Source organism: Prunus avium, chromosome 6 (assembly GCF_965620075.1).
Source record: "Prunus avium chromosome 6, drPruAviu1.hap1.1, whole genome shotgun sequence".
In the NCBI taxonomy this organism is placed as follows: domain Eukaryota; kingdom Viridiplantae; phylum Streptophyta; class Magnoliopsida; order Rosales; family Rosaceae; genus Prunus; species Prunus avium.
The window spans coordinates 3,340,783-3,567,277 of record NC_142289.1 but is presented as its reverse complement, the minus strand read 5'-3'; the positions used below and the strand labels follow the sequence as shown (position 1 = coordinate 3,567,277).

Below are 226,495 nucleotides of genomic sequence, written 5' to 3'. Positions count from 1 at the left end.
ATAATAATAAAAAAGGGGGAAATTTAAAGCTTTATAATCAAAACTCAATGGGACAATTAGACACAACACAATCACCTAACCAATATCTTGTGGATTTTAGATATTGCTATATTAACCACTAATTAATGTCCTTGTTTAAGTCACATAAGCAACCATATACCATATGGATGCTGTGGAAAGTGTGACCAAATTAGACCATATACCTTGTCTAAGAATATACAATCATCAATAATCCTAATTAATTTGCAAGTTAGCTTATTATAATATGGTGTGGGTAGGGCACAAGATGTCTAACTATTTTTATTTATTTAAAAACTTGATGACATAATTATATGATGATTAACTGAATCTGCAGGTTCAGAGGATACCAAACGATATCTTTCAAATCAAATTTTGTTAGGGTTTCTTTTTCAAAGTTTATGGATAATGTAGACTAGCCACCCTATAAATCATATCGCTATTTCATTTTCAGTTGATGAGGAATTGTAATCAATATTTCTTTTGCAGTTCCATGTCTCTCTCTTTTTCACCTCCTATAAAGTCTTTTCTTGTCCCTCTATAAACCCTAGCTCGTTCAGGTGGTATTTAATTAATGTTAGTAGTTGCATATATACTTTCTGCAATGGTTGAAAAGATGAACACTATTTTGCAAAAAAATCCCAAAAAAACAAAAAAAAGGAATATTCCTTATTTTTTTTGTTTTGAAAATTAAAAGGGATAATCTTTCTAAAAGGATAATGTTAAATACATTTTGTTTTATTTACACTAACGCTCCTGAGGTTTTCGGTGTTTTCACAAAATTCATTGAGGTTTCAAAAATTACACAAATACCCCCTAAGATTTCAGATTGTTTTCATAAAATCCATTTTTGTTGATCACTCGTCCAAAAATTGATGATTTCATTACAAAAAACATATGCAACTGATAAAATTAACCTAAATGAATGAATGTGCAATATAATCTCAAAGACTAACTTTGTCATTTGAAATTTTTATATACATAAAATTACCAATCTTTGGACTAAAAATCAACATAAAGGAATTTTGTAAAAATAATTTAAAACTTTAAAGGATGTTCGTGTAATTTCTGAAACCTCAAAAAAATTTGTGAAAAACCTAAAAATCTCGTTTGTTTCATTGTTATATAATATAGACTATGACGCAACAACAAATCCTATGATGGGGAAGTAGAGCATGCGTAGAAAACTAGAAAATTTGGAATTTACGAGGGCCTTTTGGTGGGCTAAAAAGTCGTGCTAGCTAGCGCTTTGGTCCACATTCCCCCAAATCTCTGCAATCTGCATGGATTCCCCTCATTCACCGCATGGAATTAGCAATGTCAATGTCATGCCAAGAATTCTTTTCCATCCCACAGTTTTCAAGCTAAGTTTTAATCATTCACTCAATTTTCTTTCATTATTATTCTTCCTAATCATCACGATTGAGAGTCTCACAACATGTTACAAAAACCAGATGTGACTAGATAAAATATTAAACTTTGATTGTGCATTTATGTATTTCACATAATTTCATCTTAAAAAAAACAAACATATAGGGTAATATAAAATTATTTATCAATTAGCCATTAATTTAATAATATTTTTCGTTTTAATGTTAGAAGAAATCTCAAATTCAACTCCTCGATTTCTACCGAAAAAGAAAAGTTGTGTAAAGTCAACAACTTATCTGTTTCAACAATATAAACCTATTTGGTTGAATGTAATTTCGTAATCATAGGATACAAAAGAAAGATCAAATTCACAATCATCGGGATCCTAAAGAATCGAACTCAATTAATGCAGTCTTTTCAACATAAGAGTCACGGGTTGCGCGGCTAAATGAAGATGCATAATTTTAACCAAAATTAAAACATTATGCCACTGCATTGTGATCACTCAACGGACGTCGCCTACATTGCATGCAATCAATTTCTTACAATTAAGTTCTAAAGGTAGGGCAATTTATAAGTCTGATCCTCCTTGAAAGCAAGTTTTTTGTTGTCGTTGTTGTTTATAAGACCTCTCTTATGTTTTTTTTTTCTTTTTTACAAAGTAATATTCTAAACTACTCTAATGTTCGGAGAGGGAAATCAAACTCGGATGCAAAGGAACAGACACATTGTCTTAACCAACTGGCCTAACCCGCATATGCAAGACCTCATTTATGCTAAATTATACGCATTAGTACCGACCCAATTCAATGTCAACGGACTCAACAGATCATTGCTATGGTGATGATGGTCAGTTTTAGCATAAATGGTTTCGGCATGTCAAGCAAGGGATCAGATTCATCAGAAATGGAAACCTAGTAAAGGATAGCAGATGGGGTTAGCTTAGCTTTCATTATCTGGGTCCATGTCATGTGTTACAAGCCTACACGAAAGAGCAACCAATAAATAAAATCCAAAATATATAAATATGATTGTCCACCGTTATATATTAGCTAATAGCTAGGCCACAGTTATGGCTACGTACAAGATTTCACTGCGCATGCACGTTTTAGACAAAACCATGCAGGCACCTAACATCCACGTACAATTATACAAGCCAATTGCTTGAGAGGGCTTCTTTTGCCAAGTTAGGCACAAACAATTGTTCAATACAGGGTTGATTAGGGTCTGACATTGAAAATGTTGTGGTGGTTGTTAATAGCTTGTGCATATCGGTAGCTCAAGCCTCTTCAATTTGATGGACGATTTCCTAACGCCTAATAATTTCCAACACCAAAATAAAAAGCACCAATCGATCTACTTCTATGTTTATATGAATGGACATGGACATAATTTTGGTAGCTATGCGTAAGGCCATATGGGGTATAATGATTTGCAAATTCACAAAAATTCAAAGAAAATTTGATTTGATGGGCGATTTACGGGCGGCTATAGAGTCGAAGTTCCTTTTCACTGCTTCGCACGGCTTCACAAGAAAAGAATAGACTACTTAACTACTTCGACGATGAAGTATATATTAATATGGATAACACAAAGTCTCAAGCCTTAGTGTAAGTGTGTGTGTGCGCCCTAGTGATGATTCCTTCGAAGAGGTGAAATATTCATTTTTGGTACAAATAATTAAAATCCCACGTATATTAATTATATTTATATATTCAATAACTTGTTTACTTACCTAATGGTCAATTTGGACTAAGAGACCATGTTACAAGACGCCAGTGGTCCCAATTTTTATTTATTTAAATATGAAACTGAGATCAGGTTGCAGGAAAACTAACAGAAGTGGACAGCTTATGACAGATACCAAATTGCCAGCGGTGATTTCTAGAACAATAATATAACTCAAATAAATCATTGAATATTTTTCCTTTTTTTTTTTCCTGACCTATTAGTTTATGGATGAACTAATTTTTTCTTAAATATAGTTTTATTTAATTATTTATTAACATATTGATTGGCTAAAAAAAAAAAAGAAAAAAAAGTGAATGTTGGGTGGTGTTACAAGTTTTAAATTGCAGCCAAGAGGGGAAGCACATTCTCTCTTCAAGCTTCAGGGAGGCACATCTTTGTTATAAAATAAAGAATTTTACTGAAAACCATATGATATAATAGTATTCTACTGCTTTTGCATAACAACTGATTCCCTATAGCATTGACAAACCACAAAGGAAAAAATATATATAATCCCTGTCGCATGCTGCATTTCAATAGTTTTTTTTTATACTGTTTTTGTTTATTTCATATTTGTTTTCTTATTTCAGTATTTATGGTGAACCGAATTTCCTTGTGGTGGTACCACATGCCTTGTTGTCCCGTGACCCACCCCTTCGTCTTTCTTTGTTCATAGGACGATAGGAACTCGTGATGTTGCCGGATGAATAATTTAACAATCATGCGTAACTCAAATGATTAAGAACATGCTAATATTTTTTTTTATTACAATCAAACCCAAGATTTATAATCCTTTTGGCAAGGACTCAAATTTTAAGTGGTAGTTATGAACAGGAGTATATTTTGGTGGGAGATTAGAAACCATTACAAATTAGAAACAGAGCAAGAAGCAAAGCAATAATCTCTGTTCAGTTGATAAAAAAAACAACTGGTGTTTTTGATAAGGTTGAAGACAACTGGTGACAGATGGCATTTACATTCCAAATTTCACTCGTACTTGCATTGCATATCCGATATACTAACAGTTGGTTGCCTTTATAAATAACTTGTAACCTATGAACACAGAGGGAGGTGTTTGACTTGACCAAGTAACGGCTGAGATTCGAGAATTGTAATCTGAAAAAAAGTAAATTTTTTTTTCTTCTTTTAATATTGAAAAATGACAACAGTTGTAACAAAAAAGCAGAAAACTTGAGAGCTGTGACTACAGTGATATCTAAGATTCACACACCCAACTCAACTCACAACAGTAGCAAGCACACAAATACGGCAATCAATTCTAATAAATAAATACACAATAATGGAAAAAAGAAAGAGAGATTTTAAAGTAAATTACTGGTAATCAATCAGTCATGTTCATATCAAATCAGGAAAATCTCAAGACCTTTACATCACAGAATTCCATGCTTCTGTTTTACTGTATGTGTTATGTTTTTGAAGGCATCTCAGTCTGAAGACTCCCAACTCACCACCTACCACTGATAACTCCATCCCTTCTTCTTATATCCCCACCACTCACAGATATCAGTTTTTTCCATGTCCCTCTACCATTTTGCGCAGGTACATGATCTTTCTTGTTATTTTTGGGTTTGGGTTTTTAAGATGGCTCAGTGCTGGTGCCAGAAAGCTCCATCTCATCTTAGATTCAGACACACATTTGCCCCACAGAGAAAACCCATATAGGAATTCCAGTTTTATTGGCTATATATTTTATTTTTAACTTTTAATTTTAGTTTTGAGCACTGGGCTCATTTGGGTTTCTCAAAGAGGCTTTCTTGATATATGTTTCTGGGTTTTTCTTGGTCAGAGATCTGGAATTGTGTGTTTAATTGTTTGTCTTAGGACAAGGAATGTTGAAGGGGTTTCAAAGATCTGGCATTTCAAGGTTGCTCTTTTGAGTTCCATCACACAGAGGTAAGAGGTTGAAATTTTCTTTTCAATTATTAACATTCGTCTACTTTCACATTCTCACCCCCCACAGAGAATGAATTTGTTTATTGAGTTATTGTATATGCATTATGTTCTGTCCATATGTTTATTGAACTGCTTTGGTTTGTCTACTAATAATTTGACGTTTCTGCTTAAGCCCTGCATCTTTCTTATTTGGTTATGTGGCTCTGACAAGTTTTCTCCTTTATTGGTAGTTTTTTTTTTCAGTTTTCATTTTTGTGTGGAATTGGTTAAAAGTACCAGGTTGTAATTTTATCATCTCTAGTTGATGCAAATGGATTGAAAGAAAAGATTTTGATAGTGATATAAATGATGAATCAGAAGCTATCTTAATGTGAGATTCTGCTATGTGTAGGGTTTTTGGTATCTGATAGAATGGCCTCCGATCTGAAAGCAGAGTTATCCAAGGAAGCTTTCTTTAATCTGAAGGTCTGGGAAGTAATTGGAATAGCTGTTGCATTATTTATCATAATTATCCTCTCTGTGCTATCAATGTGCCTTACTTCACGTAAGAAATCAAGGAAAGCTAGGGACAAGATTCCCCTTAGTCAAATCCCAACTGTCTCAAAAGAAATTAAGGAAGTTCGAGTGGAGCAAGTATCTGCAAGTGAATTTGCTCCTCGTGATGGAATTCTTCTCACCATTCAAGACAAATCCAGTGACAAAGAATCAGATAAGGTCATGCTCCATTTGGGTATGGGCAAATCGAAGAATGGAGAGAATAGCAGCCAGTCAGGTTCATTTAATCAATTAGAAAACGACGGTGGCCTGTACCAATCTGGAGAAGAAGGGAGTTCCAGCACAGTTACAGTGTATAAGGCTTCTTCATCGTATCCAATAACTGCCCCGTCTCCTCTAGTTGGCCTGCCTGAATTCTCTCACTTGGGTTGGGGCCACTGGTTTACATTGAGGGACCTTGAGCTTGCAACAAACCGGTTTTCAAAGGAAAATGTCCTTGGTGAGGGCGGATATGGAGTTGTTTACAGGGGAAATCTCATCAATGGGACTCCAGTGGCAGTTAAAAAGATCCTAAACAACCTGTGAGTTTGCTAATATCCCGACTCTATTGTGGTTTGTCCATTCACCATTCTTGTTTCCATGAATTTGTCTTAACTTGAACTGTTTTAACGTCTTTAGAGGCCAAGCAGAGAAAGAGTTTAGGGTGGAAGTTGAAGCAATTGGCCATGTGCGGCACAAGAATTTGGTTCGTCTACTGGGATACTGCGTCGAAGGGACTCATAGGTACCATTTTCTTTTAAAGTTTATTAAGTGTGATGAACTAACTAATTGACTATAAGTTTTGAATTGTTTTCTCATAAAAAATGAGATATCAAAGTATGTGTAGGTCCCCATAAATTAGGTGGAAACAAAGAAGCTTTTGTGGCTTTAATACCAGAGAGGTGGATTGATCTCTCAGTATTGAGTATATAATAGCCTACTGCTGTTGAAGTAACACCTGAACTACAGTAGTTGGTCTCATTTGCATTTCAAAATTTCAGGATTTTGGTCTATGAGTATGTCAACAATGGAAACTTGGAGCAATGGCTTCATGGAGCAATGCGTCAACATGGATATCTCACTTGGGAAGCACGCATAAAGGTTCTCCTGGGAACTGCAAAAGCGTAAGTCAAATCGCGTACAAACTTTTTTCCAGGTTTTCTAGTTCTCATTTAATGTAATAATACTTGTTGCAGTCTTGCCTATTTGCATGAGGCCATTGAACCAAAAGTGGTACACCGAGACATTAAATCTAGCAACATATTGATTGATGAAGACTTCAATGCCAAGGTATCTGATTTTGGCCTGGCCAAGCTGCTGGGTGCGGGGACAAGTCATGTGACAACTCGTGTTATGGGAACCTTTGGGTTAGTATTATTTCTTGAGCATGACCCTTTTTGGCCCTGACCAATGCTGTTTCTTTCAGTTTTAGATGCTCAGAATAAATTGATTAATTGATGCTAGAGGATTAATTATTTCTCTTGTCCCTGCTTCCCAAAAAACATTTCAGATATGTCGCCCCTGAATATGCTAATACCGGACTTTTGAATGAAAAGAGCGATGTGTATAGCTTCGGGGTTTTGCTCTTGGAAGCAATTACTGGAAGAGACCCTGTGGACTATGGTCGCCCTGCACATGAGGTATGCGCAAGTTATAAAAATCAATAGCATAGAAACTTTTCTAACCATCCTAAAATACCTCACTCTTGTCAACATAGAATCATAAAGAAGCTTGATGCAAGTTGGATTTATTATCTGTATTAAGTAGTGAATGCCCCTTAAAAGAATGTATTCAATAGTGTATGGTAGACAGTTACCATTGGACAGTTTACAGTCTAAATCTACTTAGGAGTGCAGAATTATGTAGAGGATACTCTACAGACAGAAATGGCAATCAAGTTATAATATTGCAACTGTACACATGTTCATTGCGTTAATTTCTTTATCTCTATTTTGTAGAGGATACTCTACAGACAGAAATGTCAATAAAGTTATAATATTGCAACTTTGTGGAGTTTTGTTTGACATGTAGTTTTAATGCTCACAGGTAAATCTGGTCGATTGGCTAAAAATGATGGTTGGAAGCAGAAGGTCTGAAGAAGTCGTAGACCCAAACATTGAGGTGAGACCATCAACAAGAGCCCTAAAACGAGCTCTCTTGACTGCTTTGAGGTGTGTTGATCCAGATTCTGAAAAAAGACCCAAGATGGGCCAAGTTGTCCGTATGCTCGAGTCCGAGGAATATCCCATACCAAGAGAGGTTAGATTCTCATTCTATCTCTGAAATACAATTTCTGATGGATTGCAATTTGAATTTATGTCTGAAGAAGGATAATGAACCTGCAATACTTTTGATCTTGTTTGCTTCTGAATCCCAGGATGAAATATCTGATTCCGTTTCTAACTAACCACATTGCCTCTTACTTTGTCCTTGTTACATCTGCATTCTAGACCCTTTTAGCTGTCTCCTGAATTGGTGTTACCTTTTTTTTAGTGAATGAGCCTCTAGTACTGTCTTGCTTGGAATAAATTATTCAAAATTTGATTCAAATGAACAAAATATTTTGTCCATGCAAAAGATTTAATCAATTGATTATCACATGCATTTTAATTGCTCAATTTTCTATCCAAATCCCATTCTCTGCAACTACCTTTTGTGTTCCCATTCTCTAATCCATTATGGTGTTGGTCCTTATAGGATCCCAGCTGATTGACATTTACTGGTCAACCAATGGCTGGACATTTGATTTGATGATTTTCAGCTGTCTTTTGAATATAAGTTTTCTTCTTGATGTTCAGGATCGAAGACACCGAAGAACTGAAGCAGGCAGCATGGACATTGATTCCCAGAGGGAAAATTCAGATACTGATCGGAGTGATTATCCGGGTTCAAGATCAGAAAGCAAAGGCTATCAGCGGACGTAATTAAGCCAGTGGTTGAGTTGAGAATCTCAGAAATATAGAAAGTGAGGGTAATTCTTAATTTTTTTTTTCTACTCCCAAATTCTTGGGTGTGTGTCTGATCTGATGCTATTAGGGCAGGGGAGAGGGGGTTGATGGGGGAGAGAGATGATCCTTGTATTCCTTTTTTTGTTCTCCCTTCCTTTTTCCTTTTGTTTCTTTCTGGTAGATGGAGAGATATATTGTTTGTGTATCAAAGTGGTGGTGTTTGTGAAAAACCCAAGACAATGGGGGCTATGTACAGAATGATTGCTCTTCAAATTTGTTGGATGAAATGCTCCCTTTTTTAAGTTAGATAAAAACAATTTGTATTTATAATTGTGTTAAGAACGCTGCAGCCACGACAAGCTCAGAAAATAATAAAAGAACCGACTGTGTTTTATAAATAATGACTCTAATGAAGTCAACTAGATGAATGTTGGTTGAATCAGCTTTTGGAATGGACAAAAGTTCATCTCCATTAACATGCTTCAAACTACTACTTTTGACGAACCAAATTGAATTGGACAATTTTGGATATAAGGCACAGCCTGTTTAAAGGACATAAGGTAGTGCAAAATAGACTAAGAGAGCACCAAGGAAAAGCGATAAAGAAAAGAGAGGAAAAACATGTCTGATGTTGCTGTCAATCATAGCAATGTATGAGCTTTTCTGTGGCACCAAGAAAATGGACATCTCACTGTGCTTCGCAGGTTGCTTTGGATTGAACCCAAACAAACCATCCAATCAATACTAGGCTATATGCGTATCCAAGTAGGTTTTACATCCTGCCCAGGTTAAGGGGACACAGAATCTTCCATGATTTAACACCCTTTCTTTCATTCTAAGGGCCATGAAGGGCCAAGGTGAAAATAGGTACATGCTCAGGTGGTTGTTTTGGACAGATGGTATTTGATATAATTTCCATTGTCTTGGTTGTCTTCTGGCTTTAATGTTAAGAGGCAGGCAGCCAACTTTTTATTTATTTATATGGTTACTAGAGGCATATCAGTAATTGTTTTCACTTTTCAGAAAGCCCAAGAAGTTGTTTTGTTCTAGTCAGGTGAGTGTTGTGCCTACACTACACCACATCTCTCAGAATTAGAAATCTTCTTGACCCTTATGTTGGTTGACATCTACATAAATGTTTGGTTGCAGGGCAGGCTCTTTTTTGCGCATTTCACCGCTGATCATGAGCTTAGCTGCGGTCTGATGATTTTAAGGTATGGATTATGCTGTGGGGCAGTATGTTTAACTTAATCACTAGGGTTTAGTTGATGGTTTCTGGGGTTAATCTTTTTGTTGGTTCCTGATACTCGAAAAGGGGTCTACTTAACAAAGTTTTACTGCAATCTTTTTTACATAAGAACATGGTATTTCTGTAAATGGTAATTCATGATCCAGAGACCCAATAGTACCAAAACGGGAAATTAGCAACAAAGAGACAATGACATATCATTGTTATCATGCATATCTTGCCAAGCAAGACAATGTTTCTAAATTAACTTATCTTTGTTCTGGTCAAATTGCTATTGATATAATTAAGTAATATCGACGTAGTTTAATGTTTTTTATTTCTTGCACAAAAAGGGCAGTGATCAAGGGCCCCATGTGTGACCTATTCTTCCTCTATAATCCTAATTTCCCAAGTATTCTTCTCTATTAAGACTCCAATAAATCAGTCAGCTCAATATTTTTATCACATTGACTTGGACCTAGTGGATAGCCAACGGAGGAATAACTACTTTTGAGATATGGCAAGTTTGATCCCTGCAAAACTACATCATAAAATGCTTACTTTGCCAGCAGTTATGCAATTGATATTCGAATATATTGTGTCAGCATCTGTGACTTGATACGTGACATTTACAACAAATTGTGTTGTTTGCCTAAAGTAACATGTTTTCTCACAGAAAGCATTTTCAATTTCCTTGGAGACCAAGAATAAGAATGATGATCAGCTTACGTCATCAACCTTTATAGCCTTAGTCTATATAAATCAACAATTGATCTTGCATATTTACATGTACTTCCACTTAGTTTTTCTTCAAAGTTCTCTCTAACTTAAAGACTATGGCTCAGATGGTTGGCAGAGATGAGATAGAGTCACTAAGAATTGAGTTGGAAGAGTTTGGAAGAAGCCTTAGGTTATCATTTCAGAGTCGCTCCTCCAGTTTCCGAGGCAATTCAGTATTGAGTTCTGCCAAAGATGACTCTGATGCTCAATATGCTGAGCAGTGGGCAGCTATTGAGAGATTGCCAACATTTGAACGATTGAAATCATCTTTGTTTGATAAGGGTGAGGATGAAAATGAGGCTGACGGTGAAGGAAAGCGAGTGGTTGATGTTACCAAGCTTCGAGCTCTGGAACGACATCTGTTCATAGAGAAGCTCATCAAACACATTGAGAATGACAACCTTCGTCTCTTGCGTAAAATTAGAAATAGGATTGACAGGTAAGTCTTTTCTTCTCCTTTGCCTCATGGTCATATATGTATATGTGTAGGAACATAAATATATAACTACGATAAATTCAAATGGAGTTGATGCTGCACTTGCAGGCACTAATTTTAGTGGTATATGCCATTGATGCCTAGGCAAAGCTTAAATTTCAGACAAGGATGTTGCTATTTATTGGTTTTTACTTACTAAGAAAATGGATGTTGTTCCTAATTTGTTTTCCAATTTTCTGACGCATTGATGCTTCTCTTTCCCTTTTTTCAATGTTTATACTCATATCAGTTCCTCTGTCCAAGCATGTGGTAACTTCTTTGGATTCAAACTTCTTTTAGGGTTGGCGTAGAATTGCCCACTGTCGACGTGAGGTATAAGGATCTCTGTGTGGAAGCAGTGTGTGAGGTGGTTCATGGAAAACCCCTCCCAACTCTATGGAATTCTGTCAAAAGCATGCTTTCTGTAAGTACACATCATCGCCAAGAGTAGTTTTACAACTCAACCATTCACAAAGTCAAACCCATTATTACTGTACAACATTTTATATATAATTTGGATATGAATTTTTTTTTTTTGGCACTTTCAAATATAGCAGCTTATAGGTTATATTATATGTTCAACCAGAATTTATTTAAGATTTCTGTACAGGTTTTAGCCAAGTTTCCTGGTTCAAAGTCTCGTGAGGCCAAGATAAGCATTATTAAAGACTTTAGGGGTACAATAAAGCCAGGAAGGTAGGCTAGCATCCTTCAGTCTACTAAATTTACCTAAGCCAAGTTTGTTATAATGGTTGTTACGTTGGTGGATTTCTCGTCTTGGTGCTAATTGGTTCTGTTGCAGGTTAACTTTACTTCTTGGCCCCCCAGGATGTGGGAAGACCTCCTTTTTAAAGGCGCTATCAGGGAATCTGGACAAATCCCTCAAGGTTTTCTAGTATATCTTTATACTTGAGTATCTTTGTAATGAGTGATGACCCTTTCGAGGACCAAAAACAGCCATTAGTAATGTGGAAGTAGTGCGAAGCTGTGACTTGTGATGCAAATCTTTGTTTTCCTACTTCATAGTTGCTTGTTTTGTCTGATTTTTTCTCTAATAGTGGTCAGGCGAAGTTACCTACAATGGACACAAACTAGGGGAGTTTGTCCCCCAGAAAACTTCAGCTTATATAAGCCAACTCGACGTGCACATTCCTGAGATGACTGTGAGGGAAACACTTGATTTTTCAGCCCGCTGTCAGGGTATTGGAAGCCGAGCTGGTAGGTTTCGTTGAGTTTAAGATAATTGCGGTTTAGTTGTACACAACCTAATGGTGAAGGACGGTGATTTTATGTTTTCTGCCTACAAAGATTTTATGCTGGAAGTGAGTAAAAGGGAGAAGGAGGCAGGAATTATTCCAGATCCAGATGTAGATACCTACATGAAGGTACTTCAAGCTTTACTGATATATTCATTCCATGTTTACTAGATCATGGTATCTTGCAGTTTGTGTTCTTCATCAAGGTTATGCACCCTATTGTTGATTATGACATTGGTCAAACTTATGACAGGCAATTTCTGTTCAAGGACTGAAAAGAACGCTTCAGACAGACTACATATTGAAGGTCATTCTCCTTCAACAGAGTTGAAGTTACTCTTCTTTCCTATAATCCACACAAATGCTTCTCAAAGTGTTACAATATTTGCCATGGTTTTGCAGATCCTTGGACTTGATATATGTGCTGACACTCTGGTTGGAGATGCCATGAGAAGAGGTATCTCTGGTGGACAAAAGAAGAGACTAACAACAGGTAATGCAAATAGAGACACTGATAGTTATAGAAGGTTATGCAATGTGCTCAAATCCATAACATTCACTGGTTTTACTGGTTACTAACTTCCAACATCCACTTTGACCTACCTGGTGTCAATTAAAACTTTGCAGCGGAGATGATCATTGGTCCCACGAAAGCTTTGTTCATGGATGAAATAACAAATGGCTTGGACAGTTCCACTGCATTCCAGATTGTTGCTTGTCTTCAGCAGCTGGTGCATATAACAGATGCTACTTTACTAGTTTCTCTTCTTCAGCCTGCACCGGAGACCTTTGATCTCTTTGATGACCTTATATTAATGTCAGAAGGGAAGATTGTTTATCATGGTCCGCGGGATCATGTCTTGGAATTTTTTGAGGATTGTGGGTTTAAGTGTCCTGAGAGGAAAGGGGTTGCTGATTTCATTCAAGAGGCAAGTGAATTGCAGCTTATGATGCTTTTATTTCCATGCTTTCATTTTTCAAATTAAAGCAACAGTTAACATCTTGGTTCTGCAGGTAATCTCTAAAAAGGATCAATCACACTATTGGTACCATGCGGAACCTCACAACTATATATCCATTGATATGTTCTCAAAAAAATTCAAGGCATCTTCTTTTGGGAAGAAGCTAGATGAAGATCTCATACAGACAGATGATGAGCCCCAAAACCATAAGAATTCTCTTGCCCTTAGTGTGTATTCTCTTTCTAAATGGGAACTCTTTACAGCTTGTGCATCAAGAGAACTTCTTCTAATGAGGAGGAATTCTTTTATCTATGTGTTCAAGACAGTTCAGGTCATCATTTGTGCTTTTGCATTTACAATTCTTAACTCATTGTTTTGGTGGTAAACACTTTTGTCTGTGTCTAAGGACTTGGGGATTCTGAAGCATAAGACATTTTCACTGCAGCTTATCATCATTTCATTTATTACGATGACTGTATTTTTGAGGACTCGAATGGATGTTGATGTTCTGCATGGTAACTACTACATGGGTGCCTTGTTCTTTGCTCTCACCATACTTCTCGTCGATGGAATTCCTGAGATGTCGATGACACTTCAAAGACTGGAAGTTTTCTACAAACAGAGAGACCTGTGTTTCTACCCAGCTTGGGCTTATGCAGTTCCTGCAACACTATTAAAAGTTCCTGTTTCATTTGTGGAAGCCCTGGTTTGGACTTCTCTTACTTATTATGTCATTGGATACAGTCCTGAGGCCCAGAGGTGAGTTCAAGTTAAAGGTTTGCTTTGACCACAAGAAATTTCATATTCTGAGGTTGTGACTCTGAGCCTTCATAATCATCTGTGATTTTGTTTTAGGTTCTTCTGCCAGTTCTTGCTACTTTTTGCCGTTCACTTAACATCACTATCCATGTTTCGCTTCCTGGCCTCATTCTTTCAGACTATGGCTGCCACTATGACAGCTGGTAGTTTTGCAATATTGTTTCTCTTGCTATTTAGTGGATTTGTTATCCAAAAACGTAAGATTATTTCCCTCATTATCCAGTCAATTAAAAAAACAAAGCTGAAAGAATTTTTTGAATTAGTTATGTTGTTGCTTGCAGCTTCCATGCCTGCTTGGTTAGAGTGGGGTTTCTGGGTTTCCCCCCTGACATATGGAGAGATAGGTCTCTCTGTAAATGAGTTTCTTTCTCCTCGATGGCAAAAGGTGAGCATATCATTTCATTGCTATTAGTTCCCCTAATTTGAGGCAACTGAGACCTAGAAAAGATTTGATCTTATTCTATGGCATTTACAAAAATAATAATCATACTACTCAGAGCACATAGATGCTTTTTGCTTTTTATCTGTAGATGCTATCCACAAACACTACTATTGGGAGAGAAGTACTTGGAAGCCGTGGGCTAAACTTTGATGGATATCTCTACTGGATAGCACTTGGTGCCTTATTTGGGTTTTCAATAGTTTTCAGCATCGGATACACCTTGTCATTAAGTTTCTTGAAGTGTAAGCTGATTTTCCTATTATCCTATTTTAAATTCTAGAAGTGGTACTTGAATCGAAACACATTGATTCATCCCATTTTGATTCACACTCAGCTCCGGGATCATCTCGTGGTATCATTTCACATGAAAAGCTCTCCCAAATTCACAGAGCTGATGACTACCTCAGTGATGCCAATGTAGAAGAAAAGTTGGCAAATCATCCTCCTAAAACCACCAATAAAGGTTTCGTAAATTCGTGTTTCTCTTTTTGTTCCTGTTCATTTGTCACATTAATATTCTGCAGCAATTTTACAGTTGCCTTTTTCTTCTCAATTATCAGGCAGGATGGTCTTACCTTTTACTCCCTTGACACTGGTGTTCCAAGATGTGCAATACTATGTTATTCCTTTGGTAACCATCCATATTAAGTGTTCTTTTCCTTAAGGTTCTGGTGGTTGCAGGATCAAAAGCTTTTCACATCACATGATGTTAATCTCCTTCTTTCTTGTATTTGTGTTCCAGGAAACCAGGGAACGTGGATTTAATCAGAAAAAACTCCAGCTTCTGAGTGATGTTACAGGAGCATTTAGGCCTGGTGTTCTTACAGCATTGATGGGTGTCAGTGGAGCTGGGAAAACAACTCTTCTTGATGTTCTGGCAGGCAGAAAGACTAGTGGCTACACTGAAGGAGACATAAAGATTGGTGGGTATCCCAAGGTTCAAGAAACATTTGCTAGGATATTGGGTTACTGTGAGCAGACCGACGTACATTCTCCACAAATCACCGTAGAAGAATCTCTGATCTTTTCTGCTTGGCTGCGTCTGGCGTCTCAGATTGACTCAAAAACAAAAGCTGTAAGACCTATATGTAAAGATATCCAATCAAAGTTTGGCTCTGAATTGATTAGTGAGATACTTTTGTTTAAAGCTGTTGTGGGATTTCTAACAGGAGTTTGTGAATGAAGTCCTTGAGACCATTGAGCTTGATGGGATAAAAGATGCCTTGGTTGGCATACCTGGTGTTAGTGGTCTATCAACTGAGCAGCGTAAGCGGCTTACAATTGCTGTGGAGCTTGTTTCAAACCCCTCCATAATCTTCATGGATGAACCTTCAACTGGTTTGGATGCAAGAGCTGCTGCAATAGTCATGCGAGCAGTGAAGAATGTAGCTAATACAGGAAGAACAATTGTATGCACCATTCACCAACCAAATATCGATATATTTGAGGCATTTGATGAGGTAAAACAAATAGGATGTTTACAGATAAAACTTTGATATTAGAATGCAATTGTCAAACCAAAAAGCTTTTTGTTTGTTAGTAATTTCTCCTTTGAATGTAGCTAATTCTTTTGAAAACCGGAGGACGTATAATCTACTCTGGACCATTGGGCCAGCACTCGAGTAGGGTTATAGAATATTTTCAGGTTAGTCTGCAATAGTTCTGATTTCAGAAGTTCTAGCTGCTTTAAGTAATATAAAGTTTTTCAAAGCTTAGGTTCTTATTCTTTTCAATTATGAATTTTCTTGCAGAGTATTCCTGGTGTTCATAAAATTAGAGATAACTACAATCCAGCAACGTGGATGCTCGAGGTCACTTCTACATCAGCTGAAGCTGAACTTGGTGTTGATTTTTCCCAAATATACAGAAAATCTTCTTTGCATGAGTGAGTACAGTTACCGAAATTAATAGTCCTGGTGTTGAGTAATGTCCAAAAAAAGTTTATTGTTTAAAACATAATGGCAATGCAGAGGAGCCTCTATCACCTATGAGGATCATAAACTAGCATTGGCAGAAGATGTGATCCATCTGCTTGATACCATCTTTCTAGAATAGCAGGAGCATTTAATGGTCTAATTATGACAAGAAGCTGCAATGTGACTCATTTCCTACTATCCCATTTGCAGGAACAATATAGAGCTTGTAAGACAGTTGAGCACCCCACCTCCTGGTTCAAGAGATCTGCATTTTTCTACCCGCTTTTCTCAAAATGGATGGATACAATTCAAATCTTGTCTATGGAAGCAGAACTTGTCTTATTGGAGGAGTCCTCCATACAACTTGATGCGCATCATGCATACGGTTGTATCATCCATAATTTTTGGGGCATTATTTTGGAACCAAGGACAGCATATGTAAGCCCTCATATCATGTAATTTTTGCCACTGGTATAGGAGCTTCACTCATATCTAATTTGAAACCCCTCATATCATGTCATTTTCCTTTTCTGTCTTTCAGAACCAATCAGCAAAACTTATTTAACATACTTGGTTCAATGTACGCCGGCGTCATCTTCTTGGGCATAAATAACTGCTCAACAGTTCTGCAATATGTTGCAACAGAGAGAACTGTTATGTATAGGGAGAAATTTGCAGGGATGTACTCTCCATGGGCTTTTTCACTTGCACAGGTACAATTTTCTTAGAAGTATTTATCCATGACTTTAAACTGACAACAAACTTCAGTTCAATAAACCTCTCAAATTTTGGTAATTTGTTACTTACACTAATCATTGATATCCTCGTAGGTGGCAGTAGAAGTTCCCTATCTATTTATCCAGGCAGTCATATTTCTGATCATCACATATCCCATGATTGGATATTATGGATCAGCATATAAGGTTTTCTGGTACTTCTATGCTGTGTTTTGTTCATTGATGTACCACAACTACATGGGATTGATGCTGGTGTCGTTGACGCCAAACTTCATGATAGCTGCAATTCTATCGTCGGTGTTCTACACGTTATACAATCTGTTTGCTGGTTTTCTGATTCCTAGACCGGTAAGCCTACTCTTTCTCTGCCGAAAGCCAAACCAATGACCCTTGTCAAGATTTTCAGAACAAAGTATTTACATAGTAAGTAACATATAGAAAATTGACTTGGGATCCGTTGTTGTTCTTGCAGCAAATTCCTAAATGGTGGATTTGGTTGTATTACCTGACTCCAACATCTTGGTCACTACACGGTTTGCTTACTTCACAATATGGAGACATAAACAAGGAGGTTATAGTATTTGGGGAAACCAAAACAGTGTCTGACTTCTTAAAGGATTACTTTGGGTTTCACCATGATCAGTTGGCTCTGGTTGCAGTGGTTCTCATTGCTTTTCCCATTGCTTTCGCATCCATTTTTGCGTTCTGCATAGGGCGGTTGAACTTCCAGAGGAGGTGAAACTCCCTCTTACCATAGATGAGGAAAATGTCATATGTACTAGATAGCCATCTGTTTGTATGTAAACCTGTCAGTTGGTAATAATGTTCAAAACTATTATAGCCTCCTACAAGATATGTTTTAAGTTGTAAGTTTGTAATGTTAGATAAATTATGTTTCTCTTTTCCTCTCAGCCATTTGGATGGAATATTTCTAGGCTCTGAGCCAAATTAACGAAGGAACAAGAAATTAAAATTTTAAGAAAACGAGTGGATCAATAATCATAATTTCGTTGTTTACCAAACAAATGTATCAAGACATTGATGTTGCTTTGCAGCTGATGCTTTCTTGCGCACAGCAATCTAATACAGAAATCAGCTTTTTTACATTTTTTCATCCACTAGACTCAAAATTCAATACATCTTCTTTAATGTGATCCAAACATGCCAAATGGAAATATTTGAAAATTAAAAAAAAAGGGAAACACAATGACAAGCAAGCGAACGCGAGACTTCTGACTTCGAAAGCAGATTATTGACCAACTGCAAGCAGAGAGAGAAGCACATATTTTACTCTTGAGGCTTTTCCCACTTCAAGGGCTTCACCACTTCCCATGAAAAGTCAGGATCATCTCTACCAAAGTGTCCATAAGCAGCTGTTTTCAAATACCTGCCCCTCTTGAGATCCAAATTTATGGCAATCATTCCAGGCCTGAAATCAAAGCTCTCCTTTACTATTTTCAGAATCTCCTTGTCCGGAATCTTTCCGGTGCCATAACTGTCAACAAACACTGATAGTGGCTCAGGAACACCGATGGCATATGAGACCTGCACTATGCACCTGCGAGCAAGACCACTGGCAACAATGCTCTTAGCAGCCTGCCTAACAATGTAGGCACCACTCCTGTCTACCTTGGTAGGGTCCTTGCCAGAGAAGGCACCACCACCATGGGCTCCCCAACCACCATAGGTGTCAATGATGATTTTGCGGCCAGTGAGACCTGCATCACCGTGAGGCCCACCGATGACAAACCGACCTGATGGGTTAAGATGGAAAATAGTCTTCTCATCTAAGTACTTCTCAGGAACAACAGGCTTAATGACATGTTCTTTGAGGTCAGTAGCAATTTCGTCATTAGTAACAGTTTCATCATGCTGAGTAGAAATGAGAACAGTGTGGACACGGATCGGAACCATAGCTCCATGGTCATTGTAGTATTCAACAGTGACTTGTGTTTTGCCATCAGGTCTCAACCATGGCAAGGTCCCATTCTTGCGAACTTCGGTGAGACGGGCACCAAGCTTGGTAGCAAGGACATGGCTTAGAGGCATAAGCTCGGTGGTCTCATCAGTGGCATAACCAAACATGTGACCCTGGTCTCCAGCACCAATTTCCTCGGGCCTCTTGGTGAGGTGGCCATGGACACCCTGAGCGATATCAGGGCTCTGTTGCTCAATGTTAACCAAGACCTTGCAGTTGTCAGCATCAAGGCCAACATGATCTGAAACAAATCCAATCGTACGGCAGGTGTCACGTACAATTTTCTCATAGTCCACTTTGGCTTTGGTTGTAATCTCTCCAAAGACCATGACCATGTTGGTCTTGGTGCAAGTCTCACAGGCAACTTTGCTGTCAGGATCTTGCTCAAGGCAGGCATCAAGCACTGCATCAGAAATCTGATCACAGAGCTTATCAGGGTGTCCCTCATTCACAGACTCAGAAGTAAATAGGAAAGTGTCCATTTTTACAAGCTGAAAACGAACCGATATTAGAGTTAGTAAGTACCTCAGCACATAAGTCAGCAGTAGCTAAGTGACATATAGAGATGCAATAGTAAATGAATAATCTTTATTAAAAGTATAGGAAGAGAGTTTTCATAAAATTTTCCTCCAAAGTAACTACACTAAAGAAAAGGTCATCAGACAAGCTTCTATCACACCCATTAAAGAAAAAAAGCTAATAAACTCTATCAGGAAGAGAATCAGTCCTGTTAACCATAAATGATAGAAATTATCACAAATCTGGATTCAGATCTAGAGAGCTGGAAACTACCACTCTTCCAGTTCAAGCGATCATAGCAATAGTAATGTAAGCAAGTAATATTTGTCCACAAAAAGAATAAATGAAAGCAAGTAATTGAGTTTGGTGCAAAACTAGGAAAACCAATTAACTACATCACAAGACTTCCAAGCAAAGAAACAAGAATACAAAGTCAGACAGAGCTATATCACCATCCACTCTCAAATTCTCAACCAATCGCAAAATTAGGTGCCAAAGACATTAACTTTTGACTCATTTCTCTTCTATGAATATATTCAGATCCGTTCACATATCCTCTTTACAAACAAAACAAAGAAGTATAACTTCAGAATAAAATTTCCAAACTGCCAAGTTCAAACCTGAGCACTCAGGAAAATTATACTAGCTTTGCTCATTTCCACTTAAACTTGAAACAGAGACTTCATCACAAACGCATATTGAACACATAACATAAGAGCACCCAACAACAATAAAAAGAAAAACCCAGAAACTCAATCTCAAAGAAAAAAGAACCCAGCTTTGAAAGTTCAAAAACAATTCAGAAAACAGGCAATTCAAGCCGAGTACAAAGCCAAATGAATTGCAGCAAAATTACAAATGAAAAACAAGAAATGCAAAAGTCTTGCATGGAATTTTTTGGCCCTTACTCTAGTGCTTACTTATTAAGCGAATATCTGAGTCCTGAGGCTGAGCTTTGCGTGTTCACAGTGTCTTGGTACCCGAAAGCTGGAATCTTTGCCACACTGACACACAGACTCCGGGGCTTTATTTATAGACGGAGGAGGGTCTGGTGGCTTAAATATACAATGACAAATTGGCAAATTGTCACATTGACAAATATATTACTTATTTTTCATATATACGATTTTCATCTGTGGGAATTGACGGTTAATATTTGTTTTTAGTTCTGACGTATGAGAATGAAGATGGTGGCCGTTGGATGAGGATGGATTGAGGGCTGGGATTGAAGGGAGTCGGTGGACTAAAGCGACAGACCGTCTGATTTGGTTTTGATCCTTTACTGATGGAAGTTTGCATTTGCAGCCTCTTTTTTGTTTTACACCTAATTTAGAGAATTGATTCATTATTTAATACTATATTGTATGTGCATGGGGTTGGTGGGTTATTTGGGGGTTCACCAACTCCGGGATGTGAATTTGAGCGAAAACGCACATTTTGATCATTAAAAATTATGTAAATTCCACGACACTCTTTGCATGTTGTATGATTGCTCATGTTTATTTTGTATCAAATTCAATTGCCAAACAAATTAATAAGAGGCATTTTGCACGTTGGGGGCTTTTATTTTATTTTTATAATCAGGGATTTTCGAATTTGATATTTCTTTCTATATTAGAAAAAGAAATTAATAACACAACATAACATCAACATAATTGAGGACTTGCTTTTAATTTGATTACTAAATGCACAATTAACTGTACCCACGTGATAATCGAATGTACTTTGCTTTTAGCATAGGTGGGTAATTAGGTTTAATATTGTAGCCTTGAAGGTGTGGTAGTTAGGTAAGAAGCAACAAAACACACATATAATAATCACACAAAAAAGGGCATAAAATAATAAACTTAATTACATTTTAAAACTAATAAGATCATGGTCATGGGTAGGGTTGTATCATTATTCACCAAGTATTGGAGTCCACGCGTTGTCTACACATCATGCAAATGCAAATGGTCTCCACCTAACCCCCTCTTTGATTTACACTAAAGGAAGAAGAACAAGAAAAAAGATGGCAACGTTAAGTTGGTTGTTGGGTTATGGTTGGTCTAATTTGATAATTTAATTGTGATTTTTCTCCACTTCTCTTCTTTATTCATTCTTTTCTTTTATTTAATTCGTTCATGCATTTGCTTTCACAATAAAATCAAATACTGGTTTTTATTTTGTCTTTTTTAAGAAGAAAAAAAATATAGTGATTTTGTTGTGTTTCATGCTGCCGCTTCTCTCACATCACATTCTCTCTGTTTCTCAGCTTTGAGTAATACGACACCAAAGACTGCCGTTTGATAACTAAAGTTAAAATACAAAAAGTTAGGTTTTTGCGGTGAGCGTGGATCGAACACGCGACCTTCAGATCTTCAGTCTGACGCTCTCCCAACTGAGCTATCCCCGCATGCTTGACTTTTACAAACATATATTACCATATAAGCCTATAGCTTTATGATTAAACATCGAAGGAAAAACAACATAAAAAAATTATAGATAAAATTCTGTAGATTCACATAGTACAACCCAACCCCCTCCTCTAGCTGTTTTGGTTTTCAGTTCTTATGAAGAAACTTATTTCTTTCACCATTGAAAAAAGGGAAAAACAACATCAATCAAATAAGTCTCACCTAGATTCAGAATATCAATGGCAGGAGGGGGACTATTTCTTCTAGCTATATACTGTTTATGCCAAGACTTGAGAAGTCTGTCTGGGGTTTCCAAATCTTATGATGCCAAAACACTTTGTAATCTTTCATTTTTTTCTGATTGCTTATATTCAACTCAAATTATATGTGCTATGCATTCAAAGTGAAGCCATTAAATGAATCACAATAAAAATCCAGGCAAGTAAAGCCATTCTTGTCTAACTGTTAATCACAATAAGAAACGCTAATCATCAGTCTATTAGGCATACCCAGAAACAAAAAAGATCATGTCTGTTTCAAGGCCACTTCTAAATAACATCTGCTGCCACAACTCCATCAACATCTACAAAAGTATTTGCTAGTGCTGCAGAAAACATACAGACCACATATGAAGCAGACAATAGCACATTCATACAGAAAGAGATACTCCATCTGGTGCCAGCCATCATAATTACAAACTGGTAGTTCTCCACTTGGATTAGACAAATTATCGTTTTATATGATCCCTCATGGTCATCTTCATGAGTCTATGACCACCTCCATTTTGCCAAACTCCATGCATTGGCAACCCTTCTGGTGGATCCTTGTCTCTATCTTTTTTTTCTTCACAATCACCAAGTTCTGAAAGTTCAGTAGCATCATTACCAAGGCGGTTTCTGAGAAACTTTGGAGTCTTTTTCCGTTGCTTATTACCTCCTCCCCCAGTTCCCAAATTTTTATTTGAGCTGCCACCAGTTGACTGAAAACCATTTTGACCCGTCAGCATTTGATTTCCTGGAAGTTCATCCTCAACTGAAATCTTTGATTTTCCTTTGGCAGAATGAATAGCATCCTTCAACAAGACTGCTGCATCTTCTACTGGAGGTTTATGATTTGATTGCAAATTCCTCACAGGGTTGATAGGACAATCTGGCAAAGCATATTTTGAACTGCTAATTCCATTATCTTCACACTTTTCCTTTCCTTTCTTGGAACTTTTGTTCCTTGACTTGCTGCTGCCATTACTCAAATTGATTTCATGAGAACCACTGCTCTTCATATTAAAATTGTAAGTCTCAACAAGCTCTCTTCTCTTGTCAGCATCAGGACAGAGTCTAGCTAGCTCAAGAACCAGATGCGACAGGCCAAACTGGTAGACATAGGCAAGATATTCCTCTGTGTTAATTATATCCTTGCGGTACTCTGCAGATATTTCTTTAAATGCAGAGAATTTGTTCTCATCAGATTCTAAAGCATCACGGATTTTTTCCACAAGAGACTTGTTGACAGTGTGTACATCTCCAACCCTTGGTAATCTCCGACTACTTGCAGGTTCTTTATTTGTCTGAGTAGCAGAAACAGAAGGAAAATCAGAGTTCAAAGAACCACTCTTGATAAGGTTTGGAGGTGAAGAAGAATGGGTGACCTTGCTGGTTCCAGTTGAATTTCTTGAACTAGCAAAATTAGATGATACAAACCCAGTGGTTACAGCTTGTCTAACTGGACCAGTCTTACTGGGGGAAAATACAGGAGAGCTAGATGATGACATGAGCCCAGAGGCCGAAGAGGGTTTTTTCTGGTGAGAACTACTGGCAGATGATTTAGGTTGTCGATTTGTGGTGGACCAAGATCGAGAAGAATTCAGGACTGTTACTTTGTTAAGCCGACGTATGCGAGAAGCCATTGTACTACCACTCAATCCTTCTGAACCATTTCTAAATCGCCTGTCACTTTGAGCCACCGGAAGTGGAGGGAAGGCTGATTCTTGTTGTAGTTCATTCCGGGAGTTTTCTCTTAATTCATGAGAGCATCTTGAAGATGGCTCAGATTCTGCAGTAGCCAATGATTCAAAAGAACCAACAATAGTTTCAAGTTCATTTGTTTCTTGGCGAATAAAAACTTCTTGGGTACTAGAGGATGTATTATGACACCTTTCCACAGTGGCTGTATCAAGGCTAGCTTGAAGGGCCAAGGAAAGTTGATTGTCTGCAGCATCAAAACGAGAACCATGTCCTCTACCATGACGTCCATGAAGTTCTTGCTCATTACTTCTCCTAAGCCGGAAGCTCACTGGTATCTGCTTTTAATAAAGAATAAGCAAGCACACATTTAAATCTATATCATATAAGATCTATGAAAAAATGAGGATACAAGTGGAAAGATGGCTACAAAAAACCTATGATGGAATGGACTCAACAAAGAAAGCAAGGGGGCAAAAAACTAAGAGCGATAACCGCCACATCAACTATATCACATACAAACCTGAAGAGCAATATTACGCCTAGAGCGAGACATGTTCCCTCCATGTTCCTTGGCATTATGCCTCTGCAGATATAAACTCAAGTGAGCATAACCTCAACATAAGATGGCAAGAAAAATCAACTATATGTTTGCCTTGTATTCAAGAACTAGCAACAGAAAAAAGATGGATAAAGACCAAGTTGATATGCACTAAAATATCACCTTTATCTCAGACTCAGTTGCAAAAACAACAAACTTTTTTGTTAGGCAGTCCTCATCCTTGCATAAGAAATGTGCTTGAGAAAAATGATTCTGCAAAATAGGATGTCATGTCAACTGAGAAGCCAATCTCAACGATGAATTAGTACTTGCAAAGGATGAATAATAACCAGTTGGGAACGGAAAATAATTTACCTCCAAGTCATCATACTTATTATAGTATTCATATTGTCCTGGATGCTGCCTGCATTGAAAATGTAGTGGATGTAAGTTTGCTAAAACTTACCTTCGCATAAACAGAACAGGTTACCTTTGCACAAACAGAACAGGTTACCTTTGGCATATATGGCAAGTATAATGGTCGGTAGACATATGCATGTACAGCTCGTTATCTCCATAAAATGGATTTTTACAAAAATCACACATAGGATGTCCATTAAATCCACCTCTTTCAGTCTCACTGCCATCTACCTCTGAATCACCTGTCTCCGTATGCCGATCCAATTGTGCTTTAGTATATAACTTTTGCTCACAGATAAATATCTGTAGTAAAATTTGAAGTCAGAGACATCAGGGTGAAAATACGAAGCATCAGCATCAAGGTTCATGCTTCATGCTTCCAAATGAGAGAAGAATTCGTCAAGATTTCAGAAAAAAAGTGTATAAACCCCTAAAGCATCAATATATAACCAAAAAATGGAAAATATAGCAATGTTTATATGATATCTCATGTCTGTCTTACACAAGAGTGATCACTATTATATCATGTAGTGAGTTATCATACAAGATCTACAGGAAAAATGCCTATCCTCAAAGCCTCAGTGTAACATTCTCTCAGAAGTACAACATTATGAGATACAACAATTATACATCATCATATAGTGTCATCTAAATGTTTCTCACCTTCCTACCCTCCAAACACAGACTGCACATGAACAGCCCATGACGATGGAATAAATGATTTTTCAGCAGCTCAACGTTTTTAAACTCCCCTTTTCTCTTTGACCCTTCACTCCTTAGTTCATTTATCTTATCACAAATGCCACACGATAGCCTGCACATGGCCTTTATCATCTTGTAGTGATCAGGATCATCAAAAAATGCTTGTGTTCCTTCATGATACCAGTACAGTCCAACTTGACCTTCCATTGGATCAGCTGGGAAAACTGAAAAGTCATTAATCATCCTTGTATAGTTGCCTAAAGCCTGGGGAAAAAGAAATTGTAGGAGCAAGAAAAGTTTCAAAAAAACACGAAAAATAGAAGTAATTATACATACTAACTTGTCATATATTCTATCAATAATTTTACATCATTACTCATCCTCTATATTCTTAATAAGAAACCATCCTGGGTTGTATTGGATCTAACAAGATAGAAACTTATAACTCTGTAAAATACATGTTAATATGTCTGACAGTTCAATTCTACCAAAGCAAAAATAACATTTTGCAATGCCTAACCTTCGTGACAAAGACGATTCTAGATTCACTCTTGCAGATGCAGCAATGGGAGTCTCCACATATGAAACGGAGCCGGATAATGCAGGTGGAGCAGACCTCACGATGGCCACAGGGGCCATATGCTACCCATTGAAGTGTCTCCGCACAAACAGCACAGCTATCATCCATTGTATCTCTTCTCTCTTCTGCAAAACAGAATTTATTGGGTAAGACGTTTGCCGCAAAGCCAAAAATGATGTCACTTCCACAAAGAAAAGACATCATGTGCTTCCACAAAACAAGAAGAATAAAGCACCCAAGTACTTGAACGAAAATCCACTCAGCAAGAAACATTACAGAACGGTCTAACATATCAAAACAGATTGTTGAAGCATCCTTCACAATGTTCTTATCTTACAAGTGCATTGCAAGAGTTTTTTTTGCATACAGATAGGTACAAAACAATGAATACATTTGCATACAAAAATGACCAAAATAAAACCCATTAATCCCTCATGCATATCAATCCAAACCAAGAAAAATTACAACACGTTACTCCTTTATATACCTCGCTAGATCACACTTAAAGTGCTATATGAAAAGCTAGACTTACGAAAAAAGCTCTAAGTAACGCAATCAAACAGTGAGAGAGATTGAGCTGGGCCGAGGGTTCCTGAGAAGGAAATTACCGAACAAATACTGAAGATTTTGTCGCTCAATCCTTTCGTTTTCTCAGCAAACAAACACGGATCCAGATGCAAACGGCAGAGAGTAAAGAAAGACTACTGCAAGTGACGTCGTATTGGCTTGCGATGAACAATCGAAGCACTGTTTTTTTTTTTTCTAATAAAATAGACCAATCTATGGCCCAATAGTTTAACAGTATAGCCGCGCGGCTATACTATACTCCCTAACGTGGTTTATTCTCCATAAATATAATATTCCAAAAGTATCGCCGGGCGGCTACACTCCAAAGATAGAATATTTTACAAGTATAGCCGCGCGGCTATACCCTTTAGCATAATATGAATTTCTCTCTTTTCTAATTACTTTAATTTTATGCTTTAGTTATTATTTACTTAGTGAATTATTAGTATTTAAATATTATATTTTAAAAAATAGAAAATTTTAATTACTATTTATTAAGTAATATAATTCATGAAGTTAATTAAAATATTGAATAATTATTATTAACTAAATAAATAATAATTAAATAATAATTACTAATTAACTAATTAAATAAGGCAAATATATTATTTAATTACTAAAAATAAAATTGAAAAAAATTCATTAACCCAAACATACTAAGTATATATATATATATATATATATTTGTTTTTTAAAGAAAACCTATCCCGATGAAATTCCGTCGGCACATGTCTATCCTGGCGAAATTTGCCATATTATACCTCTCCCGATGAAATGTTGTCAACGGAGGTAACTTTCGTCAGGAGAGGTCTAATCCACTTTAGGACAAAATTAGAGAAAACGCTCTTCAATCTCGATCTGGTTAGCGCCAATGAGGATTGGGAGGGAACTGGCTTAGTAGGACGAAATTGCCATCAAAATAGGTTACACCTGAGCCTCACGTGGTTGGGTTTGATGTAAGATTGGATGAAATCTCATAAAATCTAAAGGCATGTGTGAAATTGGCGATTTTAATTAATTCGGGTGCTAAATTGGCTGACTTTTTAGTTTAAAGAGTTAAGTTTGATAAGGGTCCTAATTCGGGGTTCTTTCAGCCTTTTATTCTAACGAAAATGCTAAGAAAATTAGTAAAGCTCACACGACTAGAAAGTGTAATTTGGCCTTTATTTATTAAAAAAAGATTAAAAGTAACTACATTGTAACAGAATTCCATGCACTCCAATAAGTAGGTGAAACACATATCAGAGCCCAAAATATTAACATGGACTAAACAAAAACCACCATCTCATAAGTGGACTGTGAGCAGAAATCCAACATTCTCAACCTCTCAAAATACACTCAACTTGCGAAAGAGACTTGTACACATGCAATTTAAGTTTATATCGTCTCATAGGAATAAAGGATCCACGTTACCAACAATGCAGTCGGTCACGAGCTTCCTGTCGCAAAGAACAGGGGATGCATCAGCCTTGTCGGATAGAACAGAAGGAGCAGCCAAACTCCAAGTATAATCGTTTTCAAAGTCCAACGCCAACGTGTCCACTGGGATTTGAGTGTCACCAAGAGGAGGCACATACGAATCCGAAACTGCAGTAAATGTGTATGAAGAAGGACCAGCCACCTTCGCATTCAAATCTTCAATATCACTCAAGAAGCACCAGTTCTCGCCCAACCCGATGTCATCAGCACCAGAAGCAGGATGAATGTCTTGGTTGTGATTCATGGTTTATCCTGACAAAATAATAATAATAGTAAAAATAACAAAGCACCTAGCACTTAGATATTCTCAATTATCAGACCCAAAAAAAACACCACTGTAGATATCATACCAAAAACTCTTTGAGGAAGGTTGAAGTTGTTGAAGTGTTTAGACAAGAGAATTTTCTGATACTATGTCAAACAAAATACATGAGATTTTTTTTTTATATGTATTGTTCTCTAACATGGAGGTATTTATAAAGAAGTACAAAAATATGTTAACTTTAAAAAAAAATATTAAATATTAAATAAATCTCAACTACAATAGGACAATATAAACGAGTAAGTAAGAAAATATAACCGGGTAAGTAATATATAAACGAGTAAGAAAGACAATATAACCGGGTAAGTAATATATAAACGGGTAAGTAGGACTATAAGGATGGAGGTATCCTTGTTCGTAAACCTCTCTCAAGGAAAAATCGTTCTGCTGTGCTCACAAAAACACATTCCTCACGCTCACGCTCACGGCAACTCATTCTCTTTCTCTCTGAGCACAACTCGACCTCACCCAACAATCCTCTTCGGTAACCTTTCCTCTCTAAACTTTCCCCCCTTTCTCTATGATCTCATCTCTAGCTTGTTATACAAGTTATATTCAAATCCAAAGGTGAGGCCTTCCGACTTTTTGTTCTTTCTCTCTGTGTCCAGGGTTTCGAACAAAAATCAACAACACGATGAATAGCAGCGTCAATTGTGAGCCTGAGCATCCAATTCCAAACAACTTCGGTCCCAGCATCCCTATGGAGATCCAAAACTCCAGCTCTTCGTCGGACGAAGATGATGAAAAAGGCAGCAAAATAGTAGAAGTAGAAGTAGAAGTAGAAGTAGATATCTCAATCGAAATTATTTTAATACATGCAGAAATAGAAATTATAACAGTATAGCCGTTCAGCTTTAAATACAATATTTTAGCATTATAGCCGCAAGGCTCGACTCTATAAATAGAAATTATAAACGTATAGCCGCACGGCTATACTTTCTAATTACATTCGAATATTTTAAACGTATAGCCGCGCGGCTATACTCTTTAAATTTATTCCGACGAACACGAAGCTTGCACTCGCAGAAGATTGACTTTCAGTTGACAGATGACAAATCGACCCTTTGGTTGTTCAGTTGTTCAATATCTAATTTGACTGAGGCATGTCTAATTCAATTTCGGGTTTTAGACTTTCAGTCAATCACACTGTTTGAAAAGTCGGCCTAGGCTGGCGGTAGGCGGTGGCTAGGCGGCTAGGCGGTGGCAGGTTGCTAGGCGGCTAGGTAGTAGCTAGGCGGGCGCCTAGGCGGGTTGGGTCTTTCTTCGGTGCTGAACCCGGAGGACGAAGCAGTGACTGCGAGAGAAAGTTCCGTCCTCTGCGAGTGCAAGCTGAATAAATTTAAAGAGTATAGCCGCCCGGCTATACTGTTAAAATAATCGAATGTAATTAGAAAGTATAGCCGTGCGGCTGTACGTTTATAATTTCTATTTATAGAGTCGAGCCTTGCGGCTATAATGCTAAAATATTGTATTTAAAGCTGAACGGCTATACTGTTAATATATTGTATTTAGAGAGTATAGCTATACTCTGTTATTTTAATATGTATTGTTATCTAACATGGAGGTATTTATAAAGAAGTACAAAAATGTGTTAACTTTAAAAAAAATATTAAATAAATCTCAATTACAATAGGACAATATGAACGAGTAAGTAAGACAATATAAACGGGTAAGTAATATATAAATGGGATAAGTAGGACTATGAGGATAGACGTATCCTTGTTCGGAAAAATCGTTCTACTGCACTCGCAAAAACACATTCCTCATGCTCACAGCAACTCATTCTCTTTCTCTCCGCGCACAACTCGACCTCACCCAACAATCCTCTTCGGTAACCTTTCCTCTCTAAACTTTCCCCCCTTTCTCTATGATCTCATCTCTAGCTTGTTATACAAGTTATATTCAAATCCAAAGGTGAGGCCTTCCGACTTTTTGTTCTCTCTCTGTGTCTAGGGTTTCGAACAAAAATCAACAACACGATGAATAGCAGCGTCAATTGTGAGCCTGAGCATCCAATTCCAAACAACTTCGGCTGAATATAAGGTGAAAAAGGTAGCAAAATAGTAGAAGTAGAAGTAGATATCCTCTCTTACTGGATTGCGGAGCCAGAAAATTCATCAAGGAGGGTCAACCTCAAAAAATAAAATCATCACATAACAAGTAATAATACAAAGTCTTTAGTAATAACTCATATGTCATTCCAATACATTCACAATCATCTTCAACGAGTTTTCATCTCTTGAAATCTTTTCATAATCACTTCATTATCAATAATATCAAATGTATCTTTCTCAACATATATGATCAAGCTGTCATTCATCCATATATCTCTCATTCGGTTTTGCAAATCACTTTTCAATATATTCATAGTAGAAAATGCTCTTTCCACAGAGGCAATCGCAATTGGTAGGGATTAGTCCTAGTGTCATGAGCAAGTAAACCAATGGGTATACCCTATCTTTTTTTGTCACGAGCAAGGAAAATTGTGTTTTTTAGGTTGGCAAGGACCTCTTTGCAAATAAGCTCTGTGCACCTAATCTTGGACACTGGGATTGTAATCCAAAATTCAAATTCATAGTCCAGGATCTAAACTATAAAAAAAAAAAAAAAAAAAAAAAACTACACAAAAAAAAAAAAACACTATTAGGGTTAAAGACTTATTGGGTTAATCGTCACAATGCAGTGAAACAAAGTTGAATTCTTGTAGAGAATTAACTTTAGAGTCGGAGAAAAAAAAAAGAATTGAATGATTGATGCAAACAAAGACTTGAAATAGAATAGGTTTAATTTAAGCAGTGCAAAGTTGAAATAGAATAGGTTTAATTAAGCTGTGCAAAAGGTTGCTTGCTTTAGCTTTTAGGTTAGTAGTTCTTTAATTAAGAAGTTATTTATAAATAAAAAAAGTAAAGAAAAAAAAAAGGAAAGCTGAGAAGGGTCATATTTTAATAATAATTTATATACAAAGAGTAAATAGTAATGAATGCAGGGTTATTTATGGAATTTCAGGAGGGTCAGATGACCCTTGTGGGCCTTCATTGGCTCCGCCCTTCTCTAGATCCCAAGGTACCTTCTTCTCTTGTTCTTATTCATCATATTTTTATGTATCATATTTAAGATAAAACTTAAAAACAAAAAAGGAATTTATGTGAAGATCGTCTCCCTTGTGTTCTCTGCCTGGCTAAAAGTTTGATTGGGTGCTATATGAAATCAATGGCTTAGTCTGAAGGCACCACTATACCAGTGAAATCAAACTATTTCGTCATTTTGTAATAATTTTTTCTCGCTAAATTTCCCATATAAGATAAAATTCCATTCTCGAGATTTCTAAAGTATGACAAAGCCTTGTCGCCTATGAGCCTTTGCATTATATTTTGCTGCAACTGATGTGCAAGAAACTTGGCCGGCAGTAGAATCTGCTTTAGCAGAGTTTGGCATGGCATGTGAATTGGATATGGTACAGTATAACAAAAGTTGTTTATAAATCTATTGAATTTATTTTCATTTTTGGTTTTGCTGCAGTCCGTCTGTCAATTATTTTTTTCCTGGAAACAAATCTAAGTTATTAAACTCTAAGCCCTAACCGCTAGGCTATGAAGAGTCAAACTAAAGACGTGTCTGTAATGCTGGGAATATGCAAAATCTCTTGTATGGTGTGCGGGATGAATATCTCAAGCAGAAGAAACTTCTCATGGTTATCCCCGAAAAGGTGCATATATAAAGTGTTGGTAGATCGAGTTTAGTTCTTGCTGCTTGTCTTTTCTCTCGTATCTTCTGACTGACAATATAATTGGGATGTAGGAACTTGGACAATTCACAAGCTGTGAAGTGTATGTCCACCCGAAGGAAGGTTAGTGTTCCTTTCTCTTTGTCTGTATTTTTTTTTTCTGGCCTTCCCACCTCCACCTTCAGGTGGACAAAAACTCTCACTGCCATAGCACTGTTTGGGATCCTCAATCAATTACGTGATAGCAGAATAGGTTCTATCCCGTAACATGCAAATTCTTTTCCGTATGAAGCAAGAGAATGATGAGTTTAATGCATTTAAAAAAAAAAAACTGAATAGAATGACCTGGTTGCCGCTATAGGTCCAGTGGAAAGGTTGAAGATAGTCAGGACGCTCGTGACAGACAGCATTGCTCATAATCCCTTATCCCTTAAGCACGTATGAACTTGAAGTTCAAAGGTTGAATAGCAATGTCAACCGCGAGGCCGGGCAGCAAGTCAAGTTGAAGAAGCCGGTGCAAGACCCAATTCCAAACGATGTCGACCACCACATCCCCAGGGAGATCGAAAACTCTGGCTCTTTGTCCTATGAACACTTTGACCAACTCATCGTAAACCTTCTCCTCCTGTTCTCATTCTTTTCTTTTTGTGTTAGGTTGCATGTAAATTTACGGAGAGACCCCCTCCTTTGCCTCCGATGTCGAATCCCCTCCCCCCATCTTTCTCTCTCCTCCCCACTCCTCTTTCCCTCTTTCCCCCTCTCTTTGAGCATTCAGAGGCTGAAGACCAGGCCGTCCTCCCAGATCTGGGGGCCGGCATAGATCAGCCCCCTTATGTTCTCGACCTATTAAAAAAGGTTATTATGCAACTCTCAAGATATATATGAAATCTCACTTGGGTTTTACATGTTCAGGTTTTGGTTTGATATTTACTTTTGAATAACTCCATGCATACTGACGTTTATCCTACTATATGCTTGCTTTGTCTATGTTGGAGTAAAAATTAAAATGATTTATGCACCCCCATCCATTTTTACCATGGATTAGGCATGTAAAACAATTTTACCTATTTTACTCCACTGAATATCGAACATAGATGTAATTCCTGGTTGGTGTGTTTGGTCCACTCAGATGAAGTAAAACAACCAACAGTGAAACATAGAGCTTAAACGATTTCACACTGTTTAGGCTGCTATATGAAATCAATGGCTTAGTCTAAGGGTACCAATGTGCAATTAAACTATTTCTTATTGTATAATATTTTTTGTTTAATTTCCCATCATGAGTTAAAATCCCCTTCTCATAATTATGTAAAAAAAGACTCATTCCCCAAACGTAGATATATTTTTTTGTTTAATACTTTTTTTTTCTTCTGTACTACCCATTATCTTTTTTAATTTTAAAATAAATTTAAATTTAAAAAAAAAAAGACTCTCGCAGGCCTGCGGAGAGGCTAGTATATATATATATATATATACAATTTAATTGATGAGAATTAATGCAAATGACTGATATTTAACCAGGGCATAATTATCAGAGTAGCGTAACCGTTTCATTGGGGAAGTTTTTTGGGAGGCGTCTTCTTCCGACCTTTTCGCTTCGCTCTTTCTCTCTGTCGGTGTATAGGGTTTCGAACAAAAATCAACAGCACGATGAATAGAAACCTCAATGGCGAGGCTGATCATCAAATTCTAAACAACGTCGACAACGTCGTCGTAATATTAGAAGAAGATAAAATCACTTTCCGGAGTCCCTTCCCTAGATCGCACGGTACCTTCTCTTTTTCTTTTTGTAAATTTACTGAGAGAACCCCTCCTCTGCCTCCGACGTCGACAATCTCGAGATTTCTAAATTTACTATCCTTGTCGCCTATGAGCCTTTGCGTTGTATTTTGCAGCAACTGATGTTCAAGAAGCTTGGCCGGCAATGGAATCTGCTTTAGCAGGGTTTGGCATGACATGTGTTTTGAATATGGTACATGTGACTCTTGTATATTTGAGTTTTTTTTTCTCTCTTTGTTAACTAACGTAGGTTGATCACTGTTTTTCTTAAAAACATATTTTTAGGATCAGTATCTCATCACATTCGTTGCACCCAAGCATTTGAATCGGGATGTTTCTCGCAACTCTAAAATACTTCTTCGACTTTTGTCAGTGAGAGTTCCTGCACTTCAGGTACAAATTTCTTATCTTTTGTTATTCTGTCTTGTTGCTAACGTATGAGATATTCTTTTCTCACCAAACTGATTTTTAAAGCTATTCTATTGAATTTCTGATTTCAGGCATTAAGAGTAATTGACGAAGCGCAAGGTGACATCATCTACACTGGGTTTCATGAATGGGGGCTTTGCAATTATTATGAGATCAATATGGTGGGTTTTGCTTAAATTTATTTCCATTATAATTATGGGAATATGCAAAATCTCAGTTTCCTGATTTCTCTTGTGGTGTGCAGGATAAATATCTTAAGCGGAAGAAGTTTCTCACGGCTATCCCAGAAAAGGTACATAAATCGCTGTAGATCGAGTTTAGTTCTTGCTGCTTGTCTTCTCTAATTTCTTCTGACTGACAATATAACTGGGATGTAGGAACTTGGACAATTAACGGGATGTGATGTGTATGTACGCCCCATGGTTAGTGTTCCTTTCTCTTCTTTTGATAGTTGTATTGTAAATTTATTATTCTGGTCTTCCCACCTACGCCTCCAGGTGAAGCGAGAGAATGCTGAATTTAATGCCTTTTGGTTTTAATTGAATAGAATGATGTGGTCGCCGCTATAGGTCCACTTGGAGGGTTGAAGATAGTCAGGAAGCTTGTGACCGACAGCATTGTTTACAAAGTGGATCCTTTATCCTTTATGAGCAAGTATAAACTTCAACTTCAAAAGTTGAATAGCAACGTCAACTGCGAGGCCGAGCAGCAAGACCCAATTCCAAATGACGTCCACCACTACATGCCCATGGAGATCGAAAACTCTGGCTCTTCGTCGGACGAAGATTATGAACAAGTCACCGTAATAGTACAAGAAGATATCATCACTTTCCGGAGTCCCTTCCCTAGATCCCAAGGTACCTTCTCCTCATGTTCTCTCTCTTTTTTCTTTTTTCTTTTTTTATCGTTAGGCTGCTTGTAAATTTTCCGGAGTCCCTTCCCTAGATCCCAAGGCACCAACCGAATCCCCTCCCTCCTTCTTTCTTTCTCCTCCCCACTCCTCTTTCCCTTTTTCTCTCTTCTCTCCTTTTCCCTCTCCACTTTCACTCTCTCTGAGCATTGGGACGCTGAAGACCTTCCCGTCCTCTTTCACCCTCTCTCTTTGATCCAAAATTCTCTTGGGACCTGGACGGGACTTTTTCCATTTGGCCTCAGCACGAAATATGTTCTCTGCCTTGTAAATTTTTTTTTATGCAACTCTCAAGTATATATGAAATCTCAGATTGTTTTACATGTTCAGGTTTTGGTTTTACTATATTTGTTGGTCTCTCGTAGTAGCCTCAATTTTGAATTATAAAATTTGGGCATCCCCATCCATTTTACATGTTCAGGATTAGGCATGTGAAATTAAACTCTTTCTGTTTTTGTAATGTTTTTTACTCAATTTCCCATCAGTTAAAATTTCCGTTCTTGAGATTTTTAAAGTATGATTCTCTACTATCATAATTATTTAAAAGAACAAAGCCTTGTTGCCTATGAGTCTTTGCGATGTATTTTGCAGCAACTGATGTTCAAGAAGCTTGGCCGGCAATGGAATCTGCTTTAGGAAGGTTTTGCATGACGTGTGTTTTGGATATGGTACATTATAATAAATATAATGTTGTTTTTAAATCTGTTGACTCTTGTATATTTGAGTTTTTTTTCTCTCTGTTTACTAATGTGGGTTGATCAGTGTTGTTTTTTTGTTAAACATATTTTTAGGATCAGTATTTCATCACATTCTTTGCACCCAAGCAGTTAAGTCGGGATGCTTCTCAGAACTCTAAAATGCTTCTTCGACTTTTGTCAGCGAGAGTTCCTGCACGTCGGGTACAAATTTCTTATCTATTGTTATTCTGACTTGTCCCTAACATATGAGATATTCTACAAGTTCAAATGATTTTAAGTTGTTGCTGAAGTAGTAGGGTATTTATCTATGTTCCTCCAATGCAATTCCATTGTCACAAGGCGACAACATGTCAATAATACTGATTGCAGAACGAATACTAACCACACATCTCTTCTTAAAGTTTTCATGTTAGAATATTTACATCTCAATGAAAACCTCGAAGTATTTCTTTTCTTGTCAAACTGATTTTTAAAGCTATTTCTATTGAATTTCTGATTTGAGTTATATTGTTTCCAGGCATTAAGAGTACTTGACGAAGTGCCATGTGACATCATCTACACTGGGTTGGGTAAATCTGGGGTTTGCACTAATTATGGGATCAAGATGGTGGGTATTGTTTAAATTTATTTCCATTTTAGTTTTTGCTGCTGCCCTGTCTGTCAATTTATTTGGTTCCTGAAAACAAATCTAAGTTATTAAACTCTATCCTCTACTAATTTTCTATTTCTTCTTTAGGCGGGAAACATAGTATTATCTCTGTAATGCTGGGAATATGATAATCTCAGTTTCCTGATTTCTTGTGTGGTGTGCAGGATAAATATCTTAAGCGGAAGGAGTTTCTCATGGCTATCCCCGAAAAGGTGCATAAATCGTCGTAGATCGAGCCAAGCAACAAGACAAGTTGAAGAAGCCGGGGCATGACCCAATTCCAAACGACGCAGACCACCACATCTCCATGGAGATAAAAAAACTCTGGCCATTCGTTGCACGAAAATACTGTAGAAGTCACCGTATTTGCAACAGAAGATATCGTCTCTTTCCGGTGTCCCTTCCGTAAATTCCAAGGTACCTTCTCCTCTTGTTCTCATTCTTTTTTTGTTGTTGTTGTTGTTAGGCTGCTTGTAAACTTGCTGAGAGACCATCCTCAGTTGCCGGCGGCACCAGAGCCGCCCATGCCCCATCCTCTCCCTCCATCTCTCTCTCCTACCACTCCTCTTTCCCTCTTACTTTCTACTCTCCCTTTTCCCTCTCTCTATCCTCTCCTCCTTCCCCCTCTCTGAGCATTCAGCGGCTGAAGACCCGGCTGACCTCTGATTTCTAAAGTATGATTCTTTACTATAATAATTATTTAAAAGAACAAAGCCTATGAGCCTTTGCATTGTATTTTGCAGCAACGGATGTGCAAGAAGCTTGCCCGGCAGTGAATTCTGTGTTACGAGGGTTTGGCATGGCATGTGCATTGGATATGGTACATTAGAATAAATGTTGTTTCGAAATGTGGCAACTTTTGTATATTTGAGTTATTATCTCTCTGCTAACTACTGTAAGTTGATCGCCGGGTTGTTTTTTAATTTTTATGCTTATGGTTAGAATCGGGCTTGCATCACATTCTTTGCACCCAAGCCTATGAAGTTGAATGCTTGTCGCAACTTTAGAGTATTTCTTACACTTTTGTCAGTGGGAGTTCCTGCACGTCAGGTACATATTTCCTATCATTCGTTATTCCGTCGTATTGCTAACCTATGTCCTGTTCTACAAGTTCAAATGATGTTAAGTAGTTGCTAAGGTGTTTGAAAAAAAGAGATAAAAAGTTGTTGCCAAGGCAGTAGAGGGTTGTGTTTAAGAAAAAGATAAAACGTTGTTGCCTAACGTCGTAGGTTATTTATCTATGTTCCTCCGATGCAATTCCATTGTCACACAAGGCGACAGGTCAATAATATTGGTTGCAGGATGAATAGTAACCGCACATCTCTTTTTAAAATTTTAATGTTAGAATATTTACATCTCAATGAAAACCTCGTGTTCAATTTATCTATGTTAAAAACTTATGATGACATTTCCTTTTGCTTGAAACCTAAGTGTTTCCTTTCTCACCAAACTGATTCTCAAAGCTATTTGTATTGAATTTCTGATTTGAGTTTTCATAATATTGATTTCAGGCAATAAGAATACTTAATGAAGTGGCATGGGACACCATCTACACCGGGTTTGGTAAAGAAGGGATTTGCCGTAATTATGGGATCAAGAATCTGGTATTGCTTTTATTTTATTTTATTTTATTTTTGCTTTCCTGAAAACAAATCAAATTTATTAAACTCTTTTAGCATCTATCATTTATGTTCTTACAAGTAGTTCTGATGGATCTTGTAACCTGGTGATTAGATTATTATTTTTTTGGAGCTTAATTAGATAGGTTTGAATGAGTTAGGGTTTAGTGAAACAAGTATTGTTGTGAGGATGATATGAGGAATATGGTCTTCTGATGTTGTGCCTCTTGGCTCCATGAAGAGTCAGACTGAAGACGTCTCTGTAATGCCAAGAATATACAAAATGCTTTCTTTTTTGTTTCCCTAATCTCTTGTATGGTGTTGCAGGATGACTATCTACAGCGGAAAAAACGTCTCAGGGCTATCCCCGAAAAGGTGCATATATAAAGCGTTGCAGATGGAGTTTAGTTCTTGCTGCTTGTCTTTTCTCTAATTTATTCTGACTGACAATATAATTGGGATGTAGGAACTTGGACAATTCACAGGCTGTGAAGTGTATGTCCGCCCGAGGGTTAGTGTTCCTTTCTCTTCATCTGATGGTTGTTTTGTAAATTTATTATATTCCGTTCCTCCCACCTCCACCTCCAGGTGAAGTGAGAGAATGATGAGTTTAATGATTTTTATTTATTTATGTTTTTGAAATTGGATAGAATGGCCTGGTGGCTGCTATAGGACCAGTTGAAGGGTTGAAGGTAGTCAGGAAGTTTGTGACAGACTGCATTGTTGATAACGCGGATCCTTTATCCCTTATGAGCCAGTATAAATTTGTACTTGAGGTGAGCGAGTGTTTTTTCCGGTTAAATATATGTTGAGAGGTTGAGAATGTTGGATTCTGCTAATGAGATGCTGGTTTTATTATTTAGTCCATGTTAGTGTCTGAGATGGGTTTTTTTAAACCTGATTAGTGGAGTGGTGGATGGAATTCTGTTTCGTTGTAATGACGTGTTTAAATACTTTTTCTGCTTAACACTCCAACAATTACCCAATTCTGTTTGAACAAAATAAGCTTGCAGACTACAGAGTTTTTATGAAAAATAGCCAAAATTTACCTCTTATTTTCATAAATGTCAATTTTTAAAAAAACTTTCAAAAATAGCAAAATACTCACCTAAATAGACTCAAATGCTCTCAAAACTAAAAGGCTTCCCTACAGTGCCCCCAAGCCTATATATCTTTCACTGAGTTGCATAGCAGTACAACTGCTGGTACAAGCGCAAGTCATTTGAATCATGATCACCCTCAAAATCCTGTGTTTGATGACTTCTAATTGCTTTGATGGTACCTTCCTGTTCCAATGATATAACATTGATCGAAACATAGGGGAGTTTATAGGTTGGAAATCATATTCATGGTTCAATCCTCCAATAATTGATTGAATTTTTGAAAGTTATTATAAAAATTGACATTCCACATATCTCCCAATCCGACTGTTTTTATTTTATTTATTTATATATAAATATTATTATTTAGTTTTTTAACTTTCTCAATTCTCTAAATAAAATGTTATACTATGATGATAGACTAGAATTAATAACATTACTACGTGTTATAATGAAAAATTAATTCTTATAAGGATCATAAACATTTTTTCTTCATTAAATATAATTTTAATAAAAAGAATGTATATATAATGATTTTGCCCCTTTATGATTGAATTTGGCAATAAATGTTGTGAACTTTTTAATTTTAGAGGTAATAAACATAAATTAATAAATCGATTTTATCCCATAAATAAAGAGAATTGTTACTAACATTCTAAAATAGTTATTATCCAATCTTCTATTTTATGCAAAACTATTGTTCTGAGGTGTCTATGACAAATTTAAACTTGCTTCCCTAGGCAAGATTTGAATTGTCTCCAGCCATTTTGCGAAAAGCGGGTGGCAAAATGCAGGATCTCTTGAACCAGGACGTGGGTACTCAACTGTCTTACAAGCTCTATATTGTTCCTGCAAAGGCTATAGTTTAAGCAGATGCAGATAGCAACTGCTTGCTCCTGCTATTCTAGAATGATGGGATCAAGCAGATGCAGATGGATCACATCTTCTGCCAGTGCTAGTTTAAGATCCTTATAAGTGATAGAGGCTCCCTCTGTATTGCAACTATGTTTTAAACAATAAGTGTTTACCACCAAAACAATGAATTAAGAAGTGTAAATGCAAAAGCACAAATGATGACCATGAACTGTTTTGAACATATAGAGATAAAAAAAATTCCTCCTCATGAGAAGAAGTTCTCTTGATGCACAAGCTCTAAAGAGTGCCCATTTAGAAGGAGAAAACACACTGAAGGAATGAGCATATTCTTATGATTTTGGGACTTATCGTCTGTCTGTATTAGATCCTCATCTAGCTTCTTCCCAAAAGAAGATGCGCGCATTGAATTTTTTTTTAGAACATATAGTTTGTTTGTCCAAATGTGTGATTGATCCTTTTTAGAGATTACCTGCAGAACCAAGATGTTAACTGTTGCCTTAATTTGAAGAAATGAGAGCATGGAAAGATAAGCAAGTATCATAAGCTGCAATGCACTTGCCTCTTTAAGGAAATCAGCAACCCCTTTCCTCTCAGGACACTTAAATCCTCAAAAAATTCTAGACATCATCTCATGGACCATGACAAACAATCTTCCCTTCTCGCATTAAAATAAGGTCATCAAAGAGTTCAAAGGTCTCCAGTGCATTCTGAAGAAGAGAAACCAGTAAAGTAGCATCTGTTATATATATGCACCAGCCTCTGAAGACAAGCAACAATCTGGAATGATGTGGAACTGCTAAGCCGTTTGTTACTTCATCCATGATCAAAGCTTTTGTTGGACCAGTGATCATCTCCGCTGCAAAGTTTTAATTGACACCAGTAATTAAGGTAGGTCAAAGCTGATGTTTTGTAGTTAGTAATCTAAGTAAAACCAGTGAATGTTATGGAATCGAGCACATTGTGTAACCTTCCAAAACTATCACTGTTTCTATTTGCATTACCTGTTTCCAGTCTCTTCTTTTGACCACTAGAGATACCTCTTCTCATGGCATCTCCAACCAGGGTGTCAGCACATATATCGAGTCCGAGTATCTGCAAAACCATGGCAAATATTGTTACAGGCCGGGAAGCATTTATGCTGACAAAATTGATGGGAAAGAAGATTGGTTGATTGGTAAATGTTAATCAGCCGGGATCCTATGAGCACGGGAAAACAAAAGGTGAATTGTAGGGAAAGAGATTTGTATGGAAATTGAGCAATTAAAATGTATGAAAAGGTGCAACCAATTGATTAAATTCTTTTGCATGGAAAAAATATTTTGTTAATTTGAATCAAATTTTGAATAACTAAAGATTCATGTTCTTTATACATCAACAGCTCGATAGCGCAACTATTTCTTTGCTTTGAGAACACCACCAAGATCAACATGGACATGGGCACCACCAAGAAGTTTTAGTATTTCCTTACAACCCCGAATTCTCTAAGAGGACTCATCGTCATCGGAGTCGACCTCCACTCACCCACACCCATGCTCACGCTCACGCCTCTCATACCGCTCAACCATCTCATGCAGATTCAAAATAATCGAGAACCTCAGTTAGATTTGTGCTGGTCCCTCAGTACAAGGTTCCTTCTACCAGCAGGATGAGGAGGAGCAGGAGTAGCGTTTTGCAGCCTCATGGCAAGGCTCCTACCAACAGGACGAGGCGCATCAACATCACCAATTACATTCAGCTTCTTCTTGCTGCCACCAGCAGCAGCATCACCACCGATCTTCAACTTCTTGCTGCCACCAGCAGTAGCATCACCACCGATCTTCAACTTCTTCTTGCTGCTATCAGCAACAGCATCGCCACCAACAGCAGCATCACCAATTGATCTTTTCCTATTTGCCATAGATTCATTGAACTTGGCTTCGAAGTCCCGCTTAGTTGCTTCCCATAGCTCAGACAATGGACAAGTGCCATCGTAGTTAATATTGACCTCTATATATATAGTATGTAAAGTTTTATGGTGCCTGAAAAAGACATCAAAATCATGAACCTCAAAACTTCAAAATCATGAACCTCAAAACTTCAAAATCATGAATGGAAAATTCAAAACAGGTCATACGTACCTATCCTCTGTTACAGTTGCACCAGGGGATGCATGTGAAGGTGGTGCACCATGATCCAATCCCTCATCCTCCACGTTCTCATCCTGCACGCTCAGGCCAATGTCCAGATATGCATCAGTACCAGTTGGTGCACCATGATCTAATCTCTCATCCTCCACGTTCTCATCCTGCAGGTTAAGGGCAATGTCCAGGTTCTCATCCTGCAGGTTAGGGCCAATGTTCAGGTCTCATCCTGCAAATTAGGGCCAATGTCCGCGTTCTCATCCTCCAGGTTAAGGCCAATGTACAGGTTCAGGCCAGCCGGGCTCTCTGAGTTCTCCGAGTTCTCATCCTGCAAGTTAGGGCCAATGTGCACGTTCTCATCCTGAAAGTTCAGGGCAGTGTACTGGTTCTCATCCTGCAGGTTAAGGCCAATGTCCAGGTTCTCATCCTGCAGGTTAGGGCCAATGTCAGCGTACACATTTTCAGCAACAGCAACCCCGATAGCCTGAAAAAAGTTGTCACACTGTACACCACCCACAGTCGTTCTGGGAGTGCCATATGCATTGGTGCTGAAATAACATGGTAATGTCTCGAATTTGTTATAGTCAGGAAAACTTCCAGCATGATTCATGGTAAGGTAAGCCTACAAAAAAAATCAGCCCAAAAAGAAATCAAAATCAAAGCTTGAAAATGGAAAACGTTAGTTTATCAAACACATTGTTGAAGCTTATCTTCCAAGTGCAAGAGTGCTTTTTGCATACAGAAATGTACAATTGCAGGAGATACTATGCCAAATTAATTGGTAGATGAAAACTCAATGGCCAATTCACGATGGCAGACTATACAGACCTCACATTAATAAATAATGTGAAGTGGGTCACCCATGAAGATCATTCATCCACACCACCTTAAATCTTTTCAACTTGAAACAATTTCCTTTTATTTTTTTAAATTCTGTCAGTTGATTAAATATAACCTAAAATCAACTTGTGAGTACAAAAATACAAACTAAGCCTAGCCTAGCACAAATTTCAGTTGCAAACGTCCAAATTTCAATTGCAAAACATCAAATTCAAAATATCTGAGAGAGAGAGAAAGCAAGAGATAAAGAATACCTGAGAGAGACAGAATTTATGCTGGAAATTGCTGCTGCTGGAAGGTGCGACTGCTGCTGGAAGGTGCGACTGCTGCTGGAAGCTGCGTGAAAACTGACGCTGGTCTGTGCGAACTGCTGCTGCTGGAGGAGGACACACAAATTGGTCAAACAGAATCGAAGGGATAAAATAAAATAAAATAAAATAAAATAAACAGAGAGAATCTGACCTGCGTGAGTGAGAGTGACGGCGGCGCGACAGCTGAGAGAGAGAGAGAGGAGGCTGACAAAACGAGGGTGGCCGAGAGAGGTTTTTCACGCAGAGAGAGGTTAGCGGCTGAAATGGGAGGAAGAAGAGAAAAAACCTAGGTCGTACTGTGTTAAAATTTTGTGAAAATCATGTGCATGCGCGTCTAGTGTAGAACTTTAGACAACCAATCAAAATCGTCCATGTGTTAAACTATATATATATATATATATATAATTATATTGGACCGGTTCGGATTGGATTGGTTCTCTGTGGTGGAAAACCGAAATCAGAACTGATCTGAACCGGTCTGATTTGGATTTGTCACGGTTTTTTACTTTTCCGATCAACTCGATTTTTTTTGAATTTTTTCAATTTGGTTTGGTTTGGTTTTGCGGTTTTGCGGTTCCAATGCCCACCCCTATACTAAAGTGACCAAAATAAAACACATTACAAAACCAATTACATACCTGGCACTAGTTAGATCACACATATAGGTGCTACGAAAAGCAAGACTTACAAAAATCAAACAGTGAGAGAGATTGTGCTGGGACGCGGGTTCCAGAAGGAAGACGCTGACTTTCTCAGCAAGACGTGCCAGACACTAGCAAAGAAGAAAGACGCCCTCGCCTGCGAAGAAGAAAGACGCCCTCGACTGTGAAAGAAAAAAGACGCCTCCTGTGAAGAAGAAAGATGTACGCCTATACAAATGCCGCCTTGGTCTCGTATGATGAGTGTGTCTATCTTGAGGAATATTATGTAATTGAGGACAGATCGCAGCCGTTGGATGAAATTGGACGGCTGGATTGAAAAGCAGCTTAAGTTACAAACGGGTCTCTTTTACCCACTAGAAAGATCATAACCTGTGGGCTTCAATTTCACCTTCTCCCTTCTTCTTCTTTTTATCTCTTATCTCCCCATCTCTCTGTGCGACAACCAAAAACCTCACATCCATCATCCAGCACCCTCCCTCTACCTCTTCTCCCACCATCCAACCCTTCTCTCTCTCTTTGACATCCACGAAACTCAAGTTCCATATATGGGTTTTTTTTTCTTCTTTTAACTGGACTGACATACACAAAATTGAATTTGATCTAGGTTGGGTTTCAGGTGGGTGTGGGGTGGGATGGTCGTGGTGGAGGGGTGGCTAGCAGGCTAGGGTGGTTAGAATCGAGGGGGAGGGAGGGGAGAAAGGAGCATGGAGATGGGGGATGGGCTGGGATGGATGAATTTTCTCCCCTATTTTTCTAATATTTCTTTTCATTTTTTATTTACAAATTCTGATTTTTCACCAAATTTTAAAAAGAAATGTTCATGTACTATTTCATAACTTACGATACATTCTAGATTAATCGTCATTCTCTACTTGGCAACGGCAAAGACAGCCACCATTAGTGTCGTGGACCTAGGGGAAAGCATGAGAGAGAGGAGACGAACCTTTTCCAAGTGATGGCGCGGGCTGAGGTGGCTGGAAACGTCCCCGCTGACGGTGAAAGTTTCTGCTGAAACTTCTTGTCAATCCAGTCCGAAATCCTTGTGTTTTTTAGGAGGGTGAAGGGTTGGGTTAGGTAGAGGACGTCGATACGAAACTTTTGGGACTAGTCTCACCAAAAATGGTCGCTGGACAACGACGAAATTGCCGTTCAAAAATCCGGCGTTGTGCGAAGAGAGGAGTCAGAGAGAGGAGAGAGAAAGAAATGAGAGAGAAGAAAACTGTCCAGCTTTTTAAAATCTGACTTTGCCAAAATTACGATTGTGCCATGCACTTTTGTAGTTCATAACTCCTTCGTTTTAAATCGAAATTGAGCATGCCTTCTGTCTACGAACTCGTATCGACGAGCTTTATGCAAAGGCGGCACTCAAATTCCTAAATTCCTTTTCGAATAAAAAGTTACTAAAATACCTCTATTCCAAGGGCAAATATGTAAATTTACAATTAAATAATTAAATAAAACAATTAAGTTGGATCAAAGAACATGAGTATTATGTTATAAGACATCAACTAGTGTTTTCAATTGCTTAGAAACAAAGTTGAGTTTTTGTTATAAAAAGCAAATTCCTTGCGCCAAGTTATGCCATAATGAACTCTTACTTGAATCCCCCATTCCCAAAAGATCGAATTACTCTGTCTTCCTTGAAGCTTCCGTTTTAAATAAAAATTATGCTTTTAGAGCTTGACGACATAGATAATGTCACAAGAAGTTTCTAGGAATTTTCAGTGTATTTTGAATTAATTTGTTATGAATTTTAGAAATTAAATTCATGAAAAATACAATTAAATGGTATAGATCGACAAGTGGGAGCGCTGAAGGTGGCACTGTCAGTGTTTCCAGCAGGTGGAGTCCTGCGATTGCACCACATGTTATTTTGATTAATTTTTTCAAGTTTATCTTTCAAAATAATTAAAAATCAAACAAATACACCAAAAATTGATACAAACTCCTCATGACATCATCCTCAATTATGGAGGTCCAAAATCATGATCTCACATATTTGAGTTTAAGGTAATTGTTGGATCGAAGAACACGAGTGTTAAGTTATAGACCATCAACTAGTATTTTAGATTGTTTTTAAATAAATTCGAGTTTTTGTTATTATTTTACATTTTTATAATTTAAAAATTATACTTGTAAAGATTGAGGGTGTATAGAATGTCACAACGCGTTTCTAGGAATTTTCGATGTATTTTTTGAATTTTTAATTAATTTACTATGAATTTTAGAAGTTAAATTCATAAAAAATAATTTTAAATAGTATAGGGTGACACGTGGCAACAACTGAAGATGGTGCCATCATTGTTTCCAACAGGTGGCATCCCACGATTGTGGCACATGTTGTTTTGATTACTTTTTTCAAGTTTTACCTTTAAAAATTCATTTAAAAAATTAAAAATTAAAATAATAAAAAACACACAAAATTGCTACAAACTCCTTACGACATATCTTTGACTCTGGAGATTTAAAATAAAGATTCCACATATTTGAGTTCATGGTAATCATTGAATCAAAGAACATGAATATTAGGTTATAAAACATCAACTAGTGTTTTAGAAACAAAGTTGAGTTTTTATTATCAATTTACATTTGTATAACTCAAAATTATACTTTTAGAGCTTGAAGGTGAAGGTGTAGAGAATGTCACAAGGAGTTTTTAGGAATTTTCGGTGTATTTTTTGGATTTTTAATTAATTTATTATGAATTTTATAAGTTAAATTCAAGATAAATAATATTAAATCATACTAAACGACACGTGGCAGCAGCTGAAGGTGACGCCGTCAGTGCTTCCCTTTGATTACCCTTTGAAGCTTTCATGTTTGAGAACGAGCTTCCTAACTACCACAAATTTCAATTTACTTTAGTTATTAACCTTCCACATATCTCCTCTGAATGGTATTCTTCACTTCTTTTATATGTCAAATGTGTTCTGTTTATAAACGCAACTATTTTGTGCCTACCTATGTGTACATTTGCAGAGACTTGAGAAAGAAATTAGTACATCTCCTAAGTTTTGAAGACAATTCTATTATTTTATTCAAGCTAAACTATTTAATGTGTTGATATTGGGTCTAACGCTAATTTGGCTTCTTTTAATCTGAACGCATTAGGATTTTATGCATACAAGGAAAAATAAATAAAGTTTTAGGGGGGATAGTTATCAAATAAACAATGTGACACACCAATAGAATGTGACTGGACAATGTGACCATTTCAACCAAGCGAAGGCTGTTTCGGGCGAAACTGTCCTCAAGTTCCTTGGTGTTGAAGGAAGGTGGGGGGAAGGTGATCTTGGAGGGAAGCTCTTCTGTCTCGCCGACCAACTTTGAGTGCACTATCACAAGCTGTAAATGCGAGGATGTCAGCACATGACACAATTTTAGGGCATTTAGCCTCAATCTTAGTCTTGGTATCATCGATCACTTTTAAGGCTCTTAAGCTCAGATTGTTTGCTGGATGCTCTTCAGATGGTTTTCTGGGAGTTTAATCAAGTAGGATAGAAGCATCACAACCCTGAAAGAACACATGTTATTTGTGATTAATTAGCCTTCCACACTAAATAAGCAAGCTACCTCTCCCTATGTCGAGCAAGTAAACTACCACTTACTCGACATCAACAGGATATGAGCTCCGCTTGACTTGGTCCGTTTTCCATACACGTCTTAAAAGCTCGGTAAAATACAAGTTTTTTTAAAAAAGCAAACATAAAACACACGTATTGTACACATACATATGTATTTTTCATGTTTAATACACATATTTTTACAAAATTTTCAATAATACAGACAAACTTCAAAGATTATACACATAATTTCCACATATTATTGATTAAAAATAATATATATAAAAATAAATTATCGTAGGATATTATATACAAGCGGAACTTTTCAGTTGTAACTTGCGAAAATTATAATATTTTTAATAAATAGTACGGCCGCGCGGCTATGTTATTGAAATATAATATATTAAAAGAATCTCCCTTTTTTAAAAAAAAAAACCAATTCAAATTAATAGTATAGCCGCACGTCTATACTATTTTTGTCCATTTTTATACATAAATAGTACAGCCGCGCGGCTTGGGTCTCTTTTTTTTAATAATAAATAGTATAACCGCACGGCTATACCTTTTAAATATAATATATTAAAAGAGTACAGCCGACCGGCTATACGTGTTTTTAAAATTAATAGTAGCCGCTATCCCCGGGTCCTTTTTTAATAATAAATAGTACAACCGCGCATCGATACTTGGAGTGATGTTTTAAAACTTTTTTCTTTAAATGAAAGGCCATATTACACTTTCTGGTTGTGCGAACTGTAGTATTCATTTACTTTGCATTTTCAGCCTCTGTTCTTGTAATATTGGAAATATTAGTTCTGTAGTTTTGTTCATGTCCAAATCGCAGGGAAGATGGGCAAATGTAAGATGTTAATTTTCAATTTGACATGTAACAGAATTTCACCTCCAGCCAAAATGTTAAACAAGTGGGTCCAAATGTAATGTGAGAAGTAGTTCTTCGAATAAGGTAAAGCACAGCTTGCAGCTCATGGGACAAAGAGATTACCAAGAAACTAGTGAAGTGAGGTGACTCTTCTGCTTCATTTCTAGGGCTGCTACAATAACACACCATCACATTTATCAACCATAACATATATATAGATAAACTAGTACCTCTGCTAGCATTACAAGAACTTAGAGCTAATCACCCAGCACGTTGTTCTAGACCCAGCACTGAACACCCCCACAAACCAGAAAAAACACACTAATTAAGACTAAACCAAACACAATTAGACCTAATGAAAGATTTCAACAGACTACTAAAACCAGGTACAAGTAGCAGACCTTTGTGCAGCTAGCCAAACTAGTCTCTGAGTCATGGTGTAAATGGGACTGAGCCACCAGCAGAAGGAACAGCAAGGAGGACTGGGACACAACCTCCAAGGAGAGTATCGGGTAGTTGATCGACGAGTGTTGTAATCTCCAGCATAGTTAGTGTCGGAATAACCAACTAGCAACGTAGGCAAGTTCAAAGCCAACTAGCAACGTAGGCAAGTTGGAAGAAGGTGAGCGGGACTTGAAAGCCAAGTTCAATGAAATTATGGCAAATAGGAAAAGATCAATTGGTGAGGATGTTGCTGTTAGCAGCAAGAAGAAGTTGAAGATCGGTGGTGATGCTACCAGGGCGGACCCACGTTGGGGCAAAGGTAGTCAATTGACGCTCGCAATGTCGGAATCCTCCATATGAGTGAAATATGTTGACCTCTGCAAAGCTAGATGTCGCTGGGCAAGAATTGCCTATCATCTGTTTGACAAAACGAGCATTTTGGCTGAAGTGGAAAAAGAATCAACAAGGCCAGCCATAGTTGGCCTCACCCCAAAAATCAGTTCAAACCCAATTTACCCCAAATTCTCCACGGCCTACCCTAGCCACCCTCCCCTTTGAGTAAACTTTTCTTTAAAATAGAAGACTAGCTTATATTAACTTCAATATATATATATGTGTGTGTGTGTGTGTGTGTTAATAAATGGTTGTTCCACAAATGCCAACTAAAATTCTTAAGACTGATTCAGTTGTTTAATGTATGCACTTTAATTATAGCTTAGATATTAGTTTTAAAGTTCTTTTTCTTCTCTTTTTTTAAGCTTTTGGTTACAATTTAAATCTATGGTTTTATATGATATCTATCATTTCAATCCTGGAAAAAAACAAAAAGATTCGGTTTATCCCATCACATATGTCTTAGAATATGCATTTGGGCAGCGATTTTTCTCAATTATGGATTTTTTCTGTCTAGGAAAAATTTCTGGGCTTTTACAATCCGCCACTGTGTGCAAGAGTGCTTTTTGCATACATAAATGTACAATTACATACCAAAGTGACCAAAAGAAAACAAATTACAAAACCAACATTACTCCTTTACATTAAAACTATCCAAAGCCCAAAATAATATATGTAAAATTATCACTCACTTGACTTTATGAGAAGCGATGGCAGCGGCAGCAAGAGGTGGTCGGCGACGGCGGCACCTTGTATTGGTTGGTGGTGGACATCTCGTAGAGCAAGAGGTGGGCGGCGCCTGGTGGTGTGCTGGAGGTTGGAGATTAGTTAGGGTTTTGAGAGGAGAGGGAATTTTGAGAAAAAAAATTAAGGGCCCGTCTGGTAACGTTTTCAGAGAGTGTTTTCTAAGAATATTTTCAAAGAATGAAAACAAGAAAACAAACTTGCATTTTCAGGAAATGAAAATGCGTCTGGTAGATTAATTGGAAAACATCTTCAGAAAACAAAAACAATGAAAACGTGTCTGGTAGTACAATTTGATAATAATAATAATATGTGAGTTATTTTTTAAGCATATTTTTGCTAATTTATGTTCTAAAAAACATTTTTTTTAAAGTATAATTTGACAAATAAAAAGTTATATTGTTTTTTAAAAGTTAAATTTATTTTTATCTCTTTTTTTTTCTTCCTCTTTTCTTCTTTTTTCCTTTTCTTTCTTCCTCTCTCCTTTCTCTTTTCTTCTCCCTTTCCAAGCCGTTCCTTTCTTTCTTCCTCTACTTTCTCTTTCATTCTCCCTTCCCTCTTTTTTACTATCTCTTCATGCCGCTGCACCCACTCCTTTCCATGGCATGAATCCCACCAACCCACCTCTCTCTCTCTCCCCCCCTCCTTAATTGGGTGGTGGCGGCGATGGTGATGCTTTGATTGGGTATGGGTGGTGGAGGTGCTAGGGGTCGATTGCTTTTTTACTAGGTGGCGAGATGTGTATTGGGTTCGATTGGGTGTTTGGTCGTGATTCCATTGGCATGGTGTTGGTGTTGGTGTCGGTTGGGTTTGATAGGTGGTGGTGATGTGGGGACTGGGTCTGTGAGGTTTGGTGGCAATGGCAGAGTCATGGCGGTTGAGATGATGATGGTCTGACAATCGTGGCCGTGGTATGTTTGATTTTGGTTGATGTTTTGGTGTGATTTTCGTTTCATTTCTGTTTTGCTGGGTAGAGTGATGGGGTTGTGGGTTTCTGTTTATGGTTTAGGAGTTTGTTTTCTGTGAGAATGAAAACATATTTTTTCTGTTTTTCCAAAGTACACGTGATGTTGTTTTCATTTTATGAAAACATTCTCACTATTTTCTGTTTTAGTCTACCGAACGGATTCTTGGTTTGTTTTCATTCTCAGAAAATGAAAACGGGCGCTGAAAACTTAACCGAACGGCCCCTTAGGTTTTGGCAAGAGCTGCTCTGGAATCGGGAGGGGAGGTAAGCTGGTGTTGTTGGCGATTTATTTTTATTTTTAAAACATGGCTTCAAAACGACGTCGTTTTGGAGCCAGGTTTAAAATAAAAATATTTAACACTCCTGGACCAAAACGGCGTCGTTTAGGCCAGGCGATTTAAAAAAAAACAGAGCTCGCGCGCACGCTGCGCAAGCTTCTTCCTTCTTTGCTGGGCATTTCGTCGAGCACTTGATGTGCTCCTTGGGGTCGCACATCAGCGCTCCATGGGGTCTCAACGGAGCTTCACTACAACTTTTTCCAGCTGCCATAGGGTGGCCTGACCCCATTTGTCCCTCTGTGAGTCCGCCCCTGCCTGCGAAGAAGAAATACGTACGCCTACGCAAATGCCGCCTTGTTCTGAGGTGTCTATAACAAATTTAAACTTGCTTCCCTAGGCAAGATTTGAATTGTCTCCAGCCATTTTGCGAAAAGCAGGTGGCAAAATGTAGGATCTCTTGAACCAGGACGTGGGGTACTCAACTGTCATACAAGCTCTATATTGTTCCTGCAAAGGCTATAGTAGGAAATGAGTCACATAGCAACTTCTTGCTCCTGCTATTCTAGAATGATGGGATCAAGTAGATGCAGATGGATCACATCTTCTGCCAGTGCTAGTTTAAGATCCTCACAAGTGATAGAGGCTCCCTCTGTATTGCAACTATGTTTTACACAGTAAGTGTTTACCACCAAAGCAATGAATTAAGAAGTGTAAATGCAAAAGCACAAATGATGTTAACTGATGCTTTAATTTGAAGAAATGAAAGCCTGGAAAGATAAGCAAGTATCATAAGCTGCAATGCACTTGCCTCTTGAAGGAAATCGGCAACCCCTTTCCTCTCAGGACACTTAAATCCTCAAAAAATTCTAGACATCATCTCATGGACCATGATAAACAATCTTCCCTTCTCGCATTAAAATAAGGTCATCAAAGAGTTCAAAGGTCTCCAGTGCATTCTGAAGAAGAGAAACCAGTAAAGTAGCATCTGTTATATATATGCACCAGCTTCTGAAGACAAGCAACAATCTGGAATGATGTGGAACTGTCTAAGCCGTTTGTTACTTCATCCATGAAAAAAGCTTTTGTCGGACCAGTGATCATCTCCGCTGCAAAGTTTTAATTGACACCAGTAATTAAGGTAGGTCAAAGCTGATGTTTTGCAGTTAGTAATCTAAGTAAAACCAGTGAATGTTATGGGTGTGAGCACAGTGCATAACCTTCCAAAACTATCACTGTTTCTATTTGCATTACCTGTTTCCAGTCTCTTCTTTTGACCACCAGAGATACCTCTTCTCATGGCATCTCCACCAGGGTGTCAGCACATATATTGAGTCCGAGTATCTGCAAAACCATGGCAAATATTGTAACAAGCCGGGAAGCATTTATGCTGACAAAATTGATGGGAAAGAAGATTGGTTGACTGGTAAATGTTAATCAGCCGGGATCCTATGGGCACGGAAAACAAAAGGTGAATTGTAGAGAAAGAGATTTGGATGGAAATTGAGCAATTAAAATGTATGAAAAGGTGCAACCGATAATCACTTGATTAAATTCTTTTGCATGGAAAAAATATTTTGTTAATTTGAATCAAATTTTGAATAACTGAAGATTCATGTTCTTTATACATCAACAGCTCGATAGCGCAACTATTTCTTCGCTTTGAGAACACCACCAAGATCAACATGGACATGGACACCACGATTTGAAACCAGAGCTTTCCCAAAAATTTGGCGTTCAGCAGCTGAAGCTCCACTGCCACTCCGCTGTAACTGATCTCTGAGCTCTTTCAAAGCTTCTCTTCGCTCACCCATCTGTCACAATGAATATGTTCTAATGCTAGTTCAATATATAGTTGCAGTGGATTGACAAGGACCCAATTATTGCTACATGAACACCAACACTGGCCTGTGTAATTGCTTAAAGCTCTGCTATGACCATTTGCAGGCACAAGGTTTGAACTAAAATGCAAATTCAATAACACAAACGAAGTAAAAAAAAAAGTTAGTGATTAACCTTCCACATATCTCAGAATGGTATTTTTCACTTCTTTATGTCTAGTCAAAAATAGAAATATCTTGTAATCAGGTTATATGTCAAATGTGTTCTGTTTATAAATGCAACTATTATGTGCCTACCTATGTGTACATTTGCAGAGACTTGAGAAATAAATTAGTACTTCTCCTAAGTTTTGAAGACAGTTCTATCATTTTATTCAGGCTAAACTATTTAATGTGTTGATATTGGGACTAACGCTAATTTGGCTTCTTTTAATCTGAACGCATTAGGATTTTATGCATACAAGGAAAAATAAATAAAGGTTTAGGGGGAAGCAATGGCGGACCCAAGAATTTTTATAGGGGTAGGCTAAATTTTTTTTTTGAGAGGAGATATATTATAAGCCTTTTTTCTATTGAAACAAAAATGTAAATAAAATTTTATAAATCAAACAAAGTCACATTACAAGCAAATATAACACAAAAAAGTACGAAATATAAATAAATATAAAATCAAACACATTGTCCAAAAAACTTAACAACAACAATTAAAATTGGAAATTGAATACATATAAATAAATTCAAGTTGCAAAAATAAAACATATATCAACAATCTCCAAAAAAAATTCACCCAAACCCTAAATCATAAAAACTTAACAACAACAATTAAAATTGGAAATTGAATATATATAAATAAAAAAAAGAATAACTTACCGAGATTGAAGAACCCACTGAAGATAGGTTGGTACAATTTTTTAGAGGAGGAGAACTATTTCCTCTAGGCTCTCAAGGTTCAAATATGGCGTTTTGGGTGGCTAGAAGAATTTTTTTTATGTTTGCTCTCTGTGGGTGTAGCCCAATATCAATATGATTAGAATAGGTCAAGTTGGTAGAGCCTTAGCGTGAGTTCTGCTTCTAATCAAATTTATATAGGTTTGGATTGATGTTTATTATTTCCTATATGCGTTAGGAGTGAGCTTATTTTAAATAAAGCTATTATTTACTTTACTTAAATTGGGCTATTATTAGTTTATTATATTTATTTGGTGTAGTGGACTAATATTTATTGGAGTAGGAATAAACTTAACTATATCTAATATTTAAAAATCTTCCCCAAGGCTGGAGCCCACTCTAGCCTAGCTATACATCCGCCCTTGGGGGGAAGTAGATAGTTATGAGAATCAAATAAACAATGTGACACACCAATAGAATGTGACTGGACAATGTGACCATTTCAACCAAGCTAAGGCTGTTTCGGGCGAAACTGTCCTCAAGTTCCTTGGCGTTGAAGGAAGGTGGGGGGAGGTGATCTTGGAGTGAAGCTCTTCTGTCTCGCCGAACAACTTTGAGTGCACTATCACAAGCTGTAAATGCGAGGATGTCAGCACATGACACAATTTTAGGGCATTTAGCCTCAATCTTAGTCTTGGTATCATCGATCACTTTTAAGGCTCTTAAGCTCAGATTGTTTGCTGGATGCTCTTCAGATGGTTTTCTGGGAGTTTAATCAAGTAGGATAGAAGCATCACAACCTTGAAAGAACACATGTTATTTGTGATTAATTAGCCTTCCACACTAAATAAACAAGCTACCTCTACCTGTGTCGAGCAAGTAAACTACCACTTACTTGGCATCAACAGGATATGAGCTCCACTTGACTTGGTCCATTTTCTGTACACGTCTTAAAGGCTCGGTAAAATACAATTTTTTTTTTAAAAAGCAAACATAAAATACACGTATTGTACACGTATATACGTATTTTTCATGTTTAATACACGTGTTTTTTACCAAATTTTCAATAATACACACAAACTTCAAATATTCTACACATATTATTGATTAAAAATAATATTTATTAAAATATTAAAATAAATTATTGTAGGATATTATATATAGGCGGAACTTTTCAATTGTAACTTGCTAAAATTATATTTCTTTTAATAAATAGTACGGCCGCGCGGCTATACTGGGTCATTTTTCTTTATTTTTTAATAAATAGACAAATTAATAGTATAGCCGCGCGGCCATACTCCGTGTTTTTAAAAAAATTTGTCCATGTTTGATAAATAAATAGTACAGCCGCCCGGCTATACCCGGGTCCCTTTTTTATAATAAATAGTATAGTCGCGCGGCTATACTGTTTAAATATAATATATTAAAAGAGTATAACCGAGCGGCTACACGTGTTTTTTTAAATTTTTTCTTAAATTAATAGTATAGCCGCTTGGCTATCCCCGGGTCCTTTTTATTTTTATTTTTATAATAAATAGTATGGCCGCGCGGCTATATTGTTTAATATATTATATTCAAAAGTGTAGCCGTCCGGCTATACGTGGGTCGTTTTTTTAATTTTTTCTTTAATAATTAGTGGATTGATGTTTTTAATCTTTTTTCTTTAAATGAAAGGCCAACTTACACTTTCTGGTTGTGTGAACTGTACTATTCATTTACTTTGCATTTTCAGTATCTGTTGTTGTAATATTGGAAATATTAGTTCTGTAGTTTTTGTTCATGTCCAAATCTTGGGAAGATGGGCAAATGTAAGATGTTAATTTTCAATTTCACATGTAACATAATTTCACCTCCAGCCAATCTGTTAAACAAGTAAGTGGGTCCAAATGTAATGTGAGAAGTAGTTCTTCGAATAAGGTAAAGCACGGCTTGCATTGCAGCTCATGGTCATGGGACAAAGAGATTACCAAGAAACTAGTGAAGTGAGGTGACTCTTCTTCATTTATAGGGCTGCTACAATAACACACCATCACATTTATCAACCATAACATATATATATATATATATATATATATATATATATATATATCTAGATAAACTAGGACAACGTGTTCTAGACCCGTAGCTCGGTAGCTACATCTTCTGCTAGCATCAACAACTTAGAGCTGATCATCAACCCAGCACGTTGTTCTAGACCCAACACTGAACACCCCCACAAACCAGAAAAACACACTAATTAAGACTAAACCAAACACAAATTAGACCTAATGAAAGATTTCAAACAGACCACTAAAACCAGATACAAGTAGCAGACCCTGGTGCAGCTAGCCAAACTGGTCTCTGAGTCATGGTGTAAGTGGGACTGAGCCACCAGCAATAAGAACAGCAGGGATAGTGGGGAGGACTGGGACTGGAACACAGCCTCCAGGGAGAGTGCAGAGGCCTGATGGTCCAAAGCTAACCCCAGTAACAAACCCTGGAGGGCCTGGGAAGATGCCTCCTGCAGCTCCTCCAAAGAAGTTCTGAGGCTCATCAACGCCCTCTCCATTCTCGTCATGACTCTTGATCCGCCTTCCTCCTTCAACATCCAATGCAGCAACCACTAGGATAGTGGTCAGGATCAGCACCACCTTACTCACTCTCTCCATGCCTCAAAAGAAATATTAAAAGACCTTTTGCTGCTTTAAGCTCTCTCTCTTTCTCTCTCTCTACAGTTTTGAGTCGAGCTCACACTCTAAAATTTGTTACAGGGGTGAAGGAAGATCATGGCAAACCCACCCTTCTTATAGTACAAAAGACTTCCATTTCAGGATAATCAAAATAACCCTTCTCCTAATTACCATACATGGAATTAATTCAAGGTCATTTTGGAAAATTCAAGTGACTGATATTTAACCATGGTAAAAATGACACTAACTAATTAACCAGTTTTCAGTGAAGTTAATATAAGGTGTAGGTGGGGAGATGCCAACTAACAATCCCTCCTCCATCCCTCTAGTGGGATTTTATGGCATTGGTGTAGAATTTATGGTGGTACCTAACACAAACTGAGATGGGTAAGAGCCTTAAATCCCAAGACATTGGCATTTTCCTTGCACTTTATTACCTTTGCAGTTTAATCTACTGACCTGCTTTAATTCATAAACCTACCACACTGAGAACATATGTGACTTGGCAGAAAGAGGGAAAATTTTGATATTCAATTTCACAGAATTCAGTCTTTGACAAGTTGGGTTGGACCAACAAATTAGTTTAGTGACTTTAGTACAATGATTTTGGTTACACATGATATTATTAATTCATTTGTTTTAGTTATTTATATGAAGATGTTGACTTAATGCATAGGTTTGCGATTGGAGTGTTTATAAAAAATTAAACACAAAAAGCTTACTAATAAACAAGTTTAATGAATCAATTTCATACAATTATGTGTGTGTGACCAACAAAACAAAGCTCCAATTTGATCATGGAGCCAATAAATCCCTATATATGTGTTCTAGTTCACAACCTTGCAGTTGTTCCTGATCTCACCGTGCCTTCCTGTGAGGACATCAATGGAGCCCATTTTCACCATGGCTGCAGCAAACTTATTAGCCCAAGCTGTACCAAATCTGGCATTGTTCCTCACAATCCCGGCTGTCGAACGGCTGGTAAGAAGAGTTTGATCTGATGTAAGCAGGCCATGATGGTTCTTCAAATCAGTATAGTACTTGTTGTCAAGCCTATTTGGTGTAAGAACATCAAGCGGCACCGTAACTCGATCATTGTTTGATGATCTAGGGCACTTCTTTTTCAAGTTCCTAGCAAAAATGGGATCCATTGAAGGGTCTTGTGGATGAGTGGCATTGAAGAAATACAAGCGATCAGAGAAGGAAGAACAATGTGACACACCAATAGAATGTGCCCCGGATAATGTGACCATTTCATCCAAGCTAAGGCCTTTTCGGGCAAAACTCTCCTCAAGTTGCTTGGCGTTGAAGGAAGGTGAGGGGAGATGCTGCGTAGGCTCATCTTGGAGGGAAACTCTTCCGTCTCGCCGCCCCGAAGGCACGTCATAATTTATCCCACCAACTTTAAGTGCACTGTCACGAGCAGCAAATGCAAGGATGTCAGCACATGACACGGTTTTGGGGCATTTAGCTTCAATCTTGGCCTTGGCCTCATCGATCACTTCAAAGCCTCTCAAGCTCGGATTGTTTGCTGGATGTTCTTTTTCGGATGGTTGTCCAGGAGTTGAATCAAGTAGGATAGAGGCATCACAACCCTGAAACAATAAAGAACACATGTTAGTTGTGATTAATTAGTTCAAATATAATTAATTATAAAATGTAGAATATTATTCATGCATGTGAATGAAGCTTACCCTAACAAAGCAATCATGGAAATGCATTCTGATGAGGCCAGCAGCTATGCCTGGATTCTTTGCCACAGCTTTGTTCACAGCTTTTCTCACAATTGCCTCTGCAGAAGGACAACTCCGTTGATAGAAACCGACTTTCGGAGCTGCTGTTGCCATGAAGACCACCATAGACATGGCCAAAACGAAGATCAAACTCATTCTTAACATTTCGGCACTCATTTTCAACACCTAATAAATTAGATAAAATGAATATTGTAACTGAACGAGCAAATGATATGAAAAAAGATGAGGAAGTGAGCTGTGGAGAGATGGAGATGATGGAAATAGCTGACCTTAATTGCATATTTATAGTTTAATTAAGAAGAAAGGTGAAGTATGGATTTGGTAAAACGTGTGTAGCTATAGCTAGCTGCACAGCACAAACTTGAAGCTGTCTAAGTTTGAACAGTTCCATTTGAAATCTTCATGGTTTGAACTTTCAATGGTAACAATTTTATTTTATTTTTTTTTTGAAAGATGTCAACTGGCAATGAAGAGGATGATTAGGAAACTTCCCAAGCACCACTTGCAAATCACAAATAATACTCATATTTAACACAAAGATTACAGCAAAAAGAAACAAGCTTAGTGAGAAATTAAAAATCATCAAAGAACTAGATTTGGTGTTTGACCAATGCTTCAATCAACTGATATCTTGTTGAAACGAGCAAAAGAAAATAAAATATTTATATCCTGACAAACTCAATGGCATTGCATTGCAGGCCTCCCTTTCTGTTCATTGTTAATGACTAAGTAAGCCAAGCAACCCAGAAAACAAAACAAATATATTTAATAATAAAAAAAGTTGGTAAGCGACCAAGCGAGTATGACAAAGACAGCCATGCCATTAGATTTAGATGTTAACCCCTCTTTTGTTTTGAGGGACACATTCTTATCAGATTTAAATTTCAATGACACGAGCCTGGTACTGAAAATGTTCACATGCATCACAAACATGAACCGATTAAGTGAGTTTGGATTGGACCAAGCCATTTGAGTTCAGTCTCAGGAATTGGACTCATTCAAGCACACTGTTTGAAATATAAAAGATTCCAAGGTGCTTCAAGCCCGCCCCATTGCATTCAAATTTGATTATCCCTTCTCGTACAATAAAAAAATCCTAATTACCATAATAACCCTTGTTGTAAGTGGTATGACTTAATGTTTTTTAACTGGTTATTTTGACTTATGGAGGGTTAATAACAAAACACAAATAATGAGAATACAACAGAAAAATCAGTTTCCTTCAAGTCCCTCTTCGAAGAGGGACTTGAAGGAAACTGATTTTTCTGTTAATGAAAGGTTATAATTTGTTCATAAAAAAAACATTGAAGGGTTAGTTTGTATTTTTTTGTTTTCCTTTCAAATTTGTCATTGATTTGATGGCTGACCACCACTGCTTCTCAGGAACACAATCACATGCCCACCAAACACAATCTAATAAGACTCCCAAACACGAATGTTTGTGGCATTGCCAAAATTGTAGCTTAGAAACTATTTTAGCTTGTTCCAATATCTCATCTATATGTAGTTGCATAATTCTTATCTTGAAGCATTTGTACCATAAGTGCTCAACTGATGTTACTCAAATTTTTATTCTCATTTTTCATCTTAAAAATGTGCTAATAGTCATCACATTTTTACCTATATATACTCACCATATACATGTGACAACAACATCATCAAGGAATGTCATAATGTAATCCTTAGTTTAAAGGTTTAATGAATGAACATGATAGATAGCTCACAATATTGGTTACTAGTAACCAACTCACAACATAAAACATGGATAGTTTCAGTCACTAAATATATTTCAATCAAGTTTAAATAATAAATTCAGACATATTGATTTTTTTTATATTTTTTATACCAATTATATCTTATATAGTGGTTTTGAACCGATCAAACTAAAACAATCAAGTCAGCTTTCATTGTTTTTTTAGTTCAAGCTATGATAAAAAATCACAAGTTTGTTTAATAATGTTCTACGTTTATTCTTTTTATTTTATTTATTGTTTTTGTTATTAATTGTTTCATTTAATTTGTTTCCGGCTGTTTTTTATAGGCCAAAACAATTTGGGTAGACTTGTACCAAACCATCATCATGGAGTAAATACCAAATTGTAACAAGAAGATGGTAATTATTTTTTTTATCTTTTTTTGTTAACTGTTTTTATTTATTTATCTTGTTGTTGCTACAATTAAAAATAAAATTGCATTTTTTAAGAATTAAACTTAAAATGGGAAAAATCAGAGAATCAGACGGTTCACCGCTCATCATCACAGGTACTTATTCCCATCAAATCATGATTTCCCGCCTTATTTTCAACACAGCACAATGTCTTTCCCGCCACCGCTTAAGCGAAACGACGTCGCGAGGCCAAGCGCCAAGCACCTGGTCCTGTTTCCCTCTCAAAGAAACGACGCCGTCATGCTCAAAACCCCTTGTCCTGACAGAACAGAACCAAATCTCCCAAAACACCCCTCTAAGAAATCTCAATGACAGCACAAAACGTCCTACAAGAGAAGTCATAAGGCTCAATCTCCAGTCCTTTTTCGTCACAACAGAAAAATCAGTTTCCTTCAAGTCCCTCTTCGAGAGCCCTCGAAAATCATAAATCTTTCACTCACACACACTCTGGTTCAAAAACCTTTCTTCTCTAGTTTTTTCATTTTCATCGTTTTTACTATCCAAAGCAAACCCCTTCAAATCCCTCTCTCTCTCTCTCTCATCCTTAGTTCTGAAACCCTAAGTTTTCTTTCTCACTCTATCTCTCTCTCTCTCTATATATATTTGCTTTTTGGTTAATTTTATCGGGGACTTGTCGCCGCCAAGCCCTAGGGTCCGAAACCAGAACCCTAATTGACATTACGAAACCGCAGAAGTTCGCAGAAGGCTATCTCTGAAGTTTCAGAAAGGTGAGTTTCTTGTTCTTTTTTCGCTGCTCATACATGAATTAAGTGGTTTTCGCAGTATTTTTCTATGTTTGGGGAAGGAAATAGGAAAACCCAATTTGTTCATCGAGTTGAAGATTTATGAATAGAAAATTAAAGGGGGACGATAACAATGATGCTCAGGGTTTCGCTGGATTTTCTAAGACTGGCGATGGCCATAGAATGCGAACTTACGCGAAACCCTAATTTACAATTTGGCTTTTTAGGGTTTTTATAGCTAAACTATTTGAGTTTATTTCTGAATATTGAGAAAGTGTGATTTTTTTTTTCTTCATTTTTTAATTTTTTTAATTGGCTGAAAGTGATTAGTTGGCTCTTTGTCTCATGTAGAAATTGTTCTTAATGGCTGATCATCGAAATGGAAATAGCCAACCCCCTAATGGAAAGACCAGCACTGGAGCAGGAAGTGCCTATTCCATTGATGTGAAAAAATTCAGTGAGAGATTGAAGTTACTTTATTCTCACTGGAATGAACATCGATCTGATTTGTGGGGTTCTTCTGATGTTCTTGCAATATCAACACCACCAGCATCAGAGGATTTGCGGTACCTTAAATCTTCAGCATTGAATATTTGGCTGGTAGGTTATGAGTTTCCGGAGACGATCATGGTTTTCATGAAGAAGCAGATTCATTTCTTGTGCAGCCAGAAGAAGGTGTCTTTGCTGGAAGTTGTAAAAAAGCCTGCCAAGGAGGCTGTGGGTGTAGATGTTGTGATGCATGTGAAGGTAAAGAGTGATGATGGCAGTGGTTTGATGGATGCAATTTTCCATGCCATTCGTGCTCAATTGAAGGCTGATGGTCATGATACTGCTGTTGTTGGACACATAGCAAGGGAGGTCCCTGAGGGAAATCTCTTGGAATCATGGTCTGAGAAGCTGAAGAGTGCAAATTTTCAGCTAGGTGATGTAACAAATGGGTTGTCCGAATTGTTTGCTGTTAAGGACAATGATGAGCTTGTGAATGTCAAGAGAGCTGCTTTCTTGACTACTAATGTCATGAATAATATCGTGGTTCCAAAGCTTGAGACTGTTATTGATGAGGAGAAGAAAGTGACCCATTCTTCTTTGATGGATGAGACAGAGAAAGCTATACTGGAACCCTCTAAAGCTGGAGCAAAGCTCAAGGCTGAGAATGTTGACATCTGTTACCCGCCGATTTTTCAGAGTGGAGGACAGTTTGATCTCAGACCCAGTGCTGCCAGCAATGATGAGTTGCTTTATTATGATTCTGCTAGCGTGATCATATGTGCAGTTGGGTCCCGCTACAAGAGTTACTGCTCAAATGTTGCCAGGTCTTTTTTGATTGATGCTACTTCATATCAGAGCAAAGCATATGAAGTTCTTCTCAAGGCACATGATGCAGCCATTGGCGAGTTGAAGCCTGGGAAAAAAGTCAGTGCTGCTTATCAAGCAGCCATTTCTGTGGTGGAGAAGGAGGCTCCTGAATTTCCTGAATTTGTATCTAATCTGACAAAATCGGCTGGGACAGGTGTTGGACTTGAGTTCCGTGAGTCTGGGTTGAATATTAATGCAAAGAATGAACGGGTGGTTAAAGCAGGCATGGTGTTTAATGTGTCGCTCGGTTTTCAGAACTTGCAGAGTGGTCGCAGTAATCCAAAGAACCAGAACTTCTCTTTGTTGCTAGCGGACACTGTGGTGATCAACAATGACAAGCCGGAGGTGGTGACATTTAAAAGTTCTAAGGCTCTTAAGGATGTGGCATACTCCTTTAATGAAGATGAAGAAGAAGAACCAAAACCTAAAAAGGCGAAACGTGAGGCTAATGGGACGGAGGCGTTGATGTCTAAGACAACACTGAGGTCAGACAATCATGAGATTTCAAAGGAGGAACTCCGCAGGCAGCATCAGGCAGAACTTGCTCGTCAGAAAAATGAAGAAACTGCTCGTAGACTTGCTGGTGCTGGATCTGGGTCGGGTGACAATCGTTCTGCAGCGAAGGCTTTAACGGATTTAGTTGCCTACAAGAATGTAAATGATCTCCCTCCTCCAAGAGATCTGATGATTCAGATTGACCAGAAGAACGAAGCTGTTCTGTTGCCTATTTATGGGAGTATGATCCCTTTTCATGTTGCCACTATAAGGACAGTTTCCAGCCAACAGGACACCAATCGGAATTGTTATATCAGAATCATCTTTAATGTACCCGGGACTCCTTTCAGTCCTCATGATGTAAACTCATTGAAGAACCTTGGGTCTATATATTTAAAGGAAGTTTCATTTCGATCCAAGGACCCAAGGCACATAAGTGAAGTGGTACAGGTGATTAAAAACCTGCGAAGGCAAGTTGTGGCCAGGGAGTCTGAGAGAGCTGAGAGGGCAACACTGGTTACACAGGAGAAACTCCAACTAGCTGGTAACAGATTTAAGCCAATAAGATTGTCTGACCTTTGGATTCGACCTGTTTTTGGCGGCCGTGGAAGAAAGATTCCTGGTACTCTTGAAGCTCATGCAAACGGGTTTCGTTTTTCTACCACCAGGCAAGATGAGCGTGTGGACGTAATGTTTGCAAATATTAAGCATGCTTTTTTCCAGCCAGCAGAGAATGAGATGATCACTCTCCTCCACTTTCATCTGCATAATCACATTATGGTGGGCACCAAGAAAACCAAAGACGTGCAATTCTATGTTGAGGTGATGGATGTAGTTCAGACCTTGGGAGGTGGAAAGAGGTCTGCCTATGACCCAGATGAGATTGAAGAAGAACAACGGGAGAGGGATAGGAAGAACAAAATCAACATGGATTTTCAGAGCTTTGTGAATCGGGTGAATGATCTTTGGGGGCAGCCTCAGTTTAATGGCCTTGACCTTGAGTTTGATCAACCTCTGAGAGAGCTTGGTTTCCATGGTGTACCTTATAAATCCTCAGCGTTTATTGTCCCTACTTCAACCTGCTTGGTTGAACTGATAGAAACTCCTTTCCTTGTCGTCAGTCTAAGTGAGATTGAAATTGTGAATCTGGAAAGAGTTGGGCTTGGACAGAAGAATTTTGACATGACAATTGTATTCAAGGATTTCAAACGGGATGTTCTTCGGATTGACTCGATCCCTTCCACAGCGCTTGATGGTATCAAGGAATGGCTCGACACGACAGACCTCAAGTATTATGAGAGCAGGCTGAATCTGAACTGGAGACAGATTCTGAAGACAATAACTGATGACCCACAGAGCTTCATTGACGATGGTGGTTGGGAATTTTTGAATTTGGAAGCATCTGATTCAGAGTCTGATCACTCAGTGGAGTCAGACAAGGGTTACGAACCATCTGATGTGGAACCTGAATCGGAATCGGAGGATGATGCTTCTGATAGTGAATCGCTTGTGGAGTCGGAGGATGAGTCAGAGGAAGATTCAGAAGCAGACTCAGAGGAAGAGCTGGGGAAGACATGGGAAGAGTTGGAGAGAGAAGCTAGCAATGCAGATAGGGAGAAAGGGAACGAGTCAGACAGTGAGGAGGATAGGAAGAGAAGGAAGATGAAGGCTTTTGGGAAGTCTCGAGCCCCTCCAAGTAGTAGCATCCCAAAGCGGACCAAGTTGAGATAGATTGTGCGATTGTTTGTTTGTCTTAGCCGTTATATTGAAGTGGTTGCCTGACCTAGCTTGGAACTTTTATTTTCTACTAGTTTGTTTTTAAGGAATTTCCTCGTCATTTTGGTCTTCCTAAATAGATTATGTTGCAGACAGGACTTGACCTTTTGCTTGTAAATTGATAGCATGATTAGCATCCTTGCTGGAAGTAAAAGCTTTTATCGTTTTTTTTATGGTTCGTATTTCTTTAGATTTTCGATTGCCCCATTTTGTTATCGTAATTCAGCAGTTGGAAGTATTTGATTTGCCAAAAAGTAAAAAAGAACTCGTGTTTGCCGAAATGCTTACAGTTGTTATGTTGATCCAAAAACACGGAGTAGTTAATTATACACCTTTCTTTTTTCAGATTAATAGGTTAACCAATTTCCTTTTAATTGAATTTAACTTCAGCGAGAAGGGCTTTTAACGGATTCAACAATTGTAAATGACGATCTCCCTCCTCCAACTCAAAGAGAGTTGTGATGATGATTTGTATTGACCCGAAGAATGAAGCTCTTCTGTTGCCCATAATATGGGAGTATGATCCCTTTTCATGTTGCCACCATAAGAAGAAATAGTTTCCAGTCCAGTCAACAGGACAACAATGGGAAATTTTTTATCAGAATCATCTTTAATGTTGATCATGATGTCAACTCTTGAATTTGGAAGCATGGATTCAGAGGAGGCCACGGGAAGAGTTGGTGAAGGAAACAAGCAATGCAGACAGGGAGAAAGGGAACAAGCCAGACAGCGAGGCGGAGAGGGAGAGAAGGAAGATGAAGGCTTTTGGGTAGTCTCCAGCCCCTCCTAGTAGTAGCAAACGAAAGCGGTGCAAGTTGAGATAGATCATGTGTGTTCTTTTTCTGGACTAAATAGATGATGTTGAAGACAGGAACTTTTTTGCTTGTAAATAAATGATCCACTGAGAGAAACCCAAGTTTACTCATTTGGCGTATCTTCACCTGCAAGTATCACATTACCAAAAACAAAATTCACCAGAGGAATCATATAGCAACCAACATCAGTGAGTGAAACAAAGGTATGATAAAAGGATATATGTAAAACCCTTTAATTTTGTTCTTTCCTAACATCTTACAAGAAAAAAAAAAGTTTGTTTTAACACGCAGAAGGAACAGAGACAAAAAAAAACCCATTTTGACTTTTTTCTTTTTGTTAACTCATTACTCTTAATGGAACACCCCTAATACTGGAGTTATACAACTCAAATCTAATTCTGTTGCTCAAGCTGCTGCATAAGTTAAAGAAACATAAGATTAAAACAGACAACTGTCACCTAAATTTGGGCCTCTTGGGAAGGCTGCCACCAAGATTTCTCTTGTCAGGAGGTGCCCGAGCCTTTCCAAAAGCCTTAACCTTCCTTCTTGCCCTCTCCTCTTCGCTGTCCGAGTCATTCCCCTTTTCCCTGTCTGCATAACTTGCTTCCCTCTCCAACTCTTCCCATGTCTTTCCTTCTTCCTCTTCCGAGTCTTCTACCGAGTCTTCTTCCCCATCATCCTCGGACTCCACCAATGACTCGCTGTCATCATCCTCATCCTCCGAACCTGAATCTGACTGTATATCTGAAGGCACATATCCATGGTCAGACTCTTGAGAATTGTCGGAATCTGAATCACTAACTTCCATATTTAAGAATTCCCATCCACCATCCTCTATGAACTTCTCAGGGTCGTCAGTGATGGTTTTCAGTATAGGACGCCAGTTAAGATTCAACCTACTCTCATAATACTTGAGATCAGTTGTGTCTAACCACTCCTTAATGCCATCTAGTGATGTTGAAGGAATGGAATCAATTCTAAATACATCTCGCTTGAAGTCCTTGAAAACAATAGTCAAATCAAAGTTCTTTTGCCCAAGACCAACTCTCTCAAGGTTTACTATTTCAATCTCACTTAGAGTAATTACCACAAATGGTGTCTCTATCAGCTCAACCAGACAGCTCGAAGTTGGGACAATGAAAGCTGAGGCTTTATGAGGTACTCCATGGAAGCCAAGCTCTCTAAGGGGCTGATCAAACTCAAGGTCAAGCGATTTGAATGGGGGCTGCCCCCATGAATCATTTACTCGGTTCACAAAGTTCTGGAACTCCATATTAATTTTGTTCTTTCGTTCTCTCTCACGCTGCTCTTCCTCAATCTCATCAGGATCATATGCAGACCTCTTTCCACCTCCCAGTGTCTGAACTACATCCATCACCTCCGCATAAAATTGCACGTCCTTAGTCTTTTTGTTTCCTACCATAATATGATTGTGAAGATGAAAGTGCAGCAGGGTAATCATTTCCTTCTCAGCTGGCTGGAAAAATGCATGTTTGATGTTGCTAAACATAACATCCACACGTTCATCAGGCCTTGAAGTAGAATACCGGAACCCATTTGCATGGGCTTCCAGAGATCCAGTGAGCTTTCTTCCACGACCACCAAAAACAGGACGAATCCATAGATCAGGCAATCTTTTTGGCTTGAATTTGGCTCCTGCAATTTGCAGCTTCTCTTGCGTAACTAAAGTTGCCCTTTCAGCTCTTTCAGATTCCCTTGAGGCAACCTGCCGGCGAAGGGTTTTAATTAGCTGTACTACTTCGCTTATATGCCTAGGATCCTTCGAACGGAATGAAACTTCCTTTAAATAAATTGACCCTTGAAACTTCAGGGAGTTTGCATCATGTGGACTAAATGGGGTGCCAGGTACATTAAAGATTATACGGATGTAGCAATTCCGGTTACTGTCCTGCTGGCTGGAAACACTCTTCACAGTTGCTACGTGAAAAGGGACCATGTTTCCATAAATGGGCAAGAGGATGGCTTCATTCTTCTGGTCAACTTGAATCATCAACTCTCTTGGAGGAGGAAAATCATTGACATTCTTATACGCGATCAGATCACCAATTGTCTTCCCAGCACCACGACTATCCATTGATGCAGAACCCCCACCCGCAAGCCTCCTAGCAGTTTCTTCATTCTTTTGGCGGGCAAGTTCAGCTTGGTGCTGCCTACGTAGCTCTTCTTTTGACATTTCATGGTTGTCTGACCTAAGTGTGGCCTTACTCATGGCACTCCTCCCAGCACCTTTACTTTCGGCTTTAGGTTTCGCCCGCTCTTCTACTTCATCATCATCGTCATTGAATGAGTATGCCACATCCTTTACAGCTTTAGAGCTTGAATGAGTCAATACTTCTGGGGTCTCTTTACCAACAATAACTGTATCTGCTAATAAGAGTGAGGTCTTCGGGTCTTTTGTCTGTGCCTGCAAGTTTTGAAAACCAAGAGAAACATTGAAAACCATGCCCGGCCTCAAAATTCGATCATTCTTGGCATTAAGATTAAGCCCTGACTCACGAAACTCAAGGCCAATTCCAGTTCCGGCAGTTTTAGTCAAGTTTGCAGCAAGCTCTGGAGCATCCTTTCCAACTACTGAGAGTGCAGCTTGGTATGCAGCACTTAACTTATTCCCAGATTTTAAATTACTAATTGCAGCTTCTTGAGCTTTGAGAAGAACCTCATAAGCCTTGCTCTGCGTAGAATTTGCATCAATCAGAAAGGTTCGAGCAACATTTGAGCAGTAGCTGTTGTACCGTGATCCAACAGCACATATAATCACACTAGTAGAGTCATAACAAAGGTTCTCATCGTTGCTTGAAGCACTGGGCTTCAGATCAAATTCTCCTCCACTTTGAAAAATTGGAGGATAACAAATATCTACATTCTCTGCCTTCAACTTCACCTTAATTCTTGCAGGTTCCAATATGGCCTTTTCCGTGTCATCCATCAATGAAGAATGGGAAACTTTCTTTTCCTCATCAATGACCTTCTCGAGCTTGGGTACCACAAAACTCCTCATCACTGATGAAGTCAAAAATGCAGCTTTCTTCACATTTGTGAGCTCAATCTGGTCTTTGACAGCAAACAAGTCTGAGAACCCATTAGTCACATCACTTAACTCAAAATTAGCATTCTTCAACTTCTCAGTCCAAGTCTCCAAAAGCTTCCCTTCAGGGGCCTCTCTAGCTATGTGTCCAACAACAGGAGCATCAGAGCTCGATTGGGCATTTACAGCTCGAAATATGCTATCCATTAGTCCAGTTCCATCCTGGCTTTTGAGTTTCACATGCATAACAACTTCAACACCAACAGCCTCTTTTGCAGGCTTTATCACAACATCAAGAAGAGAGGCCTTTTTTTGGCTACACAAAAGATGGATCTGCTTCTTTGTGAAAACCATAATAGTCTCTGGGAACTCATAACCGAGCAACCAGATATTCAGTGCTGAGGATTTCAGGTACCGCAGATCCTCAGAAGTTGGAGGAGTCGCTATGGCAAGTGCATCAGATTCACCCCATAAATCACTTTTATGTTCACGCCAATGTGAATATAACAGCTTTAACCGCTTGCTGAAGTTATTGAGATCAATGGCATATGAATTGGTGTTCCCTGTGGTGGTTCCTGATGCCTTCCCATTTGCAGGTTTGACGTTACCTTTTCGATGATCAGCCATTGAAGAAACTTCAGATATGGATAGTAGGATTTTGGAAATTCAGCTAGTTGAGTATGCTGATCAGCATGAACTGTGAGAAATAACAACTGTTTATCAGTTCGTGCTGCGCTCTCCATATAGTGAAAAGTTGACTGAAAACTTTGCTTGATTTAGCTTTGTGCCATATAGTATCAAATAGTACAAATGGTACACAACATCGTGAGTGGGGTAAAATTTAAATATTACTCACTCTACGAAACTTAGCATCAAAATTTATAATCTCTATTGAAATTTAAGCTCAAAGAGCAATCAGAAATAATACATTATTTACCACCCTTTTCATATCTTCTAAAACTTATAAAACTTAGATATTTTCTTTGTCCTAAACAGCAGTTAATATTGACATTCAAGATTACACTTATGGGCATCACCTAGAGATAAAAAAAATTATGCTTAGATTTGTTTTCTACCAACTCTCAGGAATAAAACAGAGTATCAGATACACAAAAACAGAGTATCCCTATCTGCAGCAGTCAACAAGATCAATATGAATCAACTTCTAATCATCAAAACCCAATAAATAAAAGCATTGAAATAATAATTAAATTTCCTTGAAGCACTTACTTTACGAGAGATCGAACAAATTGGCTCAAAATTTCAGAATCTGAAAAAACCCAACAAGATCCGTGTGCAGAAACTGATTGAATTCCACATTGACTAGCTTTCGATGCAGAATTTCAAACACAATAATGGGATTGATGAAGCTAAAGCCAGGCTCTTGGTCAATAAATTTTCGAACTTTGAAAGAAAAAAGCACAACCCAGTTGAATAAATTGATTGAAATTTAAACTTTACCAGCTTCTGGCGAAGAATTCAATGGAGCATTTCTCTGTCAATTTGGTCTCTGAAACTGATTCCAAAATAGAAAAGTAAAGCTGATTTGTGAATATCCGCAGGACAAATTTGGATCGAAATGAGAGGTTTTAAGAGGATCAATCTGGTGAAGATTAAGAAGATTGAGAAAGAAACTAATAATAATTGAGAGATAGAAACAGAGAGACGGATGAAGATGGAGCTATCAAGTAAAGGAAGCCACTTGACCTGATTTTTACTTTCTATTTATATTTTGAGCTGGACAAAATAATTGCCACCTCAGCAATACTTACAATTTTTTTTTGCCAACCTCAGCAATACTTACATAGTCGTTTGCCAAAAATAAAAGGAAAAATTAAAAAATTGCAATACTTATAGTAATGATTTAAAAAGTAAAAAAAAAAAGAAGAAAAGAAAAAGAAAAGGAAGACTGTCCCAACCCAACAACTTTCGGCCTTAATAGTAAAGATCCGATTCGGCCCAGCCCAAATTTGAATACTAAATCATTCGAGAAGAGGACGACGTCGTTGAGGTCGACGAAAAATATTACCCCAGTCACTCTCTCTCTCTCGTCTCTCTTTGATTGTCAATCTCTCTCTAGACTCTCTGTTTCTCTCTCTAGCAAAGGTAAGCTTCCTCTTCCTCTCTCTCTCTCTCTCTCTGAATCTCGCTGTGCCTCTACGATTAATTCAACCCAACGAGTCCCTCTTGTTGGTGCATCAATAGAATTCACTTTTTCCTGCTGTGAGTATTTGCAAAATTCTGAGATTCAACTACCAATCCCAGTTGGGTCTCTTTCACTTTCGTATTTCCTTTGGGTTTTACGTACGATTTCCATATACTGCACAAATTTGGCTCTATTTTTCATGTGCGTTTTCTTATCCTCTCTGATCCACATAGATAATTTCTAAAAATTTGGGGTTTGAATAGTGCTTATTTCGATTGTTGATGATTAAGATCTGCAACTTTGTGTATGTATTGCATGTTCAATTACGCGTCTTTTGTTGTAATTTCAGTTTTTAGGATTATGGGATTATGATTCCTAGTATTAGAAATCATAATGTTAATATTTTGGTGTGAGCTTGATTGATTACGCATTGGTGCCTGTTTGGTTTTCATAATTGGTTATAGGGTAATTACTAACAGTGTCTCATGATCCATCATGCATTGTTTATGCTGTGATCATGTGAGGCCTTAGGGGTTAAGACTTAGAATTGGGTGGTTACTGATCTTTGTCAGTAGAATCTTAAAGGAAATGTTGATGGTGCTTGGGCCTAGTCAAATATTAGGAATGTAAGATTATGAATTCAAGACGACATTCTTTCTTGGGCTCCTTTACGAATTTTCTGAGACTAGACTAGCTTTAGTGTTGACATAGAGAGTCTTGATCTATTCTCAAATACATTATTTGCTTATTCCATTGGTACTTCTTTGTGATGCATGGATCCCACTCACCATTGTTTTGCTCTCCATTAAAAAAATAAAAATTTGAATGTCCTTCTCTTTTTGTTTATATGTTTCCATACCCCAATGCTGTGAGTACTTTTAATCCTACTTGGATGGTATATCAAACCTCTTCTCTTGCATGTAGTAGCAGGTATAGGTCATGAGAGCATTGCTACTACTGAAATAGCAGGTGATTGTAACGAAAGTTATGGGGACTGAAAATCCTGGTCGTCCGAATTTTACTACAAGACCTGCCACTGCACCTTTTGCTGCTGCTCCTCAGACTATGATGCCTTTTTCATCTTCAGGTCCCGTGGTTGGACAGGAGGCCTTTGGTTTTAGACCTCCTCCACATGTAACTCAACAGACGCCATTTTCATCATCTGGGCCAGTGGTTGGATCAGATGCCCCCACATTTAGTTCTACTCCACCAGTTGCTCCACACACTAATGCGCCTTTCTCATCATCTGGGTCTGCAGTTGGACCACAAACCTCTCCTTTTAGGCCTACCCCGCCAGCTAGGTATAATGATCCATCTGTGCCTCCTCCGCCAACATCAAGCATCCCACCGACTGTTGGACCTTTCTCCCGTTTCCCAAACCCACAATATCCTTTAACAGCGCAAGCACCCCCTCCACGTGGTCCACCTGTAGGCCAACTGCCATTTCAACCTCCTGCAGGTCAAGCACCATTTCAACGACCGCAGCAGCAGATACCTTCTGTGCCAATGGGAGCTCCACCTCAAAACATAAATTCTGCACCACCAAGTGTGAATGTTTTTCAGTCTCAATCAGATTCGTCATTCCCAGCTCTCCCACCAAATGTTCAAGCATCTTTTCCTGGATTTGCCCGTAAGCAGTCTAGTGCAGATCCACAAGCCTCACCCATCCAGTCTCCATTTCTTACTCATCAAGGAAACTATGCAGCTGCTCCACCAGCAGTATCTTCCCCTTTTGCTGCTCACCAAGGAGGTTATGCTCCACCTACTCCAGGTGCAGCTCCACTAGGTTACCAGTCAAGAGACCACATGCAACATCCTGGCTCCGGACCTCCCCTTGGTGCTGTCCAAGCCTTGACGGAAGACTTCAGCTCACTATCTATTGGGTCTGTTCCCGGAACAATTGAACCTGGACTTGACCCTAAAGCTATGCCGAGGCCTTTGAGTGGTGATGTGGAGCCAAAATCACTTGCTCAGATGTACCCCATGAATTGCCATCCTAGATTTCTACGGCTTACAACCGGTGCAATACCAAGTTCTCAGTCTTTGTCTTCAAGGTGGCATTTACCTTTGGGAGCGGTTGTTTGCCCACTTGCTGAACCACCTGATGGGGTTAGTGCATCTATACCCAGAATGATCAAAATTGCTTAAAATTGGACTCACTGTAATTATTTTGTTTCTTGTTCTCTCCTTAGGAGGAAGTTCCAATTGTTAATTTCGGTTCTGCCGGGATTATTCGCTGTAGAAGATGTCGGACATATGTGAATCCGTATGTAACATTTACAGATGCTGGAAGAAAGTGGCGTTGCAACATCTGTGCTTTACTTAATGATGGTAAATGGACTAGCTCTTCTTCTTTCCCTCAAAGAATAAATTAAACTTATTTTTTGTAAACAAATGTACCATCTGTGGAAGGATGAAATGTTGACACAATATGCATCTAAGATCAACTTCTTGCATTCCTATGTGGGGTAACATTAAGCAGCTGAGTTTGCCTTCCATTTTACTCGTTGTTGTCCATTGTACTTACCTAAATAGGTATTTGTGCAATGTATCCTGCAACATATGTATGGAATACTTCTGCTTGCTCTGTAGTCCAAAATAAAGTTATTATATTCATTCACCAAAACTGTTGTCCATTCATCATGATGAATGGACAACAGCTTTGGTGTATTTTTGTTAAAGACGGTCTACCTGAATGCAGGGTCAAGTTTTCTTGCTGGATACTGCTTGTTTTTGTTTACTAAATTTAATCACTGTGTTGAGCTGTTTGGTTTTTGGAAATAACTATCATAATTGTATTTACTTTCTTCTTCAGTTCCTGGTGATTACTTTGCTCATTTGGATGCCACTGGCAGAAGAATTGATTTGGATCAGCGACCCGAGCTTACACAGGGTAGCGTGGAATTTGTTGCTCCAACTGAATATATGGTGCGGCCTCCTATGCCGCCGCTGTATTTTTTCCTCATTGATGTTTCCATATCAGCAGTCAGAAGTGGTATGATTGAGGTATACACTTTTTCTAATGCTTTTACTTAAACACAACTTCGCATTATGACAAGCTGTTTGTTTTATGAAATATTACTAATATACAACTAAAGAACCTTGGGGGCTATTGTCTCTGGTCTGGTTCATAGATATCCAGTATTGCTTGTGTATTTTGTTCTTGGTTGCCCCTGAGAGTATAATGCCACAGGTGTTTTGGTTGAGATTAGGAAGAAACGGCATACTTGTTAACAAACAATATCATATATTTTATGTTGTCTGGTTTTATTTTATAAAGTAGGCTGGTTCAGATGCCTAGCTTTGGGCGTGTTTTCTTACATGACACTGATAGAATAGGGTTTGCATGCAACTAGTACTCAAGTCTTGAGTGATCGAGTTACTGAAATTCTCTTGTTTATAAGTATTTCATGTAAGGACTTTCACAGTATGAATCCCAATGGCCGGTTCTGTGTCTTTCCATTTATGGTATTTTTATTATCTCTTTGATTAATTACTACTCAAGGCCAGTCTACCTCTCTGTTGGAATTGTTGAAATTTATTGATTACCTCTTTGCAGGTTGTGGCCCAAACTATACGGTCATGTTTGGATGAGCTCCCTGGCTACCCCAGAACACAAATTGGGTTTGCAACTTTTGACAGCACAATACATTTTTATAATATGAAGGTATGTGCTTTCTGTTACTGCCTATTGTCATAGCGTATTATTTCCTGTTTCATCCAACTCCCAACGTATCTGCTGAGTTCCTGTGGGTTTCGCATGCAGTCTTCTCTGACTCAGCCTCAAATGATGGTGGTCTCAGATCTGGATGACGTATTTGTTCCATTGCCAGATGATCTTCTTGTCAATTTATCTGAATCAAGAAGTGTTGTGGAGACTTTCCTTGATAGCTTGCCGTCCATGTTTCAAGACAACGTTAATATGGAGTCTGCTTTTGGCCCAGCTCTGAAAGCCTCACTTATGCTTATGGTCTGTTAGCTTTCTCACACGTGCCATTTTGAACTTTGCCTTTGGCTAAAATATGCAATCAATTATAGAGTAGTGTGTTAATTTTTGTATTTCTCGAGTAATTTTCTATTAAGTTACTTCTTTATGCATTTCTAAGAGTTTGGTTGTTCATTTACTCTGCATTAACTTCTGCACATGTGTGTGTTTGTGCAGAGCCAACTTGGGGGGAAATTGTTAATTTTTCAGAATACACTGCCATCTCTTGGTGTTGGCCGCTTGAAGTTGCGTGGAGATGATCTTCGTGTCTATGGAACTGATAAAGAGCATCCTCTGAGATTACCAGAGGATCCTTTCTACAAGCAGATGGCTGCAGAATTTACCAAGTTCCAGATAGGGGTAGATGTATATGCCTTCAGTGACAAGTACACTGATATAGCCTCATTAGGTACGTATTGGCGATTTTATCTTATTCTGTTTTCACTATCATAGAACCAACAATCAAGATGACGTTAGAAGTTGGAGGAATATCAGTAGAAGATCCTGGCTTTCATCAAAGTTAATATTTTTGAAGAAAGAATCTGAATTTGCATATTTGAAACTTTATCCAGCAGCTAATGCTAGGCCCATACCAGGGTGTGATGCTTATTGTGTTTAATGTATGCTCTCCCATGATCTTCTTGTGCTATGCAGAAAAAGTTCAGTCATGAGTGCATACTATATAACTGCTATTGGTCTTCCAAATGTAGGTACTCTGGCCAAATATACCGGGGGTCAGGTGTATTATTACCCAAATTTTCAATCCACAATTCATGGAGAGAAGTTGAGACATGAGTTAGCCAGAGACCTTACTAGGGAAACTGCCTGGGAAGCAGTCATGCGCATAAGATGTGGAAAAGGTCTGCTATTAATGATTCTCCAGAACAACCCCAATTGGGCTCACATACATATGTTATATGCCTGTTGGACAATATGCTAATGTTTTGTTACTTGTTTATACTTTTAGGAGTCCGCTTTACATCTTATCATGGGAACTTTATGCTAAGGTCCACCGACTTACTAGCACTTCCAGCTGTAGATTGTGATAAAGCATTTGCGATGCAGTTATCTCTTGAAGAGACGTTACTAACTATTCAGACAGTATATTTCCAAGTTGCTTTGCTGTATCCTTCAGTTTTAACTATACGTAGACATGCCTGTATGGTGCTTGTTTATCTTTTGATTGTTCACATATCATGCTGTCAATGTCAGTTGTGCATGCTACTTTTGTTATGACTATTGGTATCTCTTTAAATTTCCATTATAAAATCATTCCCTTCTGATATTTTTCTTCTGAACCGAAGTACTTTTTTTGAGGTTGTTTCATTCATTATACTCGATCTGGATATATGACTGCCTAGTTTAAGTTTCTTTGGGGGCAATTCCACAATGGTATTGTGAAGGTTATCAATTTGTGAAGTGTCTTTAACATTTTAAAGATACACTGCTTCCTGTGGAGAAAGGCGTATTAGAGTACATACAGCTGCAGCACCGGTGGTTACAGATCTGGGAGAGATGTACCGACAGGCTGATACAGGTGCCATTGTCACCTTGCTTTCCAGGCTAGGTAGGTAACTGAAACTCTATTCTAGTGGTGTTGTATATATTGTGAATCTCGATTTTCTCAAGTTCTTCAGAAATAATGTGCAGCAATTGAAAAAACTTTGTCCCATAAGTTGGAAGATGCTCGGAACTCTTTGCAGCTAAGAATTGTCAAAGCCCTTAAAGAATTTCGAAATCTCTATGCTGTACAACACCGCTTGGGAGGGAAGATGATATACCCAGAATCTCTGAAGTTCTTGCCTTTGTATGGATTAGCACTTTGTAAATCAGCACCTCTTCGTGGAGGGTATGCAGACGTGTCACTTGATGAACGTTGTGCAGCGGGCCACACAATGATGACTCTACCAGTTAAAAAACTGTTGAAGCTCCTATATCCTAGTCTGATACGGCTCGATGAGTATCTTTTGAAGGTAATAAGATTCCATTAACTTAAGTTGAGTGATGTCATTTATCAATCGTTAAATTTGTTTCTGCTCCTTGTATTTGCAGGCATATGCTGAGGCTGATGACTTCAAAAGCATAGAGAATAGGTTACCACTAGTTGCTGAGAGCTTAGATTCCAGAGGCCTTTACATATTTGATGATGGGTTTCGCTATGTTCTATGGTTTGGTAGAGTTCTTCCACCTGATATAGCTAAGAATTTACTTGGGACCGACTTTGCAGCGGAGTTATCAAAGGTATGTCAAATTCCCTTAAAGACAGTTTAAAAAAGAAAGTATTATGGGAGGTCCAAAAGGAGGGGTGGCGTGGCAAAGAGTATGATTATCTTTCACCCCCATGTGCAAACATGCATCATTACTTTCTGCGTAGTCCTGTTTGTCAACTTTTGATGGATGTTTAAATTTATATAATAGATCTTCCATTTTAATATTTTTTGGCTGCGATCAGGTTACCCTTCATGAGCGCGATAATGAAATGTCGAAGAAGTTAATGAGGATACTTAAGAAATTTAGAGAAAGTGATGCTTCTTATTATCAGCTGTGCCATCTTGTAAGACAAGGTGAGCAGCCCCGAGAAGGTCATCTTGTACTTGCCAATCTGGTTGAGGACCAGATGGGGGGAACCAATGGTTATGTTGATTGGATAATTCAAGTACACCGACAAGTCCAGCAAAATCCGTAGTATAGAGGTAATGTTCTCCCATTAAATTTTCGCATTTATTTGATGATTGGAGGTTCGAAGAAAATGATCGGAACTGCTAAACGAAACTGATTTCGATGTTGCAGGATATTTATTAAGCTAATTGCATGCCTCATCTGTAAAGTAGTGGAGCCTTTGTTCAATATGGTGAATAATTTGAATTTACCCATGGGATCATCCCCTGCCCTAGAGTGAGAGGCTGGTTGAGTTGAAGAAATGGGTGGTTACCATGCAAGATTTTTGGACAATTCGTTACTTCATCGCAGGATGCAATCATCAAAGGAGATGTACTTTAGTAGTCATATAATCTTTATCTTGCCGTCTTCATGTTGGGAAGAAACACATTAAATTTTTGTATGTGAGATCATTTTCTTTACTTTGTTGTTAGCAATTTCTCTGCTTTGTTATAATTCCATATTTTTCCCCCTCCAGTCTGTGATTGTTTTAGCCAGAGGACAGAGGTGGTGTGATAAGTGCACCGTGCTTACAAAACACGTTGGATTTTTTTGTTTTTTTGTTTCCTTTTCCTGGTCAGATGTTGGATTTTGTTGAGATATATTTAACATTTTAATCGTAATACTTAGAAGGTTTTTTCTCTTTTTCTATCCACTAAATTTTCTACATTATATGATAAAAATGAATCCCAAACCACCATTTCAAGAATGTTGATGCTTCAAAAGAAAAAAATTGGTAATATCTTATTTTTCCCTTTGTTTCTTCTCCAAAGAAAGGATCGTTAAATTTATAGTTTATATACACCAAAACTTTAACCTATAAATTTGTATATAAAATATTTAATTCCAACCTAATTACTTTCTATTATGTACCAATATCTTCTTTATTTGGCGACAGTTAGGAAGATGGGGAAAACTTCACACATCCTGTATCACTTGAAAGCATACCCCAAAGACTTGAGCCAATTCAACTAACACCCCACCTCTTCATACCCCGCCCCTCAAGATCACTTGAAAGCACACCAAAGACTTGAGCCAATTCAATTAACACCCCCCCTTCGGCTGGAACATAATATTAAGAGGACTCTTTTGACCAAATAAATAATTGTCAGCAAGATTGTTTCTTTTTTGGTTTTTAGGGAGATTCATTATTATACCCAATATAAGAGCCTAAATTATAAAAATACCCTATATGAAATGGACTTTAGAAACACACCTAAAACCCATTTATATCATAACAAAAAGACTTTAATTTCTTTTTGTTGGCGCTAAATCTGAACGGATAGAGATGAGTGCAACTTACAAATGGGATGGACGATCGAGAGATCGATTGAATATTGGATGCCGATTCTTCCTGTCCTTGGATGCTGATCCTGAATAGAAAGAAGTCGAGACTTGTAAGGTCTATGGAACCGGTGTGGAACCAGCCTAAGACCCTCCGATGCTTAAGTAAGATTGTTGTTTTAAGAGCTCTTGCTGTTGACCATATAGAAGTATAAAAGTCAAGCTGAAAAGTCTTACCCCTGTACTGTGGTGAAGGGGTGTATTTATAGAGGGCATTTAGTATGCTCTTAGTGCTCATTTTCGATGTGGGACTCGTGGGAGGGCCTCCTGAGGTCGACACGAGTCCTTATATATTTTGGGCGGATACTTCGAGGCTGATTCTCTACAATCGGTAGGGGATGCCGATTGTAGACGAGTTGGGCTCGTAATGGCTGTTCGCAGCTTTGAGACAATGTCATCGGTGGCCGATGCCGATTGTCCGAGGCCTTGGGTACTTGGGCGAGTTTATAAGATCCACGTGTCGTTGTACGAGTGGAGGGTCAGATATGGTACAAACACTTTTAAATTACAAAACTATCATTGATTTCTTAAAACAAACCCAACCCCAAAATCTTATGAAAAAACCCAAAACACTCAATAGGCCCAGCTATCATATTTTGGGTTTTTTTAGGGTTTGGTTATAGAAATTAAATGGTGTAGGGTTTATCTATATTATTAGTGCTAAGAATGGGTATATGACTAAATATCTCTTATTTTTAATCCAAATCTATTATACCACCATTCTCCTGCAAGAATATCAAAAGCTTCGGATGCCGAAGTTGTCTTTATCAAGAAGTAGGGAAAAGAAAGTAGAGAGGAAAAATAAGGTAGGTTTCGATATTTTTTTCAGGAGAATTTATTTATGTTATAATACTATGAAACCCTAGTGTGGATATTGGATATGTAAATCGAAATTATTTTGCCCCAATAACTGAGTAATGAATGATGCTAAACTATTTTTTAAATTAATTTTTTATATACAAGTTCAAATTTGGGGCAAATGAAGCCAATTGGAAAAAAATTGAGTCACTGTCCTGGACAATTGGGCCTAATAATGTTAGATGTCCATCAATACACCATCAATAAATTTAGTTTACCATGATAAAAAAGAGGTTTGGATAATTTTTAATTTTTTTATCCAAATAATGCCCGCGGTTTGACCACTCCTGGTTTGACCAAACAGTATAAAAATCGCGGACTCGAACAATATTGGCTAAACGAGAGTGGGAGAGAGCTTCAAATTCCTCAGAGTTCCAAAACCTTAAACCCAAATCTCTGAAAACCCTAATTACTATCTGCAAGCCCCTTTCTCTGTGGAATGGGAAAGAGCCAACCAGAGCATCAGCAACCACGGATTTCAGTGAAAGACACAGTGTACAAGCTACAACTCGCTCTCCTCGAAGGCATCAAGACCCAAGACCACCTTTACTTGGCTGGCTCTATTATCTCTCGCTCCGACTACAACGACGTCGTCACAGAGCGCACCATAGCCAACCTCTGTGGCTACCCTCTCTGCTCCAATGCCTTGCCTTCAGAATCTTCTCGTCCCCGCAAGGGTCACTATCGCATTTCGCTCAAGGAGCACAAGGTCTACGACCTCCATGAGACCTACATGTATTGCTCCTCACGCTGTGTTATCGAAAGTAAGGCTTTTGCTCAGAGTTTGAGCGAGGAGAGGTGCGATGTCTTGGATTTTGGCAAGGTTGAAAGGATCTTGACGGCTTTTGGGGATGTAGGTTTTGATAAAAGTAAAGTGGGTTTTGGGGAGATTGGGGATTTGGGGATTTCTAAGTTGAAGATTGAAGAGAAGGTTGAAACGGGTATTGGGGACTTGGGGATTTCTAGGTTGAAGATTGAAGAAAAGAGTGAAAGTGAAACACATATAGGGGATTTGGGCGCCGTTGGTCCATCTAATGCTATTGAAGGCTATGTTCCACAGAAAGAGAGGATATCCAAGCCATTGGGTTCCAAAAAGAACAAAGAAGGTATGTGGGCTTGAAATCTTTATATGGGGTCTATTGTTTTTGTGAACTTCATCAAATTGAATTGTATGTATGTTGAAGAGTCTAATCTAGTGCTTGCTCAGGTTGCTAGAATTCGACTGTTTTGGGGTTGTTGTTTTCTGTTAATGTTGTTAAAGTGATTCAGGAATGTTATATTGTAGGGTCCAAAGGTAAAGATGCGAAGATGAGCAGTGGGATGGCTATAATTTTTAATGAGATGGATTTCAAGAGTACTATAATCACTAGTGATGAATATAGTGTGTCAAAAATCCCGACAAGTGTAGGAGAGCCTGATTTTGAAACCAAGTTTAAAGAATCAAATGGAAAAGTTGGTCTTAACAAGAATGATTCTGTAAAGAAATCCAGACAATCAAAAGGGGGGAAAAATAAGAATGTCAAGAAAGATGATGTTTGCATTCGAGAGGTGCCTTCGACCTCGGATGCTTCACAAGCTGTTTTGAATGGAAGCAGTAAAGAAGAAAAAGAGGAGTTCATTGTTGAGAAGGCTGAGCAATCAAGTGAGGCCTTGCTAAGATCCTCTCTTAAACCTTCAGGGACAAAGAAACTTAATCGTTCTGTTACTTGGGCTGACGAGACGATTGATAGCACTGGGAGCAGAAACCTTTGTGAGGTGAGAGAGATGGAACAGATAATGGAATACTCTGATGCATTTAGCAGTATGCACAAACCTTCAGTGGAAAATAAAGTTGGTTGCTCTAATACCTGGTTTGATGAGAAGATTGATAGCACGAAGAGTAAAAATATTTGTGAGGTTAGAGAAGTGCAAGATGCTGATGTTTTAGGGAGTTTGGACTTGCAAGGAAATGAGATTTTGGAATCAGCAGAAGCCTGTGCCATGGCATTGAGCCAGGCAGCAGAAGCTGTTGCATCTGGAGAATCTGATGTCAGTGGTGCTGGTATGTCATTGTATGGTTTAAGTGTATTTAATAGGTAATAAATTACACTTGTTGAATTTGATATGTAATAGTGTTTCTTTCTATGTGTCCTTTCAAATATCAGTTTCGGGAGCTGGAATTATTATATTGCCAGATGGTGTGGATGAAGAAGAGCCTACTGAGGATGTTGATATGCTTGAACCAGAACAAGCTCCTCTGTGGCCAAGAAAGCCTGGAATTCCATGTTCGGATTTGTTTGACCCTGAGGATTCATGGTTTGATGCTCCACCAGAGGGTTTCAGCTTAACCGTAAGAGTGCATTTCTTTTTACTTCTAGAGGGGGGTGGGTTGATTTAATATCATTGTCAGGCTATTTCTCTGATAATATGCAACCTTTCATATATTTCAGTTATCACCTTTTGCAACAATGTGGAATTCACTCTTTACATGGATAACATCTTCTACATTAGCGTATATATACGGGAGGGATGAAAGTTTTCATGAAGAATTTCTCTCAGTTAATGGGAGAGAATATCCTCCTAAGATTGTCTTGGCTGGTGGTCGCTCTTCTGAAATCAAGAAAACTCTGGACGAATCTTTTGCTCGGGCTCTACCAGGAGTTGTTTCCGAACTCAGGCTTCCAACACCAATATCTAGTTTAGAGCAAGGAATGGTATTGATTTTGAATCTTTTTGTGTTTTGTTTCAATTGTGATGAAATATCATATGAACGGACCTTCATTAGTTTTCCCCTTCTAGTCAAATATAAAAGATGCTGATCTGTTGTATAGAATTCTAGTAGCATCCTTTTTATAACCCGCAATTGAAAATATATGTTAGTATCATGCTTTCCCTTATTTACAGTGGCTCTTGATGTGAGATAAACCAGGGTTATCTAACGCATTGGTATGTGCATAATGATTACCATGTTGGTTGTTTTCACACCTGTGATTTCAGTGTGACATGATTATGATAACTTATTTTTAATTTTGTATAAACACAATTCATTGTTTAGTATCATGATTCTGTTATGAACCTATTTAATTGAATTATTTATTGTTTGGAAGCTGTCACTGAGAGGTTTCTGTACAGGGCCGCATGTTGAATACAATGTCCTTTATTGATGCGATACCAGCATTCAGAATGAAACAGTGGCAAGTGATTGTTCTTCTTTTCCTTGAGGGTCTCTCTGTTTGTAGGATCCCTGCACTCACTCCTCACATGACAAATAGAAGGATGCTGTTTCACAAGGTGAGGCAGAACACTCTTTTCTTTCTCATTAACTTGTTTGTTTACAATGAGAATAAGATGGAGGTAAGCTGTCTTAGATTTTCTTATCGGCTAAATGTAAGGATGCATAGACTAATGATAAATTAATAATGATGTTAATGCCGATGATCATGTATAAATTAATAATGATGTTAATGCCGATGATCATGTTGTCCAGTAATTAACATACTAAATTTCGGATTTTGAATTTTATATACCGGATAGTCGGGCTTTTTTAAACAAATACCTTAAGCTGTACTTGCGATTTTGGTATTGGCTCAATAGGTGCTGGAGAACACCCAGATAAGTGCAGAACAGTACGAGCTTATGAAGGATCTCATAATACCCCTTGGCCGAGCACCCCAATTCTCAGCTCAGAGTGGTGCCTAATGCCAAGGAACATTGACTTCAAACGGTGTCAGCCTACATGCCATATATGAGGCCTAAAGCCGTCGCTGACGCTTGCAGCCGGAAGAAAGACTTGAAGTCTGAAGCTTTGTACATGTTTTCCGAAATATTTAAAGGAACAAAAAAATGTATAAAACTGAGAGATTTTCACATACGGAAGTATTTAAATGTGTCATTATTGTGGGTCAAATTGTTGAAGGATTAGGATAAGGAGTTAATATGAGAGCACGACTTTGAGCTAGCCACAATCTTATTAGTCTTGATTTGTTCATTAAGTTTGACTATTAGGCATCGAATTAGTGTCTTTGTTTCAGATTCAGACACGTTGTTGGTCTGAAAGTTGGAAATTTTGGTTGTTATTATGAGTGGTTATCAATTCATGAGATCTGCTCAAGGTTAGGCCTCTTCTTTTAGCGGCAAAAGGTGTTGTGGCATATTCGCATGTTGGATTTTCACTCTGGGCGCTCCTCCTTGACAACAAGGGCACCCTCCACAAAAAGACAGATATGCCCACCCAAAAAAGACATTATCCGGCGTTAGGTTTGTCTGATAAAAAATTGGGTAGAATTTATCTGGGATTTGGACCTTTTATGGTTTATTTCTTTCTGTTATGCGAAAAGGTAATATATATTTATAACAAAAAGTAATTGATCAATGTGAAGCAAAACCAGCTTGTGAAAATGTGGGTGCCGTTATGCAAAAGGTGCCTAAATCAATAGCTTTTACAATTTGTTACTTTCCTGCCCTTTTAAAACTGTGTGTGAGTTAGCTCAGTTAACCTGGCTATTGAGTTCGTTCTCTTACATTCAGGTTGGAGTTTCTTTTGATAAATTATATTAATTTAAACTATCATTGGTATAAATAAAATAAAATAAAAGAGAACCGAAGAGCTTTTTAACAATTTTGTATGAGGTAGTTACGAGTATTTATCCTTGCAACGGAAGTCTTGTGTTCAATTATTTATCTTATGTATTAAAAAAATGCTAAAAATAGAGGAAATTTAAAAGAAAGTTTGAATGGTCAAAAAAGCAAGCCACAGGCTTCTTATTTATGAGATTTTATATTTCTTATTTAAAAAACTGTATTAATATTTAATTTAAATAAATTATTAATAACTTGCAACATATTGAGCCAATAAGAAAGGGTCCTTCTTTGACTGTCCCCAGCGCATCACAGCACCACCACACAAAAAAAGCAAAAATAAACAAAACACACAAACACACAAATCCAAAAGAGGAAACAGACCTAGATCCTCTCTGATCATGGATCTACGCCTCTGATTCTACAAGACGGGCTTAGTTTTTCAGATGATCCCGCCTTGAGCTTCGCCAATTATTGCTTCATCGGTACAATTTTCTTACTCTGAGTATCCCCTATAAAGCTCCTTTTTTGGGTTTTTTCTGTGATATATTTGGTGGTTTTTGTTGGTTTCGTTTTGGGTATTTGGATCGGCTTGTTTTGGTATTCAGGATTAATTGTCTGAACTCCCATTTTCTCTTTTATTTTTTTAATTTAAAAATAAATAAATGTTTTTTTGTGTGTGTGGTAGGGAGAGAATAATTATGACTGGATTTTCAGGTAGTTCATTGGTTTTTCTTGTGTGAATTTTGGGTTGTATTGTTTGGCTTTAATTGTTGGATCTCGGGTTTCATGTTAATATGTTTATGGGTATGTATAGAAGGTCAAAAACTTGCCTTTTTATTTGCTTCATCTCATTTGTGGGGTTCATTTTTAGTTCTTTTTTGTGCTGTACATAAAATTTCCGTTGTGGCCTTTGGTTTACAAATTTTGATTTCTTCCTGTATTTATCTATTTTCCGGTCAATATGAGTTTAGTTTTCAGCAAAGCTGAGTTGATCGGCTACAAATTTCCTGTTTTCTATATTTCATAAAACTTTACGTAGCTCTTAGTATGGATTGTGGATAATGGGTAAAGAAATGCTACTGAGATTGTACATATTGCAGTTTCATAGTCGAAATTTTAATTTTCACTGCTTAATTGATTGCAGTAGGTTGATGGTTGGTTTAATCAGGGAAAAACAATAAAGAGAGCATAAAAGGTTTGCAACGAATGGCTTCAGTGGGTGTAGCACCTACTTCAGGTCTGAGAGAACCCAGTGGTCATGCTGTTGGTGTGGATAAGTTGCCAGAGGAGATGAATGACATGAAAATTAGGGATGACAAAGTATGTAAGCCATTGGTTAAGTGTTTATCAGTCTTTTCTCCTTGCAGTTTATTTTTTATTTTTTGGATTATTAAGTGTCTGCTATTGAATAGTCATGGTCTGCCTCACTGCAGGAAATGGAAGCCACAGTCGTTGATGGTAACGGAACAGAGACAGGCCATATAATTGTGACAACTATTGGTGGTAGAAATGGCCAGCCAAAGCAGGTATATTGTTTCTCCTGTGCACATTAGTCTCCAGTTGATGTAGACACTGATATTTTCTTTCCCCAGTTTATTTAATTGCAACTCTAACGGAGTGTTGTATCTTTTGTAATATTAGACAATTAGTTACATGGCTGAGCGTGTTGTCGGGCATGGATCATTTGGAGTTGTGTTCCAAGTAAGATTCTAGTCTTTTGCTTTACAATTCATTGTTGAAAATGTACGGCCCTTCAAATCAGTAGCAGTTTTCCTGTTGTGGAATTCTAATTTTTTTATGTGTACAGGCAAAGTGCTTAGAGACTGGTGAAACTGTGGCCATAAAGAAGGTTCTGCAAGACAAGAGGTACAAGAACCGTGAGCTGCAAACCATGCGTCTTCTTGACCACCCAAATGTTGTTTCTTTGAAGCATTGCTTCTTTTCAACGACTGAAAAGGATGAACTTTATCTTAACCTGGTACTTGAGTATGTTCCTGAAACGGTTCATCGTGTAATTAAACACTATAACAAGTTGAACCAACGGATGCCTCTGATATATGTTAAACTCTACACATACCAGGTATGATGTCAATGAAAGAATTTCATGTGTGCCTTTTCTTTTTTCCTTTGTGTAAGTTGCATTTGAAGTGAAGAATATGGTGATGTTTTCTTTGTTTCAACATTTTTTCCTTTTTAGAAGACAATTTACATCAATTGAACAGTATGTTGTATACTTTAAATATAGATTAAGAATTCAACTGTTAGACTAAGTTCTTACTCCATGAGTCCAAGGCTTAGGCTAATTGAGTCTTAGAATTGTGCCTCAAAGCATGTTGTTTGTTCCCTGCCCTTGAGGGTTTATGTTTTGGATAGCTGAGATTTGCCTCATTTCATCCATATTTGGCAGATCTTTAGGGCGTTATCCTACATTCACCGCTGCATTGGAGTGTGTCATCGGGACATTAAGCCACAAAATCTTCTGGTATGTACTTTGATTCTCTTATCCCTATATGCCTATTAATTTGTAGTTAACCATATAGTTGTGTGCAGCACTGCCTTCCTGTGTGTGTGTGTGTGTGTGTGTGTGTGTGTGTGTGTGGAGGGATGGGAGTGGTTATGGAGTAAATAAAACAGCAAAGGTTTGAAATTTGGTTCATATTATTTGCAGGTGAATCCGCATACCCACCAAGTAAAATTGTGTGACTTTGGTAGTGCAAAAGTTTTGGTATGCTTTGTTTTTTTGTTGTCCTTTTCTTCCAATTATACTCATATTGGCTTTTGCTTCATTGGCGTATATTCTTATACTGTATTGTTATTGAGCAGGTAAAAGGAGAGCCAAATATATCTTATATCTGCTCTAGATACTATAGAGCACCAGAACTCATATTTGGAGCAACTGAGTATACTACAGCTATTGATGTCTGGTCTGTTGGATGTGTTCTTGCTGAGCTATTGCTTGGACAGGTACATGCTTTGCTCTGCTCTATTGCATTTTCTGAAATATATGTTTTGTACAATTCTAATAGAAAGGAATTTTCTATTGCATCAGCCTCTGTTTCCCGGTGAGAGTGGAGTTGACCAGCTTGTGGAGATTATCAAGGTAATTTTAACATCTTTATCAGTTCAGTATAAGTTCCATATTTAATCTTAGATATCAATGAATAGGGATAAAAGGATTGTTTAGATGCTTGCGTTGGACAGGCATTACTCTCTGTACTTGGTGAAAATATGGCATCTTGGACTTCAATCTTTTATCGTGTGGTGATTCACTTCTCACGTTTTCTCTTGGTAGGTTTTGGGCACTCCAACAAGGGAGGAAATCAAATGCATGAATCCTAACTATACGGAGTTCAAGTTCCCTCAAATCAAAGCTCACCCGTGGCACAAGGTATTATGAAGGAATATATTAATGTATCATTTTATATTTCTTAAACCAGACATCATATTTATATCTGTTATTCCCTTAGATATTCCACAAGCGTATGCCTCCAGAAGCTGTTGATCTGGTTTCAAGACTGCTGCAATACTCTCCTAACTTGCGGTGCACAGCTGTGAGTACAGGAGTTTTTTAATGTCCGCATTGTTCATTCTTTCCAATTTTCCCCTTTTTTTCTTTTTACAAAACTCCATTAAGAAAATTTCATTATGTGCTAGTAATAGAAAATTCAGTTAATTTTTTTTATTCCCATTATCTTTATTTTGTTAATTTTTCAACCATGTTTCTGTTTCTAATGCAGCTGGATGCCTTGATCCACCCCTTTTTTGATGAGCTTCGTGACCTGAACACCCGCCTGCCGAATGGACGTTTCCTTCCACCTTTATTTAACTTTAAATCTCATGGTATGATGTTGTTCTGAGAGACAATTTCTTTTTTCTTCCGCTAAGCTTTGTATCAAAGTTCTTACTCTTGGTCTATCAATCAGAATTAAAGGGGGTTCCTGTGGAGATATTGATGAAATTGATCCCAGAGCATGCGAGAAAGCAAGTCCCGTTCTTGGCATCTGATTAGTTTGTGAGATGTGAGAAACCTCAAGTGTGGTCCCATATGGAAGCTATGTGTTCACCTGGCCTGCTATTTGTCTCCATTATATTTAATGTACCTCAATGTATGACCTTGTTTTGTAATATCAGATTTAGATGTATTCTATTGAATCTTGTATTGTCCAAACCTCAATGGGTATTATGATTGCCTTATCCCTGTATCCCCAGATTGTAACATCACATAGAAGACAAACAGCAGCATTTATCTAAATGTTTAGTATTTGTATTTCTAGAAGACAGACCAATGTTCTCTGGTTTCGTATTTCCAATGTAATCTAGTTGTTTGGCAGATAGTTTATTGAAGGCTACTTCCTCTCATTGTAGTAGGAAAAAAGCAATTCCCATGGATTCTAAGTTGAAATCATGTGTCAACCTCAGCCTATGCTATATTTGGACAATACTGTCATAGTGATGGATATCTCTCAACAATAAACCTTCCAATCCAAGTATTGGTTTTCTTGATTCCATCTAAGTGATGAGCCGGAATTTGCGACAAGATGGCTTATATAGACATCCAAGTGGGTAATGCCAATGAAGCCTTTGCATCACGGAAGAAAAATCCACTTCCCCCTCCTTGAATATCGCTTGAACAAAAAAAAAACTATAAATTTAACTGAACTTTTTTGTTTTTGTTTTTGTTTTTCTGTTTCTAGGTCACCAATTAAAAACAAAGAAAGCTTCAATATTTCATATTAATTTTGTGTTTTTTATCTCTACCATTTAAAGCAAGCAGGATTTCTTCTAAGGAAAAAATAAAGTTTACTGAATCACTGATAACAGTTGACAGTTAAAACTGAAGAACTCTGTGTACCAAAAAGAAAATTTTTCTGTCAGCCGAAAGGCCCAAAACCTATAAATAGTTAGAAACCTCGAATTCGATAGAAAGAGAGAGAGAGAGAGAGAGAGTTGCAATGCCGTTGGGGAAGTATTACTGCGAATACTGTGACAAGGAATTCCAAGACACCCCATCTGCGAGGCGACGCCATCTTCAAGGTCTCCAACACCTCAGAGCCAAAGCTCAATGGTACGACTCCTTCAAAGGTACATAAATACAACCATTATCTTCTGCTTTTGAGCTTTTCTTTAAGTCATTTTCCTTTGCTTTCTCAGCTACCAAGCATCCCTCTATGCATTTCTATGTATAATCACAACTTTGTTTGCCGTTGATTGCAGATCCCAGTCATGCTTATACGGAGAGCTTGACAAAAGGGGTTTGCAACCGCTTTGTCAAAACGGTATTGCTTTCTCCTTATCGCATTTTCATTGATTACCCAAGTGATTTCACTACTTCTACTATAATGGGTTGGATCCAGATTTTGATTTTTTCTTTAATCAACCCAATTAATTTGTTCAGGTGTTGACTCTGTTGAATAATGTGTTGGAGGCAGAGTTTGCTTTGATACTTGGTTTTTAATTGATTTTGGCTTTGGATTTATATGTTTTGGTTTCTTGTTTGTTGTCAATTTCTTTTTCTTTGGCATGGATTGTAGGGATTTTGCCCATATGGAGATTCTTGTAGATATCTTCATCCCAAGAACAATCAGCAGAATATGGTTACTCAAGGGGCACCAGGTAAAGATACCTGAAATTGAAAACAATGCCCCTTTTCTTACTGTGAGGGAGAAGGAATTAAATATGTTTTCAGTATCTAATTCAAGAGTTGGAATGTGTTGACAGGTTTGAGTGATAATAATCAGTCTTCAACTTTTCAAGAGAACCAGTTGGTAGGGGGCAGCTCTTTGCCAGGTAACTTCAAATGATATGTTGCTTTAGACTTGAGACAGTCGGTAGGTGACCATTGCTGTCTTCGTTTTTGTTTTTAACAGAATTTATTTCTTCATTTTGATTCACAGATGTGGTGGTCAGAGATAGCATGGGAATGTCATGGGGCAATCTACCTCCATCTCTAATGCCTCCTCCAGAGAGTGGATATCCGCCGCTTCCTTTTGTGGACTGGGGATAAGTCCTCTATGTCTTTCAGACGCCATTTATCTAGTGCTCGTGCTACCGATACAGATCCTTATCTAGTTCCTGATTTCTTTCGTTTGATCTAGTTGACATGTAACATGTTACTAGTAAAGTTGTATGATGAGATATGGATTGTCATCAAGGCTTGTAGGCTTGTAGCTTGTGGTTTATAGTATTGACTAAAACATTTCCTTCATATAATTCTTCTACTAAAGAGAATGTGTTGTGTCTTGTGCTCTAAAGTTCATTTTTTCACTCACATGGATGGCAAGCTGCTTGTTTTGTCTGAATTGTCCGACTGTTTATGCTCTAAACTTTTGGAATGCCAAATAATATTTAGAGAATGCTAAACCCTAAACCCTAAACTCTCCTTTTCTCACCCTGCTATTTGTTGTGCTTGTACTGTTTGCCATATTTTTGTTTCAAAATAAACACTATGGTTCCACAAAACACAAACATTTGCACATAGCATCTCGAAAATCAAATTGGTCACGGACACTATATTATGCACCCAAAAAATTGCCACTACCTTTGACGCTGGCCAGCTACCCTAAGAGTCAATCTTCTAAAAAATCAAAGTCTCCAGAACCACATTTCCCTATTGGGTTCCCTGAGAATCATTCCAAGATGCAGGTTTACAATGTGTTGTCATTTGTTGCTGTGGGAAATGGTGTCAAAGACGACACTCAAGCCTTCAAGAACACTTGGAACGCTGGTTGCCAAGATCGAATCAGTACTTCATCTGCTGTACAACACATGTGTTTCTTGTTCCTTAGAAATTTCGTTCATGATACAACTCATCATTTTCACAGGGCCTTAAGTCCAAGCTTGTCTTTCAGGTAATTAATTATATTAATGTTGGTACATGCATTAAATTAATTATCATGTCACTAGTTATTTAAATGTATAAATATATGTGTGTGTGAGCGCTCATAATTTCAAATAATTTTGGATGATTTTATTTGCACCCCATTATTCTCTTTTCACTCTATACTAATTTTAAACATGAATAACATATTTTACTTTTGTACATAATTACGGTTAAGGACAAAAAAACATTTAAAATAAAAATTAAATTTGCTCACTACACCCTACATACGTTCCTGCAACCCTAGTTAGACTTTTTTCTCAAATCATCATGTTCCTACAACCCTAACAAGGTTTATACGCTTATATTGGTGAAAACATATCTAGTATTTATTCATGAAGGCTGAGATTGAAGTTAGGGAGGCTTCAAATGAGGTATGAGTTTATTTTTTTGGCATTTTTCAAGTTTAGGGTTGCATGGTGGTCGTTGGTTACGTGCAGCACACTAATATTGAACGTGATAGGAAAATTCGGTGGCAAGCCACTGAAACATTGAACCTATTTCAGTTGTGTTTGACTGACCGTTAACTTAAGAAGCAGTGGAGATCTACCATAATGTGGAAAGGGTTTCGATGACGTATGACGAACTTTTACCTATCATTCAGTGGCGACGAACCGAATTATATTTGTTTTTTCAGTAACTTATTATCAACCACAAATTTAATGCAAGCTATTTTGACCTTACTCCAATTGAAGGAACAAAAACATGGTGACACCACTATTGAAGGCAATAATGTTGGAACATAATATGTAATGGACTATAGTAATTAATTCACAACTTATTTGATAATCATCTTGAGTATCCTTTTTTTTTTTTTTTTTTTTTTCCTGAAATCCTTTTTAATATAATTAACGTGGCATTAATGTTTCAAATTTTTACTTCAAATAACATGAGTTTAATGTGTAGATATTCAAAGGTAGAGATGCATTAATTAGATGGGCTCGTGCACAAAGAAAAATGAATAATATCCTAATTGTAATTACAAGGTCTGATTCTGGAGGTGAAGACAAGAGGAGACCTCGAATAATACTTGTTTGTGAGAGAAGTGGTAAATATAGGTCTTGCAAGTCTAGTGAGACAACTAGTGAAATGTTGGATGCAAATGGTGATACGAAAAAGTGTTCTAGGGACACTAGTACCAAGAAATATGGATGCCAATTCTTGTTAAAAGGTGTCAATATTGGTGATGAGGATGATTGGAAGTAGGAAGTGGTTTGCGGAGTACATAACCATGTTGTTTCGAAATATCTTTAAAGTCATTCATTTGTGGGGCGACTTTTTGAAGAGTAGACTACTACTGAAAAACATAAACGAATTGGTAGACTACCACTGAAAAACATAAACGAATTCGGTAGTCTATTATTGAAAAACGGAAACCAATTCGGTGGACTGCTACTGAAACAATGTAACGATTTTAGTGGTAACCCACCAAAAGTAACAGCTATTTTCGTAAGACCAAGTTCTAACTATACATCCATTTTGCGATAGGGTGAGTTTGCGATGGGGTGGGGTTTGCGATAGGATGAGATTGCCTGATGGGTTTGAAATGGGATGGGGTTTGCGATGAGGTGTTTTTGCAATGAGATGGGGTTTGCAATGGGGTATGTTTGCAATGGGATGGAGTTTGCGATGAGGTGGGGTTTGCTATGGGATGGGATATACGGTTTAGCTTGATGGGGTTTACACAGAAAAAGTTTGGGATGGGGTTAATGAGGGCAATTTAGGAAGAAATATGGGGTTGGGGTGTAAAGAGTATTTTTAAATTTCACTAAAATTTAATGGGGTGTAAAGAGAATGTGGGGTGAAAAGAACAAATAATGAGGTGCAAATAAAATCACCCTATAATTTGATGGATGAGATTAGATTGATGGAACACTTATGCCTCTGGATGGACCCAAATAATGGCCCCAAAACACTAACAAGCAAGACTGGCTGCTCTTCAAAGGAGTCAATGGAATGCTAAGGAAAAGTCGAAAGACGGTGTTGTCGTTGAATTTGAATATATCTTTGTATCACAAGCTAGAGATGATATCATAGAGAAATGGAGGAAAGATTACCATAGACGAAGAGGGTGGTTGGGTTGGGTCGGGTTGTGCTAAAAGAGAAAGAGAATGAGTCTCTCTAAACTCGGTTTAGGATATTGTGAACAATGATATCTCCATCCATATTTAAGAAGGGAAAGAGTGGAGAAAGCGGGGAAGATATGTGGGCCCCCTTTGGCTCTATCCAAGAGATTCTAAAGCACAAGAAATTGACAAGCTCAAAGCCCAAAGCCAAAATTCCAAAAGAGACCACTTATTTAACGTGAAGTTATAGTAAAGGGTTATAGCAGATATAGGCTTAGCCAAGTTGGCTAGAACGGATGTATTTCCCACTCTGCACCTAAGCTCGAATACCCCTCCCTTTAATTTATATTATATTAAAGTAGAATAGCATTTGTATATTAAAAAAAAACATAAATAAATAGTAAGGGGTTATATTGAGAAGTGATTATACAGTCGTACTGTAATACGCTCACAGATCGATGTGTTATAATATAAGTGGATTTTTATTAATTCTATTTCCTATGGTTAACTGGTGATTTGCTCCTTCAACTTGTACATAACTTTCAATTTACCCCATATCCTTTTTTTCTTTATAGAAAATTAAGGATATAAAGTTCTTTTTTTCTCCAATTTCCCCCTTACCGTCTAAATCCTCAACATTTCATCCAATTTTCAATTAAATCATTTTTAAAAATGATTTTTTTGGAAAAAAAATTAAAGAAAAAGTGGAAAATTGACAACAACAAAAAAAAGAAGAAGAAAAAGACACTAAAGAAAAAAAAATCCAGAGAACCCAGCCCCATCTCCCCTCTCGGTTTCTTTCTCCCCCCAATTCTCCCAATTCTCCCATGACTACCCCCTTAACCCTACCACCACTCCCCCACAAACCCAGAAACCCCTTTTGGTTTTTCACCCCACCCACGCCCCCCCCCCCCCCCCCCCGGTGGCTCTAACCCCAAACTCTAGTCCCTACCCACCAACCCCATCCTTGCCGACCACTCACTCGCCATCCTTCCAGCCATTGCCAAATGACGACCCCCATCCCTAAGCGAGCCTGCAAAAAGAGAGAGAGAGAGAGAGAGAGAGAGAGAGAGAGAGAGAGAGTATTTCAAATTTCTATTTTTTATTTATTTTTAATGTACAAAATGACCATTTTGCCCTCATTTTTAACGGCAAATTGGATGAAATGTTGCGGATTTAGACGAAAGAGGAAAATTGTCCAAAAAAAGAAGTTCATATCCTTAATTTTCTAATAAAAAAGGATAAGGAGTAAATTAAAAGTTAGGTACAAGTTCAGGGGGCAAATCACCAGTTAACCCTATTTCCTAAAAGGGAAAATATCAACCATGTCGTCCACTCATATTATAACACGAATATGTGTACAAGTTATTTCATGTGACCGTACTACAATATCATTATATATTTCTCTATGATGAGAGCTTACAGTTGGGGGTTCTTCATGGATGTCCGGTTAATGAAAATGTTACAATTGGACGGCTAAAATGAACCCCTCAACATAACCCCCTCGCTATAAAAGGTCTCGCTTGCATATGGCCACCGTATTGGGCTCAGCAGCTTAGGTCGCAACCGAGTTTCAATCACCCAAGAAGCCTAGACCAAGGCCAATATTTTGGGCCCTAACCGATCAACACTCCAGATGCGGCCCAGATGCGGGCCATAGAGTGATCTATGTTCCAAACTTTTTAATAACTAAATATAAATAAATACACATAGAATAAATAAATAACGTTGGAAAGGAAAACAATGCATAGTCCAGGGGGCACCAAAGCAAAATACTATTTAGAGAAGAACAGTCCATAGAAAAATTAAAAAAAAAAAGACCATGAATTCATGGTGCATCCCAGAAGGAAGAATTTGAGTTGCTGTGTATTGTCTGCTACCTTGAGGCTGCATGTTGTTCACTCCTGACTTGTGTGCATTTCTACTTCATCAATGTCTTCTATCTCTGCTTTTTGTGAGAGTGGGTGAGTTGTGCTTGAGCAAAACAAAACTCATGCAGAGAATAAGAACCAAAGCATTACTATGTGCACATGTTTTTTAAACCATGTTCATTAATTCCTGCCCAAATTATAGAGATCCATTGCCTTCCCTTATAATCTTGCCAAAATGTGATATTGTTGAAAAAGAACTCCCAAACGATGCGAAGTCAACTAATACAACTCCCAATCTATGTGGGAGCAAACAAGCTATCCAAATCTAAGCTAGTAAGCTAGAAACCCAAACTAGCTAGCTAGCTATCTAGCTAATCAACTAAAGTAGTGGGAGTTAACCACTACAACTCCCAATCCATGAGAAATCTACGTGTGAGCTACCCAACCTATGGAAGAGCCTTGAAGACAAGAGCTCAAGCTAGGGCCAAATAGCCCAAACTAATCTAAATCAAGTGTGGTGGCCAATAAGCCAATAAGCCAATAAGCTAAGAAGGAGGCCAATTAGCCTACACCAAGCTATGTACTATTCTCCTCCAATGTAATCAAAACACTTTGTTCAACTATTGTCCTTGTTAGACAGCATCCCTGATTTATAGCTAATTGATGTATATACTGTTTATATCTCTCCAATCAACTATATTAATTGTCAATCCCTATAGACTAGGAATTCCTTTATATATATTTCCTATTATAATGTTAGCTTGCTATATATATATTTTCCTCCAACAGTGAGAAGAATAATAATTCAGATTTCACAAACTTACATGGTATCAGAGCAAATTCTTTCCTAGGGTTTTGGGTCTCTATTTTCTCTCTTCTCTTCTCTGGGATCAGCGCCATTCTTCTTTCTTCTTCTCAAGCTTGTCGCACAACACCTAAACGGCCTCGCTCCATCGCTGCCCAACCATTCCAGATTTGTCGCATCAGATTCCAACCACCACAATCACAGCACCCCCCCTTCCTCTGTCTCTAAGATGAGTTCTTCCGCTACTGCCTCTTCAACCGTTGCTGCCATGGCCACATATTCTCTCCCCAACATCACCCACCTTGTGACGGTGAAGCTTAATAATGATAACTATCTTTTGTGGTATCATCAGGTTGAAGCCTTCCTTATTGGACAAGATTTATTCAAATATGTTGATGACACTCATCTATGTCCAGCCACCTCTTCAACCGATTATAATCATTGGATTCGCACAGACAAGACTCTTGTCAGTACACTATCTGCTACTTTGTCATAACCCATTCTTGCTTCTATAGTTGGCTGCAAAACCTCTGCCTCCATGTGGTCTCTTATCTCCAAATACTTCACTCAGAAGTCAACTACCAACTCCTCTCATCTTCGGCGTCGTCTTAATGAGATTTCTCGTGGGACTAGATCTGTCTCAGATTATCTTCAGGAGGCCAAATCGATTTCTGACTAGCTAGCTTCCATAGGAGAACCAGTCTCTAATACAGACTTGGTTAATGCCGTTCTCCGAGGCCTTGGTGATGAGTACGAGATGTTGGTGACAGCTCTTGAGAGCCTAGATACTCTTCCTGATTTCAGTGCTCTACGATCTCGTCTTCTGACTCAAGAGTCCCGTCGTCGACCTACCATTTCCTCTCAGCCGATTGCCTTGCTTGCCTCCCAGGGTGCCTCCCGGCCTTCCTTCTCAAATTATGGTTCACGAAACAATAATAGGCACAGTAATTGGAACCACAGGAATAATGGTCGTCGAAACAACTCTGGTTCTCGTTCCTCGGCTCCTGGTGTTTTGGGTACAGCACGTACTGCCTCTTGTCAGCTCTGCCATGGCTCAAGTCATTTTGCTCCGACATGTCCTATGCTCTCTCAGTTTGCCCGTCCACATGTACCTAACTCCTTGCACACTGCATTCGCTGGATTACAGATTGCAGGACAGCCGCAGACCACTCCTTCACCTGCTCCCACTTCTACCACTCCTTCTCTGCATGACCCTTCTTGGTATCCTGACATAGGTGCCAGCACTCACATGATTGGGAATCCAAGCCTTCTCCAACAATGCCTCCCATACAATGGTCATGATACAGTTCACCTTGGCAATGGAGATCAGATGCCTATTTCATATACGGGTAACATGTCACTCTCCATTGGCTCCAACTCTTTCCAATTAAACAATGTTTATGCGATTCCTTCCATGCGTAAAAATCTTCTGTCTATTGCACAACTCTGTCGTGATAATAATGTTTTGTGTGCCTTTGATTCTCAACACTTTTATATTTTTGATCGCTCTAATGGTTCTCTCCTCTTTCAGGGCCTATGTAAGAACGGTCTCTACAAGCTTCCATCTCTTCCGTCTCGTATTACGTGTTTATCTGCTTCTCTTCAGTCATCATCTATATGGCACAGTCGCTTAGATCATCCTTCTAGTTAAATAATGTCATTTTTAGGCAAAAATCACTTGTTAGGTTCCCAATTTAAATTCCAAAAATCCTTTTGTAAAGGTTGTGCTTTGGGTAAATCCTTTATATATATTTCCTATTATAATGTTAGCTTGCTGTATATATATTTTCCTCCAACAGTGAGAAGAATAATAATTCAGATTTCACAAACTTACAGTCCTATTGTCCTAAACCCCTTCACCTAATAATCTAACAAGTGGTATCAGAGCGTCACTAAACCCCTTTCACACATAAACCAACAATGATATCACAAACACTCATAACAACACCACCTAAATTCCAACTGATATCTTCCTTATAATTCAAATTTCATCATCCAAACGCAACAAATGCACGTCTCAGATGCTCTCCCATTCCACGTATATGAATTTAATTTAGACATCGTTTGCTAAAGATTCATTCACCATTCAATTTTGCAAGAAGGGATTATACTTTCGTACACCAAAATAGGTATATAACATGTTGTTTCCTCGGTACAGCCAAGTTGAAACCAAGAAAGAAAAAATTCTAGGGAATTAAGAAGAGAAGAGCTTTGTGTTCATGTAGCACCTAATCTTGTTTTTGAAGAACACGAGAAGAAATTAAGGAGGTTATTACATTTGAAGTTGGAACTTGAAGGTTGAATTTGGGATGGGAGTGAGATGTGGCCGGCCCACAATATATGGACGCGCCAAAGAATATGCCATAAAACGCAAGTGCAAATAATGAATTATGAAAGTTAACCTAGGATTTGTTTGGTAATGCTTATACCAAACAATACAAGAAAGGCACAGTTGAGGTGAGAATGAAACTAATGCCTAATTCTGTGCCAAGAGAGAAGCCATAACTTAAGAGAGTGAAGCAGAAAATGGAGAGATATAGGCCACGAATCTTGGGACTGAATCACTAAATGGACGCTGTTTGACAAATGACTTTTAAAATCCAAACTGGAAAATAATTTTAAACAAAGCAGAAAAATAAAATAATTCAGGTGTTATAAATAGATACACGTACAATAACATGAGTAATCCTATATGGTGGTGCGACGGTCATACCAAAGAGTTTCTCGTTATTTACGGGTCATTATCTACTCCTATATTGAATTGATATGAAACAAGTGTATTAGTTTGTTTGTACCATATCTGACCCTCCGCTCATACAACGACACGTGGATCTTAGAAGCTTACCCAAGTGCCCAAGGCTCCGAACAATCAGCATCGGCTACCGATGATATTGTCTCAAGTGGGCAAAAGGTCGCTAAAGGCCCAACATAGACTACAATCGGTATCTCCTACCGATTCTGCAGAATCAACCTCGAGGCACCCGCCCGAAATATCTAAAGACTCGTGTCGACCTCATAGGGCCCTCCCACGAGTCCCACATCGAAATTAAGTACTAAGAGCATACAAGATGCCCTCTATAAATAGGCCCCTTCACTGCAATACAGGTAAGACTTTCCAGCTTGACCTTTGTACTAATATATTGTCAACAGCGAGGGCTCTTAGAAAACAATCTTACTTGAGCATCGGAGGGTCTTAGGCTGGTTCCACACCGGTTCCATAGACCTCACGAGCTTCGCTTATCTTCTATTCAGGATCAGCATCCGAGGACAGGAGGAATCTCCATCTAACACTCAATCGATCTGCTAGATCGTCCTCATCACTTGTAAGTTGCACTCATCTCTATCTGTTCAGTTTTAGTGCCAACATAGTTGATTCTCACTTGAGCCATCTTTACTTTCATTTGCCGAGAGCCTCTACAGAGATTCTGCAGTCTTTTTGTTTCAGGGTTATGTTTTGTCTTCTCTGTTTTGCTTCTGTTTGACTTTGAGTTAACTTTTCGTTGAATTGCATCTGACAAATTGGTAAGCTTTCTTTGTTGTTCACAGTTTAATTTGTTCTAATATAAGACCCCAATGAATTCAATCATGTTTTAGTCAAATGCAGCACGTTCTATTGTCAAATGACAGAGACCAAAAACTGCCATGTTTCTGTTTATTTTATTCAATGTCAAAGGCAGGAACTTGGCTTCTACAAAGTGAAGGGAGCTACACTTTTGTTCTATAAATGAGAAATCTCATACCTTCAAATATTTCATGCACCAATAAAGCTTAATCAAGCTAAATCTATAAGCTAATTATAATTAAGCATGATGAAACTCTCTCGTTTTCTCACCCTGCTATTTGTTGTGATTGTAGTGTTTGCCATTTTTTTGTTTCAAAATAAACACTATGGTTCCACAAAACACAAGCATTTGCACATAGCATCTCGAAAATCAAATCGGCCACGGCCACCATATTTATGTACCCAAAAAATTGCCAATACCTTCAACACCGGCTGGCTACCCTAAGAGTCGATCTTATAAAAAATCAAAGTCTCCACCTCCACATTCTCCTGTTGGGTTCCCTGATAATCATTCCAAGATGCAGATTTACAATGTGTTGTCATTTGGTGCTGTGGGAAATGGTGTCAAAGATGACACTCAAGCATTGAAGAACACTTGGAATGCTGCCAAGCTCAAATTAGTACTTCATCTGCTGTGTTTCTTGTTCCTTACAAATTTTCCTTCTTGATACAACCCATCATTTTCACAGGGCCTTGTAAGTCCAGGCTTGTGTTTCAGGTAATTAATTATATTAATCTGATCTCATGGTACAAGTTATTTAAATGTATAAATATATGTGTGTGTGCGTGCTCATAATTTCATGTTAATTTAATGGATGAGATCAGATTGATGGAACTCTTATGCCTCCGGATGGACCCAAACAATGGCCCCCAAACACTAACAAGCAAGACTGGCTGCTCTTCAAAGGAGTCCATGGAATGCTAATGCAAGGAAATGGTCTTATAAATGGGAGAGGGGAGAAATGGTGGGACCTCCCCTGCAAGCCTCACAAGGTAATTAGTACTAATGAATTGCTCATTTAATCTCTTTTTTTCTAATAATTATGTATTTGTGTATTGATGAAAATTACTTATGTGACAATATTGGAACAGGGAGGAATTGGTCCTTGTGATAGCCCATCTGTAAGTGATCATCTAGGTCCTCATAATTTAATTACAACCTTAATTAAGATCATATATATATATATATAAAATGCATGCAGATCATAAGGTTCTCAAAAGGGTCAGATTTGAGTGTACAAGTGCCCACGTGTGAAAGCCCAACGGCCACACGTGCTCCACGTCACCCAATATGTGTTGTCCACGTGTTAGGCTTGAAAATTCGCCACACGTGCGGGTTTGTTCGGTTCATTTTTACACATGATTTTTCATGTGTTAGCCTTGACATTTTATAGCTTTTTACTTCCTTTTTGTGTTTTCTTAGGTTTTACCTTGGTTAGAATGAAAATGAGCTAAAAGTGCATTATTGGTTATAAATTCTGATTTTGTTCATTTTCGTAGGTCAACTTCTTGGCCTGGGATCAACATGCTCTGGTGCTCGGATGAGGTGAAGATCTTCATGAAACTTGTTCCAATGGATGTTAACTACAACATATCCAAATTTGAGCTCCATTGGACAAGTATTGCCTATCCAACCAATCCAGCATGTTACCATAGCTCTGGAAATCCGAAATTGGCCAGCTTTTACCTCAATTGTGTTATCTTGATTCTTCTTGTTACCATAACACTTGGTAACAAGAAATTACTTTGGTTGAGAGATATTATCTGAAACAAAGAGCATCTTGGTGAAGACAATAACAAAAGAGCCCATCATGGCAAGGAGACAAGGCTTAAGGCTTTAACAAAAGTAATTGTTTTATATTAAAAGATATTTTGGAAAGGCTGGAAAGGAGGAGAGAGGAGTGCAAAGAGCATCATCCATTGCAATCAGAATTTTTTTCCACAATTTTGCAGAGATTTTGGAGCTGGAGATGAAGCTTGGAGCTAGGGAGCTCAAGGAGGAAGACAAGGGCAACAAAGCAAGAAGTGGAAGAGATTTCCACCATTGAAGACCTTGAGCTTCCATGTTCACAAAATCTGTAACTTCTTTCTAGTTTTGTTTTGAGTTTGTATTTGAAATAAGTATGAGGAACTAAACTCCATAGCTAGGGCTTAGGTTGAAGCCCTAAACATGATTACCTTATTGTTTTGATGCTTGAGTGTATGAATTTCTAGATATTGTTGATGAATTCCAATTCACCAAATTAATCTATCCTTGATGTGTGTTTTTCCTTGGTTGGCCATCTTTGAAAGCATGCTTCTTGAGATTGTTGGGATTATGTGTATCTTCATGTTTTCCTAAGCAATAAATGGATGGAGTAAGAACCATCCATGTGAATTGGTTTCTTGAATACCTAATGTAAACACCATGCTATTAGGGTTCTTGTGATGTTCATATTCTCTTTGAACTTAATGGGTTTTTCTTGTAATTGAATCAAAGTACTAAGCACACCTAGATTCGATTATAGGGAAGGCACAAGTATTGTAGCACTCGTACTGCACTTTACGTACATTAGAGAGAATCAATGCGTCTTGAGCCACTCGTACTGGTCTTGATTGCGAACATCTTCAACAACACGTTTAGAGTTCATCACTTGAGTATCCATGAACATTGGTAGAATTGTTTAGGGTGGATTCCGAAACCCTAGTGTTTGTTACATCTTGATTCCACTCTTTGATAATTCATCTCTGCCATTCTCATTTAAATTCAAAGTCCATTTACTTTCATGCAATAGAAATAGGTCACTTGAACCAAACCAAACCCCCCCCCCCCCCCAATGTGTGTGTGAGTTGTGTGTTTGTTACATTGTGTGTCTTGTTTACTGAATTCTGTTTATTTGCGTAACTGTCTTGCATTTTCTGTGCTGAATCCAACCGTATAAAGAACGTGAATTTTGGACGTACGGTTGGAAAGTTATAGGCAAAACACTGGACAGAGGTCGAAACTGGAAAAACAGAGAAACGAATCTGCCCAAAAACGACCGGTCGTTACTGTTCAGGCGACCGGTCGCACATGAATCTGTCCAAAAACGACCGGTCGTCACTGTTCATTTTCACTGTTCACGGCACTGTTCACAGGTGATAAAAGGGTGATAGAAAGTGCTGTTTCTGTTTTTCTTTGGTTTCTTGTGTTGTTTCATTTCTTTTACATTTCTTTACTCTTTTTTTAGTTTCCAATTTGCATTTGTGCATTTGTGGTGTGTTAAATTAGTGTTCTTTACGTACTCAAATTAGAACTTATAGGAAGCCGACAAGTTCTTCGTGGGATCGACCCCGTCCTTACATAATCTATACTTCATTAGATTCGTGCACTTGCGGGTATTTTTAATTGGTTGTTTGCACATTAATTTGTGTCCTTTTAGGAATGCAACAGGGGGCGTGTGAGAATGTGAAGGTAAAGGTCCCACATTGGAAAGTTGAGAAACCTAGCAAGGGCTTATAAAGAGTTGGGTTACTCCCCCCCCCCCCCCCCCATTGCCAATTGGTTTTGGGGTGGAACCTCAACTTCCTTCATGGTATCAGAGCGGGTTAGCCCACGTGTGAAAGCCCAACGGCCACACGTGCTCCACGTCACCCAATATGTGTTGTTCACGTGTTAGACTTGAAAATTCGCCACACGTGCTGGGGCGTGTGAGAATGTTAAGGTAAAGAGTCCCACATTGGAAAGTTGAGAAACATAACAAGGGCTTATAAGGAGTTGGGTTACTCCCCAGAAAGGATTAGCATAAAAGCACCTAGTGACAATCCTAACACGGATGGAATTCACATAGAGAACAACCAACATCAAAATACACTGTTCTACCATTTCCACTGGTAATATTTAATATAACTTGATTAATTATCTATATATATAAAGCAAAAGGCAGAGAATGGTGAAACCTTCAAAATACCAGAAAATGCCCTTGATTAATGTAAACATTAAGAATGAAAATTATTAATTAAATGAGGATAATATGGTAAATTCACACTTTTCCATATGTAAAAAAATTAAAATTAAAAGAAAAAAACCTCTCGCAGGCGCGGAAGCGCGTGCAGAGAGGCTAGTCTTATCAAAATACAATTAATTATCTGAAGAGCTAGCTCATTCTTCTCTACCTCAATTTCATGCAGGCGATGATTGCGTCTCAATTGGGAATGGTTGCTATAATGTGGATATAAGATACATGGTGTGTGGTCCGAGTCATGGGATAAGGTACATATCGAGAATTAGAGCATTTAACTCAAAATCAGTACTTACTACTTAGAGCAATTCCAGCGCCTCCGGGCAGGAGGGGGGGGGGGGGGGGGGCTAGGCCCAAAAAGGGCTTCCAGCGGACAAATGCTGCCAAAGCTGTTGGTGGGCTCCACAAGCCTGGGCTGGCCCTCAGGCAAAACCAGCCCTTGCTTTGCTGACGTCAGCAACCCAAAAAAATTTTAAAAAATCTTTTTTTAAAAAAAAAAAACTAAAAATTTTAGAATTTTTTAAAAATAAACACTTAGTCATATTTTTCACTTCCCACACCAAAACTCTATACAAATTCCTCTCCTCATATCTCATGTGAATAGTGGTTGCCATGGCAATGGGTGGAAACACCACAAGCCTTTTGCAAGGGCTGCCACTATTCATGTGAATAGTAATAGCCCTTGCCTCCTCTTGCCCTTTGCCATGGCAAATGAGTGGAAGTGCTATTAGAAATGAATAAAGAGGCTCGTGAGACCTTACTTTGATGCACATGGGATACTCTCAACATCGTGTTTTTTATATTTACATTTGGATATTTATCATGTACCAAAAACTAATAATTAACCTAAGCCAAATGCATAGAAGCAAAGGACCCACTAGTGTAGTAGTTTGAAGTATTTATTCCCTCAGGCAAGGTCCTGGGTTCGAGTCCTAGCATCCTTGTAGTGTGTGTGAGTTTAGTATACTATCGCCTCTCTCTCAATAGGAAAGGTCCTAAAAAAAAAAAGAGACATAGAAAAGCTTGACATGTTTGATAACTGGTATTTATTTCTTAAAACTTTCCTATATACTTTTGTTATCTTTGCAGCATAGATAGTCTTGGCAAAGGCAACTCAAAAGCCTGTGTTACAAACATCACAGTGAGTGACTCAACCATCAAGAATTCAGACAACGGCGTTCGGATCAAAACTTGTCAAGGCGGCTCCGGCAGTGTATCTGAAGTAACCTTCAAGGACATTCACATGGACATAGTTCTAAATCCTATTATCATAGACCAGTTTTACTGCCTCAGCAAAAAATGCCCTAACCAAACTTCAGCACTAATGATAAATAGTGTTCACTTCTCAAACATTAAGGGTACATATGACAGTCGAAAGCCTCCTATGCATCTTGCTTGCAGCGACTCAATGCCATGCAAAAATCTCACCCTTTCGGGCATAGACTAGGTTCCTGCTCAGGGAGGGGCTTATTTGGATCCATTCTGCTGGAAAGATTTTGGCCCTAAGGACACATTTTCCACTCGACAAGTTCCATGCTTGATGAAGGGTTACCCCAAAATGTTGCAACATGACGTTGATAGATCATGTTTTTAAAATTTAGGTTACTCGAAAAATAGTATCTCTCCAATAAAATTCTTTTGGACCATATCTCTAATAGAAGCGTAGAGGCGGAATATCCACCTTTATTAGTGATGTGGTAAACAAAAGTGATTCGTGTAACATTACTCATTTATCTTCCAACCATTTTTCAGTAACTTTGAAAGTGGTTCATGTAGCATTACTCGGTAACTTTAAGATGCGTCTCTAATGAGAAAAGTGGTCTTTGGTTTTCTTATTACTTTGATTTGCCGGCCCATTTCAGAACTCGATGATATTATTATACGACATCTTTATTTAGTTTTGTGAAAATATAAATTATACATTAATTATTTATGATGACAAAATTATGCCTATTAGCATCACTTGTTTGTGAGCACAGAATTTTGGCTGTCCTTACCCTTTTTGTTCTTTTCTTTCTTAGCTACCCTGTAAATTCTGTGATTCTTTCATGAAGTCTTAGCCTATAACATGGCTGCATGGGTGAGACTGCAATTGTTTACGTTCCCTGTGATTGATAGAGATTGGAAACTGTTAAATCCGAGCTAGACTGCAGTTTATGTTAATTACCTGTTTAATTATACAATTTAAGTAATTACACATTTGATGTCAAACAGACAGAACCAGGCTTCTACCTATTGAAAAGGTTACTCAAGAACAGTAAAAAATTGAAGGAGCTTTTCCTATAAATAGGCAAATCTTATGTTTTGGTTCTATTCAAAATCAAGCTTAAGCTAAAAGATATGAAATTCTCTCAGATCTTTGTCCCCTCTTCATTTGTCTTGTCAGTTCTTATAATTCTTGCCATTCAAAATACAGTTCATGCAGCTAAAGTACACTTTCACAAGCTATCTAGAAAATCAAAATCACACCCACATTCATCAAAATCACCCCCATCACATTCATCAAAGTCAGAATCACATAAATCAAAATCAGCATCACATAATTCATCAAAATCAGCACCACATTCTCTTCCACCTGGTGTGGTTGCTCGTGATGCCAAGGTCTACAGCGTACGGGCATTTGGTGCCGCAGGGGACAGTGTCACTGACGACACACAAGCATTCAATAAGGCTTGGGACGCCACTTGCCAGGCCGAAAGATCCTCTGTAGTTTTTCTCTTGTTCCTGATAAATATTCCTTCCTTACACAGAGTATCCTATTCAAAGGGCCTTGTAAATCTTCTCTACTGTTTCAGGTAATTATGTGACATTATGTTATAATCACAACTCGAAATTCGATTTTTGAAGAAAATGAAAGGCGATTGCATGCGTGCATTTGAATGATCAGAAACTGTTGTAATCTTCTGTTTTGTACTTTTTCATAATGCAGGCCTTAAGATTTTTGAAAAGGTCTAACTTGAAAGTACAAGGAATCAGTGTTCAGAGCAGCCCCAAGTTTCATGTCTGCTTTGATGATTGTCAAAATGTCCAATTAGAGTATCAGCATAAACTCACCGGGTACACGGATGGAATTCACAAGAGGCTTCCAACAATGTGGAAATACACCATTCAAGAATTTCAGCTGGTAACTAATTCTACAAGATCTTATTAATTCTTCATTAATTAATTACCATTAAGCAAAGCTGATTAGTTCTCAACAAATGAACTTCTATGCAGGGGATGATTGCATATCATTAGGTGATGGTAGGCATGATGTGGACATAATGAATGTAACTTGTGGTCCAAGTCATGGAATAAGGTACCTCTTAATTTAATAAGGCTTCTATTCTAGTAATTAAAAGATTAATTAAGATTTAAGACCAAAACTTAGTGGCTCATATGATTATTCTCTTCTTGGTTTGCAGCATTGGTAGTTTGGGAAGAGACAAATCTGAAGCCTGCGTGAAGAACATCACAGTGAGAGACTCAGAGATCAAGCAATCTGATAATGGCCTTAGGATCAAAACATGGCAAGGTGGATCAGGAGCTGTGTCCAAAATAACCTTCAACAACATAGAAATGGACAAAGTCAGAAACCCAATTATCATCAACCAATACTATTGCCTCAAAGACCATTGCCCCAATCAAACTGCTGCCCTCATGATTTATGATGTTTCATACACAAACATACATGGCACATACAATGTGAAAAACCCACCTGTGCATCTTGCTTGTAGTGACTCAGTTCCATGTACAAACATCACACTTTCTCAGGTTCAACTGCACCCAGCAGCTGCTCAGGGAGATGGTGAGTTGGACTTGGACCCCCCATTTTGCTGGAAGGCTTACGGGATCATCGAAACACATGTCACGCCGCCACTGAGGTCCTATTTGATGGGTGAACTTCCTAAAAATAAATTTGTTCTTCAACAGGATTCTAATAACCGGTGTTGACGATGCTGTCACGGTTAATTTGGTCAGAGGTCTAGACGAAATCTGATCCTGAAATGTGCTAAAGTGTTCATTGCAAGGGAGTTGTACTTAGGAAAATGAATGTTATAGAACAAAAACTTTTCCAAACTGAAGTTATCCAAATTATGGGCGGCATTAGGCCTGGGCACGGTTCGGGTCGGGTTGAATTTTGAGTGACCCGTGGGCCGAACCGAGTAAGATATCGGTTCTCGGGTCGGATCGGCTCCAAATTGAAAGCCGAAAATGGGCCGAACCGGTCGACCCGATAGGCTCCGGTTCGGTTCAGGCTTTTTGGTCGGTTTTGGGCTTTAGCCCACTACTAGTTATTTTTAAGCCCAAATCACTTTTTTGGGCCAAAATCTTTATTTTTTGGGTCAAATTGCCAAAACCTAATTGGCTTATTTATTCAAAAGCCCAAGTTTTTTCCACAATGCCAATTTTTCAAACAGGCCATCCATTAAAGCCCACTTCATTTTTCCTAAACCAAATCCTGTAAATTCAACTAAATTATAACCTGTTTTTTTTTAGTTTCTAAACTAAATCACAATCACAAGCATCACCCAACTATCAAATTAGTTGTTTCTTACATCCCATGACAAAAAATACAAGTAAAGTACCAAATTAGATTTTACAACCCATGACAAAAAATACAAGTAAAACACCAAATTAAATTTTAAATACCAAACAGATTCACTCGTATGATTGTATCAGTTAAGGGAGCTGCAAAAAAAAATACACTTGTATCAGTTTAAAATCACTCACCAAACAACCAGAATCATACTCCAACTCGATAGTTAATTTCACCCAAAAAAAAAGTGTTTGCAGTTTCTGTCTGAAATCATTTAAACTGATCAAAACAAGTTATAGCACCTCAATCGACTCAAATACACAGATAAAAACACTTCTCAATTAGTTATCATTCAAAACATCTTATAAGCTCTGTTCCAAAGCAAACTAGATTCATCCAAAATGAAAGAATGAGTAAATTAATTAATGAACATTACAGGTGTGTATGTGAAGTTGCTTTTATATATCCTCTGAATGTGTGGGTAATGAAAGATTGTGGTGAAGAAAAGTCTTGGACGAAAATGTTTTATATTGATCCAGGTTGTCATGAGGAGTGGCCTTATGGCTTATATCAACTGATGAAAAGCTTTGAAAATGGGGGATTTCTGATGTTTCATTCTAGTAGTAATGCATTCATTTACTATCACCCAGAAAACTACATATTCAAATACCTGAAGCTTCGCGGGTTTCAGTCAAATTTTGAAGCAAAATCAACCAAGTAAAATCAAATACCTGAAAACTACAGACTGATAACAAGTGTATATACGCAGGGAAACTAAATAAATAAACAAAAACCCATAAACCCATCAAATAGGTTATTTGAAAGTTGAAATACACACCCATACAGCTTTATTCACCCATATCAACTCATATTTATTTGTCAGAAATAGTTGAAAACGTTTGAAAGAACTTAATCATAAAACTAATGAAGAAAAAAAGACAAATAACAGATTGAACATTGTAGGCATTCAAAGAAGAGATGCTGCGACTCACAGTAGCATTGAAAATCCATGAAACTTGGGGAACATAAGCAACAGTCCCCCTGATTACAACACCAGAATTTGCTCTGGGAGGCAGCGCTCCAAGCATGGCTAATACAAGCGATGTCTTCTCTTCTCCAGTGCCGCCAACAACTGCCACTAAGCTTCTCTGCCTGCAAAAAGAACAAAATAAAAACCAGAAGATGAGATAGGATGAGGTCGAGAGAGAGAGGATGAGGTCGAAAGAGACAGGAGATGAGAGGAGAGAGAGAGAGAGATCGATGACGGTGAGGGTGAGGTCGGGAGAGAGACGATAGAGGTAGAGGGTGAGAGAGGCGGCGATTGAATTTGAGAGAGTGAAATGAAAGAGAAAGGTGAAGGAGCTAGGTTTAGTTGTGGTTGTGATCTAGTGCAAGCATCCTCAAGGTAAAGCTCTTCTTTTACCCAATAAACAGAGGCCACGTGGTATATTTATATATTATTGATTAATGCTCGGTTCGGGTCAGGTTTTCCGGTTCCAAATTTTTTTGAACCGAAGGCCGAACCGTTGACTTCGGTTCGGGTCAGGTTTAGTGTTGACTTTTTCGGTTTGGTCAAAAAAACCTCATTTTTCGGTTCGGTTTGGTTTGGTTCGGTCGGTTCATTCGGTTTATCGGTTTTTATGCCCACCCCTAGGCGGCATCAGTTGAAAATCTGAACAATTCTCACTTTCATGAATATATGGTTAATTGGATTTATCAAATTTTTACTTTTTACTTTTTACCTAGATAGCAACAAGATAAAACTGTAGAACACCTTGAGAGGCTATGCAGTTGACTGGAAAACAGATGGTGAATAACTAATAAGGCCCTTTGGAATTTAAAAAAAAAAAACTTATTGTTCAATTCGTCCAATCAGTTTTCTGTCCCCATTGGCCATGCTTAGGCTGGTCAACTTTCTTAGAATAATAGACGGGCTGATTTACATGATTTATAAATCATGTGGGCCTTGGGTGGGTTGCCATAGCCTGCTGGCACTGCAATCAAATCAAAATTCTTGGCGCTTCTGCAAAGCTCTGGACCTGTTCTTTTACTTATTTCATTGCTGCTTTTTTATACTTAAAGATGTGCCTCATTCACCTCAACATTTTGAGGACTGAAATTGTCTAAACCAAGTGACCCTAATTCAGTCAGACATTCAAGAGAGAATGTCGACATAAAGAAGTGTCTGCTTCAAGAAGATAAAAGGACCTCACCAGCAGCCAGAAGCTACTATTGGTTTGGTGGGTCAGTGGATTGAGTTTCTTCAAAGCATGAAGTTTGCATTTTGCTGACCTCATAATAATCCCAAAAGAAATAATATTTAACTTCTGTCTTCTTCAAGACTTTCAATCCCATCATCTATAATGCTTGGCTGCAAGCTATACGTATGTAGGGAATAACAAAACCTTCCAAAAATGGCTAATATTATTGCTTTTCTTTTTTCAGGCCTTTGCATCATGCTACTATACAACTTCTTTTTTTTAAATTCTTTTTTTTTACAAGCAATATTAGGGAGGGGGAATTAAACCTAGGATCTCGGGAGCAAAGGTTATTGGGCTTAACCACTTGAGAAGCTCCTTGTCATGCTATTGGTTATTACAAACAATACCAAAATGAGAGTTTTTTATACAAGCGATATTGGGGAGGAGGAAATCAAACCTAGGACCTCGGGTGCAAGACAATTACAACTCCCTTGTCATGACTCATGCTATACAACTTCTAGTTTCACAACAAACTGCCATTTTTCTGATGAAATGGGTGAATATAATCATGGAAAAACCAAAATGGGATTCACTTAAAGATCCCAAAGCAACAACTTTTCCTGTCCAAAATGGGTGTACATAATCATTCAAATGCTATACCACTCAAAAATCTCTTTAATCCACCCAACCTTTTCTTTTCTTCTCTTGGCCGGCTATAGCTCCTCTCATGCAGACCCTTCTTCACATTGTGCCCAAAAAGCCAAAGCAAGCTCTCCCTAAATGGAACTGGTCAGTCTCACAGCAGGCATTGTTGAATGGTGTTAGGCGTGGACTGACCTTCAAAAGTAGCTTCCCACTAAAAATTTCTAAGTAGGAAAATGACGTACTTACACACTCACTCTGCTGCAGCAATAGCCTCTTATCCCAAAGATTGTAGACTTGTAGTGTTATCTCTTGCAAGTTGTTTGGTGCTCAAAGTGGTCACATACTGTATAAATCTTAACTCTTATTGTGCATTCAACTTCCTAAGATCGTGGGTGCCTTGCTTCTACAGTTATATTTTTACCCTACAATGCCTAGCTGATGACACTGACAATTTGTCTGTCAAAATCCTAGTTGCCAGTTGCAAACTTTGAAATCCAACAGCATGAATTTGGCTATAAACTCTAGGACAATAGAAGCACTTTATTTCTATAAGTAGCTAAAGTTCTTTCATTCCATTTGCTCCTTATGCACCTAAGTAAAAGCAAATGCTGAACATGATATTGGTACTTGTTATTCAAATTTTATTCTTCTCTTTTTGTTTCTTCTTTCCTCCGATACACGGCAGCCTTCAAAGTACTGACACTAAACATGATAAGGGTTTGCATCTGATGTCTCGAATTTCATTGCCGCCTTCTCCGGCACCAGAGGCTGTTAGCCCAAGCTACAATCCGACCACTATTTTCAATGTAAGATCTTATGGTGCCATTGGGGATGGTGTTACTGATGACACACAAGCATTCAAGCTGGCTTGGGACACGGCTTGTCAAACTGAAGATTCAGAAGTTCTTGTTCCTAAAGGTCATTCCTTTATGATACAGTCTACAATATTCACAGGGCCATGTAAACCTGGCCTCAAAATGCAGGTAATCTAGGTCTCCTCTTAAAGGCTGGAACTTTATTTAAATTTGTTGGAAATTTAGGAGGTGTGTGATGAGTGTTTATGATACCATTGTTGGTTTATGTGTGAAGGGGTTTAGGACAATAGGACAATAGTTGAACAAAGTGATTTTATTACATTAGAGGAGAATAGTACATAGCTTGGTGTAGGCTAATTGGCCTCCTTCTTAGCTTATTGGCTTATTGGCCACCACACTTGATTTAGATTAGTTTGAGCTATTTTTCCCTAGCTTGAGCTCTTGTCTTCAACTTCTTACATAGGTTGGGTAGCTCACATGTAGCTCCCTTGTGGATTGGGAGTTGTAGTGGTTAACTCCACCACCTTTAGTTGATTAGCTAGATAGCTAGCTTTGTTGCTTAATTTCCTAACTTTTCTAGCTTAGGATTTTCGGTAGCTCTTGGCTCCCTTATAGTTTGGGAGTTCTTTTTGTTAGACTCCACCTTGCTTTATTGCATTGCATGCCTATTTATAGGCATTCTTTGCCGACATCACCAAGTCCACCGACTTGGCTTCTTTTTCTCCGGCCACAAGTGTGTGGCTTATACCAGAAACTTCTATATTGTACAATATTTATTTTTGTGGCTATTGTTTAGCCATCATGCTCCACCGCCATTAGTCTAGCAACATGAGTGTTTTTGAGTTTTCTAGAATTGTGTAGTTACATCTACACAAATATGCATTGCTTTTTCAACAAAATTCTTTGAGAGACAGAGATAAATTTGGCAACTTTTTTGTCTTACCAAAATCTAACGTGTTCTTTGGCTGGTTGATGGGGAAGATTGATGGGACATTAATGCCACCAGATGGACCTGATCCATGGCCAAGAAATAACAGCAAGAGACAATGGCTTGTTTTCTACAGAATCAATGAAATGTCAATGCAAGGTACTGGTGTAATAGATGGGAGAGGAGAGAAATGGTGGAACCTTCCTTGCAAGCCCCACAAAGTAAGCATCTTTGTTATTCTTTCACAGCACCATTGGTTTTATTTTATTACTCTTAGGCCAATTTCTCACAATGTTTTTTTTATATATTTGCAATGGAACAGGGTTTTACTGGAACAACACAGCCTGGTCCTTGTGATAGCCCAGTTGTAAGTCACAGTAAAAAAAATTCAGAACTTGTGAAGTAAGCATTGGTCAACTTTGGTGGAAATATTGTTTACATATGAACTTTATGTTGCAGGCCATAAGATTTTTCATGAGCTCTAATCTGAGTGTGATAGGACTCAAAGTTAAGAACAGCCCCCAGTTTCATTTCCGGTTCGATAACTGTCAAAACATCTACATAGAATCAGTTAACATAAAAGCACCTGCTCTAAGTCCCAATACAGATGGAATTCACATAGAGAACACAAACAATGTGAAACTATATAATTCAGTCATCTCCAATGGTAATTACAGAACAGAAGCTTCCAATTTGTTGTCCATCGTGCAATCTCTCAAAAGCTTACCTTGCTCTTTGGTTATTGATACTTCATGTAGGTGATGACTGCGTATCAATTGGAGCAGGTTGTTATAATGTGGAGATTAGGAATATTACTTGTGGTCCAAGTCATGGAATAAGGTACATCCACTGCCTCAAAGCACATATGGATGGTTTCTAAAGTTCCATTATTCTCAAAGATTCACTCAACCCAAATCCTCTTTCTTCCCATGTAGCATTGGAAGTCTTGGAATTCGCAATTCTCGAGCATGTGTTTCGAACATTACAGTTAAGGACTCAATCATCAAGCACTCTGACAATGGGGTTCGAATCAAAACTTGGCAAGGTGGATCAGGGTCTGTGTCAAGAGTAACATTCCAAAACATTCACATGGACACCGTTAGAAACCCGATTTTGTTAGATCAGTACTATTGCCTCACCAAGAAATGCCCTAACCAAACCTCTGCAGTTCACATATCAGATATTTTGTACTCAAACATAAAAGGTACATATGATGTGAGAAGCCCACCTATGCATTTTGCTTGCAGCGACTCCATGCCATGCACAAATCTCACTCTCTCCGAAGTGGAACTGCTTCCTGCCCAAGGAAAATTCGTGTCAAATCCAATTTGCTGGAGTGCATATGGAACAGTGCAGACTCTTACAATTCCACCAGTTTTCTGCTTGTTGGGGGGCACTCCAGAAATGTTGCCACAGAATGATAACGAAAGGTGTTAACCAATCAAAAGTAAACTGAGATACATATAAAAGAAATATAGCTATTCTAAACGAAATTACAAGTAATTAAGAAGTCCAAGAGTCTCTTATATGTAGTATATGGTGTAGTAGAATGCTTTATTTTTATGTTTTGTTCTTAATATCCAAGAGCTTGTAGATAAGCTAGAAATTGGGTTTGTACTTAAATCTAGTGCTTTTTCAATCTCGTTTAAATCCAAGTTGTGTTCAGTAATCAAATTAGTAAACATCAAAATTATATTCGCATAATATGGAGTTTACTTCTAACACAGCTGGCCTTTCATTACGGCTTCTTAACTTAACAATTGTTGCTTGTTATTCATATATTGTAGTGTTGGGTTGCATTGGTGCAATCAAGTTTGTTGTGGCTTTTACATGAGTTATCAAATTGCTCATGGTATTTTAGGGGAAGTAAAACAAACGTCTACCCCAAAAACACAGAGAAAAATACATTTCTCAGTGAAAATGTGATAGAAAAACCTGTTGCAACGATGTTTTAATTGTTTGCGACGGTTTTCGTACCGTTCGTAACAGTTGGAGGATTCATTGTATTTAAAGGGTTTTAGTAGCGAAAAAGACCGTCGCTACTCGCTGCAAAAGAGTGTATTATCCGCAGTTTGAAAGACCGCCGTTAAAAGTCTGCAGAATATTGAACGCTTCTCCTTGCACAACAATTAAGTGGTTTTAAGATGCGCAAAAATAAAAATAAATACCACCTTTTTAATAACCTTTATGTGTATATATATACATTACAATAACATATTATCAAAGTCTCATCCAAATTAACACTATTATTACTCGGGCCCCTTGCAAAGGTAAACTTCCCAGGTGATGTCATTGTTCAATATTCCTTCATTGAAGTGGATTATACCGTGTAATCTCTCTCTAAACATCCCCTCAATAGAACAATTAATAGGGAAATTTGAATTTTGTAATTTGTTTCCCATACTTTGTCAAATCCTTCAAGCCTTCACAGAACATACCCTGCATAATGCAGATGAAATCATAATTCTGAAACAAAATTATTATACTAGAAATAACAACCAGAGCTTATTGGTCATAATTCATATGTCTGCATATGCCTGCCTGGGGGTGGGTAGGCAACAGCCTCCGCTAGTTTATAGTGAACCATTGGACTTATGGTGAAACTGGGTTGAAAAGACTTCAGCAAGAAAATAAAATGACAAAACCAAAAGTTGAAAGTTTACTTTCTTACATAGAATTTTATAAATTTCGAGGCCGTCCATATGGTTACCAAAAAACAAATTGAGCTTCACTCATTAGTAATGAATGTTACTCATTAAAAAATTCTCAAGTCAACCATGAGATGTGGTGTGGTGGTAGCTCACCTCATTCCTTAACCATGAGGTTGGGGGTTCGATCCTCGCCCATGGGAATGGAGCGCATTTTGTGGCCAGCCGTTTACCTTGGGAGAGCTCCCGCGGCGAAAGGGATTAGTCACTACTGTCGGCGGTGGATACCCTTGGGTCTCACCTAAAAAAAAAAAATTCTCAAGTCATTCGTTGAAATGTTGACAAGTTGTATGAAGAGGGACAGACTTTCAAAAACTTTTTCTTAAATTTTCGAGAAATCAAACAAAGAGAAATACATACTTTTAAACATTACATAATACCGGAATATGCACTTTTTTTCTCCGCTCAATGATGTTTTTAGATTGGTCCATCTAACGGGGGACCATAGAGCAGCATTATAACATCTAGCATAATAGGTCATACAGGACCACATCACATATATCTCTCAATAGAGAAAGCATTGACTTTTGGCAATTCTAGATTGCAACACCTGAGTGCCAAGTAATTGCCAAACCCATTACTATGAAAATAGTAGCGGTTTGTTTGTCATTCATTGTGCATCATACCTTATCTCCACAGAGGAAAGGTTTTCTCCCACTCTTCTTATCAACTCAAGCAATTGTTCTGCTCTCTTTTGACTTTCTTGCTCTGTTTTGGATCCTGCCCTGTTTTTTGGTATATGGCAAATCTACTCATTTGATTTCAGTTTCTTCACCTTACGTACTTTTTTCTTTTAATCCAATAGTATCACACTGAAGGAGATGCAAATAACACAAGTATTAGCAAGCTCAATGAGCAAAATGGGATGTCATTCACAAACTGGATTGAAAATTTTCGGCAAGTTACGGGAACCTGCTGGAAAACACTTACGAAAAATACATCATTTAAGAATGTTCTTTCAATACAGTTTCGCTTTGATTACACTTCCTGATTATTCAAGCATTTCCATTTATGAAGCGTTGATCCACCTTAATAACGTGGCGACTTCATACTAGCTTTTCTTTCAAGCTCTTTGGCATACAGATGTGGTTGGATGATGATGGACTGCTAATTTAATGAAGTGAGCACCTCTAACAAGGAAGCAGCAAATTGCATTTGTGTGTCCTCATCTATGGTCGAGAACAGAGGCACATGAACAAAGAGAGATTTGATCCCGTTTTGCTCTGCAAACCGAAGGGAATGGTAGTAGACATAGTTGCATACAAAGCGGCCTGCATCGTCTGAGGTCATCACCTCAAAACCCTTCTTTGCCAAGGCCTTTGTTATGTCCTCAACAGGAAGAGAAGTCTGCACACAATCAGAAGAAGAAATAGTTTCAAGATTGAGGAAAATGAGGAACCATTGTAATCACATACTCCAATACAAAATAAGACCTCTGAATCAACCGTTATGTAACCATCATGGAGGAAAGAAATTTAAGGTATAAAGTCAACCTATTTTTCAAGACAACTTCAGTCCTTCAAGCAGGTATTCTTCAAGTAATCATAAAAAAATTATAATGATTTATGAGGTGCAAGAGAAAATACTTGAAATCTTTAGGAAGCATATAATGAAAAAATCATGGCCACCCAGCCTACCTCTCGTATATGTGAAATTCCACCATCTGAAGGAATAATGGGGACTTTCTGCAAAACATATGATAAAAGTTAACAAAATCTGAAGAACTTCGAAGCTGATGTCAAATAAAATCCCATTTCATCAGAGACAACCCCTACAAGTTCTATCTAACCTGAGGCTTCCATCCCATCTCATCAGGGCAACGATAAGTAGCTTCATTGACAGCTTGATGCTCAATAGCAAACCTTGTTGCACCACTATTAACACCAAAGTGTACCTACATAATTACGGTTAAAATTAAGAAAGGGTAAGACACATGACACATGAATACATCTGCGCAAGTACTACAATCGTAGCGATGAAATGCTCTTGAACAGATGTGATGGAAAGTTCTGTTATTTATTAAAGTTCTAGTAAAATCTTTAATATATGTGCACAAGCTTTTTCTCTATAGATGATGTTGATAATGACTATTTTCTAAAGTTTTTGTGAAAATTTTTCTTTCAGATTATAGAAAAACCAGATGGAAAAGAACCAATCATGAAATCAAATTCCTATAAATTCTTTGAGCTGTATCCAGTTCCTATATGAACAAATCAAAAGAACTTTGTTTAAAGGAGATATGAGAAATGAATTTGAGTCCCAAGTTTTGAACCCGAACCATGCTGATATTCTTAGATATGTAGGGGTCTTTAAAGTCTACTAGATATATGCTTAGCAGACTAGCTTCTAAGGACAGAAAGAAAGGAACTTGAAATAAAGTGTGATCCAGCTTAAAAAATGAGAAGCGATGGACCAGACATGAGAACAACTCACCCAAATAATTCTACTGGAATTTGAAGAATCCTGCTCGCTGATAGCAGATCGCAATGTCTGGTATAGGGGAACAACTGCTCCTTGTCCTGCAGTCTCAAGAATGCTGCAACTTCCAAGAACCAGACCCTTTGGTGAACCCTTCTTCTTCACATACTCTTTGAGATTACTAACAATAGTCTCAGTTGGATTCTCTGAAACTCCATGGAATTTCTTAAAACCGGTCACATGAATTGTTACTGTTGAAGGCCCTTCAGACCCCATTTATGAGCTATTAATATCTAATTGAGGAATGTGTTATAGCATCAAATCGGAAGTAATATCTAAGTACCTGCATCAAACAACCGGAAATGAGTGAAGAAGTCTAGGTCTATAATCAGAGTAAAGAAGTCTAGGTCTACAATCAGCAACCTCTCTAGGTTTAGCTCCTGCTGAGTTTACACCACTGAAAGTTTGTATCTATGAAACTCATTGGTTACTTTAAAATCTGAAAGCCGATTCTTAACAGATTCATTATATCAATGCTCTTCCTTGAAATCAAGCTCGTAGCATAGTAGTTAATACCATAATATAACAGCTAAACAATTATATGAATGGATACTGTTGAAACAGTTAAACTATAAACAAATAGTAACTGTCCAGCATTTACAATTTTAATACTTGATGAACCGATCAAGTTCAGTCAGACCAATCAAAGGACTGAAGCCCATTTGTTTTCATTTCTTTTAGATAAGCATCTTTATGGATGAGACTGCATACACCAATTTTTCATTAGAAAAACCACATCGAATGCAAAATTGAGAAATCCCCATGGCCAGAAACTCAGAGTCAGCAGTCACCACCAACAAGAGAAAATGGCTCTGTATCAAGGCAGAAACTAAACTAACTGACAAACAATAAATTTTTTTAATTGGATATAAATTGAAAACTCAGTATCCTGCAGTGCATGAAGATCAAATAAAAGTGGATATCAGATTGTATTAGACCCTCCAAAAGCATTTAGCTCCCAAGACAAACCACAGAGATGAAACACTGGATTTAAACAAAGCCATCCGAACCCAAAAAAGTAAAACCAAAACGCGAATTGGAATCAGACTGATGAGACACCCAGATGATGATATAAGTCAAAGACCCAGAAATCTACCTTGAAAAACAAAGCCTTGGAATTTAAACATGCAAGATTCTGAAAATTATATCAAAAGGAAAAAGAAGAACTTTTCTTGCCTGTAATCTTCACAAGCCTCAACCACCAGTCTTATCTGCTCAAGATGATTTATTTACAACTGGTAAAGAATCCAAGTGGATTGATTATAAGAGAGAGAGAGAGAAAGAGAAAGAGAAAGAGAGAGAAGGGGAGGAGGTTATGCAAGGAACGTGTTAGTGGAGGGTCACTATCAAACAACAAAAAACAGAGTATATATTCATGAATTATGGATGATTTATAATTGTTAATTGAAATATAATATTGAGTAATGTAATGAGGAACTTTGGATGGATTAGCATGTACCACATATTTGCATACATTCTTTATTGGAGTTGGCAACTGTACATTTAATTTAGGTGAGGAACTTTCTTTTTCTTTTCTTTGGTTCTCTCTGTTTATTATCCAATGATTTGTCGTTTATCGTTTGTGCTTGAGTTTTGGTCCTACCAAAGAAAATTTAGCTACTAAACCCAAAGATTCCTTCTTTTCCATTCTGTTTTGCTATGATCACATGTGGGTTTGTCACAGATTATACCAAACTTCTTTCATAATTATTGTACTAAGCACTTCCCTTTTTGAAAAAAAAAATGTTTAATGCAATAAATGCATCATAGTAGTTCAACCATCCATCGAAAAGAACCTACATGAATGAATATCTTACAGATCACGTGATGAATATATGAAAGGCGATTGTAAGAATTTATTGTGTAAACTTGTTTTATGCATTTCTATACAAAAACTAATGTTAATGTAGGGCATGTTTATGCGAAGTCTAAATATTGGGTGATTAAAATCAATGGTTGGTGTATTTTTTCTTTGATTGCCACATTCCAACTTACCCTTGGTCAGTTGGTCAATTGTAAGGAATTAGATAACAAATGGAAATGATAGCAGCCATGAGAAAGTGTAGGGTACAAATGGGCCACGGAGATTCAAGACCTACATCCAATCCAACCCAAATAACCAAACAAGGTTTTATACGAAGCCCATGACAAATCCTCTGTTGTTTTTTTCCTTTTTTTCTGGATAAGAACAAAGCCCCTGGTATTAAAGAAACGACAAAAATAAAAAGTACGTGAACATGACGTACCCAGACAATAGACACAATGATAACGTAGTACATAACAAAATCTAAAGATTGTAAGATTAAATAACATTCTCTGTCCCATCACAACCGTCCATTTTCTCACCCGCCGCCCAATCATTTCTGGTTTTAACCCATGAAAACTTATCAAACGATCGATTAACCTCACGGGGTCAATGATAGTTTTATCGGGTGCACCCAAAACCACAAACCTTTGGTTGCAATCGTCCTCTGTATTCTTCTATGAGAGCTCACAGTCACAGAACATCAAAAGAATGTAGAGCCTGAGCTCGTAAACAGATCAAAAGGATGTCGATGTCATTTTCAGCTGTATCTGTACCATCCTCAGTTTCAAGGCCAAGCTATCTCTGCTCCAGTGCTTACCAGTTCTCTTTTGGGGTGAGCTCTCAACTATCAAATATGTATATTCATTTGTACTTTTAATCTTTGTGTAGTGATGCATAGTGTTTAGTGTAGTATTTGGTGAAATGGGGTGTTTGGTTTCTGGGAAAATGGGTGAGAATCAGTGAAAATTTTGGATCTTTTAGACTGAAAAAGGAAAAACGGAAATGATCAAATTTGTCTTTCTTTTGCTTTGCTTTGCTTTGTCTTGTGTTTTTTGGACAACCAAGTTGAAGCTATAACTGAGATAGGGGAAAAGGAAGACTTTTGTAAATGGGTTCTAATTAATTATAGATGTGGGGTGATGAGATTTTGAGTCTATGCACCATGAGTGAGGTCTTGTTAGTTAACTTGTCTTAAACTCCTAAAATCCAAAGTGCTGAATTTGGGGGGCAGGTCTGTGAGGAAGATAGAGTAAGGTCATGATGGTTTGAACTTCAGGCTTTGAGGTTATGACATTTTTATCCATCTTCCTCTTTCTCTCATTTTTTGTCTCATTAGATTCGAGAGGGAATAAGAGATTGAAAAGAGGGATTTGGGGGGTGAGATGAAATTGTGTATAATTTTCATTACCAATAAAAATGTGTGTATTGGTGTTTAATTGCTTCATTCAGTGTCATTGACTATTTCTAGCTCATCCAAGCTCATCCCACAAGTGGGAATGGGCAGGGACTCGGGATGGGGGCATATTATTCTAGCTTTATCAGCTCCATCCGAGCTAGTTGTCATCTGTTCTAATGAAGGAAAAATTCTTTCTTTTTTGGGTTGTTTGTAGGCTCCGGCAAACTACTTCCGTTCTGGGTCGGGTGGACGAGTTGTGCTTCATGGAGGACCTCTCCATTTGTGCCGAAAATTTTGTGGCTTAAAACAATGGATACTTGAGAACTTACACCATCAACAGCATCAGAGAAAACTTGGACCTACAAATGAGTATAAGAGTATTAAAAATCAAGTCAAAGATCAGTCAACAGATCAATCTGGTTCGACTTTATCACATGAAGGTATATCGCATCAACTCTAAAATTGGCTGATGGCTAGTAATAAATAAAAACGGGGTGTTTTACAATTACTGTTCTCCTTTTTTTCATGGTGAAGTCTTTACATATTCTAGATGATGTATCTGCAGATTCCAATGATCAAACTTCGAAAATAACTTCAGAACTTGAAGAAAGTTCATTGCTAAGTTCCCAACCACATGCTTCCGTAACAGTGCCCACTACTTCAGTGGAATCTCCTTCCATGCCACAAACACATTCCTCCAAGTTTCTCGTTGAGCATGGTGAAGAACCCTCACTCTGCATTGCGGTCATAGGAGCAACTGGTGAGCTGGCTAGGAGAAAGATTTTTCCAGCGCTTTTTGCGCTGTATTACAGTGGCTTTCTTCCTGAGGTAGGATGACTCTGCTGTCGTTGTCCAGCCAGATTATTATGGGCATTTCTGTTGTGACACTATCATCAATCCATGATTAATATGGTTCTAGCATGTACAATGAAGATCCTGTTTGGCCAAGAACCAAGTTATACAAAGTTGTTCTACATTTCATTGAGTAAAAAAGTGTTTCCTTCTTTCATTGTTTTACTTTTTGACTGCAGAATGTAAGTATCTTTGGTTATTCAAGAAAGAATATAACAGATGAAGATCTGAGATCCATGATCGCTTCAACTTTGACTTGTCGTGTCGACCATCAGTATGCTTCTTGTGTCACCTTATATTCCATGATATGCCTTCTAGTTTTTTATTTTTTGTTGTATTTAATGGCATCTGTTTTCGAAGGGCCTAAAGATGTCTGCATTTTAAGTTAACCATTGGACATACAAATACCTCTCAGGGAAAACTGTGGAGACAAAATGGATGTTTTCCTAAGTAGAACACACTACATTAATGGAGGCTATGACAACAGAGAAGGGATGTCAAAACTCAATGTGCTGATGAAGCGGTTTGAGGTAAAATGAATGCACAGATATTAAGAAAATATTTTCTGTCTTAAATAGCACTTATTTGCCTTTCGAAATTACTAGCTGGGTGCTTTTGATAATTGATTCTGTAACAGCTAACCTACCTCAGGGAAAATCTGAAGCGAACAGGATATTTTACCTTTCTGTGCCACAAGAAGCACTTATAAATGTTGCATGTTCTCTCGCTGATAATGCCCAAACCCAGAAGGGCTGGAATCGTGTAATCATTGAGAAACCTTTTGGCTTTGATGTATTATCATCTCATCGGTTGACGCAGTCTCTGCGTTCTAAGTTTGAAGAGAAACAAATATACAGGTCTCCTGTTTATACTTTCTACACATCAAACAGAAGATTGACATCATCCATTCGTGTATTGACAGTGTCTCTTATTTCAGGATTGATCATCTTCTAGGAAGGAACCTTATTGAAAATCTCACGGTTTTAAGATTTGCTAATCTAGTATTTGAGCCGCTGTGGAGCCGTACATATATACGCAATGTACAGGTAACTTATCTTTCTATTTTTTTTTTTTTTCATCTAATGAAATATATGTAGCGTGTACATATTCATATGTATATATATTTTATGTAAAACACTTGAGTTGTGTTGCAGGTCATTTTATCAGAAGACTTGGGTGTCCAAGCGGGAAGGTAATCCTGATGGCTGTATCCTTGCTTTTAGAGTACATACAGTAAAACCTGAGAAAGAACTGCCATGATAACTTATTTTCTTTTCCTTTTGTGAAGGTACTTTGATGGTTACGGGATCATTCGTGACATAGTACACAGTCATATACTTCAAACAATAGCATTGCTTGCCATGGAAACACCAATAAGTCTAGATGGGGAAGATATACGAAATGAAAAGGTATGCCTGCATGTTATACTCCTATGGAGCGCCTATAGTTGTTCTTATGACAAGCTTATTTTCAGGCCAAACTTCTGAGATCAGTCCGGAAATTGGAGCCCAGCGATGTTATACTTGGCCAATATAAAGGGAGTACTAGAGATAAGGTTGATCTATTTATGAACAGCCTGACCCCCACATATTTTGCTGCTGCATTGTACATTGACAACGCACGCTGGGATGGTGTGCCGTTCCTGATCAAAGCTGGCATGGGACTCATCCAACACAGGTTACATACATTTTAGTACTACTTTGTGGGGAAAATTCATTACATTAGTCAAACATTTAAGCTAGAATCTAGTTTGACAACTTAGAATCTTCTTACTGAGTACAATTTGTACAATGCAGAGTGGAGATACGCATACAGTTTCATCGTGTCCCAGGAAACCTTTATCGTGAGCGTATGGGGCACAACATCGACCTCGCTACCAATGAACTGATTCTGCGTGATACACCTGATGAAGCCATCCTAGTCAGAGTTAACAATAAGATTCCAGGATTGGGGTTCAAGTTGGATTCTCCGGAGCTGAATTTACTTTATAAGGATAAGTAAGCACTCTAGCATAGCATTGCCAGGTTTGCTCCAGTTTACAATGTTTGTATGACTTAAAAGTGCTCGTTTGCGTTACTATGGCAGGTACAATGTAGAGGTGCCTGATTCATATGAACATCTCCTTCTTGATGTCATTGATGGAGACAACCATCTGTTTCTGAGAAGCGATGAGCTCGCAGCTGCATGGAATATTCTAACCCCAATTCTGAATGAGATAGACAACAAAAATATAGCACCGGAGCTGTATGAGCTGGGGGGTAGAGGCCCAGTAGGAGCATACTATCTGTGGGCAAAACATGGGGTTCGCTGGGCAGAGGACTAGCAATTTAAGATTTCTGTATAAGTTATTTTCTTGGGGCTCTTTCTTTTACCTTATCATGTAATTAATGATTATTTTCCACTTGGATTGTGTTAATACTTCGCTTCATAGCTTTGCGTTTCCAGAATTCCATCCAGAAAATTCTGTGGTCAGCAATGGTGCAAGATGGCCTCTGCGCTGCTTCACATTGCCATACAATATGTTTCTTTTTATATGTATTTTTTTGGATTCGATACAATATGTTTCAGTCATTGATCATTTTAGCAAATTGTTTATCTTTTCTGAAATTAAGTGTCGCTAAATCAAATAATCATTAACGACTTAGCATACAATATTGAGTTAACAATTTATGTTCTAAGGAAGTCATGAGTGCTCAACTGATTCGCTTCTCTATAAGAGCAAGTCCAGCAGCACAGGCTGGACTTGGGCTAGGGGATTTTAGGAACAAAAAGCGATTCCAACAGCTCAGGCTGGCCCGGGCTGGAGGTGGGTGCCACGAAGACGGGCTAGCCCAAGGGCAAGTCGAGCCCCAGATCCAAAACGAGGGGGGCTGACATCAGTGATAACGTCAGCGTGCGAAGTTTAAATTTTTTTACCGTAGGCGCGTGATGTCATCGCTGACGTCAGCTCTGCGATGCGTCAACGGCTTTGGGACACATGGCGTTGTCTGGGCACTCTGATCGTGCTTCTCTCCTCCAATCCAACGGCAGCCAATATTTTTGTAATAAAAATATGAAAAAAAATTCGAAATTTTTTTAAAAAATATCCAAAAATACTGGAATTTTTTTTTCTATAAATACCTACCAATTATCTGAAATTTGAAACTGAAAATTTTATCCAATTATGAGATATGAATAGCATTGACAAGTAGAAACCCAAAAATCTTATCCAAAAATATTGTCTAAATTAATTACTTAGGTAAACAAATTTGTGAAAAAAACAAAAAAATGAATAGTATTTGCCCTTTGTCATGGTAACTACTGGAAATCAATATTACTATTCACGTGAATAGTGGCTGCCCTAGCCCCTTGCCATGACAAAGAGCTAACTGTTGAAAGTGCTCTGAGTGTAAGATTGCTTTTTCTTTTCAATCAATGGGAAGGAGAGATTCAAACTTATAATCTCTTTTAACATTGAAAAGATTGCTTGTTGGGGTTTAAAAACAAAAAAGACTACATCATGATATGACCCCATAATATATCAAGGAATCAAGGGCCAGTAAGATGTCATATTATCACATGTCATGATACTGTGGTCACTACAAAGTTGGTGGTGGAACCTTACGTTATGGGGATGACGCACACAATTATTCTGGCAAGCCCAACCAATAATGTGAATTGACCTTTGTACCACTGGTTTCTTACACTACTGGAATCTTGTGCGAGTCAAAATATGCAGAGTTTCCAATGGGCATTCTTGTCAATGTGTGATACACTTATCAATGGCTCTCTAGTCTTTCTTGTTAAAAAATTACGCGGCAGCGACTTATAAAGAGTCAAGCAACATACTTTCGAGTTCATAAGCAATCGATTAGCTATTCTCTTTCTCTTTCTCCGTCACACACAAAACCAGTTAAAGAAATAATAGAAGCAATGCAGAAGAAAACAAAATGATGTCCATTGCTTCTCTCTCTCTCTCTCTCTCTCTCTCTCTCTCTCTCTCTCTCTCAACCCATACACTCACTCCCACATTAAGTAATGGGCACTACTCCATAGAAAAAGAGCATGTTCAGATGTAATCTTTAGGAAGAAAAAAAACTATACTAGCCCATATCTGATATCTCCTCCCCCTCTCTCTGTGTCTCTCTCTTCCTCTTTCTCTCTCTTTCTCTCTCACACACACAAAAAACTAAGAAGAGAAGAAAACATGGAAGGAGAGAGAAAGAAAAGGAAGATAGAAAGTGAAGAAGAGGATGAAGAGGAAAAGATTGAGAAATTCTTTGCTCTGATTAGAAGTACAAGGGAGGTGCGTGAACTTTTGAGGGGCAACTCAAGCAATCATGAGTCAAAGGATAAAAAAGATGAGAAGAAGATGCAAGAAGAAGACAAGGCTGCTGATGCTGGGGCTTGGAAACCAGCATTTCAACCAGAAGACTTCCTTGAGGATGACAAGAGCTCTGATCATCATGGAGAAGCAGGTCCCTCTAAAACAGAAGAAGATGATAAGAAAGAAGACAAAGGAGGTAATGGTTTAGACCTAAGGCTTTCTTTGTAGCTTGGGAGGCGCGCAGGTCAAATGATCTGACAGTGCACCTTCCTCCACGTGGAATTCATCAGGTTGACTATGTATGTATCTTATATATTGTAATGCATGCATTAAGAAATTAAGCAGCGTTAATTAAGCTTTTGTAAATTACTAATTAAGTTGTTTCTATGTGCTTTGCTAAAATCTTTCACTGTCTCAATGGTCTGGCCTCTGTGAAATTATTATTCTACCAGAAAATATCTTCTTGGGTTATAAATAAACTATTATATTAGGGGTAGTTTTAACCACTACTACTAGCATGATATTGATGAAAGAAAGAGAATAATTGAGTGATGTTATATCATGACATCAGCAAATTAACCCACCAAGTTTGATACATTCAATTTAACCTTTGAAAATGAGCAAACTTAGTTGATTCAAATATCAAACGTACTGGACCACGTTTGAAGACATAACCTACAATAGGTCCCACTTAGATGACAGATCTTTTCTATATATATATGGTTTGAGAGAGTGATCTTCTCCACTTATCTTATAAATCTCATAAGATGGATTTCATGATGTTGTGGGATCCATGTAAAACAGATGCCATGTGAGAGGTTAGAGAAGTAGCAACACAAGTTGACTTCATAGAAATTTTTTTGTTGTTATTTATTTTAAATACAAGCGATATTGAAAGAGGAACGATTTGAACAAGACCTCTAAGTGCAGAGATAACTACTCTTAAGGTATGAGCCCAACCCAGGAATGTAACATAAACTCAACTTTTTAATAACCAAGAACATCTTAAGATAATCTCTCAATTCCTTGACACTAGGAGGCATTGTGCGTACAATGCAGGCGGGACACCAATCACTAGCTTCAATTCTCGATCTGAACCCCCTATGGCCACAATCAGGTCATTCTATTCCATTGAAAACAAACCACACATCGATCAAGTTCATTATGGAAAGACCCGAATAAACAAATTAACAATACAATCATTAAAACAACACTATAACTTTTGGGAGCATATAAATTTCACAGCCTGCCACTTCTTCAAGTTCCTACATCCCAATTACATTGTTAAAAATCAAAGATAAGAAACTCAACATGATCTAACTCACTTTATATGCACCTTTATGGGGATATTCATGAGACTTTTCTTCCGATTACTATATATATCCCGCACACCAAATACAAAAGATTAGATTTTAATATTTATAGGAAAAAAAATGAGGCAGAAAATTGAGATTTTGCATTTTCATTCCCAGCAGCATTACAGACTCGTCTAAGCCATTGATCTCCAAGCCCAAATCACCCAAACGACAATTATATCGTCGATATCCTAATCTACTGTGCACACGGGCTCGCCTGAACTTGGTCCCTACAATGGTCAGACTCAACTACACAAAAGATCCTTCCCATCACCCTCTTTTCCAAATTTTTTTTATTAACCCAGGAATTCCAGCCATCAGCGATAACATATGAACATGTCAATATTAATAAAATAATATAATGATAATCAACAACACGTAAACACCCAATATCAATAATAATCAAATAATAATATCATGCATAATATAGTGTTCACGAAATTTAATTAAATCAATCCATGTAAAGGCTCCCCAAAAATCCCCCTACCTTGATTCCAAAACTAGCTCAAAGTTTAAGAAAACACAAGCTAGACTCTTTTTCTCCTCCAAGAATTTCATTAGCTCTCTCTCTCTCTCTCTCTCTCTCTCTCTCTCTCCTCGTTTCTTACTCTCATTTCAATTGTAGAATGGCCTATTTATATTCAGGGAAAGTCGGTTGCTACTAACCTATGGCTGCTATAACAAAATGGCATATTGTCAATTTGGCATGACATTAACAAGATAAGGCTGCCAGCAACCCAGAATTATAGCATGAGGTGTCTCATGCTTTGCAAAGTAATTAGATGAACTCAAAGTGATAATGCATGTAATGAATGTAAGACTACCAGGTATAAAATGTAATAGCAGGAGGTGTTGCAAATGCAATAGGATTACTTCACTTTTGAACTTAACATGCATGAAGTGGACGACACAAAACTTCTTTATATATTTCTTTAATAATCAAAGAAACTAAATATTATTATAAATATAGAAATATATAAGTATTATTATGATAGTATTCATAATAATTAATATAAAAGTATAACAACAATATTTACATATATGTACCAAGATAATTACACACGTAACCAATACATACATATATATATATATATATATATAACTAGTTCTTTCTTCTTCCAAGTCTTCAAAGTCTTCAAGCCATTAAACACATAAGCCCACAAAGTCAAGTTTTCCAAAGTCCAAGTTTTCCACCTATTTCTACCTATAACTAGTTAAAATCCTTTATATTCTAGTTCTTCTAGAGTATAGGTTCTAGTCCCCTTCTGGTATCAGAGCCGTAAGAGTTGAAAGAGTTGAGTCTAAGTTTGCTACTCATATCGCCCAAGTGGCTGATTTAAGTTTTCTGAGTTAGCAAGTCTCCCAAAGTTTCTTTTAATTTAGTCAGTCTCCAAAGTTTCTTCCAAGCCTACTCCTAGTTATCTAATTCCTTAGGTTCCCCTCTCTCAAAAGTCTGTAAGGTGAGACCTTTTTACCAAACAGTAAGTCCCAGGTAGAGGCATGAGCGGTTAGGCACGAGAAGGTGAGAGAGAGAGTAGCCCATAGGTTCTTAGGTACCTTAGAGTCAGTCTTAGGAGTTACCCAAGAGTCTTTCTATTTTGGAAGTCATGTAAGAGTCTTTCTAATTTAGTTAATTTAAATTTTCCACGTAAGCAAAATGAGTCGTTTATTTAGAACCAATTCAATTAATTCTTCTAGTTCTAGAACCAGTTTGGAACCAGTTCCAGATATAGTTAATGAAGAAGTTTTAGAATTTGAGTCTTCTAGTTCAGAATTACATTGTAATGATTGGAATATACCCAAAGTCCCTAATAAAGAAATTTATAAGCAAAAATGGTCAATTAATGCATTTAAGCAAACTACGCATATTAAGACAGTAGAACAAGTTTATGCCTTAGGAAAAGAACATGAAACATGCCAATTACTTAATCTTGATGCAATTAAGAAGCATAGGCAAGAAGGCAATAATTTTCTACATATAGGATTAGTTCAAGTCGCTGTTAAGCCCTTAACTAAATTAGGACTTAAGTCTGCAATTTTATTAAGTTTAAGAGATGCTAGATTTAAAGATTTTGAAGAAGGAGTTTTAGGAATAATTGAGTCAAGTCTATGTCATGGTCCAGTACATTTTGATTGTTATCCAGATTTTACTATAAGCCTTAGTGATCCGCATATTTTGAAAGTTTTAACTTTAACTATTAAAACACACGGTTATAATGTTTTACCAGGTACCCAACCTTTAGCTTTAATTTATAGAATTTATTACAAAGTCACAGGCACCAATATCAATTTCCAAGCTCTAAGCAAAAGCCCAAAAAATCAAACGCTTTTAATTCAGAGTCATACCCAAAATGCTAATATTACTGTCCCTAAAATGATTAGGTGGTCAGATGTCAATTTACCTAAAGAATGGTTTTTAACCACTGAATGCCCCCCTAAGCCAGTCCAACGTAGTTTAAATGATTTAGATTATATTCAGCCTTATTTAGATGGTACGGTTAAAATTAGTTTTGATAGGCCAATTAAGTCAACAGTTCAATTAGAACAATTACCTACGCCTAGTCAATCTTTTAAGCCTCCAGCAAGACATTTTTCTGCAGAATCATCTTCAATTACAGAAAGAGATTTAGAAGCCGATAAAGCCTTAATTGATTTTAAAATTAATGAATTAAGAAAGGCCAAGCAAGTAGTTCAACCAAGTTACAACAAAGCCCCTACTGCACCTCCTGAGCCAGTACAGCCAGAGTCACCTACTAGGTCAGATATGCACGATTCAGTTTTTGAAGCCTATGTTTGTGATGCCCAATTAAGAGTTCTTAATAAACCATTTAAAATTCATTGGTCAAAATTAGATGCCCATTTCCAAGCCCCTGAAAATGCCGAAAGAAAGGCCAAGTATCATGATGCTTTCCCCCAAGCTCAAAGAAAAGAAATTTTCGATGAGTGGAAAGAATATCTCAAAGCAACTAGGTCTGAGTCACCTTATCTAGATTATGCCAAATATTTAGGTCAAAAGTTAGTTACTTTAACCCAGGAAAAATGGGAAAAAGCCGATGCCACCAAAGTTTTCAGTACGCACCCCCCAGTTGAAACGATAATAATTAATCATAGAAATACCAAAGTTATTGCAAGCCCTTACAAAGTAGCTGAGTCAAAAGATGAGCCAGTAAAAAAGGTCATAGAACAAAGTAATTTTGCCAACACAAGCCTAATAGTAATAGGTAAGCAACTAGATAAGATAGAAACAAAAGTTGATAAATTAATCACACAGGAAGTTGCTCTTAAGCCTAGAAAAGAAAAGCCTTTAGTCCACTTTGAGTTAAAACCAGAATCTGCCCTAAAAGTCAGTCCAACAATGCGTAAAATAGAAGAAATGTTTCAAGAATTAACCCCAATTAAACCAAAGCCTAATAAAGATAAAGACAAAGAAAAGGAAGAAGAAGCCTCAGTTAAAGTCTTAAGTCTTGATGTTAATTCTGATAGTGAGTCAATCATGTCTGTAGAATCAAGCCAAAGTTTAGATTCAGAAACTAGTAATATTTCTAAAATAGAAAAAGCCTTTAGCAATCTCCAAGTTCATCAAGATGCCCAGAGTCTTAAAGTCAGTCGCTTAACAGGCAAAGTTAATCCTACAAGTCTTACCAAAAATTGGTATCCTAAGCCTACGCCTCCAGATGTTCAATTTGAAGAAAGAACCCAAAGCCAATTTTCAGTGTCTTCCGACAAGCTTTACGAATGGAATATAGATGGTTTATCTGAACAGGAAATACTTAATAAGTTACAACATATGTCTATGGTAGCCAATAGTTATGCCACTAATCATCAGTTAAGACAGTCAGAAATAGTTTCCCTTTTAGAAACAGGTTTTACAGGAACACTTCGTTTCTGGTGGGATAAACATCTCACAGAAGCCGCCATAGACATAAATTATTGTAAGCTTGGCGGCTTCTGTGAGATGTTTATCCCACCAGAAACGAAGTGTTCCTGTAAAACCTGTTTCTAAAAGGGAAACTATTTCTGACTGTCTTAACTGATGATTAGTGGCATAACTATTGGCTACCATAGACATATGTTGTAACTTATTAGTTTCAATTTGCATCCATTCATTAATCTATTTTATTCATTATTTCTTTATTTTTTATTTTTTAGTTGCTCAAGTCATCCTCCAAGTCAATTATTTAGTCATCCTCTTTATCATCCTCCGTAACTAACTAGTTATTTCTTCTTCCAAGTCTTCAAAGTCTTCAAGCCATTAAACACATAAGCCCACAAAGTCAAGTTTTCCAAAGTCCAAGTTTTCCACCTATTTCTACCTATAACTAGTTAATATATATATATATATATATATATATATATATATATATATATATAAGAGTGCTGCTATTTCCACCCACCATATAAATTTTAAAAAACACAATCCTATTTTTCCACCCACCAATATTCCTAAAATACCCTTTTAATTATTACCTCATTTCCTCTCTCCTTTATTCTCTCTGCTCATGTCTTCACTCTCTCTGACAACCCACACATTTCTCTGTCATTTTTGTTGTATCTTATTTTCCATCTCTCACACACCATCTCTCTCTTTGTCTCTCATGTTTTCTATACAAACTAAAATAGTTTTTTGCTGTCATTTTTATTTTTATTTTTGTAAATATAGATTCTGTGAACATACCCAGCAACCACTTTACCCACCTTCCATTGTTAATGTATGCATTTTGAGTTTTTCTTTTGGCTTCCCTTGACAACTTTGTAATAGGACAATCATTTTATTTTCTCAAGCTCAAGTTTAGATTAAGAACTTCATCTCTTGGTGTGCCTAACCAACTACTATCCTATGGAGGCTTAAGCAAATTTGTCAAAGGTAAATCATGCATTGCATATCATTGCATTAAACTGTTTTCATAAATGATGACTAGTCATCTGCTTCTCTCATGCCTAGTCATCCTTGCTCTGTAGGATTTTCAGCTGGTTAACCAACTGTTTTGTCCTATTCTCTTTTCTCTCTCTGCTGCCATGTGTCATTCTGACCTAAGGGAATTTTTGTCTATAAAGGCTAGTGTATTCCTCTTTTGGTAGCCGTCTCTTTTGGGTGGATGTTTTGGAAAGATTGGCTTGCTATCTTTCTCTTCTTCTTCCTCAAGAGAAAACCATATATTTCATCTATGAGTTTTTCCAATTGATTTCTTTTTAAAAAACTGCATTTGAAATACGAATCTGCATCTAGCTACTTAAATCACTCTCTCATTTATATCTAGGTCAGATTCATGACTGATTTCTTCAAGAGTATGGTTTCTTGAAGAAATTGGTCATTCTCCTTTGAATCCAAATTTTGGTTTTCGTCTGAGTTGGAGCTTGAAAGCTAGGGCCATGGGATGAATGAGCTGGAGAAGGAGCTGCCATTGCCATGAAGAACTGAACTTCAAGTTTTGCTAAGTTGGAGAAGAAGATTGCACGAAGGAGGTATAGCTCATCTTCCTAAATAGATCTAGGTGTTTCTTGAGCTTGGTTGTGTTTCCTTTGTAAGAATCTTTTTCTACTTAGTGGATTGCCTGGTTGGTTGATGACTCTCAGTTTTTCCCAATGGTGGGTTTCTGGGTAAACAAATTCTGTTTTGCATATCTGTAAATTTTTCTGGGTTTGTGTTCTTGGTGGTTGACTAGTCATCTTTATCTGCTGTTTGGTGTTTACTTGATAATGATGATTTCACACACTTTCACCATAGTTGTTGCTAGCACATGGGATGCCTAGATTGACGGGTCCTTCTGAGTGCCTAGGTTGTCACTAGTAATTCTCTAGGCTTGCAGGTACATATTGATATGCTCTGTGTATGTTCTTGGTTGTGATTATTCATGTCTGACAGTTGACTAGTCATAAGAGTATTGGTCAAGGTCTAAAGTGTGTGAAGTTTGTTGTGTTTTTGTTTAAGTGTCATTTAATTTACCCCTCGTCACCTAAGTTCCAATTTCACCTTCCAAACTTTCTGGTCCGCTGACCAGCCCTTGAAACCAAAACCTGCTCATCACATCTTCATGCAAAATATACCCCACCAAATCACTACATTCCTCAAAAACCAACGACCCATTAACCCCCAAAGCCTTCTCCACCTTCTCATGCCTTAAAAAATCCTCAGCCAAACTGGTTTTGTGAGGAACGTTCTTTGTGTAATCAACAGAGCCCAAATCGTAGAATTGTTGATTCATCCCCAAGTTTTCAAAATTTTAATTTGTTTAAGAAAAAAAATCAGAGTCCAAGAAATACTCATCTCCCAATGCTAGTAATCCTAAAGATCTTAGAAATTCTGTTCAAATTGGATTACCTTACCTTTTCGCCAAAATCATTCTCTTCAACATCCATTCTCTTTTTGTTTTCTTCTTCATAAACAATTTGATTGAATAAATAGAAAAGAGAAGAAAATTATTTGAGAATTGAGTTCCGAGCATTGAAAAGCCTTCTTCACCTTCTCATGAGCAAGGAGTCGTATTCTTGTGTTTTTTTTCTTTCTGTCAAACGATAGGGTTACGTGAGAACTTGAGAAGTCTATGTCTTTTTTTTTTTTTCTTTATCTTTCTTTTTCCTTAAGTCCTTTTAAGTCATTTTACAATAGGGTTAAATTTGTCTTTAAAAGTTTAAAGATAAGGTGGGTGAGAAAATAGACAGGTGGGTGGAAATAGCATCACTCATATATAATCAATTATAATATAGTAAAATATTATAATTCTCAAATTATTAAAGATAATGTTCTTATGCTCAAGGCTTGAAATATGTAGTAAAATATTTAATTCTCAAATTATTTATACATATGCTTTTAAAAATACAAGTCTTCACAAAGAGAATGTTTTACAATTTGCTATTTGGACATTCCAGTACAACAATTTCAAGCCTTGAGCATGCAGTGATACTGATTTTCAAACCCAAGACTAACTGCAACAAAAGAAATCAAATGGAATGCGTGGTGTGGAATAATTCGTGGAAAGTATCTTTGAGGCCACAATGGTGTTTGCGGCTTCGGTGTAATGAATTCCATCCCAGCTCACAAATCGGGATCCTTCCTCGCAAACATGAGAGCCAGGTTGACCGCAGACCCCCTTGGCATTGAAGTTGTACGGAGGACCTCCGTTGCCACAGCATGCCATTAGCGGTGTAGAGAAACCTACATTGTAACACATTCATCAAAATTAAATCGCACTGCCGCTAAACTGGACTGAACTCACCAGCAAGCTACTTACTTGCTTGAACATAAGTAGGCTTACCGTATTTGGTGGAGTTGGCAATGAGATCATATTTGATGGCATATATATCCACATAAACTATCACAGCATCCTTCAATTCAGATCTCATCTCGTTGCACAAATGGAGCAATGCTTCATTAAACGATCTTGCAGCCGCATTGTAACTCGAAAGACATCCATATGGATCCAAATCCTTCTTCTCAACTAATGAAAGTTTTTGAGGGAGACAACCTAACGGCCCGGTGTTGTGTATCCAAAAGTTCCTTCCACCTTCATCGTATAAAGCCTACAATTGATGCAGTATAAATTTCAGCATTGATATAAAGTGAAAACAAATCAATTTCGCTAAGGATTTCTGTCATAATTTCTTTACTCTGCCTGCCCTTTCTATGATCTTTTGCATAGACGCCGAACTCACCTTAACGGCATTCTTGATTTCTTCAATAACCGAAGGAATTCTCTCTGTTACTTGAACGTATGAAAGGTCTTTACTGAAAGAATCAGAAAGGTCATTTTGTCCGATATCGATCATATAAAGTGCTTTCCGGAAACCTTCATCATTTATCAAATGTTTCGAACCTATACATACATTGAGCAGTGTCATTCAGTCAGCTGGTTTTCACAAGAACATCTTCACAACACAAGAACATTTTCACAAGCTCAATATCCATGTTCACATTCATGACAGCAGTGTACTCAGCCAAATAACTCAAGGAAATTCAAATTCCAAATATACCTGCAGCTGCAGTAGCCTTGAAGTGGATGAACTGCATGACTTGAATATTCAAAGAAAAAGGGACACGCTTCGGGATGGTAGAGGACCCGACAACGGCAAAGTTTGCCCCATTTGAGAAGTTGGAGCCTGCCAAAGAGTCTAGGTATGGGCTCAATAGACTCACATTCAGACTCTGGCCTGCACAAGAAAACAACATTATCTTAGTTTCCATTTTTAATGCATGCTCCTCTCACTCTGTCATAAGACCACAAGGGTGACAATTAATCCTATGATCCTAACAAGTATAAAGAGAGGGGGCGAGGGTGGGGTCTACTTACAGAGGAGGTCTATGACGAGGCGTCCATCGGAGAGGCGACCAGTGGAGCTGCGGAAGAAGGTACGGCCGTTGGGGGGATTGACGGAGTAGCCGAGTCCGGCGGCGAGTCCACCCGTGTCCGAGTTGGAGTCTCCGAAGTTGAAGATGTGGACGGGCCTCGTTGGACAAAGTTGGCCATCGACTAAGGGTGAGAGAATGATCAAGAGCACCGCTCCGGAGAATGTTAATATCAAACTCACTGACTGATCAGCCCAACCCAGACCCTGCACATACACCATTTTTATCCAACTCAATAAGTCTCGAGACTTGAGACTCGAGAGTGAAGAAGAACCTAAAGAAAGAGGATTGAAAATTCTACTTTTCTCGTTACAATGAGGCCTTTTATATAAACAAAGCCTGTGTACGTAAACTTAATAACTGAAAAAATTCCTCCTAACAAACTAACTAATGAAGCAAACTAACCCTAATTAATAGTGACTAGCATGTGTTTGTTTTAACCGAGTCTGTGTACGTAAACTTAATAACTGAAAAGATTAATCCTCCTAACAAACTACCTAATGAAGCAACTAATGAAGCAAACTAAACCTAATCACGTGTTTGTTTTAACCGAGTCTCCGTATTTTTTAAAAGAATATATATTGAAGATTAAATATAGTTTGCTATTTATTTTATAAATTATATATATATGTCTCTTCCTAGTTTATGATTATAATTATTTTAACTTAAAAACGTGGCATCATTCTTTATAGTGAAATGGATACATTCAATTATATGTGAAAATTAACATGAGCTGGAGTTAGTAAGGATGAGGTGTTAGAATTATCCTTTGACTAGCAAGAGGTGGCTTTAGATGGGAGTTGGCGTCAATTTCATGCAATTGTTTACCTTGAGCTGGAGCATATGCAACTATCATTTATCTCTTAGGATTGATGTGTCAATCCTAAGAGATATTAGTTTATATTATATAAGATAGTTTCCATACATTCTTAGCCGCCAAATAATTATCCAAATGGGATCTTTGTTGTTGCCGACTTATGCTAGTATAAATAGGGCCTTCCAGAATTGAAATAAGAGTAAGAAACAAGAAAGAAGAAAATGAGAGAGAAAGTAAGAGAGAAAAAAGGAGAGAGAGTGGTGATGAAACTCTTCGAGCTTGGCTTAGGTGGTAGTACATGGAGATAGGTAGATAGGTTGTCTTGCCAATTTATTTTATGGGATCTTATTATCGAGGTGAGTGGTTTATGTAATGTGTTCTAAAAGTTCTTATTTTGTGATAAAATATGAAACCATGAATTATCGTGGATTTGTTCTATTTACAAATATCTCTCTATTTCAAGTCAAGCATGTCTAATTTGGTGCAATCTTTCACACTATATATATATTGATTGGAATATTTGTGAAGTACGTATTATTCATGGAACATGAGAACTTCAATAATGTTGGGGTATCCAATGGATAGATGTACCACACGAGGACATAAGGCAGTGAGGCCAATATGGGTAACGTGGTTGGTTACATGCTATGAAGGATAACCGATATATGAAGTGATGATGTGATATGATCTGGGTTGGTGTATATTTTCATGATATTTTCTAAAGTGTGTAAAACGGCATTGCTTGAATGGCATATTACATAATCTATTCACTGAGTGGTGGTTGCTCACCTCTCACCCTGTTTAATTTTCAGATGAATTGGTGGGTAAGGCAAGGACTAAACCAATTAAGGCTAAATTAGATGAGAGTGATAAAGCTTTAATTATTTATTGTACACTTGTATGACTTTGGCGGAGCTATTTTTATAAGATAAGTTTATTTTAAACCCATGTTTTGTTTTGTTTTGTTTTGTTTTGTTTTTTCCTCACGCACCAAGCGCAAGATTTTCTTTCAACCCCTAGGTTCGGGGCGTGACTGGGTCAATGATCCAATGGCTGGAGGAATTGGCGCGGGAATGAAATGTGAGCCCTCGCGAGTTGCGGGTAATATTTGGGCAAGATCAAAGGTCTAAAGCTAAAATTACTTTTCTTTTTTCTTTTTAAAAATAAATTACTCGAGTCACTCATTACTAGTTAGTATTATACGCGTAATATATAAGTTGCAATAACAGTAGTTGGTCGTAAAATTCATCTATTGTTTGATTAATTTATGTAGTTTGTATCTCAAATTTTATGTAATTATCTAAACATAAGGTGTATAAATAAAAGAGACTTTTTAGACAATGTTGATATTGAAAACTACGTAGTGTACGTACGAGGAGGGGAATGGAACTTGTTTCTCTATTTGATCAATCAGAATATTAGCGATGGAGAAAGCCTTTTGGCACTTTAATCAATTTGGTCACTTCTGTTTTGCAACTCCCTTCCTCTTTAGCTAATACAAAATTTTCCTTTCTTTTCATAAGCTTACACTTACACAACATGCTCTTGAGTCTTGTCAAGATTTTTATTTTCTTTTTTTGCAGCACCCTTTTTGGAAAGATGATATCAAAAAAGGAAAGAAGAGAACGAAGTAGTAGCTATACTAATTTTAATTACAATTAGCAAACTTTAATTTGCCCTTGGAAGGGTGGGGTCCAGATAAAACCACCATAATAAGTTCATCATAATTGGAATCTCAACCTGGTGATGAGATGAGATTATTACTCAAATTCATTCTAAACTCAAGTTTTTATGAACATGGAACGCTTTAGGATAATTTTTCAATCCCCCCTGATATGAGGAGGCACTTTGCGTCCAATGCAATCCCACACAATAAGCTTCACTAGTTTCGCGGCTTGAACAGAACCCCTATATCGGCAACCAGGTCATTCTATTCATTCAATTCAAAACAAACAAATAAACAAACATTAAACTCGTATCATTATATATATATATATATATATATATATATATATATATATATGATACCAGAAGGGGACTAGAGCCTAGAATCTAGAAGAACTAAATTCAAAAGGACTTTTAACTAGTAATAGACGGAAGACTTAGAGTTGGGTTTGGCTTATGTGTATTTAATGACTTGAAGACTTGGCTTGTGTATTTAATGGAGTGAAGAATTTGGAAGAAGAAAGAACTAATTAGTTACGGAAGATGGTAAGGAGGATGACCAAATAATTGACTTGGAATATGACTTGGGCAACTAAAAAATAAAAAATAAAGAAATAATGAATAAAATAGATTAATGAATGGATGCAAATTGAAATTAATAAATTAATCATAAACTCAAAAGAAAATTAACGTAGGTGAATAAATTATACAAATAAAAAATTATGAGAGCACTAAATTTAATTAAAATGAGAATACAAATTAATGAAAATAATTGAATTAACATAAATTAGAATTTGAAGGACTATGAAATAAACACAAGAAATAATATTAATTGAAAATATTATTAACTGTGGAAGCTTTGAAAACAAAGTAAGAACTTACAGAAATCTTAGTTCAATGAAAGCAAGCAATGTCACGCAGGACACTCACACTCCACTCTCACTTACAACTATTAGTTGCCTCAGGTCTACAAACTCTGAGAGAACTTTGAAAACTGAAAGAAACTTACAATGCTTACTAAACAAAGCTTGGAGATACAACTGACGGAAGGCTTCTATTTAAAGCCTTGGCATACAAAAGAGGACAAAATAACTTTTGAATTAACTTCTACTTTGACTGAAGTGAAAAACATTTAACTTTGAACTTTGTTAGGGCATCTTTGCTTTCGGCAACTTTGAATTGAAGGGCATGGGCATCTTTGAATTGAAAGGCATGGGCATCTTTGCTTTAACTCTGGAGAAACAGAAAGGCATCTGCTTTCACATGGGTGAAAGGACTTTAACTCTGCTTTCGGCTAATTTAACTTTGGCAGAGGCATCTTTGACTTGGAGGGCTTCAATCTTCAGAGAGATCATAAGGATCTTGACTATCAGGCACATAATCGGACCATCTAGGCTTAGGCTTCTGACTAAATTGTTGACTGGGCATCTGGCTTGAAGAAGATTCAGACTTTGGACTGGCATCGTCTTCATCTTCATCCTTCATTTGAGAAACTTGAGCAAGGAGTTGCTCTGCTAATTCTGTTAATTCTTTCTTAGATTTCCCTTTGAGGGAGGCATTTGAACTGCTTGGAGAGGCTTCTTTGGCTTGAGTGACTGGCATCTGGATAGGTGGATAACTTGCATGGACTTCATTAATAATATTATTTAAAATGACTTTGTCCCACCATTTGACTACACAATGGCGGATTAAATGCTTAGAATCCCAATTGGCTTGATAACTCCATTTTAGAATCCATGGAATCTTGTATTTGGCAAAGAAATGAAGAAGCATGGGAAAGAATTTTTCTTGCTAAGTCAATTGGTGCTTTTGACCAAAATAATTAAATGTGGGTCGAAGGCCTTCTGGAATGATTTCCCAACAGGGTCCATTGATGTTCCACCATTGGAGAAACCAGCAAGGAAAATAGGGCTTGAACTTGGCATCAAAATTCATAAACCATGAATGACTGAAATCTTCGTGCTGATGAAATAAAACTGTATAAAAGGCATCAATGTAATCTCCGTAATTATAAGTAAGGCCTGATTGAAGTGGCAACTGGTCATAGACATTTTTGCTCCAATGTTCTGGCTTAATGATTTGACGTATGTAAAGGGAATGAAAAATTGTGGCATCTGTTTGCTTATATTTGATGGGCTTAATATCTGCTGACTGAGTTTCATAAAGTATATCCTTATAAAATCTTAAAGTCTTTGAAGGATGACTTTGAAAATAATGAAGATTAGGAGGGAAAAACTTCTTGGCTATTTTGATCGGGTCATTCAAATCTTCTAGATAAGGTTCAATAGAAAAAAGATTACTATTACTTCTAGGAAAATATTTGGACCTTTGAACTGAGCTTTGAGGACTTTGGCTCTGGGAAGGCATAGGAGGATGAACAATAAAAGGATCGTACTGGGAAACTAAGACAGACTGATAATTAGGGCGAAGAGAAGGTTGGCTTAAAGGATTAAATCTATTATTAACTAGAATGGGCATATAACCTGGAAAAGGTACAAGTTGGGCATTGGCTTCTTGTTTGACTGGCGTAGGCATCAAGGTAGCTGGAAGGACTCTGGGTTGACTCTGGCCTGGGCTTGGTTGGCTTGTCTGACTATACTGCATTATTCCTTTATTTTTCTTTTCTTTTTCTTTGCTTGACATGGCTCTGCTTGTTTGTCCTGTAGAAATTCTCTTGTAAGAAAATCTGGAATACTGTTTTCACTACCTCTCAAATATTCTAACTCAAAATCAAAAACACTCAGAATTGCTTGCCATCTTGCAAAAATTTGTTTACTAGCTATATTTTTAACATCTTTTTCTAAAACATGTTTTGCAGACTTACAATCAACACGAACTAAAAACTTTTGGTTTAATAAATCATCTTGAAATTTGCTTATGCATAAAACAATAGATAAAATTTCTTTTTAATAGTACTATAATTATTCTGAGCTTGATTCCAGACACCGGAATGAAAACGGACAATTTGCTCAGGGGAATTAGGATTAATTCTTTGCTTAAGAATACCACCATAACCTATATCAGAGGCATCTGTTTCAACAATTTTAAAAGAATTGACTGAAGGAATACCTAAGCATGGAAGAGACTTGACATGAAGCTTAATTTGCTTAACTATTTCTGTATGACTTGGAGTCCAGGCAGGAGGATTGCTCTGGAGACGATCAAATAGAGGCTTGCATAATTTTCTCAAATTTTGATAAAAATCAGAAATATAATTTAAAGAACCTAGAAACCTTTGAAGCTGACTCTTTTCTAGAATTTGATTTGGAAACTTATCAGCAAACTGGATGACTCGATTGATTGGGCTTATTTGGCTTTGGCTTATGTTGAAACCTAGAAACCTGACATTGACTTGGAATAGCTTGATCTTTTTGGCTGAAATGACTAAACCATTCGATTTAACTATCTGAAAAAACTTATGCAAATGCTTCCAATGCTACTCTATTGACTCAGAGAAAATAAGAACATCATCTATATATACTATGGAGAAATGACTGTAGGCATTAAAGATTTCATTCATAATATTCTGGAATTCACTAGGGGCATTTTTTAATCCAAAAGGCATAACATTCCATTCATAATGACCAAAAGGGGTAACAAATGCAGTCTTATACCTATCTGATTCTTTAATTTGAATTTGCCAAAAATCACTTTTCATATCAAATTTACTAAAGATAACGGCCTTCTCTAACTTGTTAACTAAATCTCTTTTATTAGGGATTGGATACCTAATCCATTCTAAGACTGAATTAAGGGGCTTATAATTGATAACTAGGCGTGGGGCTCCTCGTTCTAATTCGGCATTTTTCTGAACATAAAAAGCTGGACAAGACCAGGGAGACTTACTTTTTCTAACTATTCCTTTGTTAATTAAATCCATGACCTCTGCTTTGCATAATTCCATTAATTCTTGGCTCATTTGAATTGGACGGGCTTTGGTTGGAATATTCTTTTCACTAAATGACTTGACATAAGGTAAAGTAACTACATGTTGCTTTCGGTGCCAAAAGGCATTGGGTAAATCAGAACAAACTTCATTTTTTAACTTTTCTTCAAATTTACTAATTTGTAACTGTAGTGACCTGTCGGCTAACTGTTGTTCTACCCTTTTAAATTTAATTTCTTCTTTTAAAAAGTTAACTTGGCTTTTTTTACTTTGAATTAATTTAACTGACTTAGAAATAGCTGACTTTTGTAAAGACTTAAGACTATGTAATTCAGGCTTAGTTAAAAACTCAAATTTAACCTTTTCACCTAATTGGCTTGATGTGACCCCATCATATTCTACTTGAAAGGGGTAAAGTAAAGAAATGAAAGGTATACCTAAAATTACTTCATCTGTGATATTCTGAATTAAGACAAAACATATTTTATTTTGGCATACATGGGCTTTAGGTAATTCATATTTTAGCTTAAGGGCTTTACCGGATGCTGTGCCTAAGACCTCTTTTGATTTTTTGTAAAACTAGGTTGGAACTAGACCTTCCTGAATACAATTTAAATCGGCTCCTGAATCAAATAAAGCAATTGTATTTAATTCAAATTCATTAATAAAAATACTAACTCTGGAGTACCATTTTCTAAAATTAATTTGCTTAATTAGATTAATGACCTTTTCTTCCTTATCAGACAACTCAGGTTCTGACTCAGAACTAGACCTACCGAAAGGATTACTAGACTCTGCTTTGGATTCTAATAAATTAATTAAGTCTTGCTTGATGGCATAATTCTCAGTTTCTAGCTTTTGACTAGTTGTTTTAATTCTAAAATTTCCTTTTTAACTAATTTAACTTCTAATTGGAGATCCTGAAGGGTGACTTCTTTCTTTTTATTAAACCTTTCTAAAGTGGCATTAAGACTTATTTTAGGAGGCGTAGGAGAACTAGCTTCTTCCTGGCTTATGACTTTCCTAAGTTTTCTAAGGTACTCGGCTTTTAACTCGGGATCCTGGATTTTACTAATTAAATCGATTAATAATTCTTCTTGTTCTTCTTGCTTGGTTAAAACACAAATTGATTTATTTAAAATCCTGCAACATTTATCCTTGCAACCTAATTGGACTTCTGGCTCACTAGACTGGGAACTGTCTGAACTATAGGCATGTGAACTATCTGAAGGCATAGGATCTGACTCAGTGTTGGCTAACTCTAGGACTTTAATTAATTTGGCTTCTTCCTCGGATGCTAACTTTAACTGCTTAATTGCTTCTTTTACCTTACACTCATTAGCATAATGACCTTGCTTTTTGCATTTGTAACATCTGACTTTGCTTTTATCTGTGCTTTTCCTAGGGTAATTCCTTTTCCCTTGTCGGGGGCTTTTCTTAAAACCTTTCGAATAACCTTTTGACCATTTACTTTTCCTAGGGGTAAACCTTCTTTTACTATAAAATTCATTATTATTATCTTTGAAATAATTTTGTCTACGAGAATAATGGCGTCTTTTACTAAAGCGTCTATCATGGCTTCTTTTGACTTGTCTAGACAGCGGGACCGGTGCTAGACCATATTGTTCGCAGAAAGTACCTAATTCATACTTAGCATTTTTACTATCGGCTTGGATTGATTTTCCTATTTTTAAATCTACACACATCTTCATACCGACTTGATTAATTGTACTAATTATATTACCATAAGTTAACTCATCATAATTAATTTGACCTGATTCATTGCTTAGGACTGTTCTAATCTTATGGGCAAATAAATTGGGGAGACCATTAACAAACTTTTCTTTCCAAAAGGCTTGATTACTGTCATCTCTAAGCATGACTCTGGAAATGAAAACATCTTTATACCATCTAAAATCACTTAGCTTAGGGCATCGTAAATTACTTAACTGGTCATGAATTCTGGCTGTTGTACCACTGGGTGTTCCTATGAAATGCTCAATTATTGTATATAAAAGGACATTGACTCCGTCTTCTATGCTTGTTCCTACTCTTTCATCTAAAATAGGGTAATTATTTTCATCTGTTTTAAAGGCATGAATTATTGTAAGCTTGGCGGCTTCTGTGAGGTGTTTATCCCACCAGAAACGAAGTGTTCCTGTAAAACTTGTTTCTAAAAGGGAAACTATTTCTGACTGTCTTAACTGATGATTAGTGGCATAACTATTGGCTACCATAGACATATGTTGTAACTTATTAAGTATTTCCTGTTCAGATAAACCATCTATATTCCATTCGTAAAGCTTGTCCGAAGACACTGAAAATTGGCTTTGGGTTCTTTCTTCAAATTGAACATCTGGAGGCGTAGGCTTAGGATACCAATTTTTGGTAAGACTTGTAGGATTAACTTTGCCTATTAAACGACTAACTTTAAGACTCTGGGCATCTTGATGAACTTGGAGATTGCTAAAGGCTTTTTCTATTTTAGAAATATTGCTAGTTTCAGACTCTAGACTTTGGCTTGGTTCTAAAGACATAATTGACTCACTCTCAGAATTGACATCAAAACTTAAAACTTTAATTGAAGTTTCTTCATCTTTACCTTTGTCTTTATCCTTGTTTGGCTTAGGTTTAACTGGGGTTAATTCCTGAAACATTTCCTCTATTGTACGCATTGTTGGACTGACTTTAAGTGCAGACTCAGGCTTTAGGTTAAAGTGAATTAAAGGCTTTTCTTTCTTTGGTTTAAGGGTAACTTCCTGTGGAATTAACTTATCAACTTTTGTTTCTATCTTATCTAATTGTTTACCTATTACTATTAGGCTTGTGTTGGCAAAATTACTTTGTTCTATGACCTTTTTTACTGGCTCATCTTTTGACTCAGCTACTTTGTAAGGGCTTGCAATAACTTTGGTATTTCTATGATTAATTATTATCGTTTCAACTGGGGGGTGCGTACTGACAACTTTGGTGGCATCGGCTTTTTCCCATTTTTCCTGGGTTAAAGTAACTAACTTTTGACTTAGATATTTGGCTTCTACGAAATCTAAATAAGGTGACTCGGACCTAGTGGCTTTGAGATATTCTTTCCACTCATTGAAAATTTCTTTTCTTTGAGTTTGGGGGAAAGAATCATGATACTTGGCTTTTCTTTCGGCATTTTCAGGGGCTTGGAAATGGGCATCTAATTTGGACCAATGAATTTTAAATGGCTTATTAAGGACTCTTAATTGGGCATCACAATTATAAACATCAAAAGTAGAATCTTGCATATCTGACCTAGTGGGTGATTCTGGTTGTATTGGCTCAGGAGGTGCAGTAGGGGCTTTGTTGTAACTTGGTTGAACTACTTGCTTGGCCTTTCTTAATTCATTAATTTTAAAGTCTATTAAAGCTTTGTCGGCTTCTAAATCTCTTTATGTAATTGAAGATGACTCTGCGGATGAATGTCTAACAGGAAACTTAAAAGATTGACTAGGCGTAGGTAACTGTTCTAATTGGACTGTTGACTTTACTGGCCTATCAAAACTAATTTTAACCGTACCATCTAAATATGGTTGAATATAATCTAAATCATTTAAACTACGTTGAATTGGCTTAGGGGGGCATTCAGTGGTTAAAAACCATTCTTTAGGTAAATTGACATCTGACCACCTAATCATTTTGGGAACTGTAATATTAGCATTTTGGGTATGACTCTGAATTAAAAGCGTTTGATTTTTTGGGCTTTTGCTTAGAGCTTGGAAATTGATATTGGTGCCTGTGACTTTGTAATAAATTCTATAAATTAAAGCTAAAGGTTGGGTACCTGGTAAAACATTATAACCGTGTGTTTTAATAGTTAAAGTTAAAACTTTCAAAATATGCGGATCACTAAGGCTTACAGTAAAATCTGGATAACAATCAAAATGTACTGGACCATGGCATAGACTTGACTCAATGATTCCTAAAACTCCTTCTTCGAAATCTTTAAATCTAGCATCTCTTAAACTTAATAGTATTGCAGATTTAAGACCTAATTTAGTTAAGGGCTTAACAGCGACTTGAACTAATCCTTTATGTAGAAAATTATTGCCTTCTTGCCTATATTTCTTAATTGCATCAAGATTAAGTAATTGGCATGTTTCATGTTCTTTTCCTAAGGCATAGACTTGTTCTACTGTCTTAATATGCGTAGTTTGCTTAAATGCATTAATTGACCATTTTTGCTTATAAATTTCCTTATTAGGGACTTTAGGTATATTCCAATCATTACAATTTAATTCTGAACTAGAAGACTCAAATTCTAAAACTTCTTCATTAACTATATCTGGAACTGGGCCTAAACTGGTTCTAGAACTAGAAGAATTAATTGAATTGGTTCTAAATAAACGACTCATTTTGCTTTCGTGAAAAATTTAAATTAACTAAATTAGAAAGACTCTTACATGACTTCTAAATTAGAAAGACTCTTGGGTAATTCCTAAGACTGACTCTAAGGTACCTAAGAACCTATGGGTTTTCTCTCTCTCACCTTCTCGTGCCTAACCGCTCATGCCTCTACCTGGGACTTACTGTTTGGTAAAAAGGTCTCACCTTACGGACTTTTGAGAGATAGAACCTAAGGAACTAGATAACTAAGAATAGACTTAGAAGAAACTTTGGAGACTTACTAAATTAAAAGAAACTTGGGAGACTTGCTAACTCAGAAAACTTAAATCAGCCACTTGGGCGATATATATATATATATATATATATATATATATATATATATATATATATATATACAGTTATTCTCTTATCCGGATGTCCGCACATTATTATCGTGCGGATCCTATTGTAAACATGCAGGAAAACAGAAAGGGGTAGTACAAAATACACAATGTCCGCACGATAATAACGTCCGGATGTCCGCATAAGAGAATTTCTGTATATATATATATAGTCCCCTTTTATTGAGGGTGTCCCTCAAATTTATTTGAGGGACACCCTTTAGGGTCTCCTATGATTTTTTTTTCAGAGATCGAAACCATCTATTGTTTAAGTCTACATTCATACATCATCCTTGCAAAAAAAAAATTAGACAAATCGGAAACTGTTTCGATATCCAGTTGTGTCCTATAAAATCAATGAACAAGGTGCTTCAAGAAAGTACTAAAATTTCAATAATTCAATTGAATGGTCAAATGATATCGAATTCAAGTGATTTTTTGTAGAGATGATCTTTGAATGAGTATCTACAAAATAAACGGTTTGGATTAGTGAAATACAATATGGAGTGGGCCCTATATATATGTATATTCTCACTACATTTGCCTGCAGCTGGAGATAGAAGACCAAACCAGACCAGACTAGACCAGAAAGAAACAAATTTGTAATGCAGCAACCATCAAAGGAAAACAAAACAAAACAAAGCAACACTACTAACCTTGGGGCAGATATAAATTTGACACCCTGTAATTTCTTCAAGTTCCTACATTCATCCCAATTACATTGTCAAAATAATAAAAATTAGAGCCAAAGAAAAGCAGCAAAAACTAAACACTTTACGCACCTCTACAGGGAAATTCAAGAGACGTTTCTTCCGCTTCCGATAGTCATCCTGCACACCACACCATACAAGAGATTAGAATATTCATCATAATTGGGTCTGAGTCTGAATCTTCATGGAGTAGTAGGGTCAGAGGACACCACAAGTCACCTCAATTCTTGTTTCACTAAACCCCTTAACCAAGTCTATACCTTTCTAACATCAAACAAAATATCTAACCACCACATTCAATAATACTACGGAAATTAAACGGCCAGCACCAAAACTACAGTAAGAATGCTTACACCTACCTACCAACCCTCGTGATCCCATATAATGAGGCAGCCCCATTAACATGATGCCCAGTGGGGATGATTTCATAATGCCTGAAATCGAAATGTAAATAGTCAAACATCAAAAATTAAATTATATATGTGGTGTGTGCGCGCGCGAGTACTATTCAATATTCATCTTGCAACCAATATTAGTGACATATTGTTGCCTTGTAAGAGAATGGAATCACGTTGAAGGATCATTCGAACTTGTGGCATAACTCAGAGGTTACAATAAGAAACGATAAGAAACGATGAGACATTTCTACCCGATGAACAGGAACTCTGAGTGACATAAGTAAAACAAGATCTCTCATCTTGGGAGTACCATTGTTTACCAGAGTCGGGGTTGAGAAGAATCTAATGATACAATTCACCTATAACCAACCATAATTAAAAATACAACAATTTAACATGTGCATCAAAGGAAATAGGAAACTCAAATACACCAAAGTCAATACATCTATAAACAACAGTTATTATAACTTACCAGATCCAATGAATATGCAACGCCAAACTCTTTTAAAGCAGATTCCACCGCCGGCCAAGATTCTTGCACATTTGTTGCTGCAGAAAGAGGCTCTTATGTGAGACAAGGCTTTGTTCTTTTACATAACTATGATTAGAAATAAGCATACTTTAAAAATCTCAAAAATTGAACACTTTAACTTATGGTGGTGCCCTCAGGCTAAGCCATTGATTTCATATAGCAGCCTAAACAAATTGAATTCATTGATTTCAAAATTGAGGACAGAGACCAAATTTCTACCGTTTCTTCTCAACAAAACAAAATAAGAAAATGTTTGAATAGAACCCAGTATATAACACACTTGGGCGCATGTGAAACAAAGGATACAACAGTGATTATTGATCAAGCAACCAATTTTAAGCAGGTACCAGAAAGCCCTGAGGTTAAACAATCAAACTTTTACCTAGTCTGAGATTTGGGATTGAATTTATGGTTCAATTGAGATTCTGGATTGAATTTTTTAGGCTTATTTATTGTTTCACCCCTAGAACAGACACTCGGTCTCATGTTACCCCCTCAAACTGAAATTTTCTCATTTAACCCTGTGAATCTCTAAAAATTGCTGAAATTTTCTCACTTTACCACTTTCGTCCATTTCCATCCACAAAACCGTTAAATGTGATGACGTGGCATGAACATTCTAGTAATTTTAGCTCTTTATCTTCTCTCTTCACTCTCTCCCTTTGTCCCTCTCCCTCTCTCCTCTCCCATCCCAGACCCAACCTCCATCACACCCCACCCCCACCCTCCCCTTCCTCTCTCTCCTTTCTTCTCTCTTCTCTCCTCTCCCCTCGCAAAACTCAACTCCCAACCCGTACCTAACCCTCCATGGAATTACTCAACACACCCAAACCACCACCACAACCACTCACAATTTTAAAAAAAAAATTGTCCTTGACAGCCACTCCACATATTCTCTCTTGGCAGAGATAGTGAGAGTGAGAGACATAATAGAGAAGAGGGGGATGGGTGGGGTGCGATGGGGCTTGGGTGGGGGAGGGGAGAGAAGAAAGATGCTGAGAGAGTGAGAGAGAGAAAGAGAGAGATAGCCAGACATAAGAGATAATATAGATAGCTAAATTTACTAGAATGTCTATGCCACGTCAGCACCTTTAATGGTTTTGTGGACGGAAATGGTAAAGTAAGAAAATTTCAGCAATTTTTAGAGATTCTGAGGGTTAAGTGAGAAAATTTCTATTTAAGGGGGGTAAAGTGAGACCGAGTGTCCATTTTAGAGGGTGAAATAGTAAATCAGCCAATTTCTTTATTAGGCTTTCATTTAAGGGTTTGAATTTAGGGTACCAATGGGGGATTGAATTTAGCATAAAAGAAGAATAAGAACAAGAGAAGAACGAAGGTGCGTGCGTACTCTCGGATCTAGGGAAGTACCTATGGAAAGAGTAGAAATTTATTTATGGCATCATATTGACTTCTTCATCAGGATCTACGTCGTATAAAGGGACACCAAACTTGACGGTCTTAATGAGGAAGCGGAGGTTGCCGAGGGGGGCATCTGGATTTGAATTCGACTTGCCTTGCTGCTCAGCCTCGCCCTTGACGACGTTGTTATTCATCGCCAGTGGCTCGTTGTTGTGGTTGCCCATTTTTGTTTGAAACCCTAAATACAGAGAAAAAACGACGTCGTCAAAGTTGAGTTTTTGTATCCCCATTATGGGGGAGGGAAGAGTGGAGTACGCGGAAAATAAATGTGGGCCCGTTGGGCTCAAATCCAAGGGCCCATCCCTAAAATTTTAATACCGGAAACACTAATTTGCCCTTCATGAAATCAAAATTGAAGTCAAAAGAAAACAATAACTTTGATTTTTATTTTTTTTTAAGACTAGCTTCTAGAAAAATATATTATTTCAGAGTTTGTTGTTTTACTTCATTTGAAAGGCCCAAACGCACTAACAAAAGAATTATATGCCTAGTCCATAGTAACAACAGAAGGGGATCCCCAATTTTATAATACAAAATTGAGGCTTAAGAGAATGTTTTACAATAACATGATACACTTCCTAAAACTGTAATTTCCTATTTGGACATTCCAGTACAACAATTTCAAGCCTTGAGCATGCAGTGTTACTACTGATTTTCAAACCCTAGACTAACTGCAACAAAAGAAATCAAATGGAATGCGTGGTGTGGAATAATTCGTGGAGAGTATCTTTGAGGCCACGATGGTGTTTGCGGCTTCGGTGTAATGAATTCCATCCCAGCTCACAAATCGGGATCCTTCGTCACAAACATGAGAGCCAGGACGACCGCAGAGCCGCCCGGCATTGAAGTTGTACGGAAGACCTCCGTTGCCACAGCATGCCATTAGTGGCATTGAGAAACCTACATTGTAACACATTCATCAAAATTAAATTGGATTGCCCCTAAACTAGATTGAACTAATTCACCAGCTAGCTACTTACTTGCGTTAACATAAGTAGGCTTACCGTATTTGGTGGAGTTGGCAATGAGATCATATTTGATGGCATATATATCCACATAAACTATCACAGCATCCTTCAATTCAGATCTCATCTCATTGCACAAATGGAGCAATGCTTCATTAAACGATCTTGCAGCCGCATTGTAACTCGAAAGACATCCATATGGATCCAAATCCTTCTTCTCAACTAATGAAAGTTTTTGAGGGAGACAACCCAACGGCCCGGTGTTGTGTATCCAAAAGTTCCTTCCACCTTGATCATATAAAGCCTACAATTGATGCAGTATAAATTTCAGCATTGATATAAAGTGATAACAAATCAATTTCGCTAAGGATATCTGTCATAATTTCTTTACTCTGCCTGCCCTTTTTATGATCGTTTGTATAGACGCAGAACTCACCTTAACCGCACTCTTGATTTCTTCAATAACTGAAGGAATTCTCTCTGTAACTTGAACGAATGAAAGGTTTTTAGTAAAAGAATCGGAAAGGTCATTTTGTCCGATATCGATCATGTAAAGTGCTTTCCGGAAACCTTCATCATTTATCAAATGTTTCGAACCTAAACATACATTGAGCAGTGTCATTCAGTAAGCTGGTTTTCACAAGAACATCTTCACAACACAAGAACATTTTCACAAGCTCAAATCTATGTTCACATTCAGCAGTGTACTCAGCCAAATAACTCAAGAAAATTCAAATTCCAAATATACCTGCAGTAGCCTTGAAGTGGATGAACTGCATGACTTGAATACTCAAAGAAAAAGGGAACCGCTTCGGGATGGTAGAGGACGATGCAACGGCAAAGTTTGCCCCATTTGAGAAGATGGAGCCTGCCAAAGAGTCTAGGTATGGGCTCAATAGACTCACATTCAGACTCTGGCCTGCACAAGAAAACAACATTATCTTAGTCTTATTAAACTGCATATTCACATGCTGTTACAGATTAAAGATCACAAGCAGATTGTCTGGCAGAAAAACTTAAAAACTTACCCTATAAATTATTAGAAACTAGAATTTAATCCTTTTTGACCCCATATCCATGAGATATGTCAAATTATATCATGCAGCTTCCCAAAGTTTGGATTGAATAGAATCAATCAAATTTTCACATGCATATATAAATATTGCACGTGCAGAAACATACAGTCGAAAGAACATTAGTTTAAACAAGTAAATTTAAGACTTTTAGGTTGATGACGTCGTGTCATCACATATTGTGACTTTATTTCGGGTCAAATGGCGTCGCCTCGTCATGTAATGTAACTTATTTTCACTCATCCTTTCGTCGCATAAACAAAAGTAAACTCACCAGAGCCAGCCAAAAGACACACCCTCGAAACTGCCGGTTCCTACTCCTATGATCCTAACAAGTATGAAGGGAGGAGGGGGCGAGGGACGTGGGTTACACTTACAGAGGAGGTCTATGACGAGGCGTCCATCGGACAGGCGACCGGTGGATCTGCCGAAGAAGGTACGGCCGTTGGGGGGATTGACAGAGAAGCCGAGTCCAGAGACGAGTCCACCCGTGTCCGAGTTGGAGTCGCCGAAGTTGAATATTTGGACGGGCCTCGTTGGACAAAGTTGGCCATCTACTGAGGATGAGAGAACGATCAAGAGCACCGCTCCGGAGAGTGTTATTATCAGACCCACTGACTGATCAGCCCAACCCAGCCCCTGCACATACACCATTTTTATCCAACTCAATAAGTCTCGAGACTTGAGACTCGAGAGTGGAGAAGAAGCGTAAAGAAAGAGGATTGAAAATTCTACTTTTCTCAATAAATCATTAGCAATGAGGCTTTTTATATAAACAAAGCCGGTGTACGTAAACTTAATAACTGAAAAAATTCCTCCTAACAAACTAACTAATAATGAAGCAAACTAACCCTAATTAATAGTGACTAGCATGTGTTTGTTTTAACGGAGTCTGTGTACGTAAAACTTAATAACAGAAAAGATTATTCCTCCTAACAAACTAACTAATGAAGCAAACTAAACCTAATCACGTGTTCGTTTTAACCGATTCTGTCCATATGGAATACAGTTGGGTCGATGATCCAATGGCCGAAAGGAATTGGCGCGGGAATGAAATGTGGGCCCTCACAAGTAGGAGGGAGTATTTGGGCAAGATCAAAGGCGTAAAGCCCAAATTATTCTTTTTTTCTTTTAAAAAAATAAAGGCTAAAAATCACTTTTGGTCCCTGTAGTTTGGCACTTCAACCACTTTTGACCCTGTAGTTTCAATTCCGTCAATTTTGACCCTGTAGTTTCGTATTTGTAGCAATTCAAGGACAAGTTAGTATTCCTGTCAATTTCTTTGACGGTGCAAGGGGGAATTTCGTCAACCCAAAATCCTTGAGCATAAAAGCTCATCTGAAACTCCCCTAATTTCATATTAGGGCTTGAAATTGGTCATTTGGTTTAGGGTTCTTCAAAATTGGGATTAGTGGTTGAATTTTGAGCCCTAATATGAAATGGGGAGAATTTCAGACAAGCTTTTAGGCTCAAGGGTATTGGGTTGACGAAATTGCCCCTTGCATCGTTAAAGAAATTGACAAGAATACTAACATGTCCGTGAATTGCTACAAATACGAAACTACAATGGCAACATTGATGGAATTGAAACTACATGGTCAAAAGTGGTTGAAGTGCCAAACTAAAGGGACCAAAAGTGACTTTTGGCCAAAAATAAATTACTCGAGTCACTCATTACTAGTGAGTGTTATGCGTAAGATATGTATCTCAAATTTTATGTAATTATCCAAACATAAGGTGTATAACTAAAAGACACTTTTTCGACAATGTCGATATTGAAAACTACTATATAGCGTACGTATGTGGAGGGGAATGGAACTCGGCTGAGAGAGTGATATCATGTTTGTTTCTCTATTTGATAAATCAAAATATTAGCGATAGAGGAAGCCACGACAATATCGATCAGACAAGCACTCACATGAAATTATATATCTGACATACAGGTAAATAGTGTTATTATTAGCAACGAAAAAAACTTAGTGATAAATCGTGTTACCTATAAGTTAGGAACCTAAATTAAAAGACTGCATATAAGTTATGACCATAAATTAGAAGACTACCTATAAGTTAGATAAAAAAAAATAGACAAATAAAAATTGTATGTTACCTATAAAAAAAAAATGTACATAAAATACTATTACACATTGTTGAAAATATGAAAAAAAAATAAAAAATACATATATACCTATGCAATAGGCAATAGGCAATAGAACAATATACCTACACCATAGGATTTCTACTAAATATATCTACATGAGTATTTAATATACCTCTACCATAGGGTGAACAAAAATAAAAATTGTTACCTATAACTCATGTACTAAAAATTACTATTAGACAAACGTTATAAATGGCTAATTATTATCACATAAATTATTATTACTCGATTCAAAGCATAAGGAGCAACATTGGAACAAAAAATGATTTTAAAAAATTAAAAATAAAAAGATTACATCATAAAATATTAAAAAAGGAATGTAATCTTATGTGGCACAAAAGTCAAAGGACTTGTATCAAAGTCACCAAATCAGAATATTAAACCTGTTTGTACCATATCTGACCCTCCACTCGTACAACGACACGTGGATCTCATAAACTCGCCCAAGCACCCAAGGCCTCGGACAATCGGCATAAGCTACTGATGATATTGTCTCAAAGCAGCAAAAGATCATTACAAGCCCAACACAGCCTACAATCGGTATCCCCTACCGATTCTGCAGAATCAACCTCGAAGCACCCGCCTGAAATATCTAAGGACTCGTGTCAACCTCATAGGGCCCTCCCACGAGTCCCACATCGAAAATGAGCACTAAGAGCATACTAAATGCCCTCTATAAATATGCCCCTCCCACTACAATACAGGGGTAAGACTTTTCAGCTTGACTTTTATACTACTATATGGTCAACAGCAAGAGCTCTTAAAAACAATCTTACTTGAGCATCGGAGGGTCTTAGGCTGGTTCCACACCGGTTCCATAGACCTCACGAGCTTCGCTTATCTTCTATTCAGGATCGGCATTCAAGGACAGGAAGAATCGGCATCCAACATCCAATCGATCTCTTGATCGTCCATCCCACTTGTAAGTTGCACTCATCTCCATCTGTTCAGTTTTTAGTGCCAACAAAACCCAACTTCTCAATGAAAATTTGGATCTATATCAACTTTTCTAAAAAATGAAAGAGAGAATCCGAATCATATGAGAAAGAGAACCAATTAGTAGCTACTAATTTTAATTACAATTAACAAACTTTAATTTTTCCTGGGGAGGGTGGGGTCCAAATAAAACCACCATCATAAGTTCATCATAACTGAAATCTCAACCTGGAGATGAGATCATATTATTATTCAAATTCATTGTAAACTCAAGTTTTTAAGACCATGGAACACTTGAAGACAATCTTTAAAACCACCCCCCTAATACGAGGAGGCACTTTGTGTCCAATGCAGTCCCACACAATATGCTTCATTAGTTTCAAGGCTTGAGGACCCGAATTTTTTAAAAGTATATATATTGAATTTCAAATAATTTGCTATTTATTTTATAAATTTTATATATATAGAAAGCTTCCATTGAGGGGTCTCTCAAATTAGCTTATTTGAGGGACACCCTTGTAGGGCCCACTCCGTATTGTATTTCACTAATCCAAAGATCATCTCTACAAAAAAATCACTTGAATCCAATAACATTTGACCACTCAATTGAATTATTGAAATTTTAATACTTTCTTGAAGTATTGTGTTCATTGATTTTGTAGGACATAATTGGATATCGAAACGGTTTCCGATTTGTCTAATTTTTTGCAAGGATGATCTATGAATGTAGACTTGAAAAATAGATGGTTTCGATCGTTGACAAAAAATTAGTAGGGGACCCTAAAAGGTGTCCCTCAAATAATTTTATTTGAGAGGGATCCCTCAATAAAAGGGGACTATATATATATATATATACTTATAATTATAATTATTTTAACTTGAAAATGTGGCATCATTCTTTATAGTGAAATGGATACATTCAACTACATGTGAAAATTACATACTATTCAAAATTTCGATGGATTGCCAACAAAATAGAGCATATCGCACCCCAGAGGGGGCCAGTACCCGCACGTAAGGACTAGCTTGAGTTAGTAAGGATGAGGTGTTAGAATTATCCTTTGATTAGCAAGAGGTGGCTTTAGATGGGAGTTGGCGTCAATTTCATGCAATCGTTTACCTTGAGCTGGAGCACATGCAACTATCATTTATCTCTTAGGGTTAATGTGTCAGTGTTCTAGTTACTTTATCTACTTTTGTGATAGGATTAATATTATTTTATATTATATAAGATAGTTTCCATGCATATCTCCTTTCTTAGCCGCCTAACAATTATCCAATGGGATCTTTGTTGTTGCCAACTTATGCTAGTATAAATAGGGACTTCCAAAATTGAAATAAGAGTAAGAAACGAGAAAGAAGAAAATGAGAGAGAAAGTAAGAGAGAAAAAAGAAGAGAATGGTGATGAAACTCTTGGAGCTTGGCTTAGGTGATGAAAACCATGAATTAACATTGATTTGTTCTATTTACAAATATCTCTCTATTTCAAGTCAAGCATGTCTTTCACACTATATATATTGATTGGAAATTTTTTTTGAAGTATGTATTATTCATGGAACATGAGAACTTCAATGTTGGGGTATCTGAGGGATAGATGTACCACACAAGGACATAGAGCAGTGAGGTCAATAGGAGTCAAGTGGTTGGTTACATGCTATGAAGGATAACCAAGATATTATATTTTCTAGAGTGTGTAAAATGGCATTGCTTGACTGGCATATTACATAATCTACTCGCTAAGCAGTGGTTGCTCAACCCTCAACCTGTTTAATTTTTCAGATGAATTAATGGGCAAGACAAGGACTAAACCAGTTGAGGTTGAATTAGACGAAAGTAATAGAGCTTTAATTATTTAGTGTACAATTGTAAGACTTGACTTATTTGATCAATCAGAATATTAGCGATGGAGGAAGCCATGACTTATTTGGCTATCTATCAATTAGGTCACTTTTGTTTTGCAACACCCTTACTCTTTAGCTAATAGAAAATTTTCTTTTCCATAAGCTTACACTTACACAACATGCTCTTGAGTCTTGTCATGATTTTTATTTTATTTTATTGGCAGCACCCTTGCGCTCTTGAGTCATAAGGTTACACTTACAGTTCAAGGGTTTTTATTTTCCCCCCAACATTTATTATTTTCTTCAAAAATGGTGAAATTTTGGAAAGATTATATCAAAAAAGAAAGAAAGAATTCGAATCATATGAGAAAGAGAATCAAGTAGTAGCTACTAATTTTAATTACAATTAACAAACTTTAATTTGTCCTTGGGAGGGTGGGGTCCAGATAAAACCACCATCAAAAGTTCATCATAACTGGAATCTCAACTTGGGGATGAGATGAGATTATTATTCAAATTCATTATAAACTCAAGTTTTTAAGACCATGGAACACTTTAAGATAATCGTTCAATCCCCCCTTGATACGAGGAGGCATTTCGTGTCCAATGCAGTCCCACACAATACGCTTCACTAGTTTCACGGCTTGAACAGAACCCCCTATAGCGGCAACCAGGTCATTCTATTCATTCAATCCAAAACAAACAAACAAACATTAAACTCGTATCATTAATTTTATATATATTCTCACTACATTCGCTTGCAGCTGGAGCTGGACATTCCTAAAACTGTAATTTGCTATTTGGACATTCCAGTACAACAATTTCAAGCCTTGAGCATGCAGTGATACTGATTTTCAAAACCTAGACTAACTGCAACAAAAGAAATCAAATGGAATGCGTGGTGTGGAATAATTCGTAGAAAGTATCTTTGAGGCCACGATGGTGTTTGCGGTTTCGGTGTAATGAATTCCATCCCAGCTCACAAATCGGGATCCTTCGTCGCAAACACGAGAGCCAGGTTGACCGCAGAGCCCCCTGGCATTGAAGTTGTACGGAGGACCTCCGTTGCCACAGCATGCCATTAGCGGCGTAGAGAAACCTACATTGTAACACATTCATCAAAATTAAATTGCACTGCCCCTAAACTGGACTGCACTAATTCACCAGCTAGCTACTTACTTGCTTTAACATAAGTAGGCTTACCGTATTTGGTGGAGTTGGCAATGAGATCATACTTGATGGCATATATATCCACATAAACTATCACAGCATCCTTCAATTCAGATCTCATCTCGTTGCACAAATGGAGCAATGCTTCATTGAACGATCTTGCAGCCGCATTGTAACTCGAAAGACATCCATATGGATCCAAATCCTTCTTCTCAACTAATGAAAGTTTTTGAGGGAGACAACCCAACGGCCCGGTGTTGTGTATCCAAAAGTTCCTTCCACCTTGATCATATAAAGCCTACAATTGATGCAGTATAAATTTCAGCATTGATATAAAGTGAAAACAAATCAATTTCGCTAGAGTATTTCTGTCATAATTTCTTTACTCTGCCTGCCCTTTTTATGACCGTTTGCATAGACGCCGAACTCACCTTAACGGCACTCTTGATTTCTTCAATAACTGAAGGAATTCTCTCTGTTACTTGAACGTATGAAAGGTCTTTTGTGAAAGAATCAGAAAGGTCATTTTGTCCGATATCGATCATATAAAGTGCTTTCCGGAAACCTTCATCATTTATCAAATGTTTCGAACCTATACATACATTGAGCAGTGTCATTCAGTCAGCTGGTTTTAACAAGAACATCTTCACAACACAAGAACATTTTCACAAGCTCAATATCTATGTTCACATTCATGACAGCAGTGTACTCAGCCAAATAACTCAAGGAAATTCAAATTCCAAATATACCTGCAGCTGCAGTAGCCTTGAAGTGGATGAACTGCGTGACTTGAATACTCAAAGAAAAAGGGACACGCTTTGGCATGGTAGAGGACCCGACAACGGCAAAGTTGGCCCCATTTGAGAAGTTGGAGCCTGCCAAAGAGTCTAGGTATGGGCTCAATAGACTCACATTCAGACTCTGGCCTGCACAAGAAAACAACATGATCTTAGTTTCCATTTTTAATGCATGCTCCTCTCACTCTGTCATAAGACCACAAGGGTGACTATTAAATTTAATAGTAAATTGAGCTTAGACCCATAAAATTCATTTTAAATCACCTACAACCCTTTTCTTTAGTTTTCTATTTAAAATACCCAATTTTTTCAAATAATACCCGATGACTAGGATCCAACTAAGCAAGTTACCTAATATAACTTAAAATCTGATTTATTGTATTTTTCGGATTCCAAAACTACCCCTATTTATGACTTAATGTGTTATGGGGGGTGTAACTAATAACACACGTTGAATTTGGAAAGATCACCAAATAGTTGTAATGGATGTAGGAATTAATTTAGAAACTTATTTGAAATTAAATATTAAATTCAACATTAACGTATTAGTAATCTATTTTTGAATTAATGTTGTTTTCCTTTTATGAATTACGACTAGTAATCTATTTAACGTATTAGTAATTTAAATTCAATGTTAAATTTAGAAATTAATGTTGTTTTCCTTTTATGAATTATACGACTAGTAATCCATTTTATTATAGTTTTATGAATAATGTACATTTTAATTATGTTGAAAAATAATTTGATAATCTATTTATTGTTTGGTTTTTGAAAAACATTTTTTTTAAATGAACCTATTTTTTCTCTAAATAATATACTCTTTTTTTTCTCTAAATAAAGCACCTATTACCTGTTTTATGAAAAATAATTTGATCATCTTTTTATTGTTTGTTTTATGAAAACAATTTTTTTTAAATGAACCTATTTTTTCTCTCCAAATAATGTATCTATTTTTTTTTCTCTAATAATGTACCTAGTAAAACAATTTACCTAGTATAATGAACCTATTTTTTCGCTAAATTTTGTATCTATTTTTTTCTCTAAATAATGTACCTATTTTTTTTTCTCTAATAATGGATACCTAGTAAAACAATTTACCTAGTATATAATGAACTTATTTTTTTCTTCTAAATAATGTACCTATTTTGAATTTATAAAAATGTGCAGAAATTTCAATTATACAACACAACTACCTAGTAAAACAATTTACCTAGTATAATGTACCTATTTTTAATTTATAAAAAATGTGTATAAATTTCAATTATACAACGCACCTATTTTCTATAAATTATTGTGTACCTATTTTTAATTTATGAAAAATGTACGGGAATATCCATTACAAAGTAACTAACCTATTTTTTTTAAAAAAATTTGGTAAATAATATACCTATATATTTATATTTATATTTTTCATATGTACATTATTGGACATGTAATTTACATATATATTTTTTTGGTTTGCAATTTTAGGGGGTGATATGTTAGAGGGAATGGCAATCAAAAGAAATGGGGTGATTGATATGCTATTTATAGCGAGTTTTAATTACAATTATAGCAGTTAATGAACTGCTTGGAATTAATTATAAATAAAATATGAAGTATGATGGCAAGAATGTAAAAACATAGGAATACTACGACCTCTTATATCTTACTGGTCATTTAAGTTTGAAATGGATTTTACACATAGATTTATAGAATGATGGGTATATGTCTAGGAAATAGAAATTATAGGGATCTATATTGGACAAGCCCTAAATTTAATCCTATGATCCTAACAAGTATAAAGGGAGGGGCTCAGGGGCGAGGGTGGGGTCTACTTACAGAGGAGGTCGATGACGAGGCGTCCATCGGAGAGGCGGCCGGTGGAGCTGCGGAAGAAGGTACGGCCGTTGGGGGGATTGACGGAGTAGCCGAGTCCAGCGGCGAGTCCACCCGTGTCCGAGTTGGAGTCTCCGAAGTTGAAGATGTGGACGGGCCTCGTTGGACAAAGTTGGCCATCGACTGAGGATGAGAGAATGATCAAGAGTACCGCTCCGGACAGTGTTAATATCAGACCCACTGATTGATCAGCCCAACCCAGCCCCTGCACATACACCATTTTTCTGCAACGCAATAAGTCTCGAGACTTGAGACTCGAGAGTGGAGAAGAAGCCTAAAAAAAGAGGATTGAAAATTCTACTTTTCTCATTATGAAATAAATCATTACAATGAGGCCTTTTATATAAACAAAGCTAACTAATGAAGCAAACTCAATAACTGAAAAAATTCCTCCTAACAAACTAACTAATGAAGCAAACTAACCCTAATTAACAGTGACTAACATGTGTTTGTTTTAACCGAGTCTGTGTACGTAAACTTAATAACTGAAAAGATTATTCCCTCCTAACAAACTACCTAATGACGCAAACTAAACCTAATCACGTGTTTGGTTTAACCGAGTCTGTCTATAAGGAATACAGTTGGGTCGATGATTCAAAGGCATAAAGCCCAAATTACATTTCTTTTTCATTTTTAAAAATAAATTACTCGAGTCACTCATTACTAGTGAGTGTTATGCGTAAGATATGAGTCGCAATAACAGTTGGTTGTAAAATTCATCTTTTGTGTGATTCATTTGTATCTCAGATTTTATGTAATTATCCACATAAGGTGTATAACTAAAATAGACCTTATTGGACAATATCAAAAAAGAGAACCAAGTAGTAGCTACTAATTTTAATTACAATTAACAAACTTTAATTTGTCCTTGGGAGGGTGGAGTCCAGATAAAACCACCATCATAAGTTCATCATAACTGGAATCTCAACTTGGAGATGAGATGAGATTATTATTCAAATTCATTATAAACTCAAGTTTTTAAGACCATGGAACACTGATACGAGGAGGCACTTTGTGTCCAATGCAGTCCCACACAATACACTTCACTAGTTTCGCGGCTTGAACAGAACCACCTATAGCGGCAACCAGGTCATTCTATTCATTCAATCCAAAACAAACAAAAAAACAAACATTAAACTCATATCATTAATTTTATATATATTCTCACTACATTCGCCTGCAGCTAGAGCTGGAAGACCAGACCAAACTGGAAAGAAACAAATTTGCAATGCAGCAACCATCAAAGGAAAAGAAAACAAAATAAAGCAACACTACTAACCTTTGGGTGGATATAAATTTCATATCCTGTAATTTCTTCAAGTTCCTACATCCATCCCAATTACATTGTCAAAATAAAAAATTAGAGACAAAGAAAAGCAGCAAAAACTAAATACTCTACGCACCTCTACAGGGAAATTCAGGAGACATTTCTTCCGCTTCCGATATTCATCTTGCACACTGAATTTAACAAAAAAGAATAATAAGAACAAGAACAAGAGAAGAAGGAAGGTGCGTTCGTACCCGTCGGATCTAGGGAAGTGCCTACGAAAAGAGTAGAAATTTATTTATGGCATCATATTTTCATCGGGATCTACGTCGTATAAAGAGACACCAAACATGTCGATCTTAATGGGGACGTGGAGGTTGCCCAGGGGTGCGTCTGAATTTGAATTCGACTTGCCTGGCCGCTGCTCAGCCTCACTCTTAACGACATTGCTATTCATAGCCAGTTGCTCGTGATCGTGGTGGCCCATTTTTGTTTGAAACTATAAACACAAAGAAAAGATGAGTTTATGTATCTCCGTAATGGAGGGAAGAAGAGTGGAGTATGCGGGAAATAAAGGGTATACTAGTGATTTACCCCCTAAACTTGTACCTCACTTTTGATTTACCCTCTATCCTTTTTATTTATTTATAGAAAATTAAGAATATGAACCTCTTTTTTTTCCACCAATTTCCCCCCTGCCATCTAAATCCGCAACATTTCATTCAATTTGCCGTTAAATATGAGGATAAAATAGTCCGTTTGTACATTAAAAATAAATAAATAATGAAAAATAAAATAAATAATAGAAAATTGAAATAATAGTCATAAAATAAAAACTGAAAATTCTCTCTCTCTCTCTCTCTCTCTCTCTCTCACACATCCCCTTTTTTTTTTCTAATTATTGAGAGTGTGAGGTAAAAGAAAAACTAAAACTAAAAATTTAAATAGCAAGAAACAAGAGAACTAAACATAAACTTCTATTTAAACCAAAATAATTTACATTGTAATTTTACAAACAAAATTACAGGAAAGTACAGACTTTTAACAAAACATCCAAAACTATCTGCAACTCATTCTTCTTGTTTCCTTGTCACAACTAAACTTTTCAGATTCAAAACCTACAATAAATTCATTAAGGGGTGAGCATTACATGCTCAGTAGGGGTCCTATGTCTTATGTGATTAGTGAGATTTTTAATGTACAATTTATGCAATGCATGAATGATCTTCAATTCTACCCAACTCGTTAATCTATATAATAGGGCAAGCAAATCTGCATGTCCCATACCATGCATTTTACCACTGTGATTCCGAATGCGCCCCATTATATAAACTAACACCCATCTCAATTATCCCATAATTCCCCTTTTGCTAGTCATCTTGTCCATACCATTGATCTCCAAGCCCAAATCACCCAATTGACAATTATACCACCGATTTCTTAATCTACTTGCACACGGGCTCACCTAAACTTGGTCCCTACAATGGTCAGACTCAACTACACAAAAGAACCTTCCCATTACCCTCTTTTCCATAATTTCTTTGTCAACCCAAGAATTCCAAACACCATTGACAACATATGAACATGTCAATATTAATCAAATTATAATGATAATTGACAACATGTAAACACCCAATATCAAGGATAATAATCGAATAATATTACCAAGCATAATATAGTGTTCACAATATTTAATTAAATCAATTTATGCAAAGCCTCCCCAAGAAAAACCCCTACCTCAAATCCAAAGTTATTGTACAACTCCCAGATGAGCTTTTCCAAAATCTTACCACACTTAGTTTTCACTCTCTCTCTTTTTTTTATACAAATTTTAGGAAACTAACACAACTTTGAAGAACCTATGATTCAAGAACTATTAGGTAAGGCTATTTATAGTAAGCTAGAGTCGGCAAAAAATATATAGATATAGCTTAACATTGTGCCACATAACTAGCCTAGGGATTTCTAGACTACATCCTAGGGATTTCTAGACTACATGGGTGGCTTGAAAGTAAACTGCCACCCCAATTAACCTTAGGTGCTGGCTCTGGAGAGTGCTTAGTGAGCACTTTCCAATTACGTTTATATATATAAGAATATCTATTGTTCTTACACCTCATGCCAAAACATACCACCTCATGCTTTAATTGTTTTTTGAAGACTCCATAATGCAACACGTCACTTTTTAAGAGAAAGCTTAGTAAGCAACAAACACCCTTCTAAAAGCTTTTGTAAAGTGTGTGTATAGAATAAATATTAAATGAATTGATATAGTTAAAGCCATACAATAAGGTTTGATAGGCTATATAGCTAGATTCACGTGGCTTGCCATACAACTATGTATATATATATATATATATATATATTATCAATTATATAGTTTTGAAAACTAATAATTATAAATAATTAATTCTATGAAATATTAATATATGTATTTAAAAATATGGGGTTTCACAAGATTGATGGTCCTATTATGATGGTCTTGTTCTCCTTCATCTCCTACTACACTTCAACTCTTCTCGCTGCCAGCTACCATGATCCAGTCACTGGAAACCTGAAAGAAGTGTGCTTTCTTTTTCTTTTTCTTTTTTGTCCAAAGGTCTAAAGCTCAATCTTTGTTCTGCTAATTTCAATTTTTCAGGTGCACTTCAGGTCAAATTCTGTGGATCTGTTCAGAACGTGGCCCTTTTTGGAATTTCTACTGGCGATGGGTTTCAGCTGGGGCTTGAAATGTATCTCGTGTGGGGATGGGTTTCGACTAGGGTTTTAGGGTTTTAGGGTTTAGGGTTGATGGGGTTGCTAAAGGAGATATAGCTGGGGGAGGGGGGGTTGGTGATAGGGTTGCTGGGGGAGGGGAGTGGCAATAGGTTTGGTTCACTATCTTTTTCTTCTTCTTTTATTTTTTATTTTTTGGGGTTAATTTTCCTATTTTTCTTCAATTCTTTTCCAAAAAAATAAATTTTAAAAATGATTTAATTGAAAATTGGATGAAATGTTGAGGATTTAAACGGTAGGGGGGAAATTGGCGAAAAAAAGAAGTTCATATCCTTAATTTTCTAGAAAAAGGATAAGGGGTGAATCGAAAGTTAAGTACAAGTTCAGGGGCAAATCACTAGTATACCCGGGAAATAAATATGGGTCCGTTGGGCTCAAATCCAAAGACCCATCCCTAAATTTTTAATACCAAAAAGACAAATTTGCCCTTCATGAAAACACAATTGAAGTGAAAAGAAAACAATAACTTTGACTTTTTCTTTTTCTTTTTCTTTTTAAGACGAGCGTCGAGAAAAATATGTTATTTCAGAGTTTCTTGTTTTACTATTTGAAAGGCCCAAACACACTAACAAAAGAATCACATGCCTAGTCCATGATAACAAGGGATACAAAATTGAGGCTTAAGAGAATGTTTTACAACAACATGATACACTTCCTAAAACTGTAATTTCCTATTTGGACATTCCAGTACAAGGAGAAGTGGAAGTAAACCACTACAATTTCAAGCCTTGGGCATGCAGTGCTACTGATTTTCTAACCCTTACTAACTGCCACAAAAGAAATCAAATGGAATGCTTGGTGTGGAAAAATTCTTTGAAAGTATCTTTGAGGCCACGATGGTGTTGGCGGCTTCGGTGTAATGAATTCCATCCCAGTTCACAAATAGAGATCCTTCATCACAAACCTGGGAGCCAGGATGACCGCAGGTCAGCCCGACATTGTAGTTGTACGGAGGACCTCCGTTGCCACAACATGCCATTAGCGGCCTAGAGAAACCTACATTGTAACACATTCAAAATTAGTTGTACTGCCCTAAACTAGGTTGAACTTAATAACCAGCAAGCTACTCGCTTGCATTAGCATAAGTAGGCTTAGGCTTACCGTATTTGGTGGAGTTGGCAATGAGATCATACTTGATGGCATATATATCCACATAAACTATCACAGCATCCTTCAATTCAGATCTCATCTCGTTGCACAAATGGAGCAATGCTTCATTGAACGATCTTGCAGCCGCATTGTAACTCAAAAGACATCCATATGGATCCAAATCCTTCTTCTCAACTAATGAAAGTTTTTGAGGGAGACAACCCAACGGCCCGGTGTTGTGTATCCAAAAGTTCCTTCCACCTTGATCATATAAAGCCTACAATTGATGCAGTAGAAATTTCAGCATTGATATAAAGTGATAACAAATCAATTTAGCTAAGGATTTCTGTCATAATTTCTTTACTCTGCCTGCCCTTTTTATGATCGTTTGTACAGACACTGAACTCACCTTAACGGCACTCTTGATTTCTGCAATAACTGAAGGAATTCTCTTTGTTACTTGAGCGTATGAAAGGTTTTTAGCGAATGAATCGGCAAGGTCATTTTGTCCGATATCGATCATGTACAGTGCTTTCCGGAAACTGTCATCATTTATCAAATGTTTTGAACCTAAACATACATTGAGCAGTATCATTCAATCAGCTGGTTTTCAGAAGAACAACATCTTCACAACACAAGAATATTTTCACAAACTCAATATCTATGTTCACATTCAGGTTCAGCAGTGTAATCAGCCAAATAACTCAATATCCAATCAAAGCAGCAAGGAAATTCAAATTCCAAATATACCTGCAGTAGCCTTGAAGTGGATGAACTGCATGACTTGAATATTCAAAGAAAAAGGGACACGTTTTGGGAGGGTAGAGGACCCGACAACGGCGAAGTTTGCCCCGTTTGAGAACCTGGACCCTGCCAAAGAGTCTAGGTATGGGCTCAATAGACTCACATTCAGACTCTGGCCTGCACAAGAAAACAACATTATCTTAGTTTCCATTTTTTAATACATGCTCCTCTCACTCTGTCATAAAACCACAAGGGTGACTAGGCCGTATCTGTAGCATTCAGTTTATTAAACTGCACATTCACATGCTGTGAGACTGATTAAAATCACAAACGATACGAGCCCATACCCGTATCGACAGATTGTCTGGCAGAAAAAACTTAAAAACTTACCCCATATTAGATTAATCAGATCTCATTGAAAACTAGAATTTAATCCTTGGACAATATCCAAATTAGATTAATCACTGGTGTAAGATTAAATATTGACTGAAGTCCTTTTGACCCCATATCCATGGCAGCATACTTACATGACTTGCTGCACCTAATTCAAATTCACTACACATATTCTGAAATAAGTCAAATTATATTCACATTGTTGACATTTTTAATAAGGTGATTATATCGTGTAGCTTCCCAAAGTTTGGATCGAACAGAATCAATCAAATTTTCACTGCATATCTAATTGCACGTGCAGAAGAACCAACCAACGTAGTCAAAAGAACATTACTTTTAAACTAGTAAATATCAAGACTTTTACGTTGACGACGTCGGGTCATCACATAATGTAACTTATTTCGGGTCAAACGACGTCGTGTCGTCATGTAATGTAATTTGTTTTGACCCCACGACGTCGTTTCCTCGCATAACAACAGTAAACTCCAAGCTCCAAAACACACACCCTCGAAACTGCCGACACAGAGCCAGCCAACCACCCCCCCCCCCCCCCCCCCCAAGACTCACCAGATCGATTTCATCGACGTACGGTTCCTAATCCTATGAACCTAACAAGTATAAAGGGAGGAGTCCACTTACAGAGGAGGTCGATGACGAGGCGTCCGTCGGAGAGGCGACCGGTTGATCTACGGAAGAAGGTACGTCCGTTGGGGGGATTGACGGAATAGCCGAGTCCAGCGACGAGTCCACCCGTGTCCGAGTTGGAGTCGCCGAAGTTGAAGATGTGGACGGGCCTTGTTGGACCAAGGCGGCCATCGACTGAGGCTGAGAGAATGATCAGAAGCACCGCTCCAGAGAGTGTCAGAATCAGACCCACCGACTGAGCCCAACCCAGCCCCTGCAGCACATGCACCATTTTTATCCAACTCTATTCACTTCGCTTCACACTGTGACTTGAGAGTGGACAAGAAGCCCACATCTTTTAAAAGCTATACTTCCAATTTTCAGACATGGATTTTTTTTATTTTTTTTTCTGACATGTAAGAATAAATAATTGTTTTTTTTTTTTTTTTTAATAAAGTTTTTCTACAAGCAATATTGAGGGAATGGAAAATCAAACTTCTGACTTAGTGTCTGTTTGACATTTTTTATTTGGGGTTATAAGTGATTTTTAAAATTTTTTGGAAAGTCAAGCCCGTTCGATAAACTATAAGAAAATCACTTATTGTTAAAAATTGTTATGAGGGAAAGCAGCTAATGAGGTATTTTCATTTTCTGATTATGCTGAAATCAGTACTAACAACATTTTTAACAAAAAGTTTATCAAACGCCAAATTGTTTTCTCTCGCAGCAACTCTGACATCAATTATTTTCACAGCACAGCAATGCCAAACTGGCCCTTTAAATTGCGAGAAGAACTTGTATGTTACGAATATAGCCCATGTTATACAATTTTTTCTCTTAAGCTAGCCCATTTTTATTTTTCTATTACCACCGACACCTGCATTTGCTCTACATAAAGAAAAAAATAACAAAAATGTATGCATCACACACACATATAGACCTGGCAATATTACACACGACCCGTTAACACGACACGAATTCGCACGAAATTATCAGTATTTGGGTTGAGCTTAATGGGTCGGGTTGAAAACGGGTGAACCCGTTAGCCACCCGTTAAGCTAACGGGTCGTATCGGGTCAATTCGCGAATATTCGCATCCACCCGTTAAGGAGGGTATTTTTGTAATTTTCCAAAATATTTTTTTAAAACATATCTTAATTCCTAACACCAAACAGATGCTTCTTCTTTTTTCTGTTATTTTTTATCTCTCCATCTGTCCCACTTTCTTTTTTAATATTATTTTTCCTTCAACCTATTCTCTCTCCGTGACTTCACTTTTTTCTTCTTCTTTCCCCCTCTCTCCATCTCTTTCTTTTTCTCTTCTTCTTTCCCCTTTTCTCCAGCTCTCTTTTTTTCATTTTCTTCTTCCTCTTTCTGTCATTCTCTACCTCTCCTTTATTTTAAAAAAAAATATATCTTCTTCTCTCCACTCAAAAGACCCAGCCCAGTCAAGAGAAGATTGTTGTGAAACGGAGACCTTCATCACGGCGACGTCACCTGAGATTTTAGATTTCTTCATGTACTTCCCCATCTCTCTTTATTTCTCTGTTTTTGATGTTGTTGTTGGGTTTTAAGTTTGGATTGAATGAGAGTGACTGTGAAAGTGGTTACCCGAGAGAGAGAGATGGAGGGACCAATTTTGTAAGATACTTGAGAGAGAGAGAATGGGTTAGGGCTGAAACGAAGAAGGGAAAGAGGGAAGAAAAGTTAGGGCTCGGGTTTGGGGGAAGAAGAGTTAGCTTTGGGTAATATTTTTTTTTTCTTGTTTATTCTTAACGGGTCGTGCGGATTTTTCGCTAATGGTAACGGGTCGTGTTTGGGTCTGATATTTTTCACCCGTTAAGTTAACGGGTCGTGTCGTGTTCAACCCGTTATCTTAACGGGTTAACACGAACACGACCCGGAACCCGTTAAAACGACCCGTTTGCTAGGTCTACACACATAACATAACACAATGTTCAAAGTATCCTCTCTCCTAAATAAAATTGTAACATTACAAGAAATTTATTTATTATTTATTTTTAAAATTTAAGGAATTTGGTGAAGCATTCAAATGATTTATACAGTTAAATGAATCCCATGGTCAATTCAAAATTTAGTGAAGCATTCAAAAAGAGAAAAATGAGGGTACCTTTTTCTCATCGTCAGGTGCAATTCTTCCATGATTTGCAGCGGCTGCATTTTTGTATGGGATTTGTTGATGATGCAATGCTAGATTAAAAGGACGAGGGGGACGACCAAAAGTGCCCTCCCCAACAACTCCTTTATCTTGCCCCTGAATTCTTCCGCTCTCAAGCAAAGATTCAGCGTCTTCCTCCGCATCTTCTCCCTTTGTAATGCCTGAACCTTCCATATCTTTGTACATTGTTATGAGTCACACTGGGTCAACACAGAGGTGAAGCGGGTGTTGGATGCAATTTCAAATCTAAGCCGCTAAAATCAATGATCAAACCTCCGCAATTTTAGTACCACCTCCCTTACTAAGGTCAATATTGGGCCTATTTGAGTTATGGCCCATGTATTTTTATGAATCTAACTCATATATGAGCCCAAGATATTTCTCATTAAGGCCGACACTCGAACTCATTTGGGATAGTTGGGTCGGCTCGCAACTATCCCACAAATTTTGTTCCAAGTTTGAATCTCCTTCCCCACAAAATAAAAGGAAAGGTTCGTCTTCAATGCCAACTTGCATTAGGAGATGACATTAGCACAATTATGGTTCTATACGTCTTTGTAAAGAATTAATAAGTGATCTCTTACGCTTGGAACCATTATGTGAGATTCATGTTAAATTGGCAAGGACTCTTATATTATATAAGGAGTGATGGGGACGTAAATATGATTGGAAATTAACGTGTACACTTATAGCTAAGGCTAGTATCGTATTTGGAAGTTGGTAGATCCATATGTTAAGGTTTGCCTTCTAAAGTAAATTCAATACATGCACTCTTTGCGGTTGATGGTACAATGTGAATTCATTGATAACTTTTATGTGATTTTCATGATTGGTGATAGATCACATCGAATATTAAGAAGAGAGTTCTTTCTAAATGTGAGTCTCGATGATGAGATGAAATGATAAATATAAACGATATTGAGAAAGAGAGAATCGAATCAAGGACTTTCGGGTGTAAAGGTGAATGAAATTGTTTGCATCAGAAAAGATTTTAATGCGTTACTTTCAATTGGCTACGCCTACTACCAACCTCATCAGCTTGGCTGACGTTTACCTAATAATTGCTCAAAAGACAAAAACTGAAAGCGTCTTTATGTGGTAGTGGCAACCTCATTTAGACCATGTAGCCATGCATAAGCCCAAGTGTTACAAGAAATCAATCTTCAACGGCTTCTTTCTCTTATTTCCACGCAAAACTCTCTTCTACTTTCTGTTTTGCTTGTTTTCCCAGCTAGCTATATAGCTAGCTCAATACATATGTCCTGCACATTTCTCATTTTCTGAAATCTCTCTCTCTCTCTCTCTCTCTCTCTCTCTCTCCCCACTTGCCCTTCGTGTATATATAGTACAAATTAGAACTTGAGATCAGAAAACAGAAAAACAAAATATCAATGGCTGGTTATGGTGATTACTTGCCATTCTTGGCCATGGTGCTTGTCCAAATGAGCTATGCTGGAATGAACATCATTTCAAAGCTTGCTATCGAATCTGACATGAACCCTCTTGTTCTTGTTGCTTATCGCCAAGTTTTCGCCACCCTTTCCATTGCCCCCTTTGCTTATTGGATGGAATGGTAAAAATTACAACCTTATCTCCTAGTTTCGGTCCATGCATGTCACAAAATCCTCATAGATTTGAGTTTTATTATATCATCCAGTCACATTAGCTTGCTAGGTTTGCTATGCATGTGTCAAGTTTCATGGTTTTTTGTCTCTTTGACTTGCTTAGTTTATTTGAGTCAAATGAATTTCAAGATTTCAATGTATAAACAAGCTTTTCCCTGTTTGTTTCTTATTATTTTATACAGAAAGTGAGTTTTGATAGTATAAACTAGTAATTGTTTAATTTGGGTTTTGTTGGTCACTGAAAAAAGAAACAAGAAGATCTATAAAAGAACAGAAAACAGAATGTTGCTCTGTCCTTTTTTTTTCTTCATCTCAGTTAGATTATTATTTTGATCAAATAGAAACTGTTTCTTGATTTGAGCCTCTTGTTTTTCCTTTCCTTCTTCAAAATGCTCAAGTGATTTTAAGAGTTTTTTAAGGCTGAAAGTGAGCAATTAATTTAAAGTTTGTTCTTGGAAAATCCGGAGACGCAAAAAACTCTGATGCAGAATTGAATGAGATCTGTTTTGGCATTGAAGCACGCGATAAACGCAGAAGGCCATGCATGATAATTGTGTCAACTTTTTATCAGTCTGTCTGTATTTGAGCTTAATTTAACGTGCCGCCTAATGGTTTGACGGGTGGCATAAGTCAAAGCCACACCAGCTTTGCATGGTTGCCATGTCATCTTTCACCATTTGTCTTTTCCTTCTTCTTTGCTTAGATCTAGGCCATAGCTAGGTCCTATCCTACTCTCATGGCATGCATTAAAAAAAAAAAATCTATTTCAAGTTTATAAGATGTTATTTTTTTTCTGATAGGAAAACAAGACCCAGGATCACAATGCCTATTCTTTTCCAGACTTTTCTATGCTCTTTAACCGGGTAAGTGTTTTGATTAACTTCTAATTAAGTTCTTAATTAAGTGCATAAATGCTGCTAAGCAACAAGATGAATTCAAAATGCAGGGCAACTGCAAATCAGGTTTTCTATTTTGTTGGTTTGAAGACTTCGACCCCAACCATTGCATGCGCATTGACCAATACACTTCCAGCAATGACATTTACCCTTGCACTCATTTTCAGGTAATGTGTTGTGTTAATCAACATGTTAATTAATTAATTAATTGTGTTAGGATTGTTTGATGAACTTAATTATGTGTTTAATTATGCAGACAAGAATCTGCAAAAATAAAGAGCAAACCAGGATTGTCAAAGGTGATGGGAACAGTTGTGTGTGTGTCTGGAGCCATGCTGCTTTCATTTTACCATGGACACATCATTGGCTTAGGTGAGTCCAAAATTCACTGGACATATGCTCAGAGAATGGGAGAACAGGCAAATTCCAGCTCCAATGGAAGTTCCTTTGTGGGCCCCCTTTGTGTAATCATAAGCACCTTAGGTTGGGCATTCTGGTTCATAATCCAAGTAAGTTAAATTACTGATGCTTACCCATTTTACTGTTCTAAGTTTTGTTGTGCATGCAGAATAATATTGTTACAGTAATTTTATTTATTTTCTCTTGATTTTAAATTTCAGGCAAAAGTGGGGGAGAATTTCCCAGCTCCTTACACAAGCACCACATTGATGTGTTTGATGGCCAGCTTTGAGTGTGGGATCATTGCTGTGATTGCTGATCACAAAGTTTCTGCTTGGTCATTGAAAAATCCCATGTGGCTTATTTCAGCCCTCTATTGTGTACGTGCTCTTCACTTGGCTTAACTAATTGGTTAATTAACAGCATTTTAACTATAATTTTCTTACTTAATCATGATTAGCTTGAATGTATGATTACGATGTACACAATTTTAGTATGTATCTGATTAGCTTGCATGCCTAGTTTGTCCTATAACATAATAAACTTAATCATGATTAAGCTTTTAATTAGTTTCATGATGCTAATCTCAGGGAATTTTGGGTTCTGCACTAGCTTTCTTCCTCTCTTCCTGGAGTATTCAGAGAAAAGGCCCTCTTTATGTGTCGGTGTTCAGCCCCTTGCTCCTCATTATTGTGGCCATTTCAAGTTGGGCTCTGCTTGAGGAGAAATTATACCTTGGAACGTACGTGTGTATATATACAGTTTACTCATCTCCAAGTTTTTTTCTTAATTATGTTTAAACACCTGGTTTAATTCTGCTAATTAATCTGTTGGTTCATATTGTGCTTGACTTAGTGCCATAGGGTCGATTTTGATCGTTTGCGGGCTCTATCTTGTTCTGTGGGGGAAGAACAAGGAGACGGAGGTTGAGAAGCCAACAAAAGAAACAGACACAACAAAGGCAGACCACGCCAAGGAGTATGAGAGAAAAGACTTGGAACTGCAGCTGCAAGTGCACTCGAAAAGCGACCGTGACATTATGGGATGATACAGAGGGTCAAACAGAACAACAGCAAACTTCCCCTGTTGCATTGAATCTATGCTGCCATTTCATTTTCTATCTGAGGTCACTTCATGAACCTCCCACAATTATGTAATATTAGATTGGCCAACAAGGACCAGTTGTTGCTTTCCTTTGAGCTGCATTTGGAAGTTTCTTCTACCAAAAATGACTCCAAATTTCATGTCATATTTGTGTTTGTCCAACTGTAATGTGATTTTGTAATGGGAAGTTTCTTTCTTTTACTTCTTTTGTTTTGTTCTCATGTTTCAGTTTTGATTGATCATCATCCGCAATCCCCTGCCTCCCAATTGCTATATATATATATATATATATATATATATATATATATATATATATATATATATTTGTCATTAACCAAATGCACATTAGTAGCCATATGTTCTCTTTCAAACTCAAACAAAGTGCCATAGCTAATGCCTAATGCATGGAAAGATGAGACACAAATATCAGAATTGAATACATATAATGGTGAAATAATTTTGCAATTTGCCAAGTAGAAATAGACCTCATGCTTAAACCCTGCATGAAACTTACTACATAACAATGAGTATCGTTCCAATTAAAAAAAAACCAATGAGTCTCGTAAATTTCTTATTAGAGTTTGTTATGTGTCTCGCAAATTTTTTATTAGAGCTAGGCAAATTGTACCACAAAGTCTTGTCAATTTCTTATAAGCAAGCTAGGTACATTATAAATGACGTACTTGATATATTTTACAAATCAGTCATATGTACATACAAATTGGTGAAGTTTACCACATAACGTGTAGTTAATCTTTTAAAGCTACCTAAACTCTATATTTTACAAACTAGTGATTGTACGTACAAACTAGTAAAACTCACCTCATTTCCACCCTTCCTTCTTTAAGAAACGCATTAAAAACGTACTTATTCCGTATAATAGGCTTTTTTAGAGGCAAATCAACAATTAGATCGCGGAGCCATAGCCAGGCCTGCCATGCCCTGGCCCCCCATTTAATTTTTAATCTATTGTAATATATTATAAAATATATGTTATAGCAATTCAATTACTGTAATTAGATTAATGATGGCCCTCCCAATTGAAGATAAAAAATCTATGTGGAAGTGATTTTGAAATTTTGGCCCCTCCATGCTAAGAATCCTAGCTCCGCCACTGGATAAACTATTGGACCACATTGGAGCATACACACCCCCAACTCTACACCTTGTCACACAATATAACTACATTTCACTCGAACCCTAACGGCACCTCACGTCTGAATAACGTTGCTCAAATCCTTCACGGGCCCCAAACGTCGTTAGAAAGATCGTTATATCCCACATATTTAAATACCCAAATAGTCTCCCAATCCTGGAGCCCATTTCTCATCGTACCTCCTCTCTCTAGGGCAGCTTCTCAGATCTGCCCCCTCTAAGGTCCGTCTCTCTCTCGCTCTCTCTCTCTAATAACATTTGCCTATACATTTTCATGTAGATTAGTAGGGCATATTAAATTTGGTTTATAGGTGTACTTTTGGTTTAGAAGTAATGGGTTGGCGTTATTTTGGCTTATGATTAGTCTGCGTTTTCTCTTTTTTCAATAAAGATCTTGTTTTTGGGTTTTGATGTGAATCTGCTATTTGGATTTCACTTTCTTTCTTTTGTGAAATTTCAGGTCAAGATTTTGTTTTTATTTTGAATTTGATGGGTAGCTTTTACATTTGTTTTTAGATCTATTATTGTCGTGCTTGTTTGGGTTGTTCTGAATGCTATTTGTTCGAACTGAGAAATTTGTATTAAAGTATTTGATAGAAAGCCAATAATAAGCCCATAGAAAAAGAAAAAGAAAGGATTTTGGTCACATGATCTGGAAAACCTGCCCATATCCAACGCAAAGGATTTGTGTGTCTATTTGTTTTTGATATATTTGGATTTTGATGAAAGTTCAGATCTTTAGTCATGTGAATGTCCAATTCTGCATGTTAGTAACTTTTTTTTCCCTTCAAATTCTTATCATTTTTTTTCATTAGATTTCTTCCATGCACTGTAAGTTGAATATCCAAGTTGAGTGTTTGTGACTTAATGATAGATGAACTTGTATCTGACTATTGAATTCTGAATTCAGCTTTTCAAAATGGGGTTGTCTTTCACCAAGTTGTTCAGTCGTCTTTTTGCTAAAAAAGAAATGCGAATTCTTATGGTTGGTCTTGATGCTGCTGGTAAAACTACCATTTTGTACAAGCTTAAGCTCGGAGAGATCGTGACCACCATTCCAACAATTGGTATCATTTGCAATATTATTATCATGTTGTAATATTTTTATTTAACATGAGTAGCGTACCATTTTTAGGTTTTAACAAGTTATATCTGTTTGCAATTGTATCAGGATTCAATGTTGAAACTGTGGAATATAAAAACATTAGTTTTACGGTTTGGGATGTTGGAGGCCAGGACAAGGTTTGTGGAATCATTAACAAGCTATCTAAATTTTATATGGTGTAAAAGATTTGGCACATTTTGAATGTATTACATATCTCCTTTAGCATTATATGGATACACTTGTAGATCAAACATAAGTCTCTGAATGATATTTTCTTTGATGGATGTTGTTAAATATGCAAGCGATAATGGTTATTTATAATTTATACGCACATGTATTGTTTTGTAAATGTTTGTGTTTGTTTTTTTTTCCTAAGTGCTTATGGACGGTCTTGTGCTGATTAGATATTGCTCCATTAGCACACAACAAATTCATAAGCTACATGTATTGTTGCCACCTTGTCTTTCAAGTTTTTCCTCAATAAATGTGAGTAAAAGCTATCCACGCTGTGGCGAAAATTTCACATTGCCTTTAGGCAAACTGAGTTGTGTAGATGCAGTTGTTGGTATTTTTCCATGCAGAGGGTCTTATGCTAATTAGATGTTTTGGTACTAGGATGGCAGTATGAGATACTTCTACCATGGTTATCCATTCTATGTATTTATGTGCTTAATGACGGTCTTGTGCTGATTAGTTGTTCTCCATCATCACATAACATAATCATAAGCTACATTTACTTGTGCCAACTTGTCTTTTTAGCTTTTCCTTGTCATATAAGGAAATGCTATCCTTGTTGTTGCTGACATCTTCTTTACTTTAATTATTTAATTATACATTTGATCTTCTTCTTGCTTGTGCTTATTGACGGTCTTGTGCTGATTAGTTGTTCTCCATCAGCACATAACATAATCATAAGCTACATTTACTTATGCCAACTTTTTTTTTTATTTATATAAAGTTTTTCCTTCATATTTTGGAAATGCTTTCCATGCTTTGGCATACATTTTCTATTCTTTAAGCAAATGTTAAATCTGCTGTCACTTGTTGATTATTCAATTGTTCATATCATTTTTTTTGCAACTGGTCTATATGTGTGCTTGTCTATGTACTTAATTATATACTTTAGTGATTTTGATGAACCATTGATCATGAGTATCATGCCCTCTTACATATGGCATTATATGTTTGTATGGCCCTCCAGATTCGACCTCTATGGAGACACTACTTCCAAAATACACAAGGGCTGATTTTTGTGGTTGATAGCAATGATCGTGATCGTGTTGTTGAGGCTAGGGATGAGCTGCATAGGATGTTGAATGAGGTACTGAAACTTTTGAAGGCTTTGTTAGTTTTTTGGCCCTTGAGAGATTTTTTAATATAGTAATTAGAAACACATTATATATCTGTATGCCAAGTGTAGTAAGATTGATTTGGAAAGCAGTTTCTGAGAAAGAGTTAAGGATCTTATTTTAAGATAAAACCATGCTTTATTGATGGAAAACGTACAAGACCTTCACCAAGTTTGTTGAAAATATATGAAAGGTCATTTGAAATCCATCACATGACTTTTAAAAGCATTTTTTTTTTCTTGTATATGATTATGTCAGTCCTTGAATCTGTAGGATGAGTTGAGGGATGCAGTGCTGCTTGTATTTGCTAACAAGCAAGATCTTCCGAATGCAATGAATGCTGCTGAGATCACTGACAAACTCGGTCTCCACTCTCTTCGTCAACGCCACTGGTATTTTACTTAAATACTCTCCATAATTTCTATGATTACTCTCTCTCTCTCTCACTCACACACACAGAAAAAACCAATTAAATGTTGATTAAATCTGATACATTCTGTGTTATTGATTCAGGTACATCCAAAGTACATGTGCCACCTCTGGGGAAGGGCTCTATGAGGGTCTTGACTGGCTCTCCAACAATATAGCAAACAAGGTGGGTATCTCTTGTTGCTTCATTGCAGTAAAAATGTCTTTGATGGTTCTGAAACTCATGTTTGCTTGCATGTATTTACTTTGGTTGCAGGCTTAAAATGATGATAAAAACTTCGGCAGCCTCTTGTTTTGAATGTGTTATAGTGGGATGTCATTATCTTCTGTTTATGAATTTCTTACAGTGTTACTATTCTAAGAATGTATTTTGTTTAGATAATTACTACAAAGTGATTGATGCCGTTTGGCCTTGTAGATTTAAATAATTCAAGATTTTTAGAGTCTCCCTTCCATTCCATACATTCTATTGTGTTTAGAGTTCCAATCAATGGATGGATATTGAATCGTTACGATTTCTTTGTCATCTTAGAATGATTGGCGTTTTTATCTTTCATCATGAGACAACAAATACTAGACCCTTCATCTGTCTTGCATAATAACACATCCGTAAACTACACAAATTCAACAAATCAGTGACAGTAAATTTCCATGATATTTTACCTATGCTGTCATTGGATCCCACAAGAACGGGAAGAACATGATTCATATACTTTACATACACAACCAAAAAGATGAAATGTCAATGAACGTTATGATTTTTGGGGCTTCAAGATATATATGATTGTACACACTAGAATTGAATGCCAGATAAAAATATGATTTGCAATAAAAAGGACACGCTAATTAAATTTAGAGGAAGGTTTTTTCGTATAATTCAAAACCCTAATTGAAGGACACGCTAATTTTATTGTGACCTTGGTAAAATGGATGAGAATAAAAACCATGCTCTGACCATCGATTGAATCAATTCATTTATTTCCCTTGATTTTTGCTCAAAAATAAAAAATTATTTACTCCCTCAAAGGGAGGATCTAAAATTCACACGGTAAAAATATTAATCTTGGGGAGTTATTACACACTTAAAAAGTCACGTTGACCTGTACAATTTTTTGTATAAAATCCCATGCCCATTTTCAATGTGTTGTACCAATCCACAAGGTAAATCCTATTTCCAAACTGCACTGAAAATACGTCTTCATCATCATCATGGCTCTTCTGCTCAGCACAAACCAAGGCCAATCCCTCTGCTTGGCATCATCTCTTGTCCTCATTTTGGCCTTTTTCTCCTCCCAAGCATTTTCTAGTCGCCAACTTCATGGTCCAGCGATCATCTCCAAGTCTGTGAAAGTAGCTCCAACTCTAAATGATCATTTTCGATATGAAAATGTCACTAACTTGCCATCTGATGTGAACTTCAGTTCAATGGGGTCTGTGACTCCTGTCAAGTACCAAGGGCAATGCGGTAAGTATGCAAGATTAAGAAAGCGTTACCGTCAAACTGCGAATCTGATCACACCTACCAGGGTGTAGATGGAGGCAGTTGCAAGGCTGATGATTACAACAAGACTGATGCATCTGGTGCCATAACCATAACCGACTTCGAGAATGTGCCTGAAAATGACGAAAATGCTCTGTTGAAGGCTGTTGCCTACCAGCCGGTTTCCGTTGCCATTGATGCCAATGCCGTCGAATTCCAGCAATATTCTGGCGGTGTGTACAGTGGACCATGTGGTACAGACTTAACCCATGCTGTGACAATTGTTGGATACGGTACAAGTGATGATGGGGTTAAGTATTGGCTGATCAAGAATTCTTGGGGAGAAGATTGGGGGAGAGGGGATGCATGAGGTTGCAGAGAGACGTTCTTGCCAAGGAAGGACTCTGTGGCATTGCTAGGGAAGCTTCTTACCCAATTGCGGCGTGACACGTCAAATTAAAGAAACAGCTAGCTGCTGCTAATTCATGATTATTATTAGCATCCCTTATTAGTATGGTTTAATTATTTCATTGTTATTCTTTGTGTTTCTTGTTGGCTGTAAAATGGTGTGGTTTTGTCAATAAATAATGATTGTCTTACATGGAGAGAAGCCAAGCTCATGGCATTTTTCGTTACATAAAGAATACAAATAGATTGAAATACACACTAAAATTGAATACAAGGTACAAATAGATTGAAATACAAAGGTTTCAAAGTCCCATAACTCTGGGAAAATCAGAACAAGTGTAAGCAACTATTGCCTGAGAACTCTATTTGAGCTGAAGACAAAGTTCTCTTCTCCGGCAATGGTGGAATTCAAGCGTCCGGCTGCCCAGCCATTATTCACTGCACGAACATCACCGCCGCTTCCCTCATTTTGTTGCTCAAACTCAGGAAGGCCCTTTGCCTTTCTCTCGTTTCTTCTCTTCCTCTCTTCATCACGTTCCTTCCTCAGCCAACTCTCAACTGTTCTCTGCAAATCAAACCCAATCCAATCTCTGTAAATTGAACCAAACAATTAGAAATTGAATGTAAGTTGAAGCTACCCTTTTGACTAACCATGAGTGACAACTTGTACATCTCCTTAACCCTATCCATGGGCAAAGCTAGCTGCAACTTTCCATTCGCTACATAAGCAATATGTGAAGGCCAATCCTCCAACCCATCAAATATATGTGTAGCATAAATGATTGTGGCGCCTCTCTCTTCACATTCCTTTCTCAAAAACTTGAGAAGGTCAGCTCTTGCTAGCACATCAAGGTCCACAGTTATCTCATCAAGCAGAAGAACCTATTTCATTTCGACAACAAATTATCAAACACTTGGTGAGCATTAGAAAAACACACAAACAAAACACATACGAAACTGTCAAACATGGAAATTAAGTACCTTGTATGGCTTGAGCAGGCCCATGCAGATCTGTACTCGTCTTCTCTGACCATCGGAGACTTTGTGCAGCCTCCATGAGAGATCAATATCCAGAACCTTTATTAGCTCTGCTCTCCTTTGTGGGTCGACCCCCGATACCCCATTGATCAACTTATCGGCCGAAACGTCCATCTGTATCGGGACATCAAACCCGGCAAAAGCCACATCTCGCCTCCACTCTCCGCCGAGATAGGAGAGGTCGCCGGAGCCGGTCAAGGCGGTGTCGTGAAACGCCGACCTTCCGAGCACGCGAACCATGTGGGGCTCGACCATGTGCTTGCCTCCCAAGATCTTCAAGATCGTGGTTTTGCCGGCGCCGTTGGATCCGACGAGGAGGCACCGATCGCCAGCGTTGAGGGTGAGGTTGAAGTCCTCGATCAGAGGCTTGGAGCCCGGTGGAGGATGGCCGTTGATTCCTGGGTAGGTGAATTTGAGGCCGTTGATCTCGATCGTTGGTCCGGAGTTGAGCTTCACACCCATTGTTGATTGCTGTGGAAAATAGACGAGCAGGGATGAGATCGGAGAGAGAGAGCGTTGTGAGGGTCGACATGAACATGGTGGAGTCTTTAAAGCTTTCGCGGGGTGGGTGAGTTTGGAGGGGAGGAGGCGTGGCCTGTTACCAGTCACACCTCGGACTCGGAGGCTTGCGGACTAGGTGCTTTCTATTACACCTCATCCAGTTAGAATTAGACACGTGGCTGCAAATAAAGAGTCCAAGTGGAAATCAACAAAATAATAATTTTTTTTACCAACTAAAAAAATAAACGTCACCGGAATGTGCAATGCGGCAACGAACGGGCGGAGGAATGGTGGTGGGATGGGAATGAGGAATGGTGACGGTCTCCATGTAGACTAAGAGATATGGTGATGAACAGGCGGCAAAATGGTTACTAAATGAGGAATGGTGACGGATGTCCGGGAGAATAGAGAGGGGAGGACAAACTCAATTTCGCATCGTTCTATTGGATTAAAAATCTCATTGTCCAAGATTCTTGTACAAGTTCGAATTTAATTTTGATGGCTAAAAGGAAGTTTTATTTTAGATTATACAAATCTTCCATATAAAAATCTAAAAAGCAATAAATATTAAATAGATTATAGAATAAATAAATAAATAAATTAGCAAATAAAAGCACGTAAAAAGAAGTACAAAACAATGAGATTTGGCTCGAGAAGGACTCGAACCTGCATCTTCGCGCTAAACGTCAGACAAGTAAATAACGATTCGGGCAAACCAACTGGCTCCGGATTCCGGACAGTATTTCGGGTCGGACCCATTTATTCGGGCTGTATATCTGAATCTGGGCTAAAGGTTTGATTTACTCTGTTTGATCAAAATAGGCATCTTCTTCTTCGTTCTTCTTTTTTGTTCATATATTTCTATTGGATTCCGAAATACCCCTTGGAAATGGCAGCAATTTACAGCCTATACATCATCAACAAATCAGGTGGATTGATCTTCTACAAGGTAAAAGAAACCCAAAACTCTGGTAATCGGAACTTCAATTTTTCATCTATTTTCCTCCGTTTTCTCGGCAACCATACACGAAAGGTAACGAATTTTGATGGGTTTTTTTTTTCTCTTTTTCTGGAAAAAAAAATTAGGATTATGGGTCTTCGGGACGGATGGACACTAATGATAGCTTGAGGGTTGCAAGCTTGTGGCACTCTATGCACGCCATTTCTCAGCAGCTGTCGCCGATATCGGGTTGTTTCGGCATTGAGCTCCTCCAAGCTGACACTTTCGATCTTCATTGCTTCCAATCACTCACTGGTACATTTCAAAATTTAACCTTTTCTGTTTCCAAACTCTCTGCTGTATTTTAGTGGGTTTCAATCACATTGACCAAATTTGGTAAGGCTGCCAAGATTTGAGTTAACAACCAATTTGCGACTAAAATTGTGAATTTTCTCTTAGATATAGTTGATTTGTATGATCTGGTGTTAACAGTTATTGTAACATGTCAGATAGGACTTAGATTGTATCGAGCATTTTGATTTTGTAAGTTGTAAATAGAGTGAGGTTCTGAGGACTTTTTGGTCGGATTGACACCAATATGCGGCTTTTTAATTTGGTGAGCTTAAATTGGTATAATAGGAGCTAAAGAAATAATCTGGCGATCTACTGCTTGTAATACTGGTTTAAACTAAGTCTCACTTGTGACATTATGTTGTGCATTGCATTGTTTTAGGTTGTGATCTCGTGAATTAAAAATAGTTGTTAACTTATTTCAGGGGGAGGGGAAGATAAATTCATAAGTGTGTTGAATGCTAAAGATTACCATTGATTTGAGTTGATGTGTTTAACTTCTCACATAACTAATGGTGGCGTTCTTGTAAGCCATTTGGTGTAAGGTCTAGGCAGCATATGTTTTGTGGTTCTGTATTTTGGAAGATGGGCTACACAACGAGAATTTCGGAAGTGAGGTGAATGCCAAAGATTTTCATTGAGTGAGTTGATGTGTTTAATGTCTGGAACAACTAATGGTGGTGTTTTTGTAACTTGTAAGCCATTGGGTGTGAGGTTTAGGCAACATCTATCTTGGGGTTCTGTATCGAAGATGGGCTAAGCAACTAGAGTTTCCCTCTGCATGTTTGAGGGTGATATTATCAATTTCCATAGAACTAGATTATCTTGTTCTGGTAAAAGAAAGTATGAAAATTTTATTTTCTCCATCTAGTCTTCATATCTAGCAATGCCCTCTTCCTTGCGTCATGTTCTTGTAGAAAATATTGGATTTTCTAAGTTCTTTACTTTCTTCTAGGATACCATATCACTCTACTGTTTTTCTTCCTAAGCAAAAAAGTGACTCGAATGATACAAGGTATACAGCATCTTGACAACTGCTGTACATAAGGCGAATGAGGTGGGTTAATATCCTGGATGCGGACTCAGATCTGTCTGACTGGTCCGAAATTTGCTCAGCACAAAGTTAATGTGTCTTTCAGTGTTGACAAGTTTCGCTCTTCAGTTTTACAGAGCAACTAAGTCTCTGTTATTTTAGGCTTGGCCTTTTTCCCTTTTGAATTGAAACATTCTTATTGAGTAGGGTGTAGGATGCATTTTCCTTTTTGTTCCTATGACAGTTCAATTAATCCCTGGAAGTGAAATTTCATTAGTGTCTTAGATTGCAAAACTAGTGCTTTTTTATGAGGATAATTTCTTTGTTGCAGGGACAAAGTTCTTTGTTGTCTGTGAGCCTGGGACACAGCACATGGAAGGTCTCTTGAAACATATCTATGAATTGTACACAGATTATGTCTTGAAGAACCCTTTTTATGAGATGGAGATGCCTATACGATGTGAGCTTTTTGATATCAACCTGACACAGGCAATACAGAAGGATCGTGTTGCCTTGTTAGCCCGATGATCTGCCTCAGGAGTCACTCTTGTCTCTTATGTAGTTGTGGCTTGATCTATTTTCTCTAGATGTACATCTTTTGATCAACATTATCTTCCATTCGTGTGACTCAGGAGATAGTTTTTGTATGGTTAGTTCGACTTCAGTGTTCATTCTATGAGCATTCTGATTCAAGGATGGTTCCATGTTTTATGTGAATAATTTGAAGTTTTAATATGTTTTACATCAATGTCTGCTGCATGCTAGATGTTAATTAAACTTGGTGCCGTTGAGTTCATGTACTGAAATTAAAGCCATGGCAATGACAATCCTCATTTTCCTGTTTCATGCATATATTAATTCTGTGACAAATAATGTGTTGGTTCTCGATTATTAAATCTTGATTTTCCCAAAACTACGTACCCAATAAACAAAAACAAAAAAACAAGATTTAATAAGTCAAGTGGTGCTCTTCATCATTCAGTGACCAAGAAGTTCATGGCCAGTGACCACAGCCATGGCAATGAGAATTCTCATCTGCATATGTATCTCTTTCAGCGGGTCCACCGGACTACGTGGGGTTATGAAGGTAATTTCACAGCTAGCTTGAGCTCTAGGCGCTACATCTTCATCTTTAAGCGTACTGTCATAATCTTTTCTGTTAAAATCCCCCACCGCCTCCTGAAAGGCCTGCGTAACGACACAGTAGGCGTTCTCACTGGCAATCAGAGCGTTCTTGGTCCGCTTATCTGTCACTTTTGCAATAAGCTGGAGTATAAAAGCTTGTGTGCTTGCTGCATTCTGTGTGGTCTGGTCTAGGGCTACTTGGGTCAGCCGAGCAAAGTCCGCTGATGGAGTTTTTATGTTTTGGGTGAAGGTTTGGTCGCAGAATCCATATCCATTTGGCGGCAGACTTTGTCGATTCTCTGTCGGGTTGGCTGGTTGAAACTCAAGCAAGGACCGACGGCATAGAGGATGAATATGACAACGGCTAGAGGAAGAAGATTGATGCAGCAATGAGCATTAGCAGAAGCCATTTGTGTTGCTCAAGTATGCATGCATGTACTGTCTTATATATAATTCTTGTATGCGATTTTATGTGCATGAACAACATAGGAACATTTATCTTATATTCCAAAAATAATCTCACATATGTCCTTTTTCTTTTGCGCAAATTTACACACCAAAGTCATAAGGATACACCTAAATCATTAGCCCAAGTTTCTTCCGTGAACAGATAATTTGACTTGATTTTAAAACAAGCAGATTATTTGCCATAGTTTGATAAGGATACCTAAATCATTAAGCCAAGTTTCTTTCGTGAACAGATAATTTGACTTGATTTTTTTAATTAAAAAAACAGATTATTTGCCATATGAAGTTTAATATTTTGTCTCATATATATATTCCCTTTTTTAGTTATATTGGGGTTTGGGTTGGTACAAGACCGAACCAAGTTTGAGCCAAGGCTTAACTCGGGGCTGGGTTTACTATGATCCAGCTGCCTGCCTAATCAAACCCTCATTTGCATGTTATCACAATTTACGAGGTTCATATTGGATTACATTGGATTAATCACAGCTTCTTGATGGAATTAATTGATAATTTTACTACATTTGATACAAGTGATATTGGGAGAGGGGAGAATCGAATTTATGATCTCCGGCGCAAGGGTTAATGTGCTTAACTACCACTTAAACTACAAGCTTCTTAGAATAATTCATTTACATTTTAGACTAGGATGATTAGACATAATCAAATTCAAGTTATTTTTAGACGACCAAACACGTGACTAGGATTGTGAATCCTTTGCCAAACATGTAGCTTCAATATTCATAACATAACACAGTCAAAGTTTAGTGACCATTAATAATCTAATAATCATACATATAATAGCATCATAATCGGAAAACTTCTGAAACTTTTTCTAAGAGATCCAAATGGTTGGTTGCTTCTAGAAGAACCAGTTCTAGTTGTGCTGGGTAGCGATTAGGTCATGCAAAGAAACCAAAGCCATGGCAATCAAAATCCTCATCTGCCTATTTCTATTAGTAAGAGGGTTCTGAGTGTTAGGCGGTGTGCTGAGTGAGTCTTCGCAGCTGGCTTCAGCCCTCGGTGTCACAGTCTCATACCTCTGAACACTGTCGTAATCCTTCTGGAAAAACGACAGCGCAGCCGAGTCAAACGACTCCATCACCACACGGTAACCATTCTCACATTCTGTGAGGGCATTTTTGAGTGCAGGATCGTTTGTGTTGCCTAGCACCTGCCTGATAAAGTCGTGTGTCTTGGTGGCATTGTCTGTGGCGCGCTCTATGGTTATTTGGGTGAGGGCAACAATATCAGCGTTTGGAGACTTCAAATTCTCCTTGAAAGTTTGGGTGCAAAACCCAAACTCCTCCATCTGCCTGCAAATATGATCGATCAGTTGTTGGGTGTCTTGAGCCAAAGATGGGGTGATATTGATCACGAGGAAGAAGAGAACCAATAGCACTGGAACACGTGGGGATGAATGAGACTTATAATAGTCAGGAGAAGCCATTGTTTTTATCTTTGTTCAAGGCTTCAAGTAGGGTTTGGTGATTGGAAAGTGATGAGTAGAAATGAAGGAGACAGTGTATTTATAGGAAAAACGTTGTGTTGTAAAGTCAACTTAAGCTTCAAACCCTTTTGATTTTTCTTCATAGAGAAAGTTCAATTGTATCTCATGCAATCATAACACTGAATCAGAATCCGATTTGTTGGTTTCGCATTGATATATGTATATTGCCTACATTCCTATTCAATTCGCTTACTTAATTTTGCATCCAAGTGTTTTATGTAACAAATCTGAGAGAGTTATTCTTTGATTTTAGCATTAAATCCCAAATTATAAAAGATAATCTTGTGATACGTACATTGCTCGGATTGAAAGCTATCAATTTAGGCAAGTATATAATTATTTTCCTTGTACGTATACATGAACAAAGTCAAAACTAGATGTGTATAAGGGGAATGAAGAGCAAAGTAGATATGATGTTTATTTTTTTTTTTACAATGTGGTATTTTGAATTACTATAGTCTATAATCTACGGGAAAGGGGATTCGAATTTTGAGTGTAAGGAACCAGCAATTTGGGCTATTGATTTAATATTGCATTTTCTTATTAGTATTGTTACGGACACCAATTTCTTGTTCCCAATTTATGTGATATATGACATTGCAACCCATACTGTAATATCTTTTTGGTATGATATAACACTTTTTGTAATTAAATTTTCTTGATTCTAATTGAAGTGTAATGGTAAAAAATCAAAGTATTGCGCATACTATTTAGCCTAATAATACATTTCCTTATTAGTTTATTTGATTGGGGAAGATTTAATACTTTGGAGTAAAAGTAATATCTTAGTTTTATCAAAAATATCAAATCACAAAATTCATGAGAATCAGTAATTAAGTTATTAATCCCATTAGAAGGCCAAAGAACAAAGAAAAAAGAAGAAAAAAAACGGTTTCATCTATCTCTGCAATCTGTTGTACTATTGTGATTGTTGCTTCTTTTTTCATAGGTTCTTCTTTTGGAGTCTCTAACAAGACCCTGACCAAGATTTGCTCCAAAACGCAAAACCCAAACAAATGTGTGACAAATTTACAAACTGTCCCATGCACCACCTCAGCTGACCTACCTAAACTCACTGCTATAGAGCTAGCAGGATTCGAACTGATGTCATGGGGTTTGCAAACAAAGACCTCAACCATTGAGGTAAACACCCACTGGCTATCTTCCCATATGTATGTCCATTGAGATGATGAAGGGTGGTTGCAATATGCAGATTGACGTTATTGTAACGGAAATCTCTCATGTTATTCAATATGCAGAGAAGAAGGTTTATACTTATGGTTATGAAATGTCGTTTTCTGCATCCAACTCTCAGTCATAAGTTTCAGTTGTTTTTAATTATTATTGTAGTCTATAGCAGAAAATTATGTACGTATTTTCGAAAAAAATTCAATAAGATACACAAAATTCACGTATTATACAAATAAATCTAATGGCCGAACTTTTAAGTTGTAAAGAGGTCCTTTTTAAAAATAAAAAAAATAGTACAGCCGCTCGGCTATACTCGGTTTTTGAAACAAGGAGGGTCATCTTTATATATTCCTTTTTTCTGATTTTTTTTTTAAAATTAATATAGCCGATTGGCGATACTCTGTTTTATTAATGTTTCTTACAAAATAGTATTATTAATGTTTCTTACAAAATAGTATAGCCACGCTGATATATGCCATAAATATAATATTTTAACAGTATAGCCGCGCGGCTCTACGTCATAAATATAATATTTTAACAGTATAGCCAAACGGCTGTACCCCAAAAATAGAATATTTTAAAAGTCTAGCCGACCGGCTATACATTTAAAGTAGCATAATATGGATCTCTCCTATTCAATTACTTGGATTAGTAGTTATGTTTTGAGTTATTATTTACTTAGTGAATATTAATGGAAAAAAATATAGAAAAATTGAATTACTATTTATTAAGTAATATAATTCACGAAGTTAATGAAATTATTTGACACTAATTACTTACTAAAGAAATAATAGTTAAAATAGAATTACTAATTTAACTAATTAGATAAGGCATGATATTATTTAATTACTAAAAATACATTTTTTAAAGATTAATTAACCTAAACATACTAAGTTTATATTAATTTTTTTAAAAAAATCTCTCCCGACGAAATTTCGTCGGCATAAGTAACTTTCGTCGGGAAATGTCTAATCCGACAACATTTGGTCGGCATAGACCTGTCCCGATGAAATTTCGTCGGGAGAGATGTTTTGTTTTTATTTTTGTTTTTAATTGTGAAAATATAAAATTAGTTTCTTTACTTTTTTTTTGCCAACTTCTTTAGTTTAATATATGTCATTAAGTAATATTTTAGCCTTTTTCATTTCGGTATGTATTATTTGATTTTTTTCTTACAAATAGTATAGCCGTTCGGCTATACTAATTTTGACACGTGGCGCCTAATCCCAAGGAGGGTCGTCCTTATATTTATACATACTTGGTTTTTTATTTTCTTTTTTTGTTAAAATAGTATAGCCGCCCGGCTATACGCTGTGTTATTGGTGTTTCTTCCAAAATAGTATAGCCGTGCGGCTGTACTCAAAATTATAATATTTTAAAGTTTAGCCCTTTTAAGTAGCATAATATGGATCTCTCTTTTTTAATTACTTGGATTAGTAGTTATGTTTTGAGTTATTATTTACTTAGTGAATATTAATGGAAAAAAAATATAGCAAAATTGAATTACTATTTATTAAGTAATATAATTCACGAAGTTAATGAAAATATTTGACACTAATTACTTACTAAAGAAATAATAGTTAAAATAGAATTACTAATTTAACTAATTAGATAAGGCATGATATTATTTAATTACTAAAAATACATTTTTTAAAGATTAATTAACCAAAACATACTAAGTTTATATTCATTTTTAAAAAAAAATCTCTCCCGACGAAATTTCGTTGGCATAAGTAACTTTCGTCGGGAGATGTCTAATCCAACAAAGTTTTGTCGGCATAGACTTGTCCCGACGAAATTTCGTCGGGAGAGATGTTTTGTTTTTATTTTTGTTTTTAATTGTGAAAATATAAAATTAGTTTCTTTACTTTTGTTTTTTGGCCAACTTCTTTAGTTTAATATATGTCATTAAGTAATATCTTAGCCTTTTTCATTTCGGTATGTATTATTTGATTTTTTTCTTACAAATAGTATAGCCGTTCGACTATACTAGTTTTGACACGTGGCGCCTAATCCCAAGGAGGGTCGTCCTTATATTTATACATACTTGGTTTTTTATTTTCTTTTTTTGTTAAAATAGTATAGCCGGGCGGCTATACGCTGGGTTATTGGTGTTTCTTCCAAAAAGTATAGCCGTGCGGCAGTACTCAAAATTATAATATTTTAGAGTTTAGCCCTTTTAGGTAGCATAATATGGATCTCTCTTTTTTAATTACTTGGATTAGTAGTTATGTTTTGAGTTATTATTTACTTAGTGAATATTAATGGAAAAAAATATAGAAAAATTGAATTACTATTTATTAAGTAATATAATTCACGAAGTTAATGAAAGTATTTGACTCTAATTACTTACTAAAGAAATACCTTGAGACTTTCAGAGAGCTAAGCCACAATGCCACTGCACATCTCTTGTCACAGAAGAAACAGTACCAGAACAATTCAGCTTTGCTTCAAGCAAATGAGTTTGCATTAAGATGTTCATTAGGCATCTCTGTTGACTCACTGGAAATTAATCAGCTTCAAGAATCTGTGGTGTTAAAGCTGGACACTTCGATAAGTATGTGAACCGATATATTGCTCTAGCGTAGCTAAATAAGTTTTAGCTGTTCGCTAAAGTAAATTATTGCTTATATAAAAAAATAAATAATAATAACTGATGAGGGTTTCCCTATATTGGTTGTTTGAACCATATTCATACTCTATATTGGTTTCTTGCTCAACTCTTCATAGTAGTTTGTGACGAAAAGCATAGAATGGGATTATAATTTTCGATATATCATTCCACAACTAGGTTTACAGCTTTATACAATGTTTCAGTCAATAGGATCCTAAACTATCGCCTATTCTTCTTGATCATGCTTATTGACGGTCTTGTGCTGATTAGTTGTTCTCCATCAGCTCATAACATAATCATAAGCTACATTTACTTATCCCAACTTTTTTTTTATATATATAAAGTTTTTCCTTCATATATTGGAAATGCTTTCCATGCTTTAGCCTACGTTTTCTATACTTTAAGCACGTGTTAAATCTGCTGTCATGCACTTGTTGATTATTCAATTGTGTATATGATTCTTTGTAACTAGTCTACATCTGTGCTTGTAGACAATACTTTAGTGATTTTAACCAACCATAGCCTCTTACGTGTGCATTATATGTTTGTGTGGCTCTCCAGATTCAACCTTTATGGAGACAATACTTTCAAAATACACAAGAGCTGATTTTCGTGGTTGATAATCATGATCGTGATAGTATTGTTGCGGCTAAGAATGAGCTTCACATGATGTTAAGTAAGGTACTAAAACTTTTGAAGGCTTTGTTAGTTTTTTGGGCCTTAGAGTGTTTTTTTAATATAGTAATTAGGAAACAAAATGATAAGATGTAGGAGTGGACAGTTGGGAGCATGACATAATCAATTAATTTGCTGATTAGTTTTCTCCAATATCTTAATTGACTCCCATCACCTTGATTCACTTTGATATATTTATAATATTTAACAAACCAACTTTACATGATGCAATGTTCACAACAAAAACATTTTATATATAAACTATTCATGCGTTTGAAAATTATCACAAAATTCTAGTGAGAAAAGAAGACACAAGGAATTTATTCAAAACTTTAGCCAGATTTCAAAATTATCACAAAATCCTCATGAAATTTGTTGGAATTTTGAGCATTTGTTCCCAAACAAAATTTTTGAAACCATAAGGATTGCAGATCAATTTTGACGTCGTAATAATGTATTAATATAGTTTTGTTAGAAGTTCAAAATTGCCATTTACCTAACTGTGGCTAACTACTCATTGTGACAGTAAGCTAACTGTGGCTAACTAGTTCCCTTTGGCCCTGTTTGGTGAGCTAGACTAGATGAGACCTTTTCAATTAAAATGGACATGGATCCAGTCTGTTGTTTGGTGAATTACATTTTGTTTGTTTCTTTTTAGGTTATAATTTTGACTTGAGCTCATATAATTTTTTTTTCACTTATCGAAAAAATATTGCATAAAAATACATAGAGAATAGAAGGTCACATTTTGGTAATTTGCCTAGGGCCTCCAAAACCTTATGGGACCACCATTGTATTGAGCTTTGGGTTGGTACAAGACAGAACCAAGTTTGGGCCAAGGCTTAACTCGGGCTGGGTTTACTATGAGATTAGCATGGTCCGCCTATAGTATTGGGGTTGATCTAGCTGCCCGCCTACTCAAACCCTCCATGGCCATGGAGTCATTTTATAGTGAGAGTCTAATTTAAGGCCTTTATATGAGGCCCTATCTCTCAACCGTTGGATCAAAGTAACTAATTTAATCCAACGGTTAAGCGATAGGCCTCATCTAAGGGCTTTATAAGGCCCTCACTATAAAATTCTACTATGGCCATGTTATGTTATCATGAGGTTCATACTGGATTATATTGGATTAATCACAGCTTCTTGATGGAATTGATAATTCTACTACAACATTTGATACAAGAGATATTGGGAGAGGGGAGAATCGAACTTATGATCTCCAGTGCAAAGGTAATGTACTTAACCACCACTTAAACTACAAGCTTCTTGGAATAATTCATCTACATTTTAGACTAGGATGATTAGACATAGTCAAATTCAAGTTATTTTTACCAAACACGTGACTAGGATTGTGAATCCTGTCAAGATATATACTCTGGCTAAACATGTAGCTTCAATATTCATAACATAACACAGTCAAAGTTCAGTGACCATTATTAATAATATAATAATCATACATATAATAGCATCATAATCAGATAACTTCTAAAACTTTTTCTAAGAGATCCAAATGGTTGGTTGCTTCTAGAAGACCCAGTTCTAGTTGTGTTGGGTAGCCATTAGGTCATGCAAAGAAACCAAAGCCATGGCAATCAAAATCCTCATCTGCCTATTTCTATTAGTAAGAGGGTTCTGAGTGTTAGGCGGTGTGCTGAGTGAGTCTTCGCAGCTGGCTTCAGCCCTCGGTGTCACAGTCTCATACCTCTGAACACTGTCGTAATCCTTCTGGAAAAAAGACAGCGCAGCCGAGTCAAACGACTCCATCACCACACGGTAACCATTCTCACATTCTGTGAGGGCATTTTTGAGTGCAGGGTCGTTTGTGTTGCCAAGCAGCTGCCTGATAAAGTCGTGTGTCTTGGTGGCATTGTCTGTGGCGCGCTCTATGGTTATTTGGGTGAGGGCAACAATATCAGCGTTTGGAGACTTCAAATTCTCCTTGAAAGTTTGGGTGCAAAACCCAAACTCCTCCATCTGCCTGCAAATATGATCGATCAGTTGTTGGGTGTCTTGAGCCAAAGATGGGGTGATATTGATCACGAGGAAGAAGAGAACCAATAGCACTGGAACACGTGGGGATGAATGAGACTTATAATAGTCAGGGGAAGCCATTGTTTTGATCTTTGTTCAAGGCTTCAAGTAGGGTTTGGTGATTGGAAAGTGATGAGTAGAAATGAAGGAGACAGTGTATTTATAGGAAAAACGTTGTGTTGTAAAGTCAACTTAAGCTTCAAACCCTTTTGATTTTTCTTCATAGAGAAAGTTCAATTGTATCTCATGCAATCATAACACTGAATCAGAATCCGATTTGTTGGTTTCGCATTGATATATATATATATATATATATATATTGCCTACATTCCTATTCAATTCGCTTATTACTTAATTTTGCATCCAAGTGTTTTATGTAACAAATCTGAGAGAGTTATTCTTTGATTTTAGCATTAAATCCCAAATTATAAAAGATAATCTCGTGATACATTGCTCGGATTGAAAGCTTTCAATTTAGGCAAGTATATAATTATTTTCCTCGTACGTATACATGAACAAAAAGACAAAACTAGATGTGTATAAGGGCAATGAAGAGCAAAGTAGATATAATGTTTTATTTTTTTGACAATGTGGTATATATTTTGAATTACTATAATCTTTGAAAAGGGAGATTCGAATTCTGGGTGTAAGAAAGCGGCAATTTGGGCTATTGATTTAATATTTCGTTTTCCTATTGGTATTGTTACGGACACCAACTTCTTGTTTCCAACTTATGTGATATATGACATTGCAATCCATACTGTAATATCTTTTTGGTGTGATATAACACTTTTTGTAATTAAATTTTCTTGATTCTAATTGAAGTGTAATGGTAAAAAAATACAAATATTGCGCATGCTATTTAGCCTAATAATACATTTCCTTATTAGTTTATTTGATTGGGGAAGATTTAATACTTTGGAGTAAAAGTAATATCTTAGTTTTTACAAAAATATCAAATCACAAAATTCATGAGAATCAGTAATTAAGTTATTAATCCCATTAGAAGGCCAAGAACAAAGAAAAAAGAAGAAGAAAAAAAAAGGTTTCATCTATCTCTGCAATCTGTTGCTTCTTTTTTCATAGGTTCTTCTTTTGGAGTCTCTAACAAGACCCTGACCAAGATTTGCTCCAAAACGCAAAACCCAAAAAAATGTGTGACAAATTTACAAACTGGCCCATGCACCACCTCAGCTGACCTGCCTAAACTCACTGCTATAGAGCTAGCAGGAAGCAAGCTGACCAAGACCTTGAGACTTTCAGAGAGCTAAGCCACAATGCCACTGCAGCTAAGTTGAAGGAGGAGTTTGATGCCTGTGTTAGATTTTACAAGGAGGCGAGGGCCCAAATCCAATTAGCACATCTCTTGTCACAGAAGAGACAGTACGGGAACAATTCAGCTTTGCTTCAAGAAAATGAGTTTGCGTTAAGATGTTCATTAGGCATCTCTGTTGACTCACTGGAAATTAATCAGCTTCAAGAATCTGTGGTTTTAAAGCTGGACACTTCGATCAGTGTGAACCGATATATTGCTCTAGCGCATCTAAATAAGTTTTAGCTGTTCGTTAAAGTAGATTATCGCTTATATAAAAAAATAAATAATAATAACTAATGAGGGTTTCCCTATATTGGTTGTTTGAACCATTCATACTCTATATTGGTTTCTTGCTCAACTCTTCATAGTAGTTTGTTCACCAACTTGACAATTCAAATCAAACCAAAGAACAGAGGACATGAAAGATCCTCGGTCGGTCCTCACACTCCTAAAACATACTTTAAAAAAAATGACTCCCAAGTTATAGGGAGACAAGAAAAAAAAAAACCAATACTATTATTAAAACAAAACAAAAGCCCCCCTATATACTTTCTATACAGACTTCATTCTCTTTGAGAAACAGCAGGAGCCATTTAAGCAGCAGATGGGGCGGTGATGAAATTGACAACGTCAGCCTCCGACAGAGGGGCCTTGAATGCCTGCAGGTCCACTTGGTCTGCGCCATTTCCAGCCTCGGCTGCAGCCACAATGTTCTTGAAGTCCAATGACTCGTCATCATAAATATCCCACCATTTCTTTACCAGCATCTGAATGTCCTCCCTCTCCATGTTTTCCTCCTTTCCAGTATACCTCCATGGCTTAGAACCCTAAACAAACACAATTACAATTCAATTAGTAACTAAGATCTTAATCTGTGATTAAAGATGTGATTAGTACTCACATTAGCACAATAGTGAACAAGTTTGACTTGGTCAAGCTGGATGTTTTCATGGTGACACCAAAGCATGGCCAACACAAGGTTGTAGTCTGAAGTAGGGGTGGGCACGGTACGGTACGGTATGGTATTGGGCTCGTACCGCTACCAATACCGGAAATTAAAACCGGTATGGTACAATATGGGATTATAGTTTGCCTAAGTTGGTACCATACCATACCGTACCAAATCGGTATCGGTATGGTACGGTACCATTTCGGTATCAAAATGACACAACTCAAAAATGAACCAATTCAATATTCAACCTATTCATTCACCAAAATAAGTGATGCCTAAGTTACAGATTCAAAGATTCAACAAATTCAATATCCAAATCCTAATCAACCAAATCAATATCCATCAACAGATTCAATATTCAAATCAACCAAAAGCAAATGGTTAAAACTCATGCCTTATGGCTTACAAACCAAAATAAGTGATAATTATGCCTTATGGCTTACAAAATTACAAACACAATATCTATATCTATCAATATCTATTATACTTCAGTATGTATTTGGTACGGTATGGTACTGATCGGTACCAAATACTTGGTACCGCTACCATACCATACTCCCTTGGTACGGTACGGTATCGTACCGAATATCTCCTCATCCCAAATGAAACGGTATGAAATCAGTAGGATTAGGGTACGATTTCGGTATTTTGGTTTAGATGCCCAGCCCTAGTTTGTACCGCCGAGCTCTGTAACGCAAGCTTGTGACCCGAGTGGGGGCTTTGAGGTGCTGGAATATTGGCTTAGTATTAGCAGATCGGGTTCAGGTTGGTCATCTACCGGTCTGCCCATTCCAAGCCAAGAGTTGAACCCTGTGGCTCAAGCGAAGGCTCTGGGTCACCTGGTTTCTAGAGCGGAGGGAACCGCGTAAGGCTGGCTTCACAGAGCAACGACTACCTCCCGCTCTTGGCAGTGGAAGGATAACAGATCAGTGGTCACTTGGATCCATCATGGCTCGCTAGACTGTCTGAATTGAACCAAAACCTTTTTGCTCTTGACAATGATACTTTTCGATACTCCTCTGAGTTTACTTAGGCAGTCAAGTTGTTCTTCCTGATCTTGAATGCATGACTCCAGATTGTCAAGCTGGTTGTCTGCATTCTTGTGGTCATATTTGCTTGTCTTAAAGAATGATTGCAGAGCAGCATCCACTTGGGCAAATTCATTTGCTTCTGTTTCTTCCTCACAAGCTACTTTTTTGGTGTGAATAATCTTGGAAACCAATAACCAGCTGCTTGACACTCGCAGGTTGGTATGCAAAATTCTTCTTTGGGTGTGGTTTTGGCCACTTCTCATTTCACCTCGCCGATGGTTGCATTACCTGCAACATTGTTTGTTGTGATTATGAATATAATGGGAAGCAGTTTGGCATTCTTTTGGAGATATATGTAGATCCTTTTGACTCCAAGGAGACTCCTACAGTTGAGGTTAAGTGACAACTATAGCACCATTTCGAAGTTTTTTCCCTAACCCGGCAATATCTACTGTGAGTATGAATATAATGGGCAGCATCAGTCTGGGTGTCCTTAGAGATATGTATCCTTTTGGCTCCATTAAGTCTCTTACAGTTGATGTTAAGTGACAGTAAAAGCCTTTTCTAAGTTTCCTGGCATACTTATGGAGTTCAGATTCATTGTTTTATTTTTTATGTGAAGATATTATTAACTAATAGTCTAAAACAATGTCATTTGAGGTCACACATCCTATTTTACTCTAGCACATCTTGTGGTGCTTAGTTTTGAGCCAGATTTGAACTCTTCTATTGAAAATAGTATAGCCGTGCGGCTATACTTGGGATTTTTTGTATATATAATGGGAGCTTTAGTTTTAAACCATAATATAGTTTACTAATTTAGTAGAAAGAAATACAATTTAGTCTAATTAGCAAAAGGCCAAACACCAAAATGTAACAAAAATACCATTACAAAATATGAAAATTACAACATATGCCATTTTCAGTATTTAGTTTTAAACCAAAGCTGAAAAACGACATCAAACCAAAACTGAACCAAAACGACATCAACCGAAACCGAAATTGAATCACAACCCATTCGCGCGACCTTTCAACTTCACCTCCAGAAACCTCCAGACCACCAACGATCATCGAAGACCACCAACCCATTCGCGCGACCATCATCGAAGACCACCAACGATCGAAGCCGATTCTTCATCTCAGCTTCTGCGGTTTTCTGCATCGCAGTTTCAGTTTCTGCATCGCAGTTTCGTTTTCGTTTTCGTGGAAAATAACTCCGAAATTAACCAATTAAACCTCAAAATTTCTGAAATCTTACCCAACTAACAGCTAGATCGTGGAAAATAGATAGAAAACCATACCTCAATCGAAGGATTTGAGGGCCAGAGGAGAGAGATCGAGGGATTGAAAAACCGAGTAAAAATCCGATCAAAACCGGGGTTTTCCGGCAAAACAGCAGCAGCAGAGGTAGGAGGAAGGTCGGAGCTGGCTTGGGGTGCGACGCCGGTCAAAACTTGACCGGTCTGGTGGCTGGGTGGCCGACGTGACAGTGGCTGGGGGGTTTTGTCGGTGTCGGTCGAAACAGAGGGGAAGAGAAAGGGAGAAGACGCGGAGAGAGAGAGAGAGAGAGAGAGAGAGAGAGAGAGAGAGAGAGAGAGAGATCTGAGAAACTAACGAATTTGGGTTAGGTTTTTAAATGAAAAGGGTATAATTGTCTTTTTAATGACTAATGTAAGGTGGGTCAACAAATCTGGTCTTCCTTTTTGGCCTAATCCAAAATAACAATTCTTTTCTAGGTATTAAAACCCAAACCAAAATATCAAATGTCTTAAATACTAATAAGTAAAGTTATCTATGTCTAATACCTAATTTTCCTTAAAAATAAAGAGTATAGCTTTTTTTATATATATAAAAATACAGAGTATTTTATAAATAGTATAGCTGCGCGGCTATACTCTTTATCGATAGCTTAGAGCATTTTCCATTACTGTTAAGCTTTTACACGAGTCTCTACTGTACCCTTTTGAGTTTTTACTTTTCCAAAGTTATTAGCCGTATAAAAAATTTAGCATTTTCATGTTTAATACTCGTATTTTACACGTACGTATGTATTTTTCATGTTTAATAGACTTGATTTTTTACAAAATTTTCAAAATACACATAAAATTCACGTATTATACACCCAATTTTCACATACTATTGAATAAAAATAATATATATTCAAAAATTTAAATCTATAAAGTATATATATTGAAACTAGCAAATTAGTATCTATAAAGTATAAACTAATGCAAATAGAATGGGTTTTTTTTTAAACAATCGTATAGCCGCACGGCTATACTACGGTTTTTTAATTATTAAAAACTAGTATAGCCGGGCGGCTATACCCTTTTTGATTGGGCGCTATGCGTTCCTTTTTTTTAACAAATCGTATAGCCGATCGACTATACTCGGGATTTTTTTTTTAAAAACGTATAGCCGTACGGCTTTACTAGGGTCTTTTTTATTTTTTATTTTTTATTTTTTATTTCTTATAATAGTATAGCCGCACGGCCCTTTCTAAACCCTAAACATAACTCCATCGTCATCCTCGTTTCAATCTCTCTCGCCTCATAGCACCATCGTCATCCTCGTTTCCCTCTCTCTCTCTCTCTCTCTCTCTCTCTCTCTCTCTCCAGCGCCCGCCTTGGCCTCATAGACCGCCTAGACCACCTACCCCGCCTAGCCCCCGCCTAGTGCCCGCCTAGGCCATTTATTCAACTCCATTCAATGCTTTTTATGAAATAGCCTTTCAGGTGACCTTAATTGCTCAAGGGGATGTTCCTCTGTCTATTGTAATGACGGTATGCACAACTCTTGGGGCTGTACCCCTGACTCCTTTACTAACAAAGATATTGGCAGGGACTTACGTCCCTGTGGATGCAGCCAAACTGTCAATGAGCACCATGCAGGTTAAGTCACCTTGAACCTGTTCTGCTTCAAACAACCAATCTTTGTCCTCGACAGAGAGTAATATTTGAGGGGTTTCTTGTATACCATTTCAGTTTTGTGCTAGTCATGGGATGATGGGAATTTGGCTATATATAAAATTTTCATTTCCTTTATATGGGTTCGATGTTCAGCAATTTTGTTTTTCTTTCTCAAGTGTGTGTATATATATACATATGTTTGAAGACTTCTGTTCACTTCTTGGGAATAAGATATATATATATATATATATATATCTATATATCATGGCTTGTAGCACTCCAATTATACCAAAGGACTTCTTCATGAAAACAGACCAAGAACTGTATGGAGAAGACGAAAATAAAAATAGTTCTGGGTTTTGAAAAAGTTACAAGGACCCAGATGACCAGCAAAGAGACATCAGCTTAAGATCAATGGATGAAGAGAATAATATGTCTCAAAGTGTTTGGTTCTTCAGAAAGTATCTTCTTACAAGAAGTCAATGACGTAGCTAAAACCAGCATGGAAGCTGAATTTGAATCAGAAATTATCAAAAGGCATTCATCACCCCGCCCTTTATTACCACCTAAATTTCTTGGTAGTAATAATTTCCCAGGACACTGGCTATCTTTGCTAGAGCAACAGTTGCTTCCTTGATTGCGGTATGTTTTCCTTGCATTCGTCATTATATATGCTTATTATATTTGGGTAGCGATGTTGGCACTCTCCGTTTATGCTTCTGGAATGTCCACTGAGAGTCTTTAAAAGGAATTAAATTGAATTTCTATAAGCTAAACTAGGAGTGCCAAAATCGTTACCCTAATTATTTCTTGTGTTATAACATTAGTTTCCCTTTTGAAGTTAGTCCTCTTCAATTTTTGTTGAGTGTGTATCTACACAGATGTGATGATCAATCCAACAGGACTTCAGAACAACTTACATTTTATGATGGGATTATCAATGTCTATGACAATATTCCTGCTAAGGTGAATAGTTTAAAGAAATGCACACAAATTTTTTATTTTCAGGAAATAATAATGTGCCCAAAGCTTGAAATCCATGATGTCTATGTTGTGACTGCCATATTTGACTGTTCAACTTCTTTTTCCTGTAAATAATTTTCTCAAACAATTTATTATAATGTTATAATCTTACCAAATTGTGAATAATTATATAAAATTATCTGCTATATTGATTCCCATAGATATTGTCATTGTAGGCTCAAGCGATTATGCGTCTTGCCAGTGAAAACTCATCGGTCAAACCTCTTGTTCAGAAAGGTTAAAAACAGATAGGCAAAAACCACCTCTCAAACCCAAATCACTATCATATTCCAAAATAAGAGCAGGTATGAGTACGTAGTTCATTTCGACATGTACCTCAATTAGTTAAGAGCATTCACCATATACCTGAATTTTTGTGTATTGAAATACTCAGCATTGGTCATATATCAGGTGACTTTTGGTTTGCCATAAAAAAAAGGTTAAAGGAGAACAATTTACAATGAATACCCCATTTTCCTAACTTTACCCCCCTGCAAAATCATCCTTGTCCTTAGTCTACTAGTTGATATATATATTTTTTTTTATTGAAACGACTACTAGTTGATCTTTAGGATCTTCACAAAAAGGAATAATATTAATCACATTTGCTCTAGTTTTTCTTTAACAGATCTTCCCTAACTAGATTTTTCCTTTACCTATTTCAGGACTTCCAATGGCAAGAAGATATTCCTTGCAGTGTTTTCTTGAAAAGCGTCGTGGCAGGTAAAGATGTCTTTGTTTGTACGTAGCCTGTAATAAACTACAGTGTTATATGGCGAGAACGGAAACTTTTACCAAATTGGAACTTCATCCAAACTACAGTGCCAAAATCGTACTTTATAAACAAAATCCATACATGCCAAGAAGATCATATCTATTTTCATAGAGAAAACGATGTTGGTACCCATAAATTTGCTCACTATACCTGCCTAAATAATTGATGGTCAACAATTTTTTTTTACTGTTTGACAAAAGAAAAAAATAATAGAAGAAAAGAAAGGAAAAATATATGAAGAGGAGATCCAGTTTTTTATTATTTTTTAAACCGTATAATGAGCAAATTGAAGCAACTTTGGCCAAGGCTTGCTGTGTGAGAGGCAACTGAAGCAACTTATCAACACAAGTCTTGGAGGCCACTTAGTTTGTGGCATATTGATGATGAAGATGTGGAGGCGGCCTCAGAAGACCTCAGTCTACACAAATGTTCGTCAACTTCTTGAACGATCGGGAAGCTGTTAGAGCGTGTGTGGAAAGCCATTTCTTCTTTGTGTGTTGTGAGAAGATAGAACAGAAGACTTAGAAACTTTTGATTGATGTACAATTCAGAGTGCTTAATATATAGTAGTGTTGATTGAAGAGGGGGACATGGAATCTCATCCACTTCAATCATCAGTGAGAGGTAACATGATTTCGATTTGGATCTATATGTTCCCTAGGCAATGTTTATGCAGTGTCCCTTCCCACCCCCTAATTCCAACTCATGAATTGATTAATTTAACATATTAAAATGCTACAACCATTTAATCAATCATAATTAATATACGATACCATGAGTACGTCCCTATTTAGACAAATACGTGGAGAGGCAAAAACCATTTAACTCAATTATGCTGATCAACGCATATGATTAGTTTAATTCATCTTGTTTTGCAGGTCCTTCATTCACATGATTGTTTGCCAAGGAGGAGGCATGATCTGCAAATATGCAATATTCTGCATTAAAATGTCACCATCCATTGCGTTTCTATAATGTAGAAAAATGGTGACTTGCTTGTTAATTAGCAATGTACCCCAAACATAAAGAAAAGCAGCATATTTGTATTATAATCAGTCTTCCATGTTTATGTTTACTTTAATCTGTGTTTACTGTTTCCCGGGAGAAAATTGTTAATTATGTCAATGTTTGAACTGATGTTACTAATTTTCACCAACCAGTGTTACCAATAACAATGTCATGAGGATCCATAGCATCCACAAGAATCAAGCAACACTATAAACTTTCTTTTTAGTCTCCTTTGAATGTGAAATGTTTATTATTGGTTATCTTCCTTGAGAGAAATAGAATCTTGAAAGTTTTGTGACCTCACTCAACTCCCTAAATCGCCAATAAAACGTATTGAAGAAATTCTGAGCTTATTCAAGATCTGATCATAAGAGGCAAAGCAAGTTCAACTTGTCCCACATCGCTTAGTTCCTATCACACACTACGCTTTATAAACCCAACACGAGGTTGTTGTACCGCTGAGCTTTGTAACGCAAGCTTGTAACCCGAGTGGGAGCTTTGAGGTACTGGAACGTTGGCTCAGTATTAGCGGGTCGGGTTCGGGTGGGCTATTTACTGGCCCGCCCATTCCAAGCCAAGAGTTGAATCCTGTGGCTCGAGCGAAGGCTCTGGGTCACTTGGTTTCTAGAGCGGAGGGAACCGCGTAAGGCTGGCTTCACAAAGCAACGACTACCTCCCACTCTTGGCAGTGGAAGGATAACGGGTCGGTAGTCACTTGGATCCATCATGGCTCGCTAGACTGTCCCAATTGAACCAAACCTTTTTGCTATTGGCTGAAGCATGTGAAATTCAAGTGCCTTTTTTTTTTTTTTTTGTATAATCGATTTGATATCCAGAGGATGATTTGTACAAAATCGAAAAAGCTAATATATATATATATATATATATATATATATATATATATATATCTAGTGGTTTAGGATCTTGAGGAGAGAGACACTTCTTTTAATCAACTGCCTAAATAGGCAATCAAGTTGTTCTTCCTGATCTTGAATGCATGACTCCAGATTGTCAAGTTGGTTCTCTGCATTCTTGTAGTCAGATTTGCTTGTCTTAATGGATGATTGCAGAACAGCATCCACTTGGGCAAATTCATTTGCTTCTGTTTCTTCCTCACAAGGTACTGTGTGAATAATCTTGGAAACCAATGACCAGCTGCGGCTTGGCTTTGACTTTGGGCCAGAGATGAAGGACAGGAGTGATTCGAACACTGAGAGAGTGACTGCCTCGACATCTCTTAACGTGCTAACAACGGCAATAGTCTCATTGTCCTTGTTGAGGGATGAGAAACTAGATCCCTTGAAATTTACCATAGCCTTGTGGATTGCCTTCTTCACCATCTTCCTTGAGGTCAAGTATTTCCTGACCTCAGTTGTGAGTGCTTCAGATTCACCTGCTCACGTTCTTCGCATGATTGATTGAAGGTCCTGTACGCATTCCTTGGTTTGCAACAGGGCATCCTTGGTACTGCTACAAACATCCAAGAGCCTGAGAGAACCATCTAATAGCTCATTAGTCGATTTCTCATTCTGCTCTTGGGCCAAGGCTTGTTGAGTGAGGGGCAATTGAAGCAACCTATCAACACAATTATGCAAGTCTTGAAGGCCAGTTAGTTTGTGGCTGATTGATGTTGATGATGTGGAAGTGGCATCAGAAGACCTCAATCTACACAAATGTTCATCAACTTCTTGAACGATCGGGTGTGGCCTTGAAGGGAAGCTGTTAGAGCGAGTGTGGAAAGCCATTTCTTCTTCGTGTGTTGTGAGAAGATAGAATAGAAGACCTTGAAATTAAGTTGTGGTTAATGTACAACAATTCAAACTGATGTGTTCTTTCCATATGCATCTGCTTAATATGTAGTGTTGGTTGAGAAATCTCATCCTCTTCAATCACCAGCCAGAGGTAACATGATTTCGATTTGGATCTATATGCTCCCTAGGCAATGTGTATGCAATGTCTCTTCCCACTCCAGCATACCAACTCAAGAAGTGATTAATTTTGCATAATATAATCTCAGACTATCATATTATAATGTAACCATTCAGTCATAGGCATCTATTACATGGAAAGGCGAAAATTGTCGTGAAAGGAGCAAGCAAGATTTGCATTAATTTGTGACCATGCATTATGTTTCCATAATGTATAGAACTGGTAAGTAGCTGATAAGGCGATGTCCATGCAATGTCTCTCCATCACTGGCTTCTCAACTCATAAAATCATTAAACATGTAAACTTCAGAATTATGCTCCATAATTTTTTTTTAAAATATTTGGATTGACACCTTTTCCTCATTCAATAAGAAAAGGCAATACCTATTCTTTAGTATTGAATGACTGTTGAGCAAGAAGCAGGCGAAAAATGTAAAGTAGAGTTTCATATGTGTTTCCATGATGCAGAGGAACAGTCTGGGATTAGTAATTGATTCCAATGTCCCTGTAACAGAAAACTAGCCAGCAATAAGTTATGCTTGTTTTGTTATGGAATAAATTAATCATTATTGGGTTCTATGAAAGATAACTGTTCTGTAATAAAACTCTGATAAAACGGAGAAAGTAAGACAGTGTCATGTATTGCTTTTCATGTACAAAATTGAAAAGCTAATATCTAATGGTTTAAGATGTTGAGAAGAAAGACTCTGGTTTTGATGAGTTGCCTAAATAAGCACTAAAGTTGTTCTTCATGATCTTGAATGCATGACTCCAGATTGTCAAGATGGCTTTGGGGATGAGATTTGCTTGTCTTGTGTCCAATGAGTGATTTCAATGCAGCATCCACCTTTGCAAACTCATACTTCTGTTTCTTCCTCACAAGCTACTGTTTTTGACTGCATCATCTTGGAGACCAATGACCAGCTGCTTGGCTGTGATTTTGGCCCTAAGATGAAGCAAAGAAGGGATACAAACACCGCGAAAGTGACAGCTTCAACATCTCTCAGCTTGCTAACAATGGAAATAGTCTCATTGATCCCATGAGATCTTCCTTGGGGTCAAGTATTTCCTGACCTGGTGAGTGCTCCAGATTCACCTCCTCGCATTCTTCGCATGATCGGTTGAAGGTCCTGTACGCATTCCTTGGTTTGCAACAGGGCATCCTTGGCACGCTACAAACATCCAATAGCCTGAGAGAGCCATCTAATAGCTCATTAGTCTATTTTTCATTCTGCTCTTGTGCCAAGGCTTGTTGAGTGAGGGGCAACTGAAGCAAGCTATCAACACAGCCATGCAAGTCTTGGAGTGGAGGCCACTTAGTTCGTGGCTGATTGATGAGGAGGATGTGGAGGTGGCCTCAGAAGATCTCAATCTACACAAATGTTCATCAACTTCTTGAACGATCGGGTGTGGCCTTGAGGTGAAGCTGTTGGAGCGAGTGTGGCAAGCCATTTCTTCTTGTTGTGTATTTTGAGAAGATAGAATAGAAGACCTTGAAGTGGTTAATGTAATATCTTTTCAATGTGTTTGCTTAATATATATAGAGTTGGTTGAGGAGGGGGACATGGAATCTCATCCTCTTCAATCATATCAGTGAGAAGGGTAACATGATTTGAATTGGATCCCAACTCATGAACTCATTAATTTAGCTCATAACTAACATATTGGAAAGAGTTCAATAAACTAACATGCTTAACCCTATTGCATAAACTCAATTATATGCTGATCAAGTTCATATTATTTTTCAGGTCCTTGGCATGATTGTTAAGCAAGTAGCAGGCAAGATTTGCAATCTGTATTTTTCAATGATCATGTGCAATTGCGTTATGCTTCCATGATGTTGAAAAATGGTTTGTATCTAGCAGACTTTATGAATTGGACTGCTCCCCAAACATTTTATTTCGAATTAATAAGCAAAGCAAAAGTGGATTGGCTGCCTAATGTGGTTGGAGAGATTGACAGAAGTAAATGTATAGGTTTTGAATTAAATCTGTACAGGTAATGGAAAATCGTAGAAAACTAAAAAAGGTGGCGGTCAGGTGAAGAGCGGACCTAGGCCTAGCGTGATCGACAGCTGCTCTGATAAGCCACCATGGTTGCTCGTAGGGTAGCCCGCAAGCAACCGTGCCGAGAGCATTGTGCCATAGGTTGTCCACGTCTTACACTAAGTTCCAAATTCCACCTTTAATGCCCCCATGTTGGGTCACAAACTCACATTACTAAGCTCGGCGAGCAAAGTTTTAGGAGTTAACAATATTAAGTACATAACACGTATTATATATTTCCAATGTGGGATCTACGGTTTTTTCAAGAGAGAAGAGGAAAAGGAATAAAACTCGATTACAAGCAGTTCGGTAATTTTCTTGTATAGAATTAAAGGCCTTTGGAGAATTTATTGTGTATGCTTCGTGCAAGTATATATACATCACAACCGTATGGCCGAGTTCAGACATCCTTCTTGGTAGTTTACTGCTCAAAGCGTGTAGTCAAATACTCCTTTGAATGCTATTAGACATTAGTTGTTGATTATTCATCTCCCTTGAGATATTTGATTTGCTTGCAAAAATCTCATGTGATCTCAATCATAATTTCAGAAACTCCCTTGAATTTTTTGAGATTATCCCATGTGAGGATGAAACTTTTGCATTAATAGTTTAAATATTCTTGGCCTCTACAAATTTGTTTCGGGTCAAACACTGCCTTTCTAAAAAAAATTATTTTTTCTTTTTTTGTAATTTTTTTTAATCTTGGTCTTTATCTGTTAGGAAGATGTTCTCTGAATTAACTTTAACTGACGCCATGGATAGCATGATAATAATTGGAATATTTACAAAGCAAATTGGGCATGAATTTGACCTCAGATAGATGATGTATTCGCATCGCATGCAAGGTATATTTTGTTATGTTCAAAATTGAAAAGCTAATATACATATAAAAACGAAAAAAAAGAGGAATTGGGTCGGCATCGTGGGTTGTGGGAGGAGGGAGGTAAAAAGGTGGTGGTCATTGGTCAAGTCAAGAGCGGGTCTCAGTCGGCCCAGAGTGAGATCAGATGCCGTTATGTCTGCCACAGCTGCTCTGATAAGTCAACTGCCTTTCCACAATGCTGCCAACCAGCCAACTGAGATTAGCCGTCAACTTGGGAGCATCTTTGTAGAAGCCTACTATAACCATAGGGGAAACACCGGCACTGGACCTGTTAGTCGCGTCTTAACAAGACCTTCCCACATTCCACCTTTAATGCCCCCACGTTGAGTCACAAGCCCACGTTACTAGGCTCGGCAATCAAAATTTTAGGGGTTAACAATATAAGTAGTTAACAAGGGTTATGTTTTTTCAATGTGGGATTACTGTTTTTTAAAGATCGAAGGAGAAAAGGACTCTATATTAATTACAAAACAATCTTCCTTCCGCATTGGTTAAAAGGATGATTATACCAAGGGGAACACGCCAAATTGTATCCTGTTTGTCCTTCCAACAGAAGGAAGCCCTAGCCTTAAGGTTCATCCAAAGGTCCAAAATTTCTTTTGGTATTATGTTTTCTACTGAAAGTTGTTGATTATTTATGAGCGGTTGTATGTGACTTTTGGACACCAATGACCAGCTGCTTGTCTGTGACTTTGGCCTGGAGATGAAGGAAGGAAGTGATTCAAACACTGGAAGAGTGTCTGCTTCTACTTTCTCTCAACTTGCTAACAATGGCAATGGTCTCATGATCCTAGTTGAGGAAAGAGAGTTGATCTGTTTTCTATTGCCTTGAGATTCTTCATAGGCTTGTGGATTTTCTTTTTCACCATGTTCCTCGAGGTCAAGTATTTGTTAACCTCACTTGTGACTCCAGTTTCTCACCTCCCTCCCCGCCTTCTTCGTAGGATTGATTGAAGTTCTTGTGCACATTCCTGGGTTTGCAACAGGGCATAATTGACACTGCAGCAAACATCCAAGAGCCTGTCAAATTTTCCAGGTTAATGGGCCGAGGGCCCAGTCCAACAACACCGATATTGTCCCCATTTTACCACCTGCACAATCCTCATGTGTGGACCCCATTTTGTGGGTCACACGTGGAGATCTACACATCGGCAACCACGTGGAGCCATGTAGGGACTCACCCATCGCGCGGGGCCAAACGGGGACCCACCCATCACGTGGCACCTTTGGCCTACGTGGAGCCAAACGGGAACTCACCCATCACGCGGGGCCAAACGGGGACCCACCCATCACGTGGCAAGTACGGGCCCGCAACCTGGCTCTGATACCATGTCAAATTTTCCAGGTTAACGGGCCGAGGGCCCACTCCAACAACACTGATACTGTCCCCACTTTACCACATGCACAATCCTCAGGTGTGAGGTTTTATCACAAAAGGCCTCGGTGTTAGTTAGAGATGGGTATTTCTATTTAAACTACTTTCTCTTTGGCCCTCTAGCCGATGTGGGACAACAATGAGTTCCAACAGAGCCTAGGTGAGTTATCTAATAGCTCATTAGTCAATTTCTAATTAATTATGGGCCAAGTCTTGTTGAGTGAGGGGCAACTGAGGCAACCTATCAATATAATCGTGCAAGTCTTGGAGGCCACTTAGTTTGTGGCTCTGATTGACGAGGAGGATGTGGAGGTGGCCTCAGAAGGATCTCAATCCACACAAATGTTCATCGACTTCTTGAAAGGGTGTGGCCTTGAGGGGAAGCTGTTGGAGCGGATGTGGAAAGCCATTTCTTCTTGTTGTGTCTTGTGAGAAGATAGAATATAAGACCTTGAAGAAGTTGTGGCTAATGTTCTTTTCCATATGTGTCTGCTTAATATATAGGGTAGGTTGAGTTGGAGGACATGGAATCCTGAGAGAGGTAACATGATTTGAATTTGATATCAGAGGATGTATTTGTATACAAGTAGGATGTTGAAGAGGGAGACTCTTGTTTTGATCAATTTGCCCAAATAAATAGGCATTCAACTCCTTCCTCCCGATCTTGAATTAATGGATGGCACTAGCTTGATGTTACACAAATTAAATTTTAATGCCATAAAAAATAGAAAAAAAAAAGGTAAGTTAAATAATTAAAAATGATTAAAATTCAAGTTAAAAATAAAACTTGTAAAAAGGTGGCGGTCAGAGGTCAAGAGTGGACCACCTCGGCCTGGCCCTATAAGTTCGTAGTGGGCGGGCTCAGGTGCTCTGATAAGCCAAACTGCCTTTCCACAAATAAGCCACCAGCACAGGGCACCACAAATTCATGGGCACTGACGTCTTTGCAGAAAGCTACTTTCGTGGTTGGGCCACTAAGTAGTGCAATTAAATAATGGGCTAAACTTAGGGCACTGGCCGTATGTTTTCTACGTGATAAGACCAAATTCACATTCCACCTCTAATGCCCCCACATTGGATCACAAACCCACGTTTCTAGGCTCGACAATCAAAAATTTAAGAGTTAACAATATTAAGTACTTCACAAGTATTATACTTCTCCAATGTGGGATTTACTGTTTTTTTCAGGAGAGAAATCTTTTTTAGTGTTTCTACTATCATTATTCTCAATATTAACGAAAGGTAAAATCCAAATCCCGTCGTCTACACATGGATACCCATTGATTAAAAAAAAAGGAAGATGATATTACAGCAAGCAAGCAAGATATCATATCGTAATTAAGCTCAAACCCTTATTTAGGCAAAATAGCATGATAATTGCAGGAATTCAGGATTAGTAATAGTTAACCATATAGGCACCAAAATTTACTGATATTTTAAACAAGAACAAGAGAGTACGTAGTAGCAATTTAAGCGAAGGAGTCTATTCCAAGGGATGGGCTTGTACTTGTCCCTGAAAAACACGTTCAGAAAGTCCTGCTAAAATTTGACCAAATTTCATGTCATCTTTAAAATTGGACCAAATGCTATTTAGCCTAATAATACATTTCCTTATTAGTTTATTTGATTGGGGAAGATTTAATACTTTGGAGTAAAAGTATTATCTTAGTTTTAACAAAAATATCAAATCACAAAATTCATGAGAATCAGCAATTAAGTTATTAATCCCATTAGAAGGCCAAGAACAAAGAAAAAAAAAGAAAAAAAAATGGTTTCATCTATCTCTGCAATCTGTTGTGCTATTGTGATTGTTGCTTCTTTTTTCATAGGTTCTTCTTTTGGAGTCTCTAACAAGACCCTGACCAAGATTTGCTCCAAAACGCAAACCCAAAAAAATGTGTGACAAATTTACAAACTGTCCCATGCACCACCTCAGCTGACCTGCCTAAACTCACTGCTATAGAGCTACCAGGAAGCAAGCTGACCAAGACCTTGAGACTTTCAGAGAGCTAGGGCACAATGCCACTGCAGCTAAGTTGAAGGAGGAGTTTGATGCCTGTGTTAGATTTTACAATGAGGCGAGGCCCCAAATCCAATTAGCACATCTCTTGTCACAGAAGAGACAGTACGAGAACAATTCAGCTTTGAGTTTGCATTAAGATGTTCATTAGGCATCTCTGTTGACTCACTGGAAATTAATCAGCTTCAAGAATCTGCGGTTTTAAAGCTGGACACTTCGATCAGTGTGAACAGATATATTGCTAGCGCAGCTAAATAAGTTTTAGCTGTTCGTTAAAGTACGTAGATTATCGCTTATATAAAAAATAACAATAATAACTGATGAGGGTTTCCCTATATTGGTTGTTTGAACCATTCATACTCTATATTGGTTTCTTGCTCAACTCTTAATAGTAGTTTGTTCACCAACTTGACAATTGAAATCAAACCAAAGAACAGAGGACATGAAAGATCCTCGGTCCTCACACTCCTAAAACACAATTTAAAAAAATGCCTCCCAAGTTATAGGGAGACAAGAAAAAAAAAACCAATACTATTATTAAAACAAAACAAAAGCCCCCTATATACTTTCAATATAGACTTCATTCTCTTTGAGAAACAGCAGGAGCCATTTAAGCAGCAGATGGGGTGGTGATGAAATTGACAACGCCAGCCTCCGACAGAGCTGCCTTGAATGCCTGCAGGTCCACTTGGTCTGCGCCATTTCCAGCCTCGGCTGCAGCCACAATGTTCTTGAAGTCCAATGACTCGTCATCATAAATATCCCACCATTTCTTTACCAGCATCTTAATGTCCTCCCTCTCCATGTTTTCCTCCTTTCCAGTATACCTCTATGGCTTAGAACCCTAAACAAACACAATTACAATTTAATTAGTAACTAAGATCTTAATCTGTGATTAAAGATGTGATTAGTACTCACATTAGCACAACAGTGAACAAGTTTGACTTGGTCATGCTGAATGTTTTCAGGGTGACGCCAGAGCATGGCCAACGCAAGGTTTTAGTTTGAAGGGATGGGCTTGTACTTGTCCCTGAAAAACACGTTCAGAAAGTCCCGCTAAAATTGGACCAAATTTAATGTCAGATTACAGATCACATCTTTAAAATTGGACCAACTAAACCCGGTCTCATATGGGCTAGAGCCTAGAACTGTAAGCTCGAGTTGGGCTTGATGATTTTCATAAATGAACAAGCCCGGCACGTTCCGTTTATTAAATGGACCGAATTTCAAAGGTCCAGACAAGTGCAACACGACGTGTTTGACACCTCTTCTCCAAGGCCATTTTCATGACTTCCAAGGGTGGTGCGACCCCGAATGACCCCATGGACCATGGTGGCTCCGCCACTGGTATGTACCCATAAATATACACCGGTTGAACTCAACTTACAATAGTTTCAAGGCTGTCATGTTTCCTATCTCCGTGGTGGGTATAGTGCCACCACTTAATTCATTATTCCACATGAAATCAATGCCGGAAGAGTAAAAAAATATAATACAAAACGTTAGATTTATTAATTTCGGGAGCAGCTCTATATAAAACCCCTCTCCACACTACGTTAATTCACTGTACATATATTATTAGTACTCTTATTTTACCCATAGCAAATTAAATTAAACTAAATTAGATTTTTTTTATAATAAAAAAAAAGATTATTAATTCCTTTTGTTAAATTAAGACTAATATTGTTAGCCAAGGCCGAAAATTAAAGAAACTGCTAATCAGTTGATAGTTAGACGCAACTTTTTTGCTGTTCTTAAGTAATTTTACTTTACACTGTTCAAGAACACACCGATTATCAAAGAAAAATCCCGAAAGAAAGAAAGAAATAAGAGAGAACTGCCAGAATAAGAGTATGAGAAGAAAGGTTTTTTGGTTACAATTTTATTTCTCTTTGTAATACATAAAGCAAAATTTATACAAGAGGAAGGCTTGCTAATCAAGTTCTGTAGACGATACTTTAGTGATTTTAACCAACCATTGCCTCTTATGTGTGCATTATATGTTTGTGTGGCTCTCCAGATTCAACATTTATGGAGACAATACTTTCAAAATACACGAGCTGATTTTCGTGGTTGATAATCATGATCGTGATAGTATTGTTGAGGCTAAGTATGAGCTTCACAAGATGATGTTGAATGAGGTACTAAAACTTTTGAAGGCTTTGTTAGTTTTTTGGGCCTTGAGTGTTTTTTTAATATAGTAATTAGTAAACAAAATGATAAGATGTGGGAGTGGACAGTTGGGGGCATGAAATAATCAATTAATTTGCTTATTAGTTTTCTCCAATATCTTAATTGACTCCCATCACCTTGATTCAGTTTGATATATTTATAATATTTAACAAACCAACTTTACATGATGCAATGTTCACAACAAAAACATTTTTATATATAAACTATTCATGCGTTTGAAAATCATCACAAAATTCTAGTGAGAAAAGAAGACTCAAGAAATTTATTCAAAACTTTAGCCAGATTTCAAAATTATCACAAAATCCTCATGAAATTTGTTGGAATTTTAATCACTTGTTCCCAAACAAATTTTTTGGAAACCATAAGAATTGCATATCAATTTTAACGTCGTAATAATGTATTAATATAGTTTTGTTAAAAGTTCAACATTTCCATTTACCTAACTGTGGTTAACTACTCATTGTGACAGTAAGCTAACTGTGGCTAACTAGTTCCCTTTGGCCCTGTTTGGTGAGTTGGACTGGATGAGACCTTTTCAATTAAAATCGACATGGATCTAGTCTGTTGTTTGGTGAATTACATTTTGTTTGTTTCTTTTTAGGTTATAATTCTGACTTGAGCTCATATAATTTTTTTAACTATCGAAAAAATATTGCATAAAGATGCATAGAGAATAGAAGGCCACATTTTGGTAATTTGCCTAGGGCCTCCAAAACCTTATAGGACCGCCACTGTATTGAGCTTTGGGTTGGTACAAGACAGAACCAAGTTTGGGCCAAGGCTTAACACGGGCTGGGTATACTATGAGATTAGCATGGTCCGCCCATAGTATTGGGGTTGATCCAGCTGCCAGCCTACTCAAACCCTCCATGGCCATGGAGTCATTTTATGGTGAGAGTCTTATTTAAGGCCTTTAGATGAGGCCCTATCTCTCAACCGTTGGATCAAACTAACCAATTTAATCCAACGGTTAAGCGATAGGCCTCATCTAAGGGCTTTATAAGGCCCTCACTATAAAATTCTAGGGCTTGTCCAATATAGATCCCTATATTTTCTATTTCCTAGACATATACCCATCACTCTATAAATCCATGTGTAAAACCCAATTTCAAATTTAAATGACCAGTATGATATAAAAGGTCGTAGTATTCCTATATTTTTACATCATTGCCACCAAACTTCATATTTTATTTATAATTTATTTCAAACATTTCATTAACTGTCATAATTGTAATTAACACTCCCTATTAATAGCATATCAATCACTCCATTTCTTTTGGTTGTCATTCCCTCTCACATATCGCCCCCTAAAATTGCAAACCAAAAAAAAATCTGTAAATTACATATCCAATAATATACCTATAAAAAAAATATAAATATAAATATATTATTTAAATAAAATATAGGTATATTATTTACCAAATTTTTTAAATAAAAAAAAAACTAAGTCAGTTACTTTGTAATTGAAATTTCCGTACATTTTTCATAAATTAAAAATAGGTGCACAATAATTTATAGAAAATATAGGTACATTATTTACCCATAGGTAAATTATTTTACAATATACCTATAAATGTGTATAGGTACATTATTTGGAGAGGAAAAATAGGTTCACTTAAAAAAATTGTTTTTCATAAAACAAATAATAGGTACTTTATTCAGAGAAAAAAGGGTACATAATTTAGAGAAAAAAAATAGGTACATTATTTAGAGAAAAAATAGGTTCATTTAAAAAAAATTGTTTTTCATAAAACAAACAATAAATAGATTATCAAAATATTTTTCAACATAATTAGAATGTACACTATTATTCATAAAACTATAATAAAATATATTACTAGTAGTATAATTCATAAAAGGAAAACAACAACAAAAATTTATTAAATAAACCAAAACGTTTTTTTTTTTGGTCATAAAATAAACCAAAATGTTACTAATATGTTAATGTTGAATTTAATATTTAATTTCAAATAAGTTTCTAAATTAATTCCTACATCCATTACAACCATTTGAAGATCTTTCCAAATTCAACGCGTGTCATTAGTTACACCTCCACATAACACGTTAACTTGTAAATACGGGTAGTTTTGGAATCCCAAAAGTAGAATAAATCAGATTTTAAGCTAGATTAGGTAACTTGCTTACTTGGATCCTAGTCAGCGGGTTTTACTTGAAAAAATTGGGTATTTTAAATAGAAAAATAAAGGAAACGATTGTAGGTGATTACAAATGAATTTTATGGGTCTAAGCTCAATTTACTAAAAATTCTACTATGGCCATGTTATGTTATCATGTGGTTCATACTGGATTATATTGGATTAATCACAGCTTCTTGATGGAATTGATAATTCTACTACAATATTTGATACAAGAGATATTGGACGAGGAGAGAATCGAACTTTTAATCTCCAGTGCAATGGTAATGCACTTACCACCACTTAAACTACAAGGTTCTTGGAATAATCCATCTACATTTTAGACTAGGATGATTAGACATAGTCAAATTCAAGTTATTTTTACCAAACACGTAACTAGGATTGTGAATCCTGTCAAGATATATACTCTGGCTAAACATGTAGCTTCAATATTCATAACATAACACAGTCAAAGTTTAGTGACCATTAATAATCTAATAATCATACATATAATAGCATCATAATCAGATAACTTCTGAAACTTTTTCTAAGAGATCCAAATGGTCGGTTGCTTCTAGAAGACCCAGTTCTAGTTGTGCTGGGTAGCCATTAGGTCATGCAAAGAAACCAAAGCCATGGCAATCAAAATCCTCATCTGCCTATTTCTATTAGTAAGAGGGTTCTGAGTGTTAGGCGGTGTGCTGAGTGAGTCTTCGCAGCTGGCCTCAGCCCTCGGTGTCACAGTCTCATACCTCTGCACACTGTCGTAATCCTTCTGGAAAAACGACAGTGCAGCCGAGTCAAACGACTCCATCACCACACGGTAACCATTCTCACATTCTGTGAGGGCATTTTTGAGTGCAGGGTCGTTTGTGTTGCCAAGCACCTGCCTGATAAAGTCGTGTGTCTTGGTGGCATTGTCTGTGGCTCGCTCTATGGTTATTTGGGTGAGGGCAACAATATCAGCGTTTGGAGACTTCAAATTCTCCTTGAAAGTTTGGCTGCAAAACCCAAACTCCTCCATCTGCCTGCAAATATGATCGATCAGTTGTTGGGTGTCTTGAGCCAAAGATGGGGTGATATTGATCACGAGGAAGAAAAGAACCAATAGCATTGGAACACGTGGGGATGAATGAGACTTATAATAGTCAGATGAAGCCATTGTTTTGATCTTTGTTGAAGGCTTCAAGTAGGGTTTGGTGATTGGAAACTGATGAGTAGAAATGAAGGAGACAGTGTATTTATAGGAAAAACGTTGTCTCTTGTAAAGTCAACTTAAGCTTCAAACCCTTTTGATTTTTCTTCATATTGTATCTCATGCAATCATATATTGCCTACATTAATATATTGTATCTCATGCAATCATATATTGAAGGGGACAGTGTATTTATAGGAATCAGAATCCGATTTGTTGGTTTCGCATTAATATATATATTGCCTACATTCCTATTCAATTCGCTTATTACTTAATTTTGCATCCCAAGTGTTTTATATAACAAATCTGAGAGAGTTATTCTTTGATTTTAGCATTAAATCCCAAATTATAAAACATAATCTTGTGATACATTGCTCGGATTGAAAGCTTTCGATTTAGGCACGTATATAATTATTTTCCTTGTACGTATACATGAACAAAGTCAAAACTAGATGTGTATAAGGGGAATGAAGAGCAAAGTAGATATGATGTTTTTTTTTTTTGGACAATGTGGTAATTTGAATTACTATAGTCTATAATCTATGGGAAAGGGGATTCGAATTTTGAGTGTAAGGAACCGGCAATTTATGCTATTGATTTAATATTGCATTTTCTTATTAGTATTGTTACGGACACCAATTTCTTGTTCCCAATCTATGTGATATATGCCATTGCAATTCATACTGTAATATCATTTTTTTTTTAACACTTTTCATAATTAATTTTTTTTTATTCTAATTGAAATGTAATGGTAAAAAATGGCGCATGCTGTTTAGCCTATTAATACATTTCCTTATTGGTTTATTTGATTGGGGAAGAGGTTAGTGAAGATTTAATACTTTGGAGTAAAAGTATTATCTTAGTTTTAACAAAAATATCAAATCACAAAATTCATGAGAATCAGTAATTAGTGTAATAATTTGAGTGAAGGTTACCACAAAGATGTCGTACGAATCTCCTTTGTTGTATGCGACATATCATTTGGGGCTAAATTGCCAGTATTTAAGTTACGAATCTATTTAAGTTACTGATGAGGGTTTCCCCATGTTGGTTGTTTGAACCATTCATACTCTATATTTGTTTCTTGTTCAATGCTTCATATTAGTTTGTTCAAAGGTTGGCCTTCAAAGGACAAAGTGAAAGTGACAAATTGCAAATATATATAAATTAAAAATATATATTTAGAACTGAATAATAGAGGACATGAATAATCATGATAGAGGAGAAGAATGCAGAGTCGATTCGTGCGAAATTGTACATATTTCGACTTGGGGAGAGAGACCTTTCCAAAGGGGAAGGGTGATTGCCACCATTACTTTCCCCTGCCCCTTGGGAGAAAATAACCTCATAACTGGTTGGTTTGATAGTTTACAGTTCAGAGAGTTACGCATCTGCTAAGTTTAAAGCCAATGCTAGATGGGAGATAAAATTCAAGAATACAAGTGGTATCTCTTGAAAATAGTCGCATGTCACATTTGCACTAAACATGCATTGGGTTTCGTTGCAATTCCCTATTCCCCTAGCAATTCCCCTATTCTCCACACAAATAGTTTAATAATAGTGCATATCATAGTTTTCTCCAATATCTTAATTGACTCCCATCACCTTGATTCACTTTGATATATTTATAATATTTAACAAACCAAATTTACGTGATGCAATGTTCACAACAAAAACATTTTTATATATAAACTATTCATGCGTTTGAAAATTATCACAAAATTCTAGTGAGAAAAGAAGGCACAAGAAATTTATTCAAAACTTTAGCCAAATTTCAAAATTATCACGAAATCCTCATGAAATTTGTTGGAATTTTGAGCACTTGTTCCCAAACAAATTTTTGGAACCATAAGGATTGCAGATCAATTTTGACGTCGTAATAATCTTGGGTTGGACTGGATGAGACCTTTTCAATTAAAATGAACATGGATCCAGTCTGTTTTTTGGTGAATTACATTTTGTTTGTTTCGTTTTAGGTTATAATTCTGACTTGAGCTCATATAATTTTTTTTAACTTACCGAAAAAATATTGCATAAAGATACATAGAGAATAGAAGGCCACATTTTGGTAATTTGCCTAGGGCCTCCAAAACCTTATAGGACCACCACTGTATTGAGCTTTGGGTTGATACAAGACATAACCAAGTTTGGGCCAAGGCTTAACTCAGGCTGGGTTTACTATGAGATTAGCATGGTCCGCCCATAGTATTGGTGTTGATCCAGCTGCCCACCTATTTAAACCCTCCATGGCCATGGAGTCATTTTATAGTGAGTCTTATTTAAGGCCTTTAGATGAGGCCATATCTCTCAACCGTTGGATCAAACTAACCAATTTAATCTAACGGTTAAGCGATATGCCTCATCTAAGGGCTTTATAAGGCCCTCACTATAAAATTCTACTATGGACATGTTATGTTATCATGAGGTTCATACTGGATATATTGGATTAATCACAGCTTCTTGATGGAATTGATAATTCTACTACAACATTTGATACAAGAGATATTGGAAGAGGGGAGAATCGAACTTATGAACTCCAGTGCAATGGTAATGTGCTTAACCACCACTTAAACTACAAGCTTCTTGGAATAATTCATCTACATTTTAGACTAGGATGATTAGACATAGTCAAAGTTTAGTGACCATTATTAATAATATAATAATCATACATATAATAGCATCATAATCAAATAACTTCAAAAACTTTTTCTAAGAGCTGGTTGGTTGCTTCTGGAAGACCTAGTTCTAGTTGTGCTGGGTAGCCATTAGGTCTTGCAAAGAAACCAAAGCCATGGCAATCAAAATCCTCATCTGCCTATTTCTATTTGTGAGAGGGTTCTGAGTGTTAGGCGGTGTGCTGAGTGAGTCTTCGCAGCTGGCCTCAGCCCTCGGTGTCACAGTCTCATACCTCTGCACACTGTCGTAATCCTTCTGGAAAAACGACAGCGCAGCCGAGTCAAACGACTCCATCACCACACGGTAACCATTCTCACATTATGTGAGGGCATTTTTGAGTGCAGGGTCGTTTGTGTTGCCAAGCACCTGCCTGATAAAGTCGTGTGTCTTGGTGGCATTGTCTGTGGCGCGCTCTATGGTTATTTGGGTGAGGGCAACAATATCAGCGTTTGGAGACTTCAAATTCTCCTTGAAAGTTTGGCTGCAAAACCCAAACTCCTCCATCTGCCCGCAAATATGATCGATCAGTTGTTGGGTGTCTTGAGCCAAAGATGAGGTGATATTGATCACGAGGAAGAAGAGAACCAATAGCATTGGAACACGTGGGGATGAATGAGACTTATAATAGTCAGGGGAAGCCATTGTTTTGATCTTTGTTCAAGGCCTCAAGTAGGGTTTGGTGATTGGAAAATGATGTGTAGAATTGAAGGAGACAGTGTATTTATAGGAAAAACGTTGTCTTGTAACGTCAACTTAAGCTTCAAACCCTTTTGATTTTTCTTCATATTGTATCTCATACATGAACAAAGTCAAAACTAGATGTGTATAAGGGGAATGAAGAGCAAAGTAGATATGATGTTTTTTTGTGTGGACAACGTGGTATTTTGAATTATCATAGTCTATAATCTATGGGAAGGGGGATTCGAATTCTAAGTGTAAAGGAACCGGTAATTTGGACTATTGATTTAATATTGCGTTTTCTTATTAGTATTGTTACGGACACTAACTTCTTGTTCTCAATTTATGTGATATATGACATTGCAATCCATACTGTAATATCTTTTTGGTGTGATATAACACTTTTCGTAATTAAATTTTCTTGATTCTAATTGAAATGTAATGGTAAAAAATCGCTCGTGCTATTTAGCCTATTAATACATTTCCTTATTGGTTTATTTGATTGGGGAAGAGGTTAGGGAAGATTTAATACTTTGGAGTAAAAGTATTATCTTAGTTTTAACAAAAATATCATGAAATCACAAAATTCATGAGAATCAGTAATTAGTGTAATAATATATTTTGAGTGATGGCTAACACAAAGATGTCGTACGGATCTCCCTTGTTGTATACGACATATCATTTGGGGCTAAGCTTAGGAACAGCATACACCAACAACAAACCATAGCGGGCTTGGTTTAAACATCAGTCCAATAAACAAAATATATGAAGTTTAAGCCCAACCCAAATCAACCAATCTTAAAGTTTATGTGGCATTAAGATTAGTATGTCAGTTTTGTTTGATTTAATTAAGAACCAAGTGAAACTGCATATTCTTTATATAAATGATTCATTAACCTAAGCCTAAGTTGCCAGTATTTAAGTTACTAATCCCATTAGAAGGCCACAGAACAAAAAAAAAAGAAGAAAAAAATGGTTTCATCTAACTCTGCAATCTATTGTGCTATTGTGATTGTTGCTTCTTTTTTCATAGGTTCTTCTTTTGCAATCTCTAACAAGACCCTGACCAAGATTTGCTCCAAAACCCAAAACCCAAAAAAATGTGTGACAAATTTACAAACTGTCCCATGCACCACCTCAGCTGACCTGCCTAAACTCTCACTCTGATTCCAATATTATCCTTCATGGTATCATAGCTTTAGTGACTCACGTCTGTTAATTTTTTTCTAGTCCTTATCATCTACTTATCTTTCATTGCAATTGCTATCATGGCTTCCTCCTCTGCTACTGCGTCTGCTTCTTCTTCTTCTTCTCTTTCCAATAACCATATACACACAACTGTCTCTAATCTTCTGTTCATCAAGCTTGATCGTAACAATTATCCCTTATGATTAGTTCATATTATTCTCATCCTTAAAAGTCGTGGTCTCATGAAATTTGTTGATGGCACTAGTAAGTGTCCTCTTTTTTTCTCCAAGTCACTAATGACAAAGGCATAGCTTCTGAAGTTGTCAATTTTGCCTATGAAGAATGGATTCAAACATATCAAATGGTGCTCAGTTGGATTAACAGTTCCCTCATACTAACCGTTTTGGGTACGATTGTTCACTCCACCTCTGCTTGTACCACTTGGTTATCACTTGTAAACCGATATGTTTCCTCAAATCTTATACACATACCTCTCAAATCCAATTCCTACATCAAATTCCTACATCAAATTCCTCAAATCAAATTCCTCAAATCTTATACACATACCTCTCAAATCCAATTCATACATCAAATTCCTCAAATCAAATTCCTCCAATCAAAATCCCTCACATTCTCATATCACATCTTACTTCCGCTGCGATGTCCTTCTTGTGCTTCCTCTTAAATTCTTGGACAAAGTGGTTCACCATTCTGTTGTCAGGAATCCCTACGATTCTCCCCTTATTGCAGACTCACAGAAGCATGTGGTCAATCCTGTTGACTCGGCTACCCGGACTTGTGCTTCTATCAACACCACCAAAGGTTGTATTTTTCATACGTCCTCTCAAAAATCAGTATGGATTATCGACTCGGGTGCTACAAATTTCATGACTCACTTACCAAGTTGGGCATTTGTGACGTATATGCACCAACTTGAGGAGAAGTATTGAAGTGAGTCTCCTAATTAATCAAGGAGATTTATTTCCTTGATTAATTAAGGGATTTACTTTCCTATTTTTATATAGTTGTCAAATCATTGTATAATTAGGAGATATTTTCATAATCCTTTACTATATTTAATTCCTTGTAAAGCACTCATGTAAACTCTTGTATATACCTCCCGAAGAGATTGCAATCCATACTGTAAGAACCTAACATATTCAAAACCAAATATCATATTTTAGCATATATGAAATTGCAATCCATACTGTAATATCTTCTTCTTTTTTAAACACTTTTCGTAATTATTTTTTTTTTTTTCTAATTGAAATGTAATGGTAAAAAATCGCGCATGCTATTTAGCCTATTAATACATTTCCTTATTGGTTTATTTGATTGGGGAAGAGGTTAGGGAAGATTTAATACTTTGGAGTAAAAGTATTATATTAGTTTTAGCAAAAATATCATGAAATCACAAAATTCATGAGAATCAGTAATTAGTGTAATAATTTGAGTGAAGGCTAACACAAAGATGTCGTACGAAATCTCCTTTGTTGTATACGACATATCATTTGGGGCTAAGCTTAGGAACAGCATACACCAACAACAAACCATAGCTGGCTTGGTTTAAACATCAGTCCAATAAACAAAATATATGAAGTTTAAGCCCAACCCAAATCAACCAATCTTAATTAAGAACCAAGTGAAACTGCATATTCTTTATATAAATGATTCATTAACGTAAGCCTAAGTTGCCTGTATTTAAGTTACTAATCCCATTAGAAGGCCACAGTCCAATAAACAAAATATATAAATGATTTATTAATTTCTTTCCTAATCCTTGTTTAGTTTGTATTTCTTTCCCTCCCACTTAAAAAAGTTGATTTCTTTCGGAATCCTTATTTTGCTTGTATTTATTTCCTATCCTATCGCACATATGCATATTGAAACAAACACCTCTCTCTCTATATATATATATAGAAAGTAAAGTGACCTAGTTTTTGTACAGCTTAGCCTTCTACGTACGCTTCTACTTATAAGGTACCTCACCTGCAATCGCAAATCTCCATTGGTTTCTTTGGCGTTCTTCTTAAGTTTCTGGCACCATGTGTATGAGAGGTGGCGGCACCAGGTCCATGTGTACAAAAAGAAGCTATAGAGCAAGAATATCACAATACCTACCCTCGTCCTCCTGTCATGATCATGATCATCAGTCTGACTTTAAAAGATCCAAAAAATTGCCAATATCCTCATCAAAATTCACGAGTATTGATGACCTGCCTGACCACATATTGGTTGAAATTCTTTGCCGACTCCCACAGAAATCCACTTCTCAATACAAGTGCGTATCCAAAAATTGGTATCTTCTCATCTCTGATCCTTATTTCTTTCGTCGTTTTCTATGTATTCAACATGAACGGCAAAACCCCATTAAACATACCCTCATCTTCTCGGATGATACAGATCGGAAGACGGATTTTTTTTCAATAGAGGAGCAGTTGGGACTACACAGCAAACACAGGCGCAAGTTCTCTTTCAGTTTCCTCCCTTGCTATGGAGCCACAGGAAGAGAACCACTTGTGGTTGGGACCTATAAGGATCTAGTTTGTTGCTGCGCAACTTGGTACAATCAACGTGACTACTACATCTGTAATCCCTACACTAAGCAGTGGGTTGCTCTTCCTCCTACCCCTCGATGTCACAAGGAAGTACGAGCCGGATTCATATGCAATCCTAAGCACCAAAATGATGATGATGACATTGATATTGGAGATCGAAAACAAGAATCCAACAGGTACAGGTACAAGATTGTGCAAATAATAATTCCTATGGTTAATTATGCAACGCCTAATTTTCAGTTCAACTTGCAAATGTTCTGTTCTGAGAGTGGTAAATGGACAGAGGCAGTTGCATTAAGCCCACAAAGTTTTGTTAGTTTGTCTGCTGATGCTGGTGTTGCTCACAATGGGATGTTGTATTGGCGGGGACATGATTTTATTTTTGGCTTGGATCCCTTTTCCAATGATAACCCTAACACTAGTAGTAGTATGATTACTGATGATACTGTTGACCACCATACATTTCATTGTCGTTTCATTGGTAAGCCGGATGAAGAGCGGCGTGCACGTTTTGATTTCCTGGGTGTGTGCCGAGGGCGCCTGCGAATGTGCCAACTGTTCGTCTATTACACTCTGGATGGTCGAAACCACCATGGTGTTAGTATCTGGTGTTGTGAAAAATGGACAAACACTTTCACTCACTCCCCTAATGATCTTGTTGTTGATGGACTTTGTGACACACACAATGATGGATGAATCACACACTCACACTTGAGACAACAACCAAGCACAAAGTGACACAAGAATTTATAGAGGTTCAGCAATTGCCTACATCCTCTTGGTGATCTCCTTGAGAAATTCACTTCATGAAAGAATAAGTTACAACTTTGGTTTTACACAGAAAAACCCCCTTAGAACTCTATTCTCTCTCTAAGCTCTCTTTTCTCTCACACCCCTTGCTCAACACTTTGATGCACTTGTGAAAACTCTCACAACCCTTGGTGTTTCCCTCCTTGGTGTCTAGACTCTCAAGACCCCAACTCAGCTCCTAACTTGAACTGATTACTCTCCCTCACGTTCTCCCTTGGTAAGTTAACCTCCTTTGAATACAATAGCACCCAGCTACTTGACCACCTTGAGATTAACCACACATGGTTTTTGCTTCAGCCACTTCCTCTTATTCAACTTGTTTTCTCCCTTGTGTTATCTTACTTCATCCCATTACCTACACAAGCCAATGGACAAGAGATAGGATATCTGATTGTCCACCACGTTCTTTCCTTTTAGTCACCCACTTAGACTAGAGGTTAGAACAAGTAAGTAATATAATCCCACTTCAGCCACCTTCCACTAAACCAGAAAATGGAGAATGGATCCTTCAAAACAAGACAACCAATTGGCAATGAGTGCTCTCCCAACTATCCAGCAGGTAGTCAATCTTCTTTTACCTCAGAAGTGACCCACAAAGCCTCTGAAATCTTGTGGAAAGCGATAGCCACCGAAAACACAGTTGAAAACACGTAAGAAAACATCAGCACAGCACAGGGGCGACCGGTCGCTGATACCTTGCGACCGGTCGCTACGACCATTTGGATACATAACGACCGGTCGCTGATACCTTGCGACCGGTCGCTCGCTGCGATTTTTCCAGACTTCGACTCTGTCCAAAAACGACCGGTCGCCCAAACCTTGCGACCGGTCGCCCAAACCTTGCGACCGGTCGCTGCCTCCTTCACTTGCAACCTAAATGTGAGCCATTTTCCAACATCTGGGAGTTGAAAGACGATGATCATGATCATGAGGCCAACAACAAATGGTGTTTAGTACACATAGTTTACACCGATCAAATTGTTTCGGAAACTCCACTCATGAGTCGATACAAAAATGTAGGCTTCTGGGAAAGGACTATAATGGTGCAAGATTTCGATCCAAATAACGAGCATGTCTTGTATCTACAATTGTTTAATCGCCAAGTCATGTACGACCTTCGTACTAGAACCCTAGAGGTCGTTATGCTCTGGCCATTTAGTGCTATTGTTTGTCTCGGAAAACGTGTTTTCACATTTGTGATACCATGGTGGCCAACACTACAATACCAATATGCATACGCATCTCCATCTTGATTCTTGACCCATCATATTAATTTTTTGTTTTCTTTTTTACACATAGATTTGTTATTAAGCTTGATGACAAATGACATTATTGTCACATTGATGTATGCAATATCCAAATATATATTATGATTCTATGAAAAAACAAATTTATTTATTTATTTATTTTAACTACTCTTTGCTATAAATATTCAGCCTAGCTCTCCTCCTTGGTCCTACGGATTAATTCATTCATACACATTTTCTACTATTTCTATAAGATTTCTTTCTAACTAGCAGCAGTGACGGGTATGTTGGCACTGTTTATTGCGACTTTGCCAATGTCTTTGGCAACTCTCCTGCTGCAAAAAAACTTACATGTATTTAAGCTTCAAACCCTTTTGATTTTTCTTCATATTGTATCTCATGCATTCATAACACTGAATCAGAATCCGATATGTTGGTTTCGCATTGATATATATTTATTTATTTATTGCCTACATTCCTATTCAATTCGCTTATTACTTAAATTTGCATCCAAGTGTTTTATATAACAAATCTGAGAGAGCTATTCTTTTATTTTAGCATTAAATCCCAAATTATAAAAGATAATCTTGTAATACATTGCTCGGATTGAAAGCTTTCAATTTAGGCAAGTATATAATTATTTTCCTTGTACGTATTCATATGAACAAAGTCAAAACTAGCTGTGTATAAGGCACTACTACAATTTTCGATTTGCGCGACGATAGTTTGCGCGACGAAGACAAAATCGTCGCATAAAAGATCATCGCGCGACGGATAATCATCTGCGTAGCGCAAAGAAGAGCGACGAAGAACTTTCGTCGCATAAAAGATCATCGCGTGACGGACAATCATATGCGTAGCGCAAACAAG

General features: G+C 37.3%; 30 protein-coding genes, 3 long non-coding RNA genes, 3 other non-coding genes and 6 pseudogenes across 59 annotated transcripts; 20 read left to right on the top strand and 22 right to left on the bottom strand.

Moving 5' to 3' along the window:
* Positions 1 to 4,415: 4,415 nt before the first annotated feature.
* On the top strand, positions 4,416 to 8,803 carry LOC110770572 (putative receptor-like protein kinase At5g18500). 3 transcript variants are annotated; one of them, XM_021974731.2, is made up of 9 exons: positions 4,416 to 4,680; positions 4,963 to 5,034; positions 5,426 to 6,110; positions 6,208 to 6,312; positions 6,570 to 6,692; positions 6,765 to 6,935; positions 7,079 to 7,208; positions 7,615 to 7,827; positions 8,367 to 8,803. In XM_021974731.2, the coding sequence occupies exons 3-9, from the start codon at positions 5,446 to 5,448 to the stop codon at positions 8,490 to 8,492; spliced, it is 1,533 nt and encodes a 510-aa protein (XP_021830423.1). In that variant the 5' UTR covers positions 4,416 to 4,680; positions 4,963 to 5,034; positions 5,426 to 5,445; the 3' UTR covers positions 8,493 to 8,803. The 3 variants fall into 3 exon arrangements, with proteins under 3 accessions (XP_021830423.1, XP_021830421.1, XP_021830422.1); XM_021974729.2 differs by having other exon boundaries at positions 4,928 to 5,034; XM_021974730.2 differs by having other exon boundaries at positions 4,417 to 5,034.
* Positions 8,804 to 9,504: 701 nt separating this feature from the next.
* Positions 9,505 to 18,456, top strand: LOC110770570 (pleiotropic drug resistance protein 3-like). Of its 2 annotated transcripts, XM_021974724.2 has the most exons (26): positions 9,505 to 9,570; positions 9,666 to 9,730; positions 10,590 to 10,963; positions 11,300 to 11,423; positions 11,610 to 11,695; positions 11,802 to 11,886; positions 12,058 to 12,217; positions 12,308 to 12,384; positions 12,509 to 12,562; positions 12,658 to 12,748; positions 12,883 to 13,184; positions 13,270 to 13,548; positions 13,663 to 13,976; positions 14,073 to 14,233; positions 14,318 to 14,421; positions 14,567 to 14,720; positions 14,813 to 14,941; positions 15,039 to 15,109; positions 15,221 to 15,553; positions 15,648 to 15,938; positions 16,040 to 16,123; positions 16,230 to 16,363; positions 16,605 to 16,832; positions 16,936 to 17,107; positions 17,225 to 17,479; positions 17,604 to 18,456. In XM_021974724.2, exons 3-26 carry the CDS (start codon positions 10,590 to 10,592, stop codon positions 17,868 to 17,870), a joined length of 4,329 nt encoding a protein of 1,442 aa, XP_021830416.1. In that variant the 5' UTR covers positions 9,505 to 9,570; positions 9,666 to 9,730; the 3' UTR covers positions 17,871 to 18,456. The 2 variants fall into 2 exon arrangements, with proteins under 2 accessions (XP_021830416.1, XP_021830418.1); XM_021974726.2 differs by lacking the exons at positions 9,505 to 9,570; positions 9,666 to 9,730 and having other exon boundaries at positions 10,529 to 10,963.
* Positions 18,120 to 20,709, bottom strand: LOC110770571 (S-adenosylmethionine synthase 2). 2 transcript variants are annotated; one of them, XM_021974727.2, is made up of 2 exons: positions 20,549 to 20,709; positions 18,120 to 19,600 (listed from the first exon to the last, which is right to left on the bottom strand). In XM_021974727.2, the coding sequence occupies exon 2, from the start codon at positions 19,589 to 19,591 to the stop codon at positions 18,419 to 18,421; it is 1,173 nt and encodes a 390-aa protein (XP_021830419.1). In that variant the 5' UTR covers positions 19,592 to 19,600; positions 20,549 to 20,709; the 3' UTR covers positions 18,120 to 18,418. The 2 variants fall into 2 exon arrangements, with proteins under 2 accessions (XP_021830419.1, XP_021830420.1); XM_021974728.2 differs by having other exon boundaries at positions 20,537 to 20,700.
* Positions 20,710 to 21,950: 1,241 nt separating this feature from the next.
* On the bottom strand, positions 21,951 to 22,023 carry TRNAF-GAA (transfer RNA phenylalanine (anticodon GAA)). The gene has a single exon. It is a non-coding gene; the product is annotated as a tRNA-Phe (tRNA).
* A 398-nt stretch (positions 22,024 to 22,421) lies between these two features.
* Positions 22,422 to 26,964, bottom strand: LOC110770597 (uncharacterized). Of its 3 annotated transcripts, none has more exons than XM_021974770.2 (8): positions 26,758 to 26,964; positions 26,166 to 26,350; positions 25,607 to 25,909; positions 25,038 to 25,246; positions 24,899 to 24,947; positions 24,707 to 24,796; positions 24,506 to 24,568; positions 22,422 to 24,320 (listed from the first exon to the last, which is right to left on the bottom strand). In XM_021974770.2, exons 2-8 carry the CDS (start codon positions 26,331 to 26,333, stop codon positions 22,752 to 22,754), a joined length of 2,451 nt encoding a protein of 816 aa, XP_021830462.1. In that variant the 5' UTR covers positions 26,334 to 26,350; positions 26,758 to 26,964; the 3' UTR covers positions 22,422 to 22,751. The 3 variants fall into 3 exon arrangements, with proteins under 3 accessions (XP_021830462.1, XP_021830463.1, XP_021830464.1); XM_021974771.2 differs by having other exon boundaries at positions 26,834 to 26,964; XM_021974772.2 differs by lacking the exon at positions 26,758 to 26,964 and having other exon boundaries at positions 25,607 to 25,869; positions 26,166 to 26,305.
* A 6,870-nt stretch (positions 26,965 to 33,834) lies between these two features.
* Positions 33,835 to 39,362, top strand: LOC110770562 (uncharacterized). The gene is made up of 13 exons (XM_021974713.2): positions 33,835 to 34,085; positions 34,213 to 34,289; positions 34,382 to 34,489; positions 34,597 to 34,686; positions 34,770 to 34,817; positions 34,903 to 34,947; positions 35,073 to 35,382; positions 36,027 to 36,103; positions 36,227 to 36,334; positions 36,651 to 36,740; positions 36,947 to 36,994; positions 38,868 to 38,912; positions 39,052 to 39,362. The coding sequence occupies exons 1-13, from the start codon at positions 33,968 to 33,970 to the stop codon at positions 39,211 to 39,213; spliced, it is 1,326 nt and encodes a 441-aa protein (XP_021830405.2). The 5' UTR covers positions 33,835 to 33,967; the 3' UTR covers positions 39,214 to 39,362.
* Positions 39,363 to 40,467: 1,105 nt separating this feature from the next.
* On the bottom strand, positions 40,468 to 45,525 carry LOC110748663 (uncharacterized). Of its 7 annotated transcripts, XR_015836628.1 has the most exons (8): positions 45,254 to 45,525; positions 44,337 to 44,617; positions 43,800 to 43,934; positions 43,592 to 43,713; positions 42,495 to 43,119; positions 41,379 to 42,395; positions 40,937 to 41,233; positions 40,468 to 40,846 (listed from the first exon to the last, which is right to left on the bottom strand). XR_015836628.1 is itself a non-coding variant. In XM_088255122.1 (6 exons), exon 4 carries the CDS (start codon positions 42,272 to 42,274, stop codon positions 41,972 to 41,974), a length of 303 nt encoding a protein of 100 aa, XP_088111248.1. In that variant the 5' UTR covers positions 42,275 to 42,395; positions 42,495 to 43,119; positions 43,592 to 43,713; positions 43,800 to 44,310; the 3' UTR covers positions 40,468 to 40,846; positions 40,937 to 41,233; positions 41,379 to 41,971. The 7 variants fall into 7 exon arrangements, 1 of the variants encoding a protein (XP_088111248.1); XR_015836631.1 differs by lacking the exon at positions 44,337 to 44,617 and having other exon boundaries at positions 43,800 to 43,906; positions 45,254 to 45,521; XR_015836627.1 differs by lacking the exon at positions 45,254 to 45,525 and having other exon boundaries at positions 44,337 to 45,194.
* A 3,418-nt stretch (positions 45,526 to 48,943) lies between these two features.
* On the bottom strand, positions 48,944 to 50,454 carry LOC148293502 (uncharacterized). The gene is made up of 2 exons (XR_015836426.1): positions 50,280 to 50,454; positions 48,944 to 49,611 (listed from the first exon to the last, which is right to left on the bottom strand). It is a non-coding gene; the product is annotated as an uncharacterized LOC148293502 (long non-coding RNA).
* A 2,013-nt stretch (positions 50,455 to 52,467) lies between these two features.
* Positions 52,468 to 53,269, bottom strand: LOC148293501 (uncharacterized). Of its 2 annotated transcripts, XR_015836634.1 has the most exons (3): positions 53,202 to 53,269; positions 52,828 to 52,917; positions 52,468 to 52,682 (listed from the first exon to the last, which is right to left on the bottom strand). It is a non-coding gene; the product is annotated as an uncharacterized LOC148293501 (long non-coding RNA). The 2 variants fall into 2 exon arrangements; XR_015836633.1 differs by lacking the exon at positions 53,202 to 53,269 and having other exon boundaries at positions 52,828 to 53,039.
* A 1,441-nt stretch (positions 53,270 to 54,710) lies between these two features.
* LOC110770582 (peroxidase 5-like) lies at positions 54,711 to 55,238 on the bottom strand. The gene is made up of 2 exons (XM_021974746.2): positions 55,198 to 55,238; positions 54,711 to 55,065 (listed from the first exon to the last, which is right to left on the bottom strand). Exons 1-2 carry the CDS (start codon positions 55,236 to 55,238, stop codon positions 54,711 to 54,713), a joined length of 396 nt encoding a protein of 131 aa, XP_021830438.2.
* Positions 55,239 to 57,703: 2,465 nt separating this feature from the next.
* Positions 57,704 to 58,954, bottom strand: LOC110770605 (peroxidase 5-like). Its single transcript, XM_021974779.2, has 2 exons — positions 58,666 to 58,954; positions 57,704 to 58,566 (listed from the first exon to the last, which is right to left on the bottom strand). The coding sequence occupies exons 1-2, from the start codon at positions 58,879 to 58,881 to the stop codon at positions 57,799 to 57,801; spliced, it is 984 nt and encodes a 327-aa protein (XP_021830471.1). The 5' UTR covers positions 58,882 to 58,954; the 3' UTR covers positions 57,704 to 57,798.
* Positions 58,955 to 61,313: 2,359 nt separating this feature from the next.
* LOC110770591 (FACT complex subunit SPT16) lies at positions 61,314 to 65,435 on the top strand. The gene is made up of 2 exons (XM_021974761.2): positions 61,314 to 61,620; positions 61,987 to 65,435. Exon 2 carries the CDS (start codon positions 61,999 to 62,001, stop codon positions 65,215 to 65,217), a length of 3,219 nt encoding a protein of 1,072 aa, XP_021830453.1. The 5' UTR covers positions 61,314 to 61,620; positions 61,987 to 61,998; the 3' UTR covers positions 65,218 to 65,435.
* A 418-nt stretch (positions 65,436 to 65,853) lies between these two features.
* LOC110770590 (FACT complex subunit SPT16) lies at positions 65,854 to 70,381 on the bottom strand. Of its 3 annotated transcripts, XM_021974760.2 has the most exons (3): positions 70,354 to 70,381; positions 66,536 to 69,820; positions 65,854 to 66,203 (listed from the first exon to the last, which is right to left on the bottom strand). In XM_021974760.2, exons 2-3 carry the CDS (start codon positions 69,748 to 69,750, stop codon positions 66,200 to 66,202), a joined length of 3,219 nt encoding a protein of 1,072 aa, XP_021830452.1. In that variant the 5' UTR covers positions 69,751 to 69,820; positions 70,354 to 70,381; the 3' UTR covers positions 65,854 to 66,199. The 3 variants fall into 3 exon arrangements, with proteins under 3 accessions (XP_021830452.1, XP_088110203.1, XP_021830451.1); XM_088254077.1 differs by lacking the exon at positions 65,854 to 66,203 and having other exon boundaries at positions 66,267 to 69,820; XM_021974759.2 differs by lacking the exon at positions 65,854 to 66,203 and having other exon boundaries at positions 66,267 to 69,836; positions 70,354 to 70,378.
* Positions 70,382 to 71,078: 697 nt separating this feature from the next.
* On the top strand, positions 71,079 to 78,555 carry ERMO2 (Sec23/Sec24 protein transport family protein). 4 transcript variants are annotated; one of them, XM_021974702.2, is made up of 14 exons: positions 71,079 to 71,229; positions 72,200 to 73,378; positions 73,462 to 73,600; positions 74,085 to 74,275; positions 74,829 to 74,936; positions 75,036 to 75,239; positions 75,432 to 75,663; positions 75,965 to 76,114; positions 76,222 to 76,378; positions 76,694 to 76,821; positions 76,905 to 77,227; positions 77,307 to 77,495; positions 77,707 to 77,947; positions 78,045 to 78,555. In XM_021974702.2, exons 2-13 carry the CDS (start codon positions 72,257 to 72,259, stop codon positions 77,938 to 77,940), a joined length of 3,177 nt encoding a protein of 1,058 aa, XP_021830394.1. In that variant the 5' UTR covers positions 71,079 to 71,229; positions 72,200 to 72,256; the 3' UTR covers positions 77,941 to 77,947; positions 78,045 to 78,555. The 4 variants fall into 4 exon arrangements, with proteins under 4 accessions (XP_021830394.1, XP_021830393.1, XP_021830395.1 ...); XM_021974701.2 differs by having other exon boundaries at positions 71,117 to 71,229; positions 72,194 to 73,378; XM_021974703.2 differs by having other exon boundaries at positions 71,144 to 71,229; positions 72,197 to 73,378.
* A 1,886-nt stretch (positions 78,556 to 80,441) lies between these two features.
* On the top strand, positions 80,442 to 84,214 carry LOC110770592 (RNA polymerase II subunit B1 CTD phosphatase RPAP2-like protein). Its single transcript, XM_021974762.2, has 6 exons — positions 80,442 to 81,220; positions 81,400 to 82,155; positions 82,259 to 82,443; positions 82,544 to 82,807; positions 83,226 to 83,384; positions 83,688 to 84,214. Exons 1-6 carry the CDS (start codon positions 80,554 to 80,556, stop codon positions 83,790 to 83,792), a joined length of 2,136 nt encoding a protein of 711 aa, XP_021830454.2. The 5' UTR covers positions 80,442 to 80,553; the 3' UTR covers positions 83,793 to 84,214.
* A 756-nt stretch (positions 84,215 to 84,970) lies between these two features.
* On the top strand, positions 84,971 to 89,004 carry LOC110770593 (shaggy-related kinase 11). Of its 3 annotated transcripts, none has more exons than XM_021974766.2 (13): positions 84,971 to 85,156; positions 85,843 to 85,994; positions 86,108 to 86,200; positions 86,316 to 86,375; positions 86,482 to 86,754; positions 87,082 to 87,156; positions 87,343 to 87,399; positions 87,498 to 87,638; positions 87,724 to 87,774; positions 87,967 to 88,062; positions 88,142 to 88,225; positions 88,412 to 88,514; positions 88,598 to 89,004. In XM_021974766.2, the coding sequence occupies exons 2-13, from the start codon at positions 85,881 to 85,883 to the stop codon at positions 88,681 to 88,683; spliced, it is 1,233 nt and encodes a 410-aa protein (XP_021830458.1). In that variant the 5' UTR covers positions 84,971 to 85,156; positions 85,843 to 85,880; the 3' UTR covers positions 88,684 to 89,004. The 3 variants fall into 3 exon arrangements, with proteins under 3 accessions (XP_021830458.1, XP_021830456.1, XP_021830455.1); XM_021974764.2 differs by having other exon boundaries at positions 85,822 to 85,994; XM_021974763.2 differs by having other exon boundaries at positions 85,819 to 85,994.
* A 555-nt stretch (positions 89,005 to 89,559) lies between these two features.
* LOC110770600 (C2H2 and C2HC zinc fingers superfamily protein) lies at positions 89,560 to 90,897 on the top strand. The gene is made up of 5 exons (XM_021974774.2): positions 89,560 to 89,756; positions 89,889 to 89,950; positions 90,206 to 90,287; positions 90,393 to 90,461; positions 90,569 to 90,897. Exons 1-5 carry the CDS (start codon positions 89,627 to 89,629, stop codon positions 90,676 to 90,678), a joined length of 453 nt encoding a protein of 150 aa, XP_021830466.1. The 5' UTR covers positions 89,560 to 89,626; the 3' UTR covers positions 90,679 to 90,897.
* Positions 90,898 to 100,373: 9,476 nt separating this feature from the next.
* On the top strand, positions 100,374 to 107,768 carry LOC110745282 (polygalacturonase At1g48100-like; annotated as a pseudogene).
* Positions 103,474 to 105,429, top strand: LOC110745283 (polygalacturonase At1g48100-like; annotated as a pseudogene).
* Positions 107,769 to 108,289: 521 nt separating the features above from the next.
* On the bottom strand, positions 108,290 to 109,986 carry LOC148293500 (uncharacterized). The gene is made up of 2 exons (XR_015836715.1): positions 109,347 to 109,986; positions 108,290 to 108,506 (listed from the first exon to the last, which is right to left on the bottom strand). It is a non-coding gene; the product is annotated as an uncharacterized LOC148293500 (long non-coding RNA).
* Positions 109,987 to 111,805: 1,819 nt separating this feature from the next.
* Positions 111,806 to 114,426, top strand: LOC110745277 (polygalacturonase At1g48100-like). Its single transcript, XM_021945361.2, has 6 exons — positions 111,806 to 112,183; positions 112,997 to 113,164; positions 113,266 to 113,310; positions 113,403 to 113,610; positions 113,702 to 113,783; positions 113,879 to 114,426. The coding sequence occupies exons 1-6, from the start codon at positions 111,806 to 111,808 to the stop codon at positions 114,378 to 114,380; spliced, it is 1,383 nt and encodes a 460-aa protein (XP_021801053.2). The 3' UTR covers positions 114,381 to 114,426.
* A 2,064-nt stretch (positions 114,427 to 116,490) lies between these two features.
* Positions 116,491 to 119,476, bottom strand: LOC110745275 (Peptidase C15, pyroglutamyl peptidase I-like protein). 3 transcript variants are annotated; one of them, XM_021945358.2, is made up of 5 exons: positions 119,226 to 119,476; positions 118,085 to 118,412; positions 117,441 to 117,545; positions 117,289 to 117,336; positions 116,491 to 116,998 (listed from the first exon to the last, which is right to left on the bottom strand). In XM_021945358.2, the coding sequence occupies exons 2-5, from the start codon at positions 118,343 to 118,345 to the stop codon at positions 116,759 to 116,761; spliced, it is 654 nt and encodes a 217-aa protein (XP_021801050.1). In that variant the 5' UTR covers positions 118,346 to 118,412; positions 119,226 to 119,476; the 3' UTR covers positions 116,491 to 116,758. The 3 variants fall into 3 exon arrangements, with proteins under 3 accessions (XP_021801050.1, XP_021801049.1, XP_021801051.1); XM_021945357.2 differs by having other exon boundaries at positions 119,306 to 119,476; XM_021945359.2 differs by lacking the exon at positions 119,226 to 119,476 and adding an exon at positions 118,493 to 119,182.
* A 1,056-nt stretch (positions 119,477 to 120,532) lies between these two features.
* On the top strand, positions 120,533 to 124,791 carry G6PD4 (glucose-6-phosphate dehydrogenase 4). Its single transcript, XM_021945356.2, has 12 exons — positions 120,533 to 120,768; positions 121,547 to 121,772; positions 121,898 to 122,160; positions 122,364 to 122,458; positions 122,600 to 122,714; positions 122,836 to 123,041; positions 123,122 to 123,230; positions 123,339 to 123,376; positions 123,473 to 123,593; positions 123,659 to 123,861; positions 123,981 to 124,181; positions 124,270 to 124,791. Exons 1-12 carry the CDS (start codon positions 120,679 to 120,681, stop codon positions 124,505 to 124,507), a joined length of 1,905 nt encoding a protein of 634 aa, XP_021801048.1. The 5' UTR covers positions 120,533 to 120,678; the 3' UTR covers positions 124,508 to 124,791.
* A 1,214-nt stretch (positions 124,792 to 126,005) lies between these two features.
* On the top strand, positions 126,006 to 126,867 carry NIMIN-3 (NIM1-interacting 3). Its single transcript, XM_021945360.2, has one exon. It carries the CDS (start codon positions 126,371 to 126,373, stop codon positions 126,716 to 126,718), a length of 348 nt encoding a protein of 115 aa, XP_021801052.1. The 5' UTR covers positions 126,006 to 126,370; the 3' UTR covers positions 126,719 to 126,867.
* A 7,898-nt stretch (positions 126,868 to 134,765) lies between these two features.
* Positions 134,766 to 136,407, bottom strand: LOC110745281 (GDSL esterase/lipase At1g09390-like). Its single transcript, XM_021945363.2, has 5 exons — positions 136,131 to 136,407; positions 135,814 to 135,990; positions 135,496 to 135,656; positions 135,099 to 135,363; positions 134,766 to 134,998 (listed from the first exon to the last, which is right to left on the bottom strand). Exons 1-5 carry the CDS (start codon positions 136,405 to 136,407, stop codon positions 134,766 to 134,768), a joined length of 1,113 nt encoding a protein of 370 aa, XP_021801055.2.
* A 14,624-nt stretch (positions 136,408 to 151,031) lies between these two features.
* LOC110745278 (GDSL esterase/lipase At1g09390-like) lies at positions 151,032 to 153,056 on the bottom strand. Its single transcript, XM_021945362.2, has 5 exons — positions 152,780 to 153,056; positions 152,078 to 152,248; positions 151,766 to 151,926; positions 151,369 to 151,633; positions 151,032 to 151,264 (listed from the first exon to the last, which is right to left on the bottom strand). The coding sequence occupies exons 1-5, from the start codon at positions 153,054 to 153,056 to the stop codon at positions 151,032 to 151,034; spliced, it is 1,107 nt and encodes a 368-aa protein (XP_021801054.2).
* Positions 153,057 to 158,169: 5,113 nt separating this feature from the next.
* On the bottom strand, positions 158,170 to 162,900 carry LOC110766047 (GDSL esterase/lipase At1g09390-like). Of its 2 annotated transcripts, XM_088253986.1 has the most exons (7): positions 162,587 to 162,900; positions 162,463 to 162,507; positions 161,127 to 161,407; positions 159,258 to 159,434; positions 158,940 to 159,100; positions 158,542 to 158,806; positions 158,170 to 158,437 (listed from the first exon to the last, which is right to left on the bottom strand). In XM_088253986.1, exons 2-7 carry the CDS (start codon positions 162,483 to 162,485, stop codon positions 158,205 to 158,207), a joined length of 1,140 nt encoding a protein of 379 aa, XP_088110112.1. In that variant the 5' UTR covers positions 162,486 to 162,507; positions 162,587 to 162,900; the 3' UTR covers positions 158,170 to 158,204. The 2 variants fall into 2 exon arrangements, 1 of the variants encoding a protein (XP_088110112.1); XR_015836240.1 differs by lacking the exons at positions 158,170 to 158,437; positions 158,542 to 158,806; positions 158,940 to 159,100; positions 159,258 to 159,434; positions 161,127 to 161,407 and adding an exon at positions 161,980 to 162,278.
* Positions 162,901 to 165,818: 2,918 nt separating this feature from the next.
* On the bottom strand, positions 165,819 to 168,429 carry LOC110766067 (GDSL-like Lipase/Acylhydrolase superfamily protein). Its single transcript, XM_021969325.2, has 5 exons — positions 168,091 to 168,429; positions 167,065 to 167,235; positions 166,724 to 166,884; positions 166,327 to 166,591; positions 165,819 to 166,221 (listed from the first exon to the last, which is right to left on the bottom strand). Exons 1-5 carry the CDS (start codon positions 168,365 to 168,367, stop codon positions 165,989 to 165,991), a joined length of 1,107 nt encoding a protein of 368 aa, XP_021825017.1. The 5' UTR covers positions 168,368 to 168,429; the 3' UTR covers positions 165,819 to 165,988.
* A 3,030-nt stretch (positions 168,430 to 171,459) lies between these two features.
* On the top strand, positions 171,460 to 174,479 carry UMAMIT25 (nodulin MtN21 /EamA-like transporter family protein). The gene is made up of 7 exons (XM_021969326.2): positions 171,460 to 171,827; positions 172,680 to 172,742; positions 172,826 to 172,942; positions 173,032 to 173,284; positions 173,396 to 173,554; positions 173,765 to 173,916; positions 174,030 to 174,479. Exons 1-7 carry the CDS (start codon positions 171,646 to 171,648, stop codon positions 174,220 to 174,222), a joined length of 1,119 nt encoding a protein of 372 aa, XP_021825018.1. The 5' UTR covers positions 171,460 to 171,645; the 3' UTR covers positions 174,223 to 174,479.
* Positions 174,480 to 175,520: 1,041 nt separating this feature from the next.
* Positions 175,521 to 178,828, top strand: LOC110766063 (ADP-ribosylation factor). The gene is made up of 7 exons (XM_021969321.2): positions 175,521 to 175,655; positions 176,344 to 176,500; positions 176,605 to 176,675; positions 177,740 to 177,859; positions 178,161 to 178,279; positions 178,401 to 178,482; positions 178,573 to 178,828. The coding sequence occupies exons 2-7, from the start codon at positions 176,353 to 176,355 to the stop codon at positions 178,576 to 178,578; spliced, it is 546 nt and encodes a 181-aa protein (XP_021825013.1). The 5' UTR covers positions 175,521 to 175,655; positions 176,344 to 176,352; the 3' UTR covers positions 178,579 to 178,828.
* A 623-nt stretch (positions 178,829 to 179,451) lies between these two features.
* LOC110766046 (vignain pseudogene) lies at positions 179,452 to 181,010 on the top strand (annotated as a pseudogene).
* On the bottom strand, positions 180,447 to 181,867 carry ABCI20 (non-intrinsic ABC protein 9). Its single transcript, XM_021969320.2, has 3 exons — positions 181,186 to 181,867; positions 180,856 to 181,086; positions 180,447 to 180,769 (listed from the first exon to the last, which is right to left on the bottom strand). The coding sequence occupies exons 1-3, from the start codon at positions 181,702 to 181,704 to the stop codon at positions 180,551 to 180,553; spliced, it is 969 nt and encodes a 322-aa protein (XP_021825012.1). The 5' UTR covers positions 181,705 to 181,867; the 3' UTR covers positions 180,447 to 180,550.
* A 570-nt stretch (positions 181,868 to 182,437) lies between these two features.
* Positions 182,438 to 184,815, top strand: LOC110766064 (SNARE-like superfamily protein). Its single transcript, XM_021969322.2, has 3 exons — positions 182,438 to 182,692; positions 182,830 to 182,998; positions 184,399 to 184,815. Exons 1-3 carry the CDS (start codon positions 182,633 to 182,635, stop codon positions 184,593 to 184,595), a joined length of 426 nt encoding a protein of 141 aa, XP_021825014.1. The 5' UTR covers positions 182,438 to 182,632; the 3' UTR covers positions 184,596 to 184,815.
* A 230-nt stretch (positions 184,816 to 185,045) lies between these two features.
* On the bottom strand, positions 185,046 to 187,107 carry LOC110766045 (uncharacterized). The gene is made up of 2 exons (XM_021969301.2): positions 186,698 to 187,107; positions 185,046 to 185,556 (listed from the first exon to the last, which is right to left on the bottom strand). The coding sequence occupies exons 1-2, from the start codon at positions 187,105 to 187,107 to the stop codon at positions 185,046 to 185,048; spliced, it is 921 nt and encodes a 306-aa protein (XP_021824993.2).
* Positions 187,108 to 193,189: 6,082 nt separating this feature from the next.
* On the bottom strand, positions 193,190 to 193,762 carry LOC110766044 (putative invertase inhibitor). Its single transcript, XM_021969300.2, has one exon. The coding sequence runs from the start codon at positions 193,760 to 193,762 to the stop codon at positions 193,190 to 193,192; it is 573 nt and encodes a 190-aa protein (XP_021824992.2).
* A 2,865-nt stretch (positions 193,763 to 196,627) lies between these two features.
* On the top strand, positions 196,628 to 196,934 carry LOC148293499 (signal recognition particle RNA). Its single transcript, XR_015836947.1, has one exon.
* A 2,822-nt stretch (positions 196,935 to 199,756) lies between these two features.
* LOC148293498 (uncharacterized) lies at positions 199,757 to 201,638 on the top strand (annotated as a pseudogene).
* A 1,513-nt stretch (positions 201,639 to 203,151) lies between these two features.
* Positions 203,152 to 203,457, top strand: LOC148293497 (signal recognition particle RNA). Its single transcript, XR_015836946.1, has one exon.
* A 145-nt stretch (positions 203,458 to 203,602) lies between these two features.
* LOC148293496 (uncharacterized) lies at positions 203,603 to 204,439 on the bottom strand (annotated as a pseudogene).
* Positions 204,440 to 205,298: 859 nt separating this feature from the next.
* Positions 205,299 to 206,125, bottom strand: LOC148293495 (uncharacterized; annotated as a pseudogene).
* Positions 206,126 to 215,862: 9,737 nt separating this feature from the next.
* LOC110766043 (putative invertase inhibitor) lies at positions 215,863 to 216,435 on the bottom strand. Its single transcript, XM_021969298.2, has one exon. It carries the CDS (start codon positions 216,433 to 216,435, stop codon positions 215,863 to 215,865), a length of 573 nt encoding a protein of 190 aa, XP_021824990.2.
* A 2,778-nt stretch (positions 216,436 to 219,213) lies between these two features.
* LOC110766042 (uncharacterized) lies at positions 219,214 to 219,786 on the bottom strand. Its single transcript, XM_021969297.2, has 2 exons — positions 219,511 to 219,786; positions 219,214 to 219,399 (listed from the first exon to the last, which is right to left on the bottom strand). Exons 1-2 carry the CDS (start codon positions 219,784 to 219,786, stop codon positions 219,214 to 219,216), a joined length of 462 nt encoding a protein of 153 aa, XP_021824989.2.
* Between the last annotated feature and the right edge of the window lie 6,709 nt (positions 219,787 to 226,495).

What these genes read in the sequence shown, in the direction of transcription:
- LOC110770572 (XM_021974731.2), top strand. Translation starts at nt 5,446, where the DNA reads ATGGCCTCCGATCTGAAAGCAGAGTTATCCAAGGAAGCTTTCTTTAAT. An exon ending in CGTGTTATGGGAACCTTTGG is followed by an intron (nt 6,936 to 7,078) that starts GTTAGTATTATT and finishes AAAACATTTCAG; the next exon opens with ATATGTCGCCCCTGAATATG. An exon ending in AATATCCCATACCAAGAGAG is followed by an intron (nt 7,828 to 8,366) that starts GTTAGATTCTCA and finishes CTTGATGTTCAG; the next exon opens with GATCGAAGACACCGAAGAAC.
- LOC110770570 (XM_021974726.2), top strand. Translation starts at nt 10,581, where the DNA reads ATGGCTCAGATGGTTGGCAGAGATGAGATAGAGTCACTAAGAATTGAG. An exon ending in AATACTATGTTATTCCTTTG is followed by an intron (nt 15,110 to 15,220) that starts GTAACCATCCAT and finishes TTTGTGTTCCAG; the next exon opens with GAAACCAGGGAACGTGGATT. An exon ending in TATTTGAGGCATTTGATGAG is followed by an intron (nt 15,939 to 16,039) that starts GTAAAACAAATA and finishes CTTTGAATGTAG; the next exon opens with CTAATTCTTTTGAAAACCGG.
- LOC110770571 (XM_021974727.2), bottom strand. Translation starts at nt 19,591, where the DNA reads ATGGACACTTTCCTATTTACTTCTGAGTCTGTGAATGAGGGACACCCT.
- LOC110770597 (XM_021974770.2), bottom strand. Translation starts at nt 26,333, where the DNA reads ATGGATGATAGCTGTGCTGTTTGTGCGGAGACACTTCAATGGGTAGCA. An exon ending in TGTGTTTGGAGGGTAGGAAG is followed by an intron (nt 25,247 to 25,606) that starts GTGAGAAACATT and finishes ATTTTACTACAG; the next exon opens with ATATTTATCTGTGAGCAAAA. An exon ending in ACTTGCCATATATGCCAAAG is followed by an intron (nt 24,948 to 25,037) that starts GTAACCTGTTCT and finishes TTTTCAATGCAG; the next exon opens with GCAGCATCCAGGACAATATG.
- LOC110770562 (XM_021974713.2), top strand. Translation starts at nt 33,968, where the DNA reads ATGAATAGAAACCTCAATGGCGAGGCTGATCATCAAATTCTAAACAAC. An exon ending in TCCCTTCCCTAGATCCCAAG is followed by an intron (nt 35,383 to 36,026) that starts GTACCTTCTCCT and finishes TGTATTTTGCAG; the next exon opens with CAACTGATGTTCAAGAAGCT. An exon ending in CTAATTATGGGATCAAGATG is followed by an intron (nt 36,741 to 36,946) that starts GTGGGTATTGTT and finishes TGTGGTGTGCAG; the next exon opens with GATAAATATCTTAAGCGGAA.
- LOC110748663 (XM_088255122.1), bottom strand. Translation starts at nt 42,274, where the DNA reads ATGGCAAATAGGAAAAGATCAATTGGTGATGCTGCTGTTGGTGGCGAT.
- LOC110770582 (XM_021974746.2), bottom strand. Translation starts at nt 55,238, where the DNA reads ATGGACCAAGTCAAGTGGAGCTCATATCCTGTTGATGCCAA. An exon ending in TCATATCCTGTTGATGCCAA is followed by an intron (nt 55,066 to 55,197) that starts GTAAGTGGTAGT and finishes TTAAACTCCCAG; the next exon opens with AAAACCATCTGAAGAGCATC.
- LOC110770605 (XM_021974779.2), bottom strand. Translation starts at nt 58,881, where the DNA reads ATGAGTGCCGAAATGTTAAGAATGAGTTTGATCTTCGTTTTGGCCATG. An exon ending in TCCATGATTGCTTTGTTAGG is followed by an intron (nt 58,567 to 58,665) that starts GTAAGCTTCATT and finishes TTATTGTTTCAG; the next exon opens with GGTTGTGATGCCTCTATCCT.
- LOC110770591 (XM_021974761.2), top strand. Translation starts at nt 61,999, where the DNA reads ATGGCTGATCATCGAAATGGAAATAGCCAACCCCCTAATGGAAAGACC.
- LOC110770590 (XM_021974760.2), bottom strand. Translation starts at nt 69,750, where the DNA reads ATGGCTGATCATCGAAAAGGTAACGTCAAACCTGCAAATGGGAAGGCA.
- ERMO2 (XM_021974702.2), top strand. Translation starts at nt 72,257, where the DNA reads ATGGGGACTGAAAATCCTGGTCGTCCGAATTTTACTACAAGACCTGCC. An exon ending in TATTTCCAAGTTGCTTTGCT is followed by an intron (nt 76,379 to 76,693) that starts GTATCCTTCAGT and finishes AACATTTTAAAG; the next exon opens with ATACACTGCTTCCTGTGGAG. An exon ending in TCGATGAGTATCTTTTGAAG is followed by an intron (nt 77,228 to 77,306) that starts GTAATAAGATTC and finishes TTGTATTTGCAG; the next exon opens with GCATATGCTGAGGCTGATGA.
- LOC110770592 (XM_021974762.2), top strand. Translation starts at nt 80,554, where the DNA reads ATGGGAAAGAGCCAACCAGAGCATCAGCAACCACGGATTTCAGTGAAA. An exon ending in ATCTGATGTCAGTGGTGCTG is followed by an intron (nt 82,156 to 82,258) that starts GTATGTCATTGT and finishes TTCAAATATCAG; the next exon opens with TTTCGGGAGCTGGAATTATT. An exon ending in CTAGTTTAGAGCAAGGAATG is followed by an intron (nt 82,808 to 83,225) that starts GTATTGATTTTG and finishes GTTTCTGTACAG; the next exon opens with GGCCGCATGTTGAATACAAT.
- LOC110770593 (XM_021974766.2), top strand. Translation starts at nt 85,881, where the DNA reads ATGGCTTCAGTGGGTGTAGCACCTACTTCAGGTCTGAGAGAACCCAGT. An exon ending in AGCTTGTGGAGATTATCAAG is followed by an intron (nt 87,775 to 87,966) that starts GTAATTTTAACA and finishes TTCTCTTGGTAG; the next exon opens with GTTTTGGGCACTCCAACAAG. An exon ending in AAGCTCACCCGTGGCACAAG is followed by an intron (nt 88,063 to 88,141) that starts GTATTATGAAGG and finishes TTATTCCCTTAG; the next exon opens with ATATTCCACAAGCGTATGCC.
- LOC110770600 (XM_021974774.2), top strand. Translation starts at nt 89,627, where the DNA reads ATGCCGTTGGGGAAGTATTACTGCGAATACTGTGACAAGGAATTCCAA. An exon ending in ATGGTACGACTCCTTCAAAG is followed by an intron (nt 89,757 to 89,888) that starts GTACATAAATAC and finishes CGTTGATTGCAG; the next exon opens with ATCCCAGTCATGCTTATACG. An exon ending in AGGGGGCAGCTCTTTGCCAG is followed by an intron (nt 90,462 to 90,568) that starts GTAACTTCAAAT and finishes TTTGATTCACAG; the next exon opens with ATGTGGTGGTCAGAGATAGC.
- LOC110745277 (XM_021945361.2), top strand. Translation starts at nt 111,806, where the DNA reads ATGCTGAACATGATATTGGTACTTGTTATTCAAATTTTATTCTTCTCT. An exon ending in AACCTGGCCTCAAAATGCAG is followed by an intron (nt 112,184 to 112,996) that starts GTAATCTAGGTC and finishes TTGATGGGGAAG; the next exon opens with ATTGATGGGACATTAATGCC. An exon ending in TTCCTTGCAAGCCCCACAAA is followed by an intron (nt 113,165 to 113,265) that starts GTAAGCATCTTT and finishes GCAATGGAACAG; the next exon opens with GGTTTTACTGGAACAACACA.
- LOC110745275 (XM_021945358.2), bottom strand. Translation starts at nt 118,345, where the DNA reads ATGGGGTCTGAAGGGCCTTCAACAGTAACAATTCATGTGACCGGTTTT. An exon ending in ATTCCAGTAGAATTATTTGG is followed by an intron (nt 117,546 to 118,084) that starts GTGAGTTGTTCT and finishes GTAATTATGTAG; the next exon opens with GTACACTTTGGTGTTAATAG. An exon ending in GAATTTCACATATACGAGAG is followed by an intron (nt 116,999 to 117,288) that starts GTAGGCTGGGTG and finishes GATTGTGTGCAG; the next exon opens with ACTTCTCTTCCTGTTGAGGA.
- G6PD4 (XM_021945356.2), top strand. Translation starts at nt 120,679, where the DNA reads ATGTCGATGTCATTTTCAGCTGTATCTGTACCATCCTCAGTTTCAAGG. An exon ending in TGCTGATGAAGCGGTTTGAG is followed by an intron (nt 122,715 to 122,835) that starts GTAAAATGAATG and finishes AACCTACCTCAG; the next exon opens with GGAAAATCTGAAGCGAACAG. An exon ending in ATGGGACTCATCCAACACAG is followed by an intron (nt 123,862 to 123,980) that starts GTTACATACATT and finishes TGTACAATGCAG; the next exon opens with AGTGGAGATACGCATACAGT.
- NIMIN-3 (XM_021945360.2), top strand. Translation starts at nt 126,371, where the DNA reads ATGGAAGGAGAGAGAAAGAAAAGGAAGATAGAAAGTGAAGAAGAGGAT.
- LOC110745281 (XM_021945363.2), bottom strand. Translation starts at nt 136,407, where the DNA reads ATGGTGTATGTGCAGGGTCTGGGTTGGGCTGATCAGTCAGTGAGTTTG. An exon ending in CAAGGCTACTGCAGCTGCAG is followed by an intron (nt 135,657 to 135,813) that starts GTATATTTGGAA and finishes ATGTATGTATAG; the next exon opens with GTTCGAAACATTTGATAAAT. An exon ending in AAATCAAGAATGCCGTTAAG is followed by an intron (nt 135,364 to 135,495) that starts GTGAGTTCGGCG and finishes CATCAATTGTAG; the next exon opens with GCTTTATACGATGAAGGTGG.
- LOC110745278 (XM_021945362.2), bottom strand. Translation starts at nt 153,056, where the DNA reads ATGGTGTATGTGCAGGGGCTGGGTTGGGCTGATCAGTCAGTGGGTCTG. An exon ending in CCACTTCAAGGCTACTGCAG is followed by an intron (nt 151,927 to 152,077) that starts GTATATTTGGAA and finishes ATGTATGTTTAG; the next exon opens with GTTCGAAACATTTGATAAAT. An exon ending in AAATCAAGAGTGCGGTTAAG is followed by an intron (nt 151,634 to 151,765) that starts GTGAGTTCTGCG and finishes CATCAATTGTAG; the next exon opens with GCTTTATATGATCAAGGTGG.
- LOC110766047 (XM_088253986.1), bottom strand. Translation starts at nt 162,485, where the DNA reads ATGAAATTTATATCCACCCAAAG. An exon ending in CCTCGTCATCGACCTCCTCT is followed by an intron (nt 159,435 to 161,126) that starts GTAAGTAGACCC and finishes TTTCTTGTGCAG; the next exon opens with GCCAGAGTCTGAATGTGAGT. An exon ending in CAAGGCTACTGCAGCTGCAG is followed by an intron (nt 159,101 to 159,257) that starts GTATATTTGGAA and finishes ATGTATGTATAG; the next exon opens with GTTCGAAACATTTGATAAAT.
- LOC110766067 (XM_021969325.2), bottom strand. Translation starts at nt 168,367, where the DNA reads ATGGTGCATGTGCTGCAGGGGCTGGGTTGGGCTCAGTCGGTGGGTCTG. An exon ending in CCTCGTCATCGACCTCCTCT is followed by an intron (nt 167,236 to 168,090) that starts GTAAGTGGACTC and finishes TTTCTTGTGCAG; the next exon opens with GCCAGAGTCTGAATGTGAGT. An exon ending in AAATCAAGAGTGCCGTTAAG is followed by an intron (nt 166,592 to 166,723) that starts GTGAGTTCAGTG and finishes CATCAATTGTAG; the next exon opens with GCTTTATATGATCAAGGTGG.
- UMAMIT25 (XM_021969326.2), top strand. Translation starts at nt 171,646, where the DNA reads ATGGCTGGTTATGGTGATTACTTGCCATTCTTGGCCATGGTGCTTGTC. An exon ending in TTTGCTTATTGGATGGAATG is followed by an intron (nt 171,828 to 172,679) that starts GTAAAAATTACA and finishes TTTTTCTGATAG; the next exon opens with GAAAACAAGACCCAGGATCA. An exon ending in ACCCTTGCACTCATTTTCAG is followed by an intron (nt 172,943 to 173,031) that starts GTAATGTGTTGT and finishes TTAATTATGCAG; the next exon opens with ACAAGAATCTGCAAAAATAA.
- LOC110766063 (XM_021969321.2), top strand. Translation starts at nt 176,353, where the DNA reads ATGGGGTTGTCTTTCACCAAGTTGTTCAGTCGTCTTTTTGCTAAAAAA. An exon ending in GACCACCATTCCAACAATTG is followed by an intron (nt 176,501 to 176,604) that starts GTATCATTTGCA and finishes CAATTGTATCAG; the next exon opens with GATTCAATGTTGAAACTGTG. An exon ending in TGCATAGGATGTTGAATGAG is followed by an intron (nt 177,860 to 178,160) that starts GTACTGAAACTT and finishes TTGAATCTGTAG; the next exon opens with GATGAGTTGAGGGATGCAGT.
- ABCI20 (XM_021969320.2), bottom strand. Translation starts at nt 181,704, where the DNA reads ATGGGTGTGAAGCTCAACTCCGGACCAACGATCGAGATCAACGGCCTC. An exon ending in GCCTGCTCAAGCCATACAAG is followed by an intron (nt 181,087 to 181,185) that starts GTACTTAATTTC and finishes GAAATGAAATAG; the next exon opens with GTTCTTCTGCTTGATGAGAT. An exon ending in TGTACAAGTTGTCACTCATG is followed by an intron (nt 180,770 to 180,855) that starts GTTAGTCAAAAG and finishes TTTGATTTGCAG; the next exon opens with AGAACAGTTGAGAGTTGGCT.
- LOC110766064 (XM_021969322.2), top strand. Translation starts at nt 182,633, where the DNA reads ATGGCAGCAATTTACAGCCTATACATCATCAACAAATCAGGTGGATTG. An exon ending in GTGGATTGATCTTCTACAAG is followed by an intron (nt 182,693 to 182,829) that starts GTAAAAGAAACC and finishes AAAAAAAATTAG; the next exon opens with GATTATGGGTCTTCGGGACG. An exon ending in TTGCTTCCAATCACTCACTG is followed by an intron (nt 182,999 to 184,398) that starts GTACATTTCAAA and finishes TCTTTGTTGCAG; the next exon opens with GGACAAAGTTCTTTGTTGTC.
- LOC110766045 (XM_021969301.2), bottom strand. Translation starts at nt 187,107, where the DNA reads ATGGCTTCTCCTGACTATTATAAGTCTCATTCATCCCCACGTGTTCCA. An exon ending in GATTACGACAGTGTTCAGAG is followed by an intron (nt 185,557 to 186,697) that starts GTATGAGACTGT and finishes TTCTTCCTCTAG; the next exon opens with CCGTTGTCATATTCATCCTC.
- LOC110766044 (XM_021969300.2), bottom strand. Translation starts at nt 193,762, where the DNA reads ATGGCTTCCCCTGACTATTATAAGTCTCATTCATCCCCACGTGTTCCA.
- LOC110766043 (XM_021969298.2), bottom strand. Translation starts at nt 216,435, where the DNA reads ATGGCTTCATCTGACTATTATAAGTCTCATTCATCCCCACGTGTTCCA.
- LOC110766042 (XM_021969297.2), bottom strand. Translation starts at nt 219,786, where the DNA reads ATGGCTTCCCCTGACTATTATAAGTCTCATTCATCCCCACGTGTTCCA. An exon ending in CACACGACTTTATCAGGCAG is followed by an intron (nt 219,400 to 219,510) that starts GTGCTTGGCAAC and finishes TCGTTTTTCCAG; the next exon opens with AAGGATTACGACAGTGTGCA.